Source organism: Tursiops truncatus, chromosome 21, assembly GCF_011762595.2.
Source record: "Tursiops truncatus isolate mTurTru1 chromosome 21, mTurTru1.mat.Y, whole genome shotgun sequence".
Classification (NCBI taxonomy): Eukaryota; Metazoa; Chordata; class Mammalia; order Artiodactyla; family Delphinidae; genus Tursiops; species Tursiops truncatus.
Window position 1 is genome coordinate 18,671,437 of NC_047054.1, and position 288,358 is coordinate 18,959,794.

General features: G+C 36.0%; 1 protein-coding gene across 8 annotated transcripts; it reads right to left on the reverse strand.

Annotated features, from left to right (window-relative positions):
• Positions 1–33,785: 33,785 nt before the first annotated feature.
• On the reverse strand, positions 33,786–215,365 carry TUSC3 (tumor suppressor candidate 3). 8 transcript variants are annotated; one of them, XM_019921440.3, is made up of 11 exons: positions 215,051–215,365; positions 155,382–155,551; positions 139,162–139,279; positions 134,652–134,792; positions 130,547–130,687; positions 110,389–110,478; positions 62,343–62,406; positions 51,198–51,272; positions 47,535–47,625; positions 40,798–40,860; positions 33,786–34,260 (listed from the first exon to the last, which is right to left on the reverse strand). In XM_019921440.3, exons 1-10 carry the CDS (start codon positions 215,186–215,188, stop codon positions 40,842–40,844), a joined length of 1,047 nt encoding a protein of 348 aa, XP_019776999.1. In that variant the 5' UTR covers positions 215,189–215,365; the 3' UTR covers positions 33,786–34,260; positions 40,798–40,841. The 8 variants fall into 8 exon arrangements, 6 of the variants coding, with proteins under 6 accessions (XP_019776999.1, XP_019777000.1, XP_019777001.1 ...); XM_019921441.2 differs by lacking the exon at positions 40,798–40,860 and having other exon boundaries at positions 215,051–215,364; XR_012328974.1 differs by lacking the exons at positions 33,786–34,260; positions 40,798–40,860 and adding an exon at positions 47,719–47,873 and having other exon boundaries at positions 47,538–47,625; positions 215,051–215,364.
• Positions 215,366–288,358: the final 72,993 nt, after the last annotated feature.

Here is a 288,358-nt window from a genome sequence, read left to right on the forward strand (position 1 = left end):
TAATACTCCATTGCATATAGGTACCACATCTTCTTTATCCATTCATCTGTTGATGGACATTTACATTGCTTCCATGACCTGGCTATTGTAAATAGTGCTGCAATGAACATTGGGGTGCATGTGTCTTTTTGAATTATGGTTTTCTCAGGGTATATGCCCAGTAGTGGAATTGCTGGGTTATGTGGTAGTATTTTTAGTTTTTTAAGGAACCTCCATACTGTTCTCCATAGTGGCTGTATCAATTTACATTCCCACCAACAGTGCAAGAGAGTTCCCTTTTCTCCACACCCTCTCCAGCATTTGTTGTTTGTAGATGATGTTCTGATGATGCCCATTCTAACTGGTGTGAGGTGATACCTCATTGTAGTTTTGATTTGCAGTTCTCTAATAGTTAGTGATGTTGAGCAGCTTTTCATGTGCTTCTTGGCCATCTGTATGTCTTTTGTGGAGAAATGTCTATTTAGGTCTTCTGCCCATTTTTGGATTGGGTTGTTTGTTTTTTTAAATATTGAGCTGCATGAGCTGTTTATATATTTTGGAGATTAATCCTTTGTCCGTTTATTTGTTTGCGAATATTTTCTCCCATTCTGATGGTTGTCTTTTCGTCTTGTTTAAGGTTTCCGTTGCTTTGCAAAAGCTTTTAAGTTTCATTAGGTCCCACTTGTTTATTTTTGTTTTTATTTCCGTTACTCTAGGCGGTGGATCAAAAAATACCTTGCTGTGATTTCTGTCAAAGAGTGTTCTTCCTATGTTTCCTCTAAGAGTTTTATAGTGTCCAGTTTTACATTTTGGTCTCTAATCCATTTTGAGTTTATTTTCAGTATAGCGTTAGGGAGTGTTCTAATTTCATTCTTTTACATGTAGCTGTCCAGTTTTCCCAGCACCACTTATTGAAGAGACTGTCTTTTCTCCATTGTGTAACCTTGCCTCTTTTGCCATAGATTAGTTGACCATAGGTGCGTGGGTTTATCTCTGGGCTTTCAATTCTACTCCATTGATCTATGTTTCTGTTTTTGTGCCAGTACCATATTGTCTTGATGACTGTAGCTTTGTAGTATAGTCTGAAGTCAGGGAGTCTGATTCCTCCAGCACCATTTTTGTCCCTCAAGACTACTTTGGCTCTTCAGGGTCTTTTGTGTCTCCATAGAGATTTTAAGATTTTGTTCTAGTTCTGTAAAAAAAAAATGCCATTGGTAACTTGATAGGTATTGCATTGAATCTGTAGATTGCTTTGGGTAGTATAGTCATTTTCACAATATTGATTCTTCCAATCCAAGACCATGGTATATCTCTCCATCTGTTGGTATCATCTTTAATTTATTTCATCAGTGTCTTATAGTTTTCTGCATACAGGTCTTTTGTCTCCCTAAGTAGGTTTAATCCTAGGTATTTTATTCTTTTTGTTGCAGTGGTAAATGGAAGTGTTTCCTTAATTTCTCTTTCAGATTTTTCATCATTAGTGTATAGGAATGCAAGAGATTTCTATGCATTAATTTTGAATCCTGCAACTTTAGCAAGTTCATTGATTAGCTCTAGTAGTTTTCTGGTAGCATCTTTAGGATTCTCTGCAAACAGTGACAGTTTTACTTTTTCTTCTCCAATTTGTATTCCTTTTATTTCTTTTTCTTCTCTTATTTCCATTGCTACAACTTCCAAAACTATGTTGAATAATAGTGGTGAGAGTGGACATCCTTGTCTTCTTCCTGACGTTAGAGGAAATGCTTTCAATTTTTCACCATTGAAAATGATGTTCTCTGTGGGTTTGTTGATATGGCCTTTATTATGTTGAGGTAGGTTCCCTTTATGCCTACTTTCTGGAGAGTTTTTATCATAAATGTGTGTTGAATTTTGTCAAAAGCTTTTTCTGCATCTCTTGAGATGATCATATGGTTTTTATTCTTCAGTTTGTTAATATGGTGTATCACATTGATTGATTTGCATATATTGAAGAATCCTTGCATCCCTGGGATAAATCCCACTTGATTGTGGTGTATGATCCTTTTAATGCGTTGTTGGATTCTGTGTGCTAGTATTTTGTTGAGGATTTTTGCATCTATATTCATTAGTGATATTGGTCTGTAATTTTCTTTTTTGTAGTATCTTTGTCTGGTTTTTGTATCAGGGTGATGGTGTCCTTATAGAATGAGTTTGGGAGTGTTCCTTCCTCTGCAATTTTTTGGAAGAGTTTGAGAAGGATGAGTGTTAGCTGTTCTCTAAATGTTTGATAGAATTCACCTGTGAAGCCATCTGGTCTTGGGCTTTTGTTTGTTGGAAGATTTTTAATCACAGTTTCAATTTCATTACTTGTGATTGGTCTGTTCATATTTTCTATTTCTTCCTGGTTCAGTCTTGGAAGGTTATACCTTTCTAAGAATTTGTGCATTTCTTCCAGGTTGTCCATTTTATTGGCATAGAGTTGCTTGTAGTAGTCTCTTAGGATGCTTTGTATTTCTGTGGTGTCTGTTGTAACTTCTCCTTTTTTGTTCCTAATTTTATTGATTTGAGTCCTCTCCCTCTTTTTCTTGATGATGAGTCTGGCTAATGGTTTATCAATTTTGTTTATCTTCTCAAAGAACAAGCTTTGTTTTATTGATCTTTGCTATCGTTTTCTATGTTTGTATTTCATTTATTTCTGCTCTGATCTTTATGATTTCTTCTACTGACTTTGCGTTTTGTTTGTTCTTCTTTCTCTCATTCCTTTAGGTGTAAGGTTAGATTGTTTATTTGAGATTTTTCTTGTTTCTTGAGGTAGGCTTATATTGCTATAAACTTCCCTCTTAAAACTGCTTTTGCTGCATCCCATAGGTTTTGGATCATCGTGTTTTTGTTGTCATTTGTCTCTAGGTATTTTTTATATTTTATTTTTTAAAATTTATTTTTGGCTGTGGTGGGTCTTCCTTGCTGCACATGGGCTCTCTCTAGTTGTGGTGAGTGGGGGCTACTCTTCGTTTTGGTGCGCGGGCTTCTCATTGCTGTGGCTTCTCTTGTTGTGGAGCATGGGTTCTCCGTGCATGGGCTTCAGTAGGTGTGGCACGTGGGCTCAGAAGTTGTGGCTCACAGGCTGTAGAACACAGGCTCTGTAGTTGTGGCGCATGGGCTTAGTTGCTCTGCAGCTTGTGGGATCTTCCTGGACCAGGGATCGAACCCATGTCCCCTGCATTGGAAGGCAGATTCTTAACCACTGTACCACCAGGGAAGTCCTCTAGGTATTTTTAAATTTCCTCTTCGATTTCTTCAGTGATCTCTTGGATATTTAGTAACATATTGTTTAGCCTCCATGTGTTTGTGTTTTTTACGTTATTTTCCCTGTAATTTCTAATTTCATAGCATTTTGGTCAGAAAAGATGCTTGATAGGATTTCTGTTTTCTTAACTTTACCAAAGCTTGATTTGTGACCCAAGATGTGATCTGTCCTGGAGAATGTTCCATGTGCACTTGAGGAGAAAGTGTAATCTGCTGTTTTTGGATGCAGTGTCCTCTAAATATCAATTAAATCTATCTGGTCTATTGTGTCATTTAAAGCTTGTGTTTCCTTATTAATTTTCTGTTTGGATGATCTGTCCATTGGTGTAAATGAGTTGTTAAAGTCCCCCACTATTATTGTGTTACTGTTGATTTCCTCTTTTAGAGCCATTAGCAGTTGCCTTATGTATTGAGGTGCTCCTATGTTGGGTGTGTATATATTTATAATTGTTATATCTTCTTGGATCGATCCCTTGATCATTATGTAGTGTCCTTCCTTGTCTCTTGTAACATTCTTTATTTCGAAGTCTATTTTGTCTGATATGAGTATTGCTACTCCAGCTTTCTTTTGATTTCCATTTGCATGGAATATCTTTTTTCCATCCCCTCACTTTCAGTCTGTATGTCTCCCTAGGTCTGAAGTGGGTCTGTTGTAGACAGCATACATATGGGTCTTGTTTTTGTATCCATTCAGCGAGCCTGTGTCTTTTGGTTGGAGAATTTAAACCATTCACAGTTGAGGTAATTATTGATATGTATGTTCCTATTACTATTTTCTTAATTGTTATGGTTTTGTTTTTGTAGGTCCTTTTCTTTTCTTGTGTTTCCCACTTAGAGAAGTTCCTTTTGCATTTGTTGTAGAGCTGGTTTGGTGGTGCTGAATTCTCTTAGCTTTTGCTTGTGTGTAAAGGTTGTAATTTCTCCATTGAATCTGAATGAGATATTTGCCAGGTAGAGTAATCTTGGTTGTAGATTCTTCCCTTTCATCACTTTAAATATATCATGCCACTCCCTTCTGGTTTGCAGAGTTTCTGCCGAAAGATCACCTGTTAACCTTATGGGAGTTCCCTTGTATGTTATTTGTCATTTTCCCCTTGCTTTCAATAATTTTTCTTTGTCTTTAATTTTTGCCAATTTGATTACTATGTGCCTCGGCGTGTTTCTCCTTGGGTTTATCCTGCCTGGGACCCTCTGTGCTTCCTGCACTTGGATGGCTATTTCCTTTCCCATGTTAGGGACTTTTTCGTCTATAATCTCTTAAAATATTTTCTCAGGTCCTTTCTCTCTCTTTTCTTCTTCTGGGACCCCTATAATGTGAATGCTGTTGCATTTAATATTGTCCCAGAGGTCTCTTAGGCTGTCTTCATTTCTTTTCTATCTTTTTCTTTATTCTGTTCTGTGGCAGTGAATTCCACCATTCTGTCTTCCAGGTCACTTATCCGTTCTTCTGCCTCAGTTATTCTGCTATTGATTCCTTCCAGTGTATTTTTCATTTCAGTTATTGTATTGTTCATCTCTGTTTGTTCTTTAATCCTTCTAGATCTTTGTTAAACATTTCTTGTATCTTCTTGAACTTTGCCTCCATTCTTTTCCTCAGGTCCTGGATCATGTTCACTGTCATTATTCTGAATTCTTTTTCTGAAAGGTTGCCCATCTCTACTTCATTTAGTTGTTTTTCTGTGATTTTATCTTGTTCCTTCATCTGGTACATAGCCCTCTGCCTTTTCATCTTGTGTGTTTTTCTGTCAATGTGGTTTTTGTTCCACAGGCTGCAGGATTTTAGTTCTTCTTGCTTCTGCTGTGTGCCCTCTGGTGGATGAGGGTATCTAAGAGGCTTGTGCAAGTTTCCTGATGGGAGGGACTGGTGGTGGGTAGAGCTGGCTGTTGCTCTGGTGGGCATAGCTCCATAAAATTTTAATCAGCTTGTCTGCTGATGGGTGGGGCTGCGTTCCTTCCCTGTTGGTTGTTTGGCCTGAGGCGACCCAACACTGGAGCCTACCCAGCTCTTTGGTGGAGCTAATGGTGGACTCTGGGAGGGCTCATGCCAAGGAGTATCTCCCAGAACTTCTGCTGCCAGTGTCCTTGTCCTCATAGTGAGCCACAGCTGCCCCCCCCCCCGCCTCTGCAGGAGACATCCAACACTAGCAGGTGGGTCTGGTTCAGTCTCCTGTGGGGTCACTGCTTCTTCCCCTGGGTCCCAATGTGTGCACTACTTTGTGTGTGCCCTCCAGTAGTGGAGTCTCTTTCCCCCAGTTCTGTCGGAATCCTGCAGTCAAATCCCACTAGCATTCAAAGTCTGATTCTCTAGGAATTCCTCCTCCCATTGCCAGACCCCCAGGTTGGGAAGCCTGACGTGGGGCTCAGAACCTTCACTCCATTGGGTGGACTTCTGTGGTATAAGTGTTCTCCAGTTTGTGAGTCACCCACCCAGCAGTTATGGGAATTGATTTCATTGTGATTCCATGCCTCCTACTGTCTCATTTTGGCTTCTCCTTTGTCTTTGGATGTGGGGTATCCAAAAAATCATTGCCAAGACCTATGTCAAGCAATTTTTTTCCCCACTGTTTTCATCTAGGAATTTTTGGAATCATGTTTTATGATTAAGCCTCTGATCTATTTTGAGTTAAATTTGTGGGTGATGTAAGCTAAGGGTCCAATTTCATTCTTTTGCATGTGTTTACAAGTTGTTCCAGCACTTGTTGAAGAGACTGTTCTTTTCCTATTGGATGTTCTTGGATCCCTTGTCAAATATTATTTGAATCTAAATTCTGGGCTGTCTTCTGTTACATTGTTCTATGTGTCTGTTTTTATGCCACTACCATACTGTCTTAATTGCTGTAGTTTTGTAGTATAGTTTGAAATCAGGAAGTATGATGCCTCCAGCCTTGTTCTTCTTTGTCAGGATTGCTTTGTCTTTTCAGGGTCTTTTGTGGTTACATACAAATCTTAGGATTGTTTTTTCTATTTCTGTGAAGAATGCCATTGGAATTTTGATTGAACGTAATCCCTATCTATGGATGGCTTTGCATAATATGAACATGTAACAATATTAACTCTTCCAGTCCATGAACACAAAATGTCTTTTAATTTGTGTGTATCTTCATTGTTTTTCAGCAGAGCTTTGTAATTTTTGTTAGTATACAGATTTGTCACTTACTTTGTTAAATTTATTCCTAGGCAGTTTATTATTTTGATGCTGTTGTGAAATGTGATAGTTTTCTTTATTTCCTTTTCAGGTGTGTTGATAGCATATAGAAATACAAATAATTTCTGCAGGTTGATATTTATATCCCGCAATTTTAGTGAATTGTTGATTTAGTTCCAGTAGTTTTTTGGTTGAGTCTTTGAGATTTTCTATATAAATAAATCATATCATTTGCCAACAAAGATAATTTTACTTCTTCCTTTTTGATGTGGATGTCTTTTCTTTTTCTTGCCTGATAGCTCTGGCTCGGACTTTCAGTACTATGTTGAATAAGAGTGATAAGAGTGTACATCCTTATCTTTTTCCTGCTCTTAGAGGAAAAGCTTTCAATTTTTCACCATTAAGTATAATGTTAGCTGTGGGTTTATTTTATATGGAGTTTATATGTTGAGGTATGTTCTCTCTATATCTCATTTGTAGAGGGTTTTTATAATGAAAAATGTATTTTGTGAAATGCTCTTTCTGTATCTATTGAAATGATTATGTGATATTTGTCTTAGTGTAGTGTATCACAATTAATAATTTGCATATTTTGAACTATCCTTGCATCTTAGAGATGAAACTCACTTGATGATGGTGTATGATCCTTTTAATGTACTGTTAAATTCAGTTTACTCATTTTTTATTGAGAATTTTTGCCTATATATCCATCAGGGATGTTAGTCTGTAATTTTTTTTCTCATAGTTTCCTTATATGGTTTTCATATGAGAGTAATACTGGTCTCATAAAATGACTTTTGAATTGTTCCCTCCTCTTCAGTTTTTTGGAGGAGTTGGAGAAGAATTGGCATTAATTATTTTAAAACTTGGTAGAATTCATCTATGAAACCATTTTGTCCTGGTGTTTTCTCTCTTGGGAGTTTTTTTTTTTTTTTTTTTTTTTAACTTCTTTGATTTCTTTGACCCACTGGTTGTAAGTAACATGTTTAATCTTCACATTTTTGTGTTTTTCTTCCCATTTTTTTTCTTGTGATTTGTTTGTACTTTCATATTTATTATGGTTGAAGAAGATGCTTGATATGATTTTATTCTTCTTGAATTTGTTGAAACTTGTTTGGTAACCTAGCTTGTGATCTGTTCTGGAGAATGTACTGTGTAAACTTGAAGAATGTGTATTCTGATGCTTTTGGATGACATGTACTGTATATGTCTATTAAGTCAGTCTGATCTAATAAGTCATTTAAATCTGTTAATTTATTTTCTGTCTGGATGATCTATCCATTGATGTAAGTGAGGTGTTAATGTTTCCTACTACTGTAGTGCTTTCAATTTCTCATTTTAAGTCCATTAGTATCCATTAATATTTGCTACATTTTTCTTGGTGGTCTTCTGTTGGATAAATATACATTTATAGATATGATATCTTCTTGCTGAATTGACTGCTTCATGATTATGTAATGCCTTCTTTCCCCTTTATGATTATGTAATGCTGTCTTTGTCTTTTGTTAAAGAATCTGTTTTAAAGTCTATTTTGTATGATATGAATATTGCTTCCTTAGCTTTATTTTTATTTCCATTTGCATGGCATATCTTTTCCCATCTCTTCACTTTCAGTCTGTGTCTTTATCTCTGAATTGAATCTCTTGTAGGCAGCATATAGATGGCTTTTGCTTTTTTATCCATTCAGCCACCCTATGGCTTTTGATTGGAGTATTTAGTTCATTTACATTTAAAGTGATTATTGATGGGTATGTAGCTTTTGGCCATTTTGTTACTTGTTTTCTGGTTTTTTGCAGTTCTTCTCTGTTCTTTCAGTCTCTTTCCTTGTGATTTGAGTTTTCTTTAGTGTTATAGTTGGGTTTCTTTCTCTTTGTTTATTGTATTTCTATTATAGGATTTTGGGTTGGTTACAATGAGGAGTGTGTATATATGTATTATGTACATATAATCTACCTGTTTTAAACAGTTATTTAAGTTCAAACACATTCTAAAAGCACTACATTTTTTACTAACTTCCCCCCACACCCATTTTGTTTGTGTCATATTTTACATCTTTATTTGTATCCCTTAACTGTTGACTGTAGTTATAGTTGATGTTTACAGTTTTCATCTTTTAACCTGTGTACCAGCTTAAGTGATTGATCCACTGTCTTTACTATATATGTACCTTTACCAGTGAGATTTTTTCCTTCATCTGTTAAAGCCTCTTCCTTTTCACTTAAAGAACACCCTTTAACATTTCTTGTAAGGCCAGTTTGATGGTGATGAACTCTTTTAGTTCTTCTTTGTCTGGGAAATTCAATATCTCCTTCAATTCTGAATGATAACTTTGCGAGTAGTGTATACTTGGTTGTGGGTTTTTCCTTTGAGCACTTTAAATATATAACGTCACTGTCTCTGGTTTGTAAAATTTCTGCTGAAAAATCAGCTGATGGCCTTATGGGTGTTCCCTTATATGTGACTCTTTGTGTTTTGCTGTCTTTAAAATTATCTCTTTATCTTTCACTTTTGCCATTTTAACTATGATATGTCTTGTCATAGATCTCTTTGGGTTCATCTTGTTTGGGACTCTGGCTTCCTGGACTTGGTATATTTTCTTCGGTTAGGGAAAGTTTAGCCATTATCTCATCAAATACATTTTCTGCCCTTTCCTCTCTTCTCCTTCTGGGACCCCTATAATGCAAACATTAGTACATTTGATGTTATCCCACAGATCACTTAAACTATCATTAAAGAAAAAAAACAAACCTTTATTTTTGCTATTCTGATGGAGTGATTTCCACTATTTTATCTTCCAGTTTGCGAATGTGTTCTTCTGTATCACCTAATCTGCTATTAATGCTTTCTAGTGTATTTCTCATTTCACTTACTCTATTATTCATCTATGACTGGTTCTTTCTTATATTTTCAAGTTCTTTGTTAGAGTTCTCACTGTGTTCCTCTATTCTTTTTCTAAGCTCAATGAGTATTTTTATGACAATTTTTTGAATTCTTTTATCAAGCAAATTACTTACCTCTATTTCATTGGGTTTTCTCCCTGAGGTTTTATCTTGTTTATTTTGTTTGTAACATATACCTCTGACTTCTCATTTTGTTTGACATTTTCCTTTGTCTCTATTAAATTAAGCAAAGCAATTACCTGTCCCACTCTTGAACGCATGTCTTTGTGTGGGAGCATCCTTATACAGTCTCCATGTGCCCAGTAGCTTTGGTGGGAGAGCTGGATCTAAAGTGAGCATGGGCTGCATCTTTCCCCAGGGTGTGCTGGTGGCCACCACCTTGGTCAAATGTAGGCTGGAGCCACAGGGGCTAGAGCCAGAACCTGTTGCAAGTCAGGGCTTCTCCTTTGATATGATGGTGATCATTGCCCTATTGGGGATAGTGACAAGGCAACAATCAGGAGCAAGCTGCAGCTTCTCCCCAGTGCAAAAGCAGTCTTCACCTTGTCCTGAGTGAACGCCTCTTCTCCCTGGCACAATGGTAGTTGCTGCCTTGGCCAAGGGCAGAGCCAGGGCCCAGGGAGCTGGAGCCAGAACCCAGTGCAGGTTGGGGGTGCACTGGGGTAGTCCTGGCAGGCCAACCAGAGAACCAGGCACTTTTTAATCTGCTGCCTCTGTGCTAAAACTGGGAGCAAGCAAGTCTGTGTGTGTCCTCAAGAGCAGAATCTCAGTTTCCTGCAATCCTCCTGTAAGTCTCACTGGTTTTCAAACCAACCAAGGAGGCTTGTCTCTCCAGTGCTGGATCTCAGGGCTGGGGTGCCCAACGTGGAGCTTGAACCCCTTGGTCTTTAGGGAGGATCCCTGAGGCTGTGATATTCTCCTCTTCTTCCAGATCACCCACTGGGGATGTGGGTCTCAACTATATTACTTTTGCTCTCCTACCAGACTCCATGTGGTTCTCTCTTTATAACCTTGGTTGTAGAAGAGCTGTTCTGCTAGTCTTTATGTTGATTTTAATGAGACTCAATATAGGTATAGTTGTAGTTTTGATGTTTGTTGAGGGAGGTGAGCTCAGCGTCTTCCTACTCTACCATCTTTATCCCACCCCTCTTAATGAGTTTTAAGAGTTGTTCATGTATTCTAGGTACAGGTCCTTTATCAGATACAGGCTTTGCAAAGACTTTTCTTCTGGTCTATGACTTATGTTTTCACTCTCTAAAGTATCTTTTGAAGAGTAGACATTATTTTTCTGTTTTATTTTTATTAATACTAAGAAAAATCTTTATTTTTTTATTGAAGTATAGTTGATTTACAATGTTTTAGTTTCTGGTATACAGTGGAGTGATTCAGTTATATACTATATATCTATATCTACACATATATATATTCTTTTTCAGATTCTTTTCCATTATAGGGTATTAAGATATTGAATATAGTTCCCTGTGCTATACAGTAGGACCTTGTTGTTTTATCTATTTTATACATAGCAGTGTGTATCTGCTAATTCCCAACTCCTAATTTATTCCTCCCCCTCCTTTCCCCTTTGGTAACCATAAGTTTGTTTTCTATGTCTGTGAGTCTGTTTGTGTTTTGTAAGTAAGTTCATTTGTTATCATATTTTAGATTCCACACATAAGTGAAATCATATGATATTTGTCTTTGTCTGACTTACTTCACTAGGTCCATCCATGTTGCTGAAAATGGCATTATTTCATTCTTTTTTATGGCTGAATAGTATTTTATTGTGTTGATGGACGTTTAGGTTGCTAGCATGTCTTGGCTCTTGTATATAGTGCTGCTATGAAAGTTGGGGCACATGGAATTTTTGAATTAGTTTTCTCTGGATATATGTCCAGGAGTGGGATTGCTAGATCATATGGTAGTTCTATTTTTAGTTTTTTGAAGAACCTCCATACCATTCTCCATAGTGGCTACACCAATTTACATTGCCACCAACAGTGTAGGAGGGTTCCCTTTTCTCCACACCTTCTCCAGCATTTATTGTTTGTGGTCATTTTAATGATGGCCATTCTGACCGTGTGAGGTGATACCTCTTTGTAGTTTTGATTTGCATATCTCTGATAATTAACGATGTTGAGCATCTTTTCATGTACCTATTGGCCATCTATATGTTTTCTTTGGAGAAATGTCAGTGTAGGTTTTATGCCCACTTTTCTGATTGGGTGGTTTGTTTTTTTGTTATTGAGTTGTAGGAAGTCTTTGTATATTTTGGAAATTAAGTCTTTGTCAGTTGCATTGTTTGCAAATATTTTCTGCCAGTCTGTAAATTCTTTTCATTTTGTTTATGATATCCTAGACATTGATTTTAAATGAAGTCCAAGTTATTAATTTCATTTTTTATGGATCATACTTAGTGCAATATCTATGAAATTGTTGTTTGACCCAAAATTACAAAGATTTTTTCCTAAAAGAGTTATATTTTAGGTTTTAAATTTAGGCCTGTGATCCACTTTAAGTTAACTTTGATCCATACTTCACACCTTACATATAAATTAATTTTTAGACGTATGGATATCCGGTTGTTCAACATTTGCTGAGACTATCCTTTCTCCACTCTGTTGCCTTTGCAATTTTGTCAAACATCAGCTGTCCATATCTGTGGCCCTAATTATAGACTCCATTCTGTTCTGTTGATACATATCTTTATCTTTGTCCAAATGTGTCACTATTTTGATTACTGTAGTTTTATATTGTGTTAGAATCAATATCATTCTTTTTTTTTCTTAAAGTTTTTTTGGCTATTTTAGGTCCTTTGCATTTTTATACCAATTTTGTAATTAGCTTGTCAATTTCTACCAAAAAAATAGCCTCCTGGAATTCTGATTCAGATTGCATTGAATTTATAGATATCTGGGGAGAAATGACATCTTAACAATATTGAGTCTTCCAATCTGTGAATGTAGTGTATCTCTTTAGATTTTCTTTAATTTCCCTCAGCAACATTTTAGGGTTTTTAGTGTAAAAATCTTATATTCCTTTCACAAGATATATTCATAAGTATTTCATGTTTTGATAGTATTGTAAATGGCCTTTTGCCTCATTTCTGATGTCTTTTTTTATTACTTATATGTAGAAGTACAACTGATTTTGGTATATCGGTCTTGCATTCTATGGCTCTGTTAAGCTCATTAGTTCTAATAACTTTTTTGTGGTAAATTTTCTGGATTTCTACCTAGGCAATTATATGACCTTTGGAGATAGTTTCATTTAATCCTTTCTAATCTGAATGCCTTTTTATTTCATTTTCTCACCTAATGGTATTGGTTAAGACCTCTCTGTAGTGTATTATTGAAGATAAATGGTGGGAAAGACCATTCTTGTTTGTTTCTGATCTTACCAGGAAAGCATTAAAACTTTAACTGTAAGTATGACATTGACTGTATGGTTTCCATAGATACTCTTGACCAGGTTGAGGAGGTTCTCTTCAGCCTAGTTTGGTGAGAGTTCTAATCAGAAGTAGGTGTGATTTTTTTTTTTCCCCCAGTGATCTTGAATTTACAGATGTTAAAACATACAATGACTTTTTTTCAATAATTTTTTTAAGATTTTTTTTTGATGTGGACCATTTTTATAAAGTCTTTATTGAATTTTTTACAATATTGCTTCTGTATTGTTTTGTTTTGTTGGCCACAGGGCATGTGGAATCTTAGCTCCCTGACCAGGGATCGAACCCACACCTCCTGCACTGGAAGGTGAAGTTTCAACCACTGGACTGCCAGGGAAGTCCCATATACAATGACTTTTATGTTTTTCAAAAATCATTATCTTCTTTAAAAATATTGAATTTAAAAAATAAGGTTTTTTAATACCATTTTATCTAACCCTGGGAGTTGAGCACTTTTTACCACTCCTCCTCTTCTTAGTCATTACCAATGTGAGTTGTAGGGATAATGTATTAAGATTGTGATAACTAAAATTTTAATGTACTTACTGAAATTTTAAATGTATTAAGGATTTTTAAAAATCAATTGGTTTACTTATTTACAACAATGTTCACACAACTTTTTACATTTCACTGGTATCAATATTTATTGATCTCTTGTTCCTTTTTGTTCAAGTTCTTATATTTGATTAATCATATGGTTGAATAAAGAATATTTTTTGAGTAATTTTTTCCATGAAAAGTAATAGGCAATACATTTTGCCCTCACAGAGAAATTAAAACTGTCATACAATTAGATAGGCATAGAATTTAGGGTAACTACATGTTCCTTAAAACTCTAGAGTGATACTAGTTCAATTTCATCTCTTAATGTTATCAGGTCTTAAAATTCTTTACAGTTATCTGTTCATTTTAATTAGTTTTCTTTTCAGACTATAGAATTCCACCCCCCACGTTTGTCTTGAAATTAGTGATTTCTTGAGGATATATCTTGGGATTAATTTCTTCTATTAGCTTATTCTGTAACATGTTAAATCATTTAGCCTTCAAACTCAGATTATTTATTTAAAGTCCTTTTTTTTGGCTGCATTGGGTCTTTGCTGTACGTGGGCTTTCTCTAGTTGTGGTGAGCGGGGGCTGCTCTTTGCGGTGCGTGGGCTGTAGGCGCGCAGGCTTCAGTAATTGTGGCACATGGGCTTAGTAGTTGTGGTTTGCAGGCTCTAGAGTGCAGGCTCAGTAGTTGTGGCACACAGGCTTAGTTGCTTTGTGGCATGTGGGATCTTCCCGGATCAGGGCTCAAACCCGTGTCCCCTGCATTGGCAGGCAGACTCTTAACCACTGCGCCACCAGGGAAGCCCCAGATTATTTCTTCAGTACAGGAAAGCTTTCTTCTATGATATATTTGATTACTACGTCAATTTCAGTTATGATAATCTTCCTTAAGAGTGTCTATTATTTTTTGACTGAATATTCATTTCTTTTTATGTCTTTGCTCACTGTTTTAGTGTCTTCATTCCCCTTGGGAACTCTTACAGTCTCAAATTTTTCTCTACCACACTGAGTTAATTTCCTACAGATTTGCCTCTATTAATCTCTTTAATTTAGTTTATAATTGTTTTTTTCAATTTTTTTCCTACATAGTCTCACCACTGCCATCTCCTTTTGATCCTATACTCTATCTTAATCATGTCCCCTTTCATCTTCCTTTACACTGCTACGGACATGATCCTTTTTGTTGTCTGCATCTTATTGAAAACACAAATCAGCTTTCATTTTTCTATTTTTATTCAATTTACTAGTGAACATATTGGACAGTATAGCATCAAAATTCAATTAATAAATTGACTAAGTTGAAATTTGTGCAGCTCTTTAGACAAATTCCTTGAGTATGTCAAGGATCTAGCTAGTGTCAGAGTGTAATCTATAACAATATCATGAAAGTTTTTACTACCACTCTTAAATTCCAGAAGATCCATCAGCATGTCACTGAAATAATGAATCCCCTATTCAAGAATCTGCACCACTACTTCCATTCTTTATGCCTCTAATCTGTCTCACAGTCTGTCTAGGGGATGCTGAGATTCCAGGTTCAGAGTAGTTTATACCTGCTGGTGTACAAAGAAGAGTGGCAAAAGGCCAAGATTGATGGAAATATATGGAAGGCAAAGATACTTCTTCTATCTCTTGAAACTCTTCCAGAAATGTTCCTTCCCAACACCTGAGAGAAATTCTTGGACCCATAGAGACTGAATTCCAAAGCAAAGATGGTGCTCACTAGACACTCGCATTCAAGTATAAACAGGAATAGGAGACAAAAGACAGAGCATTCTAACAATTTTTAGCATCTGGAAAGCAAACTTTATTAAGGAAAATTGATTGCACATGGATAAGAAAAGACTGGAAGGGAATTTAATAATTAGAAAGAAATGATTTATTCTCCCTTGCCATTGCGAACAAGGGTAAATGAAATTGGCTTAGAGAATAAAATGTTTTGTTTAAATATTACAACATACTTTTTTATGTGTGGCTTTTATTACATCTTTCAAATATAAAAGTGACTCTTCTGAGTATCTTTAAAAATAGATGATAGTTGTATGTGTTTGGAATTGCTTATCTAAAGGTAAGTAATAATACGTTATATAAACTACTACTCCCAATGTTTCAATATGGCCTTTTCACTTTTTTGTGATAATATACTTCTTAATGGACGGTTTTTCCTTGTAAATTTGATGTAATAGGTCTTTCTGTGTAACAGAAGCTATTCTTAGGCTCCATATTATTAAATATTATTAAATTTCTACTGATTTAATAATAGAAATCAAGGTTCTTTATTGGCAGTACATTTTCTAATTACAGGGTTTTGCTAGGATTGCTGCCCTATTCTTCTCCGTCCTTTTCACACTCCAAGGATATAGCCTTTATCCAAGGTCCTGGTTTCTCACGCTGGAGACATGTGCGTTCTTTTCCTTGATCCCATGGATCATGGTATTTCTTTATGGAAAATCTCAACTAGTATATACCATTACTCTTTTTCTACAAGTATTATGGAAAAAAGATAATGCTAAGGGTGGACTACTCCTAGTAACTTCCCAGGATGCACGTGAGCATAACTGAAACAGAATATCCCAACCCCAGCCCTAATCCTGAAACATTATTAAAGTTAGCTTTTTGGAGAGGTAATATTCTAGAGCCCTGGGGGCTTAAGATTCAAATAGAAGTAATGTAAACTCAGAAAAACAAAACTTTTAAATGCCTCATTCTGTATTCATTGTTTGATATCTAACAACCCAAAGCAGAATAACATGCATAAGAAGTTTCTTGCTGGGCTTCCCTGGTGGCGCAGAGGTTGAGAGTCCACCTGCTGATGCAGGGGACACGGGTTCGTGCCCCGGTGCGGGAAGATCCCACATGCCGCGGAGCGGCTGGGCCCGTGAGCCATGGCCGTGGAGCCTGTGCTCCACAACAGTGAGAGGCCTGCGTACCGCCAAAAAAAAAATGTCTTGCTATAACTTGCATTCCCAGATAATCACCTTTCTGAGGCCACTTATAGCCCCCTTTCTATAAGGTGAAGGTATATTTTGGGAAAAGTACTTTTGGAAATACACACATCTCTTATTTAGTATAAAAATCTAGGTAAATAATGATTTTTTAGGTGAATGGCATAAGGTACGTTTTATACTGTGCTCAGTGTGGTAACGATAAATGTTCGTAGCAGAATAAAAGAGAAAAGATGGTTGAACTTATAAAATCTTTGTTCATAGTTTTCTTCTTTGAATCAGGCCTGAATTTAGTCCCTTGGTGTAGTAGATAATTAGTCAGTAACATCTAATACAATATTAGAGCCCAAATATTTCTGCCTTATCTTTTTGTCTGTTATTCCCAGAACCCTAAAAAGACACCATTGAGGAAGATGGTTTGTTACTGGCAACACTTTCTCTTTCTCACTTAAGGTTGTTACCTTAGTGCTAATTACAGTTTCCAGAATGAGTACAATAAACCGACTTGTTATGGAAATCAGTAGCTTTGGTACCTGAGCAGTGACTCTTAACTGGGTGGGAGCAAGTTTTGTTAGCCACATTTTTTTGCCTCATTGTATTGGGCTCTGAATCTCCAAAGTGAGCACACATTGGGATTGGTGGGTGAAGGAGAAGGAAATGGTGTTCTTCAAATGCTCTTTTTGTTTGAGATTTAAGCACAGACTCCTTGCTGATCATTTCTAATCTGGTCCATCTACACTGAAGTTAGGTGAATTCCTTCAAGAAACTGACAAAACTGTACATCAGTAGCTTTACTTTTTCAGAACTTTCATGAATTTACACTTCCTGTGTCCCTATATATGTGTGTATGTGATACTTTAAAAGGGAATTTCAGAGAGAAGAAAAGAGGATGAATTGGGAACAGTTAGCCAGTAGGCATCACAGCCCATCAATCTTGGAGCATTTATTTTCCTCTGTGCTGTAGGCAACTATCAATACAGAATCTGTAGTTATACTTGCCTTACCAACTATAAGAAGCTGTAAGCCTCAAATAAGATAATATATGTGCAAACATTTCAAAGAGTTAGAGGTGCCATATAAAAAGTTAGTATTATTTATTTATTTATTATAAATTTATTTATTTATTTTTGGCTGTGTTGGGTCTTCATTGCTGCACACGGGTTTTCTCTAGTTGCGGCGAGTGGGGGTTACTCTTCATTGTGGTGCGTGGGCTTCTCATTACAGTGGCTTCTCCTGTTGCAGAGCACAGGCTCTAGGTGCGTGGGCTTCAGTAGTTGCAGCATGTGGGCTCAGTAGTTGTGGCCCACGGCCTTATTTGCTCCAAGGCATGTGGGATCTTCCCGGACCAGGGCTCGAACCCGTGTCCCCTGTATTGGCAGGCAGATTCTTAGCCACCGTGCCACCAGGGAAGTCCCAAAAGTTAGTATTATTTATATACTTTGAATCTGCTCGAGTTGTGGGACTCTGTGTTTCCTCCTTGATCCACTAACATCTAGCACAGCACAAGACTGAATTTAGATATTCAAGCTTATATTTAAGCAACATACGTGGAGATGTAAGATCTTCTACCCATTAATTTTTGTGCCCTGTCACCAAGATAGGATAAAATTAAATCTCCCTTCATAAGTAATGAGGATTGAAGTAAAGGGAATAGGGACTGTGGGAAAGCCATAGAGGCAAGCTATGCCTTTCTTCATGTTGGGAACAGCTTGGTAAAACCTCTCACCCTCCAATAAGTGTGTGATGGTAATCCTGTTACCTTGATTTTTTTCACATAATAAAGGCTTAATCTCACAGAGAGTTATAGAATTCTTTTGGAAGACATCACTTTAAATGATTATAATATCCAAAGAAGGCCTTAAAATAATGTATTTTGCAATGGTAGAGTGTAAGACCATTAAGAAGAAATATTTAAATGATAATATAGCTCATTGCCAATTAGAGACAATAGGAATGTGGCAAAAAGTACTACTAATAAGCCCCCGAAGAATGTTAAAAATGGATTTGAATATCTAGCACAGTGACACTAAATGTTAAAATTTCTTAAACACCAAATACTGATAATACAGAGAAGGTTAAAAAGCTGCATTGAACCTTGCAAATATGAATACATGGGCAAATAGCAAATCTAAATCCATGCGTTTTGAGTTAGGACTGAAATCTGGAAACAGTATATTGACACATCAAGTATTGCAAAGATGCTTCAGAAATAGTATTCCGTAAGTATCAAGCAACAGCCTCCTCTCCCAGAGGAGTGGCAAGCCACGTGCTCACACTTTCAGGAATTCGTCCTTTCATAAAGAAATCTAAAAACATGTGCTAAATATAGAAGTGCCTTCTTCCTTAGGGGTCGTAGAAAAAAGTGTAGCTACATGATCATAGGTGAAAATGAGGCACCAGAAATTAAAAAGCTTTATGAGAACTTTCAAAAGCTTCTCTTTATGAGAATGAATTTTTTTCATAATCAGCTGAAAAGATGCTGATATAAAAGCAATCACCAGTGAAGATATTCTTCAAGGCTACTGTCCCTTGCATAGTGATACACTAAACGTGTTGTACAATACAGAAACTACCAGGCATTTGAAAAGCAGTGAATTAGACAGGCACATCTTTTCTATATCTAAAAGTGGTATAGTAGAATTTCAGAAGAATTAAAGAAAAAGAATTGAAAAACAATCTCACACCCCTCCCCACCATTTAACTTGATTTCCTTTTTCTACATTGGTTTGATTATCTTGTTTTCTGCCCATTTTTCTCATGTTTTCCACACTGATCAACCTCTTTACGCCTATACAAAGGCACAATACAACAGGGAAACAAAGGCACATTCAGAAGCAATGCCTCTTTTGTATAAAAGAATTTTGCCTTTTTACCATTAAGGATATTTTATTTATATATACATATGTGTATATCTGTAAATCTACCTTTTTGGTCATTATGTACCTAATTTAGACTCTGAAAGTCCAGGTGATGGGACCATGTCTTCTTGAATAGCACTGGTTTTAGGTTGCCAAAAAAATTTTTTTTTAAATAGTTACATGTGTAATTTCTTTGTGGTGGTAAAAAAAAAACCCATAAAATTTACCATTTTAACCATTTTAATGAGTATATCCAGTGTATTAATTACATCACAATGTTGTTCAACAATCACCACTATCTAGTTCCAGAGTATTTGTCACCCCAAAAGAAAACCCTAAACCCATTATGTAGTCATGCCCCATGTTTCTCCTGTCCCCCCCGGCTTCTGGCTACCACTAATCTGCTCTCTATCTCTATAGATTTTTCTATTGTTGGCATTTCGTATAAATGGAATTGGCTTTTTGTGTCTGGATCCTTTCACTTAACATAATGTTTTCAAGGTTCATATCTTTTAGCGTGTATCAGCAATTCATTCCTTTTTATGGCTGAGTAATGTTTCATTGCATGGATACACGCATTTTGTTTATTCATTCATTAGCTAATGGCCATTTGGGTTGTTCCATCTGTTGACAATAATAAATAGTGCAGCTATGTAACTTCGTGTACACATTTTTGTTTGAACATCTGTTTTCAGTTCTTTGGGGTATATACTTAGGAGTGGAATTGCTGGGTCATATGGTAATTATATGTTTAATACATTGAGAAACCATTAAATTGTTTCCAAAGCAGCTTATTCATTTGACATTCACACTAATAATGTGTGAATGTGCACTCCCACTTTTCCACATGCTTGCTAACACTTGTTCTTTTTCTTTTTAAATTGCAGCCTTTCTGGTAGGTGTGAAATGGTATCTCATTTTGACTTTGATTTAGCATTTGCCAAATAACTAATGACATTGAGCATCTTTTCATGTGTTTGTTGGCTGGTTTTGTATCTTTGTCCTAATGTTTACTCAAGTCTTTGCCTATTGTATTAGATTCTTAGGGCTCTTGCAACAAAGTACCACAAACTAGATGGCAAAAAATGACAGAAATTCATGGCCTCCATGTTCTGGAGGTTAGAAGTCTAAAATGAAGGTGTTGGCAGGGCCATGTTCCCCCCGAAATCTTCAGGGGAATCTGTCCTTGTCTCTTCTTGGCTTCTGGTGGTTTGCTGGCAATGCTTAGCATTCTTTGACTTGTAGCTGCATCCTGCCAATCCTCCATATGGAATTCTCCCTTTGTCTGTCTTCACATAGTTGCCTTTGTCTAAGGACACCAGTCTTATTGTATTAGGGGTCCACCCTATTACAGTATGACTTCATATTAACAAATTACATCTGCAGAAACTCTATTTCCAAACCAGCCCTTCCAAGGTACTGTTCTTAGGACTTTCATTTATCTTTCTTGGGTGGAACACAGTTCAACCCACAACATCCATTTTTATTTGGGACTTTATCTTTTTGTTATTGTAAAATTCTTTATTCTAGATATTAGATCCTTATTAGATTTGATATGCAGATATTTTCTCCAATTCTGTGGATTGTGTCTTCACTCCCTTGAAAATGTCTTTTGCACAAAAGTTTTTAATTTTGCTGAAGTCCAATTTATTTTTCTTGCTTGTGTTTTTGGTGTCATATCCAAGAAACCATTGCCAAATCTAAGATCATGAAGATTTAATGCCTATGCTTTCTTCTAAGTTTAAAGTTTTAGCTCTTATATTTAGGTCTTTGATCCATTTTGAGTTAGTTTTTTGTAAATGGCATGAGGTAAGTGTCCAACATCATTCTTTTGCCTGTGGGAATCCAGCTGTCCCATTATCACTTCTTGAAGAGACTATTCTGTCTTCATTGAACGATTTTGGCACCCTTGTCAAAAGTTAAAAGAACAGAGACTAGAGTCATATTTTGGGGCTCTCAGTTTTATTCTGTTCATCTGCATGTTTATCCTTATGCCAGTGCCTATTTGGGGGACCTTGTAGTTAGTTGTCAGTACTGATATTTCCATTACTGAAGCATTGAAGTAAGTTCCAAAATTGGGACATGTGAGTCTTCCAACTTTGTTCCTCTTTTTCAACATTGTTTTGGCTATTGAGGGCCCCTTGCAATTCCATGTGAATTTTGGAATCAGCTTGCTTATTTTTGCAAAAAGGCCACTGGACTTTAATAGGGATTGTATTAAATTTGCAGATTGCTGTCTTAACAATATTGTTTTCCAATATAAGAGCACAGAATGTTTTTCCATTATTTAGGTCTCCTTTAATTTGTCGCAGCAAAGTTTTATATTTTTAGGTCCTTGATTAAAATTTATTCGAAAGTATCTTACTCTCCTTGATACTACCTTAAATGGAACTTTTATTAATTTCCATTTCAGATTGTTCATTGTTAATGTATAGAAATACCACTGATTTTTGCATGTTGATCATGTATCCTGTAGCTCTGAAATCATTTACTTTTTAAAAATTCTTTATGATATTTTTAATATATAAAGATCATGTCATCTGTTAATAGTTTTATGTCTTCATTTCAAATTTTGCTGTCTCATTTGTTTTTCTTGCTGAATTGTTCTGGCTAGAACATCTAGTACAGTGTTGAATAGAAGTGGTGAAAGGGGGTATTCTCATGTTCCTTAAGGGGAAAGCTTTAAGTCTTTAACTATTCAGTATGATGCTACTGTATATTTTTCACAAATGTCCTTTACCAAGCTGAAGAAGTTCTCTTCTAACTTGTAGTTTGTTGAGACTTGTTAAGAATGAAAATGTACTGAATTTTGCCAAATGATTTTTCTTCATCAACTAATAATACTGTGTAGCTTTCCTGCCTTCATTCTATAATGTAGTCTATTACACTGAATTTTTTTTAATCAGTTAAACCACCTTTACATTGCTGGAATAAACCCCACTTGGTCATGCTGTATAAAACTTTTAATATGCTGTTGGATTAGATTTGCTACTATTTTGTTGAGGATTTCTGCATGCAGTCATAAGGGATACTGGTCTATAATTTTATTATAGTGTCTTTTCCTGGTTTTAGTATCAGAGTAAACGCTGGCCACATAAAATTAGTTAGGAAGTATTCCAATATCCATTTTTGGGGGAAGAGTTTAAGAAGGATTAGTGTTCATTCTCCTTCATTGGTGAATTCTACCAAATGTTTGAAGCCATCTGGTATTGCATTTTTATTTATTGGGAGCTTTTTAAAAACTGATTTCATTTGTTCTAGGTCTGTTCAGATTTTCTGTTATCTTCTTGATTCACTTTTGGTAGTTATATTTCTACAAATTTATCTGTATCATCTAGGTTATCTAATTTGTAGTTGTACAGTTGTTTATAGTACTCTATAATTTCTGTAGGGTGTTAACATTCCCAATTTCATTTCTGATTTTAGTAATTAGAATTTTTTTTTTTTTTTTTTTTTTACTTAGTGAGTCTGAAAAGGTCATCAAAATTGACAAACCTTTAGCTAAAGAATCAAGCTTTGGTTTCCTTGACTTTTTCAACTGTTTCTCTATTCTCTATTTTGTTTGTTTCTCCTCTAGTTTTTTTTTATTATTTCCTTCCTTCTGCTACATTTGGACTTAGATTGCTCTTCTTTCTCTAGTTCCTTAAGATGTAAAGTTACGATACTGATTTGAGATTTTAAAAAATATAGGCATTATCGCTATAAATATTCCTCTGAGTATCGTTTTCACTGCATCCCATAAGTTTTGGCATAAAGTGTCTTTTTCTTCTTTTCAACTCCAGGTATTCTCTAATTTCCCTTGTAATATTCTTTTCCTTTGACCCACTGGTTGCTTAACAGTGTGCTGTTTAATTCCGCATAGAGTTGACCCTTGAACAATGTAGGTTTGAACTGCACAAATCGACTTATATGCAGATTTTTCCATAGTAAATAGTAAACAGTACTACATGGCCTGTGGTTGGTTGAATCCATGGACGTAGAGGAACCGTAGATACAGAGAGCTAACTATAAGTTATATGCAGATTAACACTGCCTTGTTTAAGTGTCAACTGTACTTGTGAGTTTTCTAGTTTTCCTTCTGTTACTGAATTTTTGTGGTTGTTTTTAGTTTCATTCCATTGTGGTTGGAGAAGATACTTTGTATTATTTTGATATTTTAAAAGTTACTGAGACTTTCTAAAATAGTCTGTAATGGAAAATGTTAACATGTGAACTGGTGAAGAATGTGTATCATGCTGGTATTGGTGGAGTGTTGTATATATGTTAGAAATTACTGGCTTATAGCATTGTTTTTGTCCTCTATTTGCCTTTTTCTCTTTGGTTACCATTTGCATGGAATATCTTTTTCCACGTATTCATTTTAGTATATTTGTGTCTTTGGATATAAAGTGAGTTTCTTATAGACAGCATATAGTTGGATATATTTTTTTAAATATTAAAAACATTTTATGGACAAAGGTATACATGAATGAACAACATTTTTATGTCTCTCAAACCTTTCTGAATATATTGCGTTATATATATAAACTTGGCGCCTCTAAGTAAAAGAATATTAGATATCAGTCTCAGAAAAGTACTTTTCTGCATGTACCATACCTTTTTTTAAAAAAAGGTAACATTGGTTTGTAACATTATATAATGTACACAAGAAACATATATATCAACTTCTATATACACTGCAGCATGGTTACCACCAAAAGTTTAGTTTCCATCCATCACCATACAGTTGACCCCATTTCACCCTCCCCCACCCTGCTCCCTCTTTTCCTCTGGGAAGCATTAATCTGTTCTCTGTATCTATGTGTTTGTTTTGTTTATACATTTATTTTTTATATTCCACATGAGTGAAATTATATGGTATTTGCCTTACTCTGTTGGACTTATTTCACTTAGCATAATAGTCTCAAGCTCCATGTCATAAATGTCAAGATTTTATGCTTTTTATGGTTGATTAGTATTCTCTTGTATATAGGCATGTATATATGTGTGTGTGTATACACACACAAACACACACACACATCTTTATCCATTCATCCATCAGTGGGTACTTGGATTGTGTCCATATCTTTCCATATTTTGGCTGTTGTAAATAATGCTGCAATGAACATAGAGGTGCATATATATTTTCAAGTTAGTGGTTTTGTATCTTTGGATAAATACCCAAAAGTTGAATACCTCGATCATATAGTAGTTCTATTCTTACTTTTTTGAGGGACCTCCATAATGTTTTCCATAGCAGCTGCACCAATTTACATTCCCACTAACATTATGTTTATGAGGGTTCCCTTTTCTCCACGTTCTTGCCAACACTTGTTATTTCTTGCGTTTTTGATAATAGCCACTCTGATGGGGGTGTGGTGATATCTCATTGTGGTTCTGATTTGCATTTTCCTAATAATTAGTGCTGAACATCTTTTCACGTGCCTGTTAGCCATCTGTGTCTTGGGAAAAATGTTTATTCAGATCTTCTGCCCATTTTTTTGATTGAATTGTTTGTTTTTGTTATGAGTTCTTTATATATTTGGAATATTAACTCCTTATCAGGTATGACTTGCAAATATCTTCTCTCATTTGGTAGATCTTTTAATTTTGTTGATGACTTCCTTTACTGTGCAGAAGTTTTTAATTTGATGTAGTCCGTTTGTTTATTTTTGCTTTTGCTTCCCTTGCCTGAGGAGACATATCCAGAAAGATATTGCTGAGACGTAAGTCAAAGAGCATACTGCCTATGTTTTCTTCTAGGAATTTTATATGGTTTTAGGTCTTATATTCACCTTTAATCCATTTTGAGTTAATTTTTGTGTATGGTACAAAAAATGTATTTCCTTTTTCATGTGGCTGTCCAGTTTTTCAACACCATTTATTGAAGAGATAATCCTTTCTACACTGTATGTTCTTTGTTCCTCTGCTGTAAATTAATTGTCCTTCTGTATGTCTGGGCTTATTTCTGAGCTCTCAATTCTGTTCCATTGATCTTTATGTCTGTTGTTTTTTGTTTTTTTTTGCTAATACCATGCTGTGTTGATTGCTATAGCTTTGTAGTATAATTTGCAATCAGGGAGCGTGATATCTCCAGCTTTCTTTTTTCTCAGAATTCCTTTAGCTATTCAAGTTCTTTTGTGGTTCCATACAAATTTTAGGATTTTGTTTTAAATCTGTAAAAAAAAAAAAAAAAAATGTCATTGGGATTTTGATAGCAATTTCACAGAATTTGTAGATTGCTTCAGGTAATATGGACATTTTAGTAATGTTAATTCTTCCAATCCATGAACACAAAATATTTTCCTGCTTCTTTGTGTCTTCAGTTTCTTTCAACAGTGTCTTAGAGTTTTTAGTGGACAGGTCTTTTACCACCTTTATCCAATTTATTTTATTCTTTTTTGCTGTGACTATAAATTGGATTGTTTTCTTAGTTTCTCTTCCAGTGAGTTCACTTTTAGTGTATAGAAGAGAAACATCTTTTTGTATATTGAATTTTATACCCTGAAACTTTGTATCCTTTTATTATTTTTATTGGTTTTTTTGGTGGAGACTTTATGGTTTTCTATATATAAGATCATCTTTAGTGACAATTTTACTACTTTCTTTCCAATTTCAATGTTTATTTCTCTGTCTTGCCTAATTGGCCTGGCTAGTACTTCCAATACTATGTTGAGTAAGAGTGGCAAGAGTGGGCATCCTTTTCTTGTCCCTGATCTTAGAGGGACAGCTTTCAGTTTTTCACTGTTGAGTGTGATAGCTGTGGGTTTGTCATACATGGCCTTTATTATGTTTAGGTATTCTTCTATACCTGTTGTGAGTCTTTTAATCATAAGTGTTGAATCTTGTCAAAAGCTTTTTCTGCATTACTGAGATGATCATACGCTTTTGTTTCATTTTGTGGTATATCATGTTGGTTGATTTGCAAATGTTGAACCATTCTTACATCACTGGAATAAATCCCACTTGATCATGGTGTATGATCTTTTAAATTTATTGTTGTGTTGTGTTTGCTAATTTCTTTTGAGTATTTTTGCATTGGTGTTGATGTCTGTGTTGTCCTTGTTTGGTTTTGGTACAAGGTAATGTTGGCCTTGTAAGATAAGTAGGAAGCATTCCCTCCTTTTCAATTTTTTGAAAACATTTGAGAAGGATAGGTAGTAAATCTTCTTTGAATGTTTGCTAGAATTCACCTGTGAAGCTGTCTGATCTTGGACTTTAATGTTTGGGGAGGTTTTTGATTATTCTTTCAATCTCGTTACTAGTATTGGTCTAGTCAGGTTTTCTATTCCTTGTTGATTTAGTTTTGGAAGTTTGTATAATTCTAAGAATTTATCCATTTCTTCCAGGTTGTCCAATTTGTTCATAGTATTCCTCATAATCTTTCATGTTACTTTTTTATCCACTATAATTTCTCCTCTACCATTTCTGATTTTTATCTGAGCCTTCTCTCATTTTTTTTCTTAGTGAGTCTAGCTAAAACTTTGTCAATTTTATCTTTTCAAAGAACCAGCACTTAGTTTCACTGATCTTTTATATTATATGTTTAGGCTCTATTTCATTCTTTTCTGCTCTGATCTTTATTTCCTTCTTTTAGTAACTCTGGCTTTTTGTTGTTGTTCTTTTTCTAGTTCCTTTATGTGTAAGGTTAGATTGTTGAGATCTTCTTGTTTCATGAGGTACGTCTGTATAAGCTATAAACGTCCCTCTTAGTGCCACTTATGCTGTATCTCATAGACTTTGGTACCACATTTTCATTTTCACTTGTCTTCCGGTACTTTTTAAATTCTGCTTTGACTTCTTTGAGCCCATAGTTGTTCAGTAGCATATTGTTCAGTTTCCACAGATTTGTGATTTTTTCCCAGCTTTCTTTATGCAGTTGATTTCTAGGTTTATTGGAAAAGATGCTTGATATAATTTCAATATATTAAATTTATTGAGACTTGTTTTGTGTCTCAACATATGGTCTATCCTTGAGTGTTCCATGTGCACTTGAGAAGAATGTGTTCTGCAGAATGGACAGAATGTTGTGTATAAGTCTATTAAGTCAATCTGGTCTAATGTATCGTTTAAGGCCACTGTTTCCTTCTTGACTTTCTGTCTGGATCATCTGTCCATTGATTTAAGTAGGGTGTCAAATTCCCCTACTATTATTTTGTTGCTGCCAAGGTCTCCTTTAAGACTGCTAATAATTGCTTTATATATTTTGATGCTCCTATGTTAGGTGCATATATGGTAATAAATGCTACATTTTCTTGATAAATTGTCCTTTTTATCATTATATAATGTCCATCTTTGTCTATTACCTTTTTTGGCTTGAAGTCTATCTTGTTTGATATGAGTATGGCTACACCTGCTTTCTTTTGGCTGCTATTTGTTTGGAGGATCATCTTCCATCCTTTCACTTTGAGCCAATGTTTGTCTTTAGAGCTGAGATTAGTCTCGTAGAGGCAGCTTATAGTTGGGTCTAATTTTTTTTTTTTAATCCATAAAGACACCCTATGTCTTTTGATTGGCAAGTTCAACTCATGTACATTTAGGGTGATTACTGATAAATGAGGACTTAGTACTGTCATTTTATTTTATGGTTGCTCTAAAACTCCATTGTTTTTCATTGTGTTTCTGCCATTTTAGTTTGGTGGTTTTCTGTTTTTTGTCAGTTTCTTCTTTTTTAGTATGTTGTGCCTCTGCTCTAAGTGTGTTTTGTGGTTATTAAGAGGTTTGTATAAAATAATAAACTAGTCCTTTGTCTGCTGATAGCATCTTCATTTGCCTATGTGACTTCAGTCCTTTTCTTCCCCTTATGTTTTCGTTGTTTCAAACGATCCCTTTTTATTTTGTGAGTTTGTTACCAAATTGAAGTAGCTATGGTTATTTTTGTAGCTTTTTTTCTTTAATTTTTATGCTATAATTGTTTAACAACCTATCCTGATACAGAGTTTCAATTTTCGGAATCTGTCCATCTATGACTTTACTCAAAGTTTTATGTACTTTTGCCTTTTCATTTCAGGTAGAACTGCTTTCAATACTTCTTTATAGGGCGGGTCTAGTGGAGATTAACTCCTTCAGCTTTTGTTCATCTGGGAAATCCTCTATTTCCCCTTCACATCGAAGGATAACTTTGCTGGACAGAGTATTATTGGCTGACGGGTTTTTCTTTTGATACTTCACGTCTGTCATTCCATTCTCTCCTGGCCTGTAGCGTTTCTGCTGGGAAATCAGCTGACAGCCTAATGGGGATTCCTTCATAGGTTACTGTCTTTTTTTCTCTTGCTGCTTTAAAAATGTTTTCTATGCCATTGACTTTTGCCAGTTGTAGTGTGTATCAGAGAAGGTCTTTTTTTCTGTTGAGATAATGAGGTATTCTTTTAGCTTCATGGATTTTATATACAATTACTTCCCCAGGATTGGGAAGTTATCAGCAAATATTACCTTAACTCTCTGTGCCCTTCTTCTCCCTCTCTTTTCCTTCTGGGATATCCATTATTCTCATTTTGTCTTTACTAATAGAGTCAAATAGTTTACACAAAACTTCAGTTTTTAAAAAAATACTCTCTCTTGTTCTACCTGAATCATTTCTGGAGTTCTGTCTTAGATCAGACCTTGTGAAAGAGAAAATTAGCAACCTCAAATTTCCATTGCTTTCAAATATGTTCTTCATCTCATTTATTGAGTTCTTCAGCTCCAGAATTTATGTTTGGTTCTTCTTTTTAGAGTTTCAATCTCTTTGGTAAAGGCTTCCTTCTGTTAATCTGATTCTTGAGCTCACTGAACTGCCTTTCTTACTTTTTTTGTAGCTTGTTTCTTCATGATAGCCATTTTGAATTCTCTCCAGTTGCAGTGTTCTGTGACTTGAAGTTTGGTTTCTGGAGATTGGTCATTTATTTTTGTGACTGTTACCATGGTTTTTCATGGTGCTTGATGAGTTGTTCCTCTGCCGGCACATTTTGAAGTAGCAAATACCTTTCTTCTTTAGGTAAAGCTTGTCTTTTACTTTGATTCTAACAATTTAACATGTTGGTAGTTAGAGGCCTTTCTTTGTTTTCCAGTAGGTGGCCCTATAGCACAAGTTACTTGTTTCTTTTATCTGGTCTGCCTCTGGCTATATTTGAGAATCAGTACTTTTTACTTCATGGTGTCTGACAGGTCTCTTACGTCTCATAGGCATTGCCCATTTTTCCTTCGTTCTTTTTGTTTTTGTTCCTCAGACTGGATCATTTCAATTGATGTAGTTTCAAGTTCACTGATTCTTACATTTGTCTTTTCTGCTGTTGATTCCCTCTAATGAATTTTTCAATTCATTTATGGCATTTTTTAGCTTCAGAGTTTGTATTTGATTCCTTTTATAATTTCTATTTCTTTATTGATAGTCTCTATTTGAGACATTGTTTCAAATAGTTTCATTTAGTTGTTTATGGTTTTATTTACCTCTTTGAGTATATTAAAGACAGTTATAGTCTTTATCTAGTAAGTCCAATGTTTGTGCTTCCTCAGGGATAGTTTCTGCTAATTTTTTTCTTTCCTGTGAACAGACTATGTTTTCTTGTTGTATGCTTTTATTTTTTGAAACTGGTCATTCTTAATACTACAATATGGCAATTCTGGAAATTGAATTCTGCTCCCTCTTCAGAGTTTTTGTTGCTCGCTGTGGGTTGTAGTTTGGTGACTTTTCAAAATTGTTTTCGTAAAAACTCTATTCTTTATCAAGTGTGGCCTCTGAAGTTTCTGTTTCATTAGCTTAGTGGTCAGATAGTGGTGTGACAGCTTTCCTTAAATGCCTAGAGGCAAAAAGAAATAAAAGGAAACAAAAGAAAATACTATCCTGGTCTTTGCAGGTGGACTGTGTTGTGGTGCCCCTTCAACACTTGCCTAGGGTGTTTACAATTCTGCTTTAGCCTTCACTTCCTGCTTGGGCTTGGGTGTAAAGATCAGCAAGAGGTAAAAGCTTAAGGTCTTTCCAGATTTTTTATGAGGATGCATCCTGCCCTGGGTTATTGGCAGGTCCTTTTAGATTCCTTAGAATATGTGGGTGCTTTTCAAAGCCCTTATTACCCAAAGTATGTCACTCTCCAGTTTTCCTCCTAGGCTTTCAGCTGTGTCTGTTGTTTGTTTGTCCCAGCTATTATCTTTTGCCCAGGCAGCAGCATGTTCATTTACCTTCAGAGTTTTAGAGAAACACCCTCTGTGTGTATCCTTTTTGCTACCCTGAGTAACTTCTGAGTTGGGTGAAACAAAGGCAAGACCCTTGCATCAGTTCTCCCAGGACCCTCCAGACAGGTCAAAACAAACACTGTTCTTTGGGAACAAGGTCTGTTCTGTTTCCTCCAGAACCAGGCACCCACACTAGGAACACAGGCTGCCATTTTTAAGATGCTGACTGAGGAGGAGGGTGGAGGAAGAGTAAGATGAAATGCCATTAAGCTATCCTCCTGGGTTTCAGTTGTTATGTTTGTTGTTTTAGCATTTATTTGGTTTCTGTAAGCCTTTAACTATTTCCCAGACTTTGAACAAAACTGATTTCTATCAGTTTTTGCCAGTTTTTTTAGTGTGGTAGGGGGTAGGTCCCTAGAGTTCTTCATTCTGCCATTTTTGTTGACATATATGCGTATTTTTAATGGAAGTAATGCACCAACATTTGGGTGAATGTGACATGATTTTCCTATTATAGTCTGAATATGTGATCTTTATTAAAACTTTGTGTACTTACACTCTAGTTAAGATATAAACGTTTGCATATATTTCAGAAATATAAGTAGATAAAGAATATGGAAAATTAAAAAAATGACAGATGCTCATGAACTACATAAGGAAATTTAGGGGCTTATATGTACATACTTACACCCTTTGAGTGTAACTAGCTACTATGCTCATCCTTTCCCACTATTAGAAAAAGTACTATTAGATTATTGGTCAGACCCAGTATAGCTTACTGCTGGCGTATGAAAAGCATCTTGTTTTAATGTTTTAAACTTAATGTTCCTCAGAGTCCATGGAGTTCATTAAGTTTCTGAGAGGCCACTCAGATGTTTTGTCCCTAGATGCTACAGCTAATGTGTTTGCCCCTGTCACCAGTCCTTCTTAAAACATGATGTTTAACGTCTTTGGTATGTCATGCCTTATTTAGAATAACCACTCCCTTCATGTACCCTTAGAGAGGTTCTCATGATAGCAAGAAAGGGAATACTTGGCAAGCTCTTTGGTTACAAGATCTCATCTCCCCAAATTACCATGCTTGCTGAATTGTAACTGACAAGGATATTACTTCATGTGCTTAAAAAAAAAAATTACAGTAAACACACAACACTATTGGGCTTACTCTTGTGAATATCTAATGCAAGGAAGAGTGTGCTAAGGAAAATGGAACACTTTATTCATCAGATGTTATTATAGATGAAATTTTTATGTTAAGATTTAAACGGATTTTTACTCCTTTAGATGGAATTTTATATTAAGATTTTTCTCTCCAACTGAGTAGGAAAGTTAATTCCTCTTATTCTAACTGGAGATCATTAAGCATATAATACATTTTTTTTTTTTTTGCGGTACACGGGCCTCTCACTGTTGTGGCCTCTCCCGTTGCGGAGCACAGGCTCCGGACACGCAGGCTCAGCGGCCATGGCTCACGGGCCCAGCCGCTCCGGCATGTGGGATCCTCCCGGAACGGGGCACAAACCCGCGTCCCCTGCATCGGCAGGCGGACTCTCAACCACTGCGCCCCCAGGGAAGCCCCCATATAATACATTTTTAAGGGAGTCTTGCATGCAGTGAATCTAGCTGAAGTGACACTGGAGGATATAACAGCACATACAAATTAATTTTTCAATTTAAAATATTTGGGAAAGGTAAAGATAATATATTTTATATGTGATTTTCCACATGCTACATTCTGAAAGCAAACTACATTTGAGCCACTGTCTGTAGCACTCTCCAGTAACAACTTATTTTAAGGCAGAATTTTCCCTTTCCCTAAAGTAATAATTGTCTATAGAGAAGCCACATCTTTTTAAACTGAAATTCTGAAAAAAAATTGTTTTCATAGTTGGCATATTTTTAATATTTGGAGAAAATTATGGAATATAGGCTAGAATTTTTTTTTTTTTTTACTAATCTGAGATAGGGAAGTTTTCCTTACCTCAGTCACAGTGTCTGAGAACTCTCTGACTGTGGTCATGATTAAACATTATTAGGCTTTATACAGAGAGATTAGATGTTTGTTGTTAATAAGAATTTTGAGCTTTAAGGGGACAAACGTAAGTAACTGTAATTAATAAACATTTACTTGATGTAAAACTTGGCCTCAAGCTCCAATTTTGATGTTTGTGCTGAATAAACTTTAGAAAACAGAAAAGTACTAAATGGATTAAGATTTACAGGTCAAATGCTACCTAGATGTAGACATTAAACAAATTATTATGATCACTTATGGCTTTTCCATAAATGCCACTGCAATACTGAATTTATCAATCTGTGAACAGGAACTAGGGGAATGAATGTGATTTTTAATAATAGATTTTGGGAATATGTAATAATGTTAACATAGTGCAGAATTTACTTCGTAATTTTTGCTGAATATAATTGTGTTTTGAAAACATACCTTTCTTCCTGCTAGCACACATACTGCCCTGGGATTTAACTTCATATACCCTTGTAGGCTTTTATATTTCCCATTCTTTACTGAAGTTCATAGATACAAAACGGGTAGGGTCACTGGATATACACCTGGGTCCTGGTTTGAGACTACATAGGTGGAACTCTCAACTAACAAAGTTCACCATGGTTATTACTAAGATCTTAATGAAAATTAGATAACAAAGCCTAAAAAAAAAAAGTTTATTGAGCTGACTAAATAACTGTGTTTCTAAATCCTTCTTTAGGAAGCACCACAGAAAATAGAAATTCAGGTTTGAGAGTTTGAAAGCCCAGTTACAAGCTCTATTTTTTTTTTGTGGCTTTCAGCTTCCAGTACTTAAATAAGTCAGATAAAATTTACATTTCCTGTCTAAATTCCTGTCTAATTTACAGGGTTGATGTGAAGAAAAAAAATACCGTAACATATGGGAAAGTGCTTTATAAACTAAAATGCAATATACAAACATAATAATGGTTACACTCCTATATTTGATTTTCAAGAAAGCATCATTGAGTCCCTCATATTAGGATAACTAATCTATATCTAGGTCTGGGAATAAGGTTTTGATGGCATGCTTCTTCCATACAACACAAGGGCACAATGTCCATAGTGGGTTAGTTTTGTGGTTGTAAGTCTGGATTCTTGGGTGACACTTCTAAAGTTGGAGAAGAATTAATTCCTAGTTGTGGTGTGTTGCTTTCGTTGCCTGATGCCTTGAGGCATGTTGATTTAGTCATGTTGGCTTTACATTTTTATTCTGGGAAGGACCTCCACGTCCCAGGGTAGGTATCTGAGTAGTATTCATCCAGCTCCCTGTCCTACTTCCTTTACCTAATTATGATGAATAAGAACAAAACGCGGGCTTCCCTGGTGGCGCAGTGGTTGGGAGTCCGCCTGCCGATGCAGGGGACGTGGGTTCGTGCCCCGGTCCGGGGGGATCCCACGTGCCGCGGAGCAGCTGGGCCCAAGAGCCATGGCCGCTGAGCCTGTGCGTCCAGAGCCTGTGCTCCGCAACGGGAGATGCCACGGCATTGAGAGGCCCACGTACTGCAAACAAAACAAAACAAAAAACAAAAAAGAACAAAACGCTATTTGTAACCATACATGTCCTTTATACTGAAACTGCAGAAAGTATAATTTTTCAGTACATGACATATTTTCATGCATACATCTATGTCTGTGCAATCCCAAGAATGAAGATACATTTCATAGTTTTCCTTTACTAACATTGTGGTTTTCTTTCCTAGTGAGTGAACAGTTTAAAAGCATGAATTCATAACTGCATTGTCATTTATTTCAACCTATTGCATACAGTGAATATAATGTGCTTGAAAAACACTTCGATGATGCCTTTGTTCTTTCCATATTAAATTTAACCATCCATGTCTATGAATTAAGTTTACTAGGAAAACTCACGTTTAAAAAAACTGTACAAGAAACAGCTGGATTATCACAATCAGCAAGGAAATGAACTCAAGAATTTGAACTAGTATGTCAGGAACACTTTGTCTTCATGGTAAACATTCACTTTATGCAAATCCCACTCGGCTTCATTTAATTAAAAAGCTGAAAAAGAAAGAAAATTCTGGGCTGAAAATAAAGAAAACACCAAGTGCTTTTTATCCCATTCTAAATTAGTATATGTAAATATAAAATAAAAATGTCACAGTTACATTATTTCACCTCATTCTAATTTTTATATCAGGGCAATTTCTCTGAACTAGTTCCTGTAATGGGATCAGGCTTGTGGTAAGAATAGGTCAGGGGTGGAAGCAGTTGTTTATAAGAACTTGAACTTGTGGTGTTTAAGTTTGAGTAACTTTTTTTTTTTTTTTAAATAGTTGATTAACAATGTTGTGTTAGTTTCAGGTGTACAGCAAGGTGGTTCAATTATACATATACAGCTATCTCTTCTTTTTCGAATTCTTTTCCCATTTAGGTTATTACAGAATATTGAGCAGAGTTCCCTGTGCTATACAGTAGATCCTTGTTGGTTATCTGTTTTAAATATAGCAGTGTGTACATGTCAATCCTAATCTCCCAATGGGTAACTTCTGTCAGCCGTTCTCATTGTTAGCTAGACCATTAGTTAAATCGGCATTTAAACTGACAATGTAGGGGAACAAAAGGGAATGGATTGAAACACATATTTGGAGTGGGCCCTTTCAACGTCCTAAACAAAATATTTTTTTCTGGTTATTTAATCTACAATGCATTTCTTAAAATAACTAAAGACTTTTGAGGATTTTATAATTTCATTATATTGAACAGCCAAAAAAGAATATATTATAAATCATAATAAAAATATCATCAGATTCTGATGAAACAACACAAATATGTATTTCTGTATGTACATATAGAAATACAAGTAAAAAGTAACTATTTTTCCTTTTTTAACTTCCCTAAGCAAAACTTTAACCTATGAAAAGAAATTTATTTAAGTTTGTAAAATCGTGAGTCAATTTAAATAACATTCTTCAAGCTTTTGTTGGTTATTTGTACCTTTCTGCTAACAGGTAGCAACTTTTTCTTCTAAAATCTTGACAACATAATTTTAGGACAACCAGAGATAAACCAATTCTTAACTAAATATTAAAAAAATATATTAATGGTTACTATAGTTGAAAAGCCATGTAGTTGGGAAAAAGTTCAAACTAGTAAGTTTAATACTTGAACATTTAAATTATAATATCCTAGGCATACGTTACTTCATCTTTCTGAACCTCGGTTTCCTCATTAGTGAAAAGAACGGTTGTTTTGGATGATTTCTAAAGTTCTTTCCAGTGCTAATATTTTATAATCTTGGTGATACTATATGCTAAAATTAAATACATGTATTATAAAACATTACATGAAACATTTAAACATATTTTAAATATGTTATCTATATTGGTTTACATTATATAATAAAGTAATTATGCAATACAAACTAACCTTTTTATTACCCTGTATCTGTTTCTGAGGAATTACTAAATTACAAGACAGAAATCATTGTGCTGATATCTAGGTGCAACTAGACATTGCTTCTAGTTTTTGAGATAACAAGTTATGACTTAAGTCCTGCAAGGGTAACCAATGCCATGAAGAGTCAGAAGTAAAATTCCTCAGAACATTAAGATACAGATGCTGTTCAATCCATATAATCCTTAACAACACTGATGGCAAAGCAGGTATATATGTCATGTGTAGATGAACACTTCGGCTTTCTCTGTCCTCAATTAAAAGACTGCCCTGAAGATAAAGCTGACTGAAGAATAAGGGTTAATGAAAAAAGAAAACCTGATCACAAAATATTTAAAACTATAAGTAAAGTTGAAAAACTTATAACTTAAAAGAAACCTGAGAGGGCTTCCCTGGTGGCACAGTGGTTGAGAGTCCTCCTGCCAATGCAGGGGACACGGGTTCGTGCCCCGGTCTGGGAAGATCCCACATGCCGCGGAGCTGCTGGGCCCGTGAGCCATGGCTGCTGAGCTTGCGCATCCGGAGCCTGTGCTCCGCAACGGGAGAGGCCACACAGCGAGAGGCCCGCATACCCCGCCCCCCCCCACACACAAAAAAAGAAACCTGAGAATTTATAGTTTCCTTTTTTTTGTTAAAAATAGTCCGCACATTTCCAGCGATGGAATACTAAAGATCACCTTTTAGCACTGCTAAAAGTATTACCATCATAAAAGCAAGAATAGTAATATGACCTTTATGGTCATTTTATACTTGCTAACTTTCTGGTGCTGGAAAGGTTAAAAAGGTTCTACAACTTTTTATATGTTGCTACATTCACAGGGTAAAAGGAACTTTGTATTTTCTTAATATTGAAATAGACTGAGAATCCTTAGTTACCAAGGTATTTGTTTATGCCAGGGTTTTTTCCAAACTGAAATATTTTTAGAAAACTGTTAAAATAATCTTTTTTTATATATTATTATGAAATGAGAAATACATATTTAATTTTGAACTAATCATTCTATTGTACTAAAATAAAAGTTTAATCTAGCAGAGTACTACCTAATTTATATTTAAAATAATCTTTTTCATAAAGAGTTATAAGCATTTGTTCAAGACAACGGAAATACCTGAGGCACAGAAGTGTCAAATATTTTGTTAAAATGTTTCTTAGAAAAGTATGAACTATTATTCTCCAGGTAATCATTCAATAGTTCATGTTTGGTTTTATTTTTTTATTATATAAATGTCCAAGTTGTATTCCAGTATGAATGTTTTATACTGATTTCATCACTCAAGAAATAAGTTCCCTCATTTCTATGTATCAGGGTCTGACATACTTTTTGCTCTTCTCACATTTACCTGTCTAATGTTGATGTATCATCTAATGGTTCTCATAGACTCATGCTTCTAATACTGTTTGGATAATAACTTTCCTAATAAGGCTTATTATAAAACATATACAATCCTTTTGCATCATACTTAAAAACGGTTGAATGCTAAAAACTGAATATATTCCTCTGATTTGGAATGTATTTTTTCAGTGTTGCAGTCTGTTTCCTCAGAGGGAGAAGCTGCCTTGGGTACCACAATCAACTTCTGTCTGGACTTCTGTCCACCTGCTGTCATGAATGAATCTCATGACAGTTCATGGTAGTCTATACATGGTAGTCTATACAGTTATAACACTGACTACTGTGGCTGGCTTATTCTCAAGTGAATACATGCCTGGTTAACCCTAACTCAGGTAGCAGTATAAGATGGATGCTACTTGGCAAGGGTATTGACCTGTACCCAGGAAGAACAGGTAGAGGCCAGGACCAGCAAATATGCCCCAGAAGCTCCCCTTCTCCTAGGCTAAAGGGATGCAAATATTCCCTTCTAGTGTGTAACTTTATTATTACTTAAAGTACATCAGGGATGCCGAGGGGCCTTGTATATACAAAGTCAAAGCACTTCTCCCTTTAAGTCTGGCTCTCTGCTAATGCTCCCTCACAATAGCAGATATTCAGGATTTAGATAAAAATGCAGTCCCTGACTTGCTGGGGAGTGATATTCCAAAAGTTCATAAACAAGCTTATTATTTGAAATCAAGTTTTTCTAGAGAACTATTAGTTAAAGTAGTAACTATTTCCTCAAATTCAGGGCCCCCAGAAGTCTGCTTCAGTCAGTATTCAACAGGACTTACTGATCATCTACTGTGTAGAAGAATATTATGAATAGAAGGGTGTTGCAAGAAAAGGAATGATTGAAAGTCATGGCCGTTATGTTTCTTCTCTAGAGGAGACAGACCTGGATACAATAAAGTATAACACAGTGACACACTTGATAAGATGGCAAAGAACAATTTAAACAAGCAAACAAAGGAAAAAACTGGGAACAAGTGAAATGAAGGGATAACAGCCTAAGCGAAAGGAGCTGATGGAGGAAAGACAAATTATGAGAACGGATTCCGTGTGCACCATACGGCTAAACCAGGAGTCAGCACACTGTGAATAAACTCTGCGGGCCGCAGGTCTCTCTTGGAACCACTAAACTAAGCTGCTCTAGGGCAAAAGCAGCCTAAGACAAGGCATAAACAAATGAATCTGGCTGTGTGCCAATAAAACTCTATTCATGGACACTGAACTTTGAATTTTATATAATTGTCACATCACAGTATTCCCTTTTTTCCAGTGATTTAAACCTTTCTTAGTTTACATGGCACACAAAAATTGGCAGTGGGCTAAATTTGGCCCAAAGGCAGTAGTTGCTAACCCTGCTCTAAACCACAAGGTACAGTGAAGACTGTGCTGGAAGATGAAACAGGTGGAACCAAACTTTAATATAACCCTTCCCTACGTTCAAAATGTATACAAGTCAAACTGCTGACATCCCAACTTGAGTGTTGGGATTATAAAAAATTTTATTCAGTTTCTTGATATTTTCTAGAAGGAACATGTATTAACTTTTCCTTCTTTCTGGTTAGCCATCAATGGATTTTGATGAAGCAGCAGCATAATCTGTGCATATCTTAAAAGATTCTGCATTATTCTCGAGTAAGTGATGGCTTATCGATGATAACGACTAAACACGGAGATAAATTAGGAGGCTGGGTGATATTCTGAAAAAGATACTAGGTATATAAATTAAGACAGCAGCAGTGGGAATAGCAAGTGTTGGAGACCAAACTGACTCCAAGGTTGCTACCTTGTATGATTATGAGAATAACAGTGTTGTAGGGAAAATGGGCAGGGCAGGAGACACAGGTTTGGAGCAGAGATGAGCTTGGCTTTGGGGTTGAGGGTGAGGTGTTAATGTGGTATTAAGGTCTGTTTCTAGATCTCAGGAGAAAGATCAGGATTTAACATGTATATTGGGGACTGAGAAGTAATCTAAAAGGAAAAAGGAAGGTCCAAGTGTGCCATGTTACAAAATCCAGGGCATAGCCTGTCCAAGAGGAGCTAGTTAGCTAAAGTCCTAGAAAGGTTACACGGGTTGCAGAATGAGAAGAGACATCTGGATTTGGTTATTGGGTGGCTACTGGAGACCCATATTACATGTAATATGTAATGTTTGTTCCTTTTCTCTTCCTGTGAAATATCTGAACAGGCACCAAATAGTGGTTTGCATTTTGTTTTGACTTCTCTTAATTAATTTATCTGTTCCCCAGTGTTTTAAAAAACCAGAATGTATGCGGTGCTCCTGAATGAATGAATTCTGTCCAATTGGGAGCAGGTTAAGTTCTCTACCAAGATCTTCAGCTGGACAGAATTTTCTTGTCTAATGTTCTCACTTGCTGTTCTCAAACTGGGAAAGAAGTCAGACCTCATGGTTACGTAATGGCACTCGGTCGCACAGAAATCACTTGTGTGGGTAAGGGGCAGCTGCTCTGATTTCATCTTGGAGCCAAAGAAGTGAACTCACTCCTGTTCCCCTGGCCTTGTAGCTAGTAGAACTTAATGAGTCACTGTTCTCAGGATTTTCTAACCTTTATATTCACAAGTGTTCTAAGGGGATGCGAGGGAGAAGTAGTTATGGCTGTCAGCCAGGCTTCTGCAGCCAAAAGCCCTGGGGCTCTCTTCTTTGTAACAGAAAATTACCAAATCCAGAAAAGTCTTCAGGTCTGAAGTACATGATCTAAAATAAAGCCCTAAAGAAATTCAGGACTTTATTAGGAGTTGGGAAAGGGATCTTTGGGAATGGAAACCTTTCTATTGATATACCTACAGTTACGCACGGTGAGAGCTGTCAAGTTTAACGACTGCTGAGGCCTCTTCTCTACAGCCTACACAGCGGGGCACTTTGGAAGAGTCTGGATAACGTTATTATTATACTAGGTGTGGTCAGAGACGTGGATGCTAGGTCTGGGGGGAAAAGACCAATAAAGCTAGTATGTGGAGTAAGGTGGGGGGACACGTGAACAACAGAACTTCTAGATCACAGGAGCTTCCTACTCTATCCCTCCTTTCAGGGGTTGCTGAGTGGTGGGGTTTCTGCCGGCGTAAGAAAGTTGTGTTTGCACAATAGAAATAACCCTCTAGAGCTTCCTTTGCTGTGTGTGTCTCTGCTCAGACCATGCGTTCTGAGGTTTGAGGGACTGCAGTGCGAAATCAAAAAACCTGGACTCTGAGTGTTCTATAAAAATCACTTTGGATTTATATGCAGGTTCCTGGTATCTATCTCTGCAGTATCAAATATTGATTAAAAAATCAGTCCGTGTTTAGAAGACTTGTATTTTATTATTCTGGATATTAAAGCTTATATTGTTTGTTAGTGGAAAAGGCATTTGACTATACTTTTCCTCAGCAGAATTAAACATATTTCTGTCAACTGTTCTGCTTTCCTCCCTCAAGTAATAAAACAGAAGTAGCCAAATCGAATTAAATTTTGTTTGAAGTGGTGGGCATACGCATGCATACGAATATTATTGTTTAAAAAAATTTGTCAGTGGTTAAGTCCATGGGTCAAAGTCTATTGCTGGAAAACTTCATCTGAGGGCTTGTTCCTGTAGCAGCTAAGTACAACAGCGTAAGGCTGGGATACGAGCTCTCATAGTTCTAAGTTATCTTGCATTTGTAAAACAATAGTTGGCCACAACTTGTCTTACTTATGAGATAAATATTATGGTTGTTATCCGAAAGATGAGGAAAACTGAGGCTCAGAGAAGATGAAAAGACTTGCCTGCGGTTACAGTTTTAAAGTGCCACGGTCCAAATCACATCTTCTCACTCAAAGTCCAGATCACTTTCCAATACACCACAGTGAAATACAACAATATGGAGAAAATAGTCCTTAAGATTCGATTTCCATTTGTACAATAGTATTACAAAGATTTAGCACTGTATTCTTTATGTAGATAAGATAGGACACACACAGAAGTGCCGCTATAGCACTCCAGCTCTTCTCTGAACCACCTCTAAGTCTTTGGTCCTTTACGTCATTCTTCAAAGCTGGAACTCAGCATCAGAAAGGCAATCCCAGTGAAATTCTCATCAATGATACATATTGTGGATTGATCACCACACCATTTCTGTGTTTTATTTTTGTACGGCTCAAGATTGTGTTTTATATCCCTACAAATGAAAGATCTACATCTAAGTAAGATGTAGAAAGGAAAGTGATATTGTTACATAGTGTACGTCCTGGGATTTTTTGCCTTGCTGTGCTTGTTCACTAGCATACTTTTCTCAAAATTCATTAGGAATATCTTTCATGTCTACCTATTATTCTGTACTTTCCCTTACTGAATGTCAATCCTTTTTTTGGTTATCATCTCTCAAAGTAACCAAAGCCATCATGAATTATAAGTATCTTGTTAAGACAATGGAGTAGTTTCTATGTCCATTGTAAGCTTAATTAATACACATTTTTATATTTACTTTTGATGCCAGCCAGCTCAGGATCATTTTGAGGTTGCAATAAGTATCTTTAGAGTCCAGGTGTCTGGAATAATGTTTACACACTCCACACACCCCTCTGGGTGTGTGGAACAACCTGACAACTCCATGGCGTATCATGTGATGTGAATTCCACCTTCTGGAGTTGTGCACTGTGGCAAACCAATACTCTCCTCTCCATTATGTTTCTATCTTAATGGTTCCTGTTGCAGTTAGGTAAGGAATAAATAAAAAATGTTTTTGAATAAACATATTCAATTAACAAGTATATGATGAGCACCTACTATGTGCACAACACTTTGGAGATATAAAAAAGGCATTTCCAAGGACCTTCTCTAAAATACCTTACGATACTCTAGAATGAAAAGAACTGCAACACACAAAAGTTACATATGAATACTTAATGAAAAATGAAACATGGTAAGGTGCTACTGAATAACCAAGTGCTGAAATGGCTAGTACAGGCAAGAGGTAGGTTAAGTAATTACTTCTGAGAACCCGCTACCTTTCAGGCACTACAAATTGATTATATAATTTATCCCTTCAAAATTCTCAGATAGGTATTAATTATTATGCCAAGTTTACAGATGAAGAAACAAGCTTAACAAAGCTGTTATCCAACCCCATAAAAACACTACTTTTAGAGGTGATGAAAACTGAGACTCAAAAGTTAAGTAACTCCAAGTCCCAAAGTTAGTGAAGAGAGAATGGAAGATTCAAACTTGGATCCGTGTGACTGCAGAGCCAGAGTTCTTATAACATACAAAATTATATACTGAATTTGAACTCAGATCTTGTGATTCTAAACATTATTTTTCCATTATACCATACCTCTCAAAGACAACCAAAGATTCGTAAACAGGAAACAAAATGATAGAATTACTAGAGAATGTTTCATGCTGTTTTCCTACTAAAACAGACTTGATATGTCAAATAGTTTTATAGAAATTTTTTGAAGAAAACTTTGAATCAGTGTGTCAGTGGAAAACAGTGGGAAAGTAATTACCCATAATGGAAGACTCTCATGTATGACCACTAGCATTTTACTCTTCTTAGAAAATGGAATAAGCCCTAAAGTTAATCTTTATTTAATACACAAGATGAATTCAGTGCTATCACTAGAATAAAATTCCTTCTTTTTCTGAACTATGGCTCAGATGGTAATTACATCAAATTCTTAATAATCTTTGATATTTCACTAATAATTTCAAGGGATTCGAGAGACCAATTAAGTTCATCAAAAGGTTCAGGGAAAATCTGTTCTTCACCAACTGAATCATGCAAATAAATACCAACAGTTGCCAATCCCAAACTCGCTAACAACAACAACAAAAAGACAAAAAATAATTGTAAATCACTGGATTGTACACCTGTAACTTATATTGTACATCAACTATACATCAAAAAGAAAGAGAAAAAAAACCTCAAAACAACAACAAAAAAACCCAAAACAACAGTTGCTTAATCTTTAGCGTAAAAAACTCCTGCTTAGGAAAAATTAAATATAAATGTGTAAAATCTTTATATCAGAACTAATGAGAATAATTAGCATCAAAGAGTTATTGAGTAATTAATACTATGTGCCATTTACTAAGTACCAGGCAATGTGCTAAGTGATTTACATCATATAATCTTTACAAATGTCCAAGTATGTAAACATTTCCCATTTACAAATGAGAGAACCAAGGTTTAGAAAAGTTACTTAACTTTCCCAAAGTCACTGAGCTAGTAACAGGTAGATCAGGGATTTAAATGAGGGAAGTTTGCTTATTGAAACTTAAAGATGATCTGGGAGAATTTAGTGATGGCATGAAACATGTTGATACTGTGGGGAAAAAACCCTTAAGACTAAAATGTGGGGACGATTTAAGGAAGTAGAGTAAACATATAACAGACTTTTATCCCTTTCAGCAAGTATATAGACCAAAAACAAAAAAAAATAGCAGTGTGAAGTACTCAGAAAATAGGAAGCGCATGAATGTTTAAGGTTTTGTGAGGTTTAAAATTAAAATAAAAATGAAAAGCAAAAAGATCATTCCTTATAGAAGAAATTAAAGGTTGTATATCAGACAATTCAAAATTGTGAGGAAATAAAAAATTAGTTTTAAAATAATTCTGGACATAGTTCTGTGCGTCAGAGGCATTTCTTGGTATAAAAGTTGTAATTCACAAACCTAAAACACAGATATCAAAGGCTACCAAAGGCCGGGGCATTACACCCAAGAGAGTACTTTGGCATTGGAGCCAAAGCCCCCGGCTAAAGGTGTTTTTCAGTTAGTAGATGGTGTTATGTTCAAATATGCATTTTCAGTAAAGGACATCTCTCGTCTTATCCAAAGTACTGGTATCATCTAAAGTAGGCAGAAGTGGGAGGTTTTTCCATTCTTTTTGAAGAAAACTGTTTATTTGTCCTGGCAGCTCATCTCAAAGTCAAGGAAATGGTCTTGGTTGAGAAAGTTTGTTTTTTTTTTTTTGCAAGCCTACTTCAATGTATGTCTGGCACAAAGGATTGGACTGATTTGGCTCTTGGTCACCAGGGTTTATGATTCATTATACTAAGCACTAGCTCTCATTGAAGATGGGCATCCACAATGTCTTTTCAGAAGTACCCAGGCCAAGACATACCTCTGGAATATGGAATACCTTTCCTCTTGCTATAATGATGGTGTCGAGTATCTCATTTTCTCATTCCCTACAAACTACTTTTATCCAATAGGAGCAAGATTTGGTTTGTTTTTTATTTATCAAATACTATAATGCTGGTGCCACAGACACGTGCTTCTGGGAATGCAAAGTGCTCCTTCAGAATGTGGTACTATGTTCATAACTGACCAAGCCTCTCCCATAGGATAATTCAGTGGGAAATTGTCTCTTTTTCTTTTTTTATTAACATGTCATCTTTCAACTATTCCCAGAATTATTTCTCTTGTCCTTTCTTTCATTTATTCCCTCTCTCACTCTGGCTTTTGCGATCACCTTTGCTTTCTCTCCAGTGAACTAGTTGGACAGAAACTGTTTTCACTATACTGCCAGGTTTTTAGAACTTAGCTGAGGATTTATCCAAATCTCTGGTATATATACTCCCTCCAGTCCTTTTGGCAACACTTGCTCTTGATGTTAATCATCTATTTATTATCATAATCATTCGCAAGAGAACTGATAAAATTTCTGAGAAAAAACCTTATTCTGAAGGAAAATGATGCAGTGGATTAAAAACAAACCCCAAAGCAATACCTGCCATTACTAAAGTAACTCTGGCATATATGCACGTGTTAGACTAATAAGAGAATAAAGCTTTCCAGATGCAAAGTTGGTATTTTTTCTCATAATGCTTCCCTCTACCATATTTTGTTAGCTCAGGGGGATGCTGTAAATGTAATGAAGGGAACACATATAACCTATTCTATCAACCTGACAAGGCAAGAGAATTTGATGATGAATGATTGGAGAGCTATGAAGTAGGAGGGCTAGAAGGATTTATGGAAGCTTGATGAACGACGCCTCACTGTATTCATGGAAAAGGTAGAATGCAGGAAAGCAGATACAAACAGAAGTTCTTAAGAGGCTGAAGAGAAATATTAGAAAGCTTTGAAGGGATATGGGAAGAGATGAATAAACTAAGAGAATGATTTAAAGTGGGCGTGGAAGAGCTGGAACAGCGCAGCAAACAGTGGAGTTTGCAAGAGTGGAGGCCAAAGCCAGAATCCTGCCTTCGTGTCTCTGTAATGACATGTCACAGTCTTTCGGTGCACTGGGTTTCCCAGGCTTTTTTGCTGAGCTCTGTTCTGAGTCTGTTTCTTGGCAGCTCCTCTTAGGGGTTTTCATCTAAACTATGTCAAATTTCATATTCACAAACCACTCTTGGGCGTGATTTCCATCTGACTCCTTACATCTCCACTTCCAGCCCCGTGAGGCCAGCTAACGGCAAGCCCAGTCCTTGTTTAGCCTGGTGGGCCCTTGGAAAGGGAGTGTGACTGTGACACAATAAGAATGGTTGATGCCACACTCATAAAGAAATAAGCATATACTCTGGTTCAGAAATGCTCACTATGAATATCTAGGGTGAGGCCTGGAATATGTATTTTGAAAAGCTTCCCAGGTGATTTACATGTCCACTCCTGCTAAAGAATCAGAGGATTAGAGATTTATACTACTAAATGACAATTACTTTTTGGGAAAAAAGGACAAACTTAAACTCTTCATATCATAACAAAATAGTGCTGTCAAATGTAACATTATTCTATGGAACGAGAAAAACAACTTTTCTCTACTTGTTCTAACATAGCAATATAATGACTAGGAAGATCTAGATAGGGGATAATATTCTTGTTAGATTTTGATGCTCTGATGTATAAGGAAAGCTGGAATTTGCTCTTTACCTTCCCCTATTTTCTGACCGTCAACTAAATAGGTTTTAAGAATCGCACAACATCCCTTACTATACTTCACCTTTTATTAAAGTAGACACCTTTCATGGACATGTAAATGCTGTAGGTTGAAATGAGTTAATTTAACTGTTTTTGACACGCTGAATAAAAACTTAAGAGAAATAGAAATACTCTTCTACAAATTCCATCAACAGAAAACATGCAAGTCAGACTAAGACTCAGAACCGTGATTCTCAATCGTAGGGCAGGGGGAAAAAAAAGAACATGAACTTCATCTTTCCTGGGCGTTACTTAACCTGAGATTTGATTAGTCTGACTTCACATTTCAAAACCAAAATTAGACAGCCAATGTCAAGAATAAAATCAAGAAACTGAAGGCTTTAATTGCCTTTCTTATTACTCTTCTTGCCCTCAGAACTAATGTTTTTTAAAAATTCACTTACGCTGCAGGCAGGATTAAAGGTAGATGGCCTCACAGCTCAGATCTGATACTCACATTTCTTCCACTCCTTTAGTACATTTATTTTTAATGGGTGTGAGAAGAAGAGATTGGAAATGTGCCTCTGTCTGTATGAGAAAACAGAGAGGTAGGGCTGAAGCGTCTTACTCTTCATTGTAAGCCCAGAATCAGATCTCTGTCACGGGAATAGTTCTGTGCCCCAGAAAAAGCTATACATTGCTGCCATCACCTATGTAGAAACATTCTCTTAATATAATTGCTCAGTTCACGTGCAAAAGGGACGTAAGGTATGAGATTTTATTTTCTATCAATATATCATTAGTTCTACTATCTCAACAGAAAAGAGTTTTCAAAATCTCTAAGAAAGGAAATACAGAGCCTTTACTTATTAATTAGAGAGAAGGATGGGTTATTAGAAGGACTCCCTAGAGAAAGAGAAAGTGGAATATTTATTCCTTTCAGAGAAGCTGAGGGAGGAATATGGTCAAGAAGTGAATCTGCCTAATTCATGACCCGGACAACTCTAATCTGGCACATCAGTTGTATTTGCTTTAGTGAAAAGTATAGTTTGGTTATAATAACATCATTTTGGAATAAATTTTCAACATCTTTCCATCCCCAATTATGAAAATATGTTGGTAAAAATCTTAGGAGATATTCATTATACAACTTCCAGTGACCAGACGTTATTTTATCATTTAATTTTCCCTTTCAAGTTTGCTTTTATTGGAAAAAAAAAGCTAAAACTTTGCAGAATTCAAAAGATGCAAGTCACTGGACACTGAACAGTAGCTTTTATGAGAAAAAAATTTTGCAAATGAAGTAAAAATCATGATGGACAGGCAAACCAAGACAAGAAGAAATTTTGATAAATTCCACAAAATTTAAAACATTTTGCTATCTGTTTATGTACATATGTAATATGCATATAACATGTATCTCTAAAATAAAACTATGCTATGCTAGGCAGCAGGAACCATGCCTTATATCTCCTTCATATGGTCTATGCAGAACACATGGCAGGTGCTCAAAAACTTGCTTAACAGAGTTTAAAGTCACTTGGCAAATAAGTTAGCTACTTTATATTAATCCTTAAATATATATTAACCAATGAAATTCTATTTATTCTATTAGTTAAAAATGAAAACAGTCACATTAGTATAATGATATTACCTGTAAGGGTAGCCGTGGTACTTGGAACGAAATATTGAAAGTAGAAAACTGAAGAAGAAGACCACCAGGCCTAATCCCACTAGACAAATGACTAGAAAGAGACAGAAAACTCCATTGGTCTAGACACACACAACCCAAATGTTTATATTTTTTAAATGCATTCAGTTAATCACAGTATACTTACATGTAACAGTTCATGGCACACACAGGTACAACAAACCAGATAATCATTATTTTCCACATTCTTCTCAATGAAAATGTACTATTTGGGGTATGAAAACAACAAAAGTGATCTAAGTCTTCTGGTGGTTTTCTTCTCTCACAGAATTCCTACAAGTACTAAAATGCCCCCAGAGGGACGAGAACAAAACACAACAAAACATGTGATAAACCGCAAACAAGATTGTCAGCCCCTGCCTTGTGAACTACTGGCTATGTTAGCAGAGACATTTGCATTATTAGAATGTGCAATAGAATTTTATTTTCAGATGCCATGGAATATTTACAGAGAAATGTAATTTTAGGTTATTGGCTAGATTATTGCCTCAGTAAAAGCCTGTTCCTTACAAATAACAGTTCGTCCCAGCGCACTGAAGGCTAGGAACAAAAGCTTGGGGAGTGAGAAAATATGAACTCTGTGACAGTCAAAGCAGGAGAAAATCCCCCTAAATAGCTGGTAATAGTGTCTCGGTATTACTGTTTGTTTGTTTTACAAAGGAACACACGGTGTATTTTACAGCAGAATGTGCTTAGGCTGTGGTCTAGGTTTTCAGTGTCACTTTGTCCAAGGCAAGTCGACAACAGGGAAATTTCTTTTCCTTTCTGTTATGGTTAGGAAGATTTTACTCTAAAGTAGATGACTAATCAAATATATATAATATACATAATAAAAATGTATGCAAATACATATATTGGATTTTAATTAAATAAGATACATTGCTATTAGTAAAATAAACAAAACAAATGCTTAAAAATCTGAGCCAATTAAATACAGGTATGTTTAGAATAAAAGAAAACAGGTATATTTAGAGAAATAGAAATTTATTTAAATCTGTTCTGTAAATAAGTAGAAATTAGTTCTCTTAATAAGAAATAGCTAACCGTTTCTTAAGAATAAAACATTTGTGCGATACTTGTATCCTTTCGTTAGTTTCAGGGAATTCTTTAAAAACACTGAAATATCTAATATAATTAATTATAAAAGAAAGGGGAAGACAAAAGAGATTAAACACACTAAGACAGACGGAAACAAGGAAGATTAAACGGTTCTATATGCTGCTATAGTGATGAAATACGATTTTTAACTTATTCTAGCGTATAAATTAGACCAGGTTTAATTACAATCCTGGAAATCAGGGAGTAGGTAAGGTATGGCATTGTTAAAACATGGTCTAGAAATCTGTCAGTTTTCTTTCAACTCTGTAGGAATACCATTCTCTCAGTTTTGAGAACAAATTGCAAAAAGTCCTAAGTGCTTAATAGCATTGAGCTGCAGCCTCTGTGGCATTTCATTTCAGGTAACACTCATGAAGGTGAACTTCAAATGAATATTGGCAGAAAGCAAAGCAAAAACAGTTGCTGAATACCGCAGAAATGAAAAACACCTTTTTTTCCTGAGATTGTGGAATGTCCAAGTATGACAGACACTAGCCACTAGACATAGCAACTGTGCTTACAATAATCTTAGTAAACCCAGAATTAATGACATGATGCTTTACTTTCTACTTCCTACATTTGGCATTACCAAATACTTCTTCCTTTCCTCTGTCTTTTTCTCCAGAAGCTGAGTAAAACACTTTTTCACTCCCTTTGCCGCTTTTGGTAGCCTCATCTGATTGTGTTTGATGGAAAATAAGCCTCAAAACGTGATCAAGTAAGACAGAGTATATTACTTGATTCTATGCAGTGGAACAAAATGATGCTACTCAAGTACTCGCACGTAGGGGAGAGGACCCGAGACAGGAGTCAGTAATGACCCAACAAACCACTGCAGCCCATACGAGATAACATACTTGTGAGAAGAAAATGCTATGACGACACAGACGCATTCTGACCTGGGCAATAATAATCACAGTACTTGTATTATATCAAAAATAAAAATCACACTGGAGTCAAAAGGGATAATTTAAAAAATATATTTCCCATTCTCCACCCCTTCTGTCTGTTTCTCGCCCCCCCACGCACACACACGCACACACACTCACACACACACACACTCACACACACACACAGACACACAAATAAATAAACTGGCAGTGGGTGGGGGCTGGAGTGATTATTTATATATATATAATTATAGACCTGCAATTTAAAAATTACATATTTCTTACTATTTTAATATGAAGGATACATGATAAATATATAAACACATAAGAATTTGTCCTTATAAATATTACTTGCCAGTCCCAAGAACGTCACATTCTTTATTCAAAACATAAATCATAAAATGATGTTCTGAGCAATGATTAACTAAAGAAAGTAATGCGTTCGTCGCTTGTGTAGTTTCTTTCTAACAGTGTATAGATGGCGTCATGGGAAAACAGAGGGTAGACTAAAGTGTCTGTTACATCCAAAACATTTCAACACTTAAGATACCTAAGAATTATATTTAGAAATCACTATGACTGATTTACATACATGTCACCATAACTAAAATTCCCATAAAAAATAAGTCTGGATTTTATTTTAAACTTCTTAATAAATTATGAGTCTTTTCCAGATGCCTGTGTTCCTCACGCATACATTCTGGGTTTTAAAAAGGGTTCAGAAATGCAAAGCATATTGAGAAAAATCTTAATTATAGGTTTCTGGAAGCATAATCGTAAGCTCACCTGGGGACTTTATATTAATTATAGAAAGATCTGTGGCGGGAAATACTGAATGTAAGGCTGTCTGTCCTTTCCTAACCTCTCTCTGCTCCTCAGGGCAGAAGATTTTTCCCATGTGTTTTTTCCCTTTTCCTGCCAAATATATGTTACTTTATAAACATGTATTCTTTTTCTACAACTCCCTTCGAGGAACAGTTCTGTCAAAGGATAAAATGTAGTCACCTTGTTAAGACATAGTGCTGGGAGTTGGTAGAGTTGTAAATCTTGGAATATCATTGGAAAAGGCAAAGACACTGGAAAACATGGTATCACGAAATGCCCCCTTTCTAAATGTTGCTAAAAGGAGGTTTTGAAGGTAATCGGAAGTATAGTATTTCAGGGTACAAGATCTATGCAAAAACTTCTCTCTCTGAGTCTGTCCTTGAATGCATACCTGATTGTTGTGGCACAGGAAAACATATCATTAGCCAGTAAAACCTCTGAAGACTCTGCCCACAGAATTTTCCACCTCTTCCTGTAGGGTGGACATGACTACAGAGACTACAGCTTCAGCAGAGATGCGTCAGAGCACCCCAACCAAGGGTGAATAAGAGCTCTTCTTTATATCCAGTTCCACAGAAAATCACCCAGTCCCATTTTGGAAGAAATGTATTTTTAAGTATTTGCCACACACACATCCAAGAAACAGAAAAAAGTAAGGAACACCACAACTGTCTTCAAACCAGAACATTTCTTTAGAAGTTCATTTACAAAGGACTTTTATCTATTTCCCATTTGATTTAAATGAAGCTTAAGACTAAAACAGACTTAGAAAAATACCAACACAGAGACTTACTCCGTCTTTTTCCAACATCGCCTTTGGATGTTGCCGCTTCATTTAGAAGAACCATCCCCATGGTGATAGCAGCGTCTATAGTAGTTGTCAAGGAAACAGTAGAAATAGATGCAAATAAAATCTATTAATTTTTCTGGATCTGAACACAATGTGTTCTGTCCCAGAATGATTAAATTACAAATGCACACAGAGGTAAATGCAATTTATTCTCTTTATATAACATAAGATTACCACTCTTTGTGTATTTAAATATGCCTTAATTTTTAGACTGTATAACCTGAAACTTTGAGATTTTAAAGGTCTAATTCTAAATGCCCTTAAATTCCAGAACTTTCATAGTGCATATGAATTATAAACTCTCAAAACCAATAATGATATTTCACATTATACATAAAGGTATACACCAGTTACAATTAGAATAACAATTTATTGGCAATCATAGAAAATTAGAATATATTCAGCATGGGTCCAACCAACCAACCTCTGTTGGACGCACAATGCATCCAAGAGAAAAAGCCACTACCAGCCCCATGCATACCATCTCCCTGCCCGACACACATGTATACCACGAAACTTTTAGGAAATCCACAATAACACAGTTTGAAAACCTCTGAAATTTAGATAATTACTAAGTTCTTTGTGTTTCAATCATGTCGTCATGGCCTGAAAGGACAAGGTAACAGAATGAATGTTTTGCACTAGAAGTATGTTAGTTTGTGGACTTTAAGGATTCATTATTCTTAAGGTGTTTTGGACAATTTACTGATATAAACTCCCTCGAGTCCAGAGTCATAGGAGGTTGTCAGTAATGATTGAAAAATTAAAAGCTTGTATCACTCAAACGGCGGATACACAGGGAATTTTGACTGCTTAACTTAGTTCTCTGGAGCAGGCTGATAGGACTGATGTAGATCCTTAATAAGGAATTAAATTAGGGTTCTCCTTTCATCTTTTTTTGCCAACACCCTTTTATATTCATGTAAAATTCTAATCTATACATTTATGTACATATTTGATCTACTGAAAATTCAGAGTTCTGGATTATTTTAACTATCACAGAAACATTTTTTATAAATATTCAAAATATAAATGACACTTAAAAATGATTTTATGTAGATAATATAAACGAAACAAATATTTCTTTTATGACACCATCTGCTCAGTAGCTTCCAAAATTCCTTTATAAAACTGGGGAAAATCACACTATTTTTATTTCTGGGGAAAACAAGTTTTAAAAGTTAAATGCTTTAAAATTTTAATGAGAGTAAAGCCATATATTCAATATTCTCAGGGTAAAACTGAATACATGAACACCCATGTGTACATAATATATGTGTGTGTGTATTACTAGTACACATAGACATAAATATGCACTTAGCGAGAAGTTATTTATTAAGCAAATTATATTTTATTGGATATTAACTATGGTCACTCAAGTGTAACATATCCCTGTTAATATATCTTCATATGTGTTATTTTTACTACTGTCTCTCTGTAAATTGCTGCATTATTATGATGTAAACTATGTGACCTACATGCTGCTCATCTGATTGCTTTTGAACTTCACACAAATTCAAACAATGTTGTTAAAAAAGTGTAAGATTTTTATAAGAGTGTACCACATGTTATTGCTTCATCTTACTGATGGGCATTTGTTTCCAAATGTTTGCTATTTCAAATACTCCTACAAAGACTGTCTTTTCACATGTACACGTGCAATATTTTTCTAGGGTCTACGCCTAGAGGTAGAGTTTTTGAGAGGCTGATATGGGTATTTTCAAATTTACTAGGTATGATCATATTCTGTAAAACAAGTAGTGTTAAGAGTTTCCATTTCTCTTAACATTGCCGAAGAAACGTTATGTTGGTATTGCTGAACTATTGATTTTATCCAGTTGTTGAGTGGGGATCTGTATCAATAGTGAGTCTGAGTATCTTTTGATATGTTAATTCTTTTTTGTTTAATCTTTTGTGTAGTGCTTATTTGTCCATTTTTCCAAAAGCATACTTTTCTTATTAACTTAGAAAATGCTTCACTTTTTTCTGGATATGAATTGATTGAAGTGTTGCATATAGATTCTTCTACTTGTCTTCTAAATTTTTTAGTTATGCAGAAGGTTTGCGTTTTAGTATGGTCAAAATTATTATTCTTTTATGAGCTTTGGTTATTGTTTCTTGCTTATGAAATTAATTCCTACCCCTAAGTCTTAGAAATATTCTCTATCTTTTCTTAATTGAAATATACGATATTATGTTAGTTTCAGGTATACAACATAGTGTCTGGACATTTAAATACACTAGGAAATGATTGCCACCAGTAAATCTAGTAACTATCCCCTCCATACAAAATTACTACAATATTATCAACCATACTCCTTATGTTGTGTATTACATCCCCATGACTATTTTTAAAACTGTAAGCTTGTACCTCCTAATCTCCTTCACCTGTTTTGCCCAACCCATCACCCACCTGCCCTCTGGCAACCACCCTGTTCTCTGTATCTATGAGTCTGTTTTTGATTTGTTCTGTTTTGTTCATTTGTTTTTTAGATTCTGCATACAAATGAGATCATAAGGTATTTGTCTTTCTCTGACTTATTTCACTTAGTGTGATACTCTTCAGATCCATCCATGTTGTTGCAAATGGCAAGATTTCTTTTTATTTAATGGTTGAGTAATATGCCATTGTGTATATATACATATATATATGCACATATATATATGGTGTGTGTGTGTGTATACACACACATACACACACACACCATATCTTCTTTATCCATTCATCCATTGATGGTCACTTTGGTTGCTTCCATATCTTGCTTATTGTAAATAATGCTACAATGAACACAGGTGCATATATATTTCAGAATTAGTGTTTTTGTTTTCTTCAGGTAAATAAAATATCCAGAAGTAAAATTGCTGAATCATATGCTGGTTCTATTTTTAATTTTTTTGAGGCACTTCCATACTGTTTTCCATAGTGGCTGTGCCAAATTAGATTCCCACCAACAGTGCACAAGGGTTCTGTTTTCTCCACATCCTCGCCAACACTTGCTATTTATTAACTTCTTGATGATAGCCATTCTGATGGGTGTGAGGTGGTATCTTATCGTCGATTTTATTTGCGGTTTCTTGATGATTAGCGATGTAGAGCATCTTTTCATGTGTCTGTTGCCCATCATATGTCTTCCTTAGAAAAGAGGAAGTCCTCTTCAAGTCCTCTGCCCATTTTTTAATTAGGTTGTTTGCTTTTTGATACTGAGTTGTATGACTTCTTTATTTTGATATTAACCCCTTATTGGATATATGATTTGCAAATATCTTCTCCCATTCAGTAGGCTACCTTTTCATTTTGTTGATGGTTTTTTTCAATGTGCAAAAGATTTTTAGTTTGATGTAGTCCCACTTGTTTGCTTTTGTTTCCCTTGCCTGAGGAGACAGATCCAAAAAATTAACACTAAGACCTATGTCACAGAGCATAGTGCCTATGTTTTCTTCTAGGAGTATTCTAGTTTCAGGTCTTTAATCCATTTTGAATCTATTTTTGTATATCGTGTGAGAAAGTGGTCCAGTTTCATTTTTAGCATGTAGCTGTCCAGTTTTCCCAACACCATTTATTAAAGGGGTAGTCTTTTCCCCATTGTATATTCTTGCCTACTTTGTAGGTTAACTGACCATAAGTGCACAGGTTTATTTCTGGGCTCTCTGTTCCACTGATCTATGTGTCCGTTTTTGTGCTCATACCATACTGTTTTTATAATATTACCATAGCTTTTTAATATAGTTTGATATCAGGGAGCATGATACCTCCAGCTTTGTCATTCTTTCTCAAGGTCGCTTTGGCTAATCAGGGTCTTTTGCAGTTCCATGCAAATTTTAGGATTATTTGTTCTAGTTGTGTGAAAAAATGCCATTAGTGTTTTGAAAGGAATTGCATTGAATCTGTAGATTGCCTTAGATAGTATGGACTTTCTAATATATCGTTAAAGTCAGTCAGGTAATGCCATTCTTCTCCTCAGAGCACTCTAATAGCTTTCCATCTCACTCTGAGTAAAATCTAAAGACCTCAAAATGACACCAAGGCTGTACCTGATTTATATCCTGACCCACTTCCTATACTTCTCTGCCCTTGATTGCTCTGACTTATGCCCTTGGTATTCTGCCAACAAGAGGAACCCCTCTGCCTCAGGATCTTTGCAACTGCTACCCCACTGCTTGAATACTCTTTCCCCCCAATGTCCATGTAACTCACTCCCTCACTTCCTTTAGGTTTTTGCTCCAATGACATCAGAGAAGCCTCCCTTGAACTCTGTACTACTTTTTCCTGCTTTGTTTTTCTCTATTAACATTGTTTTTTTAAAGAAATTTTAGATTCCATATCTTTTTTATTTACTTATTGTCTCTGTCCTGTCACTACAAATGTTAGCCCCCAAAGGGTAGGAACTTTGTTTTGTTCACTATCTTACCCAGTACCAACTACTCTTTGAACTACTCTTTGATGTATGTAGATACTGGAAGATCATTATTATCCTCGGTTTACAAACAAGGAAACTGAAGCCACCAGAGAGGTCCAAATAACTTGTGCAAAGCCACAAAGCTAGTGTCTAAAAGTTGGAAACCAAAAGAACATAGAAGTAATGAAGTAAGGATGATGAGAGGGTTAGATGAAAATAATGAGGGAGAAGCAAAGGAACAAAATAGCTAAATCTATTTTAACATAATGTATAAGCATAAAATTTTATGTCAAGTGAAAATGTTCAAAAACAATATAATCTCATCTCTTTAAATAAGAGAAATGCAGGGAAAGAAAGATAATAAAAAGTTGAAAGCAACTGTCTTGGGGTAATGAGGTTGTTGTGGGTTTTTGTTTTCTACTATTCATATTCTACATAGCAGTAGTTTGCAAACTTTTTATCTAAAGGGCCAGAAAGTAAATATTTTGGGCTATGCAAGCTGTATGGTGTATTGTTACTACTCAACTCTGCTATTGTAGTGCAAAGTAATCATAGACAATACGCAAATGAAAAGGTGTGGCTGTGTTCCAATAAAACTTTATTTATAAAAATAGTAGACAGGGGCTTCCCTGGTGGCGCAGTGGTTGAGAATCCGTCCGCCAATGCAGGGGACGGGTTCGTGCCCTGGTCCGGGAAGATCCCACATGCTGCGGAGCGGCTAGGCCCGTGAGCCATGGCCGCTGAGCCTGTGCGTCCGGAGCCTGTGCTCCGCAACGGGAGAGGCCACAACAGTGAGAGAACTCCGTACCGCAAAGAAAAAAAAAAAAAAAAAGACAGGCTGGATTTGGCCCTTGCTGGTCCTAGTTTGCCAACCCTTGCTATAGAGGATCTAAAAGACCATGCCAAAGATACTATAAACTATTATGTCTGAGAGGAAGTTAGCTTTGCTCTTATGTGAAAATAAAGAAATGAAAAACTTAGTAAACCCTTGTGTTATGATCTTGAAGTAGGAATTTTAAAGCAAAGGGATTACTAGATACAGGTGTTATGTACAACTCCAAGATAAAATATTTTATTAGAAAACAGCAGGGTCAGGAACCAAGTGTGAGTTTGTACTCAGAATGTTTCCCGCAAAAGTGAGTAGGCTTTAACAAGGAATGAGCTGTGAACCTACTTTAAACTTGATGGCTGTAATTAAGATATATGAATTAAACTAAAATGGCTTTAAACTTGCCAACCCCTCCTCTTTTATTTAAAGATACTTTTAAACTTAAGGACTTTGAGTATTGAGAATTATTTAGCTTAAGTTCTACTGTATCACTGAAAACAGTTTTGGCTAAAACTGTAGAGCCTACATAATACTTATCATTTCGGGAAAAAAAATCACATTGGTAACATAAACATTCTTAGATAAAGGACTGATTTATAGACAGAGGAATAAGCTTGAAGATTATCTGTCAGAGTTAATGTGTAGGTCTTCCTTCATTGGGTGGAAGGCTGAATGACTAACGAAAGGTCCTACAAATCTCTAAGAGATTCTGTGTCTGACTCTGGAATAACAGATGCTTTTCTGTCATTAAACTGATGGGTGTAACCATTTGACTATGCTTATAAAGAGTCTCAACATTAAAAGAGAATAAAAGAGATGTAAATATACACTAGATAAATTATAATGTTCCTGAGACTTTTTCTATTGCTCTGAGATTGTTAATGCCTATGCCCCCCCCCCCACACACACCCTTGTTCTACTTCATGTATTACTTTGCACATTTGCATTGATTAATATCATAGCAATATACACTCAACTACTGTGTACTCCCCAGTTTCTCTCTTTATCCTGTCAATCACCTTACCACGAAAAAAGTCAAAATATTGATATGATCCTACATAAAACAGAAGTTGCTGTTTGTGTAAATTATATACAAAACCCAGAGGCAGTGAGCATCCTACTGAACTGGTGACACATACATTTGCATTACATTATAATCCAATCTCAATTGCACATGATGTTGGGTTTACTGTTGCTCCTAAGAAGAGAATCAGGATTGTCAATTTAAAGATAAATGCAAACAAATGTTGAAAAAAGTCAGCACATAATAGAAGACTTGGTCTTCTATCTAAATCTAAACTATCAACTTGCATCCGTCACTAATTTTCTTCTACAGTATGTTTCTCCTTGGATATAACACATTAAAATAAAAGAAATATTTGCTCTCTATCATAGATTGAAAACAAATCAGAGTAAAATCATACTCTTTCATAATAAATGGAAAACAAATATTTTTCTCATAGGAAAAGCAAATATGAACCATGTAAGAATACATGTTCTTAAATATTTTAAAACTGTTATTATTGCTAGTAAAACCTTTGCCTTTTATTTCAGAACTTTTACTTCCAATTGACATTAATCTCATGTCATCTTCTTGAGATTACAGAACTTAGAGGATATGCAGAATTAAGGGACAGGTCAGAATTTGTATACTTGACAGTATAAAGCCAATCCTGGAACTCATTCATGTGTCTTGTTTCACCCAGCACATATAACGTATCTTGGTGATTGAAATTTCTTAGCAAGGTATGGGAAGATATTCATTATCCAGCCAACTAACCTTTCATCAATCTGCCCTTCACAGTTTGAGAATACTCTCTCATTTTATGTTTTTGTACCTGTTGCACCTTCCACTGGAATATTCTCGCTCACTCATTCTCCACGTGGGGAGAAACCCTTTTTCTGCTGTATCAAAACCCAGCTGAAAAGTCCATTCAACTTCTGCAGGCATCAAGTTGCTCCTTCCAAGCACTGATTATAGGATCTGGCATACCAGATTAAAATGATTTCTCTATCAGTCTACCTTCTTGCAAACAGCAAATACCTTATATTTTCATTACATAACTAAATTAAAAATTAAAAAAATATTTTACTTGGAAAAATATAAAGGATTATATGAGTTAGTCTTAGTTCGTATATTCCTTATTAAAACGTCATAACATTTTTTTATTCCTTTTTAAAATAGTTTTCTCTCAAAGACTACTTAGGACTGTTCTCCCCCCGCACCCCCATAAGGTACTGAAATAAAACACTACTAAAAGGGAGAAAAATCTTACTTTTACTAAATGTGAATCAATAACCTATGATAGCAAATGAATCCATCTGTTGTTTCTTAGGTTTCTTTTCAATAAAATTTTGTATATAGCAATTGCATCTAATGATCTCGCTTACTAAATTAGGAAGAGAAAACCAAAAGGCATAAATGTTCTCTAAACAAAAAGCAACCACCTGGAATTTACCTTTTTTGTTGTTGTTGTTTAAAGAGAAAAAATATACATGCAAATTACAAAAAAATTACATGATAAGTTTAAACAATATCGGTAGACTCTGCCAAAGAAAAGTAAAATCATAAAGTATATATAAAAAAAGAAATTATTAGATACTGGCTTCTATTAAACTTTTACTGATAATTTTAATGAGTCCACCATTTTGAAAGACATTTTCTCTTTTCATAGATACCTGTAAATAAAAATAACAGGAGCGATAAAGCAACAAATAGTTACCAGTAGCAGAAAGAAAATAGGGGCTTTTAATTCTGTGTATTACTGTTAAAGCAATTATACTCCAATAAGGATGTTAAAAAAAAAAAATCTACATGGAAGACTTCATAATGTTTGTGAAATTTCTTTGCATCCTAAATCTCAGCTTGATGTCAGTGAGCCAGGAAATGAAACCTTGGGGAATTCCTGCCATACAATGGAATGATGGTCTCAAACACACCTTTTCATTCCTTTTGCTAGGTACTCCTGATGTATTTATAGGCTGTTTGGAATAAAGTATACTGCTAAAATGCCACATCATGGATTGAAATCAGATAGAAAAGACAAAAAAAAAGTCCATACAAATAAGAACCAAAAAGTTACCTCCAGTCCATATTCGCCCTTTTCTGGAGGTTCTCTTCTGTGGTTTCAGTTACCCACAGTCCAAAAACATCATATGGAAAATTCCAAAATAATTCGTAAGTTTTAAATTGAGATTTAAATGTCATTCTGAGTAGCATGATGCAATCTCACACCTTCCTGCCCTGTCCCACCCGGATGTCAATCATCCCTTTGTCCAGAGTATCCACGCCGCATTCACTACCCATTCATTTGTCACTTAGTAGCCATCTTGTTACCAGATAAACTGTCGTGGGATCACAGTGCTTGTGTTCAAGTGACCCTTTTTACTTAATAATGGCCTCAAAGCACAAGAGTAGTGATGCTGGCAGTTTGGATATTCTCTTACTGTGCCTGATGTATAAATTAACCTTTATCATAGGTATGTATGTATAGGAAAAATATAGTATATGTAGGGTTCGGTACTATCCACAGTTTCAGGCATCCACTGCGGGTGGTCTTGGAACGTATTTCCTATGGACTTGTGGGGGGATTACTGTACTGTGTTTTAACACAAATGTGTTTTACTTCATAAATTAACTTATATAATTAAAAGATAAATTAAGAGCAAATATGGCATTACCCTTAATTTTTTTAATAAGGATGAGATGTTCCTAGAAATGTATTTGCAAATATTTTATTTCCTCACCTCAATTCCCTCTAAATGTGCAGAAAGTATTAATCTCTTATCCTATGAAAGCTGGAAAAGAGAAACCACGTAGTTAACTTATCAAGATCACAAAATTTGAGAATGGAATTGGAAATACCTCCATTTAAGTAAACAATCTGAGACAGACTAGAGCAAAAAATACTCATCATAGTACCTTCTTAATTGTGAAGCCACAAAGCACATAGGTAATTAAGTAAATGCAAGGAATGGGTTACAGATATGCACAGTTCCATGAAATGCACTCAAGTATGAGTAGCCAAGGATGAAAGGAATAAAAATGTTGAGAACTGATACAGAGGAAGAAGATGGTCGATGTTGTTTGGTGAGTTTCAAAAAGATAGTGTTTAGTTCCCCTCTAATAGAAAATGGAGTCTTAAAATCTCATTTAAAGCTTCATTTCCAAGGTCAGATTTTCCAAAGGTATCATTTTACTATCTTGTTAATTACACATGATTAATGGGCTCAGTGAATCACACTCCAGAAAAATTAATCCATTATGTTCCCAGTATAACCTTTAGAATTCTGATAAATACCATAGGACTATGTTTTTGTTTTGTTTGTTTTGTTTCTGGTCATCTACGCCTTTGCCAAATGTTAAAAGAATCAACCAGTAAATGTTTATGCATGGTATCTATGACCAGCAAAGTTTTGAGTGAGAAAGATGGGAAAAAATACAACAGGAAAAACCAAAGCCTTTAGTGAGTGCTAGATGACTTCTTTGTGCTAGTTATCTCATATTCCACAGAGAGGTGCCGTGCGGTTAGTTTACTAAACCTGGTGTTACAAATGAGGAAGTTTGTGAGTTTCTTGAGAATTGGGAGTGCTTTTAAGAACTTCCCACTCCTTTCCTCCACTATAGTTAATACAAGTCTCAGTATATCCTGGCACCTGATGCACTGTCCAGAACATATTATGCAAGTAAAAGAGAACTAGAGGTGGCATATACATATTTGCTAGGTGGATTAAAGAGTGCACTGTTATAGCACAACAAAGTAATAAAATACAAAGCTTTAATGCTATTAAAAGATAGTCTTTTCCACCCAGAATAAAATTTAAAACTTCAAGATGTCATGACTGACACTTATTCATGAAATCCTATAAATAATAATACAATAATATATATAAAACCTGTACAACCAATAGACTATTAAAAACAAAACAAAACAATTCTAATCCTAGTTCTTCCTCCAACCTAAGGCAAGTCCATTAAATCTTGTCGGTTTTAGTTTTCCTAGCTATAAAATAAAGTTTTGGCCTAGGTGAGTCCTAAGAATCCTTAAAGGTTTAAATAGTTATGGTTACATCAAATACTGGAAAATTTGGTCTAGACTGCTTCATTTGAATATGAATCTCAGTAACCAGGAGAGTAATCAAATTTTATAAATGACACTATAAGGCACACTCTAAATCCCGATAATGACTCAACACTTTCAACACTAAATTTAACATACAAATATTTCCACAGGACTCACACAAATGTCAGTGTTCCCCCAAAGTACAGTCTTTTGCCCTAAAAGTAACCTTACTTCATTCTAGTAATATTTAGTTTTTAGACATGAACCTTACCTCTTTCCTATCCTGCTATCTTCTTTACCCTTCTACCTCTAAACCATAAATTGTACTGTTATCTGATTCATAACATTTAGTCTTCCATGTTCCAAAAAGATGTCGAATTATCCTAAATCTCCCTCTTCTCACTTACTATAATATTTAAGGGAACCAGTACTAAGATAATTTTTTTATCCTGCTTTTTATATCATAGGACACTTTTTTCTCCCCATTAAGATCCTAAAGGGGAAAACCATACAAACGTCACAAAAAACTCTAGCCAGAGATAATCAATGCAGAGCAAAAGCTATTCTTCATAATTCAGTAGTCAGTTAAAAAAAAAAGAGAAAATTACAGTCTGTTAATGATTCAGAATTTAAAAAATTACAATGCAAGAAAAAATAATCAGCATAGGAATTAGAAAATTAGTCAAATGGTAAAGTTTAAAATTTAATGTCTTGAAAGTCTTGATATTAGAAAAAAATCAATTTGATAGCATGCAGCTTTGCTTTGTCCTTTTCAGTCCATCTGTGTTTTAAAGGATACTTAGTAGCAGAATAATGTGTGACTCTGCCACGAATTGAGCCTGGCTGCTCCCATGGATGTAGCTCTATAAAACAAGACAAAGAAGCGAAAATTACAATCTGGGCAAAAGCAGATGTTGGGTAGATTTTTTTCTTTGTATTGCATGTTTTATGCCTTGAAGATAAACAATGGATGAATCTATGAATTAAGCCTTTATTTATAGTTTTTGAATAAAATAATTATTAGTTATTTTTGAATAAAATAATTATAGTAAACTAGAAATAACAGATGAAAATGTTGCTGGCTGATGTAACTGTAAACTGTAGAAAGCAACCTAACATCAGAAGTAAACTTAATATAATTTGTTAAAAGGTTTTACCACAAACACATACGTACAATGTAATGATTCTTCCAGAGTTACTGTAAAATGTACTTAATATAAGCATAAGGTACAAATTAGAGCAACTAAGTCTAATGACTCTCCATCCTTCAAAGTAGGTAGAAAATGACCTATCAGAAGTTATATGACTCTTTTCCACATTATCAAAGTTTTAAAAATAAGGAGATAGCTTTATCAATGCATTCATTTTATTAGAGAATTTCAACTGATTTTTTTCAAAATATAATTACTATAATCGTTTAACCCCATTGAGAAATGTACAGTGTCCTATACCTAGTAAGAACTCTATTAGTTGATACCAGTTATAGAAATTTGACAAAAATCTCCATCCAGGATATTTTGCTGATTCCCACAGTATTTCTGCTTTAATGGAAAGAGTATTTAACTAGGAGTCGGAAAGTTATTCCATCTTGTCCTCAACCCTGGGCATGTCACCAAATCTCTCAGATATTCAATATCCCCTCATCTAGAAAACTAGGAACTGGATTAGATGATTCCTATGATCTTGCAGAAGCATATACAGTCTTGTGTATATTGTCATCAATTCTGTCTTGGTATTTCCGTGCAAAGGCTACTCTTGATACTCTGATCTAAACTGTCTTTGTTTCCATCTCTAATTTCTCAGTCATTTGTAGTGCAGCTGCCTCATCCAATGTTGTGTTTGGATATATTTTTAAATCACAGCTTCAAGCAAACTGACTAAAAAATAGCCGTTTCTGGTTTATTCACATTATAGCTTCTGAGGAATCCTATTATGCGTGTTTTCTTTTTATTCTATTAAATATTTACCAATCAATGACAGCAGTGTAGCAAGACAAATAAAATACTATAAGCCATGTGCTTGACATTACTTCATCTGATTAGAAACTAAGATCTTCAGAACTAAGAAATGAAGGTTTTATTCTAATAACTGTAACAGCATAGATAATAACAAATACAACCATACCAAGTGCTAATAACAACTACCATTTATCAAGCACTCATTGTGTTTAACACAAGCTCTACATGCAATATCATTTAATTCTAATAACTGTAACAAAGTAGTATGCTTTGGCATAAGTTCCTTACAAGAAAAAAAAAAGTGCTCACACCAATCCCAGAGAGATGTGATTCTGAATTCTGATCACTGAAAAAAATGTAACTTATTTAAAAAGAAGCATTTATGACACCAAGAAAATGGCAAATGAAGACTAAGGTTTGATAGTGCCTGCTGTTACCCAAATGACAGTTTCAGTTCAAGGTCAAATCCACAAAAGCACTTTTGGTCCCTTCTTTCATTTTTAAAGTACATGATTGCAGAATGAACCAAGAGCTTGTCAACAGCTAAAGGAAATGCTGTTGTGATTATAATTTACCATCTACATGAATTCTTTCTGTCCAGTCTTTTCATGCAGTTTGACTCAAATTAGTTATGAAATTTTATTTGCTCGTTTTCTTTCCCCCTTCTTGCATACGTCATGAAAAATTACCTGTGTGAATCCTTTCAGCTTTTTTCAGTCCCTTATTTACTATCTCCCAGTACAAGAAGAGCAGACACTTGAAATTTAAGAAAATATTTAAGTGATAATCTCTCACTCGTCTAGCATATGACTCTCATTCTTTGCAACAGAAGTACTGCAATAGCAAAAAGAAGAAAACATGATGATTTATTATCAACATAAAATCAGAATGTAGGATGAAAATCCTGTATTTTCTTTGGCAACACTTCCAAGAAGTCAAGAGAGTTCCCTCATTGCTCTTAAATAAACTTATGTCTTTAAGTTTAAGTAATTAATTCTCATCCCTCCCACAAAAAAAACAGAACACTTCTAAATAACAAATGGGTTAAAGAAGAAATCTCAAGAGACATTTAAAAATATTTCGACTAAATGAAAATGAAAAACAACTTATCAAAATTGTGGAATGTAATGAAAACAGTGCTTGGGGGATATTCATAGCATTGAATGCATATATTAGAAAAGAAGAAAGATCTGAAATCAGTAATCTAAGTTTCCACCCATAGAATGTACACCACCAAGAGTGAACTCTAAGGTAAACTATACACTTTGGGTGATTATGATGTGTCAGTGTAGGTTTGTCCTTGGTAAAAAAACAAACAAAAAAACAAAACCATTTTGGTGAGTGATATTGATAATGGGAGAGACTATAAATGTGTGAGGTCAGGGGATATATAAGCAATCTCAGTACCTTCCTCTCAACTTTGTTGTAAACCTAAAACTGATCTTAAAAAAATAAAGTCTTTTTAAAAAGAAAGAAAAAAAAAGTTAATCTTGCCTATTTAAGATTTGCCAGTAGAAGAGCCACTGCTTTCCTGATCAAAGCCTATAGACAATGAGGGATCCGTTTTCTATATATGATAGAATCAATCCTTTTTTTTTTTTTAACCATGTAACTCTAAATAAAGAAGATGCTATTTTAAGATATATTAGTTAGTAGGAATGCAGTAATGACACCCTAGGCCTGAGTCTCCTTGGTATGCCCAGGTACCCAGAACTAAAATGAAATCATCTTTATTATTTCCTTCTCAGTTTCTTTCTGAGAATACTAATATCCAGGAAGAGATTCTTTTGAACTATTAAGATATACTATCTTATTTATTTAGTGTTAAATTTAATAGAAGTACTTAAAGGTATTCTGTGATCTTCCCACTGTATGACACTATAATCTTGCTTAAGATGGAACCAATTACTTGAGTCTTATAGTAAAAACAAAGTGTGAGAGCACGCAGGTGGGCAGACGGGCAGGCAGGTGGGCTTCTGGCAAATGGGAGTATCCGGGTCACCTGCTGGTGCACAAAACGAGTGGAAATCCCGAGGTACTTAGCACTCTGACATCCTAATAAAAGATTTCTCCATTTCTTGACAGTTACATATTCCTAGCCCTTTCCTTAGGGGTCCTCTTTTTATTCATCAAACTACATAAACTTCTCTGAGGTAGCACTAGTTCTTGCTAGGCTGCTACACCAAATGGCAGATGTGATATAGATGATTCAATAGCTAGGCGAAGTCCTCCTGGATTTACCTAAGAGATATAAATAGGTATTATCTATATCCTGGTGGCCAAGAATGCCACTGTGTTTGATTTCCCCAGGCTAGGAAGGGTATGATTGGTCTTAATCAAACCCTTCTCTACAAAAAGTTGTCAGCCCTGCTAGTACAGTGAAGAAATGGCTGTCCTTATGAGCTTGACCTGAATTACAGTGTCAATAAGACTGGTAGTTCACATATTGTAAAGGGGGGAGGGGAGGGGGAGAAAAAGTAATAAAACAGAACACCAAGAACAAAAAGCTCCAATCGATACTAAGGAAATCCTCAGCAGAATATGCTGAAATAGTTCATTATAATTGGCCCTCCCTAGAAGGTCAGCCAATGAGAACACAGAGTGCAGAGCTGGAAGACTCTGCAGATACTACAAAACAACCCTAAGCCCCAGACACTAGTAAGACAGCTACTGGGGATAAACTATGTTTGGAGAAGCACCTTTTACTTTTTGAACAAAACTGATAATATGACTGATGAGAGAGCTTCTCATATTCACTGTGCTTTCAAAATGTTGAGGTAAAAAATGTGACAATGCAGTAAGACTAAGTTTCTTCCAAGTGTACGGCAAAAACTTAAAAGGCCCTATGACTCAGCTTCTAAGCAATTTTAGTAATTAATATTTTCCTGAGAACACATTTCTAGCCTTATTATAGATTTTCTTTTATTCACTAATGAAAGAAAATTTGAAATGCACAGTATAATTACTCTCATAGAATTTTTTTGGTAACTAAAGTAGTAAGTTCAAAATGAAAAGTTATGTTATATTCTTCATTTTAAAATCCAACAGAACAGCTTTTGATGTGAGATGAACTGAATATGTAAATCTACAATGCAAAAGTTTTGGTAACTCTGTCATATCAGATATATATGAAAAGTATAATTAAAAAAAAAATATGTGGGCTTTTTTCCTTTTTATCTTTGGGAAAAAAATCAACCATCAAGGAACATTACTATTCTCATGTCATTATTGTAAATGTAATCTAAAATTCAAGAACAACAACAAAACTAATGTAGCTTAAAATTTACGTGATTCTGTGTTAAAAATAAAATCACGCATTTCATATCACTGAATATTTTGCATCATCTGTGATTGGTGTAAGAAATGCATCAGGAACAGAGTTTCTCTTTTGCCCTATTCTAGCTTTGCAAATAAATTAAATGTTTTCCCCCAGGAAAGCCATTTAACCTCTCTTTAATTCATTTCCCTGGTACAGATCATTTTTTGTTACTTATGGGGCTACTAGGTGATAAAAAGATGGTATTATCAAGAAAAATCTATAAAATGCATTTAAACAAAAAATAAACAAGAAAAGGACCACTGTCTTTTGAAGCATAGTCTCTTATATTTTTCCTCTTTTTTGGCTTATCTGTGAAAATGGACATTCACATTTTCACTCTTAGTGCTCACATGATAATCTTTGATAATCCTATATATGGAAGCATCTTCACATGGATGAAAGTACCCTGGGTGGCTAGGCAATTTTTCCTTAATTATGAATCTTTTAGCATATCTATTAGATCATCCTTTGATCACCGTTCGTACTTGGTACTTTTTCCTGTCACTGCCTCACTGATTGAAACATGAGTAAAACACTGCTCAGTCTGGGTCCCAGTCATGCTAGACTACCTGCTATGACAGTTTTTCTAGTCCAGTTCTTCGGATAGCTTTAGTCCTTGAAACTTCTCTTATATTGTCTTAAGAATGACACTCGCTCTAAAGTTCACCTAATGCCAACTGCTTTAAAAGTCCAGTGTCATCCATTTTCTCCGAATGTCCAGGATCACTGCATTCTGATGAGCAAGCCTGGAAAACCTCTATGTCTTTGACATCAGAGACTTTATCTTGACATTTGATGTGAAATATAGCACAATGGTATGATAAATGAAACCTGTCTAAAAAATGAAAATGATGCTGATAAGGATTCAGATATTAGATCCATATAACACTGTTGACAGTACCACGGCTCTGCAGGCCTTGAGACTGGCTTTAACTAATGATGGATGCAACTGGTTGAGCCTGCTCATTTGGCAAGTGAGACATCAAATTCTTGGTGTGATTCTCTATTTCTTTAAGCTTAATATTTCAAGGCTTCAAAGTAATGGCATTCATCTGTATATTTAATCATTGTATACTAACAATGTGAATCCAGGTATATGAGAAGTATTTTGCATGTAGAGGCTAATATACAACTTCTGGTTCTTCCATAAAAACTTTATAGCACCAAACACAGCGATCATCTTCAACAGAAGTACCACACTGATGGCTGGGAACTCTGGCTAGAAACCAGGCTGCTAGCGGTGTGAGATGTGGCATGTTACTTAACCGACCTATGGTTCAGTTTCCGTATCAGTAAAGCAAGGATGCTGGAATAATTTAAAGCTTTAGAAAAGTATGACATGAAGTAAGCCTTCATTAAGTGTTGGCTGCTGTTATATTTATTTATTCAACTGGTATTTATTGAATGTCTAATATGTGATAGGTACATTTCTAGGCACTTGAGATAACAGTGAACAGAGCAAATATCCCTGGCCTCATGGGGTTTACAGTCTAGTGTTTGTGCACACATGTGTGTGTTGGGGAGAGAGCCAGAGAAAGACAAAAAAACAACATAAGTACATAATACACATATGTATATATAAATAATATAAAATTAATTGTATACAGTATTAGCGATACTGATTTTGAGGGAAGCACACACCAGGCAAAGGGAAATCATGGCTGGCGCAAAGGCCTTAAGGTAGAAATGTGTTCAGGGACCAGAAAGGTCAGTGTATTGGTGAGGCCTTAGATTTTACTCTGAGTCACATGGGAAGCCTTAATAGGTAAGTTCTGAGCAGAAGAGTAATGTGAGCTATGCTGAGAATAGAGTATAATGGAGCAAGGATAAAAGCAAAGAGATGAGATGGAGGTTACTACAGTAATCCAGATAGAAGATGCTGGTAGTGTAAAGCAGGTTGATGGTAGGTGATAACAAGTGATCTGACCCTGGATATATTTTGAAGGAAGAACAACAGCATTTCTTGTTTGCTGTGTGTTCTTACGCAAAAGGAGATCAAAACTTTATAACAGATATAATGTATAGTAAAAATTTAGTTATCTCAAAGTTCAAATTCATAGTAAATATATATATTCCAGTATTTATACTAATATATAGAACATTTACATTCAATTGGGAATACATGAATCTAAAACAAAATCTAGGTATTCATGGGTTTATTAAAATAAAGAGGTCATTAAAAATGGTAACATGTACTTTAATTAGTAAGGACTCTATAATTGAAATATAGAAAAGTTACATTATTTGTCCATGACGTTCTGTTCTCTTTTCACATTTTCTCCTTTGGATGATTCATACTCTTAAATTCAATAGCTCTTTCGTATGAAAGACTCCTTCTCAGGTCTATAGTGTCACATTTTATGGAGTAACTACTAATTGGATATATCTACTTGAATATCCCACTTGAATGTCCTAACACTCTAAAACCAAAATTTTTTCAAACAAATGTCAGTATTATCCACACAAAATAATTTATCTTTGCCAGACCTGCTAGACTTCTATGTTCCTGTCAACAATGCAACCATTCTTCTAATGACCAAGTTTCAACTTTAGCGTTTATGTCTGCATCAATCATAGAGCTAGTGAACACTTCCTATTCTACATTTGCCATTTTTCTGTTACCTTGACACAACTGATTGTGTCTGAATGTTTATTATATCATGCTTGGATTACAGATGCTCTAATCTTTACACTCCAATCTCTCACTTCTAGCTAAATCTTCGAAAATCACCACTTTCATCAGTCTACTGCCCACAAAGCTTTGAAAATTTAAAATTGCTTAGAGGCCAAAGCCCTTGGCAATTAAGTCAAACACTTTTGAATCAACCAGTTAAGAAATCAAGCCAGCAACTGTCTACTCAGTACTTAAAAGAGATACTGTATTCCATAAAATGAGAAAACAAGTAAATATAAAACGCGGTGTTTTTGCTCAAAAGGAAACACAGTAACATTTGTATAAAGAGATCTCTAACCATATAGATAAAATAAAATGAGGGCAGTGTACTTAAAACACTCTAGAATTAGTAGACCAAGATTTGAGTCTGGGCTTGAGTTGCCTCCTTTGTAAATGGGGATAATAATAGAATCTTTCTTACTGAGGACTGCTATAGGATTGAACAGATCAGAAGTTAATAAAATTAGCTACTAAATTACATGGTATTTAGTAAGGACTATAATTTTGGCTATCAGTTTAGCTATGTGTTCAGTGAATTCTAGAGAAATATAAAAGGTGAAAATTACTGTAGGGTGAAATGGAAGGAAAAGACTCCAAAGACGGTTAACTGTAAACAGGGTATTTCGATGGAGATTATGTTGAGATAAATTAGGAACACTGGGAGAGGATTTTAATCAGGTAGACTGTGACAAGGAAATTAACAGAGGATGGGAAGGAGTTTAATCTTACTGGGAAGGGGTATGGAGGTAGACATGATTGGGATGCCACATTAAGTCCATTTATTCTCACACTATTTCTATTAAAAAAGATTACACCTCAGTGAAAAAAAAATTATGGCCCCCCCCAAACATCCTATCCTCATTTCCACCTCTATATGGGTTCTTAAGGCTGTTCCATTGTTTTTTTTCCCTGACCCATATCAAGAAATGATCTTTATTCTTACTGGATAACCAAAATTCAGCTTGATTTAATGCCAACTCAAATTCTACCTCTTGTAATAAAATTTAATAATTAATTAATAAACAGTGAATGCTCTTAAACTATTATAATACTTACTGTCTATAACATTTAATCTGTATCTTAATCACATATGGATTTAGAATGTTAGGATTCTGGACTTAAAACTCACATGAATAACACTGTATCAGGAAAAAGGATATATCATTTATAGAATACAGAATATTTGTTATTTTTAAAAAAGAGAACAGGCTTCAAACACTTGCTTCTACATATTTTAAAGCAATTAAAATACAAAATGTATTTAAACCCTGAAGTGAAATGTAAAATGATTTTAGAACTCTGTATATGTAGTGTAATTCAGGAATTTTTTAAAAATCTAGAGCATCTATTAATAACTCCATATTTTTTAACATCTTAGATGAAGCTAACATATGAAGTTAAATTCCTCAAAATAGCATAAAGAACAGTTAAACTCTGGACATTTTATATATAAATCTTAGAGAAAAAGTGATGCTTTAAACAGCTATGTAGCATGAATGTTATTTAAAATTAATAAAATCAGAGTTTACTCTTTTCAGACTGAGACTGAAAAATATTGATATTTGGTGGTTATCAGTATGTACTATAAACACATAATTTAAAAAATCATATTTCTCCAGATATTTCAAAAGTGTATTCCATCATTAGTAATTAATGTATTACAAATGTACTTGTGTATTAGTATTACAAGGGAGTATTTGTATACACTTAATGAATTTTTTACATATAAATTGGTTTTGTTGTATATAATTCCATTTTAAAAACACTGGCTTTTTCTTTATAGATTTAAAAAATCTTACATGAGAGCTTGCAAATATCAAAATGTGAACTTACCTTCACATATTGAGAGTTTGTGACACTATAAATATATACATTATGTAAAGACTAAAGCTTCTTCTAACTGTGCTTTCTCTCTTTTTTTAAAACTGGCTAATTCATAAGAAATTCTTCAGATTTGTTCTTAATCAGAAATACACAATAGGGGGAAAAAGGCACTCACAAATTTTGTATTTGGCTATTTAAGGCCAGTCAAAACTCATCTTATAGATTTAAGACTTTTGCACTTTTCTGTCAATTCTAAAGAGTTATATTTTCAAAGAAACATTATCTGGAAAAAACAAGCAGAAACAAATGAGAGTCTTTCCATCGTATCTGTAATAAAATTCTTCCATGAGTTTTTCACTTATAATCAGGAAGTACTTTTTTTTCAAAAACAGCCAGCACTGCTGGGAGAAATTTGAAATGACTTTTTACAAACACAAATTATACACACACACACACACACACACACACACGCACACACACACACATATATATATTTTTTTTGTACAAGTGGACATGTGTCGAAAAGCTTAGAAAAGCAACTGGAAAGATCTGCACAAAATTGTAAACCACTGTTAACTGTGGAACAAATTTTACAAGTTGAGAGAGGAGTATTAAAAAAGGAGGCTTACATATTTTCTTTTACATAGTTCTGTATTATTTGAATCTTTTACAATGTTTACAAAAATATTTGTGGATTATTTGGAGAACAATAAGTTCTTTTAAGGAAAGGCAAAATTTTTACTCTTGTCATCAAGTAGTTTATAATATTCTAGAACAGTATGAATTGCTTGCAAATGCTGTGGAAATGTCCATCTGATTTAACAACGTGGAAAGCCCTAGTGAACTTGGTGTGATTTTGAGGGGAGTGATGGGTGTACAGGAGCCAGACAGAAGGATGCTGGGAGTGACCAGAAATGAAGTGAGTTCATGGGCACAGACAACCTAAGAGAATAGAAGAAACTGAATTCAATGATACTAATTTCAAGTTTGAGAGCTTGGTTTTGGGAAATGTTACAAGTTTTGATGAGGTTTCAAGTAAATAGTTCCCAAATGAGCAGTTTAAGTGGAATGAATAGGTAGGTTATAGAATTTAAAGAGAAAAAAATGATCATATGAGGCTAGTGTGCTAAAAGAATCGACAGCATGGGTGTTCTGAACAAAGGGACTGAAAAAAAAAAATTATCATGTCTGAAGGCAGAAGAATGAATTAGATAACCTCTGAAGTCTTTTAAGACCCTCTAATCTTACTTTTCAATGAAGTTACTACGTGATTGTCTTCAATATTGTAAAAAATATTTTCCAAAAAGAATATCAATGACACAAAGAATATTCAATCCTAAGAAATAAAAATATAACATCATTTACATAAGTGCTACAAACCAACTTACTGGGATTTTTTTCCTCTTGAAAATATTAAAAAAAAATCAAGGGCTGCACAGTTCTAATTTATCCTACTTAATTGGAATTAATATATCATCTGGTGGCTATTGCAATGTTTTTTTTTTTTTAACAAATCACAACAACACATATTCATAAAGTTAGTTTCTTATTTATGGTTTCCTTTCAGTTCCTAAAAATAGTGAAAACCTGACTATCAAACTGGGGGGAGAAGGAAGGTATAAATTTAAAAACAAATTCTCAAATAGAATAACTCTAACTGTCAAGTAAAATTTCAAAAGCAGAAAACCTACTCAGTAAAAGATAAAATATATTGGCAATTAGCATCATCTTTATGGATATAAACAATCAAGGTACTATTGTCCACTTAAAGATATTTTCTTGAACAAACTAAACAAAACTCAGTCAAAACTGTTTACAGCTTTAATTTGCTTAGTAAACCAGGTCTGCACCATACAGTAGTGTACTTATCTAAAGATAATGTTAAATGATCACAAACTCTAAAATTGAGTCCTTTTTTTAGTGAAGTATAGTTGACTTACAATACTGTGTTAGTTTCAGGTATACAGCATAATGATTCAGGGTTTTTGCAGATTATATTCCATTATAGGTTATTAAAAGATATTGGGTATAATTCCTTGTGCTATACAGTATATCCTTGTTGCTTATCTATTTTATGTAGTTTGTATATATGAATTCCATATATATTGAGTCCTTAATTAATGCTTAAGGCAATTAAAAATATATGTACCTTTCTTTTCTTTAAAATGTAGTAAGCTATTTTATAAGAAAACCTTTTCGTTCAGAAAAAAATAAATTATCAATGGCAAAATGCTTTGAAATTTTTATCCTTTCAATCTTCCAAATAAGAAAAAAAAAAAGAAGAATCTTCTATGCCTAGTGGACTAATTCTGGAACCCTACAATAGAAGGGGGGAGACTCCCAAAATATGATCTTAGGGCTTAAGGAGTTCAACACCGAGGAGAAACTTACAAGAATTCTTTAGAGGAAAATTTTTATGAATTTTTATTATGAAGGGGAAAGCTGGTACGGAGGGAAGATGACAAGAAAACAAAGGGAGGGAGAAGAAAAAGGAGGAAGTACCTTGGGGAATAATGCTTGTTACATCTGCATGACCAGGAGCAGGCCTGGACTGAGGCAGAAGTTCTGAAACTTCCTGTACATAAAACGCAGGAAACCCTTGACGGGTGGATTGAGGTGGATTAACTAGTGAATAAGTGGAGCAGCTTCTGGAATGCAGGCTACACTATATTTCCTGATCTGGTGCTGGTTATGTAGGTGTGTTCTCTTCATGAAAATTAAGCCACACACTTATGATCTGTGCACTTCCTTAAATATATGTAATGTTTCTATTTAAAAAATCTCAGATGATAAGTAAATAAATTGGGAATCTTGCTACAAGGTACATTTCTGGATACCATTCTCTGGAATCTGCATTTTAACAAGTACCCTGGGATATGCAGCCATTCCAGAACATAACTGAAAAAACAGTAGCTGAGAGGTTCAAAAGTAATTTCTTCATCCTCTCAGCAACTGCTTTCTCCAGCCACAGGCATTTCTGGGTATTCAACAAACCTGCTGATCTGAAACCCCTCTACTCTAGTTGGCCAGGAAGCAGCTGGATTACTGACTATAGACTTGGGGTCAGAACTCATTTCCATCCTTACTCTTTACTTATCTAGGCTTAAGATGCACCTGGCCCTGTACTAGATACCACAAAAATGAGAAAATCATAGCTTCTGCCTTCAAGAAGTTTATAATCTAGTTTTAATAACTATACATTACCTAACATACGAAACAAGCAAAAAATTAAGTGGCGTAAGTAGCAGCAAACAAAGCACTATAAAAGTAAGAGGAAGGATGGAGAAGCAAACAAGGCCTCTTGGAAGATAGCATCAAAACTAGATAAAACCTAAAGTAAAATGTCCACAGACAAGAGAAAAAAGAGGAAACGCTCCTGAACGGGAAGGTGGGGAGCACTATGGTAAGGACAGCGTGGACTGGATATGGGCTACTGGGAAGAAAGTAGTTAAAGTTGAGGCTAGAAATGCAGGCGGTCCCTACCTTTAGAGGGGTCTTGGATAAAACACAGAAATAACTATGCCTAATTTTAATTTTATAGGAATGAGAAGGTCACAGAGGACTTTTGAACAGGAAGGAGACGTGATTGTAAGTCACTTCAGGAAGCTGAATCCGCAAGCCAGATTTAATGCACCGCGACAAGATGAAGGTAAGTCAACATGCTGTATCACGGTGACTGTAAATCAAGGCTACACAGAGACATCTAGGTTCTCTTGCTGCTCTACTTGATCAAGCCGCTTAACCTCTCTGAGTCACAGTTTCCACTTGTAATTAGGGGATAATAGTGACTACTTCATATAAGGGTACTGTATACACTGAAGGAGGTAACATGTAAAGTTCCTAACATTAGAGGTAGTTCGTCATTGTGGTCCTCGTCGTCATCCACTTTTTCACATCGCTCAAGTTTTTCCTGTGCTCTTAGATATGGTATTTTTAGATGGCTCACATGAGTTTGCCTGGAGCTAAATTCTGATGAGGAAAATAAAGGGTAAGGTAGAAGGGGGTAAAGTGAAGAAGGTATAAAAATACATGCAAGAAGTTCAGTATGCCAAAGAACTAAGATATATGTGAAATAGCCAAAAATATACAAAATACAACTTTCTAGTAGTACTTGTTCTCATCCTCTCGTACTTGGATTTGGGTAAAAGCTTCCAGATTGGCTTTGATCCCTCTAATAAAATAACAGCACTGTATATGGCTGTCAAGATAATACAACTAGAAGAAAACGTGTTTTCCCTCCCCCCGCTCCCAGTGGTAACCAATCTGCCTACCTGATGTTCCAAGACAGCTTATGTTGGTTTTACATATCCTAGATTTTTACGTATGCCTTTCCAAATTTAACACAGTCTAGTATTTGGTTGCCCTCTCTTTTCTAGTCAGGCTATCCATCCTCTTTTGAACCAACTTAAATATGACTTATCAAATCTAAATTCAGTACCACTTTCTTTTTTTAAAATTTTTATTTATTTATTTATACAGCAGGTTCTTATTAGTCATCTGTTTTATACATGTTAGTGTATATATGTCAATCCCAATCTCCCAATTCATCCCCCCCGTATCACCTTCTAAAAATGAGGCTTCTTATAGCACTCAACGTGACATAGATCCTTTTCTAATCTTAAACTCTGTAGTATGTTTAAGTCAGAACTACTAAGTTTATACCTGATTATATGTTGATTTGAATTATTTTCTGCTTCACTTTTATTAGTCTCATGACTCCAAATGTCTGGTAAAGTTCTTGAAACAGGACCATGGTTGTGCATATTTATCTCCAAAATACCTAGGATAATGTTAGAAAGTGTTCCTAAAAAACCACTGATTGGGACTTCGCCTTCCAGTGCAGGGGGGCTGGGAGCCCACATGCCTCCAGGCCAGGAAACCAAAACAGAGAGCAGAAGCAATGTTGTAACAAATTCAATAAAGACTTTAAAAATGGTCCACATCAAAAAAAAGTGCTAAAAAAACCTGCTGATTGACTGCTCAATGAAATTCTCCATCTAAAAATTTAATGTTGTATCTTTCCTCCCCCATGAACATTTCTTAGTTACGTCATAGGCTATCAACTTGCCTCCCAAGCCAATCTCAAAATCACCCCAGTCCTGCTTCTTAATTCTACTCATTTTACCGGTATAAAGTTCTGTCATTACCAGTCTAGAGTCACTACCACACTTTTTGTTTAGGAACCCACCATCTGTTACCTCAGTCTTCAAACTAGTCTTCCAACCAACAGTTTTACATATCACTTCCCTAAAAAATACAAATCTACCCCTGGCTGCTCAAAGACTTATAGGTTTCTAGCAGCCAAATGCCTACAGAAGACTGTCTAAACATCTTAGTGTAGCACACAAGGCTTTTCCAAATCTGTACCAAATCAAATTTCTTAGAATCACCTGAACAGTACTCAAAATTCACTCCATTTACTCTAAATTGATTACCCTGAGCTGCCTAATAACTTTTCATGCCTCTGTGCCTTCAGGCATTTTCTTTATTATTGTACTTTGCCCACTGTAGTGGGTTGAATAGTGTCCCCACACAATTCGTGGCCACCCAGAAACTAACCACATGACCTTATTTGGAAATAGTGTCCTTGAAGATGTAATTAGCTAGGACTGGGATCGCACTGGATTAGGGTGGGCCCTAAATCCAAAAAGAGTATCCTTATAAGAGACAGAGAAACAGAAGGAGGTGATGTGAAGGTTAAGACAGAGATTGAAGTGATGCCTCCACAAGTCATGGAAGGCCAAGACTTGCCAGGAATCACCAGAAGCAAGGAGAGGGGCATGGGATGGTTTATCTCTCAGAAACTCCAGAAGGGAACCAACTTTGCCAATATCTTGGTTGCAGACTTTTGGTCTCCTGAACAGTGAGAGAACAAATTTCTGTTGTTTTAAGCTATCCAGTTTGTTGTACTTTGTTATGGCAGTTCTAGAAAATGAATTCACTCAGTTATCCACTTGTTGAAATCCTACTTTAAACTTAAAAGATCTGGGCTCTTTCATTTCTCTCTCCTCATCTCCTATAGATTCATCCAAGCGGTAAGCTGTTGCTCCATCTTTGCTCCCACAGAAATATATTGAAGCTTATGTCTGTCACTGAGTTGCATGGCTGTTGTCTATTTATGTCATTTCCCCTGTGGCTCTGGGAGCATATCGAGATTGATTTCCAGTATTTAGTGGTGCTTGACATAATAGAAACTTTATGCTAACTTTAGCAACTTTATAGGTTGCTAAAAGTATAGGTTTTAAGAAGTAACATAAGCCCTACAACTTACAAATTTTATATTGTATTCAATACTGTCATTACAATGCTTATTACAGAAGTTCAGGGTAGAAAAAGCCCAACACCTCAAACCTAATTTCAGATTTTTTAACATGTAAATATAAAGCTTTTGAGACTAGCTTGGCAAAAGCATTTTTCAGCTGTATATGCATTTACATTAACCTATTATCTAGGTTCAGTTACTCTGTGCACACACTGTGAAAGTAGCTGAATCTCAGAAAATAACACCATCCTATATAAAATTAGGTTAGTCTGACAGACTTTTACTGTAATAGTAAACAGTGGTGCTAAAGCTTTCAGAGACATAACCTGAAAACAAAATTAGTATGCAGAAAAAATATGGAGTCTAAAATTCATGAAATATACTTCTCTTATAGTTCACAAATGAGGATTTATAATTCATACGATTCAATGATCAGGACTAGCGTTTTTCTAGTTATCACTGTTTAATGTTTGGATGGCTGAATCAATTTCGTGACTTCACCTACGGTTTAATTTCCCAAATTTAAAAGCACAAAAGAGTGGAGTAAAGAGTAGAATAAAGATGACGACAATATATGCTTCTCTAGAAGTACTTTAGTTTCATGAAATGTTGAAATGGTTGTACAGTGCCAAGAGTGTTCAGAAGATGTTCATGAACAGATTTTTGCACAATCAAGGGTTCAATGTGGTTTGTGTTGCATCCACGCAAAAGGCGTAATTATGATTTTACTGCCAAGTTATGAAATATTTATCATTGTATTAACACCTATCATATTGCAAACCACATTTTATAATATAAGCAATGTAAAATTGCTTACACTGTAAAAACAATGGTAATAGTGATATCTTTTCTCCACTCCTGCAAACATAATTGCAGAATGGAAGCTTCTTCTACTGACATTTAAAACGCTTTTTAAGTAGTCACGTGATGATTCTGATATCTGTTTGATAAGTACAATGTCATGAAGAAAGTTTGAAGAATAATTTCTTTATAAGCTTACTTGGGAACAAGTATTTTATTACCTAATTAAATGTTTTTGTTAGAATATATATCATAAGAAATCTTTGTTCCATTTCCTGAGGAAAAAGCACCCCAAAATAGAATGCTGTTCATAAGAAATAATATTTTCTTCTTTTCATTTGCTTCCTTAACTGATCTATTGATAAAATAAATGCAAAGAATAATACACTAAGTTTTAAAATGAAAATAAGCAGCACATATACAATTATACATCAAAAGATACCATAAATATATGGTATAAGGTATATACATGGTATCTTTTTAAAATTTTTATTTTATACTGGAGTATAGTTCATTAACAATGTTGTGTTTCAGGTGTACAGCAAAGTGATTCAATTACACATATATATGTAACTATTCTTTCACATTTTTTTCCCATTTAGGTTATTACAGAATATTGAACAAAATTTCCTATGTTATACAGTAGGTCCTGGTTGGTTATCTATTTTAAATATAGTAGTGTGTATATGTCAATCTCAAACTCCCAATTTATCCCTCCCCATCACCTTTCCCCTTTGGTAACTGTTAACTTTTTTTTCCAAAGTCTGAGAGTCTGTTTCTGTTTTGAAAATAAGTTCATTTGTGTCTTTTTTTTTTGATTCCACACATAAGCCATATCATATTTGTCTTTCTCTGTCTGACTTGAAGTTCACTTAGTATGATAATCCCCAGGTCCATCCATGTTGCTGCAAATGGCATTATTTCATTCTTTTTAATGGCTGAGTAATACTCCACAGTATATATGTACCACATCTTCTTTATCCATTCCTGTCTATGGACATTTAGCTTGCTTCCATTTCTTGGCTATTGTAAACAGTGCTGCAATGAACACTGGGGTTCATGTATCCTTTCAAACCATGGTTTTCTCCAGATATATGCCCAGGAGTAGGATTTCTGGACCATATGGTAGCTCTACTTTTAGTCTTTTAAGGTACCTCCATACTGTTCTCCATAGTGGTTGTACCAATTTACATTCCCACCAACAGTGTAGGAGGATTCCCTTTTCTCCACACCCTCTCCAGTATTTATTGTTTGTAGACATTTTGATGATGCGATTCTGACTGGTGTGGTAATATCTCATTGTAGTTTTGATTTGCATTTCTCTAGTAATTAGCAACGTTGAGCAACTTTTCCATGTGCCTTTTGGCCATCTGTATGTGTTCTTTGTAGGAATCTCTGTTTAGGTCTTCTGCCCATTTTTGAATTTTTTTTTTTTTTTTTTTTGGAGATTAATCCCTAGTCAGTCACATCATTTGCAAATATTTGCTCCCATTCTGTGGGTTGTCTTTTCATTTTGTTTATGGTTTCCTTTGCTGTGCAAAAGCTTTTAAGTTTAATTAGATCCCATTTATTTATTTTTGTTTTTATTTCCATTATTCTGGGACATGGATTGAAAAAGATATTGGTGTGATTTATGTCAAAGAGTGTTCTTCCTATGTTTTCCTCTAAGAGTTTTATAGTATCAGGTCTTACATTCAGGTCTTTAATCCATTTTGAGTTTACTGTTGTGTATGGTGTTAAAGAATGTAGTTTCATTTTTTTTACACATAGCTGTCCAGTTTTCCCAGCACCATTTATTGAAGAGACTGTCTTTTCTCCATTGTATAGTCTTGCCTCCTTTGTCATAGATTAATTGACCATAGATGCATGGGTTTATTTCTGGGCTTTCTATCCTGTTCCACTGATCTATATTTCTGTTTTTGTGCCAGTACCATACTGTTTTGATGAATGTAGCTTTGTAGTATGCTCTGAACTCAGGGAGTCTGATTCCTCCAACTCCGTTTTTCTTTTTTAATATTGCTTTGGCTATTCAGGGTCTTTTCTGTTTCCATACAAATTTTAAGATTCTTTTGTTCTAGATCTGCAAAACATTGCCATTGGTAATTTGATAGGGATTGCACTGAATCTGTAGATTGCCTTGGGTAGTACAGTCATTTTGACAGTATTGATTCTTCTGATCCAAGAACATGGTATATTGTGCCATCTGTTTGCATCATCTTTGATTTCTTTCATTAGTGTCTTATAGTTTTTGGAGTACAGGTCTTTTGCCTCCCTAGGTAGGTTATTCCTAGGTATTTTATTCTTTTTGATGTGATGGTAAATGGGACTGCTTCCTTAATTTCTCTTTCTGATCTTTTGTTGTTAGTGTATAGAAATGCAACAGATTTTGGTGTATTAATTTTGTATTCTGAAACTTTACTGAATTCATTGATGAGTTCTGGTAGTTTTCTGGTGGCATCTATATTTTCTGTGTATAGTATCATGTCATCTGCAGTGACAGCTTAACTTCTTCCAGTTTGGATTCCTTTTATTTCTTTTTCTTCTCTGATTGCTGTAGCTAGGACTTCCAAAACTATGTTGAATAAAAGTGGCTAGAGTGGACATCCTTGTCTTGTTCCTGATCTTAGAGGAAATGCTTTCAGTTTTTCACCACTGAGAATGATGTTTGCTGTGGGTCTGTCATATATGGTCTTTATTATGTTGAAGTATGTTCCCTCTATGCCCACTTTCTGGAGAGTTTTCATAAATTGGTGTTGAATTTTGTCAAAAGCTTTTTCTGCATCTATTGAGATGATCATATGGTTTTTATTCTTTAATTTGTTAATATGGTGTATCACATTGATTGATTTGTGTATACTGAAGAATCCTTGCATCCCTGGGATAAATCCCACTTGATCATGGTGTATGATCCTTTTAATGTGTTGTTGGATTCTGTTTGCTGGTATTTTGTTGAGGACTTTTGCATCTATGTTCATCAGTGATATTGGTCTGTAATTTTCTTTTTTTGTGATATCTTTGTCTGGTTTTGGTATGAGGGTGATGGTGGCTTCACAGAATGAGCTTGGGAGTATTTCTTCCTCTGCAATTTTTTGGAAGAGTTTGAGAAGGATGGGTGTTAGCTCTTCTCTAAAAGTTGGATAGAATTCACCTGTGAAGCCATCTGGTCCTGGACTTCTGTTTATTGGAAGATTTTTAATTGCAGTTTCAATGTCATTACTTGTGATTGGTCTGTTTATATTTTCTATTTCTTCCTGGTTCAGTCTTGGAAGCTTGTACCTTTCTTAGAATTTGTGCATTTCTTCCAGGTTGTCCAATTTATTAGCATATAGTTGCTTGTAATAGTCTCATGATCCTTTATATTCCTATGGTGTCAGTTCTAACTTCTCCTTTATCATTTCTAATTTTATTAATTTTAGCCCTCTCCCTTTTCTTGATGAGTCTGGCTAAAGGTTTATCAATTTTCTTTTTTTTTTTTAAAAAAAACAGCTTTAGTTTCATTGGTCTTTTCTGTTGTTTTGTCTCTTTCATTTATTTCTGCTCTGATCCTTATGATTTCTTTCCTTCTACTAACTGGATTTTCTTTGTTCTTTCTCTGGTTGCTTTAAGTGTAAGGTTAGGTTGTTTGAGATTTTTCTTATTTCCTGAGGTAAGATTGTATTGCTATAAACTTCCCTCTTAGAACTGCTTTTGCTGCTTCCCATAGGTTTTGGATCATTTTCATTTGTCTGTAGGTATTCCTCTTTGATTTCTTCAGTGATCCATTGGTTGTTTAGTAGAATACTGTTTAGCCTCCACGTGTTTGTTTTTTATAGGTTTTTTTCTTGCAGTTGATTTCTAATCTCGTAGCATTGTGGTCAGAAAAAAAGCCTGATATGATTTCAATTTCCGTACATTTACTGAGGTTTGCTTTGTGGTCCAGCATGTGATCAGTCCTGGAGAATGTTCCATGTGCACTTGAAAAGAATGTGTATTCTGCTTCTTTTGGATGGAATACTCTATAAATGTCAATTAAGTCCACAGGAGACCCTCCAATAGAAGCAGGTAGTTCTGGACCAGGCTCTTATGAGGTCACTGCTTTTTCCCTTGGGTCCTGGTGCACACAAGACCTTGTGTGTGCTCTCCAAGAGTGGAGTTTCTGTTTCCCTCAGCCCTGTGAAATTCCTTCAATCAAACCCCACTGGACTTCAAAGCCAGATTCTCTGGGGGCTCCTCCTCCCATTGTCAGACCCCCCAGGCTAGGCAGCCTGATGTGGGGCTCGGAACTTTCACTCCAGTGGGAGACCCTCTGTGATATAATTATTTTCCAGTTTGTGGGTCACCCACCTGGTGGGTATCGGACTTGATTTTATCGCAATTGCGTCCCTCCTACTGTCTCGTCCCTCCTAATGTCTCCAGCATTTTTTGTCAATGGTTGTTTGGCAGTTAGTTGTGATTTTGGTGGGGTTTTTTGTAAGGAGAGGTGAGTTCATGTCCTTCTACTCTGCCATCTTGTCTTTATCAGCTATGTGGTATCTTTTAATAGTCATTCCTGCTGTCCTGAAAATTCAGAGGCACACTGTGTACTCCTATGCTCAGTCAGGGGAACTGAGACAATAGGCAGGTAATGCTCCTGTCTCTAGATGAGAATCCAGTTCATTTAGGTACAAAAGATAACTGTTTCTGTTAGACTCAGTACTGAAATCTGGGAGAGATTCAACCATGTACAATATGAGCATCTGAAAAAAGTGTACTTAATTGTCATCTAAAATTTAAGTTAACGACATTTAAGAAAACAGATAGTAGGCAATGGAATGCCTTGAAGTTCATCTCTATTGAGTCACAGCATGGAGATTCAAGCTTTATGAGTAAGAAAGTGCATATGGAGTTTTACCTCATTATTAATAAGATGTGGAACATGACAGAGGGGATGACAGCAATAAGAGAAGCTATCATATCTAAGAAATATGACTGACTGAACATGACCCACCTGCCATCACCACTGGAGTGAAGCAATACTACACAGAAGAGGCATGAAGACCTTGTTTTTCCTAATCTATCACACGGTCATGCTCAAGGAGGTTAGAGTGCAGTCTTCTGAGAAGGATTTATCAGAACAAGCTATCAACACTTGAAGGCAGTTTGGCAGTTCTATAATATTACCCCAAGAAATGGTTACATGAAGACTTTGTTCAAAGTTTATGTAAATTAATATATATGGCAGTAGTGTTAGGTGATCAAATCTAATGTAACAAATATTCATCTTGATTTCTAAAAATAGTTTCACAAAAATGAATAAATTCTGGATTACTTTTCTACAACCATTTAAGATGACTTCTTGCTTATATATTAATGTTTAGAATATTTAAACATTTATAGTTTGCTTTTGTTCAAAGTAAATCTTTTGTTTTTTAAAACATATACACCACTATGAAGCTCTACTCACCATAAAAGCCAAAGAAAATATTCCAGCAATATTGCTTTTTATCATCAAAATACTGTCTCTGCCCTCCTTCTTTGGAATAATTATGGCTCTAATCCCTGCCTCTAAGAAGTAATGCATGATTCTGAGAAAAAAGTCATGCAACCAGGGCATTTTAAATGATCTCTGGAGGGATGGGTCATGAAAATATAAAGATGTAAATAATACACTAATGAAACAAAGCCATAAACTACGAGCTGCCAACTTGCTATGTGGCTTTGGGCAGATTATTTAACGTCTTTGGTTCCCAGATTCTTACCTAAAGTTTAAATGACTGGAGTAAGGATCCTTCCCATTACAGAATTCTATGGTAAAAGAGTTAAATTACATAGGAACAAACAATGTTCATTCTCTCTATTCCTAAGCATCATAGATCTGCAAAAGAAAAAGAGAAGGATGGAGGATGAGAGGAAAAGGGACAGACTGGGAAAGAGGGTGAGTGCGGTAAGAAAAAGGAAGGAGCAAAGGGGAAGAGGAAGGAAAGGAAATGTCCTCTAGCTGGCATTCACGCCTACCTTGGTACTGTTCTTAGAGTGTTTCTGAATGAAGGCACACCATTTGTGATGGGGAAATTCCGATTGTTAGTGTCCTACACGCTGCAGAACATTTTGCTTCTCTGATCCCTAGTCACTTTGAAACCAAAAATACCACCCGATACTTCCAAAGTGCACTTCTGTGTGGGGAAGGAGGACACATTTCTGCATGTGTCTTGTGGAGGACCAGTATTAGAATCCACTTTATTAGTAGCCCTAAAGTGAATGAAAACCAAGAACCAGTAAAGCTGCATGGCTGTCTTTTCAAAAAAACTGATTCTTTTAAAATGTCAGTTCATCTCACTCCTCTGCTTAATATCCTCCAGTGGCTTCCACCCCACTTAGACGGAAGTCCAAAGTCCTCGCCATGGCTCACATATGCCTACAAGGGTACGTACAAGGTCTGCGAGCCAACCCACACCACCAGCCCTACCCCTGCTGTCACGCCAACCTCAGCCATCATGCTCTCCTTCACTCCCATCACTATAACTGCACTGGCTTCCTCGCTAGTCCAGAGAAATGTTAAACATGTTTCCACCCCAGGGCCTTTATATTTGCCGTTCCTCCTTCTAGGTATTAGTATAAATCATGTTCTCACTTCCTTCAGGTCTCTGCTTAAATGACCCCTTTTCAGACAGGCCTTCTCAGAATGTTATGTAAAAAAGCATTCCCCGACCCTCCTATTGCTTGGCTTTATTTTTCTCAAACGGCTTATTACCACCTGACACATTTGCTTTTTACTCTGTTTCCCCCAGCTAAGTGGAAAGCTTTTAGAGGTCAGGAGCTTCATCTATTTTGTTCGCCCCTTAACTGTAGTGAGTAGCCAAGATTACTTAGCAGCCTGACTAGAACAGTATTAGTAGACACTCTTTAAACTTCTGTTGAATGAATAAACAAGTGAACAAATGAGGCTGCCAAAAACTTATTTTCAGTATCACTAATATAAAATACACAATGTTAAAAACAAGACTGAAACTTCAAACTCTCCAAGTCAAGTGCAACCCACAGTATGCGAAATTTGAAGAAATTCCCATTTAAAATAGATCAGAAAAAGAATGAGTAGTGTAGGGTAGTTGGAATACATTATTTATTTTAACCTCTATTTCCATTGTACTATATCCTGTAATTAATTAGGCTCCAGTCACATATCTCTTTAAAGTTTACAGCTATACTAGTGACCCCTGCTATTTCTTCTACAAAGTCCTTGAATTCAAAAAGAGTTTAGAAAGATGCTTCCTTCCCTAATAACAGCAAGCCAAGCAAGGAGAATCACATTTTGCCATCATTTGGGGAATCAACAAGCAAGAATCTCAGCAGTTCCACCCAGTATTAGGGTTGGAATGGAGCAAAAATAACAAGAGCATCAGTGCTCCTGCCTTTGCACAGCTGTTTTCAAAGAAGGACTAGCAGAGTCAGATGTGTGGTATCTCTCCCTGCCTAAGAGTTAATCACCGAAGAACAGAGATTTCTTTAAAAATATAAGAAAACCAAATACCGTCTATTCATTTGGGCTTCTACTGACAATGCTTTCTAATCTCTCTTTCTCAAACCACTAACTCTTTGAGGGGGCATTCCTTTAGAAATACAACTAGATTTTTTCTTTCAACTTGCAGAAGCGTGGTTTCTTCTTACACCAACTCATTACAAAAACATACATTCACTTTTAGATGGTACAGATCTGAAGCAAAGAGTAGCTATTCTCTTTTCAGTTAGTAACTAGGGACAGTGTACTTCCAAGTATCATGCACATAAACAGGTAGTTTCAACTCATCTCTCTGGTAACCCATGACCTGTCATCCTCAACTGTCCCTAGTAATGGTGAAACCAAATGAGCCATGAGTTTAAGTGTGATGAAGCTGTTAGAAAGCTCTGAGAAAGTTAGTTTTGTTTTTGTTGTTGTTCTTTAAGTATGTAAGTCTGGTACCCAGAAATAAATACTTCTCCTCCTCCCTGTTCAGAACATATCTAAAGAATAATATGCAAACTTGAATACTGCAGTTAAGAGCAGCACTGACAAATGAGAGTAAAACAGAGGATGGTAATTAGGACAGTGAGGACTTACACTCTGCCCCATGGTAACAGTTGAAGGAACTGGGAATAGGTTGCCTAGAAAAGAGTCCAGAATGATAACCCACCTCACATTTGTTCAGCTGATATATAGAACTTAGAAGGCACTTATTCTATGAGATTTCAGCAGGTGGGGCGGTGAGTACTAGTATTAGGCATTTCAAAGGAGCAGTCTTCAAACCAATATAAGAAATACCTTCCCAACAAATAAAGCTACAATTGGCTGTCTCATGAGAAAGCTAAGTTCCCTCTCATCTAAATTGTTTAAAAAGAGGCTCAAAAACTATGATTTAATATGGATCTTATAAAAGGGATTCTTACTCAAAGGATTCTGGCCTTGATAAACTTCTAGAATCCCTTCCATCTATAAGATCTATAAAGAGTCTGAAAATTAAATGCCAAACTGAAAAGTCTACAAAAATAAGCACCACCAGCCCCTGAAAACAAAATCTCTTTATTTTTACTCCAAATATACCATATTGATTCCTTATCTAATGGTTCTTCCGGTCTCATCATATCACTGTTACTGTGGTTGCAGCCTTAATAACTTGAAATTCATCAGCAAACTTTTAACTTATCCCTGAGAACTGAGACCATCTGTGTCAACATGACTTAGTAGTTTGTTCAAAGAAATCTTTGCCTGGCAAAGATAAGACTATAAACCAAAAAAACAACCTCACTGTTTGCTTCAGGTAGTTCTTACAGATCAATTTATCAGAGACAGTAGTCTGCACACCTGAACAAACAGCTTAAAGATTTTCACCTCTAATGCACAGAAATCTCTTGCATTCCTATACACTAATAATGAAAAATCTGAAAGAGAAATTAAGAAAACACTCCCATTTACCATTGCAACAAAAAGAATAAAATACCTAGGAATAAACCTACCTAAGGAGACGAAAGAGCTGTATTCAGAAAACTATAAGACACTGATGAAGGAAATTAAAGATGATACAAACAGATGAAGGGGATATGCCATGTTCTTGGATTGGAAGAATCAACACTGTGAAAATGACTATACTACCCAAAGCAATCTACAGATTCAATGCAATCCCTATCAAACTACCAATGGCATTTTTCACAAAACTAGAACAAAAAATTTCACAATTTGTATGGAAACACAAAAGACCCCGAATAGCCAAAGCAATCCTGAGAAAGAAAAATGGAGCTGGGGGAATCAGGCTCCCTGACTTTAGACTATACTACAAAGCTACAGTAATAAAGACAGTATGGAACTGGCACAAAAACAGAAATATACATCAGTGGAACAGGATAGAAAGCCCAGAGATAAACCCACGCACGTATGGTCTCCTTATCTTTGATAAAGGAAGCAAGAACATACAATGGAAAAAAGACAGCCTCTTCAATAAGTGGTGCTGGGAAAACTGGACAGCTACATGTAAAAGAATGAAATTAGAACACTTCCTAACACCATACACAAAAATAAACTCCAAGTGGATTAAAGACCTAAATGTAAGGCCAGGCACTATAAAACTCTTAGAGGAAAACATAGGCAGAACACTCTAGGGCATAAATCACAGCAAGATCCTTTTTGACCCATTTCCTAGAGAAATGGAAATAAAAACAAAAACAAATGAGAGCTAATGAAACTTAAAAGCTTTTGCACAGCAAAGGAAACCATAAACAAGAGAAAAAGACAACCCTTAGAATGGGATAAAGTATTTGCAAATGAAGCAACTGACAAAGGATTAATCTCCAAAATTTACAAGCAGCTCATGCAGCTCAATATCCAAAAACCAAATGATGAAATCCAAAAATGGGCAGAAGACCTAAATAGACATTTCTCCAAAGAAGATATACAGATTGCCAACAAACACATTAAAGGATGATCAACATCACTAATCATTAGAGAAACGCAAATCAAAACTACAATGAGGTATCACCTCACATGGGTCAGAATGGCCATCATCAAAAAACATACAAACAATAAATGCTGGAGAGGGTGTGGAGGAAAGGGAACCCTCTTGCACTGTTGGTGGGAATGTACACTGATACAGCCACTATGGAAAACAGTATGGAGGTTCCTTAAAAAACTAAAAATAGAACTACCATACGACCCAGCAATCCCACTCCTGGGCATATACCCTGAGAAAACCGTAATTCAAAGAGAGTCATGTACCACAATGTTCACTGCAGCACTATTTACAGTAGCCAGGACATGGAAGCAACCTAAGTGTCCATCGACAGATGAATGGATAAAGAAGATGTGGCACTTATATACAATGGAATATTACTCAGCCATAAAAGGAAATGAAATTGAGTTATTTGTAGTGAAGTGGGTGGACCTAGAGTCTGTCATACAGAGTGAAGTGAGTCAGAGGAAAACACTGTATGCTAGCATATATATATGGAATGTAAAAAAAAAAAAAAGGTTCTGAAGAACCTAGGGGCAGGACAGGAATAAAGACGCAGATATAGAGGAAAGACTTGAGGACATGGGGAGGGGGAAGGGTAAGCTGGGACGAACTGAGAGCATGGCATTGACATACATACACTACCAAATGTAAAACAGATAGCTAGTGGGAAGTAGCCGCATAGCACAGGGAGATCAGCTCGGTGCTTTGTGACCACCTAGAGGGGTGGGATAGGGAGAGTGGGAGTGAGACGTAAGAGGGAAGAGATATGGGGATATATGTATATGTAGAGCTGATTCACTTTGTTATACAGCAGAAACAGAATGTTGTAAAGCAATTATAATCCAATAAAGATGTTAAAAAATTAAAAGATTTTCACCTCTAGGTGTCCAGGTAACCTATTCTGTAAAAATTTTGGTTAATTCAAATCAGCCACCTGCCTGGAAAAGCCCACCCTAAACCATTTGAGTTCATATCGCAAGATCCTATAAATAGCCTACTTCTATTTCCTACTTCTGAGATACTGCAAAGGCATTCTTACTGTAGCAAGTTATAATACATTTAGCTTTGCTTTATTTAAACGGTTGTCTGATGACACTGTGGGGGGTTATACGTCTCCATGCACCAACCACCCCTTCACCCCCAAAACACCTACTGTACAACTAACTTCCTTCTTAAAACATTACTTTTTAAAAAATAATTTATTTATTTTGGCTGTGTTGGGTCTTTGTTGCTGTGTGTGGGCTTTCTCTAGTTGCATTGAGTGGGGGCTACTCTTAGTTACAGTGCGCGGGCTTCTCATTGCAGTGGCTTCTCTTGTTGCAGAGCAGGGGCTCTAGGTGCACGGGCTTCAGTAGTTGCCGCACGCAGGCTCAGTAGTTGTGGCACACGGGCTTAGTTGTTCCGCGGCATGTGGGATCTTCCCGGACCAGGGCTCAAACCCGTGTTCCCTACATTGGCAGGCGGATTCTTAACCACTGTACCACCAGGGAAGTCCCTAAAACATTACTTTTAATATATTGTTCTATGGCTTAAAAGTTTTAATAGTAAAACTATATATACACACAGAGACACTCATAAAGCATCTTCAATCTCAAAAACACTGTTAAGTAAAACTATATATATTACAGATATATACTCTGTAATTTTTTTCTTAAATTTTTAAGCACAGGCAAATTAATCTATGGCAATGGAAATCAAAACAGTGGCATCCTATGAGGGAGTGGGGTGTAAATGGAAGCAGGCCTGAAGAAACCCACGGGGGGACACCAATAGTCTATATTTTGATTGTTACAGGAATATATACATGTATGAAAGCTTATCAAGTTGTATATTTAAGATCTGTATATTACCTTGTACACTTTACTTCCATAAAAAATTTGTAAAAGTCAATTTTAAAACCTGTGGTTATGGACAAGATGGAATGGACGTATTTCTCCTCATTCCTCGTGCTAACTACTGCCCCAAACCCTGGATGTTATTTATATATAAAACAAACATAAGACTCTGAAAGGTAGGGAGAAGAACACATACAGGCTAGGGACCTCAGGAACCAAAGAACAATACAAGTTCCTTGGGGTTTCTTTGTACTGCTTACGTCCTGGAGTGGATGATACTGGAGAAGCCGGGAAGCCAGAAACGTTAATGGCCCAGACAGAACAAAAGCCTGCTCTTTCTAGCCCAAAAAAAAAAAAAAAAAAAAAAAACAGGAAAGGGGCAGCCTCACAGTGCAAAATCATTTAGACAGACGTTCTCACGCCATGTCACACCACTCTTTCTGCACATACTCCCATGATTTCCTACTGCTCTTATGATTAAGAACAAATTACCACAAGGCTTTTAAGGTCCTCCATGATACAGCACCAAGGTATCTTTATAGTCTCAGTTCTCAACGTTCACAGACACTAATCACATCAAATTACTTTCTCTTCTCTGAATAAGGCATATGGCCTTTGTTCACTCTGTCCTATCTTGAATATATTTTCCACTTGCCCTTTAACTGACAGAATTTTATTTTTCCTACAGTACTCAGCCTGAGGGGAAAGGTCTGTCATTCCTTCTTACTCTCTGCTCACATATCACTTTGCCTTTATCATGATTATAGCTCTTGTCACACTGTATACAAAAATGGACTCTATGTTTTCCTGCATCCTTGACTAAACTGTGAAACTCGAGAATGCAAGAATTAAGCCCAGAATATTGTTACAATGCCAGAGCAACAGGGAGTGAAAAGCACACAGCAGTTATTTGTTGAACTGAACTGAAATGACTGAAATGTAAATATTTCTGTGGTATCGCATGATAACTTCAATTTTTTCTGGCTCAGTGCCACTGGTTTCCTAGACTTCGAGTTTACTTGGATCTGAGTGGATTTGGATATTTAAAATACCATCACCTAGGCTTACTGCTGTCACTGCAATCTTGTCCTTTTTTTTTTGATCTCAGGAACATGCAAAGGACAAGGTATTCGATTTCTACAACTGATAACGGATTCTATTAAATTGTACACTATAAGTAGATTGTGATGTAGAATACCCTTTATGCTGACCCAAATCCTGCTTATAAAGAATGTGCTGGGATGATCTTTTATATGGGCTTTGTTGTTTGTGTAACTCTTGCTTCTATGCTATTTGTTGCAAGGACAGCCATTTAGTAAAGAAAAAACAAAAACCAAACACCTATTTTATAAGTTCTATTTCCCCTCTAAGTGCTTTATAAAACACAGAATTAGCTTTTCCTACTGCGTTAGTTACTGCCTAATACAAAGTCTATACTCTGAAAACCGCACTAAATCTAACAAGCCACAAAGTATTCCAGTGATGTGTCACACTAGTCCAAGAGAGGGAAAAAAGCCATGCACTATCACTATCTAAAATTCATTAGAAAATCCAACCATAATTAATAAGGAAGTAAGTTTCATTCTGAATTTAATCTTCTTTCTGGAGTAAGTAGCACTTTAAGTATTTTCTCTGCAGTATTTTTTCCAGCTTTACTGAGATATTAATTGACATATAACATTGTATAAGTTTTAATATGTTCAACCTGTTGATTTGATACACTTATACTGCAAAATGACTAACACTATAGCATTAGCTAATAACTCCATCACATCACATAATTACCATTTCTTCTCTGTGGTGAAAACATTTAAGATCTACTTTCTTCGCAATATATAATTATATAATATGGTATTGTTAACTATGTTCATTTCACTCTGCTGTAAATGATATCCCCAGGATATAAGATATTCTTATAAGGTAGACATATAAGATACATACCTTATAACTGAAAGTTTATAACCTTTGACCAATATCTCCGTATTTCTCCCACCTTCAACCCCTGGTAACCACCACTCTACTCTGTTTCTCTAGGTTTGGCTTTTTTAGATTCCACATATGTTATACCATACTGTATTTGTCTTTATCTGTCTGGCTTACTGCACTAAGCATTGTGCCCTCAAGGTTAATTCAAGTTTTCAAACGTGGCAGGATGTTCTGATGGTGGAATACTATTCCATTTTATATATATACATGTATATATATATCACATTTTATTTATCCATTCATCCACTGACATACATGCAGGTTGTTTCCCTATCTAGGCTTTTGCAGATGTATACCCAGAAGTGAAGTTGTTGGATCCTATGGTAGTTCTATTTTTCATTTTTTGAGGAAACCCCATACTGTTTTCCATAGTGGCTGCACCAGTTTACATCCCCACCGAAAGTACACAAGGATGCCTTTTTCTCCACATACCTCGCTGACAACTTAACTCTTTTATTTCTGATGATAGCTATTCTGACAGGTGTGAGGTAATATCTCATCGTGGTTTTGATTTGCATTCCCCTGATGAGTAGCCATACTGAGTCGTCTCTGTTCACGTACCTTTAGGTCATTTGCATGCCTTCTTTGGAAAAATGTCTATTCAGTTCCTCTGCTCATTTTTTAATCAGGTTGTTTATGTTTTTGCTGTTAAGTTGTATGAATTCTTTATACATTTTGGATATCAACCTCTTATTGGATATAGAATTTGCAAATATTTTTCCCATTCTGTAGGTTGTCTTTCCATTTTGTTGATGATTTCTTTTGCTGTACAGAAACTCTTTAGTTTGATGTAGTCCTACTTACTCTGCTTTTGTTTCTTGTGATTTTGGTATTACATCCAGAAAATCATTGCAAAGATCATTGTCAACGATCTTTTTCCCAGTGTTTATTCTAGGAGTTTCATGGTTTCAGGCCTTAGGTTTAAGTCTTTAATCCGCTTCAAGTTAATTTTTGTGAGTGGTGTAAGAAAGGGGTCCAATTTCATTTTTTTGCCTGTGCTTATCTAGTTTTTCCAACACCATTTATTGAAGAGAATATCCGTTCCCCTCCGAGTATTCTTGGGTCCTCTGTCAAATGTTAGCTGATCATATTTGCAAGGTTTTATTTATGGGCTCTCAAATTCTATTGATCTATGTGTCTATTTTTATGCCAGTATCATACTGGCATAAAATTACTATAGCTCTGTAGTATAGTGTGAAATCAGGAAGTGTGACGTCTCCTGTTTTGTTTTCCTTTCTCAGAATTGCTTTGGCTATTCAGGGTCTTTCGCAGTTCCACATAAATTTTAGGATTTTTCTATTTTGTGAAAAATGCCACTGGAATTTTAAAAGGTATTGCATTGACTCTATAGATGGCTTTGGATAGTACGGACATTATAATACTAATTCTTCTGGTCCATAGCCATGGAATACCTTTCTATTTATTATGCTTTCTTCAATTTCTTTCATCAGCATCTTCAGTTTTCAGTATACAGTGTATACAGATCTTTCATTTCTTTGGTTAAATTTATTCACAAATTTTTTTGATAGTACTGTTAAAAGGATTGTTTTCTTTCTTTCTTAGATATTTTATTGTGAATATATAGAAATGCAACTGGTTTTTATATGTTGATTTTCTATCCTGCAGTTATACTGAATTTGTTGATTAGTTGTAACAGTTTTTTGGCAGAGTCATTAGTATTTTCTATACATTTTCATACCAGTGACAGAGTTTTACTTCCTCCTTTCTGATTTGGATGCTTTTATATTTCCCTTTCTTGACTGATTACTCTGGCTAGGCCTTCCAGTACTACACTGAACAGGAGTGATGAGAGTGGGCACCCTCGTCTTGCTCCTGATCTCAGAGAAAAAGCTTTGAATATCTCACTGTTGAGTATGATATTGGTTATTAGTCATATGTGACCTTTTCCAGGTTTTTTCCTGTTATTGATTAATAGTTTCACAGCACTGTAGTCAGAAAAGATACTTGGCATGATTTCAGTATTCTTAAATTTGCGAAGACTAGTTTTGTGACGTATCATATGGTCTCTCCTGGAGAATGTTCCATGTGTGCTTGACAAGAATGTGTATTCTGCTGTTGGAGGGAATGTTCTATATATGTCTGTTAGGTCCATTTGGTCTAATGTATGGCTCAAGCCCAATGATCTCTTCTTGACTTTCTGTCTGGATGATCTATCCACTGTTGAAAGTGGGGTACTGAAGTCCCCTACTATTACTGTACTTTTGTCTGCTTCTTCCTTCAGATCTGTTTACTAATATACTTCTTCAAATATTAGTAAACTTAATGATCCCCTTATCATTATATTGATATAAAGACCTTCTTGTCTCGTTACTGCTTTTGGCTTAAAGTCTATTTTGTCTGATATAACTACCCCTGTTCTCTTTTGCCTTCTAATTTCATGCTATACCTTTTATCCATCCCTTCATGCTTAGCCTGTGTCCTTAAAGCTAAAGTGCATCTTTTGTAGGCTGCATATAGTTGGTGTTTTATTTTAACCATGCAGCCACTCGATGCTTTTTGATTATCAATACATTTATATTAAAAATAATTATTGATAGTAAGGACTCACTAATGTCATCTTCCTGTTTTCTGGCTGTTTTGTTGTTTCTTTGTTCTTTTCTTTGTCTTTATGCCTTCCTTTGTGAATTGGTGATTTTCCATAATGATATGCTTTGATTCCCTTCTCTTTATCTTTTGTAAATCTACTGTAGGTTTTTGCTTTCTGGTTACCATGAGGCTTATATAAAACATTATATATATATATATATATATATATATATATATATATATATATATGTCCGTTTTACACTGATGACAATTTTATTTTGATCACATACAAAAACTCTAATCTTTTACTCCCTCTTTTGTTTTTGATGTCACATTTACATTTTTTTATATTATTTATACATTAAAAAATTGTTAAAGCTATAGCTTTTTTTTTTTTTTTTTTTTTGTGGTACGCGGGCCTCTCACTGTTGTGGCCTCTCCCATTGTGGAGCACAGGCTCTGGACACGCAGGCTCAGCAGCCATGGCTCACGGGCCCAGCCTCTCCGCGGCATGTGGGATCTTCCCGGACAGGGGCACGAACCCCTGTCCCCTGCACTGGCAGGCGGACTCTCAACCACTGTGCCACCAGGGAAGCCCGCTATAGCTATTTTTAATACTCTTGTCCTTTAACCTTTATACAAAAGTATCTAACACATCACCATATTACAGTGTTATTCTGAATCTGACTATATGTTTACTTTTACCAATATGTTGTACATTTTCATACGTTTCATGTTACTTTTGGCAAAGCTTGATGAACTCCTCTCAGTATTTCTGTAAGGTAGGTCTAGGGATGATCAATGCCCTGAATTACTAGGAAAAGCCTTTATCTTGCCTTCATTTATGAAAAACAACTTTGGGTGAAGTATTCTTGGTTGGCAGTTTCTTTCTTCTGCACTTTGAATATGTCACTCCTTTCTCTCCTGGACTGCAAGGTCTTTGCTGACAAATCTCTGATAGTCTTCTGGGGCTTACCATGTATAAGAAAATTTTTTTCTTACTACTTTTAAAATTCTTTGTCTCCAATTTCAGATAGTTTTGTTACAGTGCATCTTAGAGAAGATCTTTTAAGTTGAAATTTTGGGTTTACCTATTAGCTGTAGAACTTGGAAGTCCAAATATCTCCCCATATTTGGGAAGTTCTAAGCCATTCTTTCCTTTTTTTTTTTTGGCCATGCTGCGTGGCTTGTGAGAGCTTAGTTCCCCAACCAGGGAACCTGAACCTGGACCCTCAGCAGTGAAAACATGCGGTCCTTACCACTGGACTGCCAGGGAATTCCCTATTATTTCTTTAAATAAGCTTTCTATCCTTTCTTCTCCTTCTGGGACTTCAGTGATGCATACATCATTTCTCTTCATGGTGTTATGTCAGTCCCATAAGTTCTTTATTCCTTTTCATTCTTTTTTCTTTTTGTTCCTCTGACTTGATAATTAAAATTGATGTGTCTTCTAGCTCACTGATTCTTCTGTTTGGTCAAGTCTACATTTGAAGCTCTCTACTGAATTCTTCAGCATTGTATTCTTCAGCTCCAACCTTTCTGTTTGGTTCTACTTAATGTTTTCTATCTCATTGTTGAACTTCTCATTTTGTTCTTGTATCATTTTCCTGGTATTGTTAAATTATTTAACTGTGATTTCTTATAGCTCTTTGAGCATCTTTAGTGCAATTATTCTGAATTCTTTGTTGGCAATTCCTGGATCTCTGTTTCTCTGGGGCCAGTTACAAGAGGTTTACTGTATTCTTTGGTGGGGCCATGTTTCCCTGATTCTTTGTGATCCCTGTAGACTTGCGTAGGTGTCTAAGTATTTTAAGCAGCAGTCACTCTTTCAGGCTTTATGAACTAACTTTGGGTGGGGCATAATAAAGCATGCTGTCATCCTGGGTCTAGTGGTCCAGACCACCAGGTGCGGGGCATGTGGTGGCACCAGGTATGCATGTGTGTGCACACATGTGTGTGTGTGTGTGTCTGTGGTGGGACTCAGGCATAATACCGCTTCTGCTCAGGTTGCCGGACATGGAGGTCGGGGTTAGCAGGAATCTAGACTTGCATCTTGCATGACAGAGCCCTGAACTAACAGCCACCATGGCTCCCAGGTTCCTGTGAAGGTGGGGAGGGACTCAGACGGCTGGTGTCTTACACTTGTGCAGATGCAGAGGACTGTGATGGCTGCTGGTGCAGTGCTGGAGCTACAGCAGGGGTGGGGAGGAACTCAGGTGGCTAGTGTCAGCAAACATAAACACCTGTGGAGTGAAAGATGGCAAAACTTGCCGGGGGTCCCTGGTGGCTGTGCTGGCCATTGGCTTCATCAGTGGCAAAAGCTGCTGAGTCTGTCCTCCGAGCAGGCCTCTGCGAAATGCAGTTATGAGCACTGCGTATGTGCTGATAATAGTCCCTGCTTGTCCTCCTTGATCCTAGTTGGCTCTGTAAGTCTCAGCTTTGTTGGTGTGGGTGGTGTGAAGCTGAAGTTGCACAGGGCCCCAAGAGGATGAAGAAGCTGTTTGCTCACCCCACTCTTCCTTTTTAGGCACGGGGAATTCTTTCTAGCTAGGAAGTTCCTTCCTGGTGCTGAACAATGCCAGCATGGGGGTGGGATGATGCAGGCAAAACAAAGCTGTTTTCCTTCTCTTCTCATGAGATTATTTGCAGGGGTTTTGTTCCACTGTGTGGCTAAAACTTCCTAAGTGGACTTTCTAGGTTTTTATTTGTGGATAGCAGTCTAATAATTGATTTTTATGAGGCGCATGGGGGACTGGGAGCCTAGGATCTCCTATGTTGCTATTAGCACTTCTAAGTCATTAATTATCTCAGATCATATTACCCCTATTAATGCTAGATTTTATGACAGACTTTGATTACTGACAGCTGGAGACTTAAACACCAAGCAACTTGGATTTTTTTTAATAGCGTTAATGAAATAGAATAAAACGGGAGCTATGAAGGTTTGAAACTTTCCAGAACCATGGTGAATGTAGGAAGTGTTTGGAAAAATATACAAAGAAAAAACTTTCTCTAAGATGAGGATGTCTTGGGACTTCCCTGGCCATCCAGTGGTTAAGACTTCACCTTCCAATGCAGGGGGTGTGGGTTCGATCCCTGGTCAGGGAGCTAAGATCCCACATGCCTCGTGGCCAAAAAACGAAAAACATAAAACAGAAGCAATACTGTAACAAATTGAATAAAGACTTTAAAAATGGTCCACATCAAAAAAAAAAAACTTTAAAATGAGAATGTCTTTAATAATGACTTAATAATCAGTAATGAAGTGTAGATTATAACTCAGTGAGGAGTTATTATAGTTAAATGATTGCTAGTTATATTTACAGTGTCTTTTAATAAACCTGTTAGTTTTTAAAAATACATTGAAGATGATCCATTCTTTCAGAACTTAATATATTAACCAATAAGCTAATTTATTGGTTATTACAGGAATAATGGCTTCTAGTCAACAAAACTAAAATATAAACACTATAAGAATATCATGAAGACATAACACGACAACAGATTTTTGTGAGATTTGATGTAGGACACAGTAATTTTGTTTCTTGGCAGAAATAAAATGTGGCTTTTCAGAGTAATTGCTTCTTTGGGAGAGAATTAAAGCATCTTTGCATTATTAACACAGCAGCTCTGCTAGTACATCCATTATAAAACTCATTTTAGGCATGAGGCTTATTTAGAATATTAGAAATTCAACAGTTTTTTTTAACATTACACTCAGGGATAAAGAAAAGATTAGAAGTTATAGTAGAGGCAAGCAATATTTAAAAATTGTTTTAAAACATTTTATGGTGTAGATTTTGTATTTCAATACACAGTTCGGATAAACCCAAATCAGACAAGTCCAAACTTTTCAAATACATTAAACTTTAGTAAGGTAAGAAATAAACAATTACAACCTGTGTAAGTAAATTATTAATAGACTATTAGATATAATTGTATAGCTAGAAATAATTTCATAAGTAGTCATTTCTATACTGTATATGGTCAATGGTCTCCTAGTTAGTGAGCAGAACAAAATTAATTTAAAGCACTTATTTTCTCCGATTAACTTAAGAACAAGAAAATAAAAAACAAAACAAAAACTTTGACACTTTATAAATAGCTAGGAGAACACACACAACATTATTAGCCCAAATACAGAATAAAATGTACATAATTCATCAGGTTTGATCATTTTGTGTGTATGTTCTTTGGCTCGTTTATTCATTAATTCAACAAGTCTGTATAAGTCTTATAAAGAGAATTACACAGATAAGTAATATTCTCATTCTGTGGCCAAGGTAATTTCATTTTATTAGTGGAGATGATTATGCAAAAACTATATAAGACTGAGAAAAATGAATACGACAAAGAACTACCACGGCCATTCAGAATTGGAGAACTTTATATTCATCCAGGAGCATAAAGAAATGACTTCATGCAAAAAAGCAGCCCTTTTTTGGATGAGAGAGGAAGAGGGTTTTACAAGTACAGAAAAGGAGGAATGTCATCCCACAATTATAATACTTACAATAAAAGGAAATGTATTATGTGTACATTGTTAACAAGAATTAACAGAAAATAAAATACCTGACTCATTTTTCTACCTGAGTCCTATTCTAATACATCCTTTAGGCTATTTTTATTATTTAGCTAAAATGACACCAAAAGTTTAATAATATTTAGGGGGAGGGAAGAAATGAGTAAGAGAGAATGTACGGAAGGGGAGAGAGAAAGACATCTACTGTTCAAAATATTCAGCATGACTCCTCCAAGATAATGGGACATTTCTCCAATGCAGACCTATTGTTTCTTCCCCTTGAGGTTATTAATTATTCATAAACTATAGCATAATTTGGTCTATAGCATGACCAAATCACACTGGCATTTTTTTTTTAATATAAGAGGGACACAGTATATTTGATTCTCTGTTTTGATAAATGTATGTGACACATATGATGTGGTGTTTAAGGCTTTATGGGGAAAAAAGGTTACTTAAGTATACAGCAGCCCTAAAACTTACTTTAATGTAACCTAATACGTAAATTTTACACAAATTTTCTCATGGCTCCTAATCTTTATATCTAAAGGTGATGTGATAATATGAATATTGAAATAATTTTTGAATGCTAATTTCATCCAAGTTTATAAAAAATTTATTTAAATCATTGATTAGCATTTTAAAGAATCAAAATATAATGATGTTGGAAAATACGCAATGAATAAGAAATATTCTGAGTTACCGAAATTTACATGCTCTTATTTTGAAGTTGTGGAGATATACCTCTAAAATGCTTTTTTAAAATTAGAATGTATATGCTTATTATGTTTAATATAATTGACTCAATTTTATTCATAGTATGAGAATAATTTCCTTGGTTTATAATGACCATAGGGGTCTATTTAGTCCATTATTCTTTGCAATGTACTCAATAATTTACCAAAGTTGGAAAAAAGTTATTTGCTAACTGGTTTGTATTATTTATCCCTTTCTCTGTGGGCAGGTCAGTTCTTCGTGCCTTTGCTTTTTTACTATTTTCTCTGAAATCACATTTACTCTGGATTCTCAGAATGTTTAACTGTATTAGATTAAATTTGACATTGTAAAACACATTCTCATTTTGTAGTATTATAATCCCTTTGGGTATGTGCTTCAAGGTTTTAATTACAAAGTACAAACAAAGCTCAGGAGGGAAGCCGCTGTTTTTCAGACATAGTTAACATTTTTGAAAGGCTAAAAATATAACTTGAGGTCCTATTTGCAAAGAAAGATTTATTCATCTATTCAGCTTTATTTTTATTTAATATCTGCCATGTGTGAAATGTTTTGATAGGTGGTAAGGATACAAATTACATGGTCCTTCTTAATTAATTGTCAGGGTTGTTAGTAGCTAAACAGTTGAAAGGAAGTAAAGGAGCAGTTTGGGTTGGCTTCAGAATTGGTAAAGGTCAGTGAGTTTAGGATCAAGAGTGATGATGAAAGTCAAAACCACATGTAGAGGGCAGAGAGAAGCAGCAATAGATGCCAGAGATAAAGGCAAAGAGTCTTACCAATGGCCAACTAGACACAAAAAATTTTTAAATCAAAAGAAATAAAAAGATAAGGCAAAGCTTGCCAAGAGAGAAGATGCAAGGCCATAGCAACAGAGCAACCATGGTACTGAGGCAAACTTTTAAAACAGTTCAGTTTCTAATACCACACAATGCAATAATAAGCAGAGATTTAATGACCGAGACTTTGGGCAAACCCAGATCATACTGCATCTCTCTACTAGTCTATCAGCTCCATGATATAGCTGTACTACTAGGGCAGATACAGTACCTGGTATTGAATGGGCTCTCAACAAACATTTATTGGATGGAAAAATAAAGGAATGAATAAATGAAAAGGCAGACTCTCAATTCCAAACTCTACCATAAAATTTTTGCATACCTTTACCAATTATTATTCTCTTTCTGTTTTTTTTTTTGTTTAAAATTTTTTGTTATATGTTGACATTCTCTTTGCTGGTGGTATGAAGATTATAATAAAACTCCTGAATATCCTAAATAAAATAATTGTATTTAGTTTAAATAAGCCTATACAATTTTCCACTTAGGACTAAAATATGTCCCTCAAAGAGCTAGTATATGCAAAATCCCTGAGGCATGAGAGTGTACAGCACTGGAGAAAGTGTAAGACTATTATGGGTACCTGAGACAAGTGCTACATTAACGATAAATTCTCGATTAAGCAGCATGCATTTCTGCAACAAAATGCTTTTGCATGTGCATGTAGAACACAGCTCTTAGCTACATTCACAACTGAAGTATAATGTAGTGAAAAATTTTGGATTATATATGGTAAACCCATAGCAACTCTCAGGCAGCAGCTAAAAGCCAAATCTTAAAAAAGAGGACAATATATTTATTTAGTTGGGAGTTATAATCTAAGCACAAGTTTATTTAACTGAATGCATCTCATTCAAGATTTTTTTTTTAACGACAGAAAATGTCTTTATGTCCCATGTAATCACACAGTTATATAGATTCCCTTTAGCTACACATTAATGACTGTTTTTGTGATGACTTTCACGCCGTGAAGTAGACCATTAGTACTTGACTTGTGCCAATACATAGCAACTTAACAGTAACAAACAAACTTGCAAGTCAGCATAGTAACATACTGCCTGCACTATTAATTTAATTTACATTGTCTATATTCATTTACATTTAAGTTCAGTGTGGTGAAACTTACTCTGGTAACATCTGTAGATCCTTGTAGGCATGTGTTATTTCACAATTAATATGTGCAAATGTGAACTGTCACTGATATTACAAATATATATAATTTTTTAAAGCTAATAGCTAAGTAAAGACCCAACAACATACTCCACAGTCTTTTAAGCTTGTCTGATCCAATTAGCTCAGTTCAGAGAGAAAATTGAACTACTGAAGCTAGAATCAGAAGTTCAGAGCTGACACAGGCCCACTATATATCAATTCTGTTGATGGCCACAAACTATCCACTGCTCAAACCAGTGTTGATCCTAAGGTGAATGAGGAGTGGGGATGGATAGCTGAGAGGACTGGAATGTATACCCCTTCCCGAAAATACAATTCAAAACACAGGCCCCGTTGACAGAGCATCAGTAACAAACCTTCTATAAAGGAGCAAATAATCTGTTCACCTACATAAGAATTGTTAAAATGTACAACAGGATAAAACAATTTCTGACAGATACTCTTAAATAAATATGTTTTTATAATTTTCCCTACAGGATTATCTACAAGACAAATATGATATTGACTTAAAAAATTATTCACAATTGGTGAGACATTTTGACTACTTGTTGCTATTGTTTTCAGAGCGTGGTATCTTAACACCATTTGAAAAGTATGTTTCTTCATGATTTTTTTCCTCTGTTTTGGAATCTACTAACAAAGAATAAACTCTTAGCATATTATGAGAAGCTGTAGTAGACACATCTACGAGGGCACTGCCCGTGCACCAGCCTGAAATCCACCAGTGCAGGGAAAGTAACGCCTTCCCCAGAGAAATAGCACTCAACGAGTGACTGATGAGAGCTGGTATATGAATATCAATACCTTAGTTTCCCTCACCACTGGGGTGGGAAAATCCCTGTATGTGTTCCACACCAGCTCCCAGAGATCCCCAAGCAGTATTAAGCTTCAGTGGCCCAAAGCGCTCATGGGCTGGATACGGCATCTTTTTTGACTGCCTTCCCTTCCTGAACTCAGTTTCCCGCTCCTTTCTCACGTTTGCCTCACCTCCAGCATGAGCTACTTTCATCTGATTTGTTGTCTTTGGGTCTGTTCTGGGAGGGACTCAGACTAAGACAGGAGTGTTTTCAACTTTTAAAAGCGCTTATACATCTATGATTATATTTTATCTCACAAACTACAAGGTAAGAAAAGCAGTATTAGTCCATCTTTTCTTATATTAAATGAGTCTAAGTAACTTCCACCCCTAGCGACACAACTGCTAAGAGGCAGAGCTTGGGAAGAACTCAAGCCCGTTCTCTTCCCATCTGTTTCTCTGCCTGTATACTTCAGGACAAGGCATAAACATGACTCCGTGGGCCTAAGAGTCATTTTTACTCTCTCTTATGTAAACATCTCTTGGTAAGCATATATAAAATGTCCAAGATTAAATAGCGTTTACTAAGATAGATTAAAGCAAACAATTATACCCAAAACATTTTCATATCAGTTATATTTAGTGATGGTGTTCCATATATACAATCCTCCCAAACATTAAACCACAGGTCAGTGTGATCCGAAGCACTCACTGGTTGCTTCAGTTAAAAAAAATTTTTTTTTAAGAAAGTCATCCTTTGGGTATAAATGCTAGATGGGATGGCCTTCTTGGCTACAAAATATATAAGAAAACAAAATTATATTTAAGATTCTCTGGAGCTTCTCATTTTCGACTCTGATGTCTGAGCCTGGTGCTTCCTTGCTGTGAGCAGTGTCCTCTGCACTGTAGGATGCTTAGCGGCATCCCTGGCTCCACCACTAGCTGCCAGTAGAGGGCAGCTGCCCCCACCGTTGTGACAACCAAAACTGTATCCAGAAACTACCAAATGTCCTCTGGGGGTGCCGGGAGGAGGGGGGCGGGGAGCCACATTCATCCCTCTTGGTATGATATGCGTTTCACAGCCCAAATATCCCTTCACTACTCCATGAGACAGCCAGTCTATAAGGGCAGTAAGGGTTAATGTGGCGTGGGGACAGAAACCACTTACACCTACCTTGAAATTTTACAAATGAGGAAAAGGTGAAGTCCTGGTAACATTTATCTAACGTTATAGGGTTCCAAAGTTAGCACGAGTGTAAGAAGTTAACAATGGGTGTGAAGCTTATGCTTCTGAAACATGACTTAATGCTGTTGCACAGAAAGAACCATGGCTTTTCATGTTTGGGGCCAACAAAGGAATCTGTTATCAGCTTGTCTTTCCCACTAGTAGCTCAATATAGCCCTGACAGCATGAGGCAGAACATGAAACCTCTGGTAAGATGAGAGGACGACATGGGAAGTAAAGCAATGTTTCTGGGGAATAAGTAGAATAAATGTAAGCATACTGATGGCAACTTAAAGAGAACTCTGAGGAAGTTCACAAGCACAAAGAAACTATATGCCAATGTCCATTGCAATAAATTCAGATGTTAACAGAAGTTCTCCCATGCTTTGGGATTTGGGTTTAGTTAGCTCTACTTTGTAATTCTGTTGTTGGCTTTGCATTTTGATGAATCCCTATCAGTATTTAACAAGAAGGAAGGCAGAGGTGTATCATACCACCATCTTAACCCTGAAAAATCTCTCTTCACTTCTGTTTCACTGTCATCTTTTTATAGCATCACCTTAGGAATGTACATAGACCCATCCCCTTTGTTAAACTGTGTATATGTAGGTTTAAATCTACGGTATTTGCTTGATGCAAGAAAGGCTAGTCAATTCTCAGTGGCCTTTTAATCTCTCTGCTTATATTTTGAATGACTAGCCTAGCTTTTAATGTTCTGCATCTCATACTTCTCATAACTTTACAACTTAATGCAACAACATTCTCTGTAATCTATTACCTATAGGGAGACAGTTTACTTAACTACATAGTGTGTTCTTTCTCCTTGACATGAAACTACAAGGGGTTGCATTTATTGATACCTATTTTTTATAATTTTCTAAATTTCCATAGTGAGCATTTATTAATTTTATGATCAGAAAGTAAACTTTAAAAGCAAAAGTTGAAAGAGGAAGTCAAAGTATCATATTTTAAAGAATAATGAGAGGAACCAGATAATAGAAAAATACAGCCTGGAAGCTAATGACACATTCTAGGATTACACCTGGCCACGTATATCTTTAAGCCTCTAGGGTCTTATTAGGTCTTAGTCACTTTATTTAAAAGGACTGTGTTTGTCAAGGTTATGGAGGTTTCATGACATTTCACCCATATTTAATTAGTCAATCTCCCTGCAGAAAATAGTAGGTATCATTTCAGATTCATAGATTGCTCAGGGCCCTCAGACTCAGAATTTCTGTCAAAAATTTAAAATAGATTTTAGCATCAAGATCCAAACATTAACCACTGTTACTAACAACATTTATGTCTAAACTTTAAATATGTATTTTAAATATTTAGTCTAATTATTATCAACTTAGTCTTCGAATGACTCTCGATCATGTTACAAGATCCACCATTCTAATTCTGGCTTCTACTACTTGGACTATTATTTTTCCTCATTTGTAAAATACCTGCTCTCTGACCTCACAGTATTATGCTTAAAAGGTATAAAACTAGGTGTTACAACGCCAAATCCATTAAAAACTCCCATATACAGGAAAAACAGCAAATTAGGCAATTTTAAAAGTTTGACACAAAAGAACTCACCACCATCCAGAATTCTATTTAGAAACCGACTTCAGAAAAACCGGGGGGTGGGGGGGGGGGGTGGGGGAACAACCCAACTATTGCTGGAAACCATACAGACCTTCATAGTACAATTTTAAAGTATTTACAAAGTTAAGTTCACTTTAACATTGAAATACTTCTTCATAAACAATTTTAATACAAATTTCTTAAATCATCTAACATAAATCAAATAGTTGAAGCCAAACATATTTTAAAAATTAATTTAGAAAAAATGAACAAAAATTAGAATTCATTTAGCTGATATTTATGTGTAATAGCTACCTAAAAATAAGTCTTTAAAATGTAAATGGTTATTCAATTATGTTACAAATATGAAAACCACAGTAAACTTACTGTTTCATATACCTTACTCCACTAAATGTGCATTGGTCATAAGAATTAATGCCAAATTATAAAATTCCTTTATAAATATTCATAAGATACTCACTTTGTCATTTTATTCCATACCACTGAAAGAGATAAATAGCCTAATTATAGTTATTCTCAAAAACACAAATCCTACATGGTAATTTCTTTTTAGAAATACAGGTTAAAATATGAAGAAATTACCAAAGAAGGATAGTGCTAATTTTCAAGTTATATCTTGAAATTTAAACACATCTATTATAAAGAAAACCATTCACTATTATTATTCTAATGGACAGTCATTGTTTAAAGTATAATTCTGTACCAGTAACCACTTGATTTTATAAAGCAAAGTTAATCTTCTATTTTGTTCCAGTAATATGAAAACACATTATTATGCAAATCAATTCATTAAAACAAAAACAATTTTCTGTTTCAGTGTATGTTGACATTATGCATATTAAAAAGCAGGAAGGGAAGTTTTGCTAAAATACGTTAAAATGCAAAACAAGAAAAGAGCTATATACTAATGGGCAACATTCTCCTGCCCCTTTAACCTGCTTTTGTCTATACTGCTTAGTAAGTAACATCTTAGTAATTAACAGATCAGTCCAAAACCATATCCACATCTCTGGCCAAGAGCACACTCAAGCAATTGATTGTGCAGCAAGAAGCTCCTATATTTCCAAGACTTTCATGATTTTTTTCCTTCAATCCTAATACTTTATTCAAATGTAAGAAAACATGTTTTTATAAAATATGAGGGTGAAGAGTTTGGGACAAAATTCATTTTGTGAAGAGTTTGGGACAAAATTCATTTCTTTAAACAACCTGGTTATAGGTTTCAGTCTCATCATTTCTGTAACTTTTGATTAAGGTGCTGAAAAGCTAAAATACGTACCCTGAAAACTAGATGCACGTATGAAGGAAAAGTTTTTTTCTTTTAAAAATATAGAAAATTCTGTTTTCTTAATGTGTTCCTCTGGGCCATCATAGTACCTTTTCCTAAGGGCCATGCCAATCTCTACTTACAAAATAGTAATACAACAATGTGGAGGGGGCAAATAAAACATTTTCTAAATCAATAGAGAAAATTTCTTTCCAATCTAATCTAAACCTTAAAATAAGTGTTCCTGTCACATTAAGGTTACTAACTGGTTTATGCGGAATTAACAGTGACATGTTGATCCTATTATCATTCAGACTAGTGACAAAAAATAAATGGAAAGAATTAAGATAATACAATTCAAGAAACCAAAATCTCCTAGTGTGAGTCTTTATAATCATTTAATAAAACATTCATTGAGGACCAGCTGTATGTAAGTGTAAAGATGAAAAATAGCTTAAAAGAAACTCCCTATGTTAAGAATTTGACTAATACATAAAATATTAAAAAAATATTATTATAAAGGAATGCAGAGATACATAAATGGGCTAACTACATATTTATAAATGTGTAAAGGGAAGAAGAATTTCTAAGGTAATTAAGGAATGCATTTCAGAGGGTTGGCAAATTAGGTGGTATTTGAAGGATGGGCATGATTTGATAGAAATTCCAGGAATGGAAGCAGCAAAATAAAGCATATATTTAGGGGACAAGGGACAGTACAAATACACTAACACTGAGTTTCTCTGCAAAGGAGTAGAGGTCTTAGGCTGGAAAGGAAAATTACAATGGGCAAGTAATGGACAGCCACTTAGGATTTCCAATTTAACTGATAACTCTGGTCCACACATATTAATATTATCAATATAGTCAAAGTATGCTTTAGGAGTATTCACCTAGTGGCCTAAAATACTCATTTGTGAAGTCTAGTGCCTAGCATACATTCAGTGAGCAATAGATGGCATCCACGTTGTCAATGTTACTGTAATCAGTGCAAATTTTTTTGGTGCTTACTCCAGTAAACGACGTGTGAGGGGATTAGAGTCTCATGATTTAGCAAAGTAATGGTTGAAATGGTAAGAAGATTACAGTGAGAATGAAGAGTGACAGAATACAACACTTTAAAATATGCCACTTTGGCCTAAGAATTATTTTAAGCTGAAGGCACTGAGAAGAAGCAGATACTAGAAAAGTTCTCTGCCTTCTCCAATCTGCCTAAAAGCAGGACATAAATTCACAACGGTGTCCCTCCTCCTTTCTCTACCAGCAAGGACATAGGTAGAGACAATCTACAGGTGGAGACAATCCTTGGAGACAACTTTAGATCCTTATCAATGGAGAAGGCAACCGCAAACTTAAATCTGCACACTACACCTCACTGTTGCTTGTCTTACTTTTCCTGGTCACTTCCACAACTGGCTTTCCCTCAATACCTTTCTTTCTGTCTGTAACTGAAGATGGCACTTAAGCCTGAGCTCTAAGCCACCTCTGAGAGTTATTCATTTTTCCCTATCTCCCATGTATACATGAGGTATACATGTTAATCACTTTGTTTTTCTCTTGTTATTCTGTCTTTTGTTACGGGGCCTCAGCCAAAGACTCAGAACAGTAGAGGGAAAATTATATTTTCTTTCCCTACATAAGCTAAAACATTTCACAAGAATGTTGATGAATTTTTCATATACTTTAACAAATGTATTTAAGCAAATAATAAAAAGCAATGCTTAATATGTTTATTTGCCTAAGAAATGTTATAAGAATATTAAAAGGCAGGAATAAAAATTTTATCAATTTCCAAATTTACACTTTTAAAGTATCATTAACACAATAGTGATCAAATCTTTGTGTCAGGCCCTCTTTATGAAATAGGAACATATCAGGGACCAAAGTGGATAAAAAGCCATGCTGTCAAGTGCTTATACCTTACTGGGGTCCTGGCAAAAGACAAACAAAAGTAACACAAAATAGTAAATTATATAACGTGTTATAAGTGCTATGGAGAAGAAATTTAAAAAGGAAAGGAAGACAGTGAGTATGGGTATTGGGGAAGAGGATGAGAGAAAAGGACTACACTTTTAAATAGGATGGTCAGGAAGACTTGAAGATAAGGGGACAATTTATTGCTTGATAATTACTTCCAATTATTTTTTCTGTAAAATTAATTTTGAATATTAGACATTCAAATCACTTTTCTAATTAGTGACAGATTTAAAAAATACAGAGTACACATAACAAAAGACATGTCTGATTTACTACAGCATCTGATTATCCAGAGTCTAACTTTGACTCCATATTCTTGACACCTATAGAAGAAATCTGAAAATGTTGACAAAAATATGAGACCAAAATGGTTATTATATAGTATCAGTGACTGTAACTAGCAACCAGCCCTTAAAATCTAATTGAGCCATCAGGGTACATACAGTAAGTAAAGTGAACTATACCCCTATATTACAGTTCCACAAAGAAGTTCAAAGAAAGCCACAAACAATTTAGGAAGAAGAAATAACTTGTTAGCTTTTTTAATATTAAAGATATTTGAAGTACTGTAAGCAATGAAGAACAAACCTCATAAGTTTACATTATACATTTATATTTATAGAGAAATTATACCATGATTGGCCATGGGATAACTTTATTCCATTCAGAGCCACAATATTCAGAAATTAAGAATTTATTACCATTTTAGGTGTGATTCTGGTACTGTGGTTATGATTTTTTAAGAAAGCCTCATCTTTTAGAGGTACCTACTGAAATATTTATGTTTGAAATGAAATGATATTGGGCAGTTATTTCAAAAGAATCCAACAGCGGTAAAGAGAACTGGATGGGAGAATAGATGAAACAAGATTGGTTATGAACTGGTGATTAAGTTTGGTGATGAGTGCACGAGGGGTGTCATTATATTCTTCCCTCAAAATCTGTATAAAGAAAAAGCTAGAGAAAAAAGGCACATTTTAGAACAGTAATCTTCACCAACCTAATACTAAGCCTCAAAGACAGTATTCTGCAAAGTTGATCTATGACAATATTTCCCACCCACCAAAAGGAGAGGGAAGGCAGCAAAACAGTAGCAGTTACTAATGTAAATTTTGCTACTGATTTAACTACACACCAATTTCACTTTCAATTTTCTGGCAAACAGTTCCTGGCATCCTAATACAATGGCTTCAGGGTTCTTAATGATCTTCTGAGCTAAATTAAATTTATCATTGCTGGGACACTCGCTACAGACTGTTCCTATTTCCTCTTTTGGCATTACACATTATTGCCATAGCAGTCTGCAAAGTTGGAAAAATAATTTATGTGTATATATTTGATAAGTAGGTACACTGAATTTTTTTTAATCCATGCTAAAGCAGTCCTCACCCTAAAAAATATATATATATGTGCATGTTGTGTGTATGTACATGGTGAAGGTAGTAAATGAGAAGAGAAAGAACATATATTTCGATTTACAAATAGAATCCTTTCTTACTAAATGCTAAACATAATTTCGGATTCCTATGTAAACAGGATTAAAGTTCATAATACTGATGCACAGAACATGCACTTACCACCTGTCCATTGTGCGGGTTTTTATGAGCATATGGTGGTCCACGGATATGATTCCACATCTGGCCAGAAGTCATAGCAAAGACTATACACTGAAAAAACAGGGTACAATATTATAACATGTAAACTGAAAAATAAGAGAATACTGCATTCTTTAAAAAAAATGCTCATGAAACTATCTTTCAAATATCATGTAACAGCTCATCCATTAAAATCATTTTCATTTACTAACTATGGGACCTTCGGTAAGTTACTTTTCTCTGCTTCTCAGATTTGATATCTATAAACTGGGGATACCAACTACGCTGATGACATACATTAATGGGTAAATAAATAAATTGGGTAACATATGTAAAGCATCTGGCATGGTGACTGATAATCTGATATGTCCTAACTAGAGCTAGTCAAAAGTACAGGTAAAACATGATGTTTTAGATATAGCCAGGAATAATTCACAGAAGCCATATTCCTGCTAGATCTAGCAAAAAAGGCTGCATTTGGAAAACTAATCTTAAAGATCCGAGACATTACAGAGATGGTGGGGGAGGAAACAGTATGAACCAGAGGTCACAGTCAATCACTGTAACTTACATGTAAGCATGTTTTGTTTAAATCATACATGCTTAAATTTACAAACATGGACATCTTTAGACTGAAATATGTCTTCAGGTTAAAACACTTCCTACTGTCTCAGAACTTGCCCAGCTCACTCTTTATTTGAACTGCCCACCTCTGGTAGGTAGCTATATCAACAAAGATTCAAGGTCAGAATGAGCAATGTGTGACTGGGGATCTAAACATACAAGATTTGCACAATTTTTAAAGGAGAAACGAGGATACAAAAGGGGAAAAGTAGGATGAGGCAAATTAATGGAGGATTTTTAAACCCAGAGAATAAATCTGAACTCTGTTTCATAACTTCTTGGGAACCACAATACTTCAAAAGAAAATAAAAATGATATAACAGGATTATAGAGATTAATCTGAATCCTTTCCACACTTTCTTGAGAATAACTCTGAAATAAACTGAAACTTCTTAAAAGTCAGATTTGACTTGTACATAGACTTTGCATAGATTGAGGTATTTCCGGAAAGTCAAGATTTTACAAAATATTTGCACTTTAAACTTAGAAGGTACATTAGAATTTAGGCCCGAAGTGAAACAGAGAATGATGCACCACCTAAAAAGTCATTTAAAAATGTGAAATTGTTACGTGAGAAAAGTAAATTGTATATCTAATTTATAGGAGTGTCATGTCAGTGATTTAGAGAATATATTAAAGGTGATTATTCTGTAGATAGATTATAATACAGTAGTGTGAAAGGCAGAGTATATTTTAAAATCCAGGAAAAGATATATCTAGTGAATAAACACATTTATAGTATAAGCAAGTGACATTTTTGTTTTTAGTAGATGCTCAGTAATACTAGAGTTCTATCATTTTGGGGACCTAACCCTCATAGTCACTAAATCAGCACTGAAACTGTATGTATTTCTGGTTTTACTTTTACCTGTCTGCCTATTCCTTTTCTGCCTTCTACTGCTGCACTTGATATTCCTATTTCCAACTATGGTGGAAAAATAATGCATGATCAAGTCTGTATTTTAGAAGGATGGTACTAGTCACAGTATGGAGAATAGACTGGAGAAAAGTATAACTTGAGGCAGAGAAATCATTTTGGAGGCTGATGTATAAAAATGCTTGAGAGACTATAGTGGCCAATTCCATGGTAGTGACAGAATTGAGAGATCTGGACAAACAGGAGAAATATTTAAGAGATGGAATCAACAGACTTTGGTGAATGATTGATCTGATAGAAAATAGTCAAAATTAACCTCTGGGTTTCTGATTTGAGCAACAGTGTGTAGTTAGTGGTGACACCCAATGAGATACAGAATAAGGCAGAAGCATGTTAAGGGTGAAAGGGAAGAAGGTAACAAAGATTTGGAGCTCCCTCTGTTTTAATTATTATTTTTTTACAGTAGGTCCTTGTTTGTTATCTGTTTTAAGAATAGCAGTGTGTATATGTCAATCCCAAATTCCCAATCTATCCCCCCCACTCTTCCCCCCTGGTAACCATAAGTTTTTTTTGAAGTCTGCGAGTCGGTTTCTGTTTTGAAAATAAGTTCATTTATGTCATTTTTTTTAAGATTCCGCACATAAGCAATATCATATGATATTTGTCTTTGTCTGACTTACTTAGTATGATAATCTCCAGGTCCACTCATGTTGCTGCAAATGGCATTATTTCATTCTTTTTAATGGCTGAGTAATATTCCATTGTATACATGTATCACATCTTCTTTATCCATTCCTATGTTGATGGACATTTAAATTGCTTCCACATCTTGGCTATTGTAAACAGTGATGCAATGAACATTGGGTGCATGTATCCTTTTGAACCATGTTTTTCTCTAGATATATGTCCAGCAGTGGGATTACTGGATCACATGGTAGCTCTATTTTTAGTTTTTTAAGGAACCTCCCTACTGTTCTCCATAGTGGCTGTACCAATTTACATTCCCACCAGCAGTACAAGAGGGTTCCCTTTTCTCCACACCCTCTCCAGCATTTATTGTTTGTAGACTTTTTGATGATGGCCATTCTTACTGGTGTGAGGTGATATCTCACTGTAGTTTTGATTTGCATTTCTCTAATGATTAGTGATGTTGAGCAGTTTTTCATGTGCCTCTTGGCCATCTGTATGTCTTCTTTGGAGAAATGTCTATTTAGGTCTTCTGCCCATTTTTTGATTGGGTTGTTTGCTTTTTGGATATTGAGTCACGTGAGCTGTTTGTAAATTTTGGAGACTAATCCCTTTTTGGTTGCATCGTTTGTGAATATTTTCTCCCATTCTGTGGGTTGTCTTTTCGTTTTGTGGTTTCTTTGCTATGCGAAAGCTTTTGAGTTTAATTAGGTCCCATTTTTTATTTTTGTTTTTATTTCCATTACTCTAGGAGGTGGATCCAAAAAGATACTGCTGCAATTGATGTTGAAGAGTGTTCTGCCTATGTTTTCCTCTTATAGTATCCAGTCTTACATTTAGGTCTTTAATCCATTTTGAGATTTTTTTTGTGTATGGTGTTAAAGAATGTTCTAGTTTCGTTTTTTTACATCTAGCTGTCTGGTTTTCCCAGCACCATTTATTGAAGAGACTGTCTTTTCTCATTGTATAGTCTTGCCTCCTTGTTGTAGATTAACTGGCCATAGGTACACGGGTTTATTTCTGGGCTTTCTATCCTGTTCCACTGATCTGTATTTCTGTTTTGTGCCAGTACCATACTGTTTTGATGACTGTAGCTTTGTAGTATAGTCTGAAGTCAGGAAGCCTGATTCCTCCAGCTCCGTTTTTCTTTCTCAAGATTGCTTTGGCTATCAGGGTCTTTTGTGTCTCCATACAAATTTTAAGATTTTTTTTTTTTTAATCTAGTTCTGTGAAAAATGCCTTTGGTAATTGGATAGGGATTGCATCAAATCTGTAGATTGCCTTGGGGAGTTCATTTTTAAATGGGTTAACTCTAATGTACTTTCAAAACATCTTTGGAGAGTGAGATGTCTAAGAGACATTTACATATATATCTAATGACAGAGGTGTAGGGAAGAAAAACTACAGATCTGGGAATTGTCAGCACATAGTTGTTCACTGAAGTCATGGGAATAGATAAAATTGCTCAAGAAGAGTAAATAGGGTGAGAAAAATAGAAGGCCTAGAGGGCTAGAACACTGATGAATACTTGTAAGTTCATAAACTCAGACAGGAGCCTGCAAAGGAACCTGGGACACAGAAGTAGGAAGAAAATGAAGGTAGGAGATATAGTGTAACAGAAGCCAAGGATAGAATTTTGAAAAAGAAGAATGTGGTGGTCAAAAATGGTCAAACGCTGGGGAATGATCAAATACAAAACAACCTGAAAAGACTTATTTTTTCTTGACTATTCATTTGAGACACTGAAATACTTAAAAACTATAACCGTTAAAAAGAAGTTAAAAGACAGTAGTATCTATCGAATGACCTGCAACACTCTTAAGATCCACCACTGGTATGTTTAACGTACTTTGCCCAGCAGTATATCATAGTAGTTAAGGACGGAGGCTCTTAAATTAGAACACTTGAGTTTCAGATCTGTCTTGAGCACTTGGAGAAGTTCATCATTCTGGGCCTATAACATTAGGAGTATATTAGCATCAACCTTTTTAAGCTATGGAGGTTTAGTAAGTTATTATTTATCCCAATGCCCTCCACAACATTCCTAAATGGCACCGTGCCCCACACTCCTTAACTGGCTCTCTATGCTTCATTCAGGTCACTCTTCTTGCTCCACCCCCTCCATCCAGGAAGCAGTGCCTACATTTACATCTTGTTAATGCCGTACCTGCCTAGGACTCCTACCTAACCAACCTCTCTACACTTGGGGTCTATGTATGGTTCTCTCTGAAGCCATTCCAGTTTAATTTACTCATTTGACAATTATTAACTGAGCATACCAAGTATTTACTGGATACTAGGAATATAGCAATGAATAAGATAAAGATAGTCCCTGCCCTTCAGTGAAAATCCTAAATAAGTGACATGTGCTCTGAATCATAAAAAATAAGTAGGTATTTCTCATTCATTCATTCAACATTTATATACTGAGAACCCACTATATATTCAAGAACTGTTTCAGAAGCCAAGAATAAAACAATGAACAAAAATATAAGGGGGGAAACTCCCCTCTTGGAGCTTACATTCTATAGGGAGAAAACAGACAGTAAAAAATTAAATCATATGAGAGACAATGATAAATGAACTGAGGAAAAGTAAAGCAGTGAAGGTGGAAAGAATTCATGAGAGAAGGGGTTGCAATACTAATGAGTGGTTGGGAGGGGCCTCTCCAAGGCAGTGGCATTTTCAGCAGAGATCTGATGATGTCTAAAAGCCATGTAAATACTTGGGGAAAGAGGGAAGAGCCAGTGAACCAGGCTCTACTGAAGGACAATGTCTGGCATCTTTTAGAAAGAGTAAAGAAGCCAAGACGACTGAAGGACAGTTGATGAGGAGAAATGGATAAATGAATAAGGTTGGTGAAGTAGTACAGGGCCAGATCCCAGAGCCTCCTGGGTTGGAATTTTGAAAATTAACCGTATGGTGGGTAAAGATGGAAGCTAAGATATAGTTAAAAGGCTACTGCAATAAGTGGATTAAGAAATAATTAGAGCTCAAACAAGGGTTGTAGGTATGGTGAGAAATCCTTGGAATCTGGACATATTTGGAAGGAAGAGTCAACAGGATTTTCTGAAAGATTAGATGTGGGGTATGGCAGGGAAGAAGTGGTAAAGGAAGACTATGAGATTTTTGACTTGAACATGAGAAGTCAAATGCTATGGGAGAATTAGGTCTGGGGCCTGAGATGGGGAGTCTGTCCTGTACCTGTTCATTTGGAGACACCCAGTAGACTTCCAGGTAGAGGTGCAGCATGAGCTAGTTGGATTTATCAGTCTGGAGTTTACAGGGAAGATCTGGCCCCAAGATAAAATTTAGGACTCAATAATAGTTAGACAGTATTTAACCTTTAAAGCTGGACACCAATTTAGTAAATATAAATAGAGATGACCAAGATCAGAACCCCCTGTTAAGACCAAAATAAGTGCAGAAGATAAAAAATGAATGAGCAAAGATGATTAAGAAGTAGCAGTCAAAGAAGTAAGGAAAATCACGAGTGTGGCCTCCTGGAAGACAAGTGATTCTGGATGAAGACATCAGTTCTGTAGCTACAGAGAGAGCAGTAATATGAAGACCCAGAACTAAAAATTGAATTTATTTCCCTGGAAAATATTTGTGCCCTTGACTAGAGCATTTTCAATGGAACAGTGAGGCAAAAGCCTTATGAAAAAATAAGGAAACAATGTAGACAACTGTTTCAAGGAGTTTTGCTCTAAGAGGGATCAGGTAAATAGAACAATATCTCGAAGGGAAAATGGTGTCATGTCCCTTTAGGATGAATAAGGAGATGTTTGCACTGCTAACGAGAATGATTCAGTAATAAAAGAAAAAATTAGGATGACAAAGAAAGAGGGGAGAATTGTTGGAAAACTGTCACTGAATACATGAGATGCGATAAGATCTAGGTACACAAGTGGGGGTGTTACTCTTAGATAAAAGCAGAAAAGGTTCAAGTAATACAGCAGTACACAGACTCCAAGGGGCTGTGCATAGAATGCAGTGACGGAAGGAGATCTGGGTACTTAAATGGGATAAAAGCAAATCTTCATTTTCACTATCTTCTAATATACCATTTCCTTCAACTATGAATGTAGTTGACAGATCACAGTAGTTTTAGCAGCACCTGTGATTTTCGTGAGGGAAATGTAAATATCTTCATACTATAACATTTTCATATTATAACAGTAACTATCTCAAAATATTGTTTATATTCAGACTACTTGAAAACTATGGTAGTTATTAGATCCACATGAGGTTTGGTGATTTAATGCATTAATAGGAAATATATATATTCCAATATTATAAATTTTACTTACACATAAGAGAAAATGCTCAAATTTTAAAATGAGATGTTAAAATTAAATAGCAATAGCTACACTATCTATGGTTTGCTACAGAAGTTTTAAAAAAAATTCATCTTAATACATGATTTATTCAAAATTCCAAGAAATGGTTCAATAAAAGAAAAGCCGGCTTAAACATGGTGTTTAAACATGAGTCATTTCAAGTAGTGACAGATGTATTTACAGTATTTATTTATAATTACACAGAGCTGTGGCACTTCTCACAACATACTAAACAAACATAAACTTCTAAAATGCAAAACGGCCCAGATTTATAGAAACTCTTTTTCTAAGTAAGTATAACTGATATTTCCTGTTTTGATTTTAACAACTGAAATGTCCAGTACTTCACTGCTCTCATTAGTTTGGAAATTTAAATTTTTGTAATTAACTTAACTAGAATTTTATTTATCTATTTACTAAAATATTCATGCAGAAAAGGACATGATTCATAAGGGTACATACAGTTCAATGAATTTTACATGAGCACTTGTAACCAACACTGAGATCAGGAAGTGGAATACTGTTAGAAAAACAGGTGTCCACTGATGCCTCTTCCTAATCATTACCTGCATAACCCTCCAAAGGGGTAAGGATATTTTTTTGAAAATGCTGCATCACAGAGTATGTGTATACCAGGCTTTAGTGGACTAACCAAACATTTCTCAGAACTTTCAACCAAATTTACACTCCAGCTAGCAGTGTTTCAGAGTTCTGGTCCACTCACATCCATACCAACAACTGGCATTATCTCTTCATGTGTGTGTGTGTATGTTCATCTTGGCTATCCTGGTAGAGGTGTGGCAGGCCATACTATAGTTTTTTTGTTTTGTTTTGTTTTTTTATTGTTGGCTGCATTGGATCTTCGTTGCTGTGCATGGGCTTTCTCTAGTTGTAGCGAGCAGGGGCTCCTCGTTGTGGTGTGTGGCTTCTCACTGCAGTGGCCTCTTGTTGCAGAGCACGAGCTCTCTAGGCATGCGGGCTTCAGTAGTTGCAGTAGTTGCAGTTCAGTAGTTGCAGGCTCTAGAGCACAAGCTTAGTAGTTGTGGCGCACGGGCTTAGTTGCTCTGTGGCATGTGGGATCTTCCCAGACCAGGGCTTGAATCCGTGTCCCCTGCATAGGCAGGCGGATTCTTAACCACTGTGCCACCAGGGAAGCCCTATACTGCAGTTTTATTTCAGAATATCCAGATGATTAACAAAGTTGAATATGTTTTCATATGTTTACTGAAATTTGAACGTTTTGGTAAAGTACCCAGCAAGTCTTTACTCCTCTTCAAAATTTGATTATCTGACTTTTGCTTATTGTTTTCTAAAAGTTCTTTATATATATAAAATAAGTAAGTATACACATAGCAAATAATCTTTACCAAGCTTGTGACTTGCCTTCCTTTTCATTTTCTTAATGGTATCTTTTGGCAAACAGAAGTTCTTAATTCACTGAAGTTCCGTTTACCAGTTATTTCTTCCATTATGGTCTGTTTCAAGAAATCTTTGCCAATCCAGCAATCATAAAGATAAATACCTATGTTTTCTTCTAAAAGTGTTAATGTTTACATTTCACACTGAGATGCACAACACACTGAGATTCACAATTCACCTTTTATTTTATTTGAGCTGTAACTGACATACATTATATTAGTTTCAGGTGTACAACATAATGGTTTGATATCTGTATATATGGGGAAATGATGACCACAGTAAGTCTAGTTTAACATCTGTCATCATACATATATAGACTATCTTTCTTGTGATGAGAACATTTAAGATCTATTCTCTTAACAACTTTGAAATATGCAGTACAGTACTGACTATAGTTGCCATGTTGTACATTACATCCCCAATAGTCATTTACTTTATAACTGAAGTTTGTACCTTTTGACACCCTGTGCCCATTTCACCTACTTGCACCACGCACCCCCTCTTCTCTGTATCTCTCGGTTTGTTGGGGTTTTTTTTTTGGGGGGGGGGTTGCTCTTTTTGTTTTTGTCTTAGATTCCACATGTAAGCCTTTCTTCACTTGGTATTGGGTTGGCCAAAAAATTCGTTTGGTTTTAAGTACACATTCTTCAGTTTCACCAAGAACTTTACTGAACAACGTATTCACTAACCGAACGAACTTTCTGGCCAACCCAATATAATAATGCCTTCAAGGTCCACTTATGTTGTCACAAATGGCAAGATTTAATTTTTTAATGGTTGAATAATATTCATTGTATTTACCACAATGTCTTTATCCATTCATTGATGGACACTTAGACTGTTTCCATATCTTGGCTATTGTAAATAATGCTGCAATGAACATGGAGGTAAATATATATTAGTTTTTTTGTTTTCTTCTGATAAATATCTAGAAGAATTGCTAGATCATATAGTAGTTCTACTTTAATTTTTTAAGGAACCTCCATATGCTATTCCACAGTGGCTATACCAATTTACATTCTCACCAGTAGTGCATGAGGGTTCCAACACTTGTTATTTCTTGACATTTTAATAATAGCTATTCTTACAGGTGTGAAGTGACATTTCATGGTGGTTTTTATTTGCACTTCTCTGATGATCAGTAATACTGAGCATCTTTTCACATGTACCTGCACCATCTGTATCTCTTTAGGAAAATGTCTATTCAGATCCTCTGCCTATTTTTTAATTGACTTGTTTGTTGTTTTTACTACTGAGTTGTATGAGTTCTTTATATATCCTGGATATCAACCCCTTATCAAATACATGATTTGCAAATAGTTTCTTCCATTCAGGTTGCCTTTTCATTTTGTCGACCTTTGCTATGCAGAAGCTTTTTAGTTTGATGTAGTCCCACTTGTTTATTTTTGCTTGTTTTGCCTTGGTTTTTGATGTCAAATACAAAAACTTATCACCAAGAACAACATCAAAGAGCTTACCACCTAGGTTTTCTCCTGGGAGTTTTATCGTTTCAGGTCTTACATTCAACTCTTTTATCCATTTTTGAGTTAATTTCTGTGTACAGGGTAAGGGTAGGGGTCAAGTTTTATTCCTTTGCATGTGGCTGTCCAGTTTTCCCAATACCATTTATTGAAGAGACTGTCCTTCCCCAATGTATATTCTTGGCTACTTTGTCATAAATTAATTGACCACATATGTGTGTGTTTATTTCAGGGCTCTCTATTCTGTTCCATTGATCTGTATGTCCATTTTTATTCCAATACCATTATATTTTGATTACTACAGCTTTGTAATAAAGTTTGAAATCAGGGAGCATGATGCCTCCAACTTTGTTTTTAAGACTGATTTTGCTATTCAGGGTCTTTTATGGATCCATACAAACGTTAGGATTTCTTCGATTTCTGTGAATTTTGATAGGATGGCACTGAATTTGTACATTGCTTTGGGTAGTATAATATTTGGTAGTTCATGTTAACAATACTAGTTCTTCCAATCCATGAGCATGATACAACTTTCCATTTACTTGTATCATCTTCAATTTCTTTCATCAATATCTTAATAGTTTTTGGTGTACAGTTCTCTCAACTCCTTGGTTAAACTTATTCCTAGGTATTTTATTCTTTTTGATGAATTGTAAATGGAATTGGTTTTTTAATTTCTCTGATAGTTTGATATTAGTATATGGAAATGCCACATAGTTCTATATATTGATTTTTTCTAGCCTGCAAATTTATTGAATTCATTTACTAATTGTAGTAGTTTTTTGGTGGAGTCTTCAGGGTTTTCTATATACAGTATTATGTTATCTGAAAATAGTGATGGTTTTACTTCTTCCTTTCTGATTTGGATGTCCTTTATTTCTTTTTCTTGCTTAATTGCTCTGACTAGGACTTTGAATATGTCAAATAAAAGTGGTGAGAGTGGACATCCTTGCTTTCTTCCTGATCTTAGAGGAAAAGCATTCAGCTTTTCACCACTGAGTACCATGGCAGCTGTGGGCTTGTCATGTAGGGCCTTTATTATGTTCCCTCTGTTGAGAAATCTTATGATAAATGGAGTATAGAAGCTAGGTGGTCACTCCATGTACTGGATCTTCACATTGAGGCTTACTGGCGACTTTATAATAAGCAAAAAACTCAGACAACCACATTCAAATGCAAAAAAAAAAAAAAAGGCAGGTCCATCTATCTATGAGTAATTTTAAAATGTTCTTCGAGTTTAGTGAGAACATTATCTATCCTCCTGAAGGAAAATTAAGTGCTAGATTTATTAAGAAAAATATACCCTAAGAAGATATTAATTCATTATATTGTTGCTATACTCCTGACCCAAACAAAAATACACAGAAATAACGGACATACCTGTCTTCAAATGGGCAAATGATTCAATTGCCTGATGGGAAAAACTTTTTATTCAAACAAATATTATCAGCAATTATTTGCTTTTCACTTGGAAAGAGAACAAAATAATATGCCACAGAGATCGTACCTTTATGATACTACAAAGTACATAATTTTATTCAAGAAAAATTTGAAAGAAAAAGGAGCTTATTCCACTCTATTTGAAGTCAGAGCTGCCCTGACTTCAGAGCACTCACAAAACAATACATTTCTACTGATACACCATAATGTATAGACACCAAAGAACCTTTCAGGAATTGTGAAAATTGTGTAATAATATATATTAGTTTTTCATAAAACTAACATAATTAAACTGATATAATTTCTTTGAGACAGAAGAAACATTAAGGTATGTGAATCATCCTATAATGCAGAGCATCAGTGTTAAAAGGCAGAAAACAGCTTCTATCCTACTGAGATTTACTGTAATAATAAGGTTTGGGTTATTAGACCTTTTAAATGATGTTTTATCTTTCATGGTTTTAACTCGCAGATTCTTAGGATGTTTTTCTTTGTGTTTTTAATGAATGTAACTACTCCTCACACTCATATTTCTGGTTTGAAATGACAGCCATCTCTGAAGAGCATTAGCCTTCCATGAAGCTCTGCATTCAAGGGCTACAAAACATAACATTTTAACTCATTTTGATATTCCTAGTCAACATTTCTTCCTGAAGACCATAAACTATATATCTATCCTACACTCCCTGAAGTTATGTACCGGTGTAGTTCAATACTTTACTCAACCATTTTGCTTTAAACTCACCATGAAGCACGTACTGTGTATGCTTATTGTCCACCATCCTCCATCTTTAGGGGGTGGAGGAAGTTTGGAAAGCCAAGTTAAACCAAAACAGAACCAATGTATATTCAGCTCCATAATCATCAGTACCTATTAAATAGTAGTTAACAAGCACTTTTTTCCCCTTAGGAAGCATGAGACCAGGAAGTACTTACGAATACTCCTTTACCTATTTTTTTTTTAAACTCAAAACCAGGAAGCTCCAATGTCTATGTATGTTTCAACATTTCCATATGTTACCTCCCCTGTGCAACTGCAAGCTTTGTCTCTATCCTACACCCTAAAGCACTATGAATAGCCTTCTCTCCCCAGTATACATTTCATTCTTAATCCCGTGAGTCATAAACAATAATACGAATATGATAATGAAAAAGAAAAAAATTACCAGCCACAGAATACAGTCTAAGTAATCCCAGAAGTACTTCTGCACAGGTTCAGTGGTAAGACACAACTGCTAATTGTAGGTAGACTTGTTCTTTACTAAGAAGTGAGCATGTGGCTAGAAATTCTCTACCGAATTGTTTTTCTCATTATTTTCCTTTTGCATATAAATTTTTTCATTACAGAAGTGGTCTGCTGTTCTATAGTTCATTACTATTTTTATTTTAGGAGCTTTCATTTTACTGTGCAATCCAAGGCTTTCATCAGAGTTTCTACAAATCAGATGACAAGACTTTGCCAAAAATTATTTTAAAATATATTCTCATTTCCAAAGGAAAATGGGATATTGGTTGCTTTTAATAGACAGATGTTTAAGAATCTGAATAAATGCTTCAGCATTTTGGATAGCCTCTTAACTTTGTAAGGATATCCCAAGAATAGGATTTAAAAAAAGACTGGAATTGAACAAATCCAGTTTTTCACTTGAAAATAGTTTTTCTTTATAAACAAAAATCAAGTTTGCAAGTTTGGGGTGGTAATGGTGACTATCAGACAGAAAATGGTAAAGGAGATTCAAATTATTTATCTGACCTCATTGTTTAAGTGACTTGAATAGTTTCATAAGCCATCAGCAGATAAGAAAAAAACCACACAAATGAACATTTTATATTCAGAGTAGTTTTCAAATGTATTGTTTGAAAACATGTCTGTTCTCTGCATCCTGTTACTGACTTCTGAAAGGCTGCCACTGGGGAGCAGATATACCTGCCCAGATTTCCTTCTCAAGTATGTGTTTGTGAATGTTAGAATATCTTCTGTTATGCCAAGCACATTAGCTTTCAAGGATTCAAAGAAGAAAAACAAATCTGCATGATGTAGCAGAGGTGCAAGAAAATTGATTGTTGGAGTACTAACATACATGCATCACATAAATGTTCTTAGGCATTTATTTACAGTCCTAATGGCTCACTGCATGCCCTGGGTTAAACATCCGGCATACGAGACACGTGCCCAGATTTAGAGAACCCAGCACTGTGAAAAGAATACAGAACTTGAAGTCAGACACACACACAGAATCAAATCCCAGTTAACCATTTTCTAGCTGTGTGAGCTTCTGCAAATTGAGTTTACTGAATCTTAGTTTCCTTGTTTAAGGATAATACAAATTCCTTTTCACAGTTATTATAGGGAATAAGCATATAAAACATACCCCAAAAGAAGGAAGCGATGCAGTAAACAGTAATGCCTGTTATTACTAACTTTCAACAATAATTCTGGGGCTCTTCTCAAGGAGAGAGAATAATGAAGAAGGCATGCTAATGTCATCTGAGTCCACGTCAGCCACAGGATTACATCTTAAGTAGACAGTTTTTTAGTAGACTGAAACAGTGACAAAATTTGGTATATTGATGTTGAAATACTACAGGAGTTTTAACTTTACAACAACACTTTGAAAGAAGTGCTGTATTTTTACCCAGAAACTGGGTAGTTTTACTGAATGAAGCAACCTGAGCAAAACCCAAAACGCTTTGAAACGTAATGACTATGGTGACTGAGATCATCCATAGTATCCAGTTATACTAAACAGAGTATAAACTAATTCATCTCTTTTAACTCAATTATCAAAAAGTGAGAAAATATTAAGACACTTTCCTTGAAAACTCTTATCTTCCTTACTCTAAAAAATCCAAACTTCACATTTGTACTTCTCTATCTACCACAAAGCCATAGAGATTCTCTGTGAATTTCTAGACTCTAGTTATTATTGCAGATGATGGGTGCTTTAAGATGATTTGCTTGGGCTGCTTATTAGTCTATCCTATCACATCCAACTCAGTCATAAACACCACTAATTCTTGGTTGAAAAGAAAAATGGAAGGAGGAAGGGCTACTGCAAGAAGGCAAAAGGAAAAAACTGACACTTAGCATATACATTTGTATGCATATATATTAAAGTTTCCTCTTTTGTTACTTTTATTTTTAAGAACCATTACTTTTCTTCTTCCTATTGGGAAAGAGACTATTTTCAATTATCTATTGAAATTGTTTACTAATGATTCTTGGGGACTGACTTTGAATTCAGAAAACTGTTCAACTCTAGTATTAATTTCATTATTGGTTCTCCATAAATTGTGATGACATTTCCATATGTCATACCATAGGCAAATCATATCTTAGGTAAATCTCTTTTTTTACACTTTTTTGTTCCCTGTATTTCTTTTTCTGTTCTTAGGCTTTGACTAAGACCACTAGTAAAATGATGAAAAGCAGGTGATTGTAGGCATCATTTTAAGTTATCACTACTAAGATATTTGCTAGAGATTTTAAGATACCCTTAACCTAATTAAGAAAGTTCACTTTCTTAATTCATCATGAATTAGCTAAATTTGGTTGTTAACACGTTTTCAAAAAACTTTTTGCTTCTATGTTCATAAGCAGCATTTGCCATATACCATGGCATACCCTGAAGGTGGTGAAAGTAAGCCTCTGTGACAGCTACTGGCACGTGCAGAAAGCCAGTCAACTCTGCAGGACTAGGAGAAAGGACACAAACTAGAGCATTCAGCAACACCCTAGGGAAAGTGAGCAAATGGGAGGCTATCAGCACCCAACCTAGCTTTACAAGATTGAGAGAAAGGATACAATCTTGAGTATGCCCACAAGACGGAACAGGATTATCCACAGAAAAGATCTGAGAAAGCCTCAGAGTCCCTAACATGACTGAAGAAAGGAATTTCTCTCCCAAAGCCACCTAATTTTGGAAGAGGTACACTTCTTCAAATATGAAGAAAGCAATGCAAGACTTCAATTTCAAGGAACATGACACCATCAAAGGAGTACAATTTTCCAGTGACCAACTAATAAAGAATTCAAAATAGTTGTTTTAAGGAAGCTCAGTCAATGAGCTACAAGAAAACACACAAAGATAATTCCATAAAATCAGGAAAATAATACATGAACAAAATGAGAAGTTTAACAGAGAGATAGGATTCATAAAAAAGAACCAAATAGAAATTTGGGAGCTGAAGAATATGACAAATAAAATGAAAAATGCCATAGAGAATATCAACATCAGATTGGATCAACTGGAAGAAAGAATCTGTAGAGATCACTTGAAATTATCCAGTCAGGGGGAACAGAGAAAAGAATAGAAAAGAGTGACAAAAACCTACATAACTCTAAAAGGAACTATCTGTGCATTACTGGAGTCCCAGGAGAAAAGAAGAAAGGGGCAGAAAGTTTAAGAAATAATGCCTGATGAAAAGAACCCCCAAAACAGAATTAAATCTGAATTTTCAGAACTAGGAAACAAATACAACTGTCACTGAACAATATATTTTTAAAAATACTTATACATATGTATATTTACATAAAGGTCTTTATAAACATAGGAAAAAGTCAAAGGATTGCTTTGCTTATTAGAGGTTATCCCTAGGGAATGTCCCTTCCTGATGTAATTAAAATTGAGGGAAAAAAGATAGTTTTTAACAGCAGTAAAAGTAGACTTATTTTCAAAACTACTCTCTCTAAGCATATTTGCTAAACACAAACATGTGCACAATCCTGCCCTAATTTATTTTCTCCACTTTGCAAAATACTTTTCTCCCAGCATAGTACCACCAAATTTCAACCCTAAATCATCTTCTCCAAGATACACCCCCTTAAGGCTATCAGTGTATTTCTCAGCAGAAACCTTGCAAGCCAGGAGACAGTGGAATGAAGCATTAAAAATGCTACAAGAAAAAAAAAATGCCAACCAAGAGAACTTTACCTGGCCAAGTTATCCTTCAGGGATGAAGGATAGATAAAAACTTTCCCAGACAAACAAAAGGTAAGAACTTCATCACCAATCGATTTGCCTTACAAGAAATACTGAAAAACATTCTTCATGCTAAACACACTGGTAAAGGCAAGTATATAGTCAAATTCAGAATACTCTAAAACTGTAATATGGTACTAGAAAACAGTTAATAAGATAACATTAATAAGTCCTTATCTACCAAAAGTTACTTTAAATATAAATGGATTAAGTTATCCAAACAAAAGGCACAGAGTGAACGAATGGATAAAAAAGGAAGACATAACTATATGCTGCCCTCAAGAATCTCACTTCAGCTTCAAGGAGACAAATAATTTCAAAAAAAGGGATGGAAAAAGATATTTCACACAAGTGGAAACCAAAAGAAAAAACAGAGTAGCTATGCACTCATCAAACAAAATAGACGTGAAGGAAAAAATGATTGCAAGTGACAAGGTAAATGAATAAAATGAAAGGGGAGACATTAAACTCATACTACAGAAATACAAAGGATTATAAGAGACTACTATGAACAACTGTACGCCAACAAATTGGATAACCTAGAAGAAACAGATAAACCCTTGAAACACAAACCTATCAAGACCAGATGGTTTCCCTGGAAAATACTACCACACATTTAAAGAAGAATTAATACCAATCCTTTTCAAACTCTTCCAAAAAATTAAAGAGGGAACACTCCCAAACTCATTGTATGAGGCCAGTATTACACCGATATGAAAAGATAAAGCTACAGATCAATATCCCTGCTGAATATACATGAAAAATTCTCAACAAAATACAGTAAACCAAATTCAACAGCACATTAAAAGAATCACACACCATTAACAAGTAGGATTTATCCCTGGGATGTAAAGACGATTCAACATCTGCAAATCAATCAATGAGATATATCAATTAACAAAATGAATAAAAATCACATGATAATAGAAAAAGCATTTGACAAAATTCCACATCCTTTCATGATAAAAACTCAATAAATTGGGTATAGAAAGAATGTACAACAACATGATAAAAGCCAGATACAATAAGCTCCCAACTAATATCATGTTCAACTGTGATAGGCTGGAAGCTTTCCCTCTAAGATCAGGAACAAGAAAGGGTGTCCTATCATCAATCTTATTCAACATAGTACTAAAGTACTATCTAGAGCAATTAGGCAAGAAAAAGAAATAGTGGATATTCAAATCAGAAAAGAAGTGAAACTGTGTTTGCAGATGATATGATCTTCCTAAAGACTGCACCAAAAAAGGGTTTGAACTAATCACTGATTTCTTCACTAAAGTTGCAGGATTCAAAATCAACATACAAGGACTTCCAAGGACTTTCCTGGTGGTGCAGTGGTTAAGAATCTGCCTGCCAATGCAGGGGACACAGGTTTGAGCCCTGGTCCAGGGAGATCCCACATGCCGTGGAGCAACTAAGCCCCTGTGCCACTGCTGGGCCCGTGTGGCACGACTACTGAAGCCCACACGCCTAGAGCCCATGCTCCACAACAGAGAAGCCACTGCAATGAGAAGCCTGCGCACCGCAACAAGGATTAGCGAAGAAAGCCCACATGCAGCAATGAAGACCCAACACAGCCAAATAACAAAACAAAACACAAAATCAGCATACAGAACTCAGTTGCATTTCTACACTAATAATAAATTATCCAAAAAAGAAATTTAAAAATCCCATTTACAACAGCATCAAAAACAGTTAAATTCTATTCCTAAGCATTTTATTAAGGAGGTGAAAGATCTGTGCATGACATTCATGAAAGAAATTAAAGAAAACAAATGGGAAGTATCTTGTGTCCAACTATAGATATCCAACTACCTAGATTGGAAGAATTAATATTGTTAATATGTCCACACTACCCAAAGCCATCTATAGATTCAATGCAATCATTATCAAAATTCCAATGGCATTTTTCACAAAATTGAAAAAACAATACAAAAATTCATATGGAACCACAAAATGATCCCAGATAGCCAAAGCAATACTGAGAAAAAAAAAAAAAAAAAAAGTGGGAAGCATCACATTTCCTGAAATCAAACTATATAACATAGCTACAGTAATCAAAACAGTATGGTACCACCATAAAACTCACATAAACCAATGGAATAGAACTGAGAGCTCAAATAACTAATGCATATGCCATCAATAAATATTTGACAAGAAAGCAAAGAATATACAGAATATACAAAGGGAAAGGACAGTCCCCACAATAAACAGTGCTGGGAAAAGTGAATATTCACATACAAAATAATGTGAATAACTACTTCCTATCTTATACTACTCACAAAAATCAACTCAAAATGGATTCAAGATTTAAATATAAGACCTGAAACTGTAAAACTCCTAGAAGAAATATAGGGAAAAAGCTCCCTGACATTAGTCTTCACAGCAATATTTTGAATATGACACCAAAAGCTTTTCATTTTGTTGATGAGCTTTATAGATTCCCTTTACTGCTCCTTGAGCCAGAACCACAGATATCTTCTAGATATCTTTGCTCCACATGGCTCACTTTCAGCTTTCACTCTGAACTGAGTTTAAGTCAAGAAAAACCAAAATAGTAAACAAAAAATTATCAACCCTCAACATCTTCTAATTAGATGTCATTTTGAAAGCTGATGTTCTTACCTGATCTACCTGCTGACACTTTTTAAAAACATCAAATACTTGAGCCTTGCATTCTCTCCAGGTTTTATAGTTATATCACCAGGAGAAAAAGGTTGGCATATGTATAATGCCATCTTACCTATAAACAGTGTCATTTTTTAAAACCATGATTTCTGTCTTATAACTGACTAGCAATAATCCTTTACATATTCTGTGTGACAGCACATAGTCTGCTATTGCATTTTGATCCAAACTGACAATATCTGTCCTTTGATTGAGGTACTAAATCTGTTTATATTTAAAGTACATAAGTATATTGATATGATATGACTGATATGATGGTATTTAGGTCTGTCATTTTTTAAATTGTACTGGGTTTCTTGTGTTTTACTCCTCTGTTCCTCCTTTCATTCCTCCTTTGTGTTAATTATATATATTTAGTATTCCATTTTAATCACTATCTTTGCTTTCCAGCTCATCTCTTTGTATTATGTTTTCAATTGTTCCTCTGAGGATTACAATATGTATCTTAAACTCATCCCAGTCAAGTTAAAGTTGATATTGAACCACATCAGGTAAAATATAGGAACTTTTCAACAACATAGCTCAATTTATCCTTTAACATGCTATTGTCATGCACACACAACAAACCCACCAATCCATCAATGCAGTGTTATATTTTGCTTTAAACAGTCATATGTCTTTAAAATATAAAAAGCAAAGAGAAAAATATTAACCCACTATAATTAGGAAAACTCCATTTTCTAGTAAGAATTTAAGTCTGTTTGCATAATATAGATATTATCCTACCATTTATATTATTTTACACCAATATTTTTAATTAGTATAACTATTAAATATCAGATCTATCACTGAATATATTTTATTTATATGCTGTTCACATTTCCATTTTATTAGCTAATTATTTTTTTTAATTTAGCACAATCATAAAGGGAAGAAAAATTCTTTTAGTACAAACTGAAATAGGATCACGTTCACCTGGATTCTCCTAATAGTATCCTATCCAGGTCTCCTGATCCCAGACATACCCTTCAATTGATTGCCCACTGCTACCAAAGTGATCATTCTAAAACATAAATGATGTCACACACTCTAGGAAGCCTGTCATGACCTTCGTCACTCAAGATTAGGTGACCTTCCTATGATATTTTGTGCTTACCTCCATCACAGCATGTGTAACATTACACTGTATTTGTCTTCTGATTAGCTTGTATCCCCACGATGAATTACGTACAGGTAGGGTCTATGTCTTACCTTTATACCTCCAGTACCTAATAAACATCAGGAACATAGTAGAGACACAAGAAAAGAGTTGCTGGATAAAAACAACTGAATGAGTACATTTCCAACTGCTTCAGTTTTAAGAGTCTCCAAACTACTAATTCTTAGTATATTTCTAAATGTATTCAACATACATTCATTTAGCACTTGTAATATGCCAAGTACACAGGGAAAGACATTATATTTTAAAAGTGAAACGTAGAAGGAAGATAGCACAGTCTAGACTAACTGAACTTAAATTATATCACCTTCAGTCCTAAAAAGTTAATTCCTCTCATCCAGACTTGATTTCCATTATAGTAATAATCTGGCTCATTTTGTTAATATTATACAACTTATACCATTACACAAAGAAATAGGGTAAATGTGTTAACATACCAGAGATACCATGGCCCAACCAGTCTTGTTATAGATGAACTCCAAGTTGTTCCTTCTTAAATACAGCAAACCACCCACAAGTGACACTAACAAGGCCAAAGCAATGGTGCCAGAGTAGTTGGGTGGTCTGAAGACACGAATCTGCAAGAATACAATGAAAGTTTTTAAAGTTAAAGAAAAATATTAATCTTTTTCGCTGAACCATATTCTAGTCATTCCAGTCTTATTTTTATTTTTTTTTTTTCATTCCAGTCTTTTAACACAAATAATTCAGAAAGGTGTCACCTTACTTTTCATACCTGGAAATAACATTCCTTTTGCTCTTTATGAGTCAAAAAATACATGCCTTAAAACATCATGGCTATGTAACACGACTTGCTCTTAAGGTGCTTTTAGGTGAATACAGTTAAATATATGCAAAACCTACTTATATTCATCCCAGAGCTGTTCTGGTTCACCCATGGAACATGGAATCATCTGGTAAAAAGTAGAGGTGAGATGGGGGGGTATAATACTTGTATTATTTCGAATTGGAACTTTTTAAAAGGTTTTAATAGCTTTATTGAGCTATAATCCATATACCATACAATCCACCCTTTGAAAGTACACGATCCAATTTTTTTGTTAGCATATTCACAGGTATGTGCAACCATCACCACAGTCAGTATCAGAACATTTGAATCACTTCAAAAGGAAATCCCATACCCTTTAGCATTCACTCCCTTATTCCTCTCACCCTCCAACCTTAAGCAACCACTAATAACTCTACTGTCTGTCTCTATACATTTCCCTATTCTGGAATTTCATATAATATGTAGTCTTTTGTAACTGGCTTCTTTCACTTAGCATCATCTTTTCAAGGCTCATCCTTGTTGGAAAATGTGCCACTGCTTCATTCCTTTTTATGGCTGAATATTCCATTGTATGGATATCACATTCTGTTTATCCATTAATCACTTAATCAGTTGATGGGTATTTGGGTTGTTTCCACCTTGTGGCTATTATGAATAATGCTGCTATAAACATTCTTGTACACGTTCTTGTGTAGGTGTACATTTTCATTTCTCTCAGGTATATACCTAGGAGTGGGATTGCTGGGTCACATAGAAACTCTATGTTTAATGGTTTGAGGAATTGTCAAACTGTTTACCAAAGTGGCTGCACTATTTTGCATTCCCACCAGTGGTGTATGTGGGTTCGTATTTCTCCACTTACTTGCCAGTGCTTATGACATCATTTCTTGATTCTAGCCACCCTAGTGGGTGTGAAGTGGTATCTCACTGTGGGTTTGATTTGCATTTTGCTGATAACTAATGATGTTGAGCATCTTTTTTGTACTTACTGGCCACTTACATACTTTCCTTGAAGAAATGTCTATTCACATCCTTTGCCCACTTTTTAATTGGGTGGCCTTTTTATCGGTTATTAAGAGTCCTACTTATATACTAGATATAAGTCCCTTATAAGAAAAATGATTTGCAAACACTTCTCCCATTCTTGGGTTGTCTTTTCAGTTTTTGATGGTGACTATCAAAGCATACAGACTACTTTTTTTAAAGTAGCTGTAATTTTCACAGACCTTGGTTCCAGTAACATTCCCCATGAGAGGAAACCAAGGCTCCTAGGAGAGATGGCTAACTGAGCACTGGGTAGAATACATGTGTAGATACAAGATGATCCTGAGACATATTATGTCAGAAAGTAAGAAAGTGTTAATAGAAAATGATGGAGACATGTTACAAGGACAGGGAAGCCAGCATGAAGGGACACCCACTAGTCAAATCTAGAACAATTTTGGCACCAAAACATTTAGGCACAGTAATAACTTATAAACCATTGGAGGAAAAAAAAAGCAATTCATGAGTCTGTACCAATGAATGAGTAAGTGATAAAGAGGGGAGGACTCTTGCTTACAGCAGAATGCTATGAGCCAACTAGAAATATGGACAAAGTGCTAGAACTGGAACATCATCATTTTGCAACCATCATGATAAAAACTGGATCAGGCAAGGTTCATCAATGGATGCTAAATATTGACAAAATTTTGATGAGGAGTAAGATATTTGCATGATCTTAAGGTGTCTCCACATAGATAGCTTACTAATTAGAAAGTGGGGGGGGGGAGAATAGTAATTACATAATGGAGAAATGAAAGACACCATGATAAGATGTTCAAAATTAACATCACCAATGAGGGACAGAGGGCATCATGGGCTATACATGTAGTTAGAACAAAACATGACCTCTGTGGTATTGTGGTCAAGAATGCATTAGCAGAATCCAGTCAAAAAAAAAAAAACATCAGGCAAATCAAATAAGGATCATTCAGTTCAAAAAGTGCGAGAGGATTATATTCTTCAAGATGTCAAAGTTTTAGATAAGTTATGGAAATGTTCCAGGTTAAACAAGGTTAAACAAGGCTAAAGGACAAGTAAATTTAATACCTAACTCTAGACTGGATCTTGTACTGAAGGTGGGAAAATATTATTAAAGGATAGTATTAGGTCAACTGACAAAGCTAGAATATATACCATAGCTCAAATAGAAATATTATACCAGTGTAAATCTGTGAAGGTGGTAACTGTACCATCTTCATGTATTTCTTAGGAGATGCAATTCACCTTAAAATGGTTCAGAAAAAGACCGTGTGTGGGTGTGTAAGTATGTGTGGAGAGACAGGGTGGAGGAGAGGTAAGAATAAGAATGGCAAAGCAAAAGTTGTAAAAAGTCAACACTATGTGAATCCTGATAAAGGGTATACACTGGAACTATTTATACTATTTTCATCTGTGGAACTTTTTAATTTGAAATTATTTATAAATAGATCCACATTTGTAAAAAAATATATATCTACTAACAATGTGTAAGTATGATAATAGGTTAGAATCATTTCTGATTAAAATTTAGTATTTCTTATAAAGAATTAATAGTACTTTTCCATATTACCTTTAATATTTTGTACCAAATAAATGATACATTGTAGAGCTGAATATTTGCCAAAACATTTCCAAAAAACTGATGAGTTAGGAAGTAAGTTTAGCCACCGAAATATCATTAATACCTATATTATTTTATTTACAATGACGGTAGTATAATATGAGAGACGTCTTTCTCAACTGAGAATAAATGTGTTTACACCTTATTGTAAAAATCAATGCTTCTGAATTACTTCTAAGGTAAATATAATTTTAAAGTAGCTGGTTATAATTGTTCACCGTAGAACATTCTGGTGACATTAAGCGCTCCACACAGACATGAACTATCATCAACATTTTTGTTCATTTACTTGCTGAATAAACTGTCTATACATCTACACTCATATTTATGCTTTACTGAGTCATACTATAAATACTATTTTTCTAACCTACTTTTTCACTTGTTATACCTTAAGCTTCTTTCTACATCAGATATTCTTGCAAACCACTGTCTAGACTCTGGCACATTTAATTAGTCTCTTATTTTTACACATTTGATTTCTTTACGATTTTTTCCATTAAAATGAACTTTAAAATTTTTTTCCTATGGTTAAGAATTTAAATCATTCCTGATTATATCCTTAAGTTAAATTCCTTCAAGTGGAGTTATTAAGTTAAATTCCATAAAATAAAGACATGACACATACCATTAGAATAGTTACACCAATTTATAGTCCCAAGCACAGTATATGTCAGTGGCATTTTCTCACATGGCTCATGAAAAAGTGGGTATTATCCCATTTTTATTTGCTCAAAGGATAGTTAAAAATTATACATCTGGCTTTTTAATTAGAATTTCTTTGATTACTAAGACCGCTGAGCAACAGTCAGTATATTTTTTAGCCTGTGAAATTACTTTGTGCCTAACTTATGTATTCTTTAATGGTTGCCTAACTTATGTATTCTTTAATGGTTCCCTGATATTTTAAGAGCCATTATTTTAAAAACCATTTAAATTCACCTAACTCAAAGTTTAACTTACGGCTATCAGATGCAGTTTTCTTGAAGCAAGGAGAAATGTTCCATAGAGAAATTGAAAAAAAGAAAAAAATCCTGTGGCTTTATTACAATGTTCTACCAAACCACACTAATTAGCCTGTTATTAAAACTGGTAGGGAATATGAACATACATGAACATCCGTCCTGTCAGCAATCCACTTTGCTAGTTGCTCAGCTGCAAATCCAATTCTTTGAAGGTCAAAAGTATCAGCTCTCTTGGGTCTGCCTTTTGGAGGAAAATGCATAAATGTAGGAGCAGAGTTCATGTTGAGCTGTAAAACATGAGATAAAACATACTAAATACAACATCCCACCAATCTTTATATATCCTTCATCTGACGTTTTATGGGGTTTTTTCCTGCATGAATTCTGGAAAGATAGCGTTTATTATGAAAATCCAAGTGGCTTTCCAGAGCTTAACTACTGTTTTTAGTCATCTTACTATATTGTTGAATAGAAAAGAACTTAGGGATTAGGCCAAGCTTGCCGAACCTTCACATTTAACATACATCATTCACATTCTCAGCTGCATCATCTATTTCATCGGCCATTTCCATCTTTATTTTCTAGAATTCTACAACTAAAGAATGAAATGGTTCAAAGTGCAAAATAGAAACACTGTAATTTGGTGGTACATGGACTGTTTTCACTTCTTAAGCAGTTATTAAAGAAAAAGGACCGGCATTTGATGAAAGATAAATATATCATGTAATTAATTTCAAGTATATTGACTTCTTTGTTAAAACTTTAAAGACTTTTGTTCAACTCCTCCATTATTTCAACTGTCTCAAAATGGTTATAGCTCATAACTATTTTCTAAAGGCAAGCTCCATTTGAAAAGTATACTGAATAAAACACTACTCTAGTATAAACAATATCATATCTAAAAACAAATATGAGGTTAATTTGCATTGAGGAGTAAACAGCAAAACATACATACAGATTAAACTCTTGCTGCCCAAGAATTATGAAAAATGTTTCAAATGAAAGGCAAAGAGATTTTTGGCCCTGACTTCCAATATATAGTTCAGAATTCCCCAATAATGAGAATAAAAAGCAAATTGAAGTAACAGCAAACATCAGATCATGCTTGCTGTCATCAAGGTAAAGATACAGCAGTACCAGCTGTGGGCCTGCATGTTACGGACATTAAGTAATTTTTATTAAATTGAACAGAACACAGTCACCAATTCCTCTCTTCCCTGTGATTTCTCCCCCTTCACATTTTGTTCATGTGTTTCCTGACAGATGCGCAAGAGATAGCTACAGCCAATATGTAAGCCAATATGTAAATGTAAGATTCAAGGGAGAGGAAGTACCCTGCATTAGAACAATCAGAAACTCCACGCTAAGACACTTCACATCCTAGAATTTTAGAGTTAAAAAAATACAATTCAAAGCTTTCATCCTAATTAAAACGTACAAATTCCCAAGGCTACACAAAGCAGGGTACAACACACTCCTGACTGCTAGTGCAGAGCACCTTCTAACACATCATTAACTTTTTGGCCTGCTGTCAGACACTTAGCCTCAGCCATCACACGGGAATCACATATAATTTACTTTCCAAACAAGTCTCCAACAAGCCAGAGATTGTCAAATTTCTTCACTTGTTCTTAATATCATATCCAGACACCACAGCGACAGTGCTTTAAAACATCAGTTTAGAGAGACTACTTCAACAAAATGCGATTCAGTAGTTAGCAAGAAAGAAAACATACGCATTAAGAACCTTTTAGTAGTTCCCAAGTAAAACAAAATATACACTTCGCTATTTTTGTAATTATAATTCCCCATAAAAATCATTAGCAGCTATAACTTTTATGCAATGCTGCATTTTAAAATGAAAACTCTCATTGCTAAGCCAGGGGCTAGGTTTTGGAAAAACAAAGCAGTGCTGTGTTTGGAATTCTGCTGATTCAAAATTAACCTGAGGAAATTTTTCAATTAAAAACAATCTTGACTTCAACTTTTTTTTTTTTTAAATAAAATTTATTTATTTTGGCTGTGTTGGGTCCTCATTTCTGTGCGAGGGCTTTCTCTAGTTGCGGCGAGCAGGGGCCACTCTTCATCGCGGTGCATGGGGCTCTCACTGTCGCACCCTCTTGTCGTGGAGCACAGGCTCCAGACGCGCAGGCTCAGTAGCTGTGGCTCATGGGCCCAGCTGCTCCGTGGCATGTGGGATCCTCCCAGACCAGGGCTCGAACCCGTGTCCCCTGCATTAGCTGGCAGACTCTCAACCACTGCGCCACCAGGGAAGCCCTTGACTTCAAGTCTTACATCTATGCCAAAGTTAAAAAAAATGTTTAAAGCATATAAAAGAACTCAACAATTATATCTAACAGTATATCTATGTTTATATACTGGCAGCCTATATAGTCAGTACCTAGCACAAAGGAAGGATTACTTTGTCCCACAATTTTGTTTGGTTTTCTTTAATCCGAATTAGCTACCAACATTTTAAAGATAGGGAAATTTCATATAAAAATTCATTATTTGGGTCTCTACTTGAAAAACAGATCTAGCTCCACTGGCCTGCATTTCTTCACTAGAGAGAGAGCTGAGCTGCATCTCCCTCACTGGGTCGGCTGGTCCTGTCCAGTCCACTGTAGCCCCACCCATGCCAGTGAAACCAACGGTCAGCTGCATGGCATTCTGCTGATTTTATTTCTTAACAGCAGTTAGGAAAAAAGTGAAATTTGAGTGTTTCCATTAAATATATATATATTTTTAAAAAGACCAAGAAAGATTTTGTTCTAATAAATATCAGAGGGAACATATTTAATTATTCAAGTGAAGAACTAATGTTTTTAATATACTAAGTATGTACATAAACAAAGATCCCATAATGAAACTAAACTCATGTAACTGGTTTCCCTCATTCAGCTTCCACGCCTGGCCAGGGTAGATGTTTGGGCTTGAAGCCTCTGCTCTAGCAATCAGACTGGACCTGGGTGACTGTTTTCTAAGATGGCAGAGAGGATTCATGTATATACTGAGTGAACATATATATTCATGTATATACCAAATGCTATATATATAGCACTACCATCTGATGATCTCTAAGGCCAAGTCTCCTGAGATTCTACACAGACGTATAAATTACATGAAAAAATATTTGGATGTTATAGTACTGTAATTTATCTTTACGAGGTTATTTGAAATTACACATTTATGTTTATGTGTTTTTCTTTATTTTTATATAATTAGCTCCCTAGTCTATAAGCTCCTTATGGGGAAGAGCTATGTATGTTTTTCTCACCAATTCAATAATACTTCTTGAATAGACAAACAAAAGGAAACATGCCCAAAAGGTAAAATAAATTTATAAGAAAAAAATAAATGAAGAATACTAATAGGAAAGCCCAAGGGTAAAGGGTATTGAAGGCAAAAGGAGAGAATTTATTCTATTCAACTAGAAACTGTCAAAGAAGAATGAATTATCAATCTGGAAGCAAGTAAGCAGAAACACTCACTAATGGACCATTTACAATTAGCTTGAGTCTTTACAGAACTAAATACTTTTCCATGACGTGGTAAAGAACTGCACCAGAGTGCCACATGTGAGAAAAATAAAATAGACCAAGATACCCAAACTAATCAATGCTGGGTATGGCACTAAGTTTTACATTTGAAAGGCATGATCAAGTAGTGATAAAGACAAGAAATTAATAACTGCAGGGTAACAGCAGGGATCAAGAAGCCAGACAGCTGAGCTCAAATTCTATCACCATTTTATTTTATTATCTCCATATACTAACTCTGTAACCTTGCACAAGTGATGTTAACCTCTCCATACCTTAATTTCCTCATCTATGAAATAGAGATAAAAACAACATATTTCGGGCTTCCCTGGTGGCGCAGTGGTTGAGAATCCGCCTGCCGATGCAGGCGACACGGGTTCGTGCCCCGGTCCGGGAAGATCCCACATGCCGCGGAGCGGCTGGGCCCGTGAGCCATGGCCGCTGAGCCTGCGCGTCCGGAGCCTGTGCTCCACAACGGGAGAGGCCACAACAGTGAGAGGCCCGCGTACCACAACAAAACAAAACAAAAAAACATATTTCTCTTTGGATTGTTATGAAGCTAAATGAAAGAAAACACATGAAGTACTTAGAAGAGTCCTTGGACTTATAAGGACTCAATGTTAGCGATGATGATGTAATCACGACAAATTCCAACAGGACTGGTATCCTTATAGGAAGCAGGACGTGAGTCCCATTGGGTTAGGGTCCCATCCTTATGACCTCATATAACTTTAATTACCCCCTTAAAGGCCTTATATCCCCCCAAAGCAGCATAAAGGTTAAGTAAAACCTTAATCTTATATAAAATTTCACAAATTTATGCAAAATACCACCCAAACCACATACAATTTATCAAAATAAGGCTAATGCATGTAAACTGCCACTGTATGCTGAAAAAACATACTTCCTCTATAATGGAAAAGTCAAAATGTGTTTATTCACTAATGGCAAAAACTATGTACTGATAAAGGTAACATTGACTGTAATTATTGTAATCATATCACATAATTAATAACTACTCATTGCATGCACTGAATTGTATTTTTATCTGGTAAACAGAGATGCGGCAATCTTAACTAACTCTATTAAATATGTTATTAAAACAAAACTCTTTTACCTGCTGAAAAACATCTGTTCCCTCATCGTAGTCCACCATACTGAAGAAGAGTTTGTTACAAAAAGCAGAGGAATAGCGCCACGAGTTAGCCAGTATTTGATATTCTTCGTTAGCTTGCCTGGTAAGGATAATGGGACAGAGTAGAAACATTATCAGTATTGAAACATTAACAAAGCTATTAATAAAACAGGTAATTCTGGGACAAGAGTTGGTCTGTTTTAGTATGAACTGCAAGCTAAGAGTAGATTTTATAGTTTAAACGGAGGTAAAAAAATAGAATATTCCATGAGGTAAAAATTATACAGAATTCAAACTTTATCATTCGTGAATAAAGGGTTACTGCATCACAGCCACACTGATTCCTTTACTTACTGCTATGTTTGCTATTACACTACATAAGGGCAGAGTGGAGGAGTTCTAATAGAAAGCGTGTGGGCAAAAAAGCCCATCCTGACCCTTTAAATAAGAAGCCCGACAACTCTTTTTACAGGGGATAAAATCATTTTGTGCCGTCTCCTATACATATAACTTAAATCTTCTGATGATTTTTAGTAACAGGCACAGAGCAATTTTTAAGAATTTTGGAATTCACTTTAATGGAGAAATAAAAATCATGGATATATGTTTTAAAACTGTAAATACAGTTGTACTGCACCTTTATATATTCCATCTATCTAAAAATGCATTTACATTCACACCTAAAAGTAAGCAAAAATTTGAGTAGCTAAACCAAATGCCACAAACAAGCTCTTCTCTAAGAGCATATTTACTCCTATTTTGAATTTGTTTCTATTGGACATTTTGTTGATATGGCAGATACTAAAGCTCTATAGTTAGGTGAAGGCAGGGAGTAGAAATAAAGAAACGGTGTTGCTAGAAGGATGTAGGTATAGTCATGGAAAAAGAAGCAACAGTGATTGCTAAAACTTTAATTTTAAAAACAGGGGAGGGGGCTTCTTCCATACGGTTGACTATTCACAGGAGATCTGGGGAGTCTCTCCCAAAAGAAGTATAGATATAAAAAGGTATAACCCCACAGTCACAAAAAGACTTGGAGTGGAGTCAGCAGCAGATAAACGAGTTCAAGAACTATCTGGAAAACATAAGGCTAGTGGAAAAGTTTTGATGGAGGAAGTTACAATCCCAGAGAAGACTGCAGTAAAAGGAGAAGCTAGGAAAAATACTGGATTAGAAGCAGCAGAGATGCTGGCTCTGAGATTTCATCTTGCTAACGAGCTAGCCTATTACTGTTTCATGGATGCTGGCAGAAGCCATGAGACTCCTGGGTTAGAGACCTTATGGACTTCATTCTTCGTGTTTGTTTGCATCAGTTCCCCATGCCCCCAAGTTCATGGGGTAGCACAAAAGGCCCTTCCTGAATACCTGCACACACAGTTCACTGTGTCACAGGACAGCCATACTGAGTTTGGAGGACTTACTGTTTTTATAGCACATGATGATACATCCCATGCTTTGTTCAGTGAAACACATAATGTCACTCCTTAAGGCTTGTCACCGCACACACAACCCTTGGCATTCTTGGCATGCCCAGCAAGAACATGCAGGATCATCAAAGCCCATGGCAGGATGATCATACTGTTGCTTTTCCCAACAGTATTCACAAAAAAATAACAATGCCATATAAAAAAAAAAAAAAGAGCAAGGAAAGTAAAAGAGCGAGCACTTATAAATAGAAAATATGATTTCTCAAATGAAACACCAATATTAGTAGATAAGAGTTAAATAAAATTCAAAGAACAAAATGGACACAGGTGGACAATATTGGTGGGAGGAAGGAGAGAGGTACCTAGGCATATAATCCAATAAGCCCAATCTTCACATAGAAGGAGCCCCAAAAAGAGAAGAGACAAAGGAAATTTTCTGGAAACATAATACAATTAAAGGAGACTAGGTATTCAAATTAAAATTACTTCCCAGGTTCTGAATAAGAGGAATAAGAAAAGACCAACATATTGTGATATTTTACAACACTAGAGGCTGGCAGATAACAGAATAACGCCTTCAGAGTTTTGAGGGCACGTTATTTTCAATCTAGAATTGTATATCAAGCCAAACAATTAAGTTTGAAATAAACACGTTTGAAAAAATGTAAGTCATATGAAATTACCTTAGGCTATAATTGATAGAAATGGTAAAAATGAGAGTGTGACAGAAGAACTGTAAGGAAGGTAAAAGGGCAACTAGAAATATGATGCAGTAGGAAAGGTGGAAGATGTGTAAGAAAGCTGTGATCCAACTACGAAGCTATGAAATACAAATCAGGACAGGAATTTACTTGGACTTCAAGATGAAGAGAACCGATTGTAAGCAACCATTACAATTAGAAAGAGTGGCACGATGCCCAGACTATCATTAAGGCACGTGTGGTCCTGCGACAGGAAAAACAACAACAAAATGAATCTAAAAGGCAAGGTCCAAAGAAGAAGAAAATTAAAATGTATCATAATCTTGATTGCTAGGTGATGGGAAAAGGCAGTCATTTTGAACATTTTCTTTTGCGTCAGGGAGGGGGTCATAAACAACAGCACTGTGGAAAAGGAACCATAATAAAAACCTACTACTTTGCAATTGATGCTATTTCTGTAGAAACAATAAGTCAACCTACAGACAGAGCACAGATGTAATGATGGTTACAGTACAGAATGTAAGAGCTATCAACTATGACAATACAGGATTGGTAGGTAAAAGGGAGGAAGAAGGTGTACTTGCTAATCTTCGACTTAGGAAATCAAGAGATATCACTTACACTTATGAACAAGAAATAGAAGAGCGCTATTTACTGTTTACAATAATAAAAACTATAAAAATGGTAAGGGGTGAGATGAGTTAAATCCTCACCTATTAGAGCCAGAAATGTAAAGATCAGGTCTACTGCATGAAATATATAAGACTAACACTTAGAGGTATGAAAAAAACACCAGAAGAAAAAAACACAAAGGAATAACAGTGATTGCCTGTGGCTAAGTCTGCAAATAAGTGAGTGCAAGGGCTAGGGACATTCTAGGCCCTTTTTTATTAACAAGGAGCACATAACAGTGCTATGATTAAAATATATTTAAGTGGGCTAAATATGAACAAGGCTATAATCTGAGGTCACTTAGCATAAAGACCTTAAGGGCACGTTTTAAGACAGCACAGTACAAAAACCGACCACTGTAAAGATCAGCCTGAGACTGCACTGTGCTCCCTAGGCAGAAAACTATATTGTATACATTCTGAATCTGTTCAAATGAAATAATTACAAACTTTTAAAACTTTGGTGGTTAAATAAGATTTAACCTGAGCACCTAACAGCAAGAAGTGAGCTAATCTCCAAGGTATCTGTTTTCATGGAGTTGACGTTTTAGTGAGGAGACATATAATAAACAACCAAATAAACAAATGAAAATCATTAAAAGGTAAGATATACACTGAGAAAAAAAATTCCATGGAATTGTATTACAGAAAACAATGGAGGATCTACTCAGATGACGCGGTCATAAAAGGCTTCTCAGATGAAGCGACACTAATGCTCAAATCCCAAGGATGAGAAAAAGCCATCGCTGAAAAGAGCTGGAGAACGGACATTTTGGAGAGCAGGAACAGCAAGCACGAGGGCTGGGAAGGGAAAGACTTCAAGGTACTGGAGAGATGAAGCTGTGATGTAAATGGGAACATGCTCTCTGTCTCCTGGAGGGATACACGCGGATTACATGGTTCACACCCTCCCTCATCTATTTAAAACAGTGCCTCACGGCTCCTCTTCGAACCCTAAATAAAAGCAGAGTTAGGACCAATATGAGCCCTAAAATCTGAGTTGATTGTTGTCATATGGAATATAATATTACAGGTAATTATTCATCATTGATTTTCAAAGAAAAAATGTATAGTAATGTCACACGGTGAATTGGCACTGACGATTAAGTAGATCTGAACATCTCTGTACTAATGAACCTTAAGAGACCAGTGCAGCCTTAAAAAAAATCATTAAAATGATAGCATAACAATTAAGAAAGCAGTTTATTTTTACACAAAAGGACATCTTACACAAAAGCACATTTTAACTTTTAAAATGAAACTTAGGGAAATGGCACATCTGCAAAAACTGGCATTCTTATGATAATGATGCTCTGAGAAATGAAAATGCTTCATTTTGAAAAATACACAGGAAAAATACTATCAAATTTTAGTATTCAACATCTGTGTATAGTATCTTATGGAATGACATAAGACTGGGATAATCTTGAACTTTTTTCCCTTATAATGTTATAACCTACCCCAGACCTATTAGAATCTACTAAGTATACATTCATTCACTCATTAATTCACTCCACAAATATATATTAGTGCCAACAATGTGTCAGGTAATGAAGGACTGAATAATAAGTTCAAGGGCCCTGACTTCAAGGAGAATACACTCTAGTGAGAAACTGATGCCTCACACAAGTATACACAAAATGTCAGACAGCTGGAAATACCCTGAAGAAAATAAAACGAGAAAATGTGGTAAGTGGTATTGAGGGGTCAAAGAGGATGAATTCATTTTGCCTTCAAACTCTGTTTTCTACACCATCCACTTCCTCAGTTTAATTTCCTAATAATCAACTGTGGGTTCTATCCTCTGTTCCAAAGTCCTAAAGAGTTCCCCACTGCCTATATAACGAAGACCATGGGCAGAAGAGAAGACAAGAGCCCCTATCCCCTGGCCACAATTTACATATACAGTCTGTATCCATAGGAACATACCACATGCTCAAAGGGTCTCTCCGTTTTGTGACACCCTGTGTTCATTCTTTAAGCTTTAAATCATTAAATCCTCTGCTTAAAATGTCCTCCCTTCTTTCAAAAGCTTGCTCAAAAATGCCCCTCCCTCAGAAGCCACTTCAATTCTCTGTAATACTTCGGGCAACTGTCAGAAATGGAAATTCTCAGCTGCCGTGCAGCGCTGTTTATTTTATGCATATACTGTTCTGCTTATGCATACTATGTTTATGCAGTGATTGTTCGGTGGCTAGGCCTTAGTCCAGAATAGGTATTTAATAAAGGTTTGATGATGAATAATATACTTTCCTGAAGAGTCAATATATTACATATACCCTAAAACTAAATAATACTAAATTAGAGATTTTGAATTCTGGACAGTCTGACTAAAAGCCCACTTAGTCACATTTATGTCACAGGTTAATGTCTCTTTTAAGGCCAGTTTGCTTCACGGTATAGGTGGTCTTAGGAAGAAAAAAAGAAACACCTTAAATCTTTGTACCATCACAAATATATGCTATTTGTCAAAGGAATAGTGGTCTTGATTTGAAAGATTATAATGACTAAATCATCTCCTAACATCATGTTCCTAAATCAATTTCATATGAAATATAAAATCTAGATCTTAATCATCAGTGATGTTTATTCAGCGTTTTAATATATGCTACAATAATAAAAAAGTATACCTCACAGTCTCCGCCTTTAAGAAGCTTGTCAGAGAACAGAATAGACACACACTAACACACAAGTAAGATACATATATTGAAAAAAGAATGCAGATTGTAGATGCTATACAGCATATAGAAGAGAATGGGATCACAGTGGATTGAGCAGCTGGACAAAGTGTGAATGTGAAAATATTCAGAAAAGAATGGAAGGACTAAAATTATAATAATCAAGGAAGGACAGGAAGAGAATATGAAGGCAACAGAAGCAGTATAAACAAAGACTACCCAGTCTGAAATGTATATTAGGTAGTCGAATAACAGAACTAAGTTTCATGTTAGAAAATAAGGAAAGAATAGACTGGAAGCTCTCTTCCAGGAGAAAGATAAATTAGATCTTGACTTTATTCTGTAAATAGTGAACAACTACTACAAGTGTTTTGAAAGAAGCAGATTATGCAAAATACTAATTAAGAAAGCTGTATCTGGCAACAGTGTGCATAATGTATTAGAGGAGGAGAAAATAAATGTTTGTAAACCACTCAGAATGTTACTATACTGGTCTAGTTGGGAAAATATATGCAGCTATTAAAATACTATATAAATGAAGATATGACCTATTTCTTACATATTCTCCTTTAGAATCTAGAGCACCAAAGCAACAAGAAAAATTTTCTACACATCTTGCTTCTAGTTAGGAATCTATCTGTTGGCATAAAGAATTCCAGGGGAGCTAAGCAAATTACATTTTTTCAACACAAATACAATACTCAGAGAAAACTTACTACTGACAAGGTAAATGGGGGCTTGCTTCTGTTGAAGGTAATTTAGTAGCAATAGGACTAGAGACCAGATCTGTTTGTCACTAGAAATAATTCAATAAGCCTGAGAAAAACATATTTCAATGTTGATGATATCTATTTAGGGTAAAAAAAATTGTTAGAAGGAATATGCCCCAATAACATAAACCCTGTTCTCTAAACTTAACTCCATTATCTCTTATCTCTCCATATTCCAACTTCTTCATGCGTAACAGGGGATAGAAGAAGCCTAACTAATGACAAAGAAAGTGACTGGCTTCTTGCATATGTTTGTGTCAGCTTAGACTAATGAGCAAAGGTGTCATTAATGCTTATTAGAACCCTTCAAACTTCACTGCCATCTGAAATTGAAAGCTGAAAACCACAAATGCTCCTAGCACTTAAATAAGCACATTTCCAACACTGTTAGCTAAAAAAGTACTTTCTGTTTTAATAGTTCATAGGAACATTAGAGATGTAACTTTATGAATGGAAGGAACACTGTAGATTTTCCTAATCTATTAACATGCAGCCTGAAGAGGGCAGTCAAGTTGCAGCAAAGCATCCAGGAAGGCCTAAGCAGTAACTGCAGGGCACGGTTCTGGGAAAACTCTTCTATTAAATCTTCTCAATTTTTTGTTATGGAAACAAGAAAAAAATCAATCCAAATGCTATAGCAGTTTATAATCCTTTTTAAAGGGTTGTGCAAAACTAAAAAGGATTATTAACTCATCCATAATTGTATATATTTAATATAGCTCCCATGATGAATGTAGTTTTTATCTTTTATGCCCTTGAAGGGATTTTTAAAGAAATATGGTTTCTCTTTTTAATGTTAATCAAACTTCCTGTAAGATTCATATTAAAATCTCTATGTATGCCTCTTATTTATATTTTTATGATAAATTATATATAGATATAACTATATATTGCATGGATATTCCAAAGTGTATCTTCATAAAACCTCAAATTATTCAATTTCTATAGATAGTGATATATATAGAGAGAGATCTGGTATGAGTGGAACCATCCATTACTTACAGTTCTGATACCCTGAAGAGAAAAAAACTGGTAAACACCACCCTGCACAAAGATTTCAACGGTGATTTCTCTCTGGTTGTGCTACAAATATTCAGGACCCTACTGAATATACTGAAATATATTAAATAGACCCAATGCCTCTGAAGAGCTGAAGAATCCACAGTTAACTACCACTTTGTAACTGGCTCTGTATAATTCACTACTTGCCAGATAAAGATATTGTGTCTATCACACCTATGTTTTCTGAGCATCTATTTTTTTCTTTGGAAAACAATTCTAACGTGAACATGCGATTCCAACACATATATTACAGCAAAAATGTATATGAACGTAAGAGATATTAAACTGTATATAACATGCATAGTAGCAACTCAGTTTATGAGTCAGCAGAATTTTTGTTCTCTTAAGAAAAATGATAATACTAACATACAAAAAAGCTTAACAGGTTGTATGCTAAGAAAACTGACACATAGCTAAAAGAAGAAAGGAACTGTGCAGAAATTAGGAAGTCTAGTTCATGATTTGTTTTCAGAGATCCTACTGGTGTTGTAATTCTAAAACTATTTTATATGCACTGAAAGGGAGAGCAAATGAGCAAATACACCAGTATTGCTGGGATCCAGGTTTTCATTTTGGAGAAAGGAGATAAAACTATGGAATAGGGAAAATAGAGGAAAAACCCTACAGTGTTAGCTTGGAATAGGAGAGATCCAGTTAAAGTCATAATTTATATATGTATGTATGTATGTATGTGTGTGCAGGTACACACATACACACATCCTAGCTCTATCTACTGAAAAAGGCTGCAAGCAATGATACTATCCCAGCAGCAAACAGTATAACTTGCCCAGTTCTTGCTTTCTAAATATCACTTCCTACCAAAAAGATGAAGGACTCCTTGAAAGAGGGAAGAGATATGGGAACATATGTATATGTATAACTGATTCACTTTGTTATAAAGCAGAAACTAACACACCATTGTAAAGCAATTATACCCCAATAAAGATGTAAAAAAAAAAAAAAATGCTTCTTGCAGTTCCATGACAGGGAAAGTATATAAAGTAGGCTTAGAATATTTTGTTGAGCCAGAAAGCAAAGACTAACCGAGGCATGTAAATGACACAGGAGTTGGTTTCCACTGATCAAATTTAGGGCAACTTGAACACTGAAGAAGAATAATCACAGCAACAGATTAGTAAATAAAAAAAAGAATCTTTGCATTGAGATACTCAGAAGGGCAAATGGAGGAAAGAAAAGCTCTCATTTATAGAAGAATACCAACTAATTAATGTTAAAGCAATGACAGAATGTTTAAAAATCACCCCTTCACAATCATCAATGTAATATCAAATTCAGACAGAGATGATCAATGGATATTACAATCACTGGGTAAAAAAGTGCCAAGAAACAGGATAGTCACGTTATCTCAAAGTGTCCCCCCTCTTAACCCATTCACCTCCCCAAACACTTACTACAAGGGAAAGATATACTTGTACAACAGAAAGATGTAATGATCACCACCTCGATCAAGTGATCGATCTCATCACTGGTGTTTGAAAGAACTAACAATATGTGCCTCCTGATAGGATGCAATAAGAAGTACACAAATAACTGCTATAGTACTTTTAAAAAAGCAGATTATGTCATTGAATTAATGCCATTTCACTTAAAAGTAATAATGGTATTCTGATTAGGTAAGAATGTCTTATTAAAATATGCAAACTGAAATATTTAGCAGTGATATTTCATGATGTCTACAAGTTAAAAGTACATTTGCTAGTATGTGACTCATTTTTTACTTATACTTAAAAGAATGTGAACAAAGAAGAACAAAGAGCATCTCTCATCACCCACCTCCACAGGGGTTAAGTCGCAGCCATTGCAGTCACCCACAGACAGTGTACCAAGAGGAGTTCAGGATGAAAAACAGGTGAGGCGCTCTGTGCTTTGGATAAACAGGCCCTTAGATAGTTAGACACATATCTCAGGAAGAATTTCAATGACCCGAGATGCTTGCATCTTCCCAGACATAGCAAAGCACTAAATCATTAACATACACCTGTTCTTTGGAATTATCAGTGATCTTTTACCAAGATGTGTGTCATTGCTTTCAAGACTGCATGTTATTTCCAAACCAAAAAAATTTGTAAACTGGCCCCTCCCCTACCTCTTCAGAGCAGTTTCCTCAAGACTAACTGAGTGGCTGTCTCCCAGGCTATATATAGTCCCCAGTAAGACCCTGAATAAAATGTAAACTCACAACCCTTATGTGTCTTTCTTGAAGGCAATGAGCAAAATCAAATGTGGCAAAATGTTATAATTAGTGAAATCTTGGCGAAGTGTTGACTGGTGTCTTTGTACTACTGTTTCAATTTTCTGTAGGTTTGAAATTATAAGATGGGTGACTAAATCTGGACTTTATATACAAATAATATAGAAAACAGAGCTCAGAGAATGCTACAGTGTCACATAGATAATTAAAGTTCACTGAAAACATCCATTTATTCATTGTAAAAGAGTTGGGATTATCCAATCTGAGGAAGACACACCTAGGAGGAAATTTAATACAGTGAACTTAAATCACATCCCTTCGACCTAAAAAAATAATTAAACTAGACCGCGTTCAGCAGTAACCCTAAAACATCATTTATATTAAACTGGTCATGGATTCAGTCAAGTCTGAAACAGTCCTCACGTATTAGCCAAGCCAGGCAAAGAATGTGTGAATGGCATGAGAGTTTGCCAGTCTTTGACAAAGAAGTGGAATACTTTGTCCAGGTAGCCAGACATATTAGAAAAACTTAAGAATTAAGGCCATAGAGAAATATTATCCAAGGACTAAAGGAAATAAGGGTTGTAATCCCAAAACCATTTAGAAAGCACCTACCAGTGCATTAAGAGATGGACACGGTAATTTTATCTACAAATGATTCTCACATTATGTGCTCACTTTAGAATTGAATCTCCTAAGAGATATGACTTCACTGTAATGAAACAAAAGGCTGATGAGCTCTTCCACATGGTCTTGGCCAGCTAACTCCAACTCACCAGCCCTTGCTATGAAATGCTAATCTGAACGAAAGCTTTTCATGATCTAATGAGTTTAAGGAATGCTGGCTGATGGATCCCTGCACTAAAAGATTAATAATCTTAGTTGGGAATGCAAAATGCAAATTACAGTTCACAGGGTAGGAACAATAATGAATATGTACACTTAAGGAAAGCATTAAACTTACTAGCTCTGGAGTCACAAATCCCAACCCTGACAGGTATTAGCTCTGTGACTTTGGGTAAATTATACAACCTCTCAGCTTTGATGTTGTCATCTAAAACATGGATTTTTCTCAGTCCTACCTTTTAGAGTAATGAGAATGACATGAGATATTATATATATAAATGACCTAACACAGGACTGCCCAAATAGTTTACACATAATAAACAATCATTTTATTTAGAGAAGAAAAGATGTTAGCCAGTTAATATCTAATATATCAACGTAATAATTTATTCTCCCTCCTCTTTAAAATACCTTTGTAATTACTAATCATTTTTTCATTTATTTGAAGTCCAACAACATATTAACCTCCAATACATTACCAAGCTTTGACTGTATGTGCACCCTGCTTGACTCTACATGTACTTTTTGATTTTCCTTCATCTGGATGTTTTTTCTTACATCTATTGAATGACAGTAATAACCTTAGAAGAGGTTATTTTGTTCTTAGAATATTTAGCGAATTCTGGTAGAGATAAGTAACTTTGTGGTAGAATACATCTAAAAGATTTAGCAATTATGGGGAATATTCCTTACAGTACAATTAGATAAACGAAGTTCGGAGTTAACACTTACGGGAGGTGAGAATTATATTGAGTAGTCCTAATTTAACAACTTTATCTGGCCAAGGAGTTTGATGTGTGCACTGAGGAAGGTGAGAATTGAATTCTGAGATTTGTGAAGAAACTGACTTTGTGAAAGAAGAGCAGAATGATTTGCTAAGAGGGCTTACAAGGAAGCCAATAGCTCATTCATCAGCCATTCAGCAAAGAAAAGCAACTGGAGAATCTTTGTGTCAGCTCTAGAAGAAAATTTCACTTTTTCTTAAAGAAAAGAAAAAAGCAGAAAAAGTCTCACAAAGGAAAGCACTAATCTTTTAAACTTATAGCTATGAACATTTCAATGACTCTACAGAATTATAAAAAAATTATAGCAGTATTATAGAAGTGGTCCCAAATTACACTGACACAGGAGGACCCAGGAGAATTCAAGTTTTTAAACAAAAATGACTGCTGATGATAGAGTGCCTTTCTCAATGAATCTACAACTCCCTCTGAGGCACTTAATTTATAATACAGAATATAATTTGAATACTTTTTCTTGAAAATTTTTCTTGAAACTCCTCTTTACCTTTCCATCTTGGCTGTCCCCTTGAGATCTCTTTCATTCACTCTGCTCATATGGGTCACAATTGGTACTCTCTTGGCTCAATGACAGTAGATCTCAGACCACTTTTCAATCACAATTATTTAACAGATCCTCCTTTTAAATTTATATTGTAAAATGTAATGTAAATCTATCAACCTCATCCAATAAACTCCAAGACATCCCTCTTTCAGCTCACTTAATATTTTTCCTCTCCAGTTCCATTAAAATCCTGAGTTATTTCGACATACATGTTTATAATCTAGACGAGACCCCAGCCTTATCATTCCTAAAGCTTCTCTATTATATCCACAATCATCTACATTATACTTTAGCAATTTACTCATTTATTTAATCAACTCTTTACAATTTCCTAATTTTCAACCCCGTCCTCCTTTCACACAAAACCTCTCCTTCACTCTTGTGAAAATCTAGCTTAATTGTATCACACCTAGTTTATCAGCTGTCCCCTGGCTTCTTTGACCCCCTAACCAACTTTTAACCCACAGTTATACATTTCAGATATACTCTCACTAGCATTCTCAGAATATGTGCCGATTAATCCACTTCGTAGAATAAAGCAAACAGGTTAATCCCTATGCAGGGTGTTCTTGCTCCTAAATTGCTGAGTACTGGGGAAGAAATCATTTAATTCTATAGATTCTTCACTAAAAGTCTGAGTATTCTAGTTTCATAAAGGATCCTTGTCAATGCTATATGGTCATCCAAATAACTAATAAGGCTTCATCCATTCCCATTGTTCCTCAACGAAATTAAATTTTAAAAAGCTGTGAATCATGAACCTGCTTCTTAGCTTCCCTGTCTCTATACTGGATGCACACTAGAATTACCTAGAGCACGTTTTTTAAAATGTCAATGTGTTGACCCCCCCCCCCCCCGCAAAGAAAACCAATTAAACCAGAATGTCTAGGTATGGGAAGCACATTATCTGCTCTACACTTTTTATTTGCCTCTAAACCTTCATGGGCTCTTCCTTTCTCCTCTAACAACTTCACCATCATCTTGATCCATGAATTAACTTTTCCTAATAACTTCAATCTTTTTCTCTTGTAAATCTAAAACTACTCTAAAATTTAAAAGTTTATTACAAAAAAGACTGTAATAAACAAGTAAATAAAGGTTATTTTGAGCTAAGCGTCATTAAAAAATTGAGGGTCCATATTTAACCATTTAACAACATAATGCGTTAAGTAAATTATTACTTAAAGGATATACCATTTAACAGTATGCTGTGGTTTATGTTATCAAAATATATACAATTATATGTAACTAAAATAAATACTTGGATAATAAAGTCTTTCTAGGTTACAGCTGCAAAAAATATAATAATCAATTAAATAGATTTCTTCATAACAGTGGTGAATACAGGAAATCAATATATTCAACTTTTAGAAGCAAAGAAATGATCTCCCTAAAATATACAAGGTATTGTAGGATGCCAGAGGACAGTTTATATTTTTGTGGAATCTGAACTGTTACACCAAATGCCAACTAAGATGGTATTTTTGCCTCAGGAGGGCTTTTCAGCACCCGTTAGATAAACATAAACATACCCTGTCCTTAATGCTAACCTAATTCTGACAAATGTTAATGTCCACTTAAGTACTGGTCCTCAAATTGATAGGAGGGGAACTCAGAATCATCTGAAATGGTGTTTTTCAAAATATTTTGCTTTTCATCTTTTCTACCCATTTTGAGCTATGTCCCAACATATACTCATTATTAGATTGTGATAAAATCTTTCATGAAAATTTCAGAATACTGAAATTACCTTTCTGCAAGCTAGTCTGAGAGAAATTGGTTTATTGTTTTCATTGGCCCATATTACTAATAATTTTGGTTTCCACTAAAGTTCAAAATGGTTTAGAAATCTAAAGTCTACAGATGATTATACAATGTGGAGAGTATGAATGTGGAGCTACAAGTGTTTGTTCTTGAAAAGAGAAAGTGTTCAGCCAAGAAGAAACAGAAAACCTGAATTGTCCTTAACAACTGAGGAGATGGAATACGTAATTTAAAATCTCCAGGTCAAGAAGACTTCACTGGAGAATTCTATCAAACATGTAAAGAAGAATTAACATAATTTCTAAAACTGTGGAATTTTACAAATCACTTCCAGAAAATAAATGAGATGGGAACATTTCCCAATACATTTTATGAGGTATCAGCGTGATACCAAAATTGGACAAAGACAGTATAAATAATGAAAAATACAGATCGATATCTGACATGAACTTAGATATAAAATACTTCAACAAAATATTAGCAAATAGAATTCAGCAATACATAAAAATAATATAATACAATCAAGTGGGATTTAGTCCAAAATGCAAAGCTGATTCAGCGATTGAAAATCCATCGATGTAATCTACCATATCAACATCCTAAAGAAGAAAGAACCTATCAATTGACTCCCCCAAATCTGACAAAATCCAACACCCATTCATGACAAAAGCTCTCAGTAAACTAGTTCCTCAACCTGATAGAGAACATCTACAAAACTCTTAAACCTAGTATCATACTTAGTGATGAAAGACTGAATCCTTTCTCCCAAAGATCAGATCAATAGTAAAACATAAAACTATAAAACTTTCAGAAAAACACAGAAGAGAAGGGCTTCCCTAGTGGTGCAGTGGTTGAGAGTCCGCCTGCCGACGCAGGGGACACGGGTTCGTGCCCTGGTCCGGGAAGATCCCACATGCCGCAGAGTGGCTGGGCCTGTGAGCCATGCGCGTCCGGAGCCTGTGCTCCGCAACGGGAGAGGCCACAACAGTGAGCGGCCCACATACCGCAAAACAAAACAAAACAAAACAAACACAGAAGAGAAAAAAATAGAACTTTGTGATCTAGGGCTAGGCAAAGAGTTCAATTTGACAACAAAAGTAAGATCTGTAAAAGGGGAAACTGATAAATTGGACTCACTAAATTAAAATCTGCAAAAGACCTTGTTATGAGAATGAAAACACAAACCACAGACTAGGAGAAAATATTTAAAAACCACATATCTGACAAAGGACTAGTATCTACAATATATAAAGAACTCTCAAAATTCAGTAAAAAAAAATTCAAATAGAAATAGGCAAAAGAATGAAAGATATTTCACTAACGAGGTGATACACAGATGACAAAAAAGCAAACGAAAAGATGTTCAACACCATTACACTAGGGAAATGCAAAATAAAACCTCAAATTAAAACTATATACCCATGGAATGGCTAAAATAAAACAATGACAACACTGATGCTGGTGAGGATATGGAAAATCTAGGTCCTTCACACACCACTGGTGGGACTGTAAAATGATACAGCCACTCCAGAAAACATTTTAGCAGTTTCTGATAAAGCTAAACATGCAACTACCATTGCAATTCAGCCATCGGACTCTCTGGCCATATATCTCAGAGAAGTGAAAACTTAAGTTCACACAAAGCCTGTACAAGAATGTTCATAACAGTTGTATTTGTAATAGCCAAAAACTGGAAACAATCCAGGTGTCTTTTAACAGATGGATGGTTAAACAAACTGCATGCAGTACATCCATACCATAGGATATTACTCGGTAATAAAAAGAATGAAGTACTGACAAAGACAACAACTTGGATGGATTTTGAAGGAGTTATGATAAGAAAAAAAAAGCCAAAGCCAAAAGGTCATATACTATATGATTCCACTTACGTAACAGTCTTTAAATGATGAAATTACAGAAATAGAGAATAAATTCAGGAGGTGGGGAGATGGGGTGGGTGTGGCTAGAAAGGGCAACAGGAGGGATTCTTACTGTGATGGAACTGTTCTGTATCAATACCAATATCCTGTTTGTGAAACTGTGCTACAGTTTTACAAGATGTTAGCATTGGTGGGGGCGGTCACTGAGTAAAAGGTATATAGGATTTCTCTGTATTATTTCCTAGAATTGCATGTGAAACTACAATATCTCAAACTTAAAAAGTTTAATTTAAAATAAGCACTGTTGTATATATATTATATTTATACTTGTCCAAAACTTTCTTTGGTATGTTCCCACTGAAAAATATTTCATTCACTTCAAATCATATCATAGGAAGAAATTTCTATATCATAGGAAGAAATTTCTCATCATTAGAGGTACTGAAAAGTAAACAGACTTCCTTGAGTATGGCCTCTTGATTAAACTATTTAATCAGAGTATGTTTAAGGGGGCTACTTCATTGCCCCTAAGATATATGTAGGTGACCTACAAGGCAATATTTGAACCAAATTCTATAACATATGTACCTTTATACAGGACATAAAGATTAAAAAAATCTGTTTTATGATTACATGTGGATTGGTTAAATATTTTATACAATATAAAAATATTAGCCTATCAAAGTCATTTCCTAGAAAACAATGACTTTGAGCTTACATTTAAATGCACTTATAGTTGACTACAACATTGAACAAATGTTTAATTCTATTATATACTTTTATCTTAACTCTAACAAACATATAATCATACAATAATAGTTTTTAATTTTTTAAATACATACATTACCTGCACACAGAACACTGCCGTTGCGGTTGAAGAGCAGTGAACATAACAATCATAGAATAGTTTCGAGGTGGTGTCTTTATAAATTTTCGGAATTTGTCACCATTCATTCGGAAGATTGAGCGCCTGGAGCTCCATTCCATCAGCTGTTCTACTTTCTCAGCTAAAAGATTCTGCAATAAACACAGGAATTTAAATTTACACAGGGTTAAAATTCTTCAGAAAAAAAAATAAAAAAAAAAAAAAAAAAAAAAAAAAAAAAAAAAAAAAAAAAATTCTTCAGTTTGTACTTCAAGTACAAAGAATTACATGGGATTATATTTTACCTAAAATTTATTTCTGCTAAAAATTCTTGTTTTGGTGATCAGTCATTGTTAACTGACCATATATGCATAAAATATTTCATCTATTTTTCCTAACAATTGTAAAAGTTTATAAAAATAGATATCAAAAGTAAAATAGACTTTCACTTCCAGAAAGATAGAATAGATATGCTTTTCCCTAATCCCCCACTAAAGACAGCTAAAAACTCTGGTCATATGAAAGACAAGCATAAGAAGGCTCTGAAAAGTGGGAAGAAGAAGGAAGGCTGGCTGGCGACCCCAAAATGAAGAGACCGTGGTGGTGAGTGCCCTGAGTTGTGTTTCGGCCTCACCCATCCCAGGCTGGTAGCCAGAAACATTGGCAATCCAAGAACACCAATGGACACAAACAAACAAAAACCCCAAGAAAAGCCTGCTCTCTTTACCCAAAGGACAAAAAAGGGTGACCTAGTAAGACAAAAACGAACTGCTCTGGTCTAGCCAAACACCACAGACGAAACACTGCCCTTCCACCACCGCCCTCGCTAGCAAGGGCAGAAATGGGGAGCCTCAACCCAACTCTCAATTCCCCTCCAAGGATCAACATGCAAACAGCTTGGAGGGATCTCACGAAGAGGAAACTGAGCGAAAGACACATATGCACAAAAGAGCACTGCGTGATTCTACTTATAGTAAGATCAAAAACAGGAAAAAATCTACTGTGCTAAAAGTCAGGAATAGTGGCTTACTGCAGCAGGCACTGGGATGGTGGGAGGTGCAGTGAGGCGAAACGGTACCATGGAGGTGGGGGCTAGGAAGAGTCTCTTCCAGGGTGGGGTGACAGTGAAAGTAACACTCTAGCCTCTGTACAGAATGCTCTTAATCTTTAGATTGTCCATTTTACCTGAAAAAGTCTGAGAAGTAAAAAACTCTACAGGGTTGTATTCCTATAAGAAATTTGTTAGCCTTGGAAAATCAAGAAAGAATGAGTGGTCAGAAGAGAAGGGCTTCAACTGTGCCATTTAAGAAGGACTAAGGACCTAGGCACAGACAAAATCTTAATTGATGAGACGTATGACACCTGAGCACACCAAGCACAGTCTAAGAGTCCTGTACGAAAAGAAAAAGGGCTGCGCTCTGGTCACTACACACGAAAGCTTGGCCAAGACACTTCACCTCTCAGAACCTAGGGACTCGTCTATTAACATCTGACCTTCCAATACATACCTAGGTGATATACTGAGAGATGATAGGTAAAAACCTCTGTAAATTATAAAGTACTATAAAATACAAGGCAGTATTGGTAGAAGTATTGTTTTCACTATTGTTAGATAACAAAGGGTGATTTTACCACTATAATCCTATATGTAGTCTACAATTCTTTTCCTGTCAAATTTCCTACATATTCTGAATATATATCAAAACACATGAGAACCACAGTTTTAATTCTGGCTATTACTGGAGAACTTGTGAAGAACATTATATTCAGATTAAATATTAGATGACAAAAAATAATGAGATATTTTCAAATAAAAGTCTATCTTTCTCTAGTTACAGTCTCAGAATATTAAGTGCTTTAGACATGCTAAGCGCCATGCTATGGACATCACATATGCTATCTTATTAAACTCACATAGCAACCATAGCAGCACAGCAATAATAAGCTTAATCCACAGAGGATGAAGCTGAAGTCTAAGGAACGGTAGCTCTCGCCACTGCCCTACCCTGAAGTGGTTTTACTTGCAACAGACTTTAAAAAGTACGCCAGTTACCTTAAACCAGCAAGTGACATCTCTAGTGAGCTCTCACTTTTACTCATCTGACAAGCCTCAAATCCCCCATTATTAGAGGAAAAGGTACTGCTGACCTATTGTTTGAGATAAAACACCTTACCATGGTAAGTGGTACAGAGGTTTATTAGTTTGGGTTTTTGTTGTTGTTTTTTTTTTAAAGAAACATTCTAATTTTAAAAAGGAGGTAAATCAATAATTTCTATATGTGGAGAAAATAGTCTTAGTAAACCAAATACATGTCTTTCCATGTGAAAAAACATATAAACAGCAATAATTTCTGAAGATACTCAACTATATTAACAAATCAGATCTAGAAACAAAAAAATAAAAAGGGAAAGGTATTGTAAAACATAGCAGTCATGCACCTTAAAGATCTGTAGTAATACCAACAATAGCTAGCACTTATTGTGTGCTTACTATATGCTAGGCACTGTACGAAATGCTTTTCTTGTATAATGAATTCATCAATCCTCATAACAATCCTATGATGGGGGAATCATTGACATTTCAAGTTTAGAGACAAGGAAACAGAGGCACCAAGACATTAAGTAACCTGTCCGAGATTATAAAGCTAGTAAATGGTAGAACTGGGGATTCCCAGTCTTATTCCAAAGTACATACTCTAAACATCTATACACACTGCAGAATCTTACAGGTTTTAGAGGTTACAGAAAAATTCTTGCAACCAATAGCCTAATATTCAAATGAACACATTGCATTCAAAATAAAAATGTTAAGGCAATTCCCCGGTGGTCCAGTGGTTTGGACTCCACTCTCACTGCCAAGGGCCAGGGTTCAATCCCTGGTTAGGAAATTAAGATCCCATAAGCCATGCAGCACAGCCAAAAAAAAAAAAAAAAAAAAAAAAGTAAGAGTCTACATAATGAAGAAGGGACAACACTACTACATAAGGAAAGAGAAACCTCATCGCATCTTGAACTAGTCACCTTTGCAAAGAAAAAGAAATAAATGATCTAGGAAGGTAGGTTTTTAGGGCATCATGGTTGATTCAAACTTTCAAGAGCATTTTTTGTAAAGAAGGTTAAGTTAATTCTCAAAGGAAAATGTAACAAGGTGATGGAGTAGAAATACTCAGTAAGGACCAGAAATCTGATTAATGTGAATTCATGCTTTTAAAATCTACTAAGAAAGAATCACAGGTTGAGCTACAGTCCACAAATAGGGTTTATTCTATGTTGCATTTCTCTGTGACAGGCATGTGATTTTCTTTAAGGAGAAGGTTGGGTGCATCTGTTCCTTCAAAGTATTTCCCTTTTCAGGGCCATTTGTACCCCTCTTTGTTGGGAATTTTTCTTCATGCTACAGTTTCCCTTACCCAGGACTACCTCTAAGACTTCCCCACCTTCTCTGTCTGTGTGTCCCTTTTGGTCTCTTGAAGAGAGTGATGCTCATGAATCTCTCTTCCCACTGGAGAATAAAACCTGAAACGAAATCATGCCCAAGGGAATTCTGTGTAGTGAAGGGAGCATGGAAACATCCATAATATGGAACATAGTGCAACCTTTAAAAATTGAAAAGGCACCATATGTTCATTTTAAAAATAGAATTTAATGGCTCAAGTTTAAATGATGATTCTGTATTTGCATGCAGTGTGACTTGACCAAATTATTTCTCTGAATCTCATCTTCATCTATAAAATTGAAATAATATCTCACAAATTGGTAAAATTAAATGAGTTAATGTATGGAAAACTCCTAGCACAGCATCCGGAAACGTACAGGCACTCAAATTCTGTTCCCTTCTCCTCGGGTTAATTTCTATCAGCAACCTCAATCAGGTTGCTAAAAGAATAACTACAGAGGGAGTGTTTTTTTTAATCTTATTAGTACTTTAATCTCAAGAGTTACCAAATGTTCTCTGAGTACTTAGTACATAGCAAACATTGTGCTAAATTTCTAAACATGCATTGTGGATTACTAAATACATGACCAGCACTATGCTAAGTTTATGGAAAATGAAAGTACAACAGATCCTACTCTCAAGGCTTTACAGCAAATAAGCTCTAGCTTTAAAAAATATACGTTGCTTATATTGATGTGTTACGGCTGTGGCTCTGCTGTTAAATGGCTTAGTGCCAGCTCAGGAAAGGATGACACACAAGATCTTATTTCTGTGAACACTAACTGACTGGTAGCAGCTAATTTAAATTCAGTACAAAGCACAGTTTTGAAATCCACACTGATACTATCAGTAAAGAGGGTGTGAGCCGTTGAGTTTTGTCTGTTGCTGGCACAAGGCTGGGAAATAGAGACACAGATGCCATATATCCACCATTTCTAAAAGGAAAAAGAAATCTAAAATTTAGAATCTTCAAGGAAGAAACCCTGTCTTTACCTGTTACCTTGTAAAAATCATGGGCCAGCAGGTCCCACATATTAATGAAGGTAAGATACTCAGTCACACTAACTATAGGTGCCCAGCCCTCTATTTTTATCTTAATGTTTTTATAAAAACTGAATTGTAAGGCAATTCACTATTAATAAACTGGCATAATCGACATATGCCAGTCCCCAACATATGACATTACTCAATTTTTTTCTCAATTCATGTTTTTTTAACCAATTCATAACAAAAATACAAAGAAATGGTACATTTCACTAAACAACATGTAATGAAATTGTTCATTCCAAAGTGAAGCTTAAACAGGAAAAAAAAAAATCTCACTAATACTTTTATACCCATATTTTTTTCCAGCATTTTATCCCTAGGTAAATTTTAATGATGACCAGATGCACCAAAACAAAGATATGTATGTGGTCTCTTGTCTTAAGAAAACATCTGCCAGAGGGATAGCTATTCATGTGTCTGTTCTAGTCACCTACGTAGTATTTACACCTACATAGTATTTGTTCAGGTGCCATATACACTACTATGTATAATATAGATAACTAATGAAAACCTGCTGTACAGCACAGGGAACTATAAAAAAAGAAAAAGACAAGTATTAGCATATAATGTACAACATAATAGAATTAACACTGCTGTATGTTCTATATGTAAATTATTAAGAGAGTAAATCCTAAGAGTTCTCATCACAAGGAAAAAAACTTTTTTTTTTTATCTTGTATCTATACGTGATGATGGATGTTCACTAGATTTACTGTGGTAATCATTTCATGACGCACATAAGTCAAATCATCATGCTGTGCACCTTAAACTTATACAGTGCCATGTGTAAATTATATCTCAATAAAAGTGGAAGGAAAAAATAGCCACACTAACTTGCTTACAATAATTCACAGGACATAAATTTGGAATGAGAATAAGAAGAACATGTTGAAGGTATCTCTTAGTGACCCACAGAAACTTCATGACCCTTCTGTCCTTCCTTGTATTTTATAGAAAGTCTCTGAGAGGAAAAGAGAGCTGTACTTTTCACAACTTGAATATCCAAGAGGTTCAATCAAAGCCCACTGACAAGGCAAAGAGAAGCAGCCAGATGCATATTTTTGCATTTGGGAGAAAAGTTAGCTTCAATTTCTACAATTATTTGATCCCCCAAATCCTTACTCATTTTCTTAATATCATGCCATTCTTCTCAGATTTGAATAAAATATAAGGGGCAATGAATGCTTCCAGAAATCAAAATATCAGAGATTATACCACCCCATGTATTGATAATTACAAAGTGTTCACTAAAGATCACCAACAGCCTTAAGGGCACTCAGCCTTAAGACCTCAATGAGCTACACAATAAATAGGACAAATACACCATTTTTATCAAAAATAAAAAATGCATACAGTACACATGCCATAAAGAGAGCAAAGATTCAAACAAAGGGTTAGGTAAGAACTCGGCAAATCATCGTACCTCTGCAGGAAATGTAATCTACACTCTACAGGAAAACCTCAACTCTCATTACTTCAAAGGTGAAAAAGTGAGAGATTCAAAAATACATGAATCATACTGAGAGTTCTTTGATGTATTTAATATCAAGCTCTTTAAAAGTAAAGAAAGAAATACTGGAAAACCCCAGACCAATTCTTCCTCAGTGTAGATCCTAAAGAGAACCTGGCTGTGTAACTACAGAAAAGGGAACCCAGCCGGCTACCTAAGGCCAATACCAGCGCAGCTACAAGTTTATATGGGGGAGAGTGTTACATAAGTTTTTAAGTCCAACATGTTAAAGACAGTATCTAATTCAATTCAGAGCTGAATGAGAAATGTAGAAATAAAGTTATTGGTGAAAATATTTTTTCAAACGTTCATGCTTTTGTAAAAGGATAGAACTTCAATTGATGGTGCTACAATATTCAATTAAGTGAACTTTTTCTAGAGACTCAGTAAAAATATTTCCAGTGACACTCTTTTAAGTAGTGACTTTATTAACCTGAACTCTCCCCAGAAAATTTCCCTAGGAAAAGATCCACATTTCCATGATTTTGTATCCTTCAAAGCATCCTGAGAACGGCTAGCTCCTGATTGGCCCTGAAGCTCCCTCTACATACACTGTGTATCTACTGAATGGAATCTGTAAAATTTTTAAGCTATAAACTAAGAATCTATAATTTATTATTCCTATTCAAATGTAACTTTAAAAAAAAGGATTTCTAACTTCAGTTTATCATAGATTCTTTGCTCTATTTTTTCACTGCTTTGAAAGTGCAAAGAGTATTATAAAAGCAACTGTTTCCCGAACTTGCATATTTATAGTATATATAATTGACATAACCATAAGAACTTAAAAAGTACTGTGGTCAAATTTAAAATTAATAATTCAAGAATTTAATATCAATTTTAATTATTCTAGGATTTCCTAATTCACAAAAATAGTAGTGCATTTACATAAACACATGAATATGAATTCTACAATGAAAAATATCAAAATGTTTTGTTCCATGAAAAACGAAAAACTTATCCCATGGCAGTAATAAATTTTAAGATTCCTAATGTTAAATGCCATTATACCTTAATTTTATTAGAGAAAACACAGAGACTATCACACGGTGTTTTGAAATATTTTGTATTTGGTACTAGTAGTAGTAACAACACTAGATTAATGAATGTATGGAATTATATAAATTCAGGTATACTAGGAAATACATCTCATCCCCAAAAAGTAAGGCCCTACACAAAAACATTGATACAAAATAATAAATTATTATCAGTGTGATGTAATCACATCTACTTTAACATACCCTAAAAAATAATTCCAAAGGAAAAAATCTGAACATAGTTATGTGATTAACAGCAATAAAAATAAAAAAGCCAGGAAATAAAGAGCATATTAAAACAATGAAATAATAGGGACTAGAATAATATATATGTGGTCTGTAACTAGTGAAAAAATTCTATTATAACATTAAGTGGAAAGGTAGAAGGCAAAGTTTATACTAACTACAACTAAATAACTACTAACTATCTACAGATAAATAAATCAAAGTCATGTAAATAGTCAAAAACTGTCTTTTTTAGAATCGGGAGTTATTCTGTTTTATTTTTTACTATAAAGTGAACACAGTTTGTTTTTTGTTTTTTTTTTGGTTTGGGAGGAGGTTTTCTTAAATTCACGTGGGTTGTCTTTGTGACTTTTTCACTGTAAAACTGCTGAAGTACAATACTCTCCTGTCAAGAGACAACATCATTAGAAATGGGGACCATGATGTTTTCACTTGAAGGATCAAAATATGAAGTCATTTTAATATGGAACAATCATGACAAGGGCTAAATGAGCATCCCATTTTTATTCCACTATTGCATTAGTTTCTGAGACCTTCTTTCCTGAACTCCTTCATATCCTTCTGTTAGACATTTATTCTTGTATCAATATCCCACTGTAAAACAGGTACCAGATACAAAGAATAAGAGTAGCTGTATGAGCAGAGAAGAAAATCAACTTGAGACTGTATATAGCCATCGGGCCTTACTGCCTCGAGAGCAAAGATCCAGGCAGGATGGTCACTACCAGCATCAACAAGTATAGCAGATACCCTATTATAATAATGCATTATATCATAAAATAATCTGCTCTGTTCTAGAAGTGGTTGTATACAACTCTTCACTATTGAGAGCAACGTACTATGTGTTACAGCTGAAGAAAAGTTTTATTACAAGAATATGGAAAAATAAAAACATTATTCCATAAATTGCAAAATGAAGAGACGATTTTTTTCAGCAGGTTTATTCTTGAGTCATATAAATTTTTGATAGTAAAATTTGTGATGGTAAAATTATTAAAACCAAAAAAATTAAATAGAATCCAACAGAAAGCAAGCCAAGAGGAAATCAAAGCTTCTAATGTACTTTAAAGCTTTCCTAAGTAGAATTTCGTCTACCAAATTACTTACAAATGGCAGGAGCAAGCCAAGTTTTTGGATAGAACAAAAGATCGGGTTTGGTCATTTCATATAAACAGTATACTATCAAAATTATCACAGCTACGTACTAACCGAAGTCTGTATTATTAGCAGAGACCCCAAAACTGGGGGCATTAAAACCTCCAAAGAAACTAATTACATGGGGCTTTACGTAGAAAACACTGAGTAGTATTAGAAACAATATTCTAACCTCACACCGTGCCTCCCTTTCCAGATAAGGGATACCTCTACTATTGTTCCATTTATCCCTATTATTATAGGGATAATAAAAGAACAATAGCATATTGAAATATATTGTTTATTAAAAGTATAAAAATAATGTAAGGTAACAAAGCAAGTAAAAAATTAATGAATTCAGTACAAATTAGACCCAGTCACAGAGGTGGGGGGACTACTTGAGGATAAAATCCAACCAAGAGATACATCAAAATAAAGAACTCAGGAAAGGAGAAGCTATGGATAAAATCCAACCAGAGGTGACTCAAAATGAAGAACTCAGGAAATAAACTGTGGTAAAAAACTAAATGTTGACTATAGTGTTTAATTTATTAAATACAAATACACTTAAGTATAAAACTAAGAATAATAAACAACTCCAGCAGCTATTGTTATAGACAGTCTGATCATCTTCATTTGCCTAGGAGCACCCAAGCTGTACTCGCTGTCCCTGCATAATCATGAATAGTACCTCCTTTCTCTCTCACAAATATCCTTGTCTGGATACGTTATATGGTTGCTCAAGATTTATAACACTTGCGTTATGTTCCAAAATTAAACAAAGTAATTTATCAAATATTTGGAGACAGGAAAGGGAATTTGGGAAGGAATGTAAGAGTACAAAGTTTCTACATCTTCTATAGCACATAGTTAATCAATATAGACTTTAAAACAGTACTATTTAAAATAGTAGTTAATCTATGCATGTAGACGCAAAGAAGGATACTTATTTCTGCAACTTACTTTAAAAAGATGGATGATAAATGATAGGATTGGACACATGATAAAGCAAGCACAGTAAAATGCTGATTGTAAAATCTGGGTGGTGGGTATTTTTGAGTATTCACTGTAAAATTCTTTCAACTTTTATAAAGGTTTAAAAATACTCATAATGTTGGAGGAAAATGAAATTCATCCAACATTAATGACAGTTGTTTTTAGGTGGTTAAATTGTTTTGTGAAATTTTTTTGCTCTCATCTGTGAACATTTCTATTTTGCTTTTTGTTACAGGGTATTATTTTACAAATGTCATTTTATAACCACAATGCTAGTTTTTTAAATAGTTGCCTATTATCAGCTACTTATCAGTTTCTACCACTAAATTATTAAAATAAACCCCAGAACTTAAAGCCCAGAACTGTGTCTCATTCATCATGTCCCCCGTGCCCAGCCTGGTGCCTGCCTCATAGACAAATACTTGTATAACTTAAGTAATGGAACAATTTACTGGAAATGCAGAAACAGAATTAACATAGCTCTCTCATGGCTAACATAGTCGTTGGTCCAGACACTCTTTCCCCATCCCCTTGTGGCAGGAGAATTACTCTTTTAAAAACATTTGCTATTATGATCAGAGACAGCAACCCAAGATGAAAGCTGATCACTAAGACTTGGAAGTGGTATGTACATAAGGTCCCATATGTTTAGTGGTAATATTCATTTGGTAAAAATACTATAAAAACATTTTGTTTCCACTTCACATATGAATATAATATGTTATATTAAAAACACCACTGTAAAATATTAAGGTAAACAATATGGACATACATTGGTACAATCTTTCATGGTCACACTAATAATACATACAAAATTTTAATGCATGTACCGTTCAGTACAGCAATACCATTTCTAGGGATTTATCTTACAGAAAGAATCAGACAAGGCACACATGTTTATTCAAAAGGATACTCACTGCAGCACTGTTTATAATTGCAAATATTTGGAAATAATATGTGTGCCCATAAAAAGGAGATTGGTTAGATCATAATATGGTATGAAATGGAACATATTATAGTCATTAACAAGATGAGACAAACTTACTAAAGGAATAGTCACAACTTACCTTTAAGTAAATCCAAAAGGATTACTTATCACAACACTACGTAAAGAACTATTTCATATTTTAAAAATAAACATGTGCTATTCACTCATTAACTTATTTTACATACATGCTAAATATTAAAGGATATATAGTGAATTGATAATGGTTTATTTCTAGAGGTGAAGATTACAGGGGTGTATTTATTCTACTTTATTAGTTTCTATGTTATTTGAAATGTTTACCTGTATTACTTTATAAACAATAAAACAACAGTTATTGCCAATTGGAAAGAGACAGTGAAAGAGATATCCAAAGAAGAATAGTTAAAAAACAAGAAATTCTGATTTCTCTAGGAAGAAGTGTGCAACACAGCCAGGGACTGCCTCGGTTACCCTGTGCATCTTTGCAGTTCCTTACTAACCTTCCTATCTATGGACTGAGTCCATGCTCTTGGAAGCTCTGTTCACTTCACTTCAATCTAATCCTTACTTTTTGGTCAGGTTGGTATTTGAGAAAATGAAGACGTTTCATTATATTCTAACTTGTGCAGTTACCATTACATTCATCCTTATTGACGAACACCTTAGTTCATTTCAGTGAAAATGACCTGGAGTATTTATCAAAAGTTCTTCTTCAATAACCAGGATTTTATGTATCTCTTTACTAAGAAAGTGAAGAAAGCAATCCCAGATATTTCTGATCTAACTTAGTGAACCATTAGAGAGAAGAGATACAAGAAACCAATATAAGCCCAACAAATAAAACCGTTTTCCTGGGTCTAGAAAGATAAAATTTTGAGCTTTTCTGGTGAAAAACATGCCAGAAATGGACAAATTAAGGGCTATTAAGTTACTGCAGAGTAGCACAGTCCTAACCACATTAACTGAGTTTCCATTCTGCTACCATAAACATCAACTGCTATTTAAAGGCTTACTTTTACAATCTAACTAGAAAAGCAAAAAGCAAACAAATACTTGCATTAGTCACAAAATATCAATAGTACAATTATGTACAGGAATAAGCTATATGTACCTGAAGCAAATGAAAGAAGTTAATCCCCTTTCAACTAATCTGTCTCTGTACCACTTCTTTTTTTATTACAATGTTTATTTATATACTATAATAAAATATTTCATCATAATCATTATTTTAAAATGTTTGAGAACTGTTTTAATTCTGAAAAGTACAAAGAATAACAAAGCAAACACCTATGTACCCGCAATCTGTAACTGATTATTATTGAGTAAGTTTGAGATTTTTTTTAACATAAAAATTTAAAACATTGCAGGTATATCTGAACTCTTTATCCCATCTTATTCTCCTCTCTCCCATTTAGGCAAAAGTGTTATTTCTTTTAAACCTATCTTTATTATCTACAGAGACACACAAAAACAGGTACATGAAATCATCAGCAATATGCAATATAGTTTTATATGTTTTTTAAATTAGCATAATATTTTCTAATTTCATACTGAAACTTTTAAGTCGAAGTTTTGTTTTAAAAACCTATGCCTGTTGGGCTTCCCTGGTGGCGCAGTGGTTGAGAGTCTGCCTGCCGATGCATGGGACACGGGTTCGTGCCCCGGTCCGGGAAGATCCCACATGCCGCGGAGCGGCTGGACCCGTGAGCCATGGCCGCTGAGCCTGTGCGTCCGGAGCCTGTGCTCCGCAACGTGAGAGGTCCGCGTACCCAAAAAAAAAAAAAAAAAAAAAAAAAAAAAAAAAAGTCATTAAAAACCTATGCCTGTTGACCCATACAGGTGTAATCTATTTATTTCCATTGCTGGAGAGCATTTATAAGAATTCTAACCATTTATAAGATTTAAAAAAATTCTTATAAACAATGAACACCGTTCATGGTTTATAAACGCTCTCTGCAAGAGTTCTTAAACTGGGTCTCCACTGCTTCCATTGATTAGAAGTCAGGGAAACCATGAACTTGGAAAGGACGGAAAACATATCTTCATTTTCACAAATCTCTAACTAAAATTTATGATTTCAATTATAAATAGAGACAACAAACAGCACAGAATTAACAGTATCTGTGACTTTGTAACCAATAAAAATCAGGAATATTTTCCTCTTTCATTCTGCTTGTTGCTGATAGCTCTAGATATTGTTTATACTCCTCACTACTTTGAACTCAGTTATAAGACCTGTCATTAGATTCTTGTTATAAAATGACTTCACAAAAAAACAAACATTATTGAATCACATTTATATTTTGATAACAGTATTTCAGTGAGGTTATTATCTTTTGTATGTCTACATATTTTATTCATTTAAAAATTATTCTGCAAAGAAGTGCATAGACTTTACCAGACTGTCAAATTCGCCCACAGCACATAAAAAAGTTAGTAACCAATCGTAAGGCATTGCCAAATGGCTTATCCAAACTAATTATGCCAATTTAGACTCCCACCGACAATGTATGAGCTCCTATTTTCCCACATCTTTATCAACCCTACAGCTGTCAGACTTCTAAAAATTTCTTCCAGGCTGGTAAGTAACAAATAGCATCTCTTGTAGTTTTCATATCCCTCATGATCAAAGATATTATATGCATTTTAATATTTTAGTATGTTTACTAACCACTCAGGTTTCCTCTACGAACTGCCTGTGTGTGTGTATTGTTGCAAAGATGAGGCAATTTGCAGGAGACCACAGAGACAGCTACTTGTGCTGACTGACTGCAAACTCTACAGCGTATCAGAGACGCTGCATCACCTCCTCATTCCACCACGGGAAACTGCCTCTAATAAGCTCAACAATACTTTTAACAAGTGAGTGTAAAATGTGAAGCTGTAAAAACTACAATCCATTTGACAAATTGTGGGGAGATAAAACCTAGTAAATATTTTTCATCATATCTGTATTAAAGTTCATTTAATGGAGTTTTTTTCCAGAGAAATCAAATTTTATCATGTATTCCACACAGACTCCACAGGAAATAAGTCATTCTGTGTAAACAGCAGGCAACAAAACAGTAAAATTACTAGTAAATGAAGTCCCGTATAATCCAAGGTGTTATGTAAAAGTAAATACTGATACTGCATTTCAGTTAATTCTGGAAACTAAAAAACAAACCACAATAAAAATAACCTATCATTGAATAAATTCTTACAAAGTATATGCAAACAAAGCAAATATATTCATAAAAACTGGTATGAAGCAAGCCACAAAATGCAATTCCTATAAGGTTACAGGTAGTCACAGTGCGTGTAGAAAAACAAATTTTTCAGAGAGAAAAACTGGCCCAAAGCATACATCAATGTAATAAATTGAAAGAATTCCAACATCATGTTCACACGTGTATTAAAATCAAATGTTTCAGTTAGTATACTGTGTATCACAGTTGAAAAAAATATAAATGAATCCTAAAAGAAATTCATACTTTAATGACTGGAACTAGAAATATGAGTATGTTTTTATCTTCAAATCTAGAAAAATCATTCCCAAGGTCTCAAAAGCCATCATTCCTTCAGAAATTCAGGCATTCTCTTCATCAGGAGCCTTAACTCCATTACAAACATCACCACTACCTTCAAAATACCACTCTGCACCTCTCTACTTCCTTCATAAAGTCTCCTCAGACTTAGCTTGAAGCTAACATTAAAGAAATGCCCCCCACTGCTACAGAACCACAGGTTTTATAAGTGGACAATAATAAATTTAAAGAGGAAATATTGAATTTAAATCTAAATTGTTACAGAAGCAACCCAAGTTCTAGTTCTGATGAGTTGTGTGGCCTGTGGCTTATTTTTTAAAAAAACAAAAAATTCTCCATAGAATGGGACCTCAGCCTCGCTCTAAAGTGTTGGGTTACCAGGCTCCACCACTAGGGGGGAGTATCACCACTATGGGCTTTCTTGCTCAACGGGCTAGCATCTCTCCAGATCCCTTCAATCTACTAACCTCTTTAAGCACTTAGACCTTCCACCCCTACTATGAGTATACATTGGTCAGAGAATAGTTTGGGGAAACATTTGTGTGTTGTTTTTTTTGGGGGGGATGGGGGGTAATACATTTTATACACTTACAAATATAGACAGCCACTATAATTAATGAATAAATACAAATACTGCTTATTAAAATAGTCCTCTGAAATAGATTAAGACCTCATCCTCATAAGAATATTTCAGTTAATGAACCCACTTTAGGCCTGCTACCCATGGATACCATGGGAACAAATCCACTAATGACCTCCTGCAAAGTTAACCTATAATTTAGAATTCTGTAGTGTTACAGACCTGTAATTTTAATTACTTCTCTTGATTTCAGTAAACCTGTTTTTCCTGCTGAAATGGGGGGAAAAAAAGGTATTTCCACTAAACACATAAGGTATTTAACACAGTGCCACACACATAAACTCTCAATATGAATAATTATTAAGAAATTCAGATTAGTCATTTCTATTGTTGTGAAGCAATTTCACACTGATATTCCATTTATCTAATCTACCAGGGACACAATTCCTTTATCAGCAAGTTCAACAATGCTAACAAACACAAAAAAATTTCAGAATCTGTAATATATAGCAGGTAGCTGAACCCTCATTGAGAAGGTTCAAGAATGTGATTTCAGTTCTCAAATAGCAAAACAATATCCCATACCTCATATCTCACAACCGTTGCTGAGTCACCTCCTCAAATATTCATGTATGTTTTTATCCCTCTCTCCTAACTGCCTATCCAATTCGTTTTAAAATAATCCATTAAGATAAAACAAACAGAAATAAAATTATACCTTCTATATGTCTAACAAACTTAAGAGTAAGAAAAATGATAAAAAATAAGGAAAACAAATTTATACACAAAATAAACTATAAGAATCATTATCCACCTCTAATTGTCCTTAAAGTTAATTATTAATAACATTCTTTTTATATTCTCTAAGGCTACCTAAATCCTAATCAAACTTGCTTATCCTTAAATACAAGGATTTCTTCCCCAATTCCATCATTCAGCATTTTTCTTAAATACTATTGCTACAGCAATATTATTTTCTTTTACTTTCATTGCAGATGTCAGTGTTCCCCTCCCCCATTGCCAGTTAAATGTTCTTCCATGGACTAACTATAGTTTTCTCTTTTTTAATTTAATTTTTATTTCATTTTAAAGTATAGTTGATTTTTTAAATTTTTATTTATTTATTTTAACATCTTTATTGGAGTATAATTGCTTTACAATGGTGTGTTAGTTTCTGCTATATAACAAAGTGAATCAGCTATACACACACATATGTCCCCATATCTCCTCCCTCTTGCGTCTCCCTCCCACCCTCCCTATCCCACCCCTCTAGGTGGTCACAAAGCACTGAGCTGATCTCCCTGTGCTATGTGGCTGCTTCCCACTAGCTATCTATTCTACATTTGGTAGTGTATATATGTCCATGCCACTCTCTCACTTTGTCCCAGCTTAACTATAGTTTTCTAATAGCAAATATATTTAGACAACAAGTTAGAATTTTATAGCTCAAATGCTTAACAAAACAATTTTTAAAACAAACACATTTGCAAGATGTATATATCCTGCATAGATGTGTGAAATCTTGTCCTAGCGTACTAAAATTATACATCTTTAAGAGGAAAGTCAGGACAGGGGACACAGGTTTGAGCCCTGGTCCGGGAAGATCCCACATGCCGCCGAGCAAGTAAGCCGGTGCGCCACAACTACTGAGCCCGCATGCTGCAACTACTGAAGCCTGCGCGCCTAGAGCCCGTGCTCCACAACAAGAGAAGCCACTGCAATGAGAAGCCCGTGCATGGCAACAAAGACCCAACGCAGCCAAAAAAAAAGCACAAATAAACAAAAAAAACCCCGACTTCCCTGGTGGCATAGTGGTTAAGAATCCGCCTGCCAATGCAGAGGACACGGGTTCAAGCCCTGGTCCAGGAAGATCCCACAAAAAGAAAAAAAAGTCATAACAAAAAGAAAAAAAAAAGTCATAAAAAAATGGAAAATACTGATTATTTCATCTAACATGATGAGATGTCCTAAATCCTACAGCATAGATTAAATATCAAATCAACAGTAAAATCCTGAATTATATTTGTGTACTGGTTAAGAGTATTTTACTTTAAATTAAATGACTTTGAAAACCCTGCAAAGCTATTTCAAAATATGGAAATAAAAGAGGATGGAAAATCTACTTCAGTACTTTTACTTATGGTCCAACGTGCAATGGAACAAAATGTTAGTTTTGATTAACTATAAAATAGGGCAAAATTTATAACAGAATATCACATCTCTAGGTTGTAATAAACGTAAAGGTCATCTAACTCAATCAAAATTTCAGTAAAAAAAGGAATATTATCATGAACCTAAAACACATACAAGCAAGAAAAGCCAAAAGAAAAACTTTTTAATTAGTATTTGGAGGGTTGAGGGGAGGGGATGAGGTTTTGATTATAATAACAAGAATTACATAAAGTCTCAATTTATATTATACTCTCTGAATCCCCTCTTCAACCAGAAACTCTTGAAGTTTGGAAATAGCTAGATGCTCACAGCAATTAATTATCTTAAATGGAGAAAAACCAACAACCTTATATGAAAACTACTTCGAAACTATCAACGATGGGCCACAGCATTTCATGCTCACGTGTGTGTGTGCACATATATACATACATAAATGTTGATCAATAAACATTATTGAAATTATATATTATTATTGAAAAACAATGTTCAGTATCAACTAAAGGTTTTTTCCCCCATTACCAAATTAAAATGTCAATTGCTTTAAAAATCTAGGTCATACTTATTTCTGACAAATGATAAAGTATGAAATAGATGGCAAGAAGTTAGGATTTAGACATAAAGTTTCAATACATGTCCTTAATTCCAATGTCAGATATCTGGTTTTCATTTTCCAAGAACACATTCATGAAAGTTTTTCTAACTGCTATCAGTGTAATTTCAATGTCAATTTCAATTTTATAAGGCTTGATCATTTAAAGAAATAATTAGCAGAGAATTTTATTTAACTCAGAATTCACTGTGCTAAAGAGAATAAAGAAAAAAAGAAACATGAATTTATCCAGTAATATCAAGCATAGTGACGAACTGAAACTAGTCAGGAACCCAGCACCTAATTGGCTCAAGAACAGTACAGAGTTTACCTTCAAAAAAGTTATCCAGATTATACGCAGACAAACCAAATGATATTGGTTCAGATCTCTTAGGCTCCAAGGGCCCCTGAGCCCCCGATATCAGTACAGACAACTCCTAGGCTGGATGAGAGAGACTTAAATTACCACCACTAAAATCTGCAGCAAATCTCTATTATTGAGTTAGCTCCTCTTCCCACCGTCATAATTCTGACCTTGAGCAAGGTGCTACCTCAACTCCGTATGTCACTTTTCATTATGTTTTGGACCTCTTCCTACTGTGCTACCCCTGGTGATATTCTCAGGCAACAATTCTTTCTTCTGCTGAACGGAACCGAACTGATGCAGTTTCTCCTAGCCTTCCACAACTAATTATTTACTTTCAACTGCTGCTAACTGAGCAAGCTTTTAACTGGACTATCAGCCCTGTCACCTACTGCACAGTCTCCATCCCAACCTGTAGGCCAATTCACTATGTTAAATTTAAAACTATCTTCTATTACTTGAAGTGATAATTGAGTATAATTAGAAGATATTTATTTCATGAAACATTCAGGGACAGGAGAAAAAGATTTATGAATAATAAAACTATGTTCAATCCCAATCATAAAACTATATCCACTCATTTAAAGTAATGTAAATCCTCCCAATGCCCACACCCTATATCGCACTTTCAAAATCTCTTTACAAGTCAATGAAATTTGGGATTTTATAGGGGAAATATAACTATAACTGATGTATGAAGATATTAGCATAACAGAATACATAAAATTAAGGTTACAATTTATAGGGCATATTAATTGAAGTGTCAATACTTTTTTAGCAAAACACTTTTAAAAACATGGTATATTATTCTTTCTGTAAGCAATTATGCAAATAAAATCAACTTCTAAAAAGGCATCTATTTTAGAAACTTCATCTCATTATTACAGATAGATTATATGCTCCCAATTAGAACATGTGACTATAAAATGGAAAGGAATACTTAGGTATTTAAATGCCTTTTGTAAACTCCTTCTGAGAAAAGAAATGTTGTATTACCATAGGTGAGAGATTAGAAAACTGTGGAACTAAGTCTAGAGAATACTATCATCCTAGAGCTACTTTACACAAAACTTAAATTCTAAAGATCCTGAGAAATATATTAAGATATACACTTGAAGCCTTTAATATCCAATTGGTCAAATTACAGTCATTCACTAAAATCATTAACTCTTTAAAGCATACCTTAAACTTATAACTGTCATTTTAATTCTTACAGCAAAGATAGGTAAAGTACAACTTGTAAGGATAAAAGAATTTAAGTCTACTTTGATTTCCATACACATACTAGAAAAGACCTCTACTTATTTTCGATAACTTTAGGGAAATATAAAGCTAAAATGAGAACTACACTGTATTGCACTCAGCTTAAAAATGACCAGCTCCCTTAAAAATTTCTCTTATCAACCTCACCATGCTTTTCAAAAAGCAATAACAAATGGAATACTTCCATCTCTGGCCAAGATAAGCCAACAGGGACTGTATTTACCCACCTACCTGAAACAAACCAAAGGCAAACACATATATGAAACAACAGTTTCTAAGACACTGGACATCAAGAAATAAGACAGTGATACTTATGGGACAGGAAGCAAACAAGGTGAGCCCTATGACTATTCTACCACACTGCCTTGAAAGAGATCCAAGGCTGAGGCACATAGGTGGAGCTCAGGTGACTCCCTGACTTACGGAGAAGGAGCTGCAAGTGCAGGTAACCAAGGCAGCTAGAATCGCAGACTAGAGTGCTAAAGAGAGCTGCAAAGAGAGAACCCTGGAGATCTACAGGTGCCCCCGCCCCGCTAAGTATTCAGCTGAGGGCTGATCAAAACTTGCATGTGAGGAAATTACCTGGAAAAAAGATCTATCTGAAAGGATAATGAAAACAGTATGCTGCACTCACAAGGGCCCAGAATAGTGCCTATTCCCACCAGCCACACCGAGAAGCTCCTAATTCACAAGGCACTGGGTGGGGTCACAGAGGGTCTTGTCTTAGTAGTGAGGAATAATTATCCCTAAACTGAATGCTGTTCTGGTATTGCCTAATAAAACTTATAATCAAGATCCATAAGGATCAAAAACACTTGCATCCCAGAACAAAGCTCAATGATACTGATAGGAATACAAAAATACAGCATCCAATAAGGTAAAATTTTAAATGTCTAGAATCCAATCAAATATTTCTAGGCATGCAAAAAAGCAGGAAAATACATTCTATAATTGGGAGAGAAATTAATCAAAACTGACCCAGAACTGACACAGATGTTAAAATTAGCACAAAAGCACATTACACTGTATTCAACATGCTCAAAATGCTAGATGTGAAAGACCCAAACTGAACTTCTAGAGATGAAAACTACAATATCTGAGATGAAAAATACAATGGGTGGGATTAATGGCAAATTACACATGCAGAAGAACATTACTGAACTTAAAGATGAAACAAAACTATCTAAAATGAAACAGAGAAAAGAAAGTAACAAAGATTGCACAGAAAATCAGTGAGATGTGGGGCAACTTTAAGTGGCCCAATAACTGTATAATAATAGTTTTAAGGATAAAAATATTTTTGAAGAAATAAATGGCTGAAATTTCCCAAGATTTGATGAAATCATGCATTCTAAGAAGTGCAAGATCACGTATGCACATATAAGAAGTGCAACGAATCCCAAACACAAGAAACCAAGAAAATTACACCAAAGCGCAGGACAAATTTCTCAAAACCAGTATCAGAGAGAAAATCCTAAAAATAGCCAGAGAAAAAGAAAGGCACACTAGATACAGAGGCACAAAGATAAGGATGACAGCAGATTTCTGTTTGGAAATAATGCCAGTGAGAAAACAGCAGAGTGACATCTCTAAAGTACTGACACAATATATATGATCATCCAAAATGTTTCTTATATATAGATCTTATAATAAATCCCAAAGTCTTTGTGCCAAATTTCCCAAATCAGGAAATTTTATGGCTCTAAAATGAAGCTCACTATTAAAAAAATGTTTTCAGGTTTGTTGTCCTTCACCCCTCAAACTTATCTTTAACATGTGAGTCAATAGACACACATCAACTCTGATTCTGAAGTAAATATCATTAGCACAAAAATAGCATGTTAACATTCATACCTTTCAAGAATAACGTATCACTAAAGTGTGACCTGGCATACCAGCATAGCTATTTAGGGCTTTGATTTCTTGAGTTTCTCTTACCTGAGTACATGAAAGGACTGAAAATAAACAAATGCCTTGATTTTGGGGAATTTAAAAAGGGCTTTCCCATGTCGGGAAACCTGGATTCAGAACATTATATTAAAATATATGTACATGTAACCAATGATTATTGTATTTTCATAAGTCACTTTAACAAAAGTTCTTCATCGAGTGCCTTCAATGGATACAATACTGTACTATGCCAAATTCTGGAAGTTAAAAAATTAGATACAGTTTCTGGCCTCAGGAATCATACAAGTTGGGGAGAAAAAAACATACATGTACAAAAACATCTCATAACATAGTACTATTAGCACATGACAAAGTTAGTGATATTGAATAATGAAAAGAAGAAGATCAGTATTGGCTATAGTAGTAAGAGGCAACTTCACAGAGTAGTTTAATGCTTTCACTACATCTTCAGAATTGGTAACATTTTGACTGATGGAGAAGAAAAGAAAAAGAGACAGTCATTAAAAGGCAAGGATGAGAACAGAAAAGGAGGGAGTAAATAATGATAACCAGTAGTGCCCAGGGCATAAAGAATAAAAGGATGAAAAGGATCTTGGGTACAGAAAGAAGAAAACCAATGAAAAGCAACAGAGTGACTTCAATACAATGGTGGAAACTGAGGAAAGACTGCAAGAAGTTAGGAAGGTATGGATAGTAGAGCTATGGTAAAAAATACATATATATATATCTATCTAACCATTGGAATTGTAACTGTATTATTAAATTAACCTTTGGGAACAACATGTGGCAAATCATAACTCAAGTGGTTTTTGGTTTTAAACAAATAATGAAACTCAAAGAGCAGATGATAATGTATACATAACTATTAATAACTTCAGAAAATATGTCTATGGAAGTATATAATAATGCTCTGACCATGCTACTGGCCTGGTGAAAATGTAGTTTACACCATTTTAATAAGTGATAAACATTGTTTAAAAGCACATTAATACATAATGAAGAGTTTCTGTTAATATTATCTATAGGCTAATAAATCCCCAAATGTCCATATCTCCGAGTCTGACCTTTCCTCAAACTCCAAACTCATAAAAATTGAGACATATTAAAAGTTGAGCTTATTTCAGCAAAACTCAATTTGTTTTTCTCATATTGAGTTGTATGAGCTGTCTATATACTTTGGATATTAACCCCTTAAAGGTCACAGCATTTGAAAATATCTTCTCTCATTTCAGAAGGTTATCTTTTCATTATGTCGATGGTTTCCTTTGCTGTACAAATGCTTTAAATTAAGTCTCATATGTTTATTTTCGCTTCTGTTTCCTTGCTACAATTTATGTTGAAGAGTGTTCTATGTTTTCTTTTAGGAGTTTTACGGTTTCTGGTCTTACATTTAGGTCTTTAATCCATATTGAGTTTATTTTTTTTAATATGGTATGAGAAAACGTTCTCATTTCATTCTCTCATATGTAGCTGTCCAGTTTTCCCATCACCACGAAAAGCAACTTTCTAAAACCTCATTGTCAGTTAATGGCAAAGCCATTTTTCAAGCTCAGGCTTCTTAAACAAAATCCAAGATTCTGTCCTGCCTCTATCATTGCCACCATAAAAATAACAAATTCTTCTTCAGCCAAATCAAATTTGTATTAAAAATGTGTAATTTCAGTTCTCTCAGAATACACATGCAACTAATTCAAAGGGCAAAATTTACTACTCTTTTTAATTTGATATCAGGATAAACACTAATAACGGTGGGGGGAAAAAATCTCAAGCTTCTTCATTTGATGAATCAATAATAAGATGTATCTTTGCAGAGGAGAAAGCAACAGAATAATCTAGAAGTATTTTGGAAGTGGTGAGGGTATGTAACTTTTCATACCCCTAATTTACTACCAAAAGACATACAGAAATCAGCCACATATAGTCAAGGAGTAGAGGTCCCCAAAAGAGTGAGTGTGGGACTGTTTCCCATATCAGTATCACCATAACAGCTGAAGAAACAAAATATCAAAATCTAAAGAAAACAGCTGTGAAAAATAACAAAGAAAACTACCATTGGGGTGAAGGAAAACTGACAAAATTTTTTAAACTACCACCTGGAGGGTAGGTAGCTCTCATTTTCTACCCCATCTAGTACACATAGTTCATATACTAAATTAGTAATTACATAACAAAGTTCTCAAGATTTAGAGAACCACATTTACAAGAACCTGAACTGATAAGTAATAAAACATTTTTGTATAAATTGAAAAGAAAATCCAGGATGACTAATTTTAAAATTCAAATATCCATGAATGTCATCTATCATCTACTTTATGATGACACAATAATATGTGACTGCCTAAGTACTAAGTCAGAGGCTTTTAACAGAACATTAATAGACTGGGGTCTAATCCAGACTTTAAATGGTAATCAGAAATTAAGAGATACATTGCGAAGTGAAAGCTATCCCACCAACAAGAGCAAGTTTACCTTAACAAAGGTTTATTAGTCCTTTCCTATTCCTTACTAGAGACAGTGAGATTTTATACTCATTTGCTTCGACATGGAAGTTTCCCCCCAGCTTTTCCCCAAGAGGCTCCAGAATCAGAAGAATCTGAATCATTCCTTGGCTCAACCATGAACTAACAGTGGAACAGTAACTACATTACTTAAGTTCTCTAAGGCTATTTGCCTCATTTGTAAGATGATAATAATGATGATGGTGATAAGTGACCTAACGAGAGGCAAATAAAATACATCTGTATCTTTTCTTTTGAGCTAAATTCGAATTTACACGTATTGTCCAAGTGATCTAAGGCTGCGAGCTTGGCATTATACACAGAATCTGAGTAGGACCTAATAAATATAGGTTGTAATAACATTAAGCTTACTGAACCAGCATACTACTTATGAATCTCAATGAAACAGCAGGCTTATTTTCTATCTCATGGTAAATGTAATATTAATTTAAAATTTAATTTTTAATTACCCACTTTAATCTTATGTTAAATTAACTCTGCTCCATACTACACTCTTCCCTCCTAAACTTCATCCTATATTTCTAATTGATCAGTCTACTAAAATCAGCCCACATTCCCATCATGTCCTATTCTATTCTCTCAAGTTCTTCTCAAACTTTAAGATGCATAAGGTGCTCAGGATCTCGCTAAAATGCAGATTCTGAAAATGTCTGGAATGTGAGCCTCAGATGCTACAGTTAAGCTCCCAGGTGAAGCTGATGTTGCTAATCCATGCGGCACACTTTATTTATTTTTTTACATCATTCTTGGAGTATAATTGCTTTACAATGGTGTGTTAGTTTCTGCCCCATAACAAAGTGAATCAGTTATACATATACATATGTTCCCATCTCTTCCCTCTTGCGTCTCCCTCCCTCCCACCCTCCCTATCCCACCCCTCCAGGCGGTCACAAAGCACCGAGCTGATCTCCCTGTGTTATGCGGCTGCTTCCCACTAGCTATCTATTTTACGTTTGGTAGTGTATATATGTCCATGCCACTCTCTCGCTTTGTCACAGCTTACCCTTCCCCCACCCCGTATCCTCAAGTCAATTCTCTAGTAGGTCTGTGTATTTATTTCTATCAAAAAATCTAGAAACAATAAATGCTGGAGAGGGTGTGGAGAAAAGGGAACACTCTTGCACTGCTGGTGGGAATATGAATTGCTAGAGCCACTATGGAGAACAGCGTGGAGGTTCCTTAAAAAACTACAAATAGAACTACCATATGACCCAGCAATCCCACTACTGGGCATATACCCTGAGAAAACCATAATCCAAAAAGAGTCATGTACCAAAATGTTCATTGCAGCTCTATTTGCAATAGCCCAGAGATGGAAACAACCTAAATGTCCATCATCGGATGAATGGATAAAGAAGATGTGGCATATATATACAATGGAATATTACTCAGCCATAAAAAGAAACGAAATTGAGCTATTTGTAGTGAGGTGGATGGACCTAGAGTCTGTCATACAGAGTGAAGTAAGTCAGAAAGAGAAAGACAAATACCGTATGCTAACACATATATATGGAATTTAAGAAAAAAAAATGTCATGAAGAACCACGTGGCACACTTTAAAAGCAAGGGTCAAAATACTTGCAGCCACCGAATAATCACCTGGGTTCCAGGAACCTAATCATCCCAGGACCTTGACTAATCCTTTAGCCCCCTACCACCCCACCCTCACATCTTCATCTTGTTTTACTGGCTCCTTCTGGTGTTCTCCCTACAGACAAGTTCCAGCCTCTCCCATTTAAAATAACAACAACAAAACTCCTCACTCCTTAACCCACAACATTCAATCCCCATACTTACACTTAAAGTTCCCAGCAAACTAAAGATGAACGAGCAAATCTGATGGACACTCTTCTGGCTTTACCTTATCTGAACACAGTATCTAGCACCATTAATCATTCCCTCCTTCAGATGTTTTTCCTAGTTTGAGACACCCCACGCTCCTAGCTCTCCTCATGCCTCCCCCTCACTACTTCTCAGTCTTCTTCACCACTGGTTCCCACCCCCCCGCCCCAGAATGCCGCTTCCTCTGGCCACCTGCTTTCTTCATTCTATATGAATTCATCTGGGTGAGTCCATCTACGTTCATGGCTTTAACTATCAGCTTAAACATTTATAACACCTATTATGGATCCTAAGTCTATACACTGCTCTCCTCAACCTTAAATGAAATTGCCAAGGACCTAAACTGCCATGTGTCTAAAGTTGAACCCATGTGGATCCTAACAGTTCCCACACCTGTATTCTTAATGCCAGTGAATTCACCAGTTGCCTAAGCCAGAAACACAGAATTCATTACACAGTCCCCATTCTCCTTCATTCCTTATATCCTGGTACCCATTCCACCTCCTAAAATGTTTGACTCTTATATCCTTCTCTCCATTCCTTTTACCGTAACACCAGCGGCCTTTCATTATCTTTTCCAAACTGATATTTTCATAACCTTGATTGGCCTTTGTTCCAAAAGTCTTATATTTAAAACATCTCCAACCCCAAATCCTTCCTCCACTAATGTGTGTTATCTTTCTAAAGGTAGATATGTAGTATCTCACATATCTGTATATTATCCTTCAATGTCTCCACATCTCCTACAATACAAATTTCAACTGCTTTGAATAACATTTCAGACCCTTAAAGCCTTGGTTTCCATTCATACTTGTCCAGCCTCACCTATGTTAATCCCAACAGAACTCTTAACTCTGCACATGCAAAAGGCCCCACCATTTGAAATTCCCTGAATTCATTATATTTTCAGATCGTACCTTTGTGAATCCTGTTCTCACCACCCGGGATTCTCCATTCACCTCCCGTCTCTCTCTCTCACACACACACACACACACACACACACTCTCTCTCTCTCTCTCTCTCAGTCACTCACTCACTCCCTCCATATCCAACCTGCAGCCTTCATCAACTTGTCTAGCTCCTCCTTATGAGTCAAGACTAAATTCAATTACCATGCAGAGACATGGACTTATTCTTACGAGGTCATAAAGTGAATCTACCTAGCACTTACCATATTGTTTTTGTTAGTTTTTATATATGTCTCCCTCACTAAACAGAGTCTCTGAATGGGAGGTACCGTTAGATTCCCCCTCAACCTGTAAACTCCTGTAAGAGTGCTAGTACACATTTAATGAATGATCAATAAATTAAAACAAATAAAAGAATTATAATATAATTTTATATGTAATTGGAATCTTTTCCCACTTTTACAATATAAAAAGAAAACACACCCTTATTCTTGATCAGTTTGCCTTTAAGTCAATGCTTTTCTGAGATTAACAATTTTACAACTATTCACTAATACATCAATATATTTGTCCTCTACTCAAATTAACTATAATATGTTCATGAGGTTCACAATTAAAAATATGTTAAAGAAATATTAAATAAGGTTAGCATCAATTAAGCATCTAAGTATATTTAATTCCCACAAAAATACTAGTTATGCCACAGTGTCTGATCACACTTCCCATGAAGAGCTGTTTTTAACATTTCCTTACAAAATATTGCCATTAGTAGAGCGCAATCTAGTTACATCATTTGTTTTAAGATTTAATTCAGCTCACCTGCTTACTAAGGTAATACTCCCCTTCCTTCATCCCATTCCTGATTTTCCCCCTAAAACTGTATCCTCATTTAAGAGGAGTCTCTCCTCAATTAAGAGGGGCTTTTTTTTAATTTTATTTTTGGTTTGGAACATATAAATGGTTCGTACTTCATGTACATACTTTTTAAAGAACTGTCCAAGAAAGATAACAAAAAAAAAAATCCATTGTTTTGAAAATCCATTACCATTCCCCTTCACTAAAGAATATAACTGGCATTGGAGTAGATGTAATTTAATTAAAACTCCCACACAATAAGGCATATACAGTATCCCGACAGTTGATCACCACAGGTGGACACTTTGAGTAATAATTAGATTGTCAATATTGTAAATCAACTATACTTCAATAAAATAAATAAAAAATTAAGCCAAGATTTACAGAGAGAGATGTTACAGAGAAATTCTAAAGCATATTCAGAAAAAAAAAATTTTGCTCTTCAACTTCCCAGGATGGTATGGTCACAGGAAAAGGGAAACCACATCAGCAGTGACTCTCCTCCTACCAGATATGGTCATTGCTGTTAACCTACTCAATTGACATTACTTAATGATTCCTGACTAGGAAGTCATAAAACCCGTTTTAAGGATGTGAGGAAGCACAGCTCAGGATGTATCTTAATACAGTATCATCATCAGGCTTTGTTTCATTCATAGTTGTTTGCAATTGGTATACGGAATAATCTTTTTGGGGGGGGGTTGGGGGGGGTAATTTTTTTGAATTTTATTACTGTAAGAATACTTGACATGAGATCTCCCCTCTTCACAAATTGTAATTCTATTACTGTTGACTACAGGCACAATGTTGTACAACAGATCTCTAGAGCTTATTCATCTTGCTTAACTGAAACTTTCTGCCCATTGATTAGTGACTCCCCATTCTCCCTCTCTCCCCAGTGCCAGACAACTATCATTTCACTCTTTGATTCTATGAATTTGACAATTTTAGATACTTCATATAAGAGGAATCATGAAGTAATTGTCTTTCGGTGACCAGAATTTCATTTAGCATATCCTCAAGGTTCATCCATGTTGTTATATACTCCTTTTTTTAGGCTGACTGTATACACCACACTTTCTTTATCCATTCATCTGTTAATGGACATTTAGGCTGACTCTACACCTTGTGTTTGGGAATAGTGCTGCAGTGAACATGGGAGTGCAGAGATCTCTTTTGAGATTATGATTTCAATTGTTCTGAAAAATTCCAAAAGTGAGATTGCTGGATCATATGGCAGTTATATTCTTAATTATTTGAGGAACCTGCATACTGTTTTTCATAGTGTCTACACCATTTTGCATTCTCATCAACAATATGCATTTCTATATACTAACAACAAACCATTTGAAAAGGAAATTAGGAAACCAATCCCATTTACAATAACACCAAAAAGAATAAAATACTTACAAATAAACTTATCTAAGGAGGTGGAAGACTTGCATAATGGAAACTACAAAACACTGAAGAAAGAAATTAAAGAAGGCACAAAAGGAAAGATACCTCTTATTCACAGATTGGAAGACAATATTGTTAAAATGTCCGTACTACCCAAAGTGATGTATGGATTCAATGCAATCCCTACCAAAATCCCAAATGGCATTTTTTGATAGAAATAGAAAAAACAATTCTACAATGTAAATGGAGCCACAGAAAACCACAGAGTCAAATCAATCCTGAGAAAGTAATCTTGATTGTCTTTCAAATGTTATTACATTGAATTTCAAGAACAGTTAAAAATCTTAACTTCAACATATCAACTGTGTATGCTTTAAACTCAAGAAATATGTGAAAAAAAGGGCAACTGTAAGAGGGTACAGATTATGGATGTTACTTTCCTATTTTTTTTTTTTTTTTTTTTTTTGGCGGTACGCGGGCCTCTCACTGCTGTAGCCTCTCCCGTTGCGGAGCACAGGCTCCGGACACGCAGGCTCAGCGGCCATGGCTCACGGACCCAGCCGCTCCGCGGCATGTGGGATCTTCCCACACCGGGGCACGAACCCGTGTCCCCTGCATCGGCAGGCGGACTCTCAACCACTGCGCCACCAGGGAAGCCCTACTTTCCTATTTTTAATTTTTTAATATTGTTATGCCATTTATTAATAAACAATTAAAATAATTTTAATACATACTACTAGTTTCAGTTGAGCCATTTTAGTGGGCCATACAACTGCCAAAGACCTGACCTCCCTTACCTGGGAGAAAATTCACCTTGGCGCTCCAGGTATACATGGAACAGTGAGAGAGGAGGAGAGGAGGGCACATCAATCTAGACTAGCAAATCAATCCTGGTATTCGGTGGAAAGAAAGCTTTCACAGCTGTATAAACCATAGCCTAGCTAGTTTGGTTTCAGTATATCCCACACTATCTCAAAGCTGAATTTTGATATTATGTTAACGATAGTTTGAAAACCATGGGAATTACAGAATGAGTAGAACCTAAAATCAAGGGGAAAAAAAAGGTCAGATTCATCACCAACTAGCTTATGGCATTATTTAGTCACTTAGCCTTCCATGAGTTAATTTCACCATCTATCAGATGCATAAAATATTTCTAAATGCTTTCTAGAATCAAGATTTCCAGAATGGCTGTGAAAAGGAGCTTGGCAGACTCTCTTCCTCAGCAAAAAAGAAGGAAACTGGTGAAAATTATCAAAAACAATCATTTAAAGTCTCTGGAAATTGACCTAAGGGCATGCAAAATATTGAAAAGCATCTCTTCAAGATAATCTACTGAATCCTGGTAAGAACAGCAGAGTTTGTGGCATCTGAGCCAGCCATGCTCCCATTCCCATTCCAGCTACGTGTTGCAAAAGTTCTATTCCGGGCAGACGAGTCTGAGAAGAAAAAGGAAGAGGCCCCTTTCCCTTGCCCAGCCCTGTTCACAGGGCATGAGGTGAAGGTTCTACACTAGGAGGGAAAAACTGAGAAGACCAGTGACTACCTTCCCCTACTAATTCCTACTCATGGGTAGAGGGGTTACTCAGGGAGAAACAGGCTCCATCTCCCCAAGCCCAGCTCCAAGACAACAAAACAGAGGCCCAATCAGGAAGAGAAGCCAGATGTGAGAACTGCCAGCTCTGCAGCACAGCCTGAGGTATTATGTAAGACAACAGAGATGACGTTGGCAAGCAATTAGAGAAAAATAATACACTGGTCAGAAATTTAACAGAGGGATTCAAGGAAAGAGGCAGCCAAAAAAAAGCCCTGCAAAGATTATACTCACCTTTTAACCATCTGGAAAGCTGCATGTATACAGGCAGACCTCAGAAATATTGTGCGTTTGGTTCCAGACCATCACAATACAGTATCACAATAAAGGGAGTCGCACAAATTTTCTGGTTTCCCAGTGCACAGAAAATTTATGTTTACACTATACTGTAGTCTATTTAGTGTGCAGCAGCATTATATCTAAAAAAAAACAATGCACATACCTTAATTTTAAAATATGTTATTGCTAAAAAATGCTAACCATCATCTGAGCTTTTAGCAGGTCATAATCTTTTTGCTAGCAGGTTTGAAATATTACAAGAGTTACCAAAATGTGACACAGAGACACAAAAAAAGCAAATGCTGATGGAAAAATCGCTGATAGACCTATCTGATGCAGCATTGCCACAATGTCATTTAATGGCTCATTGTCAGTTAATGGCTCAATAAAACGAGGAAGGTATGCCTGTACAGTATACTGCACATGCTCAGGAACCATTAGAAAAGGAACTTGCCAGCTGCTAACCCCTGGCTAAATGCAAAGAAGACATGAAAACTCCCTTAACTTTGAAAACATTCCTCAAACCACACACAGATCTACTGGCAAAGGATGGAAGACTTACTGGGTCTGGACTCTTAATCACAACCTCTAACCAATCACTGGCAATTCCTAGGTAGCCAAGCTTAAAACTAAAAACAAGGAGGAAAAAAACTAAGCATTAAAATCAGAGGTTGAATACTGCAGGGGAAAGAGACTCCACAGAATTAATCCAGGCAAGCCACTAAATAAATAAGCAAAAAAAATTAAAAGAACAAGAATAAGCTAGGGGACATGGGGGGTAGTCAGAATCCAGAACTGCTAAAATATCTAGTTTTCGATAAGAAGAAATACAGAGAAACAGAAAAGTGTGACCCTTGCACAACAGGAAAAAAAAAAAAAAAAAAGCAGGTGAGAGAAAAACCACCTCTGAGTGGGAACAAAGGTGTCAAGGTAACTATATAAGTATGTTCAAAGCACTAAAAAAACACATTTGAAGAATTAAAGAAAAAGAGGATGACAATAACTCATCAAATAAAGAATAAAGAAACAAACTCTAAAACAGAACCAAATGAACATCAGAGTTCAGAGCATGTTTTCTACCTCCAAAAATCTAAGCAGGAGCAAACTGTCCTGACTTGATTAATATCAAACAAAACAGTACTTTATTAACTCCAGGATCCACTGTGTAAGATGGTAAATTTGCTTTTTAAAAGCATCTAAACTAAAATATACCACTTAATGTTGTCCTTAAGAAATAACATCATTCAGGCTATTTGCATTAGACATGCTTGGGACAGCCCTGGTTTACTTCTGTTGCCATGGGTAACTACTGTGAGCGTCTCCTTTCATTCCCAAACAAGTTCCAATTCTGATGCTCACTTATATGGTCACCTAGCTATAGGTAACTTTACAAGTTATTTATAGCATCTTTAACTTTACTCTGTTTAATCTTTCATTATTTAATTGCCATTTAAAATGTTAATATGAATTTTTAGAAACTTAAGATAGAGTTGTAGATATTTAAAGTGTTCAAAATGCTCCTCCTTATAGCATGAAGATATATCCTCAACCAATTTGGGTACTCAGATAACAAAACAGAATGGTTGTAATGGTTGTAAGTATATCAGTTGTTTACCCTGGAGATCACGAGTGGCTGCCTGAGAGCTGAGGCTCAAGGCCACTGCCCAGCATCACGAGAGAGTACCCTACCACGTAACATGAGACCAGGAAAAGACCAAAATTCAAAGTCCGGTTTCTACCTAGTGCGTACCGCTTTTCCACCATTGTAAAGCCAAAAAGTCGGAAGTCAAGCCACTGAAAGTCGGGGGCTGTATGAAATTAGACATGCTTATTAGGTTCTAACTGGCTGATCCATCTGTTTGCAAGTAATTTACACCTAGATGAAAACCCATTTGGACAGAAAGTATAACATCTAGCTTAAAATAATATTTGATTGATCTACTTCTCTATGGTGGTTGCAAAGGACTGAATATTTGTGCCCCCTGCCCCCAAACTCACACGTTGAAATTCTTATGCCCAATGCCATAGTATTAGGAGGCAGAGCCTTTGGGAAGTAATTAGGTCATGAGGGTGGAGCCCTCAGGAACTGGATTAGTGTCTTTACATAAGGGACCTCAGAGAGCTCTCTTACCCTCTTTCTGCCGTGGGAAATACAATGACAAGTCAGCTATCTGCAACCCAGGAGAGGACTCTCACCAGGACCCCAACTATTCTGGCACCTATTCAGACTTCCAGCTTCCAGAACTGTGAGAATTAAATTTTTGTTGCTTATAATCCACCTAGTCTATGCTACTTTGTTACAGCACCCCAAAACGACTAATGCAGTGGTATAAATCCGCCAAATTCTCAAGAGGAATGAGACAACGTTAGTCACAAAACGAGCTCCAGCTCTTATGGAAAAAACTGTGAATAAAAACTCTAAAGTAAGCTCTGTGAGGCAGAGTTACCAGAAGAATTATCCACATATAAATTACTCTTGAGGCAGTGAAATGCTGCATTAAATCACATCTATTATCCAGGCCCACCTTAACCTACCTGCTAAGTGTAGGAAAGAACCTCCAGTTTTAAGAAAGGGCCTGAGCAAGAGAGACAATCTGATGAACACTAACTACCCTAGGGAAGAAATGAGAACAGGATGACAATGAAACACAGAAGAAAAGAAGTCGAGTACTAGAGAAAGAACAATGCCTCTTGACAATTTTACAACCTATGCAAATTCCCATGCTCACCAAATTTATTTATAATCATAATCGTACACTTTTGGTAGCAACAGTGGGAATGCAGGAGGTTAAATCTCTGTAAACCTTGACGGTGGGGGTGGAGTGTGCACAAGAGCTATCAAGTGAGTGCACAAAAAACTAACAAGGACTAGGAAGCGGTTAACAGCTAGAATGCCAGTGAGGCTCTCTTCACAGGAGAATGCTGAACTTCCTAAGTCCGCCTATGCCAGATAAATGAGTCCCAAAAAAAAAAAAAAGGACTGGAAAAACTTCCAGAAACAAAATATCACCCCAAAATGGCAATGGAAATAGATAAATTACCTAAGAATTGGTTTAGCCAGCTTCTTCATTCTCTACCTTGTACTGTGAAGATAAGTGGTTTTTTTTTTTTTAATCCCTTATATTTAGAATTTCCAAGAAGTTGCAAGATGGCATGCACTTGGGAGAAAGATCTCCAAAATTTCTGTATATCCTGTCCTGGGACAGCTTTTCTTCTAGACTATCTTTTCAATAACGTTTGTAAAACAAATAGCCTGGGAAGCTAGAGACAGAGTTTCCCTCTGGGTCAGAGGAGAGATTTGCTTCCTAACCAGAATAATAAAGATATTTCTCCTACAGAGCAAAGGCTGGACAGGTTTGCTAGCTCCCCCATTAAAAGACAGAAGTTTCCTAAACTCAGGGTTCCTCAACTGTGACACAGCCCCAATGAGTACACAGCATCCACCAGGGCCTACCTCTGCATCACCCCATGGGATGTAAGGGGACGGACAGCCCATTCAAACCTGAAGGTCATACTGTCTGCTGGAGTAATAAACTACCTAAATCCATTTGAGCTCCCTGTCTCCTTCCAGAAGAATCTATGGAAGTGTGTGGCAAGCAGCTGTGGCAACCTAGCAGCTGTCACTACACTGTTCTCTAGAAACCATTTAATTGCTTGACATACACAAGCCCTGCATGGCTGAAGCTATCATAACTTTGGACGCGGCTGCTATGGAAGGCAGTATAGCTCAGATTCTCTTGGTTCTCAAACAGAATAACCCTAAGCACCCCAGGGGTGACTCGACAGTATGCCAAGAAAAACATGACACACCATCCTAAAGCAGTAGTTATATTCAACTGAGAGTACAAAAAAGAGACAATTACATTTTTTAAATAAAAAAATTAATAGATAATGGAATAGAAAGCAAAGTTTGCAGAGTGCTTTAATATAAAACATAAGATCACAAAAACAAACTGAAAAATCAGGTGGCTCCATGCTGCACCTATAGATCCCCAGAGGAACGCATCCATTCTTCTGCCTCAGTATGAGGAGTACAGATAGAGTCATAGTTAATTAAAAGGAACAGCTTGGAAGTCAATTCTGAATTTCAACATTGGCACAACTGCTAGCTGCATTATTCAGGGCAAATGACTTCAACTCTATTAAGCTCATCTGTAAAATAAAATTGTACCGGGTTGTTGTGGTGCTTAAATGAGGTAATACATATAAAAAACAGAACATGGCATATAGTGGGTATTTAATAAACGGTAGTTGTTATTGCTTTATTATAAATTATGTTGAAACATACCAACAAAATGTAAGTACTAGTGTCTGTTATAAGTAAATCTAAACAATTACATGTTTTTAAAATAATTTTCAAATTTCTTCTTCAAGCTCAAAACTACTAGTAGCTGCTGCTCAATGAAAAGTTTGAGATTTCTTCAGATTAATAAAGGAGGGAGAAAAAAACATAAGGCTGTATTTTAATTGATGTAGTTTCATATGTTGTAAGTATAGGTGACAGACTGCAAACCAGAGAATACAATCTTTTAACCAATTTCCGAAAAGCATCATTATGAAGATGAGTGAACATTCAATAGATGTGTTTCAGCACTCAATATGTGTGTGTGTGTCTGTGTAAAATATTGTTTTAACACTAGGAAAAGACTAAAACATGTGTTACCATGCTTTGTGAAATAAATAAATTACAGGGAAGACATATAATGTGCAAAATCAGAGTTTCACCATACTAAGAAAATTACGAAGACTTCAGTGTTATTGACAAGCTATAAACAATAAATGAGTAATGATAATGTGGGTACATTTTTATATCTATGGGCCTTTTCAAGAAAAATTTTCCACCAGTATTTTGTATATATAATCTAAAGTTCATTATTTACAAATACATGGATGCAAATAAACCTCTATTTTTAATGAAAATCAGTTGCTTAACTGATGAAAAGGCAGAACTAGTAGGGTAAAATTTTAAATCTGAGTTTAAAAATTAGAGAAATAAGCAGCACTAAAGCAACCAGATCAATACACAAAATCCTTGTGCAGCACAAAACAGATAATGAATCATACACAGGAGTGTAAACCGTGTTTAAATACAGAGAGAAAGAGAACTTTTTGATCAAAATTCCTATAAAATAAAATAAAATATTTTATTCCTATAAAATAAGAGAACTTTTTTGATCAAAATTTTCCTATAAAATAAGAGAACTTTTTGATCAAAATTCCTATAAAATAAAATAAAATATTTTATTCCTATAAAATAAAATAAAATTCCTATAAAATAAAATAAAATTCCTATAAAATAATTCCAATCAATCGATGAAAACATTAACTGTGTATCCACTTTAAAACCCTATCCCACTTGTGAGGTGACACGTCATAGCTAGCGCAGGGACAGTCCCAGTCTACTCCTGTTATCTCACCAAAATTATTAATTGCACCTTTTTTCACAAGTATCCTGGTTTGGACAATAAATTATATGATTACCCTACTTCTAAATACCTGGCTCCTTCTGGCCATAAGCTATTACCTTTGCCCTGGTGCAGATGTCAGGATGATTACACAGATATTCTGAGACAGATAAACTCAACTTTGTGAGTATGTATAATGTTGTTTCATTATCATTATGCTATAATTTGTTATCTCAAATTCATATAGTGAAATTTCCTGATTCTCACCTCAGTTAGTAGTCTTATTAAGGAGTATATATTTTGTATGAAAATAAATTGCCCATACATTTTCCAATAGGTACCAATAAAGACTATATAAATGAAGGTAAGAAATTAGTGACTGAAAGAATTAAGTTGCTTACCTATCATACAGTACTTGTGCAAAATACAGAGGCATCTAGGACAAAAATATTTCAACAATTGTAATGGTGCAAATACACTTCTGTTTCACTTATTCTTAATCATATATAATAGCAATAAAAGAAATTAAGAAATTTAATTTGTATTCCTAGTTCTCAATATTTGCTCATCCAATACATAAGTAATCATACAGTACTCTTCAAAAATGATTTACCAAAAAATTGTGGAGTCTACAGAGTAGACATACAGATTGCCAACAAACACATGAAAAGATGCTCAACATCACTAATCATCAGAGAAATGCAAATCAAAACCACAATGAGGCATCACCTCACATGGGTCAGAATGGCCATCATCAAAAAATCTACAAACAGTAAATGCTGGAGAGGGTGTGGAGAAAAGGGAACTCTTTTGCACTGTTGGTGGGAATGTAAATTGATACAGCCACTATGGAGAACAGTATGGAGGTTCCTCAAAGAACTAAAAATAGAACTACCATATGACCCAGCAATCCCACTACTGGGCATATACCCTGAGAAAATCACAATTCAAAAATAGTCATGTACCAAAATGTTCATTGCAGCTCTACTTACAATAGCCAGGACATGGAAACAACCTAAGTGTCCATCGACAGATGACTGGATCAAGACGATGTGGCACATATATACAATGGGATATTACTCAGCCATAAAAAGAAACGAAATTGAGTTATTTGTAGTGAGGTGGATGGACCTAGAGTCTGTCATGCCGAGTGCAGTAAGTTAGAAAGAGACAAACAAACACCGTATGTTAACACATATATATGGAATCTAAAGAAAAAAATGGTTGTGATGAACCTAGGGGCAGGACAGGAATAAAGATGTAGAGGAAAGACTTGAGGACACAGAGTGGGAAGGGGAGGGATGAAGTGAGAGAGTAGCATTGACATATATACACTACCAAATGTAAAATAAATAGCTAGTGGGAAGCAGCTGCATAGCACAGGGAGATCAGCTCGGTGCTTTGCGAAGACCTAGAGGGGTGGGATGAGGGGGAGGGGGTAGGACAGAAAGGGAAGGAGGGAGGCTCAAGAGGGAGGGGATATGGGGATATATGTATACTTATAGCTGATTCTCTTTGCTGTACAGCAGAAACTAACACAACATTGTAAAGCAATTATATTCCAATAAAGATATTAAAAAGAAAACTGTGGAGTCTAAAGCAGGTCTACTTGGATATATTTACTAAACAAATAGTTACGTCTTCCTGAATGACTAAAGAAAGTAGTCAACCAGAGTGCTTTACCAGAAAACCATGAGGTTAAAGTCTGGAACGAAATATAAGAAAAAAGTAAAGGATAAGGTAATCTCCATTTACTGAAAACTGGGAAAAAAAAATATAAAAATACATGACGAAAGTTTACCCAAATTCAGAAATTAGAATTTATTCATATATTTTAAAATCTGTATCATCTTCTTAATGAAAGCTGAAATTATACATGGCTTTCATATTTACCAAAATGACTTTTATTAAAAATGACATAAACCTAATTCAATCTAGCTTGGACAAAAAGGGACTGTATAAGTACATATAACAAGGAAGGATGGAGATAAATCTGGTTTCAGGAATGACTACATCCAAGAACTTGACCGTGTTGTTGGTACTCCCTCCAGCCACAGGAGGGCAACAATTTTTATATCTAGAACAAAGACCAGCACTGAGTTAGCGTTCAAATATTTAGTGAATCTGTGAAAATCTCTTTGTTTATCTGCTTAGCTTCTGTATATTAGCATTTTTCATGCCAGCAGTGATAGGCAACCTAAAATCCCATCCTTCCAATTTCATACACAATCAGCAAGGCAAGCTACCAGTGCCATTTAGAAAATCTCAGTAAATGACTCTAGGTCACTCACCCAAGCCTGTGGCAAATACAAGTGGGATGAGTGGTATGACCATCATGGCCTGGTAATATATTCACCCCTGTGGCCCTTAAAGAGGGGATTGTTAAGATGAAAACAAAGAGGAGGGAAAGGAGGGACAGCCTACAGAGGACAAAAAAAATAGGCACCACACCTTCTTTACTATGTCCTTTCTTACCAGCAACCCAAAGACAAGCAAGCCCTTCATCTCAGCAATTTCACAGCAGTTTTCTGTTCTATGTATGCCACAGGAGCGCCTCCTTACCTAAGTATTCAATATGCGCACACAAAAAATACAAAGTTGCATAGAGAGGCAAAAAAGATCTACGGTATATTCACTAATGAACCATCCGTTTACAAAAGTAATGCCTATGCAGACGTCCATCCTCATTTCACCCCAGCACCTATCCCAACACACCATGTCACACTATTTTTTTGGTCATTATTACAATTCACTGCAATCTTATAAATGTCAAAAGATTTCATCAAGTTGATTTTTAAAACTGATGCAGAACTACTCAAATTATATGCAAAACCACTGACAAATGAGTGTCAGAATTATAATGAGTAACACATGAAAAGAGAAGACCAACTAGGAGGATGACATTAGGTACTTCAAAAGAGAATGATATGAATATCAAAGAACTGAGAGGCACCCCTGAGAAAAGTGGTAAACCTGAAAATATTTTTATGAAAATGACTTCCAGAATCATACTCCAAAAGTCAAGCATTAACTGAAGATGTCTGACTATGCTATCATATAATTTTATTGAGAAAACTCACACCAAAAAATATGAGCACTTATTCATTCCTTGTTCATTCTAATAAATCATGACTACTTTCAATTAAAAGCTAAATTTTAAGCATATGATCAATTGAATAAATTTTTATAATTTTAATTTTAGATAATTTCCCTTCTTTAAAATACTGTTCATCATTTTAACTAGATTAATAAGCTGGCCTCTTTTCAATTACTATTTAATTTCAGTTAAGAGAGACCTTGTGTACCTAATGCTTGCCACTACTTAGAGTGTTAAACAAATACTTAAGTAAGCACCTGATCTGAGCAAGATACTAGACTAAGTTCTATGGGAGATTTGAAGGTGAGTAATATAAAGGACAGTATGCTAGTATTTGAGAGAAGAATTTTAAAATGTGCTGTGATAGCACTAGGAGAGTGATCAGTGGTGGCTAACTAAAGAAACAATAAGTTAGGAAATATTCTTTTTAATTGAAAAAATATTAAATTTAGTGCTCTTTTGAAAATAAAGCTTCCCCTACTGCCCTGAAGTACTCTTCAATTCTTTCATTAAAAGGAATGATAAGATGTGAAAGCTGAAAGGCATATCTGATCTAGCTCAACTCTAATTTTTTAACTAACAAAAGTACTGTGACCCAGAAAGTCAGAGTGGCTTAACCAAAAGGACAGGGTCAAGAGTTAAAAGAACTATGACTAGGGACTTCTGTGGTGGCGCAGTGATTAAGAATCTGCCTGCCAATGCAGGGGACACGGGTTTGATTCCTGGTCCTGGAAGATCCCACATGCCGTGGAGCAACTAAGCTCATGCACCACGACTACTGAGCCTGTGCTCTAGAGCCCGTGACCCACAACTACCAAGCCCACGTGCCACAACTACTGCGCCTGCACTCTAGAGCCCCAAGCCACAACTACTGAGCCTGTGTGACACAACTACTGAAGCCCACACGTCTAGAGCCCGTTCTCCGCAGCGAGAAGCCACCACAATCAGAAGCCTGCGCACCACAACAAAGAGAAGCCCCCACTCGCCAGAACTAGAGAAAGCCTGTGCACAGCAACAAAGACCCAATGCAGCCAAAAATTTAAAAATAAATAAATAAATCTATTAAAAAAGAAAAAAAAGCTTAGAATGCCATTGAGAAGTGCAGGAGAAACTAAGGTAAGAAAAGCAGCTACCAACAATCTCAGAGCATGGGATTCTCAAGAGCTCACCTGGGGCTCTTAGATTTATTTCTTGAAGGCTTCCACCAAGTTTCTTCATCTGTAACAGCTAAGTGAGTAGTTGCGATGGGCTAAACAGTGTGCTCCCCTCCAATCCCTGCAAGATGTTCACATCCTAATTCCCAGAAACTCAGAGCATGTGACCTTACATGGTAAAAGGAACTGTGCAGATGTGATTAAGTAAAGAATCTTGAGATGAACAACAAGGTCCCACGGTATAGCACAGGCAACTATATTCAATATCCTGAGATAAATCATAATGGAAAAGACTATAAAAAAGAATATATATACATATATATTCAATATGTATAAGTGAATCACTGCTCTACAGCAGAAATTAACACATTGCAAATCAACTATACTTCAAATAAAAAAAGAATCTTGAAATGGGGAGATTATCCTACATTAGCCGAGTGGGCCCATTATAATCATTAGGGTTATAAAAGAGGGAGGCAAGAGGATCAGTCAATATAAGATGTAAGGATACATGCAAGAGGTTGGAGTGATACAGGTAAGAATCATAAAGAATTCAAGCAGCCTTTATAAGCTGAAAAACACAAGGAAATCGATTCTCCCCTCAGAGTTTCCAGAAGGAACACAATTCTTATTACTACACCTTGACTTTAGCCCAGTGAGACTGACTTCAGACTTCCGATCTCCGGAACTATATCTGTATTGTTGTAAGCCAGTAAGTTTGTGATAATTTGTTACAGTAACAATAGTAAGTGAACCCAGTGGTGTCCAGGACATTCCTGGTTGATGCTGCAAACATCTGCCCATGAATCTGCCTCAACTACTTCTAAAGAACAGTGCCCTCTCCCCCTTTCTACCTTTCAATTCGCAGAGGCAAAGTAACACAGACCCTCACAGGGAAGCTTGTGATACAATCCTGATGACTCTTCCAAACAGGGTAGTGGACGATCAGCATAAGCCAAGGGGCAATCTTTAAGGCCAGGCTAGAGATGACAGACATCACTTCCATTCACATTCCATTCACCATGACTTCGTCACATGGCCCTAAGTAAATGTAGAGGAGGCTGGGAAATGTAGTCTAGCTTGTGTCTATGAAGAAGAAAGAACTGATATGGTAAACAGCTCTGGCACAACAAACAATTTAGAAAAAATGTAATAAAATCTGATAAAAATATGAAAGCCACAGCAGGAAAGCAAGATGAGAAGTAGCTCTCTAAAAGCTGTTGACAACTATGCTTAGGTATATGCACAAACACAAGTCACTATTAAAAAGATATATGTATCTCTCAAAACAGTATAGGATAATACCATATAAATTGTCAATTTTATTAAGGCATTATCTTGATATTCTACACTATTCTGACTCAGTAATAAGAAAGTAGACAATGGATTCCATAGTATTACTTTTTTATAATACCAGTCTGTTAGCAGCTGAATGAAGGTAAGGTGCTAGTATGAATATTTCAAATGAGACAAGAAATCATTTTTATTTTATGTTTTAGCGGATAGTTAAATTGAAACAACATGACTATCCCAATTTAGGTATCTTCCCAATATTCTCTACAATATTATTAAGTGCAATTTATAAATGCAGGGTCCCTTGATATGAGGCTAACAAAGATATATAAAGTAACAGCCATAAAAGTGGAAGAAACATCTGAACTTAATAATTTTTCTATTTTGAAACCCTGAGTAAATATCTGAGAGAGGAACAGTGATTTATCCTATAATGGGGTGAGTGGGAGGGAAACATTTCTATAAAGCAGTTAATGGAAGAAAATTTATTTTAAAAATATATTCCACTAAACAATTAAGTTTTAGGCAGATTGAAAATTTCTTTTTAATTTTTAATTTTAATTGTAAGTTTCCCATGTGAAAAAGAAAATAAAATGTCTATTACTCTTTGAACTTATTTATCAGTTTAACTGGTATCCTGAGGCTGCAAGATGAGTGAGCTGTTTATAAAGTAATTCTCATCATTTCCAACTACTTATTTTTGTGAATAACCATTTTCTCCTTACTATGCAATTTCAGAACTATGAGCTTTAAAAATCACTGATGGTTTCACTCCATCCTCAGAGGTTCAGCTTGTTCTTATTCTTCCCACCGTACAGCATCCTCCCTTCCCAATTGCTCTTGGACCACAAACTCCAGCAGCAAACACGCAGACAATATCCTTACTTCACCAGCCTCCACCATTACATAAAGTCGGATTCCTGTAACAAATCCAGATATGGATACATGCACATACATACATGCATGCTCATCTTCTTGAGCTCCTGCTTTTCTGATTGAACTCTGATACTTCCATTTTATTATCACTTCAATTTTATCACTTCAACTTTACAGCCTTACCAGAAGTCTTATATTAAATAATGTTGTCCTATACACTGACTATCATAACTGTTTATGGTGATTTTATAAGCCACCACTTAAAAATACGGAAAAATCTAAAAGTGCAAGCTCACCTACTTTACTAGGTAGAATTCTAAAAAAATCCTCAGAGACCCATAACCCTTATATAATTCCCTCCTCATGAGTATGGACAAGACTTGTGAACGTGACAGAACAGCACTTCTATAAGTATGTTACCTTATACGGCAAAGATGTACAAATGTAGTCAGTTAACTTGTAGTTACTCACAAGGGAGATTATACTGAGCGGGCCTGACCAAATTAGAGGAGCATTTCCAAAGTAAGTGAAGAGTCAGAGACATGAGCCTACTGGCTTGGAAGAAAGCAAACAGCCATGTTTTAAACTGACCATGGAGAGAGCCACACGGCTAGGACCTGAGGGTGGCCTTAAAAAGCCGAGAGAATACAGCCAGCAAGAAAATACGCAACTGGGTCCTTAAAACTGCCAGGAACTGAATTCTGCCAACAACCTGAGTAAGCCAAAAAGAGGATCTAGAGCTCCAGATGAGAATGCAGCCTAGCCACACCTGAACTTCAGCCACACCTGTGAGCCCCTAACAGAGAACCCAGACTTCTGACCTGTAGAAACGATGAGATTTTTTTAAATGAGTTATTTTTAGTCATTAAATTTGCAATAATTTACTATGCATTAATAGAAAACTAATATATTCACAAACCACCTTTGTATTTATAATAGCAGTGCCTCTGTGTTTTCTGAGTAAAATTACCTATTCTAGCTATTTAAAATGGGTAATTCTAGGCAAATTACCTAATACCTCTTCTAGCTATTTAAGACTGTATTCACTGTTCTAGACCTCCCCGTCCTACCAGCTTATTCCTCCTTCTTAGTCTACCTTCCATTTCACAGAGAAAACATCCATCTCTGCCAACGAAAGAACAAATGTGCCTGCAACTGCACCCGCTTCTTTTATCCATTTCTCCCACAGAAAGGTAAGAGACGTCAGTACTCCCTGGAACAATCCAAAGAGCTTAAATTACAGAGCACTAACAGCTCCAGATCTCAGTATTTAAAAAAATAATGGTGGATTTCTCCAACTTATGGGTTGGCAGGGAGACTCTGCGCATCCTATTCACTAGAGGACCCAGGCTGATACGGAACCCACTGCGTCAAACATTCCCAGTCACCGCACCAGAGGGAAAAAGACAATGGCAAGGCATGTAATGACCCTCGGAGCTTCTGCCTAGAACTGACATGTGACACATCTGCTCACAACTCATGGGCCAAAGTCAGTCTTGGGACCATGCCTGAGTTCACAAGAGTAGGAAAGTGCAATCCCATCACAGGCATGGAAGAAAACCCAAAACTACCTGTGAACAGCGCTGAGAACTACCACCACATTCGTGTATGAAGCTAATTCCACCTGCTGGTCTCCGCTTCCCACTCCTTGCTCCCATCCTCAGCCACCTGGCTCTACTTCAGTTATCTTCCCTCTCCATGTCAACCTCTTCTCCAGCTACCACTCACTTAACTCACCACCCATTCACAGCAAAAGTGCTTCATGAGAAGAGTTGGCTGTGTCTACTTCCTCACGACCCACTCATTCACTAACCCACTCACTCCCTTCTAGTTTCCACCCTAGCACTACAGTTAAACTGCTCCGCCTAAATCCAAAGGACTCTTTACAGTTTTTGTTTAGCCTGTCACCATTCGTCTCTGTTGACCTCTGTCTTGTTGAAACATTCCTCTCCTGTGACATCCACAATCTCCTGGGTTTCTTCCTAGTTCTCCAGCAGCGCAGTCTTGGTCTCTTTTGCACTTGCCTTCTGAAGGACAGTGAAATACTGCCATCCCTGAGGGTCTGCATTTGCTCCTCCTTTTCACTCTGTATACTCTGGCGCGGGGATTTTGAACCACCACCAAAAACTCAATTCCCATTGATGCTAATGATTTCCAAATCCATTTCATCTTCAGCCCAGATCATAGGTCCATATCCAGACATTCCACTGCCTCTCAAACACCTGTTTAGATGTCACATGGGCATCGCGCACATCCTTAAAAGTGAACATGTTATCTTCCTTCCAAAATCTCTTCCTTCTCCTGTTTCCCGTTTCAGTAAATAGAATTTCCCTTTTACCAAGAAATGTAGTCGTTATTCTTACCTCCTTTTCCCTCATCCCACACACAATCAACCACCAAGAACTGCCTCATCTGGCTCCCAGAACTCAAAACTCCAGTGATCATTCTGCATTCTCACTGCCACAACCTTCGACAAGTCATCACTGCCTCTCACATCCAGTTCTGCTGTAGCCTCTTGAGCAGACTGCTGCCCTTCCTCCAACTTCGCATCCCCACCTAAGCTAGTTTCCACAGCAGGCCCAGAGCAACCCTCCTAAATATAAACCTCATCCTCACCTCCAAGATAAAACCCTTCAGTTCCTCCCACGAACTTCAAGGTCAAGTCTAGACTCTAACATGGCTTGCAAGGTCCTTTGGGATTTGACTCTGGCTTCCATTCCAGCCTCAACCCTGCCACTCCCCCACCCTGTGCATTCTAAGCTGAGCCATGTCGAACTACTTTGAGTTTCCTGAACTTGTGTTTTTTCATACTTCTTGACCTTTACTAGTACTATTTCTTCTTCTTAGAATACTTCTCCCTTCATTAAGCCATTTCCTATGTGTATCTTCAGTTTTCAGCTGACCCCAATGTGCTAACATAACACCACGGCACCCAACAGTTCCCAGTTTATGCATTTCTCACACCATACTATAATTGCCTATTTTCCTGTCTGAATCTCCTACAGGACTATGAGCTATAGGATACATCAGGACAGTGGCTGTCTTGTTCACTACTTTACCTCCAAAATCCAGTATGGTGTCTGACATGTAGTATTCATCAACAAATATTTGTTGGCTAAAAGGAATGGTAGATCACATTTTAGAGAAATGTCAGTGACATGGCCCTTTATTCAGTAAGGTGCTGTATTTTAGGAAGATGACACTCAAATACACTTATTTTCTACCATTTATTTCAATACTATTATTTCTATTTAAAACAATCAAAATGGATGTAATATGAAAAACATTTACAACGTATTTAAGAAACCAATAAGCGACAATCATAAAACATAGAAGACTCATCTACTTTGGGCTTCTGTTATGATTATGATGACACAGACCAGTAAGACTAGGAACTTCCCACACTAAAGAAGTTGAGATTTTAGTAACAAATCAGGAAAACAATACAGAAAGGTCCCTGGGATCATCTACTTACCACGACAGGATGGAATCCTGTGAAAATACATAAACCAAAGGACTGCAATCTGTGTAGAAAATGCCATAGGGCTAACCTAACCTAATTTTACATTAGTAGCTCTACAAAGAAAAGAGATACGAAGAAAAGGAAAACAACACCCTATTTCCCTCACCAATTCCTTTTTTAGATAATGAAATAGGTTTGTTTTATTCTGCTAATATGTATCTTGAACACTAGAGGCCAGTGCTAATGATTGTACTCAAATTACTACTTTTCTAGGTTTTCTTATCTATATGAATTACTGCAGATATAGCACCTATGCTGTATTCTGAATACTACAGCAATGTACAAAAATAGCTTATTGTTTTAATTTGTGGCTTTGTAGATTACATATTTGAAACAGGCAAATATAAGGCAAGTATAAATCTAATTGCTATCTGATAGGCAAATAAAAAGAACTGAAATAGCTCTGCCACAATTAGTTTTGGTTATCCTCTGTGGATCATATAACTCAAATTGTTGAAAACTAGTATTAGTTAAACTTCTTTATGATAAGGACACTGTAATCAAATAAGAGCAGAACTATTACTAAGATTCAACCTCTAAGACATAAAATTACCTTTGATATACAAAGAAACTACCATAAATCATTCTATTACCATATTTCATATAATCATACCATCTAGAAAGGATCTAAGCAAACGTTTAATCCAATAGTTTTTAACATTTTAAAAATCTAATATACGTTACAGATGCTCATGCCAGAAAAATCCATTTATGCCATAAATGAAAAACGTTTATAATTTCAGACAGCCAATGGGAAACTTTTCCTATTTTCCCCAGATTCAGACATCATGATCTTGTTCAATGTTCTCATTTTACAGCTGAACGAACTGATGCTTCAAAAGGTTAAGTGCCTTGCCCAAGAGCCCAGAGTTTATATCAAAGAAACTGGAACCCACGTATCATTTTTCAGAACTAACTTTCATAAAACCCTTAACATTTTGTAAAGTTCGCATTTTATTTCATTTCATCTTCAAAACAACCCTATGCGAGGAATTATCTCTAGTTTATAAAGAAGGAAATTGTGGTCCAAATAGATAATTTGTAAAGATAAACAATGGGGCTAGAATTCACATTACCTGCTTTTCTCATTCTAATTCCATTCTATAAGACTACCAAACAGTAAAATAAGAAAAAAGACAATGAGAAAGCAAACGACCAAACCAAATTATACAGAGTGTTACAGGCTTCATTAAACGCCAAAGAAAAGTGACAACTGAAATCAATAGCAAAGGGCTTCCCTGGTGGCGCAGTGGTTAAGAATCTGCCTGCCAGTGCAGGGGACAAGGGTTCAAGCCCTGGTCCGGGAAGATCCTACATGCCGCGGAGCAACTAAGCCCGCGCACCACAGCTACTAGCGGAGCTTGTGCTCTAGAGCCCACATGCCTACAGCCTGTGCTCTGCAACAAAAGAAGCCACTGCAATGAGAAGCCCACGCACCACAAAGACGATCCAGTGCAGCCAAAAATAAATAAATAAAACAAATAAATTAAAAAAAAATAAGAAATAGGGCTTCCCTGGTGGTGCAGTGGTTGAGAGTCCGCCTACCTATGCAGGGCACACACGTTCGTGCCCCGGTCCAGGAAGATCCCACATGCCGCGGAGCGGCTAGGCCCGTGAGCCATGGCTGCTGAGCCTGCGCTCTGCAACGGGAGAGGCCACAACAGTGAGAGGCCCGCGTACCGCAAAAATAAATAAATAAAATAGAAAATAAAATAAAATCAATAGCAAAAAAAATAGTAGAGGTGATAGTGGTGTTCTAATAATCTATGCTATCCATCATTCTGGTATAAAGCCATGTAAGGGTCAAGTCACAAACGTCAAGGGTGGTGAGCTTTTGAAAAAAAGAAAGAGGAGTGATGTCAGCAACATGTCAGCATAAGTCAGCCCTCATTTTTATCCTTCCCTCCCCTCAACAACAAAAATTCAGCATCCATCCAAAAGCAAAAGTACCTCTGTAGGAGTCGTGGGATCCAGAAACCCAAATTGAACTGACTGGTGAAGTACTGTATCTGTCAAAGCAAACGTGCAAAGTCTGGAAAAGGAAACCACTTACTCAAATGTGCAGATACCAATGTAGGGAATCAAGGATCACGAAAAATCAGGTAAATATGACACCACCAAAAGAAACTAATAAAGCTCTAATAATGGATACTAAAAAAATGCAGATCTATGAACTGTCAGACAACCCTCTTAAAGAAGTTTAGTGACCTACAAGAACATGCAGACAGACAACTAAATGAAATTAGGAACACAATGCATCAACAAAACAAGAAGTAGAATAAACAGAAACTTTAAAAAAAACCCAAACAGAAATCCTGAAGTACAAAAATATAATAACTGATCAGAAGAATTCAATAGAGAGTTTCAAAACCAGACTCAACAATGGAAAAGAAAGAATCAGTGACCTGGAAGATAGGACAATTGAAATTATCCAGTCAGAAAAACAAAAAGAAAAAAGAATGAAAAAGAGTGAAGGAAGCCTATAGGAATTATGGGACACAATGAAAGGAACGATGTTTGCATTATGGGAATTCCAGAAGGAGAAGAGAAAGAAAAAGAGACAAAAAGTATAGTTAATGCAATAATAGCTGAAAACTTCACAAACCTGGGGAGAGAAACAGACCTCTAGTTCCAAGAGGTCCAAAGGACTACAAATAGGTTAACCCCAAACAGGGCTACACTGAGCACCTGTCAAATGCTGTAAAAAGTCAAATAGGAAAAGTAACCATGATCAAATGGTTACTGCCAAATCTTTAATCATCTGAAGAAAGGAACGATGACATTTTCTCAAGAGCCAATTTAGTAGCAGAATCTGTCACATAGGAAAATTAAGTATTCATGAAAAATTATGCATATCAAATGCCTTTAAAAGTTTCTTTTGTAATGCCAAATCAACTTATGCTACTCATGAAAATTCACTTTGGAAACATAAAACAAACCACAGAACATCCTGCAGTCATTCACCAATATCAGCACCAAAGCTAACGTTCAATAAGCACTTACTATGTTCCAGGCACTATGCTAAGTATACTTTAGAGGATTATCTCATGTAAGGCTCACAACTCTATAGTAGGGACTAACAAACTATCTCCACTTTACAGATAATTTAGAGAGATTAAGTATCTCGACCAAAGTAACTTTACTAAGCATTTACCAAGTACAAGGCACTATGCTTGAATATGGAAATACAGATACAAAAATAAACCCACAACCCTTCTCCTCAAAGGGCTTGTAGAACAACAGTAACGAGAGACAATAGGCAATAATTCACTTAAGTGCCATAAAGAATAAGCACAGACATCTATCAATCTGAGCCGGAGAAGGGGTACCCTGCTTAAGTTAACACTGGAAGGAAGCATGTAACAGTGGTGAGACAGAAAACAGGAGAGTCAGACAAAGGCTCACTCAGGAAAAGCACTCAAGAGCATGCAAAGAACGCTGGATTGCATCCTAGAGCCATGTAAAGAGCACCCCGCAAGACAGCATTGGCTAGGAAGTCCCAGGGGACGTCTTCAGCTGGGGTGAAGGAAGGGGTGTTAAAGAAAGTCACAACTGAGTAAACGTTTGAAACTAAGTGAATGTGCCCGGATTTCTGGCTCTGGCAAAGAGATGTATGACAAGGCTTTCCTCAGCATTAGGGACTGTAGGAAGCACTATTTGGGGAAGACAGGTGGAACAGAAACTTACATACTTTCATCATCCATGTAGGTTACAGAGTTCTGACTCTTGTGACTTAGGCTTCCCTTAGACTAATTTCATTTATTTAAACAGCTTCATAAAGAAACAGATGGCCTAATTTTATAAATTATGTTCTCAAAGGGGTCAAGTCTAAGCAGTATTAATAGGTTTGTTTTAGAGCTGCCAAACCAGTAATCATTTTGAAGTTTACAAAACAAGTACCCATGAAGTTCAGAAAAGATCAGCCATGAAAAGACAGAGGAAATGATAGTATACTTAAAGTAATAAAGAGGGGAGGGGCAGAGACAAGACAGCATTACTGAGCACGAGGATGCAGAAATAGCAACTCTGGAGGCAGGAAAACTCCCTCCTAGTCCCAGCTTTGTTATTTAGCCTGAAATCTGACTTTCCTGCTCTATCATTGTATAACGCAGTGTTTAAACACCACACACACACACACACACACACACACACACACGACATTCGCTTTATGGTTTGGAATAGGCTCCAACATCAAAGCCTGTGACTCACGCTGCTCTCCATAGGAAGCTATGCTGAATGAGTGCCATGATGATGGTGTTACACCTTGACTCAGCCACTCTTTCTCCCCACAAAGGCTCCAAGAGGAAAAATGCACAGGAAACAAGAGCAAGACACAGCAAAGCCACTCCACAAAGCATTGCACAAAGCCTGATCTTTGAGGAAGGTCCCAGTTTTTCTTTTGCTTAATCTTAACTCAGATGTTAACTAAAAGAACATTATTAAAACATGATCATTTTAAAAATAAAATTAAGTATCTTCCTGAATTTTATTTCGCATGTCTTTACAATGAAACTACGTACCAATCTATTACCTACACAAAAGCAAAAGGAATAAGTATTTCTTAAAAACATTCAAACAGAAAAAAGCATACAGCAAATACATCTTGGGCATACTTACTCTCTTCCACTCTGTTCTTGGGCTAATAGTTTTTAAAGCACATAATAAATTTATGCCCAATTTCTTTCCTACAACGTTTTGGACATAACTTTTGAATAGAGAATTTCAATTCATACAATAAAAACAAAGTTATTTTAGTAAAAGGAACATGAAAATGCACTTCAATGACACCGAAACATACACCAACTTCTAATACTGACAACTGATATTCAAAGACTGGGGACAGCTATACATACTTAAATGGTCCTCCACTAATATTTAATAACTAATTCACAAAGAGGGCCCGGTTACTAAAACATAATGTAGAAAGAGTTCTTTGGGGTAAGGCTGTAAACTGACAAGTTGTACAGTCACGGGTAAAACCCTTAATCCAAGAGGACCTTCCTCAGTAGAACGCTTTCAAATACAAAAAATCAGAAATTCAACTTGAAATGTCTTAAACAATAAGAAAGCTTATTAACTCATATAACAAGGAGTCCAGAGTTGAAGCATTTACAAGGCTAGTTAAGTCATGCCATCAAGTACCCATGTTCTTCCCAATTTTCTACTCTGCCAGCATAAACTTACTGGTTTCGCCCTCAGGCTTGTACTTTTTGTGATTACAAGATGGGTTCAACAATGCATCACATTCTCAAACACATATCCAAAGACAGGAAGAAAGAATTACCCCACTTTGGGTCCTTTATGAAGAAGGAGGAAACTTCCAAAAGCCCCACATAATTGTATCATGTGATCACTCCTAAACCAATAATTTGCAGGGTACTGGATAATCATGATAATCTTTGACTAATAAAAATGATTGCTTGGGGCTTGGGATAGTCCCAACTGCTCCTACTACTTAAATAAAACCAAGGTATACTGTTAACAAAGACAAAGGTAAGGCAAACAAAACTCTGTCACAATCACCAAGATACTGTGATGATTATAAACGATTTAGGTGAAATGCCTGGCATTCTATCTTCTATCAACTCTCCTGTTATGTTTTTTTTTCATTTCCTGAAATAAGCCTTATTTCCAACTCCCAAGTTTGTTAAATTCACTAAATTACAGGACAGTATCTCATTAAATTTAATATGAATAGTAAACAGATCTTACAATTTGTAATCAATCTTGTACCTTAAGTTTTACCACAAAAATCATATGAACTAACTTTCCAATAGTTTGCTTTGTTTCTAAGCAGAGAAGACACTGAACCACAATATTTCTCCAAAAGTTGAGTCAAATCATATTGACAGCAATATTAAGCCATCTCTAAAAATACACATCTAAAATAAACAGTTCCATTTAATAAAATCAGTACCACAATTTATCTAACCTATACTCAAGTGCCCCTTTTCATTAAAGATGGTTGAGTTCTCATAGTAACATACAGAGGAAAGAAAATTTCCTTTTCACTTCCAAACGTCAAACTAGTTAGGTATCTTGATATGAGCAACCAAAAATGTAATAACAATAAATGCTAGTAAAGACTCCTTTTTATTCTTAACTTTTTTCAACTCATTAATGGCTTCAGGATGCTATACTTCTAAGTTAGGACTTTTATCACAGATTGTGAAACACTCTGTAACATAAGTTCACTGTTGACACTGACCTTTTTCCTTCTGACATTAAACAGAGAAACAATCAGGCAAGCAGGCAGAGAGATAGACAGATATCAATTACTATGAAAAAAATACTGTCTATTTTTCTGAATAATATATTTGAAATTTTACTATTCAAACTAAATATTTATGTTTTACATATCTACGTATAATAGAGGAATCATATTTTTGCAAGATGCTCTCCTTAAATCTATGTATGACTCTGCAAGAAATTATGTGAAGTCAGCCTGTGTACAACGTGCAAAACGTAAGAGCTACAAAGATATAGTATTATATATGGCAAGTGATTACTTAAAAAAAAAAAAAATGAGGTTAAAATTTGTTCCCCATAAAACAGCACTGTTGACAGCAATGAGAAAACAGATGGGCCAGATGGGCAGAGGAAAGGATTGAGAGTTCCCTTTTAGGTATGCTCAATTTTTTTTCTTTTTTGAATTTTATTTTATTTATTTTTTTATACAGCAGGTTCTTAGGCTCAATTTGAGAAGCTGCAGAAATCTTGCCAACAGACAGAATAAAAACTGGATAGAGACTGACGTAAATACTACCTATTTGGTCCACACATACTCATGCACACAGTGTTACATTTGTTCATGATCTAGCAGGAAAAGAGTTACTCCTATACTTAGCCAAAGGTAAATCTATCTTGGTGAAATTAGCATGATGCTCCAGGTGGAAGTCTTGTGGAAAGAAGCAATCGTCACATGGTCTAATACACCAAACAAACCTGGAGACTACTAAGGTAGTCACAGGCATACTGATCACACTCACATCCAAACTCACTGACTATTTAAGGCTAAAGAGAATATGCACAAGTAAATGCAGCCCAAAGCAGTTAACAAATAGCTGATGAATCTGTGGCTCAAGTTTCATGTTTCTGCCCTTTCCCTTTCTCTGTGTCTTCCACGTAGAAGAGAACACATATAGAAGGGGCTGAACATGCTGGTGTTTTGTGTATGTGGAGGAAAATATCCTGAAGTGTTCCCTTTTGACCCAGGTTAGATCCCTTGCGTAGGCAGACGGTTCATCACGGTTTCTACAAAACTTGCAAGGACAAGTACTGACTGACTTTGTTCTAGGCTATCTGTTCAAGGATGTTTGTGTAGCACACAGCTCTGCTAGACACTGTCCCTTCTAGAACAAAGATCAGGTTTGTTTACTTCCCAATTTAATAAAGATAGTGACTCCCTCTAAGGCTGAAGTCAAATACGTTTACTGCCCATCATGAAAGATTTGGGTTCCATAAGCTCAAGGTCCTCTCCTGCTCTGAAATTCACTACATTCGCAGGTGTCACCTGGCCTGCATCACCAGCACAAACGCTGATACTCTGGCAATTCTATTACTGTAATAACCTGTCCGCCTGTGACCCAGTAATCCCATGCCTTCTGCCATTATCCATGAAACTGCGGCAGGCTAAGCCTCAAAGTTATTGACAAGCAGTTTTGGTCATTTTAAGTAAGACCTGTCATTCCCAATTACTCTTCAAGGAATTACTGTACACAAAAATCTAACTTAGCTGACACAGTTGCCTGACATCAGCATGACAGGTGTATGTGTATACATATCAAAGTATAATTACTATGTGTTTCTTTAAGTTGTGCTCATATGTTTACAAGCTATTTCTTCCACCTAAGTTCTCTGCTTAAAGGTAAAATCAAAATCCATCTCTTACCTCCATCCTCTCCCTATCATTTGCTAAGACACTAAAGTCTCTACTTCAAGGCTGTGCCACTAAAGAGTAACTGGATATATACATCTCAGTGTAAAGTGTGCTTATAGAAGTTATCTCAGAGGCAACTAATAACACTACTTCTCTCTTAAAATATATCTATGAGCTGCTACCTACATGTTGTAGCCTATTCGCTAATCATTTTCTTTGCAGAAAGTATAAATTATTATATTATAGTTGTCCTTCAGTATCGAAGGGGGATCGCTTCCAGGACCCCAGCAGATACCAAAATCTGAAACTGCTCAAGTCCCTCATGCTACAAAATAGTGTGGTACAGTCGGCCCTCTCTGTCTGCAGGTACAAGACCCCCGGATTTGAAGGGCTGACGGTAGCTGCTTTTGATGATGGTAAAGTCATTAAGTCCACTGGAAATCATTACAGAATTTGAGCTTTTATTCTACTATAAGAGGTCATTAGAGATTAAAACAATTCTGATAAGTGTTAACAATATAAGAAATAGAGAAACTGTCAAAATAATGGAAACCCATGATGCATCAGAAATGCAAATGATATACTACTAAGAAGCTAAAGTCTCCCACAAATCTGTATCACTTAACATGAGGATTCAAAACTCACTTAACATGACTTTATTCAATGTAATTAAGGAAACTGACTATAAAAATCTCCCGTCAATTTTCTGTACCTATTTAACTATTTCTCTTGACTATATTCTTAAATAAAGAATATGACAAAATTATTTTTTGATGAATGAAAATGTCTTCATTTAGAAACAGATATATACCTATATATGTAGACACACATACACAAATCCATGAATACTACCAATTCTTCCATGAGGTAAAATCTCCTCTTGGGAAGTTCTCAAGCAATGTTAGAGTTTGGAATTCTCAGTGTTTCATAATAAAATAAGTAATGAACATTTTATTCCATAAACTATACAATTTACAATTATTATAAAGTCAGTTTATTTAGCAAAAAATTTAATTTGAAAAAATTTTTTATCACATTTTAGGATCTCATTATCATGTCTATCTTTCATTTGAATAAAGAATACATAATAGCAGCTACCAAATTACTGATCATTTGTTATGCTCTAGGCATTGCACTAAACACTTTAAATACAGTCTTATTTAATCCCAATGACAACACTGAGATGTAAGTATTACACCTGTATTTTTAATTTTTTTTTTTTTTTTTCCCGGTACGCGGGCCTCTCACTGTTGTGACCTCTCCCGTTGCGGAGCACAGGCTCCGGACGCGCAGGCTCAGCGGCCATGGCTCACGGCCCAGCCGCTCCGCGGCATGTGGGATCTTCCCAGACCGGGGCACGAACTCACGTCCCCTGCATCGGCAGGCGGACTCCCAACCACTGCACCACCAGGGAAGCCCTATACCTGTATTTTTAAACAAAACTAAAATTCAGGGAAGTTAAGTGGTTTGATGTCAATTAGATAGGATATGAATTGTAACTGGACCATCAGTTCTATTCAAAAATCTATGGTGGTAACTATTACTGTCATAAATGTTACTTCCTTAAAAGCAACTAACGTCCAATTCCTGATTCCAGGTTCAACTTTACATTTCCATTTGGGTTCCCCAGAACAAAAGAATACACAATCCATGCCAAGTCAACTATTCCAGTACTTATGTTTGTAATATTTATTGTAGTAAATTAAGTTCCAGCTATTATATTTTCTGGCTCAATTGTGTCAAATCTTATACCGGGCAACAGGTTCTAAACTAAGCAAAAAAAAAAGCAGCAGCAGCCGCCACATTTGATCAAAACAACTCTGGAATATCCCTAGAAAAGTAACACACTCGTGACCAATATTTCCAAGAAAGAATGTTTTTCTTCCGGTATTGGAAGAGATCATAGTTCTTTTGTTTGTTTTTTTAAAGAAGATGTTGGGGGTAGGAGTTTATTAATTAGTTTATTTATTTTTGCTGTGTTGGGTCTTAGTTTCTGTGCGAGGGCTTTCTCTAGTTGTGGCAAGCGGGGGCCACTCTTCATCGTGGTGCGCGGGCCTCTCGCTATCGCGGCCTCTCTTATTGCGGAGCACAGGATCCAGACGCGCAGTAGTTGTGGCTCACGGGCCTAGTTGCTCCGCAGCATGTGGGATCCTCCCAGAACCCGTGTCCCCTGCATTAGCAGGCAGATTCTCAACCACTGTGCCACCAGGGAAGCTCGAGATCATAGTTTTTGAACTGAGTACCAGATACTGAACTAGACTGCATTTCAGAGACGTAAAGTATTAAACATATTTAATTAAGTATTAAATTACTTAATACTTAAATATGTTTAATAACATATTAATATGTTAATTAATGTTAATTAACAATTAATTTGTTGATATGTTAATTAATTATTAAACATATTTAACATAAAGTATTAAAACTTCTACTATATGTTATTTTGCTCTTTTCCTTAAATAAAATATGTGTATTCTACAATATCACCATGTAGTATCATTAGGCTCTCCTATTTAACAGAAATAAAAGTTTTGGAAGACATCCTTTTTAAATCCGCAACAATTTTCTCCCTAATTCTGCATTTTTAAAATAACCTTTATAAAATATATTTAATGGAAATAGATGTTATCACAATTTATAATTACACTAAATTAACAAATGTCACATGTTAAAGTAGTCTTACAATTGGAGATGCTAAGACGCTTTGAAGATGTACACTTTTTAGACTTCTTTTTGGGGCTTTTTTTTTTTCCTCCCAACTGAAAGTTACCATGGTTACAATGATCTCTCTAGGAGATAAATCATCAGAATTTGCATGGAGTTCCTCATTGTTTTTAATGCCCTCTGCTCTGGTAAACTACACACACAAAAAACTACTTTTCAAATCTTCTCCCTTTCTCAAGAAAAACTATGCCCACAGCAAACATCATTCTCAATGGTGAAAAACTGAAAGCATTTACTCTAAGATGAGAAAGAAGACAAAGATGTCCACTCTCGCCACTATTATTCAACATAGTTTTGGAAGTCCTAGCCATGGAAATCAGAGAAGAAAAAGAAAAAAAAGGAATACATATTGTAAAAGAATAAGTAAAACTGTCACTCTCTGCAGATGACATGATACTATACATAGAGAATCCTAAAGATGCCACCAGAAAACTACTGGAGCTAATCAACGAATCTGGTAATGTTACAGGATACAAAATTAATGCACAGAAATTTCTTACATTCCTATACACTAACAACAAAAGATCAGAAAGAGAAATTAAGGAAACAATCCCATTCACCATTGCAACAAAAAGAATAAAATACCTAGGAATAAACCTACCCAAGGAGGTAAAAGACCTGTACTCAGAAAACTATAAGACACTGATGAAAGAAATCAAAGATGACACAAACAGATGGAGAGATATACCATGTCCTTGTATTGGAAGAATCAATATTGTGAAAATGACTATACTACCCAAAGCAATCTACAGATTCAATACAATCCCTATCAAATTACCAATGGCATTTTTTACAGAACTAGAACAAAAAATCTTAAAATTTGTATGGAGATACAAAAGACCCCGAATAGCCAAAGCAATCTTGACGGGAAAAAACGGAGCTGGAGGAATCAGACTCCCTGACTTCAGACTGTACTACAAAGCTACAGTAATCAAGACAATATGGTACTGGCACAAAAACAGAAATATAGATCAATGGAACAGGATAGAAAGCCCAGAGATAAACCCACGCACCTATGGTCATCTAATCTATGACAAAAGAGGTAAGGATATACAATGGAGAAAAGACAGTCTCTTCAATAAATGGTGCTGGGAAAACTGGAGAGCTATATGTAAACGAATGAAATTAGAACACTCCCTAACACCATACATAAAAATAACCTCAAAATGGATTAAAGACCTAAATGTAAGACCAGACACTATAAAACTCTTAGAGGAAAACATAGGAAGAACACTCTTCAACATAAATCACAGCAAGATCTTTTCTGACCCACCTCCTAGAGTAATGGAAATAAAAACAAAAATAAACAAATGGGACCTAATGAAACTTAAAAGCTTTTGCACAGCAAAGGAAACCATAAACAAGATGAAAAGACAACCATCAGAATGGGAGAAAATATTTGCAAATGAATCAATGAACAAAGGATTAACCTCCAAAATATATAAACAGCTCATGCACCTCAATTTTAAAAAAACAACCCAATTCAAAAATGGGCAGAAGACCTAAATAGATATTTCTCCAAAGAAGACAAACAGATGGCCAAGAGGCACATGAAAAGCTGATCAGTATCACTAATTATTAGAGAAATGCACATCGAAACTACAATAAGGTATCACCTCACACTGGTCAGAATGGCCATTATCAGAAAATCTACAAACAACAAATGTTGGAGAGGGTGTGGAGAAAAGGGAACCCTCTTGCACTGTTGGTGGGAATGCAAATCGATACAGCCACTATGGAGAACAGTCTGGAGGTTCCTTAAAAAACTAAAAACAGAATTACCATATGACCCAGCAATCCCACTACTGGGCATATACCCACAGAAAACCATAATTCAAAAAGACACACGCACCCCAGTGTTCACTGCAGCACTATTTACAAAGCCAGGTCATGGAAGCAACCTAAATGTCCATCGACAGACGAATGGATAAAGAAGATGTGGTACATATATACAATGGAATATTATTCAGCCATAAAAAGGAACAAAATTGGGTCATTTGTAGAGATGTGGATGGACCTAGAGACTGTCATACAGAGTGAAGTAAGTCAGAAAGAGAAAAACAAATATCGTATATTAACTCATATATGTGGAACCTAGAAAAACGGTACAGATGAACCAGTTTGCAGGGCAGAAATTGAGACACAGATGTAGAGAACAAACGTATGGACACCAAGGGGGGAAAGCGGCGAGGCGTGGGGATGGTGGTGGGATGAATTGGGAGATTGGGATTGACATGTATACACTGATGTGTATAAAACTGATGACTAATAAGGACCTGCTGTATAAAAATAAATAAAATTAAATTTAAAAATATAAAAATAAATTTTAAATATGTTGGCAAGGTTCTAAGATAAAAAATTAAAAAAGAGAAAAACTATGAAATCTAAGAAATGTATATAAATACCAAATGCTAGGCAAAAAAATCGTTATATTTGTAAATACAGTCTTAATTTAACAGTGGTTCTTCATCAAACCTCTTACTATAACACCACTAATTTCACTAAGGCCTATTTTTATGTTAAAGTAAAAAAAAGTTAAAATAAAAAAGTTGAAGGCAAAATACTGAGTTCAGAGTTGTTTCAGGCAAGGAGTAAAGAGAAAGAGAATCAGAGTTACTTGTGTGTGAGGCTGTTTTTTCACTCTTTCCACCCAGCTGTCAAGAAAGTTGCGGTAATATTTGAAACCCGAATTAGAGCCACGTGTATGTAAATAAAACTTCACCAGGAAAAACTACTTGCAATTAATATGGAGAGACACTCTCACTAAAATGACGTACAATTAGAAACCTTACATTTCCAAAGTATTTTTTTTCTAATCCCACTAGATCAACCATCCAAGGTAGAGATGGATAACTGAAATTCACAAATAACTCTACAACTACTTTAAATACGGTCAGTTACTTCAATCCGCGTGCTCATCAGAGTTACTATAGGACTAAGATTGAAATCAGGTGATCTGAATTTCACAAATAAACTTGCGCAACCTAAATATGAGGTTATTCGCACAATTATACCTTGAGTTTAATATAAAGAAAAATATACAGCTTTAAAAATGTATATAAAATACAAAATAACTTTAAACACGGTCTCAATATGCTGTTGCCTCCTGAAACGGATAACGAAGAGAGCAGGGTAATAAACACAAAGGACAACTCGTTCCTATAGGTTTGAAATACTCCTAAACGGTATTTTCACATCCAACACACTCTTTTTTACTGACTCGACAGCCCCGAAACTCTGCCTTCAAGTAAGGGTCAAAAACGCTCCGTGTCTTAAAGGTGTGAGGTGCTAGGCGCACAAAAGACGATGCTTCGTTGTTTTTTGAGAAAGCACTGGGCAACCCCACTTTTGAAACTGTGGAGCCCAAAGGACTTGCGCAAAGGCCTCCCAACCTCTCCCCAAAACAGCCATCGCCCACACCTGGCGGCCCGGCTGCCTAGCAACGCGGGAAGGCTGCCTATGAACGCGGCCCGCCTGCCCGGACCCGTCCTGGCCCTCCCGGGAATGCCCAGAGGATTCATTCTACCTCCTTTTTCTTCTGTCCTCCACCGAGCTGGATGCAGAGAAGCAGCAGGAGGAGGAGAAAGGGAAAGCTCCCGGTGGGCAGATACCGCGGTCGCCGCCCCGCCTGCCTCCGGCGTGAAGGAGCGCCCTTGGCACCCATCGCCGCAGGGCCGTGTCTCCTCCACGCTCGGTAACCGTGTGCGCCCAGCTCCTACCGGCGCCCTACACCTGCCAGGCCAGCCGCCGGGAGCCCCCTGACCGTCCCCGCGTGGATGCCTGCGGCCTTGCCAGGGAGCCGGGAAGCACCGGAGGACGCGGAGGAGGTAACTGACGGAGCATCCGGTTCACTGGAAGAGGAGACCTGGAAAAGCCCGGGATGGGGCAGGAAGTGGGCGTGGCGAGGGAGCCGGAGCTTCCGTGCACGCCGCGCTGCGCTCTCGGCCGGACTCCATCCGGAGACCCCGGCAGCGGGGGGCGCGGCTTTCCACCTCGCCGATCTGAACCGTAGGCTGTCCTGCCACTGAAGCCAACACCCGGTCTCGGGAATATGCGAGGGTCCTGTTTATCCAACACTTTACCTGGAACCAGAGACAGACATAATTGCCTTCTTCGATGATGGAGAAGGGCTTTGAGGAATTAGTAAGGATCTGGCCCTTCTAGCTAATGGCAATCTGATCCCATTGGGACATTTTTACTCAACAGTAGTTCAAAGAACTGAGTGATATTGTGATAATAGACATCTTCTATGCCTGTCTAATTATTGTGAACATAGTTTCTTAGCACTTAACATAAACAAAAATCTAAAATAAGAAAGTGATACCGAATATTCTCATTCTAGAAATAATTCTTATCCACAGATGCATAAACTAATTTTTAAAAACTTTAATTATTTCTACAAGTAATGTTTTCCCAATACAATTTTGATTTTCCTGTTTATTACTGTTTTCTCAAATTCATAACACGTTATTTTGATTTGATCAATGCGGTACTACTAATAATGATAACTCAGTGCAAAACATAAATTTTAATATAGCCTCATGTCACAAAAGTTTGTTTATATCAAATTTCAATTTATACAACTCTTTGTCTGCATAGAAGAATGACTCTGAAGCATAAAAAGATCAATAAAAGACTTCCAAGCATAAAAAAGTATATATTAGGATAAAATTCTATCAGATTATACTGCCTGTGGGAGAGTAAATTGGTTTAACCACCTTGAAAAACTGTTTGGCAGTACGTGCTAAAGCTAAATACACCTACCCAAGACCCAAAAGTTCCACATAAACATACAGTCAGCACGTGATAGGTACCAATTTGTATAGCAGCTTTATTCATAAAAGCCCCAAGCTGGAAAAAGACCAAATATCCATCACAGTAAAATAGAGAAATAATTTGTGATATAGTAACACTATATATCAATAAAAACAAATTAATGACACTTATACATAATATGAATGAATTTTACAGCATAAAGATCCAGACACAAAATATATTGGGATTTGTAGAAATAAACAAAGATCAACCAAATGAGAACAGGCAAAGGCCTTTTATTCTGAACTTGCAATAACAAGTGAGTCAGCTGCCATCATCTGAGTTTGGGCAAAGACTCAAAGGTAGGCAGAAAAGTAGGAAACATTAGTAGTAGAAAAAGAGGAAGGCTTCAGCTGTGCTATGACTGGAGGCTGTGGACATGCGGGAAGCTGTAGGTGGGCTGATCAGAAGGGGGCACCTATGTGACTGTCTAGGGGTACATATTTAGCTTTCTCTAGTTGGTCTTAAGCTGGACGCAGGGACAAAAATTAGGGAAGCTGTCAGTTATTAATCAAGCCCTAGCCATTCAGGATCAATTATTACAGAAGTTATTGTTTGGTTTCCTAGATTGTTATTAAAGCTAGCAATCTGACTTCCTACTAGTCCAACTTACAGCAGCCTGGCTTATTGGGTTATGATAGATAAGGGGTTGGTTTCCTGGGTAGGCTGCTGCAGGTTGTGGATCCAAGCTCTATTTTTATATATGATCTGGCCATTGTTGGTTATTATATTTATTATCCCAGATTAGAAGTCAGGACAGTGGAAGAGGACCCAAGAGAGAAACCTGGGGTGCTAAAAATATTTTACAACCTATTTCTTGATCTGAATGCTGGCTATTAGTGTATATTCTTCGTAAAAATGTATTGAGCCAGAAACTTATGATGTATTTATGTGTATTATATTTCAATACAAAATTTACTTTTTAATAAAGAATTTTATGAAAAGCACATATTTAAAATCCTTGGAAGCAATAGAATGGAAATACAAGTTCAGGAGGGTACAAATGTAATATAAAATATTCAACCGTTAAAAAGAAGAGCTCCTTCTTGTTTTTTAGTTTTGTAATGGATAATGACGGCCATCATTTCCATACTTTGGGAATATTTAAAAGAATGCTGTGACTTATTTTTTAAATGTCAGTATCTATAACTTGTTGGAAATTTTAGTCTTTGCAGCTATTTAAACGTATGATGAGAATTTTTAGATATTTGCTTTAAAATGCACAGAAGGGTATCTAGTCTTCCATACTCTTTTAGAGGGATGTTATCAAAGCATTTTGAAGACCATATTTGTCCTGTTTCTGGCACAGAGCTCCTAAAACCGTGGAATTTCCTAAGTGATGAGAGTGATAAAAGTGTCTTTTGTAACATTGATCAGGTGAGATGTGGAAAGCACCTAAGGATGGTGCTAGTTACCTGGAGAACTAACGAGGTGATGAAAGGGTTGAAGCTTTCAGTCTCAACACCTGACCTCTGGGGAGGGGAGAGCAGGAACTGGAGGTTGAATCAATCCCAGATGGTCAATGATTTAATCTATCATGCCTATGTAATGAATGTTTGAGTTCAGAGAGCTTCTGAGTTGGTGAACAGGTGGAGATCTCGGGGTGGGGGGCGGGGCGGAGAATGATGCACTGGGAGATAGCATGGAAGTTCTGCACCATTTATCTCATACATTTCTCTAGGCATCTCTTCTATGTGGCTGGTCCTGAGTTACATCCTTTTATAACAAACCAATAGCCTAATAAGTAAAATGTTTCCCTGATTCTCTGAGCCACTCTAGCAAATTAATAGAACCCAGGTCATTGGAACTTCCAATTTATGACTGTCAGAAGCACAGGTGTTAACCTCGGTTTGTGTCTGGAGTCTAAGGAGGGGTGGGAGGGTGAGGAGAGAGGAAGGGAGGTGTGCAGTCTTGTAGGGCTGAGGACTTAACTTGTGAGATCTGAGGCTATCTCCTATCTCTGGGGTAAATAGTGCCAAAATTGAGTTCAACTGTAGGACACCCGAGTGGTGTTTGAGAATTCCTGGTGCTATGGAAAAATCCTGCCACACATTGGAATTGGGTGCAGAATGTTTTCAGTGATCAGTGTTGCTTTATCTTTCTTACTTAAAAATACCCAGCACCCAAAGATTATTTTCTAAGTAGCTTAATCATATGTCTAAGTCTGCTGTTAATGCTACTCTCTGGTTATGGAAATGTGCTATATTTGTACTGTCTAATATGGTAGCCACTGGCCATATGTGACTACTGAGCACTTGAACTGTGGTTAGTGCAACTGAGGAACTGAATGTTTATTTAATTTTAAGCAATTTAAATTTCAGTAGCTACAGTGGCTATTATAATAGTCACTACTGTCCTGAATAGTCCAAGGTCTTGAAGTTCGTTAAGAACCTGGAATATAATCTTAGTTAATACATTAAGTCCTCGTGATTGGCAACATTGTAAGAATTTCATAAAATTAAACATTTAAAAAGATGTCCACTGTTTTCATTATGTATATATACATATATGTAGACACACATATATGTTTTCATATATTTTAATTAAAAAAATAATTACTTAAATCATAAATCATTTTAGGGAATTTAAACTGTGTGAAATTTAACCCTGATTTGTATAAATCTAAATATTGTGCTAATATTATTTTTATATGGTAAACTAAATCTAACAGACTCTTTAAATAATGCCAAAAGTTATTTCACATATTGGAACTAATATCTCTTTTTTTAAGCTCATAATTATAGTAATGAAGGCTAGTAAGTGCACACTGAAGCCTCTACAATTTTTAAAACAAATGTAACACCATAATGTTTTTCTTTTTTTAAAAAACTTTTAGTGTTTGCACTAGATATCCCCAAAGTGCATGTATACAAGAAATATGATTTTTCTAATCTTACTCTTTAAGATTTCCCAAGCACAAGAAAAAGAGAGGGAGAATAACAGAAATAGAAAAATAAGAAGTGAGAAGAAGCCAACTTCCAACAAATATTAAATTATCACTGAAAAGAGCTAATTGTCTCCTCATTTGCAAGGAGAGGAGACAAAGTTTAGATGCAGGAAAACACATTTTGGCATATATACACAAAAGAGAGAAAGAGTGTTTGACAATTTTATCAAGCCATTCAGTTTAAAAGCCAGGGATTATTGCACCCTGAAGAAATGAAATGAAAGAGGAGTCTTCTACATTGAATAAAATAATCTCTTTGTTGTAGTCAAGACAATCTCCCCATGAGAGTTTCTTCCTCTTTTGTTCCAAGGGAGCTTTCAAATGAACATCTTGCTAATGTCAAAAGTTCCCCCAGCAGTCATTGCAGTTTCAAATCGTCTCTGGGAAATTTCACCAGTCAGAGAGTAAGTCTATCTTATATTTAGAGAACATAAAGGAAAGAGGGGTTTGGCTTGAAAGAGTTGCAGAGTTAGATCAAGATGGCCCCATGAGAACTCCAGTGGTCAGTAACGTTGGTGTTTGTGCAAACTTGTATCTCTAAAACTTGCCCTGATCAGGAGCCAGAAAACCGCCCCCGACTCTGGGGATGAAACTACATAAATTATTTCTCACAAGACTGAGGGAAAACTCCTTACAAGTTTTTGAAATGGTGACCTAATGCATTTTTACTCAAAGAACATTAGTCTGTTGACACCTTCTGAACTCCTTTTTCAGCACTGGCTGAAAGATGGACTTATCAGGTCTATGTCCATCCCCTCCTTACAGACTTTTCTTTCTATAGAATAAACAAGCAGACCATAGAAGTGAATATGACAAGGCTAGAAAACAATTCACTGAGAAACAACATAAATCTGATCATATGACCAAAAAAGTCCCAAGAGAACTTGTTCTTAAGTAAACAAAAAACCCAATGCTGAAGAATCACAATGAAATAATAATCAGAGCTTAGTTCAGAGTGAAATTAACCTCCCATAAGTGGCCAGGGTGACACCTTGAACACTTGAGCAGGTAGAGATTTCAAAGGGGCCCAGTGTGTACCTTATTACTGAGTCTAGAGTCCTGGTCCAACAGTGAGGGTCTCGGCCCAACCTTAGTGGAACCTGAGTGTCTGTTAATATCCTCCAGCCAAAGAACACACCTGAAGTGGAACTAAGTTGAGTTTATTGGCTCATTGCAAACAAAGGAGATAGCTCATCATGAGGAACTGGGGGAATCTCAGTAAGACTGTTAGAAGAAACTGCTGTAGGATTTAGGCTTGTTTTTTAAATTTTTGGAAGGATTTTTAAAATATGGTTCTGCACTGGATTAGGAACTGTCAGAAACAGGGGCAAGTCCATGATGGTGTCTTAATCATTTCTGTCTAGAAGGTTAGAGGAACAAAGCAGAGCTAAAGATAAAATTGATCAGAAAAGGATGAGTCACTTACATCAGCTGAGATAGGGAACGTTTGGTCATTTTTGTGGTTTGTAATGTGCTCTTCTTTTTGTCTATGTTCTGACAAGATTATAACGGGACTCATTTTTGTCTTTCTCTGTCACAGTCACAGAGTGGCCTTGTGCAAGGTTGGTGTGTTCTGTGAAGTTTTTTTATAATTCAACAGAGGAAAACTAAGACCTGTTAGAACCAGAGGAATCCAAGCTGACTGGAGTCAGGAGCTAATTTGTTCTTCTCATCTTGAGCAAAATTATCTTAATTTCCTAATCAAAAAATCTATAGGATTCTTGTGAGGCTAAATTAAACAATACATATAAGGGAATTATTACAAAGCTCAGAATATATAAATTCTTTTTTTTTTTTTTTTTTTTTTTTTTTTTTTTTTTTTTGTGGTACGCAGGCCTCTTACTGTTGTGGCCTCTCCCATTGCAGAGCACAGGCTCCGGACGCGCAGGCTCAGCAGCCATGGCTCACGGGCCCAGCCGCTCTTGGCATGTGGGATCTTCCCAGACTGGGGCACGAACCCATGTCCCCTGCATTGGCAAGCGGACTCTCAACCACTGAGCCACCAGGGAAGCCCTAAATTCTTAATAAATATTTGCTAGTGTCATGATTATCTTTTACCATTACATTGAAAATATGTTTCCCTCCTGCTGAATAGTAAATACTCTGAGGACAAGGACCGTGTTTAATTTATCTTTGTACTCGCTGCACCGATTACAGTGGAGTCCCTGGGAGCATGGGCACTGGGGCTAGACTCCTTCCTCTTCTTCTTAACTAGCTGTGTGATCTTAGGCAGATTACATCACCTCTCTGTGTCTCAGCTTCTTTATTTGTAACATGAGGATAAGAATAAGACAATGACGATGAAAGAAGTGCATGCATGCCAATAATTTAGAACAGTACCTAAAACTTTGTAAATTCTAAAACATTGTAAATTCTATGTTATCTCCCACTGTGGTCCTAGGTGCTCAATAAATATTTAACTGAATCCAGACATGAACTCTACTCTACTAGATACTATAGGCATAGTCCTTGCCTAAGAAACATGGCTAGCAGAGCACAGGGAGATCAGCTTGGTGCTTTGCGGCCACCTAGAGGGGTGGGATAGGGAGGGTGGGAGCGGGGGAGATGCAAGAGGGAAGAGACATGGGAACATATGTATATGTATAACTGATTCACTTTGCTATAAAGCAGAAACTAACACACCAATGTAAAGCAATTATACTCCAATAAAGATGTAAAAAAAAAAAAAAAAAGAAAGAAACATGGCTAGATATCCAGCAGGTTTCCACTGGAGAGAGGAGCTGATCAGTGTGGTGTCAAAGCATCCCGCTAGCTGCTGTGTGGAGGATAGACTACCAGGGCGCAAGAATGTGAACAGAGACTTCAGCCCCCTATTCCTAACACTGTGATGCAATACAGGAGAATAAAAACCTTTTCCCCCAGATCTGTTATACAGATGCCGCTATGTTACACAGAGGACAGTGTAAAGAGAAAACACCTAGAACTCCAAGAAACACGGTTTGAAAACCAGTTTGGAAACGTTAGGCATTAATATTTAATCCTAGCAGCCTTTTCTCATTTTCCTAAACATACTCATTCGTCAGACAGTATATCTAAGTAATTTTAGTATTTTTCAAACACTTGGCTATTTAAAACAAGTTTTCTATGCTGAGTGTTTCTTAGAAATATTCTAGAATAAAAATATTTTTTTATGTTATGATAAATTATACTCAATTATTTTTAAACTCTATCTTAGTAACTGAAATCTTGAAGTACTATGTCTACATAATCAACAGGAATTAGATTATTTTTATAGGTATTGTTAAACCTCAACCTAGTGCTACTTCGCATAGCATTAAAATATTCCCTTTTATTCATATAATTTAGTAGCATTTATAAAAATCCTTTGCATATGATCGTTTCATTGTTGTTAGATTTCCGCCCTAGAATATCTATCAAATTCAATATAAATTCGTATTTAAAACACAGTATTAAGGAATAGTCGAGTACAAGAGCCACCAAATGGAATTATGGTACTAAAGAGCATGCGCCTGTACAGTTACATTTTAGAACCTAATGTTTCTGTTGGGGATGTTTCCAGAAACATCCCTCAGCACATGATTTAATTATGTTGACTGTCTGGTTATCTCGAGCAGCATTTCACTTATTTGTTCAGCATGTTTCATGTATCAGGAGGGGCCAGTGGAGCATATGGTAGGGTCAAGAAATATAATTTCAAAGAACGGTGCATTGGTTAGTAACTGGGGGGCCACTGTGAGGACCAATGGGGAGGGCATCACTTTCTTAAATTCTTATAAATCAGATGCCCTGAGGTCAAAGTCCAAAATCTGGCTGTTTTTTGGCAGAATGCTTCCAGAGTATTCTAGACTCACTAAGACAATGCAATTCATCTTAATGAAATTATATACAAGGAAGATAGGGATATGGACAAATGATTGAAGCTATTGAATTCATGCAATCTGTAGCAATTTTCTTTTAAAGAGAAAAGAATCCAAGAGGGTCACAGGAGTGCGTGGAGAGTATCTCAGAGATTCTGAAATAATTGAAGAAGTGCTCTACAGAGCCAGGAAAACATTGGAAAGGAATCTATGAAGCCAGGTGAGCAGAAGAGATAATTTCACTCTCCTTATTATGGCAAACATATTGTCTGAGCTTGGACAGATGTGAGTTTGCTGCTGAATACTTAACAGGATTATTTTGATTTGTAGTTTTCATGGTTTAAAAATGCTGTAATTTGTTAGGATACAAGTGGCCAAGTTAACTTATTTTTACCTCTTTTCAATTATCTCTTCTTTTGAATTATATATAAAAGGTTAAATTGAACTTTAAAATGTAATGAGTAAACTATATACTGAATCTTCAGGTACATGGCTTTCTTCCTAATTTATTTCCTAAACTCACCAAATAAGGCACCTTATATGCCAATATTCATATGCCAATAATTTTATTTCACTGAATAAATGTTCATTTTTAACCCTGTCATTTTTCAAGGAAAGAAATAACGGGTAGCTTTTTTTTTAAAACACCACGAATGCTGAGCTAAGTATATATTTTTTCATATTGGCAAAATTAAGTATTTAGCTGAAATTATAATCAGCCATTAAGTTTTATTTGTAGAATATTATGACACATTCAGTTGATTTCCTGCAAGATTTCATCATCTATTCTAGGGGCTAAATTAGTTATTAAGAAATATGTCAAAGGATATTTCCTGGACTAAAACCAGGACTAATCAAAAAGCTCAAAATGTAAATACCCCAATTTATTAGTTAATGGGGTTTAATCCACACTGGTTTTATTACTAAAAGTCATTTTACTCATTAAATTATATGTAAATGAATATAGGGTAGGATGAGGGGAATGCATATGGAGCTTTCAAAGAAGGAGACAAAAAGCATTGTAACGCAGGGATTTATTTTGTGCAATGATATTGAAGCTGTAGCTCAGGAGCAAGCTGCAGGGACATTCATGCTTCTCACACAAAGGGGCTGATAATACGTGAACTAACAATTTTAAATCAACAAGAAATATATTTTCTTGATTTCTTGATGAAGTAAAACAGACCAATAGTTGATATCAATGTGGAAATTACAGTAAACTTTCAGTGACCTCGCATGATTAAAATGGAGAATCATCAGTTATTCAAAATAATTTTTTAAAATTTATTTATTATTTATTTTTGGCCGTGTTGGGTCTTCGTTGCTGCGCGCGGGCTTTCTCTGCTTGCGGCAAGCGGGGGCTACTCTTCGTTGCAGAGCACGGGCTCTAGGCGCACGGGCTTCAGTAGCTGCAGCACGCAGCCTCAGTAATTGTGGCTCGTGGGCTGTAGAGCACAGGCTCAGTAGTTGTGGCTTGTGGGCTCTAGAGCGCAGGCTCAGTAGCTGTGGCACACGGGCTTAGTTGCTCCGCGACATGTGGGATCTTCCCGGACCAGGGCTCGAAGCCGTGTTCCCGGCATTGGCAGGTAGATTCTTAACCAGTGCACCACCAGGGAAGTCCCTCAAATTAATTTTTAAATGTTTCACACACTTTGCTTATGAATTCACACAGTTAAAAATTCCAATATGAAAAAAATAGACTTAATATGTAAATTGTGTCAAACATCATTTAGTAGTTATGATCCAGAAGCGTCTTCAACATCAAATGGTGGATTTATCATCATTATCAATATTTTATCTTTCCTTCCAATCCCTGCTGTGTGCTCTGTTTTCCTTAATTCTACTCCATTCTCACCCATCACTCAGGCTTCAGACCCTGAAACTCTAGCACTGGTCCTTATCATTTTATACAGGGACCCCTAAGATCACATTTCGACTAATTTCCCTCCATGTAGAATCTAATACACCACCAAAATGAATTTCCCCCAAGCAAAATTATATGTGTCACCCTTCTGCTTGGAAACCTTCATTGGCTCCCTAAAGCCAATATGATTAAATTTAAATTCCCCTAGTCCCGTGTTCTAGCCTTTGTCTTTCCTACCTGTCTCTTGCTACTTTTCTCATTACTTTGCTACCATTTGCTTTCCCCTTAGAGCCAAACACATCTAATTCCTCTACCCCCGCCCACTCCATGGTTTGCACCTCCGTCTTTGGCTCCCCGACTTTGGGGAGCCTTTCTATTCTACAAAGCTCAAATTCCCCTTTATCATTTAAGACCCAGTGCAAGTTCCTATTTCCCCAAAAAGCCTTCACAGAATCTTCTAGTCCACCTTGAACTCACTTTCTGAATTCTCTGCCTAGTCCTATCATTGGACAATTATTGATACACTGCAGCAGTTCTCAGACTTTTTGAACTCAGGATAACTTTACCCTCTTGAAAATGATTGCAGAACCAAAGAGCTTTTGATTATGTGGGCTGTATTGATCAATGTTTGCCATGTTCTAAATTAAAGCTGAGAAAAAATTTAAACAATTTATTTAACAATAAAAGTAAGTCAATCGCTTGTTAACATAAAATAACGTTTTTATTTTAAAAAGCAGTAGTGAAAAGGGTGACATTGTTTTACATTTTTGCCAATCTTGCTGTCTGGCTTAATAAAAGAGAGCTGTATTCTCACATTGATTCTACATTTAATCTGTTGTGATATCACAAATCACATATATGATGTGATATCATATAACTTCTAGAAAACTCCACTGCACACTCATGAGAGAATGGTAGTGAAAAGAGTTTCGCTATGGAATGACAGGGACAGAGTAAAGGGACAGTAGGTGATTAAAGAGTTAATCCCACTAGGGAATTGTAAGTAGAGAAAGAAGTATGGGAGACCCCTGTAAGTTAAGAATCACTCAAGAAAGCAGGTTTGCTTGCCCACAAAACCAAGCAGGCTTGCTTAGCAACAAAGCCATGCATAGAAGCATGTGACATGCCCCCCAAAAATAAAACAGTGGTGGCATGAGAACCACATCCTGCCCAGTGAGCCCAGTAAGTTAATGATTCCCAGGACACGGTCCTCCGTGCACACTGAAAACAAAAATATAAGGAAGGGCTTCCCTGGTGGCACAGTGGTTGAGAATCTGCCTGCTAACGCAGGGGACACGGGTTCGAGCCCTGGTCTGGGAGGATCCCACATGCCGCAGAGCAACTAGGCCCGTGAGCCACAACTACTGAGTCTGCGCGTCTGGAGCCTGTGCTCCGCAACAAGAGAGGCCGCGATAGTGAGAGGCCTGCGCACCGCGATGAAGAGTGGCCCCCGCTTGCTACAACTAGAGAAAGCCCTCGCACAGAAACAAAGACCCAACACAGCAAAAATAAATTAATTAATTAATAAACTCCTACCCACAACATCTTCTAAAAAAAAAAATATATATATATATATATATATGGAAGAGGTGACATTATACTGAAACCTGAGATGATTTACCATATTTTAGTATACGTTACCACCTTTTTGCTCATTTCCATTGCACCAATCACAGTCCCAGTTTGACCATGTAGGGAGAAGAAATCTCCCCCACCCAACACAGAGGAGGAACTGATGATGGAAGCATGACTTCTACTCAAGAATGAGGAAGAAGGTGGTCTTCTCCCCCTCCCCACTTTTCCTTTGATAAAGTGATTCCTTTAAGTGATTAAAACTGTAGCCCACTAAGTTCTCAGGGCAGCACTCCCTTGCCCACCCAGTTGTACCTCTCACAAGCAGCCTATACTAATAAACTCTTTGCTTACCTATCACTCTGCCTCACTCTGAATTCTTTCTGTGCCAAGACAGAACCTACACTCTGCTAAGTCCCAAGATGCATTCTGTCAGTTTCAGAATTAAGCATAAGTTTGGGTATCTAAAAATGAGTCCTTCATTGGGTCTGTCTATGTCTATATCTACTTGCAAAAAAGTAAAAGGAAAAGAGAAGTCATATATGGTCACAATTATTTAAACACAGATTACCCTTTTTGTGGCTTTAAATCTCAAATAAACTTCCTTCCAATACTAATGCTGGGTATAACTTCCACAAAGTCTATTCTTAATTTAAGGAAAAAAAGTTGAATATAAGTTGAAGCAAAAGCCACTGATTTTACATAAATATAAGACATTATTTTTGTTATAAGTCCATAATATATTCCAAATTCAAAGGTAAATGATCTTAAAAATTAAGTCACAACTTACTCCTTTCCATTACATATGGTAACTGAGAATTAAGTCTATTAATTATCCCACAGTGTTCACTGTTATTATGGCTGGATGGTTATAAATTTGTTGAAAGGGATTATTTATAGTAAATAGGCTTACTATTATTTTAAATGCTAATTAACTCCTATTTAATATTTCTACTTTCAAGAGCATAATACTAAGTATGTGGTATGATCACAGCAGTTAACATAGGCAAAGAAAAAAGTTTTTTATTGAAGTGTTAGGATTATGGGTTAGTTTACTAGGAAATACACTTTAAAAAACCCAGCTTTTTAAAGTCAATTATCTGAGAAGCAAAATATTTGAGAAGCTGAAATACATTTACTATTTAATTGACAATTATTTAACATGCTACTCTAGGGAACACGACACATTGATGGGTGATCTTACATTTAAAATAAATGAAATAAGTCTTGTCTCTCAGAGAGCTTACATATTTTTTGGAAGACAAAGCAAGCACTCATGAAAGTTATATAAGGAATAAGTAATAATACAAGTGATACTGCAAAAGCCACTGTATATCGTGTAGTGGGAAATGGTAAACGTGAGCCCATGCCTTTATTATAGGACACTCAGACACCTCTGTGTGCCACTCCATTTCCTCACACCCTCCCCCGCTCAGTGATTACTTACTCCAGGTTTACACAGATGCACTGGGCAATGCTTCAACTCAGACTGTCTCACATAATTCTCACTTCCTGACTCAGGGTTTGCTTGATACTGTGGTAGAGATACCCACAGATGCAGGAGGATTAGTAGCATGGCGTAACCCTTGACAACTAGGAGATGAGAGACAATGGAGAGATGGTTCCCTATTACATCAACCTGGCAGATAATTCTGAGTCTTTCATAAAAGTCCTAAGGATTGAGGATTGAGCACCAGTCTCCCAGGTGATGCATCTTTGTATTTCTTTTCACCCTTTCCCTTTTCACTTCCACTGTCCCTCTCTCCTGCTACTTGAAATAATTTCCCAGATAATGGCCTGCACATAAGCCCTGAAATAGGACATTTGTGTGGATGAATTTGAGGATCTTAAGCCATCAGAAGAACCCTTGAGTTTGGCAGACGTCATCCTCTTGCTAAAGGAAAGCAGCTTTCCGTTACCTGGAAACATTGCAAAAACCCTGCCTGAAGCCAGAGCTTCACAAGATGATGCTTTCTTCCTCACTGCCTCCAGCCCTATATCCTGGATCAGAGCTAAGCATAACTGGAATAGGAAATAGCCCCTGCTTTGGTAGGAAATAGCTTGAACACCAAAAGTATTCACCATCTGGTTAGCAGGTAGCCAGGAATATGTGGAACGCATGTGAGAGTGGAGCTTGAGCATGTTGGCCCAAAGTAACTAGAACAGTCTTAATAGTGGAGTATTTACTAATTTAAGAGCATTTACCCGTGACTTGGGGTGCAATGTCCCAGTAAAGCCATTTGGAGCTGGTCCAAAAACTGGTGAAATGTTTCTTTGAAGCTTGGGCACAACAATGGTGTATAGTAAACGAGGTGGGGATTCCAGAAATGCCTTAGCAAGGTATTGCAGAAGGAGTCAGAGGCTAGGGAGGTGGGAATAGAGAACACATTTCTCATTTCCTGCCCCAGTGGCATGGGTTACCTGCAAGACCAGGTAGTCTCTCGGCCACACACAACTTGAAAGTTCAGGGAAATTAAAGCCCTGGATTAGCCTTGGCCAATGAGGAAGGGGACCAATGAGAAAGAGTAAAGGGGACATCATTTTTGAGACTCATCTGTAAAGTACCTCAGAAGGTCCAGTGGGATGATGTGCCAGTCTCCAAGAGACAGGGCCAACTGGAGAACACATTCTTTGTAAAGAATTTCTCTCTTCCCTGTTTCATTCCCACTGCCCCTTACTCATTTCCTGCGATTAATTCCCAAATGAATTACCTGCACATAGCCTTTGCTTCAGGTTCTGCTTTGGCAATCGCTTTCATCATCTTATTGTAAATACTGGCTTACTTTTTCTCTCTCCCAACAAGACTATAAGAACAGGAATTTTCATTTATTCATTTCTACATCTACTGGCCTAGCACATAGTAAAACCTTACTGTAATTTAAAAAAATACATGACAGCATTTGTGGAAGATTGCCTGTGAGTAGAAGCAATAGCAGGTTGCAGGCTAGAATTAAATAGGTAGAGAGTAATATGAATGCATGAGCAAAATTATGGAGTGATAAACCCATGAATCTTCTCTATTATTTCTATCTCTCTGTATTTCCAGGTACATGCAATAAAAATTGTGTTTGTTATCATATAACACAGCGGTTTCATTCAATACAGAGGAAGGGGTGTTTCATGGCACCCTATAGGACTCTTTTGATTTTATAGAAATATAGATTGATACCATTTAAATAACAAGTAGCTGTAGGTAGCTAATTTTTTTTTTTTTTTTAGAATTGTACCAGGCACTGGACCAAGTGGTTCACGTGAATTATCTCATTGACAAATGAGGAAATGAAGGCTTTCAGAGGTTTAATATCTTACTCAAGGTCACAATGTTGCAAGTAAAATCCAGTTTTACTGTAGCCTCAATCTCAGTCTTCATGATGTTAAAGATATTTAAACATGTCTATCTACTTACAAAATCAGAAATCCTTATTGTCAGAGACCATGCTTCATTCTTTTTTTCTCTCTCAGTGTTGCCATAATGCCTCTCAAAAAGAGAGTGTTTGTTGAATTTGAATTCATCTAAAATTTGATTAACAAAGATATCATGTGATTAAAGAAAAATTAGGAGATGAAAGAATAGCAGGATGAAGAGGTTAACTGGATCATAAAAATCTCAGAATCTATCTGAATCCAGTTAGGTATACAGGAGGCACAGAATATCCTAATTCTTTTATCCTTAAGTATCTCCAGGTTTTCCTTTTAAATATATTGAGAGCTATACTGGCTATAACCACATACCAAGATTCCATACTGAACAGGCTAGTCAACAAACTAGAGAATTTTTTTTTTTTTTTTTTTTGCGGTACGCGGGCCTCTCACTGCTGTGGCCTCTCCCGCTGCGGAGCACAGGCTCCGGACGCGCAGGCTCAGCGGCCATGTCTCACGGGCCCAGCTGCTCCGCGGCATGTGGGATCTTCCCGGACCGGGACACGAACCCGTGTCCCCTGCATCGGCAGGCGGATTCTCAACCACTGCGCCACCAGGGAAGCCCCGAGAATTTTTATACATAAAAATATTTTAAAATAGAGCCAAGCATCCACTTGCCTTTGATGGTAGATGTTGACCCTTCTACAACTATAAGATCACTGAGTCTATTGTAGCTTCAAGGCTCTGTAATTTATGAGTAATAAACTAGTTGAAAGCCTATATAGCTACAACACAAGAACGAACTATGAAAAATGCTGACTATATAAAATATCCTCCTAGGATTAATACCAAAAGATATTAACGTCTTTACAGTCTTCAGTAAGTTTCAATTAGGGTTTTAGCTCCAAAAAAGTTTTTAAAACTATCCTAAAATTAGCCAAATAAGAGAATGAAATGCAATCATTATTCTCGCGCTCATGACTCCTACCTACATCATGCTTCAGCAGTTTAATTAAAGGATGGCCAATAAATCTTATGTCAGCAGATGTGTGTATGAGAGTGAGTAGGAAGCCAAGTCAATGAGCCAAAATACAGGATGACACAACATTGTCATAACAGTGTTTTGCTGTATAAGCAAATGCTATTTTGTGACTTATTTGCATAAGAGATTTCATTTATTGATTCAATTTTAGGATAGTCTTAGAGTGTCATGAGCATATTTTCAAATAGAGAAGAGAGGACAATATAATTTAGATTGATTCTTTTTTAAATTGAATTATTTCTTCATATTTAGATGCAAATTTGAGCATAAAACTTGTGTTTAGCTTTACGAAAAGATGAGGGATTATTAGCATTGCTCACTTTTTTCTTTCTTTAAAAATTGTATTGAAGTATAGCTGATTTACAATGTTGTGTTAATTTCTTCTGTACAGCAAAGTGACTCAGTTATACATATTTTTCATATTCTTTTCTATTATGGTTTGTCACAGGATATGAAAATAGTTCCCTGTGCTATACAGTAGGACCTTGTTTTTATCCATCCTATATATAATAGTTTGCCTCTCTTAATCCCAACTCCCATTCCTTCCATCCCAGCATGGCTAATTTTAAATACTCTTTTAAGTAATTACTAAAAGAACACCTGAGTAAACCTTTAGTGACATAAAGATGTTTTAACCCTTTATTTTTCTCTCAAAATTCAAATTTACTGCCATGACTAGTAACCACTCCTACACATATTTGGTTTATTTAATGTCTCTTTACAATATTGGGAAAAAAAAGAAAAGGACGTAAATATTATAAAAACTGAGGGTATCTTTTGATAAGAAGTGACTTGATGATACATTAATCCAATTCAATTAAAGAAATTCTTCTATTGAATATTTTATACATATTGTGTGTGTATATATATATATATTATCTCTATATTAGATATATTATTATATCTATATGTTAGTTTTATCTATATAGTAACATTATATTAAAATAAGATATTATTATATAAATAGATATGTTAATGTATTATATGCATGTATATATCTTTCCTCCATTAAGAGAACAAAGAAAGATTTGAAAAGGGTTTGATAACATTTTTTATATTTCTCTTTATTTTCTCTGTATTTTTCTACTTTTTTCTCAATATCACACACTATAAGGATAAAACCATAACATGTATAATTTGAGATTATAGTAAATAATCTGACACCAGAAAATTAAGAGCATATTTTATTGTGTAAAAGACTCTCTTTCAAATGGTAAAAGGTAATAATTATAAAAATACTAACCAAATCATAAAGCTAGAAAAGATTCAAGAGATAAGCACAAGCAATATGCTAAGTGAAAGAAGCCAGAGATAAAAGGTCACACATTGTATGATTCCATGTATATGATTCCATGTATATCAAACCTAGAGAATGGGTAAATATATCGAGGCTGAAAATAGATTCATGGTTATCAGAAGGGAGGGTGGGGAATAACTGCTAATGCACAGAGATTTTTTTTTTTAACTTTGCGGTTATGAAAATGTTTTGGAATAGATAGTGGTGATGGTAAAAAAACTTTATGAACATAGTAATAACCACTAAATTATACACACTTTTAAAAGGGTAAATTTTATTGCATGTGAATTATGTATCAACTAGAAATAAAAATAAAATTTAAAATGGAGCCAAAAGACAGGACATCTACTCTTTTATTTCAAGATGACACACATCTTGGTGGAGATCTTTTAGTTATGTCCCAGGGGAAAAAAAACAAACAAGCACAAGATTTGGAAATACATAACTGAAGGTGAAATATTTAAGATACGTCTGATGTTTAACAATTGTTTACTGTGATGTTTGGCAACTGTGTAACATGCACCGTATAAAATGAAATATGAAGAAAGTCTCCCTTTGAGGTATATATTGTTGAATTTGATCATTTTGCCAGAAAGTACAATCATCCAATAGCTGTGTACAAAGCTTAAATGTGAATATTGTGGCTTTTTCTTGCCTCATAATAAATATTAGGATGTTCTCACAGCCCTGTATAGTGTAAGTTGTTATTCACCTTCACCCTAATAGGTGTGCGTGTCTATATATCTCCTCGTGTCTGACTTTGTGAGTATGTGCGCATGCGTGGTACATAGTAGCACAGGTAGGAATTGGGTGGAGGTCAGTTTGATGAGGGACATATAACACTGTACTGGTAAGGAGATCTGAGTTATTTTAGCTTTGGGAATAACTTTCTAATGACCTTACACAAATCAATATACTTCTTTGTTTTTAGTTTCTTCATCTCTAAAATAAAAGGATTGGGTTAAGAGAAATTATGGCAAATAGGTATAATCTCAAGTGACAATTCTGAGCTGCTGGTAGAGGCTCCCTGGAGTTCTTTGCTCAGAAGGAAGTCCAGGCTTCCAAGGAAAGTGGGAGTTTTGATTAATGACAGGTCACAGCTGAAAGGGTACAAGGGACTCTAAGCACTGATACCACGAACTAGATGATCTTTAAAGATCTTCATATTTCTAAAGTTCAATCACATTTTATTAAGATCTTTTCCCAGTTGCGATACAATTCAAATAACCATATTAAAAGAAGCATAGAATTAATCAGCTCACTCCCTAAAATTAAACTTAAATGATATAAACATTCTAACATTATATACTACTGTTAAAACCATAGACTCATTTGGAAATATATTCTTTGTAATGGATAACCCACATTTTTATATTTTGCCTGATTGTCTATTACTCATCCTTTTTATTCTTCAACAAACAATGAGGGAATAGTGAGTGACCTTTTATATTTCATAGAATTAATTGTCTAAATATAGCCTGTCTAAATCAGAAGCATTATTGCCCTCTGGTTAATGGTAGTGTGACTGTGAGAGCAAACACTTCACATAATGAATGGCAGAACAGAGAGTTTCATAGAGAAACCAAATTCTTTCAGCTCCAATTTATAAAGCTACCCACTTTAATTAAGAAAAGTAATCTGCTTGGTAATAGAAACGCAAACCATTCTGGACGGGAAATCACCTGCTATAGTACCAAGAAGCTATATATGTATCAAGAGAAATACATAGAGCCCAAGTGTAATGTATTGTAAATGAATAATGCCATGAAGTAATCAAAGTGAGAAGCAGGTCTGCAACAAAGGAAGCTAGTAAACAAAATGAAATTGTCAGTAATTAAGGTCAGGTGAGAACATTGGAAACATTTTAATCACTTGCTTTAAAAAGTTGAAATAGATCATGAATTCTGTATATTGGTTGGCAATACATTCGTCTGTAATTGTTTTAATGGCCGCTCTATGCTGAATATATCAAGGACAGAGTATAGGAAATATATATGAATTCTAAAATCAATGAAGGAATTTGAGGCTGAGAGAGTGTAAGTCAACACGCAAGTAAGCGGCTGAGTCATAATTCTGAAGCCAGATCCACCTGATTCTGGAGCCCGATTCCAAAGGAATCATGAATACCACGCTATGTGATTACTTTCATATGTCTTTATAAAATAAATAAGATAAAGTGGCTTTTGAAAATATTATTATTAACATCAAATAAACATAAGTGTAAAAATAGTTTAATAGGACTTCCTTTGTGGCGCAGTGGTTAAGAATCTGCCTGCCAATGCAGGGGACATGGGTTCGAGCCCTGGTCCGGGAAGATCCCACATGCCAAAGATCAACTAAGCCCATGTGCCACAACACTGAGCCTGCGTGCCACAACTACTGAAGCCTGTGCGCTTAGAGCCCATGCTCCGCAACGAGAAGCCTCCACAATGAGAAGTCTGTGCACTACAACGACAAGTAACCCTGCTCCCCGCAACGAAGACCCAACACAGCCAAAAATTTAAAAAATGTAAATAGATAAATAAATTTATATAAAAAAGAGAATTCTTTTAAAAATAGTTTAATAAACAAATATAGGAAGCTATTCCATACCAAGAACCAAACACAGCAATTGGGTCCCTTGTTTCAGATTAGATATTGTCTTCATATTTTTAAATAATAGTGTATAATTCTCAATTTATCTCCAACAAATTAAATAGTACCTTTTGATTCTCCCCATGAAGAACAAAGAAAATGGAAATTTTAATTCTAACCACCAACTCCCCATCTCCCCATCTATGGCCATTTTTAAAATGATTTTTTTTAATCCGTTACTATCAAGTTATTGTTTATCTATTACGTAGTTTTCCTTTCATGAATTACAACAATTATACTACATTTGTAGCTACCAAGTTATTTATACTTAATCTATGTTTCTTTGGATCTACTTCTGTTAATCAATTTTTATGTATTATGACACTCATTTGTGAGTTTCTAATTTTTACTTAATATGTGGGTGACTGTATTAAATTTTTAAGTAATATTTTCAGTTATGTTCATGAGTATGATAGTTCACAATGTCCTGAAAGTTTAGGATTATTAGGAATCCTCTCTGGGCAAACACTTCTTGGGTCATGTGCTAGGGTTCTCCAGAGAAACAGAACCAAGCATACACATATATGCAATATACATATAATACGTATAGAGATGTGTGTGTGTGTGTGTGTGTGTGTGTGTGTGTGTGTGTGTGTGTGCGCGCGCGCGCAGATTTATTTTAAGGAATTGGCTCATGTGATTGTGGAGGCTTAGTGAACCCAAAATCTCATGGAGGAGGCTGGCAGCTGGACACTCAGGGAACAGTTGATATGTGAGTCCAAAGGCAGTCCACTGGTGGAATTCCTTCTTGTTCAGGGGAGATGTCTTTGTTCTATGAATGCCTTCAACTGATTGGATTAAGCCTACCCCATATTATGGAGCATAATGTACTTTACTCAAAGTCCATTGATTTAAATGTTAATTTCATCCAAAAGACACCTTCATGGAAATATCTAGAATAATGTTTGACCAAATATCTGTGCACTGTGGGCCAGCCAAATTGGCACACAAAACGAACCATCACAGTTTTTTTTTCTTCTACTGTGTTGACACTTTGATTCTCTCCTCTTCTTTCTCCTCCTCCTGATGCTTCTCCTTTTCCTTCAGCTTCTTCATTCTCCCTCAGTGAGCTACTAGCTTTAATAGGGACAGAGTAAAGTGACGATGTAGGTGATTAAATAGTTAATCCCACTAGGGGATTGTAAATAGAGAAAAAAGTATGGGAGACCCCTGTAAGTTAATTATCATGCAAGAAAGCAGGTTTGCTTGCCCACAAAACCAAGCAGGCTTGCTTAGCTAAAAACCATGCAACAGAAGCATGAGACATGCCCCAAAACAATAAAACAATGGTAGCATGAGACCCATATCCTGCCCAGTGAGCCCAGTAAATTAATGATTCCTAGGACACGGTCCTCCGTGCACACTGAAAACAAAAATATAAGGAAGAAGTGACATTATACTGAAACCTGAGATGATTTACCATATTTTAGTATATGTTACCGCCTTTTTGCCCATTTCCATTGCGCCACGACAGTCCCAGTTTGACCATGTAGGGACAAGAAATCTCCCCCACCCGACACAGAGGAGGAACTGATGATGGATGCGTGAAGTCTACTCAAGAATGACGAAGAAAGTGGCCTTCTCCCCCTCCCCACTTTTCCTTTGATTATCAAACTGTAGGCCACTAAGTTCTGGGCACAGCACGCCCCACTTGCCCACTGGCTTGTAAGCCTCACAGCATCCTATTCTAATAAATCACTTCTTATCTATCATCTTGCCTCTGGCTGAATTCTTTCTCCTCTGAGATATAAAGAAATGAAGCTCCTTGGAGCTCCCCTTAATGCATTTCTGTGCATTTCAGTTTCTTTTTTCTGAATTCTTGCAAGGTTCCTTTTTTATACTTACATTATAAAACTCCCTTGACTGTGTTCTGGCGGATCTTATTAATTTTTTATTTATTTTCCTTTTTTTAGACATTGAAACTTTTCAGTCCCTACATTTAGGCTTTCTTTTCACTGGACCTTCTTTTCATAATATTTTAATTTTTTTTTCTGTTCCATTTTTCTGTTTTCTTCTGCACATAGCAGGTTGCCATTGTCTATTTACTTGTGATATTATGATTTATAAGAAATATATATTTCATTATTCTAATGACCAAAATATATCTCTCACATATATTTGGTCTTTATTCACTGTTCTTGGCTCGCAGCTCCTAAAACCCTTGGAATTTCCTAAGTGTTTGAGGGTAATAAAGGTGTCTTCTGTGTAAATGAAGTGACTTCTGGAAAGCACCTACAGAAGGGGGCTGGTTACCAGGAGAACCAATCATGTGATTAGGTTAGAACTTTCTGCCCCACCACATGACCTCTGGGGAGGGGAAAGAGGAGGGGCTGGAGGGTGGATCAGTTGCCAGTGGTCAATAATTTAATCAATCATGCCTATGTAATGAAGCCTCCATAAAACTGCAGAAGGACAGGGTTCAGAGAGTTTCTGGGTGGGTGAACACATGGAGGTGCTGGAGAGTGGTACCTGGAGAGGCCATGGAAGCTCTGTGCCCTTTCCCTATACCCCACTGTATTCATCTTTTCTGCCTGGCTCTTCCTGAGTTATATCCTTTTATAATAAACCAATAATCTAGTAAGTAAAATATCTTCTTGAGTTCTATAAGCCTCTCTCATGGTCTACCCATACTGCTTAACCTCTTCCTTCTGAGAAAGGACTCTTCATAGAACCCCCTGGTTGCTATCTTCTGCAACGCCAACCGAAATGTATGGTACACGCTTGTCAAGAACTGTGAAGGGTCTGGGATTTTTACAGTACTTGTAAGCTAAAAATTAGCTTACCACAGTTTCATGGATGCCGGCAAAGGACACAGACTCCTGGGTTAGAGACAAAGGACTTTATTATTTATGGCACAGTGGGCAGCATGAGCTTAGTGTTTGAATAGTTTCTTCTTGTCCTGCAAGTCTCACAAGGGCAAAACACAGGTCGTCCCAGGTGGCTACTGTACACACAGCTGAGCTTAAGAAACCACCAATCTATTAATAGGCTGAGAGCAAATCTGCATAAACTTTGCCTCAGAGGGAGAAATTATCTTTATTATTTTGGTGAAGAAGCAACTAGAACCTCAATCCTGATGGCAGACACTATGTCTATCTTCCAAAGTCTAGAACATAGATGTCAATTCTTCTTGCTCAGAAGAGGAAGAAAAACAAGCAATCCATGAAAAATTGTCTCCCAAAATCTTGACCTCATTGTTCAATTTGTTTCACATTTTAGGGTCTTAATTATTTGTGACCTCCCCCCATTTTTGTTCTTTGTTTGTTTGTTTTGGTACATTTTAATACTGAAAGTTACACAAGTGTCATTCTAATCCCTGGAGGATGGGTTCATCTGATGATGAACCTGGTGAAAGATGCAGAAGTTCCTGATGACTATAAACTCTATTTTATCTTTCAGAATGGTGATCTAATCTCATTACAGAAGAGCTGTTGAGTAGTGAGAGGTCAACACTTTTCTCAGCACTGACAGGACCCCTCGACTGTATAATGGTGAAGAGTTACAGGCAAGAATGTATCCCTTTAGGGACCAAAGATGACCTACATAGATGATCATACCATCTACCTACTCTAAAGTGAGCCCCATCAGTCCCTGCTTTCTGTAACTACCTTGTTTTGCTGTAATCTGTCCTTCAGGCCTCATAAATCCAGAATTTAAAGCGGGAGTGTGGATGTTATCTCTTCCTAAATCAATAACTTGCCTGCCATGCAGCACTAATCCGAGATGTGCAAACATTTTTTGGTACAGTGTAGAGCCATTAGAGATTCAGGCATGCTCCTAGTGACACAGAAGGATGATTCAACTACAAGCAGATACAGGATTGATTGGAATATGAGAGATGATGAATTGAGAAATATTTTTACAACTTTGAATATGATATAAAAATTAACAACCTTATGTTTTCTTATACTGTTTGCCTCAAATAGAAAAAAATTCATTTTATTTTCAAAAACAGTGATACACGCACTTATTAAAAAATTAATACCAAAAGCACTTTGTTAAAATAATGCAATTGCTTGCACCCAATGTCTCTCAGCCAATTTTGGCCTCTCAGAAGCAACGATATTCAACTCTTTCAGCTACTTCTTTGGGGATTCTTGAAGTATAATTGACATAAATAAAATGAGTATTTTTAAAGCATAAAATCTGCAAGATTTTACATGTGTACACACTCATGAAACCATCACCATAATCAAGATAATGACCACATTAATCACCCACAAAACATTACTCATGCCCCTTTATAATCTCTTCCTCCTGTTCTATCCCTTTCTCTCTTATATTGATATCTCTGAGGTTTTAACTTGAATTTCACCAATGATTAATGATGGTGAACATCTTTTTCTGCCCTTAATTGAAGTACATCCACCATCTTTCATGAGGATCTGTTCAAATCATTTGCCTGTTTTTTTTTTTTTTTTTTTTGCGGTACGCGGGCCTCTCACTGTTGTGGCCTCTCCCGTTGCGGAGCAGGCTCCGGGCGCGCAGGCTCAGCGGCCATGGCTCACGGGTCCAGCCGCTCCGCGGCATGTGAGATCTTCCCGGACCGGGGCACGAACCCGTGTCCCCCGCATCGGCAGGTGGACTCTCAACCACTGCGCCACCAGGGAAGCCCTTTTGCCTGTTTTTTATTGGGCTTTTTTTTTTTTTCTATTATAGAATTTTGAGAGTCATTTACATATTTTGGGAACAGTTCCTTTGTCATATCCCAATCCATGGCTTATCTTTTCATTTTGTTAAGAGTGTCTTGCAAAGAAAAAAGTTCTTAATTTTGATGAAATCCATTTTAGTAATTTTTTATGAATCAAACTTTTGGTGTTATATCTAAAAACCTGTTGCCTTACCCAAGGTCCAAAAGATTTTCTCCATTGTTTTCTTCTAGAAGTTTTATAGTTTTAAAATTTAGGACTATGATCTATTTTGAGTTAATTTTTGTATATAGTATGAGATATTAATTGAAGTTTATTTTTTGCTTGTCAGGCCTAATTTTTCCATCACCATTCGTTAAACAGAATTTCCTTTTTTAATTAAATTGCCTTTGTACCTATGCCAAAAATCAGTTGACCATACATTTGTGGGTCTATTTCTGGAATCCCTCTCCTGTTTCATTGATTTATTTCTCTGTCTTTTCACAAATATCTCACAGTCCCAATTATTGTAGCTTTATAATCAGTTTTTTCCTTTTATTTATTTTTATTTTATTTTATTTTAAAAATAAATTTATTTATTTATTTTATTTTTGGCTGCTTTGGGTCTTTGTTGCTGCACGCAGACTTTCTCTAGTTGCAGCAAGCAGGGGCTACTCTTTTTTGTGGTGTGCAGGCTTCTCACTGTGGTGGCTTCTCTTGTTGTGGAGCATGGGCTCTACCTAGAACTTCAGTAGGCTTGTGTGGGCTTCAGTAGTTGTGGCTTGGAGGCTTTAGAGCACAGGCTCAGTAGTTGTGGTTCATGGGCTTAGTTGCTCCACGGCATGTGGGATCTTCCCAGACCAGGGCTCGAACCTGTGTCCCCTGCATTGGCAAGCAGATTCTTAACCACTGTGCCACCAGGGAATTCCCTATTTATTTTTTAAATTGAAGTATAGTTGATTTACAATACTATATTAGTTTCAGGTATACAGCATATTGAGTCAGTATTTTTGCAGATTATACTCCATTTCAAGTTATTATAAGACATAATCAGGGATTTCCCTGGTGGTCCAGTGGGTGAGACTCCATGCTCCCAATGCAGGGGGCCTGGGTTGAAACCCTGGTCGGGGAACTAGATCCTGCATGCATGCCGCCACTAAGAGTTCGCATGCTGCAACTAAAGATACTGCATGCTGCAACTAAGACCCAGTGCACCCTAAATAAATAAATAAAAGATATAAACGTTTTTTTAAATTACATAGTGAAAAATCTTTCAACATTGTCCCTGTTTATTAAAGTTGATCTTCCAGGTTCCTTGCATTTCCATTTGAACTTTAAACTCAACTTGTCAATTTCTACAAAGTGCCTGCTAGAATCTTGATTGAGATTGCATTAAATCTATAGAAAAATTTAGGAACAATTGACATTTTAACAATATTGAGTCTTCTGATCCATGGACACAGTATATGTCTCCAGTCATTTAGATCTTCTTTAAGTACTCTCAGCACTGTCTTGTAGTTTTCAAAGTGTAAGTCTTGCACTTTTTTGTCATATTTATTTATAAGTTTTCATATTCTTGATATTATTATAATTCGTGGCATTGCTTTTTTTTTTTTGTGGTACGTGGGCCTCTCACTGCTGTGGCCTCTTCCGTTGTGGAGCACAGGCTCCGGACGCGCAGGCTCAGCGGCCATGGCTCACGGGCCCAGCCGCTCCGCGGCATGCGGGATCCTCCCGGACCAGGGCTCGAACCCGCGTCCCCCACATCCGCAGGCAGACTCCCAACTCCTGTGCCACCAGGGAAGCCCGTGGCATTGCTTTTTAAATTTCAGTTTCTAACTGTTCATTGCTAATGTATAGAAATAGAACTCATTTTTTTATATTGACTTTCATTTCTACAACCACGCTAAACACACTTATTAGTTCTAGTAGCTATTCTGTATATTTCATCACATTTTCTACATACTTAACTATATCATTTTCCAATAATGACCATTTACTTCTTCCTTTTCAATTTTTACGCCTTTTGTTTTTTATTCTTGCTTTATTGCACTGGATAGATGACCTTCCAGTACTATGTTGGTAATAGGGGACATTCTTGTCTTCTTCCTGAACTTAGGGGAAAGCATTCAGGCTTTCATTAAGTTTGATATTAGCTGTAAGTTTTTTGTGGATGCGCTTTATCAGGTAGAGGAAGTTCTATTCCTAGATTGCTGAATACTTTCCCAGGAATTGACGTTAATTTTTAAAAAATATTTTTCTGCATCTATGGAGAATATTAAAGGGTTTTCTTTTTTAGTTTGTTAATAAGGTGATTTGCATTTATTGACTTCACAAACATGAAAACAATTTTGCATTCTAGGAATGAACTTCCCCCCATTTACATAGTGATGCATAATCCTTTTTACACACAATGTCAAATTAAATTTGCTAAGATTTTATTTGGAATCTTTGCAGCCATAGTCATGAGGGATATTGGTCCTTGGTTTTATTTTCTTATAGTATCTTTGGTTATGTGATCAGGGTTATACTGACTTCATAGAATAAGTTGGGAAGTATTCCCTCCTCTTCAATTTTCTGGAAGAGTTAGTGTAAAATTTGTGTCATCTTTTCTTCAAAAATTTGATAAAATTTACCAGTAGAGCCATCTGGGTCTGGAGTTTCCTCTTCAGGAAAATTTTAAACTACAAATTCTTTTTTAAAAAAAAGATATAGAATTATTAGGTTATTTAGTTCTTCTTGAGTGAGTGTTGGTAGTTATCATTCAAGTAAATTGTCATTTCATATTAGTTGTTGAAATTATTGATGTACATTTGTACATAGTATTCCCCCATCATCACTTAAATACCTGTAATTTCTGTAATGATGTTACCGGTCTTCTTCCTGGTATTGGTAATTTGTATTTTTTGTTTTCCTGATCAGTCTTTTAGAAGTTTATCAATTTTATTGATCTTCACAAAGAACCAGTTTTCAGTTCCTTTGATTTTTTTTTCTTTTCTTATTTTTTTTCTGTTTTCTATTACTTTGGTTTCTGCTTTGATCTCTGATATATCCTTACTGCTTACTTTGGGTTTAATTCTTTTCATTTCTAGATTTTTTAAGGTTTGAAGCTGAAGGCTTTGACTTGAGGTCTTTTTTTTTCTTTTTTTCAGTTATAGGTGTTGAAGGCCAAAAATATCTCACTAAGTACTGCATTAGCAGCAGCCCACGCTTTTGATATGTTGTATTTTCATTTCATTCAGCTCAAAATAGTTTTTAATTTCCATTTTAATTTCTTTTTTGACCTACACATTATTTAGAAATATGTTATTTGGCTTCCAAATAATGGGGGATATTCCAGATACATTTCTGTTATTCGTTTCTAATTCAATTCCATTTTGATAGAGAACGTACTTGGTATGAATGGGATCCTTTGAAATCTATTGAGCCATGATATACATTCACAATATACTCTCTTGTAAATGTTCCATGTACACTTGATAAAGTATGTGTATTCTCTTTTAAACTTATTTTTGTTTATAAACTTAATCAGTTCAGTTGTTTTCCCAGGGAAAAGCAAAACAAAATCTGAGTTATAATGCCCTAGTAAATAAATTTAGTCAAGTAGAAATTTACCCTACAAGTTTCCTGAAGATGATCACCACTGTTGAAACTTTACTAAATAGGACTCCATTCCAACTAACTTGGAAACTTTCAGACATGGAGCTTCTCTTTGCCTTGAGGTTTGATTTAAATCTGACTATTGAATTAAACTGGAAACTAGATATTTAAGAAGACAGAGGATGAATCAAATCTTGTTACTCCAAAGCACATATAAAATAAAAAGATTAGGACTTCCCTGGTGGTGCAGTGGTTAAGAATCCACCTGCCAATGCAGGGGACGGGTTTGAACCCTGGTCAGGGAAGATCCCATATGCCACGGAGCAATGAAGCCGGTGTACCATAACTACTGAGCCTGCGCTCTAGAGCCTGCAAGCCACAACTACTGAGCCAACATGCCACAACTACTGAAGGCTGTGCACCTAGAGCCCGTGCTCTGCAACAAGAGAAGCCACCACAATGAGAAGTTCACGCACCGCAACGAAGAGTAGCCCCTGCTCGCTGCAACTAGAGAAAGCCTGCATCCAGCAATGAAGACCCAATGCAGCCAAAAATAACTAAATAACTAAATTGATTTAAAAAAGATTAATTTTATTACTATCAACATGTTTGAACTGTCAACGCTTTCTCGAATCTCCTGTTTAGCATTACATAAACAGAAAATAACTTGTTAAAACATATATACATATGCATGTTTTGATCAAGTTGATCAACCAAAGCACAAGAAGATAGTCCCTTTGTGTATTCACATTCATCTCATTTCTAAATGATTATGTCAGTTAATTTACAGGGATGGAATGTGAACTTCAAGATGATTTGCATTTTAAAGATGAGATGAACCCCAGAGATATTAAAAATTACAAATCCAAAGTTAGGACTACAAGTTTGTTCTGATAATACCAAATCTGATGTTTTTGCACTGTTATATCACAATTTCAAATTTCACAGAGCATTAGATTAAAAAGAAAAGGAACCTGACATAGGGTGTTGCTGCTTATTTATTGACAAGTAAGTACATTAAAAAAGAAAACAAAAGTGGTCACTAATGTTCTCCAATATCCACGCTTCTCTTTCATTGGAAAAGAAACTTGATTTTTATCAGACCAAAGGATTTCACTCTTACCTGGGCCCTCAGTGTTCCTCAACTATTCTTTTCTCTTTCCCCATTGGCTTCTTCTCCAATTCTCAAGAGAGTTTATCCACATCGTTCACAGCTTTCCCTAACTGTCCCTCTCATTCTGAGCCAATGCTCTTATCTTGAATTACAACTCTATCAATCAAGACTTGTACAACCTGGGGCAGTTACATAATTTCTTAAATTTTCAAATTCCTATTTGGTAGAATGGAGTCAGTAACAGTACCAACCCTGTTGGGAGGAATTAATTAAGGTAACACATTTAAAGCTCTATATTTATTTAATATAAAATGGGAAAGAGACAGTCTCTTCAAGTGGTGCTGGGAAAGTTGGACAGCTGCATGTAAATCAATGAAGTTAGAACACACCTTCACACTATGCACAAAAATAAACTCAAAATGGCTTAAAGACTTAAATAAGAGACAATAAGAGACAAGACACCATAAAACTCCTAGAAGAGATCATAGGCAAAACATTCTCTGACATAAATTCTACCAATGTTTTCTTAGGTCAGTCTCCCAAGGCAATAGAAATAAAAACAAAAATAAACAAACAGGACCTAATCAAACTTACAAGCTTTTGCACAGCAAAGGAAACTATAAACAAGATGAAAATTCAACCTATGGAATGGGAGAAACTATTTGCAAATGATGTGACTGACAAGGGCTTAATTTCCAAAATATATGAACTCATACAACTCGACAGCAAACAAACAAAAAAAACCCAATAGAAAATGGACAGAAGACCTAAATAGACATTTCTAAAAAGAAGTCGTACAGATGGCCAATAGGCACATGAAAAGATTCTCAACATCACTAATTATTAGACAAATGAAAATCAAAACTACAATGAGGGACCACTTCACACCGGTCAGAATGGCCATCATTAACAAGTCTACAAATAACAAATGCTGGAGAGGGTGTGGAGAAAAGGGAACCCTTCTACGCAGTTGGTGAAGTGTCAGTGGTACAGCCACTATGGAAAACAGTATGGAGTTTCCTCAGAAAACTAAAAATAGGATTACTATATGATCCAGCAATCCCACTCATGGACATATATCTGGACATAACTATAATGCAAAAAGATACATGCATTCGTATGTTCATTGCAGCACTATTCACAATAGTCAAGGCATGGAAACAACCTAAATGTCCACTGAGAGATGAATGGATAAAGAAGATGTGGTACATATGTACAACAGAATACTACCCAGCCATAAAAAAGAATGAAATAATGCCATTTGCAGCAACATGGATGGACCTAGAGATTATCATACTGAGTGAAGTAAGTCAGAAAGAGAAAGACAAATACCATATGATACCACTTATATATGGAATCTAAACTATGCCACAAATGAACCTATCTATGAAATAGAAACAGACTCACAGACATAGAGAACAGACTTGTAGTTACCAAGGTGGGTAGGTGGGGGAGGGATGGACTGGGAGTTTGGGGTTAGTAGATACAAATTATTACATATAGAATGGATGGGCAACAAGGTCCTACCGTATAGCCCAGGGAACTATATTCAGTATCTTGGGATAAACTATAATGGAAAAGAATATATAAAAGAATGTACATATGTGTATAACTGATTCACTTTGCTGTACAGTAGAAATTAACACAACATTGTAAAGCAATTATACTCCAATAAAGATGTTGAAAAATAAAATAAAATAAAATAAAAAATAAGAAAAAATAAAAGAACGGAAGTCTAGATTCCTAAACTACCTTAATGTTTTGCCTTTGGACTACACACTTGTCTACAATCTCACTTCATCCCATTTAACCATTTTGTCAGTTTTCTAAGGAAGAGGCCTCCATCTCTAGTTTTAGCTAATCTGACCTTCTGCTTTTTCGATCGTATGCCCTCCTTCCCTCTTTGAGATCTTGTCAATCATCCACCCCTTTTCTTCCCCACAGATTCCTTCACTTCAGTTAATGGAATATCCTCAAATCTGTCCCACAAAGAACGAATGCTCAGAGCAAGTTTCAGCTCATCCTACATTACTCTGGCTCACATACTACCTCTTCTGTTAAGATTTGTTCACCTCCCTCCGTTCTGTCTGGCTTTACCTCTTTGTTAGGCAATTCCTCTCCTTTATTCCCTTTGCATGTTTATCACTTAACTGTAATTCTTTCTACTTCCTCCCCATCCCCCGCCCAGTATTAACTCCAAGAAGGCAAAGACTTATTAGTTGAACCTTCAGCAGCTGTCAGATTCTCAGTACTTAGTGCTTGTGAAATAATTCTTGAATTAGAATATGAGAGGTTATAGAAATCATCCTCATTTACATCCATTTTCTTTGTCTTGTCTTTGTTCTTATAGATTCCTTTGACTTCAAAAGAGCATTATCTAACTTTTGAAAAATTTGATAAAACTGAGAAAGGGCAAAAACTCTTAATTTTCTGTAACTATAAAAAGAGCTGGAATCTAAAAGACACATGGAAGATGGATGTTTTCCCATTTTTTTTTTCCAGATCACCATCTGTCTGATTTTCAACAAATATTCCACTTTAAGAGAATTTTGGTAAGGCATGAACTATAAAGGGATCAGAGTTATGTATATGGAAGATATCTGAAAAAACAACCACCAATAGACACTTCTTCCTCCCAATTAAAAAGGACCCTGAGGCCAGGGAATTAAAATATGCAATAGGAGAAATCATGTTTAAAATGGTAAACTAAAGCTTACCTTATTATTCTTTCTGTCCCCGTAATGAATGCAGATGCCAAGTTCTTCTATAGTTTAGGTAATTTACTACGTGTTCCAGCATGAGATGGGAGTTACTCTCTTTTTTGCCCTCTCTTCACTCAAGGCATTTTTACAATTTTTGGTGCAGACTCTCTCATCTAGAAGCTATTGCAAACACTAGTACAGCAGCTTGCTGTGGACAGGGATCGTGGGTTGGTAAATTGATTCTTTAATTGTTTTTAACCTCTTCACTGTGTCCTATTGTTTGTGTGGCCAGATTAGGCAAGAATATATTCCTTAGGATTTTACAGAGATCTGTAATGAAGTGCTAGAAAGGAATGTTCTCCTTCAACCACTGGAAGCCTATATCGAATCCTTTCATGTGTTTACTATCAATCCTTGCTTCCTTTGAGGATTTAAAGCAAAAAAAAAAAAAAAAAGTAACTTTACAAATATAAAGTAGTGTAAATTAGTGTTCCCATTTTGGCATAGGATTCATCAGTTAAAAATATAGTTTTTCTGGCCCCTCTTTCAGCCCTACTAAATCAGATTTCCCACAGGAGAGGCCTGAGTACCTCTATTTTTACTTCATGAGTCTTAGGACAGAGAAGTTTGCAAAATTCTGTGGTAAAGGAAGCCACAGAATGGGAAGGAACAACTAGTGTGGCAATGGAACAGGCAATCAGGAAACGGTCTGTTGTTCACTGCTGAAGACTTTACCAACAGGAATAATAATGTTGCTAAGATTATGCACCAGCAATTAACACTCAAATTGACTGATAAAGAAATAGACATGGTACATTAAGTACAGACCTAAAAATATGTCAGAAAACAACTAGACTTGGCACAATGCCATAATAACAGACAAACCCCCTGGATATCAAATTATCAGAATAACATCCTAACTCCTTCTTTCCTCCCTTCTTCCTCCCTCCCTTCCTTCCTTCCTTCCTTCCTCCCTTTTTTCCTTCCTTCCTTCCTCTTCCCTCTCTTTCTTTTGAACTGACAGTGCACTTTCACTTACTGATATAGATGTCTTCTTTAGAAGAAATATTCCTAAAATATTTTATCACAGAAAAGTAGCTGTGGCAAAGGACATGAATCATATAAGGAAACAGTTGCAAAGTAAAGCCAGTTCTCATGTTGATAACTGAGATGATTTATTCCAACTGATGGATATTTTGTAGGCTTGGTAGATGGAAGGCAATCTGTCCTATTTTCATTATGTGGGAGCCAGATTTCCTCTTACCATATGGAAATAAGATTTTTATTATTTTGTTTAATGTTTAATGCATATTGAAATAGTATTGTTTAGGAAGTCTCTACCTATTTTGAAATGGAAAACACATGAATTACAGAAAAGAAAAAACAAACTTCAAAAATGTTGCTCAAAAATATTACCTTTAATAGAAGAATTTGGTTTGGCAACAGCAGACATAGTCCCAAAGAAAGAGCACTAACAATATGGTGTGATAGGAATGTATTTCCTTTTGAATAATTTAATAAACTGGTGTTAATAATAATGATGATAACTAATACTAATAATAACTTATCCTTGCTGAGGGCTTATACCTACGTTGTCTCCGGCATTATGCTAAGTAATTTACATGGATTAATTTACTTCTCACAAAACCTCTATGAATTGGGAATTCTAATGATCTCCACTATTTTACAGTCAAGGAAACTGAGGCTTACAAACTGAGAAAGCTGGCTAGTAGTAGAGCCAGCATTTGAACCCAGGCCCACATTATTAACCAGCACTCTGTAGAATTAAAGATTTGCCTTTGCTGGAAGCATTGCGTGCCAGACTGAAATCTAGTCCGAAGTGAGCAGTGGATGGGGAGATAAACTGTGTGCTCTTTTCTACAGAAATTCTTTTTATATCCATACCTCTTGGGTCTTATAACCCAGGCACATGAGGTTCTTAGTTATAAAGTGAAAGTTCAGTATCTAATCCCCAAAAGAGATTGGTACAGAATCGGTCAATAAGTACTATAATTATATGTTAAAGTCAGATTAATATAATTTCCAAAAATGATGAGCTAGTAAACTGACATATTATTTCCTATTTTTGCTCTAACAAATTATCACAATTTTGGTATCTTAGAACAATACAAACCCATCATTTCATAGTTTCAGGAAGTCAGGAGTCTACTGGGCTAAAATCAAATTGTCAGTACGGCTGGTTCCTCCTGGAGGCTCTAGGGGAGAATGCCTCCTTTTCTGGCTTCTAGAGGAAGATGCCTTCCTCCATCTTCGAAGCCAGCAGGATAGCATATTGAAATCTCTTTCTCTCTCAGACCTCTGATTCCACCAACACATCTCCCCTTCTCACTTTGGCCCTCCTGCCTCCCCCTTGTAAGGACCCTGTGATCGTGTTGAGCCCATCAGGATCATTCAGAGTAATCTCCCATCTTAAGAGCCTCAGCCTAATCACATCAGCAAAGTCTCTTTCCCATGTAAGGTAACACGTTCCCAGGTTCTGGAGTTTAGGATACAGCATCTTTAGATGGCATTATTCAGCCTACCACAACAGGACTGATAAATTCAAAGACATTGTGTGTATATTTTATTTATCCTACAGAATTTTATTGCAGAAAAAGACTGATTTCTACTGATGGAGAAATCGAGGTCAAGAAAGAATAAAAGAGTGTTGAAAAATAGCTTAGGCTCTTCAAGTTTCTTTTAAAACCTTAAATTAGAAGAGAAAATGGAAACTACGTGACAGCATGTTTGCACACGAGCCAAGTGAAAATAAAAATAAGAGGCTGGCCTAGATAAGCAGTTGTGCAAAAATATACTCCCATTTCTTTTGCCATCCTAGATGCTTTTACTGATGAAACTTTTACAGTGATAAGATCATGCACTGACAATTCTTGTCTTTCGCAGAATCACTCAAAAACGGCAAATTTTATGCATGCAGTCAAATTTGCTGAAGCGTATGAATCCCTAGATTTAAAACTCACTCTGAGGGCACAGCACAGTAAATTTAAAAGACCCATGTCAAGGCATATTAGAGTAAAATTACAGACAGTAGGGCATAAAAGGAAGATCCTAGAAATATCCAGAAAGAAAAATGGCTCTCATGCAAGAATCAATCTCAGAATGGTACCAAATTTTGCTAACACTGGAAGTCAATGGAGAAATACCTTCAAAATTCTGACGTTTCTAAACTCAGCTAAATTATTGACCAGATGAAAAACAGAATGAAGACACCTTAAAAAATACAAACACTAAAAATAGTATCTAACTTGCACTCTCTTTGGGAAGGTACTGAAAGATGTGCTTCTGCAAAATGTAGGATAAAGAAGAGATAGAAAAAAACATAGGATCCAGGAAATGGTGATCCAGTAAAGGCACTCTAATAAAAGGAGGTTCCAATCAGGTTCCAGAGGGTGGAATTCTGGAAAGAGATCGCAGTGCTGAGAAGGCTGAGATAAATTACAGATTATATGATGTATTTGAGTTGGAAATATATTGCTTAGGTATTTGACAAATTAGTTGGGTCATTTGGGGGAAAACAGGAATGTATATATAAAACTAAGCAAGTGAAGAAATGATGGATATATAGACTCCAGCCAAAAAAAAGTACAAAGGAAGACACAAGCATAGTTTACTATTTGGCTTAAATGTGAACATTGTTTACATTGTCAAAATAATCTAAACTCTGCAGGTTTAACTAAAAATTGTGATGTAACTATATTGAGAGCGTGGATGTTGAAAAGATATAAGAAATGATGGCAGAAAGGAGTTCAATCCTCATAATAACATGAAACTAATAGACGATGACTAAAATTGAAATATCAAGAAATAGAATTATGAGCATAATTGTTTGGAAATATGGAGGTAAATACCAGAAGGAATAGACTAAAAGTGATAAGAGGTACTTCTACAGATCAATGCTGGAGGAAGGTGGGGACAGGTAGGATAAGAGTCTGCTGTTATTAAATATGTTTTCAAATACAATTTGCTTTTTAACTTTATACCAGAATAACTTAGACAGAAAGGAAAACTTTAAAAGAGCACTGGAAACAAATTAGTAAAGCAACCAGCATCCTATTAGGTATACAGTAAGCACTCAATAAGTATTCTCCGTCATTCTTATTATTGCCCTTTTCTGGAGGGAGAAGACAGGAGTAGGAGGAGAGGTGAGTGCCTTGCAGACTCATTGACACTTTGGGTGCCTATGGGAGTCTTCCGTCTGGTTGAGGACGACTGCCACGCTCAACCTGGCTTCGTCCTCCCTGCTCCCAAATAGTGTACCAACTTGAAAGGATGAAAAGAAAATCTACCACCATTCCAGATTCAATATACATTTACTAAGCAGCTACTGTTTTCAAGGCACTAGTGATTCAAAGATGAATATGACACCATCCTGCTTTCCAATAACTGAAGACCTACTGAGCATTATAAAGGTGGCAAGTTTTGCTAATTGCTGAAGTGAAATATAAGCAAAGTGCCACGTGTGAACCAAAGAGAGAACAACTGGTCAAGATTTGCCTTCAAAGGTGGATTCATGGAGGAGGAGGTACATATTTTATTTAGGTCTTGAGAGTATCTTCATGGATTTCATTCAGAAATGGAGAAAAGGTACGGCCAAGAAGACAAGTTAAGCAGAGCCTCTAAAGGGAAAAAAATATGAGAGAAGCCTCATAGTTTTTTGTATGAAGGCACAGAGAGATTTCAACAGTTCTATATCTGATTTGGTGATGATAACATGGCTGTATCTCGATCTGACAAAACTCATTTAATTGCACACTTTAATCTTTGCATTGTATTGTATAGAAAGTATACCTCAATAAGGAAAATATATTAAAAAATAAAAATGTTGAAAAATTTCAGACATGAAAAGAGAGACAGAAAGAGAGAGATAGGAGAAAGGAAGAAGGAGGCTGGCTTGACATTGGAGAGATTGACACTGAATCCAGAAAGAAAGCATCAAGATGAAAGCAGCAATGGAACGTAGTGGTGGTATAATTGATAAGAAGAGATCTGAAACTGAGATGGGGCAGAGGTTAGGGAAGAGGAGAGACAGTAATTGGGCAGCAACAATGAACAAACAAGGAAAACACCTAGCTGACCTCCAGGCCCAGTTTCCAAAGGTCTGTGGGAAAAAATAAAGAGGCACCTGGATCGGCTGAGGTTTAATTAGGTAAGCAGAAACACTATGAATGATGTGGAAATGAGAGAATTTATCATATGGCTTAGACCTTACACGTTGGTAAGAACGGGAAAAGAAGTCTATGGAAAGCTCTAGTGTTTGCATCTGGGATGGCTAAAAGTCGCTGTAGGTGAGCGGGGCCGACAACTGGGAGAAAAACCTTGAAGGGAGGAAAACAAGTAGAAGTGGAGGGTCACCAGAACCTGTATATTTTTCACTATTTCCAACGTTGACAATGCAGGTGACCTGCAGAAGATGGGAAAACCCAAAACACTGGTTATTTCCAATGCTCCACCTAATCTACACCTGCACTTGTGCAACTAATCGAAGTTGGAAAAAGACAAAACCATGCTGAGTGATTTAACTTCAAATTCATGGCTAGGAGCCTCAGGAAGATTCCTTGGCCACCATACTGTAGTTTTCTGGTCTATGCACTCTCCTAGAATACTATTTCATACCTACTCTTCTCTACTCAAATCTCCAACATTTTCTTATTTTCATTTTCAACTTTTGCTCTTACTTCACTGAGAAAATTGAAGTGATCAGAAGAAACCTTCCACAAACTCAACACCACATCTATTTATCTATTCAGTCTCTATTCTTATGATCTCTTCCCTCTGGAAGCTGTAATCTTAAGGTTGAAACCTATACTTTCAAATAAATCTCCCCCCTTTCTCTACTCAAATGCACCATCCAGTAATTTTGCATCCCCTTTCCCACATTACCAATTTTTCCTCATTTAATAGGTAATTTTTTATCAGCCTACAAACGTACCTTTGTCCCTTCCACCTTAAAAAAAACAAAAAGAGAAAACCTGTTTCAAGTACACTTCCCTTTTAGCTACTATCCCATCTACTGGAGCAAAACATTTCAAAAGACAATAACTATAGACCTGTAATTGTTGCCTCTAAATCCTCTCCTCTCATTCTTTCTAGAACTTAACTGCGATTAGGCTTTAAATCCCATCACTCCAACCAATTGCTCTCGTCAAGGTCTCAGCCATTGGAAGACCATTCCTTATGGGTCTACAGCGTTTCTGTAAGTTTTGTGAGAAGAGGCACTGACTCTCTTTTCTAAAATATATTTTAAGGATGTTTGTGTAGTGAACAACCTTGGATGATAGAAATAGTGTCTTTCTCTGGGACAAAAGTCAAGCAGGATTACTACTCATTATAAAAGTTTTGGATACCCTCGTTTAGGGATTTTTCTGCAGTGTAACCCACTGCCTGTGTACTCATTACCTGGCCCTCTTTACATCATCCTGTGGAAATTAGGGCTTGAGAACAAACACTGACACTCTGATTCACTTCTCCATCAAGTCTCTGCTCAAACTTAAACTTCTTAGAGATTTTTACAATGAATATCTCATTAATTTGAAAATAGCATCATCAGACTTTTTAATCCCCCTTACCTTGCTCATTTGCCCCCCAGCACTTATCACATTTTCCACATTATATCATTTACTTATTTATTATGTTTATTGTTCATCGTCTACCTCCCTCATCTTCCTGGGGACAGAGATCTTTTTCTCGTTTGTTCACTGATATATTCCTAGTGTCTAAAACAGGGTCTGGCACATAGTAGATGCTCAATAACTATGTTAAAACAATGAGTAAATTCACATTTATTCTTGCTAGATTTCTACTCCCAGCTTCTTTTAATTCTGCTATGAAAATTTTCTATGCACACAAATCAAGGTTTTGAAAATTCATTCAAACCAAAATAGTAATTCTTAAGATTTAACGTAAGACACAAACATTGAAAAGAAATTGTCAGATGAATTTTCCAGCATTGTTTTTATTTTTCTCTGATTAAATTTTACACATTTGATAGAATTTGATGTAACTGCATGGTCATGAATAGAAATTTCTACTTCCCCTCTGTTCCACTCTTTAATGAATATCCTGCCTGCTAAACTACATCTAAGACTTTGCTTCACAGGGAATCCAAACTGACCAGTGATACTTGATGCCAGGAATGTTCTGAGAAAGCAGGAGCTAAAATGGGGTTTGGAGCTGCATCGCTCATTGACTGCTGGCAAAGAGGGCCCTAGAGCTGGTAGAAGGCAGAAAACAGATAGCCCCCCACACTAATTGTTAAAACCTTTACCAGTAGTGAATTGGTATAGTATGCAAATGGAAGGACTGAATTAGCTGGTGTAATGTATCATGAGTTTGAGGTTTATGGGAGAAATAATAAGTTTAAAGAAAGTAAGATGCTAAAATGGCCCAGCCCTCCCTATTCAAATAAGTCACTCCTTTTGGCTTCAAGGTAATGAGGCTTCTTCCATGCAAGATAACGTGTTCCGTCTTCAGGATCTGTTCCTATCCCCTACTTGGTCACTGGGTCAATAGCTAGGCTTAACTCACAAAGCAGCTCAGCTGGGAATGTGCTGAGAATGATAAGTGAGGAAAATGATTCTATATCTAAGGACGCACAAGGCCTTGCTAGAAACATGCCAACAAAAGCCCAAAAGTATGTGTCGGCTTGAACTCAGGGTATTTGATCAAGAGGGCCAGTGCAGGGCTTCCTGGTGGCGCAGCGGTTGAGAGTCCGCCTGCCGATGCAGGGGACACGGGTTTGTGCCCCGGTCCGGGAAGATCCCACATGCCGCTGAGCGGCTGGGCCCGTGAGCCATGGCCGCTGAGCCTGCGCGTCCGGAGCCGGTGCTCCGCAACGGGAGAGGCCACAACAGTGAGAGGCCCACGTACCTAAAAAAAAAAAAAAAAAAAAAAAAGAGGGCCAGTGCATAAGGTTGGATAAAGGAAAGGTTATTAATTTGAGATCACTCTCCCAGAATACTGTATTTAACACTCTGGTAATGACCCTAGGAGATGGTGCAAATTTGCTAATAGGATGGCCCCCAGAAGCCTGGGGTAGTCAATGGCCTGGGCTAAGTGAGGATGAAGTGCCAGACGCTGCTTTGGCAGAGAACAGACAATGTGTTTACGGGCTCAGGGAAGCGGGCTGGCTACGTAAAGCCAAGAGGTGTACCAGGTGATTATGAGCCATAGGAAGACCCAGAGGGCACACCATTTACCAAAGCCACAGGAACGCTGCTGAGAGTGGCACCAGCATCACTGGGATTAGTGGTGGTGGTTCTCTGTAGGACAAGGCTGGTGATAAAAGAGGGTATTAGGGAGCTAGCAACACTAATAGCAACAGGACCATTGCTAGGGGATGACAGGCTTGGAGCAGTGGAGGAAACCTGGTAGGGTTACCTGTTGGAAGTAAGGTGGATGAAATTTTCATATTTAATTGCAAAGTAGGAGAAGCAGAAGTTCACTAATTTAATAGAGCATGAAGACCCTAGGGACAAAATAAGTGAGAAGTAAACAAAGATACATTCAATCTGTAAGAGCAAAAGAAACTAAAGGTGGATGATTATGAGTTCAAGGGCAATTTCTCCAATATAAAGCTCTAATGTTCTTCCCAGTTTCTCTACTGAGCCAGTTTTTGGAGCTGGAGCCCACTGATGAAAGAAAAAGCTGCTTTGCCTGGAATAATGACCCTGAAAGATTATGGCAAGTATACTTGGCAAAGGTTCCCATCCTTACCCAATAGGGACCAATTTCTTGGGTAGAATTGTACAGTAGAGACTGGGGAATACATAAACATATCAAGGGCTACAATATACAGAATCTGAGTTATCACTAACATCTGGAGAATGAAAGTGTCATCACAGAATCCTGCTAGAAACGGGGCATGTATGGGACAGGGGACCAGCTCCCATCCAGGTGTTCATCAAAGTCACCTCATTAGAACAAAAGACACTGCTATCACTCAGCAAATTCCAAGGGATTTAGGAGCTCTGTGTCAGAAACTGGGGCCAAAGACCAAATGTTAGAACACAAGACACTCTTAATGCTTTTATCACTTAGGAAATTACAAGAATTTTAGGAGGTCTGTGCCAGGAACTGGGAGCAGAGACCAATACATATATTTTCTATTATCTCACAGTTCTACGCACCTTTCTCTTCTAAGTTTCCCTCTAGAAGAGTGGTCTATTGGATTCTTGGAGGACCTTTTCACAGAATGTGTATGAATTGTGACTCCCAAGTAGCACAAGGAAAGGGCTGTAGCTGACACTGTGATGTGCTGCCCAGATCCCTCTTCAATGAAGTACTTGTTGCTCTAGATGCTAAAAAAGCTGCTGGGAAGCCCTTGGCAGCCAGACCTCTTCTGAAATTGCCTTGACCCCAGAAAGCCTCCTTGTCCAAGATCACAACCCTTCCTGATTAACCCACACCCAATGACAGACCTCAGAGTGACTGTGGCTACTCTGAAGAGGACCTTCTAGCCCGAGAATCCCTCATGGGGTCAGCTGAGGCTGGCATTTGTCCCACATCAGAATTCAACTTATCTCTCTGTTCATTTTTTCTTCTTCTTCTCCCTTCCACAGATACCCCTTAATAAATATCCTACATGCTAAACACCATCTCAGAGTCTGCTTCCCCCCAAAAGTTAATCTGTAACAGATATCTTAAGTATCCATTGATTAAAAAATGATAAAACTATATAAATTCAGTAACCGTTTGAATAAATTTGTTTTCTTAATCATACATATATGAAAATAGTAGTACATCTATGCTTGTGTACATTCCTTATTCTGCCTGTGGCAGGAATATGAGTTTGAGAACTGCTTGTAATAATTCTTTAGTCCAGTAGAGATATACTGCCCATAGGTTGGAAATTGGAATAGAGGTGTCTCATTGTTCCATAGGTATCTTTCATCTACGGTACATAATTTCATTACCTGTTAGATAGAACACTACTCCATGTCACTCATACAATTTAGATGGTAGACTCCAAATTAGACGATATGACATCCATATGACAACCATGAAGGGCTTTCGATTCAAAATTAATCGACTATATATGGCACAGGAAGACCACTTGAAGCAACACAGCCTAGTGGACACTGTGAGGACAGTAGCGGTGGCCGAGAGCGGGGCAGCTCGTGGCGCCTCAGGCTGGTATGGGGGGCTATTCTTGAACAAAGATCCAAGTATGTTACGAGTCTAAAGGGAAGGACGTGCAAATAATACCATGTTGTGTAAAGAGCGGCTGGACTTGTAAATCAAAGGGCAAATTTTATGGGCACAAATCACTGAAGAGGTTATGGCATATTTATTGGCCTTTTCAGTGAAAATCATTAGTATAGTCCTTCAGCTATGGAAAAGGGCGATATTTAGACATTTTATATCTTGGTTTCCAAACTCAATCAAAATAATGGTTATAACTGGCTAATTGATTACCTAATTGATTGGGTAAGTAACTACTAGGAAGGAAAATTATAACTTTTATATTCTAGATGTAAAATTAAGGTTGATGTGCTGCACTCAACTTTTTTTTTTGCACTCATCTTCTTGATGTGATTGTTAGTTAGCCTTTAATATACAGTATTTTCTTTTCCTAACTGGATAGTTCAACTCCTAAGGGCAAGAACTACATTTTATATTTATTTAAAAATTTTATTAAACCTACCAGCAGCAAGCATTCAATAAATATTTAGTGCTTCATTTTTTTTAAAGTTGATGTCTCAAAGTGGGACCCATAGAATGTAGTAAATTAGTACAGAATCTGGAGTCAGACTAAGGTAGAATTTTTAGCTCTTTGATTCACTGTGTGACTTTGGATACATTACTTAACCACTCTGTCTTTGTCTGTTAATAGTAACTACCTTGCAGAACTTTTATGAGGATTAAAGATTATGTTTACCAAGCACCTAGCACTGTGTGTGGAACACAGCAAAGGTTCAGTAAATGGTAGCCACTGTAATCAGTTCTCTCTTTTTTACAATGTATTATAGGACTTGGTGAAGAGAAGAAAAATCAACTCCATTATTTTTGTACGCTTGTACATTTTGAATATTTTATATATATCCATGAGGATAAAACTTCATGGATATCATAACTAATGATATATTTAAAAATTTACATAATTTATGTCTAAAGTAATCTGCAAATCACTACGTAAAATCTCCTACCCAATGCATTATCTATAATGTTCCTAGGACCACCCAGTTTCTGTTTAAACACTTCCAGAAATAGGGTTTCTACCACCTCAAGTTTCAGTTTTGGGGCAGTTCTTAATATTAGAATACTTCATCTTTAGGGACTTCCCTGGTTAGTCCAGTGGCTAAGGCTCCTTCCAATGCAGGGGGCCCAGGTTCAATCCCTGGTCAGGGAACTAGATCCCACATGCCGCAGCTAAAGACCCCGCATGCCACAACAAATATCTCACGTGCAACAACTGAGACCCGGCGCAGCCAAATAAATAAATACATATTAAAAAAAAAAAAGAATGCTTCATCCTTAAGGTGAAAACAAATTAGGAAGATGGCGATCTTCCTCCTACTGGCCTTAATCCTGTCTTCTGGAACTGTGTAGAGGAGACTTTATTGCATACAAGGTCTTCAAAGAACAAAATGGAAAGAATAGTAATACGGAGAAGCTAATGTTAACTGTCATATTCATATCATTAATATGAGGGGGAGGTCAATCGGGTAAGACGTCAAAGTGTGGGCATTTCTGAAGTTGCTGCTAACTCCTATTGCCCTTCATGTCATCACTCTGCCCAAATAGGGTTCACACACCTATCCTCTGTGTTCCCACAGCCCCTGCACGTACCTACAGACCGATGAGCCCCTAGATGGTGGCAAAGAGACTTCCATGTGGTGAGTACTCAACACATATTTTACAAATAAATGAATGAATAAGGTAGATTAGGGGTAGAGGCACTTCAGGAAGCGGGAACCATGTGGAAAAACCTGAAAGTATGAGACTGCATAGTTATTTGAGGTAACTCTAGGTAGTTATATGCAATTAGCTGTACTAATGAATATTAAAGTTGTCGATATACAAAAAAAATCATTTAGAACGGTTAACACATGGGAACTGCTTAGAACAGAGCCTTGCATGTTGGCCCTGTTTTCTTTAGGTCATGTCTCTGGGTTGATGGGTAGCAGCTAAATATGCCTGTGGTTCCCAGAGGATGCTTAGCCCTGGTTTCTCCACCCTCTGACTTGTGAGTCAGCTGGACAGGGTACAGCACAGAAAGGTTAGGGACTTGCTTCCTAAGGACAGTCAGCCATATTTAGCAGAGTGTGTGTAAGCAGAGAGAGAATTCAGCGTGGAAGAGGTCTGTAATTCTACCTCTTCACTAGAAATCTGGCCTTGTCTTCGGGTTTCCCAGAGACTCATTCTGATTTGTAATACAGATCTAGCTAATGAAATTCTGAGAAAAATATCTCCTGCATTGTATTGTTTCGGTGAATTTCTTTCATTTTGCTAAGTAATATGAAACGATGTACTTTCTTTGATAAATATCATCCTTATTGCAGAAAAGAGTGATTTATTTTTTATCAGATATAAAACAAATCAGCACCTCTCTCAGACAAAGGATGGACTGTTTTATAAGAGGAGGAAACCAGCATGCCTATTATGTATACTTGGACTGGCCCTCAGGTCCACTCCTTTCTCTTGCCCTGTAGGGCTGGCCTCTGCAGGCTGCATTTCTCAGGCTTCATGTCAGCAAGCCTGCAGCTGGGTGCAGCCAATGGGAGGCACTGCTGGAAATTGCAGGGTGATATTAGGGTTGTGGAGGGAGCGGTGAAGAAGGAGAGGAGAAAGGTGGAGTGTTTTTCCTCCTCTTCCTCCTCCCCCTGGGGCAGCTCTCTGGTGGGGGCCATATGCCTTCTCTGTGGTTCCAGCTCCCGGTGAAGTCCTGCCATGATTCTACCTTCATGTGGTTGTGATTCTGGCTCTTGCCCTTTGATAACGGTACCTCTTTTCTTTGTCTCTCCTGCCTAGGGGTGGTGATGGTTTCATGTTGGTCCTAATATCTGACATTACTCACCACCACTTATTTGGCTTTCTAGTCCTCCATCATCCATGTAAAAAAGAAATCTCTGTAATAGACTCCTTCTATTGTAAATACTTTTTGAGGGCTCTTTCTTTCTGATTAAAGCCTCATTGATACAATGTCTTAGTAAAGCAACACAAAAGAAAACATCTTTTCTTCTCACTGTGTCAGCACCAACAGAATGACAATATTTTATAATATATGATCATCTAATCATAACGGAATTAATCTTTACTACCTTATATGCCTGATTTTGGGGGAATAGAATAGGTTCTGATATAATGTATTTTGAATGGCTAGGAATCTTTAGAAACAATAATTGAAACTATGGGGGGCAGGAGTCTCAAAGTTAACATACTTATATTCCTAAAGAGGTTACCATAGTGACAGAAATATTTTAGAGATAAATGCATATATTCAAAGTTGATATTGAAGGAAAATTTTAAGTGACACAGGAAAAGGAAACTTCAATCAGGATGGGATACAAAGTCAAAGAAACATACAAATTGTCTACTTTAGATCTTCCCTTCCCAAATGTGTATCATTTTACAGATAATGAAACTGATGCTCAGAAAAATTGATTTTCTAGAGGCCACACTGCTTAGATTAGAGCTAGGAGTAGAATTCAAGTCACTTGAATTCTATACCACTTTTTAAAAAAATTTTATTTATTTATTTATTTTTGTCTGCGTTGGGTCTTCATTGCTGCACGCGGGTTTTCTCTAGTTGCGGCGAGCGGGGGCTACTCCTCGTTGCGGTGCGCGGACTTCTTATTGTGGTGGCTTCTCTTGTTGAGGAGCATGGGCTCTAGGCGCACGGGCTTCAGTATTTGTGGCACGTAGGCTCAGTAGTTGTGGCTCGCGGGCTCTAGAGCGCAGGCTCAGTAGTTGTGGCGCACAGGCTTAGTTGCTCCATGGCATGTGGGATCTTCCCAGACGAGAGATCGAACACGTGTCCCCTGCATTGGCAGGCGGATTCTTAACCACTGTGCCACCAGGGAAGTCCCAAGGTCACCTGAATTCTAGATGAACGTGTTTTCAACAACTCCATACTGCCAATCTTCTTTTTAGTGGAAAATATCTTTGTAAGCATATTGACTAGTCTAATGACAAGAACAATAAACTAAGACTAGATAAGAAATTTGGTAAAGTTTGCTTTGAAATTTAAGGGAATGGTGCCAAAAATATGTGATTATTGGAAATATCTAACATGGAAGATAGAATTTAGGAAAAATAATAGGATAACTTGGAAAATGTTTTGTATGTAAATGTAGGAAGATAGAATTACTTAGGGAAATAAGTGCTTTAGCTTATGAAAGAAGCAAGATATGAAACAAGCTGAGAGGATTAAAATACACAAATAAAACTAAATAGATGATTAAATCAGGAAACTATTCCTCAAATATAGTAGGCAATAAAGAAAAAAAAAAGAGATAGAATTTTATTGCTCTGCCAGAGAAGAAGGGAAACTAATAACAGATAATGGTATAAAAACTGAAGGTTTTCAATGTATACATTCCTGACACTTCAGTTATTTAAAAATAAAAAAAAGTTAAAAATAAAATAAAACCCAACTATATGTTACTTTAAGAAAGCAATGACTGGGTGACTCACATTCCAATTATATTCAAAAGATGTAAGGCATAACTTAGTAGGAAAATATATACAGTACCTGGATATATCCCTATTATTAAGAGGCATACTTAAGGAACTACATTGTTATTAACTTCAAATTTTGAAATAAAAAATATAGAATAAATTCCTGAAAATTAATAAAAGAAAAATAATATGTTTCTCTTAAATAATTGTAGAATAGTAAGAGAGGATTATTCTTGGAAATTACAGAATAATCAATCTAAAAAATATTACAACCAAGTACAGGCAGTCTCACTTTGTATAGCCTGGATATGCACAAATTTCAGTTACCACATTTTAGTTAAGTAACACCAGGCCCCTAGCAACACAGTTCAAGTTTCAGTTACCCTATATATTAACTATAAATAATTGCATAAAGGACAAAATTAGCTGATAGCTCTTCAGTCCACAAATCACCACATAAATAATAGATGTATATTATGATCAACGACCAATCATATCTCTTTTCTCAAAATCTGTGGCTAATTGATCACTGTGCATCTGTTATTCAGTTCCTGCCCAGACAGCAAAGTGTGTAGTTATGTTGCTTACTTGTTCCCCAATGATAAACCTATGTGACATTTTATGAAAATGGTAGTTGAAAGAGGGAATTAACCAATAAAGATGAAAGTGCAGCAAAGAAAACAAAAGTGATAACACTGGAAATGAGATGCACACTGAACAGTGGAATTACAATGGCTGGTAACGGTGATTTATAATTGCTGCCATTTGAAAGACTCTAGTTATTGAGCCAGAAGAACTTGGTGACGGTGAAATTATAGACACAAAGGAGGAATGTGGTTGTGATAAAAGGGATAAAAGTGTCCTAGAGGAAGTGATGCTGGCAAAAAACTTCACTTTCAAGGTTCTCTTGGAGATATTTTCTGATACTGAAAGTGCAAAAGATAAGTAAATTACCTGATCCAAACTTAGAATGGAGCATTATGATTCTTTAAGGCATAGACAAGATGCTCACTCCAGTCATAAACTATACTGTGAGAAGAAAGCAAGTACTGTTCAAATTACTCTTGATAAGTTTTTTGCACAGAAATAAAACATGTCTCAATTTTCTAATGTTTTAAATTAGAAATTTATACATTTATAAATGTTTAAATTTATATCTAATGTTTAAATTTATACATTATAAAATGTATAAAATACACACTTCTTTTACTCTTTTTCACTTCCCTCTATATTTATAGCCAACAGTAAGAGTTCTTAATATTGACAAAATTTTTAATGGTCTTTGAACAATCATAAATTTTCCCATAGATTTTTAAGATTGCTTTGCATGGTTTCAGCTTGCACAGTCATCTTCATGACTCTGCATGACTTTGCAAAGCAAGAACTGCCTACATTAAGCAACTGGTTCGTATGTACCAAGAATAATATAGTATAATGCCTAATTATTTTTGTGAAGAACAAGGAGCTCAAGATTAATGTTGCATTTTATCTATCTCATTCCTACTATGGAATGAGAAAGGGATAGACATGTTAGATCTCATTTGACTGAACACTTAGATGTACCTCTCATAAATACTGTAACACTTACGGGGTTACTGAGTATTTACTGTGTGTCCTCTATTACACCACAAAGTGTGGAGAAAATTAAAGAAGCTTTTACTTCAGTGGCTTCATAAAATAATCATAAATATAAATGAGCACAAATGAAGCAACTAGAGAACAATTAAGTGGTGAACTATGTTCATTTCTGATACAGAGTGATTGATGTGGTGTTATGCTTCCTGGGGAACTGGGCTCAGGGCAGAGTGGGGATTTGAGTTAAGAGGTGAATCATGAGATGGATTTGGAAAAGTGGAGACAATTATATTCTAAGAAGGAGATGCATTACATCAGCATAAGATCATAAGTGGTTGTTGTCTCTGTCTGTGTGCCTAGTATCCCTAGGGCACGGAATAGCAAAGGAGTTTGCTAGAATACACAAATAAATACTTGGGAGTCCACAGATGAAAGAGAGCATAGATCTTCTGGAGCCAAATGTGTTACCCTCTGTAGGTCAGTGCCCAGGTCAGAACAAGAGAAGAATCAGTGTGAGAAAATAGAGGGTGAATTTACCACTTCCCAAGGACCACACAAAGTAGATGTTGAATTCCAAAGGCTAGAAAAAGAGACAGGAATTCGAAGGATAGCATAAACTCTAAGAATACTATTTTTGTACCTAACCTTATATTTACACTCCATCAGGAAATATATATTTCCTTTTAAGGAAGGCATCAATTCATAATTTCCAGTTGTATTTCACCCAGGACCTGAAGGTGGCAGCATTGCACTGGTGAGTTTAAATAAATGGGGGTAAGACAGATTAGAAGATTAGAAGGGGATAAGACAATTGTTGGCAGAGTATGAGAAAAAGGGCAGATAAATAATCATACTATGAAAAAGTGGATGGAATAACACTTAGTTTTCAAATGATAGCTCGTAGAAGACGATACATGATTCTCTAATTAACGGGAAGAGGGTCAGAGATAGTTTATCTAATATATTAGAGCAAAAGGGTCTGCACAGAGCTGCTTTATGTAATCATGAATAAGATTCTAGGAAATAAAAAGAAGTCAACTCCAAACAGTGAAAATCAGACTGGTCTTAGACTTTTTCACAGTAACGTTCACTGCAAGAAGGAGATGAAACAAAGTCTACTAACGAAAGAAAATCTGACTCTAAAATAGGCATAAATGTAGAAGGCAGATTTCCTTGAACATGAAGATCTCAGGTAATAGATCAGGGACGAGCCCCCATTAAAAAAAAAAAAAAAAAAACAACTACATGATGGTAACACTCCCAGCCAACCAAGAGGATCCAGAAACGGAAAGCGTGTGGCAAAGAGCTGGTGGAGAACACTGAATCCACTTAAGTCAAAAGCAAACAATTTGAAAAGTTTGGGTTGCGTAACCAAATATAAATATTAAAAATTTCACTAAAGTAGACATAATGTAACATATGTGACAGGATAGTGGGAGAGAAAAGAAGGAGAACATGTAGCAATGCTCATCGTCTCATTTTTTACAGTGGAGAAACAGCATGTAGTTAGAAGTCACAATGGTTTCCTTTATTCTTAACTTCAGAGGATTTTTTTAAGGAAATAATAACTCATTATTTAAAAATATGTATCTGAAAAATTAAATGTATTCAACTTTACTCCAGTTTTTCTTTTGTGAACTGTAATTAACAATAAAATTTAATACAATTTAACTTCAAAAGAATATATATGGTATTAACACATTTCTCCCTTCTCTCTTTTCTCTTGTTCAATATATATGAATAGAGATGGATCTTGTATGTTCTGCAAATGTTTAAGGTGGTTTTTAATCTGCGAGTGTTTGCAGTTTAAGATGATTTTTTTCCTTGACATTTTTATATGATTTGAATTTCTGTGTTTTGTACTGGTACTATTTTAATTTATTAAGAGTCATTGTGTGAAGTAATATGTACTCAAGGTACAAACTCTGGAACCCAAAAGAAAGTTGAAAAAGGAGAAAAAAGTCACTCATCCTATTATTTAAAGACACTGCAATTAAAATTGTGTTTCCTGGATTTTTCTAATTTTTTTCCTATTCCTAAGAATTTCAGTAGAAACAAATTTGTTATTATTTTGTGTATATTATGTGTTACTCTACCACAGTATTAATTTCCCATGTCATTATAAACTCTTCATAAGCACCCCTTTAATGATTGTATAATATTTCATTGTGTATATATACCGTAGTTTAGATTAAGTACATCTAATACAGTTGAAAGGGCAATTACACAAATAGCCTTGAATATGCTGTAGTGGTTCAAACATATGATTAAAGGAACAGTGATTGGCATACTAATATTCAACTTCTTTCTGAATTATGTTAATTTTTAACTATGAAATCACCAGTAGAAGCTATAACTTTTCTTTACATGTCTTGAAGAATAAGGTCTTGGAGAGTGACGTTGAATGCACAAGACTCCTGGATTTAAGATGAAACATATAATTCATAAAATTTTATATATCCATTTTATTAATCAATAAAATAATTTAATTTCTTATTTTCAGAGCCAGTGTAAACAAAATGAGGGATCAGGTACTCAATTTTTACCCTTAGGGTATAAGGAATCACAGAGGATTTAATAGGACATCAATGATGTACATATATACGAATCAAAATAAACTATATGCTACAAAAACAAATGATCCCCCGAATATTAGTGGCTTATATAAAAAAAGATATATTTCTTGCTCACTATAGATATCCACAGAAGACAAGCTTCAGATAAGCTCTACATTATCTTTACTCTAGGATCCAGACTGTTAAAGAAGCATTTATCTTTAATAGTGCCCAAGGGAAAAGAGATCATGTGAGCCACAAGGCAGCCTTTAAAAGTTCTGCTTATATTTCATTGGCCAGACCAAGGACCAAGAGGTAAAGAGGTAGCAACGTATAATGACAACCGTTCCACAGGGAAGGGTACTGGAGTGAGGGAAAGTAGATTATTTGGCAGAAGAGTAGTTTAGTCATGTTATGGACTAAATTGTATACTCCTCCCACCAAATTTATGTCTTGAAATCCTAACTGCAAGTACCTTAGAATGTGTCTGCTTGGAGACAGGGCCAAAGAAGTAATTAAGCTTAAATGAGGTTGAATGGATGGGCTCTCATCCAACTGATAGGTGTCTTTATGAGAAGAGGAGATTAGGAAACACGGACAGACATGAGGGGTGTGTGTGCACAGAGGGACAACCGTGTGAAAAGGGAGCAGGTGGGTGGCCACCTGCCAGCCATGGAGAGAGAGCTCAGAAGAAGCTACCCACACCAACCCCTTGATTTTGGACTCCTGGCCTGTGAGAAAATACATTTTTTGTTGTTTAAGCCACTCAGTCTGTTATGACAGCCCTAGCAAACCAAGGCATGTCAAGTATAACATATCTTCATGAAAGCTTCTGTGAATATTTTACTGATTTGTGTAGCGTTATGGAGCCTAATTCGGAAATAGACAAGAAGGAGAAAAATAAGAAAAAAAAATAAAGCAGGAAAGCAAGGAGATAATTTAGCCATCATGTGATTTAGGACCTACAATTCTTTGACAATTTATATGAAAACACCATAGTGTATAACACACATTTCTCACTATACTTAGTTCTTGTAAACTGTCCAATGTGAAAAGTGAGATTGATTTTCGAAGTTAGTTAATTGATTGCAACTCGCTATTTGCAGAAGTAAACTATCTTTACAATAAAAATTTGATGTTAGGTTGTAGGTTTTTTGAGTCTCCATCCCAGGAAACTTAAAAAAAGGTGAGCTTGTGGGTGTGGGTGGACAACTAAATGGAGGCTTTCTGGGCAATGGAATTGGAAAATTCCAATTTTTGAGCACAACACAGAATAAATTCCTTTGTAAATAACATTTTACGAATATAAGTGAGCCCAGTGTTAAACCTTAATCTCTGAGGATTTACTGGCTTTGGTGATATAGCTACTGTGCTCCATAGAGGGGAAAAAAAATCACTTTAATCAATCAGTAAAAAGACGACAGTGTGTTAAAGTCAAAACACTTTGTAAACTTCTGAACTATTCAAAAAAGATAAGCTATAATAGAACATAAATGAATATAATACATTAAGAAATAAGACACATATTTTGGGTGACTAAATACCTTTCCTAGGGTTTACTGTAGGTTTTCAAATTATTATACTCTGCTCAGTGTTCACACTGAATTAGACATTACTAACTTTTTTTTTCTTTAAATGGATTCTTTTCTTACATAAGAATATAAAACCTATTTGAAAAATCACACAATTACATAGTCATTCCTTGGGTACAGGCTGCACTTTGGTATGTTAAAAAAATTCACTTTATTCAGAATGAAATTTCTAAGTTGTAGCAAACAAGTATTGTAGGAATAATTTCAAAGATATTTTTGAAAGCTTGATGCACAGAAAGCCAAAAAATACCTCATTATGTTGTTAAAATTCTAGAAGTTCTACGCTATTGAGTTCTAAATGTTCATCAAACTGAGTTATCCTTGTTAGAACAACCTCATTAGAAAGGAATATATTCCAGAATCACTTAAACCTATCAGGGAAGAGAATTAATGCAACTATATCACCTAGACTTTCAGAGTGCATACATCCTGTTAATGCTAATTATATTTATAAAATGCAAATTACTTCCCTTTGCTCTGTGTATTTATGTTAATGTGCACAATTTAAACAAAGGCAAAAACACAAGTTGATAATGTTCATGTAAACTTAAAATGATTAGTTTATTAAAAAAATAACTATTGTAATGGTGCATATCCCCCAATACTCTAAAGCTCCAATTTTCCAGTTTATTTATTTATACTTTTTCTTTCGACTCTATAAAAATGAAAGTATCTGTACAGGGTTAAATAGTTTCTGATCTCTAAGTTTATCTAGGGGAATTTAAATATCACTTTTGGGATTTGGCTAAGAGGCTGAGAGATAAACGGAAAACTGACAGATGGGAAGAATAATATTGGTACTAATTAACTGAATACGAAGATGATACAACCTAAAAATTATCTCAAATGCTACCTTAACTAATAAGTAAGCACCATACAAGAGCACAGGGTAATAGTGCCCACCTCTGGGGACAGACTGATTTAGATTCTGCTCTTAGCTCTGTCCTTCATCAGTTCTATAACTTTAGGCAAGTTTCTTAACATCTCTAGACTCATCTATAAAAGGATCTAATAATCATATAAACCTCTCAGGGTTGTTGTGAAGATGACAGAGGATAATTTAAGCCCTCAGGGCTTAGCAGCAGTGCCTGGCAATATAATAATTGCTCAGTAAAATTAGCTATTATTATCATGTAGCAGCAAACCACATAAAAAGGGGACACATAAATGCAGTAGTTAGATCATATCAGTTGATAATTATCCAAACATTTAAGTAGCTAATAGCAAAATAAAGTAAATGAATCTCTGTATCAACACATGACACAGACGAGAGGGGTGGCTTGAAGATAGAAGAATGCATTCTTGAACAGAGTGAACAGAGTCTGGCAGTGATGCTCAGGGTTGGAGTGGGATGAAAATGGGATGTGGGTGTGTGAGTACAGGGGAAGAATACAGCAGGTGAGATTATGAAATAAACCCCAAGTTCTAAACTACCCAAAATTCCTAGTTATTTCACTTATATTTAAATGTATTCTCATTTCTTTGAACATTCAGTTTTAAGTTTTTTCTACTATGCAGAAACAAACACACATAGTTACTAGTTTAAAAATATCACCACAAACCCACAGCTGTAAAATGATGCATTATTTTTTTTCCTGAATTTTCAATAAAGAAGTCAAATTCCAGGATGCATGCAGCTTTTCTTATACCTGTTCCATTTGTTACTCCTAGTGAAACTCAATGACTTTGTCAATGAAATTAGGTAACTTTGCTCAGTAGAACTGCAGGTTTTTTCTTGTTCTGTGAACCTATTAACTCTAAACCAATGCTTTGAGTGACAATGCCAACAAGACTTCAACTTGAAGAACAATTTCAGATGAAGCAAGCTTTTTTCATATAATGTTTCATATTAAAGTAAGAAGCCCCACTACTGGTTTTATGGATCCTGATCTGTATATCAAAACACCTGATATATCAGTAGCCACCACAGGAAAGTTTGATTATTTTCAGAGATAACCTCAATGTTGAAATTATACCGTATACTGAAAATACCTATTCTCCAGATTGGTATAGAGAGTCATACAATTGCCTTCCAAATTCCAACAGAAGTTTTCAAATTTGCAACCTGATTCTAAAGGCTATATGGTAGAGCCAAGTTACAATACTAGGCATAACAACCTCACACCTGTCAGAATGGCTATCATCAAAAAGACCACAGATAACGAATGTTGGAGAGGATGTAGAGAAAAGGGAATCCTCCTTCACTATTGGTGGGAATGTAGTTTGGTACAGTCACTGTGAAAAACAGTATGGAAGCTTCTCAAAAAAAACTAAAGATATAAGTACCATATGACCAAGCAATTCCACTCCTGGGTATATATCCAAAAAACCAAATACACTAATTCGAAAAGATATGTGCACCCCAATGTTCATAGCAGCATTATTTACCATAGACAAGATACAGAAGCAACCTAAGCGTCTATCAACAGATGAGTGGATAAAGATGTGGTATATATATACAACGGAATACTACTCAGCCATAAAAAAGAATGAAATTTTGCCATTTGTAACGACATGGATGGCCTTGGAAGGTATTACGCTAAGTGAAATGTCAGACAAAGACAAATACTCTATACTATTACTTATATATGGAATCTAAAAAATAAAACAAATGAAAGAATATAACAAAACAAATATACTCACAGATACAGAGAACAAACTAGAGGTTACCAGTGGGAGGAGGTGAGAGGGGAGGGGCAGGACAGGGGTCTGGGGTTAAGAAATACAAACTACTATGTATGAAATATATAAGCTACAAGGATATAATGTATAGCTCAGGGAATATAGTCACTTTTTTATAATAACTATATATGGAATATAATCTTTAAGAATTGTGAATCACGATGTCGTACATCTGAAACTTATATAATACAGTACATCAACTATACCTCAATTTAAAAAAAGAATAGTCATAATACTCTTGAATAAGAAGATAAAACCAGAGGAATTTCCCAGAGAGACATCAAGGCATATGATAAAGCTGTACTAACTCAGATAATGAGACCTTGCCTCATATTGATCAGTATATGAGAGCTCGTCTAAATAGGCTCATACGTATAAAGACATTTTCAATATCATGGAGTGGATGCCACAAATCACTAGGATAAAATAGCAGACCTGAACAACCTGTACTACACGAAAAAAAGAAAAATCAATTGGATTTCTACTTCAATTCAGATGGGGTGCTACAAAACACCACACAAACCTTTAAAAAAATGATGTGGCAAAACTTCATTGGTGCTTTCTCTAACAGTAGCTAATCGTTTGGCCAATTATAGTAATATTTCAGACATTCAGGGAGGGCCCGTGTGACCCAATTCATTGGCTCAAACTTAAAATAACATTATTTGCACCCTGTGTAAATACCAATATTTCTGGTAAGGGTAACATTTTAATCCACTGAGTAACATTTATATCAATCACAGTGGGAGCTAAGTATATGAAAGTGGATTTTTAATGAGATAGGAGCAACAAAGACATCAAATAACCACATACTTTCTTGAAGGTCACTAAGAAATCAGTCCATTTTCAGTTTATAGCACTGTCTTTTCCAGAAGACTTTTAAACAAATCTGCCTATTAAGACAGTATTACTTTTTGGTTCCTTCCTTTGCAAGTATAAACTACATGGGCTTAGTTTTTTTTCATCCCTGACTGATAAACATGTTCAGGCAAATATTTCTGAAAACCAACTGTATAGATTAGTTCTTAGTAAGTCTAGGAAGTTGTGTCATTGATGCTATACCCAAGAAAAGGCTCAGTAATTTTTTGTCTCTTGAAATACTTTTCTGTATTTGAAGAATTTATAGAATTAAAACATTATTTCTCACATCAACCTGAGACTCAAATGATGTAATTTATTCAAGTTCACATCTCTTGTGAGGCTCACAGCTGAGATTAGAATCCAGGTCTGCCTGATTCCAAAGTTGGTATTTTTTCTACCACGTTTATCATTCATACACAGAAGGAATGAAATAGTGAAACAGAGTCATGCAGCTGATATAAATAACATTAATGTGAAAATGTGGTAAATTATTTCAGATTTTGCTTTAGGTATAGGTCCAGAGTTCATGAATAATTTCAGATACAGCTTCAGGGAACATAACTACAAACTAATGTATGTGTCTGATCAGTGAATATATGTCATCCTAGGCATAGGCATTCTGCCTAATTATATCTGTAATGCATTTATCATTTCATTGCATAAAATATTTGACCATATTTATGCAGCACAATAGATTTGACCTTGATGTTTAGTAGTAGAAATGTGGATAACTGGCTACGTGGAGTAAACAATTTTAAATTGACATCATTTCCAGTTTACAACTTGAGTCCCAGGACACTACCTTCTTGCCTACGTCCTTGTGTCATACTCAATATCACTAAAGTGAGCTTTATTTCAGAAGAAAATAATATGATTCACTTTGATGTCCCACTTGAAACAGAAAGTTGGGGCTTGATGAATACTTAGGAAGGACATTAAGATGATGAGAGAGGTTTTGACTACTTCGAATGTACTTTTGTCCATAATGGAAGGAATGGCCAGAGACAAAATTCAGACCTTCAAATATCACCTTCAAAAATGATTTGTTCATGGTAATATCACAAATTGATGTAAGTATGATATTGAATCTTTCGTTCAACCTCATGGATGACAAAGTTTTAGGAATTTATTTTATGTTCGTTTTTGTGGCCAATTATCCTTGATCTAAAAATATTTCACCATCTCTTAGGCTTTGAATTACAGAAATGATTTGAGGCAGACATTTTGGACATTTACCACAGAAAAGCAAGTCAAGTTTTAGGCATAAGTTAGAGAGACCTTTATTTTGCTTTCTCTATATGGTATTTGAAACAAGCTAGTTCCAATTTGGAAAATTCCTCATAAATATTCCCATCAGAAATACACCAAAGATATTTTCTCAAAGCTAAGAATTATTTTATATATTTCTCATGTATTATTGAATAATTACAAATCTGTTCACTATAACTTGGTTGAATAGGGTAGCCTATTTTAATTAATTTTTCCTTGCGCACATAGCCAGAAGACACATTGAAATTACGAATTATGTTATTCAATTATGATATTAAATCAGTGGAACTAGAACGAAATTTCACAGTTGTAAATTTATAACGCTATGATTCATGAGGTCTTTTATGTGAATGTCCACTTCTTCCCTAAAAAATTGAGTAAACTTAAGATAGTTTCTCTCAGAGGTGAAGTGAAGAAAAAATTTTCATGGTAATGAATAGATAGAAAATATCTTCTTCCAGGGACAATAATACATTCTTTCAGAACAGCGTTTTTTAGTTTGCAAGTGGCCAGAAAATGAAAGTAACAACAATTGTTATAATGAATGAGCACCGGAGAGCAAATTTCATGCAAATTATTTTGCATCCGTTTCTCAATGAAACAGATAACACTACACTTGAGAGGCAATGTGATATTGTGAAAATAGTATGCTTTGGGAGTAATATAGAAGGTCTTTGGACTTCAAGGGCAGTAAATATTTTCTTATTGTTATGTTCCATCTTGCTGTTAATTCAATCAATCTTTTTCCATTAAGCAAATTTGATGTTATAGCAATTTTGACACTATTAAAACAATTTGCCACTTAAAATTGATAAGAGAATATAGGAAATGGGCAAATTTTAAAAAATTATTGGTTTGCCATTATCTTAAAGTTTGAAGAAAAATTAGCCTTTGGAGATAAAATATTAAAATAATCTCTAAAACTGCAGTACTGAAAAGTTCTATGTTTTCTTTGAAACGCTGTACTAAGCATTAGTACCATTGTTATTGTATTAATTATATTATGTGAAAAAAATAGTAGATCACTGCAAAGTTCAAAGGGCAAAACTTTTTCAGCAGTTGATGTGTTCCTCTTATTTCATCAGATAAAAGCAAAAGAGGTTGGAAGCTTGAGGCCGTTTGGTCTAGTCAGTACATAAGTCTGTTCACTACATTTCTAAGCAGATTTTATTTTTCCTAATGTATCTTGCATGTTTCTTAATTTTTCGTGGCTAATGTCATCCTGGAAGAGTTTCACAATTTTATTCTGTGGCTATTGTAAGCGCTCAGAGCTCAGCTATTTAGTTTGAATTTGAAGGATGTAGTAATGATAAGGATTTTTAACTTACCCTTGCACTATTGTAGAATTCTGAAAGCATTAAGAAAATGTAATACAGATGAAATACATTAGGACAATCATCTTATATTAAGAAATAAGCTCTACTCAGATATTAAAAGGTATACGTATAGCTCAAAACAGGACAGGCTTTGAGATCACAGAAAGAGGCAAAGCTTGTCTCTGCATCCTTTCGGCCGTGCCCTTTGGACATTCCCAGAAACAAGACACCTTATTTCTTCATGGAAACCAGTATCCATATTTCTAGTTTCATATTTTCTTCCACAGACATATCCTCAAGAACTCAGGACACAAACACCTTCTCTGCATACTAATCTATTTAATTCAGGTCTGCTGATGCATAAAATGAACACACTCTATTCAGAGAATAGGATAGTTCCAACTTGAATAGTAATGCCAGAATGGTAATGTGAGAAGTAGACAGAATAATGGCTTCACAACCAGCTAGATCTATGTTTTAAACTCCTTCCAGCCACTACTAGCAAGTTGTTCACTTTTTTATGAATATCAGTTTTCTCATCTGTGAAATGGAGTTGTTGTGTGGACTAGAGAGCACATGGGGTATATATTGAAGCAGTGATGAAAGCTCCCATGAATTGCCCTGTGTGGTCCACAATGAATGACTCGACAGTGTGGATGACTTAGAGCTTTTTGATTGTGCTTCTCTAAGCAAAATGTGGAGTAAACAAAGGATCTTCATAGATACCAACCATACTAATGGATTTTTTTTTTTTTTTTTTGCGGTACGCGGGCTTCTCACTGTTGTGGCCTCTCCCGTTGCAGATTAATGGATATTTTGATGATCTGAAAGCAGATCCCTAGGAGAGATTTCTATCCAGTATCATTTCCTAAATAGTTGCTATTTTCCTGAGAACTTGCTTTTTTGTTGTTGTTTATTTGTTTGTTTGTTTTTTGGTTTGTTTGCTTTTGCCTTGTGGGAACTTGAATTGATCAGGTTTCCCTTTTTGGGGGAAAAGTTTAGTATCAGAAGTGACATAAAACTATTAAATATGAATGTTGTTTGACTCTTTCATGGATTTAGTTTTTCTTCTATTCCTGTTTACTTTTCTTCTTTTGTCATAAATATATATATTTATATACATTTATATATACACACATATGTATGTATTCACATGCACACATATATATGATTTTTTCAATTATCTCTCTACCTAAATTTATACTATCTATATTATTTATACCATCATGTTGTATTTTAATTACAGTTTTAAGTTACATAATTTTTTCTGTAGGACAGTAATTAAAAGTAACTTGAAGTATTTTAAAAAGTAAAGTATTTATTATTTCACAAAATTATAGGGAAGAGTAAAGAACAGAAAAAAGGATAAAGTTTATTAGAAGGGCTGATTTAAAATATTAAGTGCATTACTGAGCACTGAATTCTTATTCCTCTTTCTATTTTAAATTCCAGTGAAAGAAATATGGTGCTGACTGTGAACTTGTTACCTTCTAATAAAACGGGTAGAGTTCTGTGGGAAAGGATATCTGATTATCTGTTCCCAGTGGATTATTTATTTATATTCTTACTAAAATTCCATAAAAATGTAGTACAGGATGAACATGTACAATATGGGAAAGTAGGACTGATAAATAGCCCGATGAAATGATCTAGAAGGAATTAATGACATTAGTGACAAAGACTCCTCTTTGACCAAACTTTGGTCAAAATCCTGTGAGCCCTCATCTAGACTAGACCTCAACCCTGGTCTTCTGTGTCTATGCCTGGTTTTGGTGTGAATCCCCTGATCCTTGATATGTGATCAACTTCTTCATCCCCAATCCTTGATATGTAAGTTTTTTGGTCTGTCTTTAGCAAGAAACAAATTAAACCAGTTTAGCAAGAATTCCACTATGCATGATGTCTCCTTTTAGTAATTTTTCATCCACTGATCCCTTCACTCTGCTTGTGGGTATAAATCTGTCTTTGTTTTATTCAGAGATGAGCTTGGTTCTCAGCTGAGTTCAACTGAACTGAAGTCTCTCTCCTCTACTACAACAGTTTGAATAAAAGCTGTCTTGCCATTTTTAACCAACGTCTGGAGAAAAATTTTTCTTTATACTAGTAAGCAATTAATTGATGCAATTACACACACACATTATCCAGGCTATAGCATACAATACATTGCATCTTTGCCTTATAAAATAGACCACTTAAAAGTAAGAAGAGGCTCCATATTGTTAAAGAAAAAATTATTCATGAAACTTGTTAATGAACAGTGAGGCTGACTTTATATAGGAGGGCTACTGCAATAGATACAGAGTCTACTGTATGGGGTTTTACAGTAGGGGGAGAGATTGGGCTCAACTACAAAGACAACAGGAAAAATGGAAAATTACAGCCAAGGAGCAGGGTGTGTGTGTGTGTGTGTGTGTGGCAGGGGGTGATCAGTGAATGGAAAATTACTAAGAGGAAACACCAGGAGTAAGGGGGTATTCTGGCTGAAATGACCTAACAGAATTTTTGCTGTAGGCAAGCTAGGGTGATTAGACACCACCTGGGGATGGTGGAAGGTGAGAAACCTGATCAGATACTGAGATTGATCAGATATTGAGAGTAGGGAAATCTGGCTAAACTGACTCAGCAGGATTCCTGCTAAAATTCGACAATGCAGAGATGAACACTGAAGCCCCAAATCCAGGACCAAGTTGAGAAGAGAGTTCAGAGGATCCTCATTAGAGTTGGGTCAAGAAGAGAATCTTTGTCAGTAGCTCCCAAATATCTGTTCTCTGACTCAGAAATTTAGAATTTATGATATATAAAGAGAATGATAAATGTTCTCCTGTATCCTTAAAAGAGTACCAAGTGAGGCAGGTAGATACCATTTCCTGTACCTCATCTCTCCATTTGTCAGTATTCTTCATCTTGAGAGAAACACAAAAATCCCAGCAAACTACTGGAAAGGAAGTAGAAGGAGAGTGCTGACAGAGAACATTCTGGGAACTTCAGACCCAGGAGAAGGGTAAGCTGGGAAATGTATTGTTTTCCTCTGCTATGTCAGTTTATATAACAGAAAACTGGGCAGTGGAGGAAAGCAGCAGATTAACTAGCAGAAAGCACAGTAGAAACAAGAAATTTGAAATGAAGCTATTAACATCAACAGCCCTTCCAGTGCAGGTCTGAGGACGGAGAGGAGGAACAGGGAATGAGGAAAATTAAATGATCTCATGTCTGTATAGATCTCCTTGACCTAAGGGTGAGTAAGAATAAAAACTAACTGTAGGCTATTAAAATCATTGCAGAATAAGGAGAAAAAGTCTCTCCTGGTGGGGAAAAGCAAAACTCTAAAAATGATCTATTCCAGGATCTATTAAAAAATTCCAGGGAAATGTTTGTGATAATCTACAGACTGAAAAAAGATAATGGCCTGTTTAGAAAAGATGTAACAGGTCACATGGAGAGAACAAATTGAGATGAAAAGTGAACAAAATGGAAGTGTAGGTAACAGAATAGGACAACAAAAGGAGGTAAACAAAGTAAAATAAGGATCTGAAGTAAATAGCAACACTATTCAAATGGAAATTCAGACTTAAAGAATGGAAGGGTTTCTGATGAAAATTCAGTTGGTGATATGGAGGCAACTTAACACTGTTTCCTAACTGAAGAGGATGAAACATACAATTAAAATAATGAGATGAGATAACAGAGAATGTAGAGTGTTCTCTGCATAACAGATGTTCCTAAATTTAGTTCAAGACAAAGTATAAGGAGAAATCTGAAAAGCATCTATATTACTCTGTTAGGACTGACAAGGTTATTTCTGGTGAGGCCTCTCTTCCTAGCTTGCAGACAGCTGCCTTCTCACCGTGTCCTTACGGCATCTTCTCGCTGTACAGGTTATAAGAATCTCTGGATCTTTTCCTCTTATAAGGACACCAGTCTTACTGGATTAGAGCCCACCCTTATGACCTCATTTAACCTAACACCTCCAGAAAGGCCTTATCTCCAAATATAGTCACATTGGGGGTTAGGGCCCCAACCTATGAAGTTTGGAGGAGACACAATTCAGTCCATAACAATATCTATTCAGGAAAAAAAAAAAAATTCAACCCCCCCCCCCCCAAACAACCAGTATCATACTTCAAGGGACGTACACTTAAAATTCAGAAGACAACAGAACAAGATCTGCGGAGTTTTGATGAGAAAATGCTATAACTCAATTTATATACCTGATAGTACTTCATGTGCTAGAAAAACAGAGACAAAAATTGAAAATAAATAAAAGCATGTGAATGAGGAAGAAATGGCATTAATGGAGATTAAAGATGCAAATTTAAATTACTGTTAGATACCTCATTATAAAACTAAAAATTAAAATTAAAAAGTTTTCTAAGAAGAAATTTTAAATATAATAGAATATTTCTAAATTGAAATGCTCAAAAACTGAAAAGTTTATGGTACAGGAGTAAGAAAAGAAGCAGTAAAAATGTAGCAAATGCTTTGTTTAAAATAGATTTGACACACAGCTTCTGTCACTTTGACACTCTTGATACTAACATGCTTCAGAAATATAGGCTAATGATTACCTTTGAAAAACATAAAGGCAATTATGTCACTTGTTCAGTTATTTTTATTTTTCCTATTTAGAGGACATTATGTTCACTTCTCTGCAGGAAATCAAATGTATGTGATGTAAAATGTCAAAAAATCATTACCAATACAAGAAATGTTAAGGAGGGCTTCCCTGGTGGCACAGTGGTTAAGAATCGGCCTGCCAATGCAGGGAACATGGGTTTGAGCCCTGGTCCGGGAGGATCCCACATGCAGCGGAGCAACTAAGCCTGTGCGCCACAACTGCTGAACCTGCGCTCTAGAGCCTGTGAGCCACAACTACTGAGCCCGAGTGCCACAACTACTGAAGCCTGCATGCCTAGAGCCCATGCACTGCAACAAGAGAAGCCCGCGTACAGCAACGAGGAGTAGCCCCCGCTCGCAGCAACAAAGACTCAATGCAGCCAAAGAAAAAAAAAGTACCAATGTCATTAAAGGCCAAAGGAAACTAATTAAAAAAAAAAAAAAGAAAGAAACGTTAAGGGATTTCACACAAGAACATACAAAACCAGAGATAGCCTCATAATGTTTTAATGTATAGTTCAAAAAACAGTCATAAAGGATGAAGAGCTGCATTATTTGACATGGTAGCCCCTGGATACATGTGGTATCTAAATTTTAAAACATTTAAATTAATTAAAAATTAAAAGTGCAGTTCCTCAATTCCACTACATCAAGCAATCAACAGCCATGCATGGTTAGTGGTTACTGTATTGCATGGCATAGACACAGAACATTTCCATCATGGCAGAAAAGCCAACTGAACAGTACTGTTCTAAAGGGTATTATGCTGAAGGAAATAAGTCAGATGGAAAACGACACATCAAATGATTTTACTCAACTGTGGAATATAAAAGACAAACAAAAAACCAAAATTAATGAACAAACCGAACCTAACCGAACTGAACCAAACACACAGATACAAAGAACAAAGTAATGGTTACCAGAGAGAAAGAGGCAGGGAGAGAGGCAAATGGGTCAAGATGATCAACTGTATGAGAATGGATGGAAACTAAATTTTTGGTGGTGAGCACGCTGCAGTGTACAGAGAAGTAGAAACATAATGCTGTACACATGAAACATACAATGTTATAAACCAATGTTACCTCAAAAAAAAATCTAAAAAGAAGAGTAAATAAATATTGATACAAGCTAAAAGGCACATATCAGAATCACCTTTGGAACTTTCTCCTATTTTAAGATGGACCTACTCAGTCCTTCACATGTTCTATTATTTGAAGAAAATAATAGGGCAGATGTGAAAAAAATGTACATAGAGTAGTGTCCATTATAGTATTATTTACAAGCTTGAAAGAGTCGATATAAAGCTTTGCCCAATAATATTACAGTGCTGGTTAAATAATGAGTATAACACTATCAGGCAAATATTAAAATGATTTAGACTTTTTAATTGAAGTGGAAGGATATTTATGATGCATTGTAAAAAAGAAAGAAAAGAGTAGTGCTAAAATGGATATATGACATAATTATATATATATATATATATATATATATATATATATATACACACACACACACACACACACACACAAACTCATATAGAAAAGCTTAGGAGGATTTACTCGTAACAATATTTATCTGTGGGTAGTGGAATATTAAAGTTTGTGTGTGTGTGTATTTACATGCTTATCAGTATTCTCTTTTTTTTTAAAAGCAAGAATCAGGGTTTTTTTGTGTAATGAGTTTAAAAATTATTATTAAAAGATAATTTAGAAAACTGCTGCTTTATATGTATTTGATACATACTTTATTTGGTGAACTGAGTATTTAGGGCTCTTTTTTCCCACTGAAAAGATTTCTTTTTTTTAAATCACACAATGAATACATTCTTCTGGAGAGAGTTTCAATAACAGTAAAGTTCTATCACATACCTTAATTACATGTAAACAGAAATTGACTCTGGCTGACTGTTTTAAGCAGGCAAGAAACTAATTAAAAGGATACTTACGTAGCTCATAGACCCTCCAGGGAGCTACGCAGGCGTACTTAGAACCTCCAAAGCCGAAGAAATGCCTGCATGGCCTATTGGGAGGACACTGCTGGAGTCTGCACCGGCGGCTTGGTTTGCTGACCCTGCAGGCAATGGACTGGGCACCACTTCTAGCATCTGCCACTCCAGGTTGAGAATGGCATCTGCCAGAGAGGACTCGCTACATACCCCTTTCCTGGACATCATTAACTCTTGATTCAAAATTCACTTGATGACCTTTGGTCATGAGTCCGCGTCCTCCCTGCAAAGGAAGGCTTGAGGAGCAAGTACGTGGCATTTTTAGCTTCTATAATGTGAGAAGGTTCTAGATCATGGGCAGCTCCAAAAGGTGATGCTGTCTCACATGAGTGATTAGAGTAAAATAGGAATGCACTCAACAACATCACCATTGTCTCCTTCTAACTCCTTCCCGTGCCTGTAGTAATTATGATAGGAACTTAATGGTAACAGTACTTTGTAGGAATTGAACCATGAAATTATTGAGGGTTTGCTATGTGCATAAAAAACACTTTTAAAAGTGTTTTAACTGTAAAATCACATTTAATTTCTACAAACGACCACATCAAGTAGTTCTTGTTAGTATCCCTATAAATTTAGCAACAGAGAAATTGGGAGAATTGGGTCACAGCGTTGATGAGAAATATGACAAGATTTTAATCCAGGAAATTTGGTGCCAGAGCTCACACGCCGAAGTCTGCGGTTATGCTGCCTCCCATATCTTCAAAGAACTCTGCTGTGGTGATGATTTATATTTCCCTTAACCAGATTTATTAGAATATCTTTCCATGCCAGTAATAAAGTGAGAAAAAACTATCATTTTCCCATCAGTGTAGCTGCTTTATTTTACCTTGCTCAGGGTGAACCTGGGGATGTTTTTGCTTGTTTGGTTTATCTTGGACGTGAGGCTGTGATAGGCAGGCAAAATGTTAGGTTTTTTGTTTTTTTTGTTTTTTTTCAGGAAAGAAAACATTTGTCAACAATGGAACATTTTGTTTGCTGACTTTCTTCTCACTTCCCCTTCTTTCCAAACCTGTTTAAAAACGTTTTGAGCTCTTGGTTTAAATACTACATTTTCAAAGTCAAAAAGAAATTGGGATGAACTTGTAAATTAAATATCAGAAGATCCATCAGTTAAGGCAAAGGGGCAATGATTACCAATTCCTTTAATTATATGCATGTAGAAATTATTCTTTCCCTACCAGAGTAATAGTTTGCTAGTTGTAGATATCTACTTAAGTTCTACAACTTTCCCGAACTTTAAGAAAAGGCAAAACATATTACTAGGACTCCTTTTCAAATAGAGATACCATAGTATACAGGTGAACTACGTAACTAGAATTAGTGGCTAGGATAGAACGTAACATACACATAAGCTGGCGATTTTAGTATGCAGACATGGGTGACCACGTCCACCCATTTTGCTTTCTGTAAAGGTCAATGCATGGTTTATACGGGTGATTGCAGAAAAACTGCCAACTGGAATAATTTTTTTGAAGAATGCCTGTGTGTGTGACTTTACATTAGTATGCTAATAATTATTATAATTATTTCAAATTTTAATAATGTCCACAAACCTTGAAAGCAATAGACTCTTCTTTCCCAATCATTCAAATAAATTGAATAAGTATGTATATTTATTCCATGTTCATTTCTCTCTCAATGACGTTGCCTGTTTACTTTTACGGCACCAGCAAAATAGCATGTAGCTCCTTTCCTGTCAGCATCTTTCAAGAAAAAGTGATTTTCCATCAGACCTTTGACTTGTCAACTTGAGCAAAATGACTCCATGCAGCTGCTGCGAAGCATTTAACAAATCACTTTCTTTTCCCATCCAGTTGCAGATTCATTAGCTACGGTGGCCACATTTTCAACACATGCATAAATGCATGGATTTCTTGAATCACCAAGAGGTAGACAAACAGGATTTAAATATATTCATAGAACATTCTACTTGGGGCAATCACTTGGGACTTCATAAAATTACACAGAGGACTAATTCTCAGGAATAGGGTAACTATTTATTCCCAATGTGGAGCCTATAGATTATGTATAGATTATTTTAGCTACAGGATTCTGTTTTGTCTTTCCAGATTTTCTGTCAGGCATTGACGCTCTATCTAGCCTCCAGCCAGCTATTTGATTCAATTCCGTCATCTATCAGGAACACAACTTTCTCTGACTAGCTATTCCTTTCTTCTTTTAGGGTTCCTTTTATTTTGTAAAATCACTCAAATATTGCTGTAACTCAGAGGGAGCCCTTATTTTGTATGTTATGTAACCAGAAATAACTTTGAGAAGGAGGTATTGAACTTGCCTGCCCAATTCTTACAGTTAAGTAGGCAGAGTTGATTTGGAAAATTATATCCTAAGCCTGTCAGGATATAACTTAATCAATGATTCAATAAGCACGTTAATTGCCTTGTGTGTATTTTTCATACTAAATATAAACTTTTTTTCTGTACAATTTCCAACGTTGTGTAAAGCATATCAGTTTAAAATGTTAGAATATTCTCTTAGCCACTAGTACTAGTTCCCTCTTTCAAGATGAATCCTGAAGGAATTAAAGAGGAAAAAGACCAAGAATACCATGGGAAACCCTTAAGGCAACGGGAGCAAGCAGGGTGTTTTGAGATAACTGGAAGGTGACGACTTTGACCTGGGGGAGGAGACAGGCTCAATGGGCTAAGGCAGAGTAGAATGGTGAGATAACTGGAAGGTGATGACTTTGACCTGGGGGAGGAGACAGCCTCAAAGGGCTAAGGCAGAATAGAATGGTGAGATAACTGGAAGGTGATGACTTTGACCTGGGGGAGGAGACAGCCTCAATGGGCTAAGGCAGAGTAGAATGGTGAGATAACTGGAAGGTGATGACTTTGACCTGGGGGTGGAGACAGCCTCAATGGGCTAAGGCAGAGTAGAATGGTAAAGAAGACATTTGTCCTGTTCCTGCCTCTCTACACTACCACCTTGAGATAGACACCTGTGAATGAAGATCCCAGAAAAATAAGTTCATACTAACTGATCACTAGCATTTACTTCCCATCCCTTTTTCTCCAAAGTCTCAGGGCTGGCAAATCATGATCTAAGGAGAATCTAATGTGGCTTCTCTCTGGGAAGTGAAGAGAAAATTCCTAATCTGTAGATCTGTTTTATAGACTGAGGAGCCAGTGGCTGGCTTTCTGATGCCTGGGTTTCTTCATCATAGGGCCAATAGGTTAAAATGATATTTGAGAAGTATAACTATTTAAAAGAGGAAAGAAGGCATATCGGACTATGGAATTTCATTAGGAGCAGACATATTAGAAAGATGAATTGAGAACATGTTCACTGCAGCACTATTTACAATAGCCAGGACATGGAAGCAACCTAAATGACCATCAACAGAGGACTGGATAAAGAAGATGTGGTACATATATACAATGGAATATTACTCAGCCATAAAAAAGAACAAAATTGGGTCATTTGTAGAGATAGGGATGGACCTAGAGAGTGTCATACAGAGTGAAGTAAGTCAGAAAGAGAAAAAGAAATACCGTATATTAATGCATATATGTGGAATCTAGAAAAATGGTATAGATGACCTTATTTACAAAGCAGAAATAGAGACACAGATGTAGAGAACAAATGTATGGATACCAAGAGGAAAAGGGGGGTGGTGGGAGGAATTGGGAGACTGGGATGACATATATACACTATTGATACTCTGTATTAAATAGATAACTATTGAGAACAGACTGTATAGCACAGGGAACTCTACTTAATACTCTGTGGTGACCCGAATGGGAAGAAAATCCAAAAAAGAGGGGATATATGTATATGTATAGCTGATTCATTTTGCTGTACAGTAGAAACTACCACAACACTGTAAAGCAACTATACTCCAATAAAAATTAATTAAAAAAAAAAAACGAGCCAAATGAAACGTTCTAAAAGTTATTAGGAAGGGATTAGCCATAAGTCTATGAACAAGAAAACATGAGAAAAGGCCAAACATAAATATCAGGCCTAATTTTTTTGAACAATTGCACAACATATATGAACTAAATACCAAAAATATAAAATTGAAGAATGAAATAATGCGTTGGAAGTCTAAATTGAGAAAATCTTCTAGAATGAGTTGGGAGATTTTTTTTCAGTATAGAGCCAGAGAGTAGACTTTTCGTTTTGTGGCCACAGATGGCCTCTGTCATATATAGGCATGCCTCATTCCATTGTGCTTTGCTTTATTGTGCTTTACATTTTTTACAAAACGAAGGTTTGTGGCAACCTTACATGGAGCAAGTCTATTGGCACCATTTTTTCAACAGCGTTTGCTTACTTTGTGTCTCTGTGTCACATTTTGGTAATTCTCACAATATTTTAAACTTTTCCGTTATTATTATATTTGTTACGGTGATCTGTGATCAGTGATCACTGATATTACTATTGTAATTGTTTTTGGGTGCTGTGAACAGCATCCATGTAAAATGGCAAACTTAATCCATGAATGTTGCCTGTATTCTGATTGCTCCACCAACTAGCCATTCTCCCATCTCTCTCCTTCTCCTTAGGCCTCCCTATTCCCTGAAACACAGCAATATTGAAATTAAGCCAAGTAATAACCCTACAATGTCCTCTAAGTGCTCAAGTGAAAGGAAGAGTCATGTGTCTCCCACCTTAAATCAAAATCTAGAAATGACTAAGCTTAGGGGGAAGGCAGGCTGAAAGCTAAGACAGGCCAAAAGCTAGGCCTCTTTTGCAAACAATTAGCTAAGTTGTGAATGAAAAGGAAAAGTTCTTGAAGGAAATTAAAAGTGCAACTCCAGTAAACACAGGAATGATAAGAAAGTGAAACAGTCTTAATGCTGATATGGAGAACGTTGTAGTGATCTGGACAAAAGATCAAAACAGTCACAACATTGCCTTAAACCAAAGCCCAATCCAGAGCAAGGACCTAACTCTCTTCAATTCTACAAAGGCTGAGAGAGGTGAGGAAGCTGCAGAAGAAGGGTTTGGAGGTTTAAGAAAAGAATCTGTCTCCATAACGAAAAAGCAAAATGTGAAGCAGCAAGTGCTGATGCAGAAGTTGCAGCAAGTTATCCAGAAGATCTAGCTAAAATAACTAATGAAGGGGGTTACACTAAACCACAGATCTTCAATGTAGACGAAACAGACTTTTATTAGAAGACAATGCCACCTAAGACTCTAGGAATTTCATAGCTAGAAAGGAGAAGTCAATGCCTGACTTCAAACCTTCAAAGGACAAGCTGACTCTTTTGTTAGGGGCTAATGTAGCTGGTGAGTTTAAGTTGAAGCCAATGCTCATTTTATCATTCTGAAAATCCTAGAGCCTTTAAGAATTATGCTAAATCGATTCTGCCTATGCTTTATAAATGCAACAACAAAGTCTGGATGATAACACATCTATTTACAACATGGTTTACCAAATATTTTAAGCCCGATATTGAGAACTACTTCTCAGAAAAAAAGATTCCTTTCAAAACATTACTGCTCATTGGCAATGCACCTGGTCACCCAACAACTATGAGGGAGATGTATAAGATGAATGTTGTCATGCCTGTTAACAAAATACCTGTTCTTCAGTCCATGGATCAAGGAGTCATTTTGACTTTCAAGCTTTATTATTTAAGAAATACATTTCAAAAGGCTATAGCTGACATAGGTAGTGATTCCTCTGAGGAATCTGGGCAAAGTCAATAGAAAACCTTCTGAAAAGGATTCACCACTCTAGATGCCATTAAGAAGATTTGTGATTCACGGGAAAAGATCAAAATATCCACATTCACTGGAGTTTGGAAGAAGGTGATTCCAACCCTCATGGATAACTTTGAGGGATGCTAGACTTCAGTGGAGGAAGTAACTGCAGATGTGGTGGAAATAGGAAGAGAACTAGAATTAGAAGTAGAGCCTGAAGATGTGACTGAATTGCTGCAATCTCATGAACTTTAACAGATGAGGATTTGCTTCTTATGGATGAGCAAAGAAAGTGGTTCTTGAGATGAAATCAACTTCTGGTGAAGATGCTGTGAAGACTGTTGAAATGACAACAAAGGATTTAGAATGTTACATAAACTTAGTTGATAAAGCAGCAGCAGAGTCTGAGAGAACTGAATCCAAGTTTGAAACAAGCTCTACTGTGGGCAAAACACTATCAAACAGCACGGCATGCTACAAAGAAATTGCTTCATGAAAGGAAGGGTCAAACAATGCAGCAAACTTCGTTGTTGCTTTTTTTTTTTAACTTTTTATTTTATGTTGGAATATAGTTGGTTAACAATGTTGTGATAGTTTCAGGTGTACAGCAAAGTGGTTCAGTTATACATATACATGTATTTATTCTTTTTCAAATTCTTTTCCCATTTAAGTTGCTGCATAATATTGAGCAAAGTTCCCTGTGCTAAACAGTAGGTTCTTGTTGGTTATCTATCTTAAACATAGCAGTGTGTACATGTCAATCCCAAAGTCGCTAACTATCCCTTCCCCCCGGCCCGCCCTGTAACTATAAGTTCGTTCTCTAAGTCTGTGAGTCTGTTTCTGTTTTGTAAATAAGTTCACTTGTATCATTTCTTTTTAGGTTCTGCATATAAGTGATATCATTTGATATTTGTCTTTCTCTGTCTGACTTACTTCACTCAGTATGACAATCTCTAGGTCCATCCATGTTGCTGCAAATCGCATTATTTCATTCCTTTTTATGGCTGAGTAGTATTCCACTGTATATATGTACCACAACTTCTTTATCCACTCCTCTGTCGATGGACATTTAGGTTGCTCCCATGTCATGGCTACTGTGAACAGTACTGCAGTGAACACTGGGGTGCGTGCATCCTTGCCTTATTATAAGAAATTGTCACAGCTGCCCCAACCTTCAGCAACTATGACCCTGACCAGTCAGCAGCCATCAACACTGAGGCAAGACTCTTCAGTGGCAAAAGGATTACAACTCACTGAAGGCTCATATGATGGTTAGCATCTTTTTTTAGCAATAATGTATTTTTAAATTAAGGTATGTACTTTGTTTTTTAGACATAATATTATTTTACCCCTAACAGACTATAGTATAGTGTAAACATAACTTTTATCAAAAAAATTTGTGACTCTCTTTATTGCAATAGTGGTCTGGAACCAAACCCACAATATCTCTGTGGTACGTCCGTATATATTAAAAAAAAAAAAAACTATTTAAAAATGGAAAAACCATTCTCAGCCTCTGGTTATACAGAAACAGGCTTTATGTCAATTTGGCCCATAGTCTGATAACCTTTCAACCAGAAGGAAGAAGAAAAGTAAACTGAAGAGAAAACAGAAAAGACCATTCTAAAATATACATGGAAATGTAAGTTAATAATAGCCAGATACCACAGAAGAATAAGGGCACTTATGGTCAGTTAATCTATGACAAAGGAGGCAAGAACATAAAATGGAGGAAAGACAGTCTCTTCAATAAATGGTGCTGGGGAAACTGGAGAGCTACATGTAAAAGAATGAAATTAGAACACCATATACAAAGTAAACTCAAAATGGATTAAAGCCCTAATGTAAGACTGCATACTATAAACCTCCTAGAGGAAAACAGGCAGAACACTCTCTGATATAAATTGCAGAAATATTTTTTTGGATCCATCTCCTAGAGTAATGGAAATAAAAACAAAAAGAAACATATGGGACCGAATTAAACGTAAAAGCTTTTGCACAGCAAAGGAAACCATAAAGGAAACAAAAAGACAGCCTACAGAATGGGAGAAAACATTTGCAAACAATGTTACTGACAAGGGATTAATTTCCAAAATATACAAACAACACATACAGCTTAATATTAAAACAACAAACAACCCAATCAAAAAAATGGGCAGAAGACCTAAATAGACATTTCTCCAAAGAAGACATACAGATGGTCAACAGCACATGAAAAGATGCTCAATATCACTACTTGTTAGAGAAATGCAAATCAAACTACAATAAGGTATCACCTCACACCAGTCAGAATGGCCATCAATAAAAAGTCTACAAATAATAAATGCTGGAGAGGGAATGGAGAAAAAGGAACCCTCCTAACACTGTTGGTGGGAATGTAAATGGATACAGCCACTGTGGAGAACAGTTTGGAGGTTCCTTAAAAAACTAAAAATAGGGCTTCCCTGGTGACGCAGTGGTTGAGAGTCCGCCTGCCAATGCAGGGGACACAGGTTCGTGCCCCGGTCCAGGAAGATCCCACATGCCGCGGAGTGGCTGGGCCCGTGAGCCATGGCCGCTGAGCCTGCGCGTCTGGAGCCTGTGTTCCGCAACGGGAGAGGCCACAACAGTGAGAGGCCCGTGTACCACAAAATAA

Coding starts and splice junctions, on each gene's coding strand:
- TUSC3 (XM_019921440.3), bottom strand. CDS start 215,188: ATGGGTGCCAAGGGCGCTCCTTCACGCCGGAGGCAGGCGGGGCGGCGA. Junction 139,280..155,381: donor CGGCAGTGTTCTGTGTGCAG/GTAATGTATGTA, acceptor TATCCTTACCAG/GCAAGCTAACGAAGAATATC. Junction 47,626..51,197: donor CGATGTTGGAAAAAGACGGA/GTAAGTCTCTGT, acceptor GTCTCTTTCTAG/TCATTTGTCTAGTGGGATTA.